The sequence below is a fragment of the Heptranchias perlo genome, chromosome 10 (assembly GCF_035084215.1).
Source record: "Heptranchias perlo isolate sHepPer1 chromosome 10, sHepPer1.hap1, whole genome shotgun sequence".
NCBI classification, from domain to species: Eukaryota; Metazoa; Chordata; class Chondrichthyes; order Hexanchiformes; family Hexanchidae; genus Heptranchias; species Heptranchias perlo.
The window spans coordinates 28,790,110-29,078,467 of record NC_090334.1 but is presented as its reverse complement, the minus strand read 5'-3'; the positions used below and the strand labels follow the sequence as shown (position 1 = coordinate 29,078,467).

Sequence of the window (288,358 nt, the reverse complement as noted above, 5' to 3'; positions counted from 1 at the left end):
AGTCAGCATGCAACCTATTTATTTGGTCTACATTCCCAACATCTGTTCACATTTTTAAGTCATCTGCAAATCTGGGGATTCAAATCATTCAAATCATTAATGAAGATGATGAACAACAATGGTCCCAACATGAAGCCCTGTGCGATTCCACTTATGGTTCTGTGCGGAACTATTCCCATTGATAACGACCCTCTGCCTATGAGCTAGCAACCAGATACCTATCCGGTGTTATAACTGACTGCCAATCCTAAACAAAGAAATCTTCCCCAGTAACAATGCGGCACTTTATGAAAGATTTTGTGGAAATCAAGGACATTTTAATGAACTTCTTTCATTGACTAATTTGGTCACTTCCTCAAAAAACTCAACCAGGTGAATGAGATAGGACCTCCATTTTCTATAGGCATGCTGGGATTTTGCAATAAGTATCGAACTCTTGAGAAATTATATACTTTATAGTGCCTTCCAGTATCTTCTTTACAACCAACATCAAATTAGCAGGCTTATACATCAAGGGTCTGATTTCTTCCCTTTTGTAAATAGTTATAGATTTTATAATAGTTATTAAGCTTAACTATAATGTATTGTATAATGTTTATCTCTCATTAACTGTGGCCCAGACTATTTCTCTCCTAAGGTTTCATATGGACTTGAATATGAACCAGCCCAACTGAGTAATACTTTCTGAAAAATGACCTGGACTAAACAAATGTAAGTAATTGTTAAATTCAAAACAAAAAGCTGCCAATCAAGTACACGTTTCAACAAATTGCACAAGATTTTTGTACTTGAATTGAATGGCATGACATCTCCCTTGAACATTTGGTTGAGATAAAATGACTAAAAGCTGTGACATTTGTGTGAAAATAAACTAAGGCATGTTTCACTGTGAATGAAGTTGGTTTTTAACTTCTTATGCTCCGTGACAGAATTAAAGAAACCAATAGCATGCTAAATGCTTTATTTTTTGTCATGCCCATTTGCCTGTTAATTTTTTGTAAACTGTATCTGTAAACACAAAAAAGAGCTAAGGAAGGTGCTAAAAGTTGCTGTACAGTCCTTCTCAATGGCCTCATTGTTTTCTTTCTAGTGTCGGCAGTAGTAGAAGCATACCTCTTAACCTGCAATGTGTTGGAAGAGCGGAATTCAGGACAGCATTTGGGGTAGGAGTGTAGTTTTCTGTAGAACCAAGAAGTCAGCTGATTTTGCCAGCTGGGGAGTATTGTGCAATGCTGCTATTTTTCTCACTGGCAGTGTTCAGTGTCAGGATGTCCCAATTAAAAAAGTGACCGCTGATAGATATTTGTATGAGGGCTGCAAAGACACTAACCTTATTTAGCATTTGTCCTAGATATGTGTGCAGCCAAGGGAAAAATGTCATTTTATTTCATTCTTTTTAAGTTTTCTGGTACTAACATTTCCAAAGTTTCAAATGTTTTATTCAAAAGCCTTCATTTGTCAACACAGGTCTTTCCTGAAATATTTCAAGGCAACATGCCTTAAACTTGTTAAGCTAGCACTATATGAATGCTTCTAATAAAACTGCTGGAGAAGAGAAATGTCATTTTTTAAGAGATCTAAATAGACTGATAACAGGGTTCTGAATATTGATCTACTTGAAGGATAACATTACTTTAAAGAAAAATATTATGTGCAACTTGTAAAATTCATGAAAATATTGTAGTTTTAGAGGTATGATTTAGGTTATCCTGAAAGGAAGCTCTTAGTCTGTATAGCAAGATTGCAAAAATGATTGTATTTTCCTGCAATCACAGTTATTATAGACTCAAAACTTCTAGCACCATTCTGTTACTTAACTAGACTGAACTATACTAGTCTTGTATTGGATGTGGAATTGCCAATGTTTACAATTATAGCCACATTCAGGTATCTCATTTTTCCATTTTGATGTCAGTTGTTAATGAAAATCCTTCCTTCACATAAACATAGTAATGAGTCACAAGAATATTGTGTAACTGAAATAAATAAATCAGTTTTCACCAAAACAGCGATTAATACTTCTGAGCTACATTAAACTGCATATCTTCGCATGAGTTCTCAAGATAAAACTGCTAAAGATTTACATTTAAGCACGAGCACTGCTACATAACATAGCAACAAAACAATAATAACAGTCCCCGTTGATAGGTCTGTCCCAATAATAAGGCCCTGTTCTGTCCTTAGAGCCTGATCCTCATTCTCTACATGAGTGGACTTCCTTAATTAATCGAGGCATCCTACTTTTGGGAATCACATTCTTCTTGAGTCTTTGCCTCTGTTCAGATCCTGGCTTTTTCTTGGAATTGGAGGAGAATTCCTTCCATTTTTCCATGACTTGTATCATTCAGGGAGTTACGCACTTGCCTTGATGGAGTTTGGGATGATGCAGGTTTCCTCGTCAAGGCAAGCAACTATAAAACTTCGAGATAATAAAGATGTTCATTCCCTAGTTAGGGCTGAGTTAGTTGATATTGGTTAAACAGCAGCAGGGGCACTATAAATGGCCTCAGCACCCCTGGTGTGGGATGGGAGAAATTGGTCATGGTTCCTGTTCCTGACCCTTGCTGGAAGTGCACGCGTGTGTGAGGACAGAATCAGACTTGGCTACTCACTGTCTAGGTTCACAGGTGAAAAACTGCCATTTGGGAAAATTACCAGAGAGCAGTCAGCAAGACCTTGGAATCGTACTCAGGCAAAGAGTCATTGTGTTCAGGAGAGGAGGAGGGGTGTGGAGAGAATTGGCAGGAAAAAAGGTCAAGTTTAAAATATTTTTAAAAAGGACAAAAATGTTTCACTGCGAACCTCCATCCATCATTTAATTTCTGCTTCACTGATCATTTAGAACATGTAAGGAAAGTCACATTAACTCTCACATCACAGCATCTAATTGTATTTTGAATAATCCCAATGTGTCTGCCTCTATTACTTGCTTATTAGATTATCCCAAACATTTAGCACTAAGTAAATACATTTTTTTATATCTGTCCAAAATTAAATTTTTACTAATTTCCATGTATGTCTCTGGTACTACTTTCTCGGCATACTTTGAAGTGACATTTTAGATTTACCTCATCATTTAATATTTTACATAGTTCAGTGATGTCCCCCCACCTTTTCAGACTGAGGAGATTAATGCCTACGCAGCAATAAAAGACCATACTCTGGCAAGGCATTCTGTCATCTTTTAGCTCTTTTGATTCTTTCAGCTGCCATTACTCTATGGGCAGTTTTAAAATATAATTTTGGACAGAATTCAGCCAGCGCTGTGGTTTTCCCTAGGTTAAAGTGTCCTGAAATAGGCATTGTAGCATGATGGGAACCATTCGGTATTCAATCATGTCACAAGCCTAGGTTTTCAGGACAGTTTAATTTATAAAACATAATTACAGTAAACAAGGCAACAAACACAAATAAGCAGTTCTTTAATCCTCACTACAAAACCGTAAGTTATTACTTATTCAGAATTTGTGGTACTTTCCATATCCGGACACAGAGGAAAGTAGATTGTTAACCCATTTTCATTTCAAGCTACCTTCAAGAAAACTACTCTCACATATGAATAGATTCCTAGAGGACTACTATCCATGAAACTATATACAACAAGAGTCAGTGCCTTCAGGAGAGGGGCATATCAAACTGGGAGATCTGCCATAGACTGTAGTCTTCTAGTAACTCACACAGTAGCCATTATTCATATTTGATGGTAACTTTCCTCATTCTGCTGCCAGGGAAGCAAGTTTTGACTTGCATAATTCTGTTCAAGTGCTCACAGTCCAAACAGACATTTAGAAAGTTGAACCCCTTTCTGTTCACAAATGCCTTGGGTTCTGGACAGGGGATCGAATGGCTACAATATGTGCAAACAATCATCTTTTATACTTGTGGGAAGTCAGGAATGCAATGGAATTGTATAACCCTTTCATTGTGCTATTGCTGGTTGTGGTAAAAATGATGCATCAGTCATCTCCTTGATGCATCTATAGACAGGAAAGTGGCTAACTTGCAGATGTCCCCAGCGCTGACCTGAAAGGACCTCGAAACATAGAAATTGAGGTCCTTTGTGCCCTTGACTGATGCTGACAGTACCAGTCAGATTCCAGATGTTGGCTGGAGGTCTTTCTGTAGCAGATGGCACAGCTCAGTCACTGCTTCCTTGTTAAATTGTAGCTTTCTAAGGGACAGTGCCTCGCTCAATCCTAGGTAGTCCTCCCTGGGATGGCATAGCAATGGGTGTAGACAATACACTGCTGGTGCCATCTGACCTTGACGGCCTGAGCCTCTTCACCTTCTGCTACCAAGTTCAGTGCCACAAGACCAGTCAATGCTCGATATATCGTGCGCCATCTATAGAAAAGGTTCTGTTGCAAACGGCTGCTCTTGCAAGACTCCGCCAGCGACATTACCAATTAAGAACAACCCTGCTACCGAAGGCGAGCGCTATCCCGCTCCCAATGCCCAGTTAGGGCACAAAACCGGCCTCCCATTCGCAGCAATATTGAGCGGGGCGGGCAGCGACCATAAACTTATAAACCGTGTCGGCCGACACGAATTCAGCCTTTGAACCTCTCCCCTGTTTGCGCTGTGCGGACTCGTCCGCCGTTGTTCTGGCAACAGTTGAACACAGTGTGAACATTAAAGAAGGTTCAGTCCTTGGAAAATTGGGACGGTGCAAAAAAAACCACTTCAATCTGCACCTTGAGGTGGGACCGTATTAACAGACCAGAAGTTGCAATTTTTAATAAATCTCTATAGTATCTGAAGCCTGGGACTGGAGAAGAGAACATTGTGTAAGGATTCGTGGGAAATGCTAATATAATATTTGCACATGTCTTGCTCTTGATGTAATTCACTAATTGCACTGGGGTGTGATTATGATCTTAGGTACAAATATGGATAAAGGAATTGAAGGGGACTGGAAACAGCACGCACGAATGGGCTGGGAGAGACTTCAAAAATACATCAGCAGCAGCAAGCAACTCAAGTCTGAATATATAGGTAACTCTCAGCTCCTTGGTTGATGCAACACAAGCTTTACAATGAAACTTGATCACAGGTGTAGATATAACTCGCTCACAGGTATATGCAACCTGGGCTCATTTTGAGGTTTGAGTGTGCTCAATATTTTTCATGTACGTTCAGCCAATTGCCCAAAATTACCAGGAGTGCTAAACTTTGTAGCAGTGTAATGATCACTGGCGAACCACCGACAGTGAATACCATGCAATATGCTGCCTTTTACAGGGCAACAATTGCAGCTGCCAAAAGTGCTTCCACTGTCAGGAACTGGATGAGTAGGGGCCATAAATTGGTGAGTTCACACATTCGTGAACCCCTGGATGATATGTGCAGTGTGCAACTTACTTTTTTTGCACAGAATGTGCCAGAACTTCATTAGATAATGAAATACAATCCAAATAGGGCATTATGAGGCAGCCCTTGGTTGTCCTAGTTTCCTGTCTAATTCCCACCCAGGAATTAAAGGCCAGCAACATTATTACTTGCTGGGAAGGGATCTCTTAAAGAGGCATTGTAATTTTTTCCCCCCATCAGACATTCAATTCCAAAAGATCTTGCTTTTAATGCAAGAGGATGAAGAAGAATGCAATGGAGTTCAGCGGGCACCGACTGCCCTCACCTGCTATTATACAACCAACTGAATCTGCACCTTTACCTGGCAATGACCAAGAGCAAGTGTCACTGCAGGCTCCAGGTCATCAAAGAGGCAGTTGCAGACCTGCACCATTGCTGCAAGGAGACTGACAGTCAACCTCTTTTACAGGGATAGTACTGCCAATGGCAGTCAAGATTACCCACCTCCCTCTATTGTTGTGCCTTTGCCTCCTTCCAGGCTGTCATAAGAATTATCTGCAGTATCAGACAACGCACAGAGGTATCAAACTGGTGGCAGATGCAATGCGCAGCAGGGAAGTAGTGTCATCTCCTTTCCCACTGAATATCAATAACAGCATACCATAACTGCCCAATTTCACCACATTATTGCATTTCACAAGGTACAGGGGGTAGCTGATAGCATCTATGTAGTCATCTGGACTGAATATTCTTGCTCTTTCTCTGATACCACCACTTCCTTGCACTGTATTCACAGAGTACTACCTCCTTAATCTTACTAAATGTATCCTGCAAGCAGCCTGCTATTGACCCAGAACAAGGCAGCACCTCACAGTACCCTGCATTCCTCTCTCCAATGCCGTGCTTGTAAATTTTGGGTATGAGGGACTCAGGGTACAGTAAGGTACTCGCTTGTTCTGGGCCACTGGCAGGCTGTTCTTCCAGGCCTACAATGCTAGAAAAGGATCACATATTACAACACTGGCACCTAGAGATAACTTTTTACAAACTTCCATTGCAAGACACTATGGGTGATGGTGTTATGGATGTGTGTCTGTGTGTGCATGAGAGAGAGAGAGAGAGAGAAGACCAATCATGAGAGCAGGATTGTACTGTTCCCGAGCTTTGGGGAGGCCTTCAGCTTCACCGTTCCCTATGCTCTTGACATTCTTATAACAACAACAACTTGCATTTATATAGCGCCTTTGATGTAAACAATTATCACAAGGCACTTTATGGACAGAAAACATTAAAAGGAATGGACACTGAGCTATGGTGGGAGTGTTAAGAGACATGACTGAAAGCTTGGCTGTAAAGATGGATTTTAAGAAGGTTTTTTAAAGGTTGAGAGAGAGGCTGAGGGGTTTAACAAGAGAGTTCCTAAAAGTCAAGCCAAAGCACTTGAAGATTCTGCCACCAATGATGGAGTGAAGGGGTGCACAGAAGTCCAGAGCAGGAGGATGGAAGGCTCTAGGATGGAAAGCAAGGTAGGAGGACGTTACAGAGGCAGGTTAGGGTGAGGCCATGGATGGATTTAAAGAAAAGAATGAGGATTTTAAATTCATGGTGCTGGGAGATAGGGAGCTAATGCAGGTCAGTGAGGATGGGAGTGATGTACAAGTGGGACCTAGTGCAGGACAAGATACTGATGGCTGAGTTTTGGACAAATTGGAATTTATGGCAGAGGAGGTGGTAAGGAGTATGTTGTAGAAATCGAGTCTGGATAAATGTTTTGGCTGTGATGGGGGTGAAGTAGAGGCAGAGGTGGGCAGTGATGTGGAGGTGGAAGTTAGCAGCTTTGGATAGGACGTGGGGTTTGAAACTCAGCGCTAGGCTGAACAGGATGCCAAGGTTTCATGTAGTCTGATTCAGCCTGAGTTCATGGCCAGGGATGCAATTGCAATCAGTGACAGGGGAGCAGCATTTATGGCAGTGACAGAAAACAGTGGCTTTGATTTTCCTGATGTTTAAGTTGGAGGAAATTTTGACTTGTAGATAACTTAAAGCAAGGATGCCTAGGGTAGTGTTACATCGAGTTAAGTCAAAACTACAGCACAGAAACAGGCCATTCGGCCCAACTGGTCTATGCCGGCATTTATGTTCCACATGAGCCACCTCCCTCCCTACTTCATCTAACCCTATCAGGGTTCCCTTCTATTCCCTTCTCTCTCATGTGCTTATCTAGTTTACCCTTAAATGCCTCAACTACTCCTTGTGGTAGCACGTTCCACATTCTTACCACTCTTTGAGTAATGAAGTTTCTCCTGAATTCCCTATTGCATTTATTAGTGACTATTTTATATTTATGATCTCTAGTTTTAGACTCCCCCACAAATGGAAACATTTTCTCCACGTCTACCCTATCAAACCCTATCATCTTAAAAAGCTCTATCAGGTCACCCCTCAGCCTTCTCTTTTCTAGAGAAAAGAGTCCCAGCCTGTTCAGCCTTTCCTGATAACGATGTGCTCTCAGTTCTGGTATCATCCTTGTGAATCTTTTTTGTATCCTCTCCAATGCCTCTATATCCTTTCTATAATATGGAGACCAGAACTGTGCACAGTACTCCAAGTGTGGTCTAACCAAGGTTCTATACAAGTTTAACATAATTTCTTTGCTTTCAATAAGCTCATCAAAGGGCTTGTAATTTTTGGGCACTCCACCAGTTCAGATCCATTCCCTTTTAATATAGGACAAATTCAGTAAAGCTGCACTACAAGAACAAAGTCTTGCTAAGCAGGTGCATAAGTTGGAGATAATATGGGCTATTCTCTGACCCACACACCTCTCCATCGAGGTTCAGCTGTGGGAATGCAGCCTCACTGAATTTGCCCATATGTACAACTTTGTCCTGCTAACAGAAAACTAGTCTTGAGATGCTGTGAAGAGCACTGCAGGCCTGAACCTTTTTGCCTCAGGCTCTTTTAGGCTGGCATCAGGGACATCAGCAACATGAATCAGTCTGCAGTCTACATATTACATAGAATTTACAGCACAGAAACAGACCGTTGGTCCCAACTGGTCTGTGCCGGTGTTTATGCTCCACACGAGCCTCCTCCCACTCTACTTCGTCTAACCCTATCAGCATATCCTTCTATTTCTTTCTCCCACATGTACTTATCTATCTTCCCCTTAAATGCATCTATGCTGTTCGCCTCAACTACTCCTTGTGGTAATGAGTTCCACATTCTAACCGCTCTCTGGGTAATATGTTTAACTAACTTGATTGAAGTCTTTGATAAAGTATCGGAGAGGGTCGATAAGGGTAGTGCTGTTGATGTTGTGCGTATGGACTTTCAAAAGGCACTTGATAAAGTCCCACATAATAGACTTGTTAGCAAAATTGAAGCGCATTAGATTAAAGGGACATTGGCAGCATGGATACAAAATTCGCTAGGGATAGAAAGCAGAGAGTAGTGGTGAACGCTTGTTTTTCAGGCTGGATGAAATATAAAGTGGTGTTCCCCAGGGGTCAGTATTAGGACCACTGCTCTTTTTGATATATATTAATGACCCGGACATGGGTATTGAGGGTATAATTTCAAAGTTTGTAGATGACACAAGACTTGGAAATGTAGTAAACAATGTGGAGGATAGTAACAGACTTCAGGAGAACATGGACAAACTGTTGAAATGGACAGACACATGGCAGATGAAATTTAACGCAGAGAAGCGCGAAGTGATGCACTTTGGTAGGAAGAATGAGGAGAGGCAATATAAACTAAATGGTACAATATTAAAGGGGGTGCAGGAACAGAGAGGCCTGGGGGTGCACATAAACAAATCTTTGAAGGTGGCAGGACAAGTTGAGAAGGCTGTTAAAAAAGTGTATGGGATCCTGGGCTTTATTAATAGAGGCATAGAGTACAAAAGCAAGGAAGTTATGCTAAACCTTTGTAAAACACTGGTTTGGCCTCAGCTGGAGTATTGTGTTCAATTCTGGGTACCAAACTTTAGGAAGGATGTCAAGACCTTAGAGAGGGTACAGAAGAGATTTACTGGAATGGTACCAGGGATGAGAAACTTCAGTTATGTGGAGAGACTGGAGAAGCTGGGGTTGTTCTCCTTAGAACAGAGAAGGTTAAGGGGAGATTTAGTAGAACAGTTTTGACAGAGTAAATAAGGAGAAACTGTTTCCAGTGGCAGAAGGGTCGGTGGCCAGAGGTCACAGATTTAAAGTGATTGGCAAAAGCGCCAGAGATGACGTGAGGAAACATTTTTTTTCTCAGCAAGTTGTTATGATCTGGAATCCACTGCCTGAAAGGGTGGTGGAAGCAGATTCAATAATACCTTTCAAAAGGGAATTGGATAAATACTTGAAGGGAAAAAATTTACAGGGCTATGGGGAAAGATCAGGGGAATGGGACTAATTGGATAGCTCGCTCAAAGAACTGGCCTAGGCATGATGGGCTGAATGGCCTCCTCCTCTGCCGTACCCACTATGGTATTATGATAAAGAAGTTTCTCCTGAATTGTTTATTGGATTTATTAGTGACTATCTTATATTTACGTCCCCTAGAAACTTCTTCTCTACGTCTACCCTATCAAACCCCTTCATAATTTGAAAGACCTGTATTAACCAGGTGACTGATGCATTGTTTGCAAGTGCAAACATTCACATAATTTTCCTCGTGGGCAAGAACCAACAGCAGGAGAGAGCCATAGGATTCTTTCAATTGGAAAGATTTCCCCAAGTCCAGGGCACACATATAGCCCTACCTGCACCTGCACATAATAGTGGACTGTACAAGAGCCGGGAGGACTACCACTCAATCCACGTGCACCTCATCAGGAACCACCTGCAAAGGATAATGCAAGTGAATGGCTGCTTCACTGGCACCAGCCATGATGCCGTCATTTCAAGGTAGTCCACTGTGCCTCCATTATTTGCTCCTGACCAAGAAGTGCAAGGTAGGAGACCAGGAATATCCCATGCAGCTGTGGCTCATGATCTTTCTGCACCATCCACGGATAGCAGCGGCGCACAGATTTAATGAGGTGCATGTCTCTACAGGAGTTGCCACTGATTCTATTGCTTTGACAGATCCTCTGGTACAGTTTCATGAATCATTCTGTGTGCTGCATGCTTCGTAACTTTGATCTTCAGTGAGGAGTCCACATGGATCAGCTGGAGCAAGAGGCCACACAACATCACCAGGGAGAGGTCATTAAAGAGTTGTAGGAACCAGAGGATCCAGCTGCACAAGGACCTTTGACATTTGGCAATGTCTCAAATGACACCTTCAGTTAATCACGGCATTTACTCCCTCCAGCTTTCCCGTGCCCTGGAATAAATCACCATCCTCTACATTTGCACAGTAAACCTAGTAATGTGACAGCCACAATACTCCTCTTAAATGTACATGTATTTCCAGAGACATACACATGAAACTGAACTCATTGCAACTCAAATGTGTTCAAATTATATCAAAAATGTGATGTATCTATGGTCTACAATAGGTCCCAGCTAAGGGCTGCCATTGTAATGAGGTAGAAGGACCCACCCACCTCATTTTCTTCCCTCATCACCGGAGGGTTCTCATATTAAGAACAGGCAGTAAAAACAACAGGACCTAAAGCAAGTCCCCTTTTTATTCTTGCACGGGGCAGGGATCAGTGCTGAAGGCCTTCTGGTTGCTATTTTTGGACAGCAGCCAGAAGACTTTGATGCCGGTGGCCATTCCTGCTGCTGCAAGTCTCTCAGGTCTACAGCAGCAATAATTTTTCCTTCTCTACTTCCAGGTGCTAGGTCCTGCCAGGGAGCAGGCCTGTGCCAAGGGAGCGTCTGACCTATGTAAATGACTTGAACCCAAGCATACAGCAGGCTCAGGTCATTGTAGGCAGGTCACACTTCAGGTGTACTCTGCCTGCCTGGCAGCCAAATGCAGAGGCAGATAAATTGGTCCCCATAACTCTCAAGGGCTGAACATAAAGACTGTATTAGTAAGTTAAATAAGTAACAAAAACAGACCAGCAGTTAACTAATCAACAGTTTAGAATTACCAGTGAGGCATTTTTGACAAATTAATCTACTTAGATTGAAAAATGTTACATTATTATCATTTTTTATGATATTGATTCATCTTAATCTGTCACAGTGATAATCTTCATCATAATTAGAAGCACCCATTGGTCCCACAGAGTCTCCTGACAATTCCAATGTACTGGCATTGATCTAAAAGCAGAGTGAAATGAAAGAATGCTAGCAAGAACAGATGTGCATTTTAGCCTTAACATGAATCTGGTTCTATCCTATGTAAATGCTTCATCCAATTTTGTACTAGGATTGACATCTATAATGTACTATTGTTCATCACCAAAATGACCATTGCTGGAGATGATGCAATTCAGGTGCTACAGTGTCATGAATGTCACCTAAAACAACTCAGATCAACCTTTTGGCTTGTAAGTGAGTCAGGAATGGAAATGAAGAGGTGGCATTCCCACAACTGTCTCAATTCAAAATAATGGAATAATTTCAGGAAAAACTGGCCAACACTGAAATCTCTGGCTCAGAATTCAGCCTTGGGTCGAAAATGTGAGTCTTCTGTAGGTATTTTGCTTGGAGAGTGAACAAAGACTACTGTAAAAAGACTACTGTAAAATGACTACTGTGTAACAAGGAAACCCTCAAGTAGAAGTGCACATGCAGACAAGAGTTATCAGTACAATGACATAAAATCACATGCTGGTGTCTTTGCTATACAGCTGTGAAAGCTAACATTTTGGAGTGTGATTTCTATTGAAGTGTAAAGAGGATGCAATGTACTGCTACCACTAGAGGCAACTGAGCTTCCAGAGCACAGGTTAATAGTTCAAACTTGATGGCGTACCTAACAGCTGGGTGTCAGTTTGTACCTGTCTGGAGCTGTAAAGAAGAAACAAACTCCGCTGTTATATACAAAAGGAATTTTTATACACTTATACAGACAATGACACTATGATTAAAATGCATTATCCCTCGACCTCTCTGCAGCTTTCAGTAAGGTTCCTCACATCCTCCTTCACCGCTCATCTATGTGGAAGATCATGACATCCCCTTGCATGATTCATTTCTACCTGTTAATAAGGCCAGTACATTTCCTTCAATTACTTCTCTCCCTGAAACCAGTTGGTCACCTCCAATGAGCTGCAACGTTCCCGCCTGGCCCCCTCCTATTACTTAACTATATGTTCTCTCCTCAGCAACATCATCTGTATGCATGGGGTCAGCTTTCATATATATGTGCCTAACAATACCTGGCTTTCCCTCTCTATCATCACCCTTGATTTCACAGCTGTCCCTGTGCTGTCTAATTGCCTGTTCAACATCAAGTCATGGATGAGCCAGAACTTTCTGAAAATCAATATTGGCAAGACTGAATCCATCCTGTTGGCTCCCATCAGAAACTCAACACTTTAGTCTATGATCTCATCCCTCTTACTGGATGCATGGCCAACAACATGCTACTTTGGTGTCCTGCTTGTCTTAAAAAATTGTTCCTATTTTCCATTAATTTTATCTATCCTGGCAGGAGTGAGGTCTGTTTTCTCATTGAACTCCCTTTCTAGGTTAGCATTTTAGAATTAACAGATCAAGCAAGTTTGAGGAAGAATTTTTAACATTCTGTACAAATGTCACGTAGTGTATTATGATATTTATCTATACTGATCTCCAGCTTTATTTTCTATTTTTCAATTCCTAACTCCCTTGAGGGAACAATAAAGACAACAATGCAATGTGGGTAAAATCAAAATCTGCCCTTCACACCCACGTTACTAATGACAGCGTGGTGCAGAAGAACCTCAGAACAATTCGCAACGTTAAAAAGACTCCTCTGTATCACATCCACAGAAAACATGATGTGAAGTACTGGTATGAGGAGCCAGGTGTTGGAATGGGCAGGTGACGCGATATCATCATTATCAGGTTATCTGAATATAGCTGTATTCCATTGAAAATGGAATCACAGGGAAAATACAGCATTGCCTCAGTCATCAACTGAAACAAAATAAGCCTTTCTCAGTTGGATTCAAATAAATACTCTTGCCCCTTTTTGCACCCAGTTCCAGCAACGAGTATTCCCACTCAAAGCTGCACCAAAACTGTCAGAATTGATTTCCTTGTGACTCTTAACAATCATCGGAGGAGGAGGAAGGGATAATTTACTACTTCTGTCTGAACTGAATCTGAACCCAGTAACTGGGACTGAAAAGGTCTTTTTCCATTGTGTATTTATAAAAGATGTGAATACATCTCTCACTGAAAACAACAGGGGTGAGAAAGGGAGGTAAAATCTAGTACAGTATTACTTGGGAAGTAGATCTTTTATGTGCATGGTACACACTCTTACTTTTAGTGAAGAAAAAGTAAAATGAAATCCACTGCTCTATGATACATATACTAAATGGACAAAAGTCTCAATTATAATATTGTAAAAATTGAAAATTAAAGAGCATGGACTGGATTTTCTTGTACTGCTTGCCCCCCCTCCCCCCCACCCACCCCCCGCCCCACCACAAGCAATGGTGACAAGGGGACAGGGCGCAGGTCCCCAGTAGATTGTTCTGGCGTCAGGCCAGCGACTGCTGCTTCCCGGGACTGCCAAGTGGAAGTAGGCCCCTGGCAGTGGCAGTAAGATCCCTGAGGTCTCCCAAATCTGGCTCTAACCCAGATTGTGGGTCTCCATCTCTTCAGAGGCATACAGGCCTGCCAATTCCCTGATCTTCGGGGCTTTTCTGCCATTCTAAATGCTGGGCTGCCTGCTGTGACCACCTAGTCACTGGGTGATTTTGTGACTGGTCACTGGCGGGCTCCCACTTGAATCCCTCAAGGTGCCTTCTATGGATGGGTGATGAAGCTTAACCCAAGAAACTGAGTCAGGTTTGCAGCAGTGTCTGAGGGGTGGGCAGAGGTCTATCGCTGTGAGGAGAATCCAGCTCCTTAAGTCACAGGCTGTTCTTTACATTAGAGCTGCTGTTACATTTTGACATTCTGCTATTCAGCTTATCTTTTGCACCATTTAAGTAATTTTCCAGAGAAGGAAATCACAAGTTGCCAACAAGAAACACTATCCACAAATTCTTGCCAGTTTTTGTGAAGTTGCTTTAATCGTGGACTGGAATTATCTTTTGTAGTTGTGGCACTGAATTAGTTATGACATTGATTAACAATGGGTCTTTCCTCAGGCAATGATATAAAGGTTCTTTCTTGAACAGGAGCCCAACTAGCCCTATCCAACACCCTCCTCTGTCTGGCTGAACTTGTTCTCACCTTGAACAATTTCTCTTTTAACTCCACTCATTTCCTCCAGATAAAAGGTATTGTTATGTGAACCCACACAGGGCCCAGTTATGCCTGTCTTTCTGTAGGAACATTCTTCATGTCAGCCCTTCCCTGACTTCCTCTTCTGTTGCACTGACAACTATGTTGGTGCTGATTTTTGCTTTTTTTCTGATCTGGAGAATTTCATTTACTATGTTTTCAATTTCCACCCATTCCTCACCTTCACTTGATCCATCTATGACTCATTGCTTCTCTTCCTGCACTTATTTTTCATCTTTCTTTGATGATGAGTTTTCCAGCGACATTTATTACAAGCCCATTGTTTCCACAAATACTTACAATATGCTTCTTCCCACCTGCTTCTTACATGGATTCCATATCTTTCTCCTATTTTCTCCATCTCCGTCACATCTGTTCTGATAACTCTACCATCTGCATCAGAGCTTCTGTAAAGTCCTTTTTCATTAGCTGAGGATTCCCCTCTGCATTGGTCCACAGGGCCTTTGAATGCATCCATCCCAATTCCCATGCCTATGTCCTAAACCTCTGACTTTCCTCTCACAACCATAAAAGAGTGCCCTGGTCCTCATCTTCCACCCCACAAGCCTCTGAATTTACCAGATCATCCTCCTCCATTTCTGCCACCTACAATATGATCCATAATCAAACCCATCTTGCTCTCGCTGCTCTTTGAAGGGTTTGTTTCACTCCACAATATCCAAGTTTTCTCTTCCACCACCCCGAATTTCAGCTACCCTCTCCCCAGCATCTTCCCATGCAACCACAGGACATGCAATGTCTTGTCTATTCATCTCTTCCTAGTCCATTGCTCAGAGCCCCAGCTCCTTCTCTGTGAGGCAAAAATTTATGTGTCCTTCTAATCCATGGCACTGTAGTTGCTGCTCACAATGCAGTCTCTACATTGGGGAAGTCAAACACTGAGGTTAACAAGGAGGGCACAGCAACTTTGCCAAATATCTCAGTTCTGACCACAAGTGTGATCCCAAACTCCATGTGGCTCACTATGTTAATTCCCCCTTCCATTACCATTCTAGTCTTTCTGTCCTTGGCCTCTTACAATGTTCCAATGAAGCTCAACGCAAATTTCAGGAACAATATTTCATCTTTCTCCTTAGGCCTGCATCCCTCGAGTCTGAACATTAGAGTTAGTAACTTCAGACTGCAGCCATATCCTCCATTTTCTTTACAGCAGGTGTTGCTGGTGAAGTGAGGTGGGTCTGTCAGTGTCTGAGGGGAAGGGAGACTGCTTGACTTTTTGAATGCCTGGAGGTCCTTTGTCAGAACACAGTGCTGGTGGAGTAGTGGTGCTGGTGACGCGGGGAGGGGTGGTAATGCTGTGCCCTCCTTGTTAACCTGTTCTTTCTCTTTTCAAGATAGTGGACCTACTGTACTTTACCAGCATCTTCTGTTTTAATTTCAAATATGATCCCAGGTTATCTATCTCTACCAGTTTCTCACATTTTTCTTAGGCCTCCCTCTGCTTCAGTTATTCACGTGTCCTTTTTTTCTTCAATGCTTTTATTTCTTTAATGCTTCTGTCCACTACTTGAGATGATCTGTTACATCACCCAGTCATCCACTGATAATTCCCCTCTCTGTTTTTCCCAGCCCCTTCCCCCCCTTTCTTGTACTATTAAAATGCTTGTTCATCTCTTAATTTTGCAGTTCTGAAGATTGCGAAACCAAAGCATCGACTGTCTGTTCTCGCCACAGATGCTGATTGATCTGCTCTGTATTTCTAGCTTTTTCTGTTTTTCCTTCAGATTTCCAGCATTTTGCTTTTTATTTGTAATGATGTAAGCACTTGGTTGATCATAATTGTTAAAACAAACTGCTAACTACATAATAATAAATGTTAACCTTCATTTGCTCACATTTCAACAAAGCAAATGCTATTCCTCGTTAATACATCGAGTGCCCAACAAGAATGACAGGACAGGAAGATATGCAAGTTTTATAGCAGTTTAATCTAAAATCAGTGAACTGTAAATGTCCCCCAACTTACATCAGTATATAATTTATGACCAAAGTTCTCTGTTGTAGGGAAATGTTTTGAATAGGTAACATCATTTTTACTCGTCACTGCGGCACTTTGAGAAGTAAAATGCCTTTGTTGTTTGTATGAAACAGGAAAAAAGCCACAGACATTAGGGACGTATGGGACTTTCCTGGGATTGTGCGATTCCTTACGGAAATGAAACCCAGCGCCAGTGACTGTAGCGACTGTTTCTCATAAGAAAATATGGCAGTAAAGAAGACCAGAATCCTGGGAATTTCTATATGTGACCATTATTATCTGTAACACTTGAATCTTACTCCAATGTGTATTTAAACCAAGCTGAAAATTATTAAAGCTGAATAATATAATGCACATGAATATTATGCTTAGAAAGGAGTTAAAATTCCATTTAGATTGGTAGGTAACAATTTGCAAAGATATGCAATTGCATAAAACAGTGATCTGCTTGTACAAGAACATTCTGTTGCATAAATGTACGGAGTCGTACAACACCAGGTTATAGTCCAACAGCTTCAAATAAAGCTGTTGAACTATAACCTGGTGTTGTACGACTCCGTACATTTGTCCACCCCAGTCCATCACCGGCATCTCCGCATCATTCTGTTGCATGTCAGGGTCAGGTGTCTAGTACAAGTGAAGCCAGACCCGTGACCTCTACCACCTAGAAGGACAAGGGCAGCAGACACATGGGAACACCGTCACCTCCGAGTTCGCCTCCAAGTCACACACCATTCTGACTTGGACATATATTGCCTTTCCTTAATCGTCACTAGATCAAAATGTTGGAACTTCCTACCTAACAGCATTGTGGGAGTACCTTCACCACAAGGACTGCAGCTGTTCAAGAGGGACAACTAGGGATGGGCAATAAATACTGGCCTTGCCAGCTGCGCCAACATCCCAAGAATGAATAAAAAAAGATTGGATCTGGGCAGTCCTACTGTTTATAAGTCATTAGAAAGAATTGTGAGATCATCTTTTTATTTGTTGGTATAATATTTTGGTCTGAAGTTACGAGGTATTAAATTCAAGAAACCTACGCACTCATTGTGCTGTGCCACAGATTGGTTTCATGTGCATCATTTCTTAAATGATGAGTTTCTGATTTTTGTTGTGATGTTAGGGACAAGCTGACTAAAGGGAGAAAGGGTAAATCAGCAGAGGAGTTAACTTTAGCACCGCGTGCCCTCCTTCGTGATCAGCTCAAGAGTGGCACATTTATTTAGCCAGGAAATGGTGAATGATCAAGATTTGAACTTTTGGTTTGATATAAATAGGCTGATTTAGCAATGACTTGACAGCTTTTTAAATTTTGCATGTTTTTCACAAAAGTATCTTCCTTCACTATTTAAAATCAAATTTGAAAAATACATGGTGGAAGAATGGTTCTTTAAGTAGTTTTGTCTGGGATTCAAGAGTTTATATTTTAAAATACAACAGTCTGCGTCTTAAGGCAAGTTACACGTCCATGAACTTCATTTGTACTGCAATTATGTTTTAAATTGCTGAATAATAAAAAAAATAATAAAATGCTCTGTTTGTAAGATTTGTTTTTAAGACTTTATCATAATGTTGCCCTTTCTGTCGTTATTAAGATTAAATATTCAGTTTAATTTGATCTAAGCAGATCCCTCCCATCAAATCTCAAAGCTGGTTCAAACCATGAGAAATCTATAGATAAGGGAAATTTTGGCTCAGCCCCAATATTCCTGAAAGAACAAAGAAAACATCAATTTTTACAAGGCTCTGAACTCAACACAATTGACTAAAACCCTTTGAGTTCTGAATACACTTTGAAGTTTTCACAATATAGTTACTTTCAAAATATAAGTTCATTGTGCTGGGAATATGTATTTTTTGATTTTGAGTTTGAATCTGGCTGCAAATATTGGAAATGTGGGCACTTGTGAAGCAGATTACAAGCTTCATCTCCCCCAACCTTCATGGATTAGACTGCCATAGCATTACCATGATCCTGCTTACCATTCTCCCCCTGGCAGTACCAGGATCCAACAGTAGTGCCATCCACTGTCCTCCCAGGTACAACATTATAGATTTCATCGATGCACCATGACCACAAGGTGATCCCCTCCCCCTTACTAGACTACTTACAGATTCAAATCAAAAAAAGAAATCAAATTCTCACAAGGAAGGATGAGAAAATGAGTTGAGATAAAACACAATATCAAATTCAGGTAATGTAGACAATAAAGGGTAAATTCCATGATCATGCACTACCAGTGGGAGTACAGATCCAAGATAAGGCTGCAATATTGTAGCGCTGATTCTCTGGTCCAGACTCCTGTGAAGCGGGTCTCCTCTCAGGATCCAGGATCACTGAACTTACCCATAGAAGTGAGCATTAAGATGAATTCTGTCGTCAAGTCCTAGTGATCTAACATTTAGTTCCTAATGATACAAATAAAGGACCTAACACTTGTGCATATTCAACACAAGACTGTATGTCCCAACCCCTCTTTACTAGCCTCCTAGGGACTGGAATTATTAATTTTCTCAAGGGAGTTACCATTTTCTTGACTACAGTGGACTTTCACCTGTAATACATGGTACAACCATTCAGTATGACATTGAAAATTGTAACATGAATGCCACTATGTTATTTAGGGAGATGTGTCCCTACAAATCTGAATTAGTCCAAATTGGGCAGGATTGAAATTTTCAAACAATTTCAGATTGATCCTTTGGATTTGGTATGGTGGCTATTAGGAATGAATTTCAAATTTGGTCGAATTGAACTGGCAGAGCGGGCATTTTTCTAAAACTTTTCTTCTGTTCAAAGCTAGATGACAATTTACATAAGCATACCATGTCCCTATGAATCAAAACCTGCAACAGCACAACTTGATTTTTTTTCAGAATAGAGAAGGAACTTACTGTTTCTTATAATGGAGTGTCAATAGATGATGATGAGGGATGTCCATAATAGAGTAACCATACATGGGGCTCGATTTTCTAAGTAAAAAACGGGTGGGTTGGGGGCAGCGGGGCATTGAAAATTGCCACCATTTCAGATCCGCCCCACCCATCTCCAACCCGCCTATTTCCAGTTTTCATGGGGGCGGGACGAGGGGCGGGCAGCCAACCCACTTCCAGGAGGCGGGTTGGGCCTTAAAACCTTTCAAGGAGGCTTCAGGCCTCCATTTTTAACTAATTCCCCATTTCAACCCCAGGGGGGCCGGGATTCCTGAGCCTTCAGTTTTATGCTTTGTGGAAGGAGGCAACAAGACCCGAGACTGCAGGTAAGTGCCTAGAAAGGCACAGCTTGTGGGCCCGGAGGAGCAGGAGTGCTTCACCCAGGCCCAACGAGCCTACCTGCACCGATCTCCCCCCCCCCCTGGATCGCGTACCTTCCCCCCCCCCCCCGATCGTGGACCCCCCTCCGATCAAGCAACCCCCCCAATCGTGGACCCCGACCCCAACCCCTGCCCCTGATCCTCTGACCCTGACCCCCTCCAATGATCGTGGACCCCTGCGATGACCCCCAATCCCATCCCCCATGACGCGCAACCCCCCTGCCCACCCATGCCCCCCTATGCCCCCCCCTATGCAAACAAAGACTTACCTGCAGAATCGTACAGACGTCTGGGAAACCCGTACTAATGGGTTTCCCGACCTCAAATTGACCCCCCTGCCCCCTTCCCTGCTCCGTTTGAAAATTGAGCCCATGGTCTCTCGATGGAGCAGACTTGATTAGCAAATTGGCTTTTCTCACTTTCGACTTTCTTATGACCATCAAAGCTAGCAGAAAGAAGAAAACTTCATTTCATCAGTCAGGAATGGATTTAAATCCAGTCTGGAAGTGAAAGAATTATATTCTAAAGCACTGAGTAGTACATGGGGCTTGTAATTTTTTATAAAAAGCTACATCTCTGGTGAAGCAAACTTTAAAATGTGATATGAGTAAGTAAACAGTTAATCTGGAGTTAATCATTTTGTTCTGGGCAAAGTTAGATTCTGTATTTTCTGATGGATTTTTATTTCCTCTGGGTTTGTTGAAAGAAAAGAGAAAAGAGAAGAGAATAAGCAGGACTTCAAAGGTAGTAATCTCTGGATTACTTTCAATGCCACACGCTAGTGAGTATAGGAATAGTAGGATAAGACAGGTTAATGCATGGCTGGAGGAATGGTGCAGGAGGGAGGGCTTCAGATTCCTGGGGCGTTGGGACCTGTTCTGGAGCAGGAGGGATCTGTTCAAGATGGACGGGTTGGACCTCAACAGAGCTGGAACCAATGTCCTCGTGGGGTGGTTAATTAGTGGGGGAGGATTTAAACTAATTTGACAGGGGGATGGGCACCAGGGTGAAACATTAGAGAGCAGAAACAAGGTGCACAGAGGACTGGGAGAGGCAAATAGCACTAGAGTAATGAATAGTTCAGAAACAGGAGGGATCAGACAGGGGGCAAATGCGAGGCAGTCTAAGATGAGATTGGAGTGCATGAGCATAAATATACATGGCATGGTAAATAAAGTTGGTGAGCTACAGGCTCAAGGGTCTATGATATAGAGGCAATAACAGAAACCTGGCTCAAAGAAGGGGAGAATTGGGTACTTAATATTCCTGGCTACCACTTATTCAGAAAAGATAGGGAAGGAAAGAAAGAAGGGGGTCGGGGGGTGGGAGGGTGGCAGTATTGATCAAAGAAACTGGAAAGGGATGATGTAATTGAGGAGTCAAAGACAGAATCTATTTGGTTATAATTAAGGAACAATAGAGGAGCTGTTACGCTATTGGGTGTGTACCATAGGCCACCAAATAGTGGGAAGGAGATAGAGGAGCAAATTTGCAGGCAAATTACAAAAAGATACAAGATGTCTTGTTGAAGTTGTACAAGACATTAGTAAGGCCACACTTGGAATACTGTGTACAGTTCTGGTCACCCTATTATAGAAAGGATATTATTAAACTAGAAAGAGTGCAGAAAAGATTTACTAGGATGCTACCGGGACTTGATGGTTTGACTTATAGGGAGAGGTTGGATAGACTGAGACTTTATTCCCTGGAGAGTAGGAGGTTGAGGGGTGATCTTATAGAAGTCTATAAAATAATGAGGGGCATAGATAAGGTAGATAGTCAAAATCTTTTCCCAAAGGTAGGGGAGTCTATAACGAGGGGACATAGATTTAAGGTGAGAGGGGAGAGATACAAAAGGGTCCAGAGGGGCAATTTTTTCACTCAAAGGGTGGTGAGTGTCTGGAACGAGCTGCCAGAGGCAGTAGTAGAGGCGGGTACAATTTTGTCTTTTAAAAAGCATTTGGACAGTTACATGGGTAAGATGGGTATAGAGGGATATGGGCCAAGTGCAGGCAATTGGGACTAGCTTAGTGGTATAAACTGGGCGACATGGACATGTTGGGCCGAAGGGCCTGTTTCCATGTTGTAAACTTCTATGATTCTATGATTCTATAACTATAGAGTAGTGATAAAGGGGGACTTCAATTATCCCAATATAGACTGGGACAGGAACAGTGTAAAGGGCAAAGAGAGGGAGGAATTTCTGAAATGTGTACAAGAGAACTTTCTGGAACAGTGTGTTTCCAGCCCAACCAGGAAGGAAACCGTGCTGGATCTAGTTTTGGGGAATGAAGTGAGGAGATGGAGCATGTTTCAATGGGTGAGCATTTGGCGAACAGTGATCATAATATCATCAGGTTTAGAATAATTATGGAAAAGGACAAGGAACAATCAAATGTGAAAATACTTAACTGGAGGAGGGCTAATTTCAGTGAGTTAAAAAGGGATCTTGCCCAGGTAGATTGGAATCAGATCTTGCTAGACAAAGCAGTAATTGAACAATGGGAGGCCTTCAAGGAGGAGTTGGTTCAGGTACAGAGTGGACACATTTCCACAAGGGGAAAGAAAGGGCTTCCAAAGCTAGAGCTCCCTGGATGATTAAAGATATAGAGGTTAAAATGAAACAGAAAATGGAGGCTTATGACAAATGTAAGGTTCATAATACAGTAGAGAACCAGGCTGAATACAGAAAGCACAGAGGAGATCTAAAAAAGGGAATGAGGGGCAAAGAAAGAGTATGAGAATAGATTGGCGGCTAACATAAAAGGGAACCTAAAAGTCTTTTAGAAACATATAAATAGCAAAAGGGTAGTCAAAGGAAGGATGGGACCGATTAGGAACAAAAAAGGAGATCTTCTTGTCGAAGCAGAGGGCATGGCTGAGGCACTAAATGAATACTTCGCATCCGTCTTCACTAGAGAAGAAGATGCTGCCATTGTAGCAGTAAAGGAGGAGGTAGTAGCGATATTGGATAGGATAAAAATAGATAAAGAGGAGATTGGCAGTACTCAAAGTAGAAAGGTCACCCGGTCCTGGTGGGTTGCATCCTAGGTTACTGAGGGAACTAAGGGTGGAAATTGCGGAGGCTCTGGCCACAATCTTCCAATCCTCCTTTGACATGGGGGTGATGCCAAAGGACTGGAGGATTGCAAATGTTACATCCCTGTTCAAAAAAGGGGAGAGGGATAAACCCATCAATTACAGGCCAATCAGCCTATCATCGATGGTGGGGAAACTTTCAGAGACAATAATCCCGGACAAAATTAATTGGCACTTGGAAATGTATGGGCTAATAAATGAAGGTCAGCATGGATTTGTTAAAGGAAAATCATGTTTGACTAAATTGATCGAGTTCTTTGATGAAGTAACAGAGAGGGTTGATGAAGGTAGTGCGGTTGATGTTGTGTATATGGATTTTCAAAAGGCATTTGATAAAATACCACACAATTAAAGCCCATGGGATTAAAGGGACAGTGGCAGCTTGGATACAAAATTGGCTAGGAGACAGAAAGCAGAGAGTAGTGGTGAATGGTTGTTTTTCATACTGGAGGGAAGTATACAGTGGTGTTCCTCAGGGATCAGTATTAGGACCACTGCTCTATTTCATACATATTAATGACCTGGACCTGGGTATAGAGGGTATAATTTCAAAGATGTAGATGACACAAAACTCGGAAATGTAGTAAACAATGTGGAGGATAGTAACAGACTTCAGGAGGACATAGACAGACTGGTGAAATGGGCAGACACATGGCAGATGAAATTTAATGCAGAGAAGCGCGAAGTGTGAACTGATACATTTTGGAAGGAAGAATGACGAGAGGTAATATAAACTAAATGGTACAATTTTTATGGGGGTGCAGGAACAGAGAGACCTGGGGGTGTATGTACACAAATCTTTGAAGGTGACAGGACAAGTTGAGAAGGCTGTTAAAAAGGCATGTGGGATCCTGGGCTTTATTAATAGAGGCATAGAGTACAAAGGCAAGGAAGTTATATTAAGCTTTATAAAACACTGGTTAGGCCTCAGCTGGAGTATTGTGTTTAATTCTGGGCACCACACTTTAGGAAGGATGTCAAGGTCTTAGAGAGGGTGCAGAAGAGATTTACTAGAATGGTGCCAGGGATGAGGGACTTCAGTTATATGGAGAGACTGGAGAAGCTGGGGTTGTTCTCCTTAGAGCAGAGAAGGTGAAGAGGAGATTTGATAGAGGTGTTCAAAATCAAGAACTGTTTTGATAGGGTAAATAAGTAGAAACTATTTCCAGTGGCAGAAGGGTCGGTAACCAGAGGTCACAGATTTAAAGTGATCGGCAAAAGAGCCAGAGGCGACATGAGGAAGCATTTTTTCGCAGCAAGTTGTAATGGTCTGGAATGCACTGCCTGAAAGGGTGGTGGAAGCAGATTCACTAGTAACTTTCAAAAGGGAATTAGATAAAAAGGGATAAAAATTTATCGAGCTATGGGGAAAGAGCAGCGGAATGGGCCTAATTGAATATCTCTTTCAAAGAGCTGGCACAGGCACAATGGGCCGAATGGCCTCCTCCAGTGCTGTAGCTACTATGATACAATGAAAAGAAGAGAAAGGTAAAGAGAAAAGAAAAGAAGAAAAGGAAGAAAGAAAGGTAGAAAGAAAGAACTTGCATTTATATAGCACCTTTTACTATCTGAGGATATCCTAAAGTGCTTTACAGTCAATGAACTTTTGAAATGAAGGAAACATGGCAGCCAATTTGCACATCGCTATGTCCCACAAACAACAAAGTGATAATGACCAGATCATCTGTTTTTTAGTGGTGTTGGTTGAGGGATAAATATTGGCCAGGGCACTCCTCTGCTCTTCTTTGAAATATTGCCATGGGATCTTTTACATTCATCTGAGAGGGCAGACAGGGCCTTGGTTTAATGTCTCATCTGAAAGATGGCACCTCCGACAATGCAGCACTCTCTCAGTACTGCACTGGAGTGTTAGCCTAGATTTTGTGCACAAGTCTCTGGAGTGGGACTTTACCTATAAACTACTGACTCAGAGGCGAGAGTGCTACCACAGAGCCACGCCATACTAAAATTAATACGCACAATAAAATTAAGCAATTGCTCACTTATTTTGTTTGATTTTAGATTGACATGGGATAGATTTTAGAGATGGATGCTCTCCATAGAGAAATATATATTATGGGTTATTGGTAATCAGGGTAGACAGAGGTAGGGAGAAAGGAGACGAATGTTGTATTGGTTCCTTCTCTTCTCTCTGCCAAACCATTCCAGTGCATTTCCAGCACAGAGATTTTGTCTTATGTCTGTCTTATTAGGAAAAATGGGCTGACCCTCCATTCTGTTCCTTTATGATTTCCTATTTTTGTGAATGGGGATTTGGGGATCTCCTTCCAAATAGTTGTTTTGTTTCAAGCATAATTGTCTTGTTTCACTTTTCTCTATTTATTTCTCTAACTGATTTATTTTCTTCTTGATTCTAATGGTCTCTAGTTTCCTGGTGTCAGAACCTTTAAATGTGGCTACTGATATTATTTCCATCCCTGACCATGGTCGATGGAACTCCCTTGGATTTAATCCAGAGGTTATCCGGTCACAAAAATATAAGCTTAATGAATTGCTTTTTAAGGACCCTCACTAGTGAAAAAGATATCTGAGGAATTCCAAGAATACTTAAATATTAATGACACACTTGAGACACTGGCAGCTTTGCTTTGGAAGACAGGGAAGAAGACTATCCTAAGGGGGCGGGGGCGGGGGGGGGGGGGGGGGTGGGAGGATTAATTTTAGACAGGAAAAAAATGTGACAGCTAACTGTCCTTATAAGAGAGGAAATTTAAAATGTTCAGAGGTAAAGTATGTAAGGAACCCAAACCAAACCTCCATAAGGAATCCAATGACCTAGTTATATTGCAGCTTTTGTGTCAATACAACTGTGATATAACTACAGAATTTCTGAACTGACGGTGCTTCATTCTTTGGCACGTGGTGCAAGGGCACCTCAAGGAGACAGCATCACACCACTTTGTGGCTTCACATTGGCAAACTGGTACAAAGAAATATTTGAAAAGTTGTCAAGTGATTCATTGGAATGCCTGGGAACTTTTTAAAACTTAATTTGCAAACCTTTTAACACTAGCAAAAAACTGACGGGAGAGTTAGCTTCTCGCTAATATTAAAAATGTAACTGGGTGCACAGAGCTTCTCTTGCTTCACCCAAGAGTGAAGTGGAGCTGACAATATGACTTAGCACTGCCAGCTCCACAACACACTAATCAGATACCAGTCACAGGGGACCTGCAGTATAATAGTTCCACAGCAGTTAAAAAATATAAACTTAATACTATGCTAGCAGTGAGGTAGATATATATGGGGAAAAGATCTATATGTAGAAACAATGGACAAAACAGTTTGAGGAAGAGGAATTGAGGGTCCTATAGAGTAATGAAGAATCAGCAACAACTTGCATTTGTATCGCACCTTTAATGTAGAGAACATCCCAAGGTGCTTTAAAAAGGGGAAAGACATGGAACAGTTAGGAGGAATGAGTGAAACGCTTTCAGGAGGATTTTAAAGGTGAGGAGAGAAGTACCAAGACAAAGGGGTATAAGGAGTAAGTTCCAGGTGTCAGGATTGGGATGGCTGAAGGCGGTACCACCAATGGTGGAACAGAGGCAAGGTGTGACCTGAAACCTGAAGGACATGGGCTAGGACATAAGGCTGGAGGAAGTTACAGAGTTATTCCAGATGTGGCCAATATTGCGGAGGTAGGCGTAAACGGCCTTGGTGAAGAATAGCATATGGGGCTTTGAAGTTCAATCTGGATTGAACAGGAAACTGAGATAATGCAACACGTGACACAGCTTGAGCAAGCATTCAGGGAACGGGAAAATAATAACTAGGCAAAGGAGTTTAAGGAGGGATTTCCAGGGAGCCAAATACAATGGCTTTGATCTTTAAAATGTTAATCTGGAAGAAGTTCTGCCTCATTAATGACATCAGGAGGGAGCAGAATACCAGTAAAAGCAACAAACCATAGAATATTTTCTAAGATGTTATACCTATCAGAGATTTCTCTGAGGTGAATATTGTGGTTTTTGTTTGGGGAGAGGGGTGCTGTGAGGGGTACCTTGCTACCTGTCGTTTCAAAGATCCACAAAGATCTCACAGACTGACTGATTACCACTCTGGAAATATTTAGAATGTGAGGGTCTGTCCGGATTCTAGTGTTTGCTCATAATCTACAATGAGACTTTGCAGGTGGATCAACGCCCTAAGATACCAAACACAGGAATACCAGCCTTTTGTAAGTTGGGGGAAGATTATGCCATGACCCTCATCAACACAAATGCCAAGATTCTAATTTAAATACTACTAGGGAAGGGAGTGAGTAATGATATGGTATAAAATACTGTCCTTTCACTTCTAAGTCCTGTGTTAGGAGTGCAAACAGATTTGTGGGATGAAAGTCTCCTCTTTAAGATGGGTGTCAGGAGTCTCTTTGAAACATGTTTGGACAGCCTCAACTGTAATCCTACTGTGCTTGAACCCACAGCCCAAAATTGTCAATATAACGTTACCTAGCATTAAATTGTCAATCTCGATCAAAGCCGAGTAAGATAGCTGGTGCCAGAAATAGCAATAGCACTCATACAGTAGTGGGTTTTCTTTGAAGTTTGGATTTCAGACACATTTTAGGGTCTTTGCAGAGGAACCTGTACCCTAAGTTCTAACCTATGCCAGATATAGGATTGCTTGGAGCAGGCAATGAAGCAAAAATTGCAGCACTGAAATTTTTTTGTCTTAATGAACACAAAAATTTACCAGATGATGTGAAACTACTAGTAGGGTGGTTGGTGAGGATGATTCCCTCCAGGATGCAGGAAGATCAAATCAATTTTGTGAAAGACAGATTGTCGACAGTTTTTAGCATTTTCTTTGATGTCTTGCAGAGAGATAGATTCCTCGTGGTTACAGACTCTGTAAATGTGGAGAAATGATTTGACATTTTTGATTTGGAGGTTTTCCCTTGCGGATATCCTCAGTCTCCGCCAGTCCAAAGACTGATGATTATAAGCCATTGTGTCTCTGCTGCATGACACCTGGTCAGTAATATAGCAGTCTACGGTAGGGTTGCCAAATCTCTATCTGTGTTTGAATTTTATATTGAAGAGATTGGTGGCTAGAATATGGACTAGCTGCACAATCCAGAGGAAAAGAGTGTTTTGACTGGGTACTAGGAAATACAATCTCCAGCACAGAGATAATGTTTTGCTGTTTCTGCATGATCTGCAGGATTTAATAATTCTTTCTCAGCATTAATGGAGAACAGTTAGTTACAACATTATCCAGGGAAAGTCAGTGGCAGCACACTGGCAAGGGTTGCTTTAATGTGGGTATCCCTCACCTTTTTAAATTCCCATGAAAGGTATCACTGGAATCTTTGTGATACCATTGCACAGGTCAGGTAATCCAACATATCCTCCTGCCTATTTCCTGAGTCAGGAATACTTCCTCTTGAGAAGGGAAATTGCTCTTTGATACCTTAATTGCCTTACTACCTGTAATAGCAGTTACTGCTCCCACTCTTCTGGCCAAAGCCCCGGCTGAAGGGATCGGTTTTCCTGATCCCATGTTATAATAAGAACTGGGCTATCTCAAAATATTCAGAAATGTCATGCCTGTAATGATAGGATGGCAATCATAATATGCAACTGGAATTTCTCTATCCCTGAGCCATGTCTATGACTCTGAGTATTTCTCTCAATCTGTACGGTGTTTGCAAATGTATGCATGAAACAAACGGTGGGAGTGGAGAGAAAGCAATGCACAGGAAGGCAGTCAACTCAGGTCCATTAGGGTATGCTATTTTTAAAAGAAATTTTGCAATAGTGTCTATCTCTATTTTCATTGATGTGATCAATGCACTATGAAGGAGATAAAAATGGACACGCTAGTCTATGACAGCAGGTTAAAGCATGAAGCAAACTGTTGCACATTGGTGCCTGCTCAATCACAGCTATTGTGATAATTGTGTGCAAGTGCAAAGGTTCTGTTCTGGAATAAAGACAGAAAGTTAATTAATATCACTCTGGGCTTCCTATATTAGATGGTCCATTATTCCAGTGTAGAATGTGTCTGTTTAATTCCTTATGGCCATTAACCCATTGTTTACACACATTTCTTTTAAGAAAATAATTGGTACTGTTTTTAAAATTTAACTAAAGTTACAATGTGGAACTGTACAATGGATTAAAAACTACTCAACAGCCAATCAAATTATTGATTATAAAATTTATACCAGTTAAAGATTTATATGAATATTGTTGCATTTTGATGTGCAAAACATGCAGCCGGTATAACAGGAATAAACAGGTTGCTTTATGAGAATGACATGTGAAAACTAGTGTATTAAGGCTCACGCAATAGACACTACGTTCCTATTGGTAATTTAAAAATTGCTGCTTATTTCTTTTATCCAATTTCTATGGAGCATCTTCTTCGGGACATTTTCATCACTATCTAAAAGGCAGATTAATATAAACCTTTGTTGGGTGAGTGACCGTCAGCTGAACCAGTCAATAATCAGTTGGATACAGTAAGCCTCACTGTCCATAGCCAAGTGATTATTCACAGGGCTTAACACTGGAATTTTGGCTCCAACAGCTGCAAGTGAAAAACAGATTTTTGTTTTGTTACTGTGTGTTGACAGTTAGGAGTTTATTATGTTATTTTTGTTCTTTATTTATCGTTTCTGTTGCCAAGAAAGTCACTGCCAGAAATACAGTACAGAACTGCTATCTGCACATGAAGAGTGCTAGTTTTAATCAGCTATCTTGTATTGCTCTTATCGGATTTCTTTATTTGTCGTATTACTAGCACATTATGGGGTAGATCCCACCCCCCCCCCCACGAATGCTGGCTGAGCCGGTGGACAATCTCGGCAAGGCACCCGGTCCATTTTGTGGTTGGCTCTCGTTAGCATTAGGATGGCAGGCTGTGGGTAAAATCGAGCGCACCAGGGCAGCCCGTCAACCTTGGGCCACCGCAATACCGGGCAGCTCAAGATGCTCCTCTGCTTTTAGAGGGTTTCTCAGTGAGGTCAGCAGTGGTGGAGGCACAGGCTATACATGGTCTCCTAAGAGCCATCTAACCCATGCTTTTTCCACTTCATAAAATGCAAGCACCATAGATTCCTGCTTAATGAAGGCAAATTGGCTGTTTCCTGGATAACAGTCACTGATGTATATTATGTTTCTGTGGTCAGATGCCACCTGAACATTGAGTACAAACCTTTTCTGTTCATGTAGGCAATGGTGTTCATATGGGAAACCCTGATGCCCACTTGGGTGCCTTCTTTGATGTCTTGCACTCAAGAGGACACTGCCATCTTGTGAAAAACTGTGTCTTGTCCAGCTGATGCCTTCTTTCCACAGTGGAAGATGGAAGGTTTTGTCCATTGCAAATCTTGTAGTTGTCACTAGCTTGATACATGGTGTGCACTGGAGACTGTCTGATGTGGCAGATATTCTCTTTGGTGGTTTAGGAAGATCCAGTAAGATGAAAGCTTAATGCTGTGAAAACCTTCACTTCCATAGCTAGAGCCCTACATCTGTTCCAGATGTTGACTCTAGGTCATCCTGCAGCAGATAGCCTTGTGAAATGAAGGCAGATCTCTGACATTTTAAAAAATTTGTTCTTGGGATGTGGGTGACATTGGTAAGGCCTATACCTAGGTGCCCTGAGGGGATTTAGAGTCAACATGGAACTGGAGTTACTTACAGACCAGAATGATAAGGTGGCAGGTTCCCTTCCTTGGGTTAGGTTTTTATAGTTATCCAGCAGTTATTTATTTCCTGGTATTAGCCCACAAATGACCAGATTTTGTTTTTCAATTGAATTTCACAGCTTGCCATGGTGAGATTTAAGCTCACCACTTCTGGGATGCTAGTCCAGTACCATGGCCACCAGGCTATCGTACCTGTACAGGAATGTGTGGAGTGGCCTGGGATAGTATCATATGTCGTCTCTGCATTTGTTGTCTCTTTATGAACTCGTCTCTTTAATCTAAATCATGGCAGACTACTCCTGCGAATAACAAAAATAATGCATGGAGCAAAATGTAAAAAAAAACACTTTTACCAACGACTCAAAGTGTGACCCAATTTTAAGAAGCTGACTTGGGCCAGGTCCCAGGACACCCAATGCATCCATTTAAAATGGGCAAAGTGTGTACTGTGGACGAAGTCTTGAAAAAAGTCACGAGGTTTAGTGTAGGATGTCATTTTATTTATTAAAGTAGAAAAGTCACCTGGTCCGGATGGGATGCATCCTAGGTTGCTGAGGGAAGTATGGGTGGAAATTGCGGAGGCTCTAGCCACAATCTTCCAATCCTCCATGGATATGGGAGTGGTGCCAGAGGATTGGAGAATTGCAAATGTTACGCCCCTGTTAAAAAAGGGGAGAGGGATAAACCCAGCAATTACAGGCCAGTCAGCCTAACGGTGGTGGGGAAACTTTTAGAGACATTAATCTGGGACAAAATTATTTGGCACTTGAAAAAATATGGGTTAATAAATAAAAGCCAGCATGGATTTGTTATAGGAAAATCGTGTTTGACTAACTTGATTGAGTTCTTTGATGAAGTAACGGAGAGGGTTGATGAGGGTAGTGATGAGACATTTGATAAAGTACCACATAATAGACTGACTAGCAAAATTGAAGCCCATAGGATTAAAGGGGCAGTTGCTGTGTGGCTAAGGGACAGAAAGCAGAGAGTAGTGGTGAATGGTTGTTTTTCAGACTGGAGGGAAGTGTATACAGGGCATAATTTCAAAGTTTGCAGATGACATGAAATTTGGAAATGTAGTAAACAGTGAGGAGGATACTAACAAATTTCAGGAAGACATAGACAGACTGGTGAAATGAGCAGACACGTGGCAGATGAAATTTAACGCAGAGAAGTGTGAAGTGATTCATTTTGGTAGGAAGAATGAGGAGAGGCGATATAAACGAAATGGTACAATTTTAAAGGGGGTGCAGGAACAGAGAGACCTGGGGGTGCACATACACAAACCTTTGAAGGTGGCAGGACAAGTTGAAAAGGCTGTTAAAAAAGCATATGGGATTCTTGGCTTTATAAGTAGAGGCATAGAGTACAAAATCAAGGAAGTTATGCTAAACCTTTATAAAACACTGGTTAGGCCCCAACTGGGCACCACACTTTAGGAAGGATGTCAAGGCCTTAGAGAGGGTGCAGAGGAGATTTACTAGAATGGTAGTGGGGTGAAAGACTTCAGTTATGTGGAGAGACTGGAGAAGCTGGGGTTTTTCTCCTTAGAACAGAGAAGGTTAAGCGGAAATTTGATAGAGGTGTTCAGAATCAATGAATAAATAAGTAGAAACTGTTTCCAGTGGCAGAGGGATCAGTAACCAGAGGACACAGATTTAAGGTAATTGGCAAACGAACCCAAGGCGACATGAGGAAAAAAATGTTTATGCAGTGAGTTGTTATGATTTGGAATGCACTGTCTGAAAGGGTGGTGGAAGCAGATTCAATAATAACTTTCAAAAGGGAATTGGATAAATACTTGAAGTGGATAAATTTACAGGGCTACGGGGAAAGAGCAGGGGAGTGGGACTAATTGGATAGCTCTTTCAGAGAGCCGGCAGAGGCACAATGGGCCGAATGGCCTCCTTCTGTGCTGTATCGTTCTATGATTCTACACCATGTATATGAGGCTCGTGTATGCCAGTATGACCTCATTGTACCCCACCCCCAAAGGCATTTGTTGCAAAATGCAGTGCACAGTGAATGAGGCACATGAGGTCACTGAAGGGAAAAGGGATAGTGACTGAGGAAAACAAACGATTGACAATCTCAGGAGACCGCCAGTGAGGCTCCTTGATGCCAGTGGAGCCTTGCAAAATTTACCTCTTATATGTTAAACAATTAAGTGACAAAACATGGTTTTACGTTGGGATATTTTATGTAGCAATCAATTTTCCAACGTTGGATAAGGTCATTTCCTTAGTGAGGTTATCGGCATGGAGGTTGCTGTGAAAATGCAATACTTGCACGGTCAGGATTTGTCGTAGAAATAGGTCAGTTAGGTTTAACGTGTGTGAAAAACATCAAACCCCAAAGGCAAAGCAGAACTAGTGGTTTACTTGGGATTCCTACTTAACCCATTCAGCAGGTAATGAGTTAAAGCTGTACACAGAACGAACACTGTCCTTTGATTTTAAAAAATGAAACAAAAAGGATACTACGTGCCTTTTGCAAGTCAAAACATGAACACGGATACCAATTATTAAAAAATCTATAACAGATTTGAAATTGATAGAATTACGACAGTTACAGTGCACATTGCTACAAAGGTTCTTTTGTGTTGCACCAAAAGAAGAGCAGAATAATTTAAGTTTAACTTCATGGCTGATCTGATGTTTACCTCAACTCCACTTTCCCGCCTTTTCCCCATATCCTTTGACTCCCTTGCTGATCAAAAATTTGTCTAACTCAGCCTTGAATGTATTCAATGACTCAGTCTCCACAGCTTTTTGGGGTATAGAATTCCAAAGATTCACGACCCTCTGGGAGAAGAAATTCCTCCTCATTTCCGTCTTAAACGGACGACCCCTTATTCTGAGACTATGCCCCCTAGTTTTAGATTCCCCCATGAGGGGTAACATCCTATCAGCATCTACCCTATCGAGTCCCCTCAGAATCTTGTATGTTTCAATCAGGTCTCAATTGTCAATAGTTTGTTTTGCTCAGTCACTATCCCTTTTCCCTTCAAAGCCACCTATATCACTCCTTTTCTCAAGAAACCCACCTTTGACCTCCTTAAATCCTTGCCAAGAACTGCTCCACCTCCAACCTCCCTTTCCTCTCTGAGGTCCTCGAATGTGTTGTCACCTCCTTGCTCCACGTCTGCCTCTCCCGACACTCCCTGTTTGAACCTCAGTCGAGCTGCTGCCCACCCACTACACCAAAAGACCTTTAGCCAAAGTCACCAATTACATTTTCTGTGACTACCGTGCATTATCCCTCTTTGACCTGTCCACGGTGGTTGATATGGATGAACGTGCCTCTCCTCCATCATCCAATTCCTTGCAAAGTGCCATTCCTACTTATTGGAGTCTCCAGGAATGGCTTCTTTCTTCCCTGTACTTGCATTTTCAGAGTCTCCCACGGATCTATCCTCAGCCTCTCAAAATCCATCTCTTCATCCAAACATTTGGTCATCCCTCCTAACCGCTCCACTCCTGGATTGGCTATGTTTCCTTATATTTATTTGTGAACCATTTTGGGTGCTATAAATGCAAGTTGTTGTTATCTATATGTCAGTTTACAGTGGATCATCTTTAGTTTTATAGTAGGTTTGATCACTGTCATACCACATTTTGTCATATAAATGCTTAGCATATCTATCCATATAAAAGTTTTGCATAAAGCACACAATTCCTAAGTATTTCAGTGCCACGATTTTCTGTCATGCCTACTTTTGTCCTACCTATCTGTTAGTTTTTAAATATAAGAAATCTGTACTTACTATTATATGTACCTTTCAGTCCTCCCGAAGCTTGGTGGCATTGTCACTGTTCCAAACTCCATTTCTCCTGAATGATTTTTCCGTCCTCAGGCCCGACCCTGAGCTTCCTGTTGCTTGCCAATTCAATTCTCCATCCCACTCCCACTCTACACTGTTCCAAAGAAGCCCAATGCAAGGAAGATCACCTTGTCTTTTTATTGGGTAGCGCTCTGGCCGTAATATTGAATTTAGTGACTTCAGACCTTAATTGGACCTTCCACTTTCTCTTTGGTAGGATGTGCTGGTGATGAGGGGTGGGTGTGCCAACATTTCTGGGGGGAGAGGAGGGAATGAGTTGATACTTGGGGTGAGGACTCTGTTGGAATACTGGTTAGGCGGTCTGCATCCTTTTATCATGACCCAGGCTCCTGAGCTGTTGGATTTTCGTGCTTCCATTTCTACTTGCCTCATCTCCTGTCCCCTCGGCTATTAATATATTCTCTGTGTCTTGTCAATGTCTTTCATTATACCTTCTATTTGTCTCATGCTAGTATCACTTCTGCTATTTAACCATCTTCTTTCTTCCACTTAAGCACATTACAGGTCATTTTATTTATTTTCTAGTGCGTATTTTCCTCTCCTCTCCCCTTGTTCTGCTCCTTTTTAAATGCTGTTCATCTGTAACATCCTGCAGTTATGATAAAGGATCCACATCCGAAACATTAACTCCTCTGTTCTCTCCAGAGATGCTGAGTGTTTCCAGCATTTCCTAGGGGGAAATGTAACTCCCAACGGTCGGTCGGTAAAATGTACTGGTCTGAAACGGGCATCCAAAAGGTAGCTCACTGGGTTCAGGCTGGTGAAGTTCGTGTGTACCGGAGACCACCTGGCTGGCACTCGGTTAAGTCAGCAGGGGTGGTGGGGGTGGGTGGAGGGGGGGGGGTATGTTTGGGAAGGTTTTGCAAATGCAGAACAGGGGAGCCTGGGGCAGTAGCGGCCCAAGCTTTCTTTGTCTGTAGGCCTGTAAGAACATTCCTGGCCCTCCTGGCCCCACAAAAATAAGTTTCACACTTACCTGTAAAGGCATCTACTTCTTGCCTGCTAGGTTTTACTGAGCGGAGCGTCTGAGGCAGGTGCTCCACCCAGTAGGCCGTTAATATGGCTTTGGGGTCCCACGTGCATTGCAGGACCCTGATTTACATGCATTCATGAGCTCCCGACTGAGTCAGACAGACATCCTAACTGCTCAAGAAATCCGTGGTGTTTAAATGGCCCTGGGGCGGTAAAAGAGTGGTAAGCATAAAGCTTGGGTTTGAACTCCCATTCCACCTGGTTTCTGCCTGGTGGAGAAAGTTAAAATTTCCCCTTCTGTTCCTATTTCCCCTGATGCTAGATGGCACTGTTGCTCCTTCCCCAGGTCCATTTTTGACCCTCCAGTTTCAGGTAGGTGTATGTTTTTTTTCTCTTTCACTGGCTTTTATTTTCGTTTTTTTCTCACTAACTTTTATTTTGGGTGAATGCACTCCCCTCGGCTGCTGCCATCTCTGCAGGTTTTTTTGTTTTGCAAGTGCTTTACCTGCCCCCATTACTCACTACCTGCTATTTACAGTCTAAATGAGAAGTAAAACAGAAGATGACAGAGACAAGCAAAGGAGGAAATAAAAAGGTAGAGAAACAGCAACACAACTATGACAGAGACAGAGTAGAGAAATACTGCTGAGCCTCGCCATGAACAGCATGACAGAAGATCCACTCACAGTATTAAATATTACCCATGCACGTAAAGTGCAACTTTAAAAAATTTTTGCTCATCAAAACGAAGGATGCTAGTTCTGGGAACTTCCTTGAAGTGGTAGTCACCATGATGCTTCTATAACTACAACTGGCGCATGAGTCAATTGCGAAACTCTTCAGGTGACCTACTAGCAGCAGTTTAGCCCAAAGTCACAAGTAAATACAGATGAGAGGGGCCATTTGGTTCACCTTTGCTAAGATTTGCAATCTCCTCATTATGCTCTCTGACTGGATTTTGAATGAATCTATGGCTTTTGCTCCTTGATCACTCTTCATATGAAGAAGTTTTTTCTGACATCAGTCTAAATTGATTCTTCACCAATTTTAGCCAATGCACTCTTGCCGTACTTTCTTGGTTTACCTTCAAGTAGTGTTCTGGCTTTATATTATCTGTACCATTTAATATCAAATACATCTGTAAGATCCTATCTTAGTTATCTCCTTTCAAAACCAATGAACCTCAGCTTCTTGTAACTCAATCTTATTAAACTTTAAGGCTTTGAAATTGTGCTGTGGGAAAGCAGAATACAAATGCTTAATGTGTTCAACTGAAATTCCACTCTGCTATTTCAGTGTAGATGTTAATTTGAAATAAGTGGATTAATACCTCCACTAAAATAGCAAAGAAAGGTGCTTCAGTTGACTGAGCTAAGCATTTGTATACCAGTATCTAATAGCATAATTTCAAGGCCTAAGTTGTTCACGATAGAAGAGAGATAATGGGAGAGTCAACTCATTTCTAAGCTTTAAAAAAAATCACTGACAATTGGAGGTGTGCAGAACTCTGCATTTAGTTAAGAGTGAGGAAACTTTGCTTTGCCTGTTGCTGGAGCAGTATAATTGCAATATAAATGCACTAATACACAAGAATTAAAATGTGCTACTGCTCGTAAGGAACAGCTATAAATAGCAACAAAAAAAATTGGGGAGGGGAAGTAAGCAGAATAACCAGGAAAATAAAGAAATAAAGATACAAAATGTTGAAAAAGAATGGTGGGAAAGGTGCTAAAATGTACGTAGAAGAAACTGAAGAGCAAAAAGAAACCTAAGGTAATATGGACTTCATAGGAAGAAGTCTATCAGATAGAACCACAGGAGGAAGTGATTGATGACCAACTATAACCACTTTATTGAATTTTCATCCTATTCAGGTTTCATAAACCACAATGTCCAACTCCAGCTGGTATAGGTAATAGAATTGTTCCATAGTGTGAGGCAGGGTCACACTGCAATGTTTCTTTACCTTGGGTACATTTTGGGAATTATGATAGTACAAAATAAAAAGGCACAGAAAACACGTCAAATCTACAAAAGAACATTCCGTAAATTTTTGACAAGAGTCCAATTGGAATCTGAAAACCCCGCAACGATTTTCTGATTTATCTGTTAGGCTGGCACCAATAATGAGACTAAAAATGAAAAGTAATAGGGATGCATATAAGGAGTTGGAGGCAAAGAGTTAGAAACTGAAAAAGAATCAGACGAGCTGAGAGAAAGAGATTAGCAGGGAGATGGAAGCAAACAGGAGAAAGAGGGGGTTGGGCAGGACCAATGTCGTGTTGGCCAATCGGACTCCAGAGCAGCATTGATTGTGGCCACTGAGAAGTCCATGGCTCACAGTTACAGCTGGAAGATGAACCACGGTAATCAGAAGCAGAATTAAGGAGTGTAAAAAGCACTGAAATTATGACTGTTAAAAGCATCAAAAGTTTCATTGTTTCTACATATTTTTCCCAGTGCATTCTAACTCATGTATGCAGGAAAAAATATAATATACAAGAAAAACATGATTGTGATTTGAGTTCACTGCAACATTAGTGCTATAGGAAGAAAGAGATGAAGAGGCAGGCAAGTTCAGGAAAGCACTTTGTGAAACCAACACCATACTCGATGGCTGGAATGATCATTAGTTGCCTGACCTGAAAGTACTGGGGTTAAGGTTTTTTCCCTTTTCACAAAGGCTCTGATGATGCAGCCATGCTATCATATAAACTTCTCCCTCAGCTTCTCAGTTGCTACCTGCAGTGATTGATTATTTAAATTGATCACTTTCCTTAAAGTTTATATACTGTACAGCAGAAGACATTAACAGTTGTCAGCTCTGGTGCTGGATTCTCCCTTTCTATTTCTCACAGTTGAAAGAAGTGACTGAGATATATTTCCTGATCATTTTGTGTAAGCGTCACCATTAGAAGCAGGCTCAGAAAAGGCAAATGTCAGTATTTATCTCATGGAAGTGCCCACAATCATTCTGTTTGTCCTGCATGTTTAACATTTATTTGCCATACAGGAAAAACAATAGCGTGATGCAGTCTCTATCTACAAGATTAAATTATCATGTCTACTTATGATAAACAAATAATGCTTGAATTTACACAGCACCATCTCATGTTGAAATGTCTAAAAACACTTCACATGTTGAATTACTTTGGAAATACTCCAGAAAATGTTGTTATGCAGACAAATGCAGTAGCCATTTGACACACAGCGACATCCCACAAACAGCAATTAGCTAAATGACAAGTTAATCTGTTTTGAATGGTTGAGGGAGGAATGATGGTAAAGACATTGGGAGAACCACAGATAGACACGTGGAAGTATGATACCATAGCTATTACTGAAACATGGCTTAAAGAGGGGTAGGAATGGCAGCTCAACTTTCCTGGTCACAGGGTTTTCACGCGAGACAGAGGGGAGGATAAAAAAAAGTGGGGGGGGGGGGCTCGCAATATTGGTTAAAGAAACAATTACTGCTGTGAGGAGGGATGATATGGTAGAAGGATCATCAAATGAGGCCATATGGGTGGAACTGAAAAACAAAAAAGGGGTAGTCACACTACTGGGACTGTATTATAGACCCCAAACAATCAGAGGGAGATAGAAGAGCAAATATGTAGGCAAATTTCTGAGAAGTGCAAAAACAGTAGGGCAGTAATAGTAGGGGATTTCAACTACCCTAATGTTAACTGGGACACAAATATTGTGAAGGGTGTAGAGGGCGCAAAATTCTTAAATTGCATTCAGGAGAACTTTTTTAGCCAGTAAACAGCAAGCCCAACAAGAGAGGGGGCTGATCTGGATTTAGTTTTAGGAAATGAGGCTGGGCAGGTGGAAGGTCTATCAGTGGGAGAGCATTTTGCTGGTAGTGATCATAATTCAGTTAGTTTTAGCATAGTTACGAAAAAGGACAAAGGTTGAACAGGAGTAAAAGTTCTCAGTTGGGGAAAGGCCAATTTTACTAAGCTAAGAAGTGATTTAGCAAAAGTGGACTGGAAACAGCTACTTGAAGGTAAAGCAATGTCAGAGCAGTGGGAGGCATTCAAGGAGGAGATAGTGAGGGTTCAGAGTAAACATGTTCCCCCAAAGAAAAAGGGTGGGACTCCCAAATCTAGAGCCCCCTGGATGTCAAGGAGCATACAGGGTAGGATAAGACAAAACAGGGAAGCTTATGTCAGACACCAAGAGCTCAATACTGCAGAAAGGCTAGAGGAGTATAGAAAGTGCAGGGGTGAAATTAAAAAGGAAATTAGGACAGCAAAGAGAGGGCATGAAAAAATACTGGCAAGTAAAATCAAGGAAAACCCAAACATGTTTTATAAATAAATAAAGTGCAAGAGGATAATTAAGGAAAGAAAAGGCCCAATTAGAGACCAAAAAGGTAACCTGTGTGTGGAGGCGGAAGACGTGGGTATGCTTCTTAATGAATACTTTGAGCCTGTCTTCATGAAAGAGGGGGATGATGCAGACATTGTAGTTGAGGAGGGGGAGTGTGAAATATTGGATGGGATAAACATAGTGAGAGAGAAAGTATTAAGGGGTTTAGCATCTTTGAAAGTAGATAAATCACCAGGCCCGGATGAAATGTATTCCAGGCTGTTAAGAGAATCAAGGGAGTAAATAATGGAGGCTCTGACCATCATTTTCCAAGCCTCTCTGGCTACAGGCATGTGCCAGAGGATTGGAGGACTGCTAATGTTGTACCGTTATTTAAGAAGGGAGAAAGGGATAGATCGAGTAATTACAGGCCAGTCAGCCTAACCTCGGTGGTGGCCAAATTATTGGAAAAAATTCTGAGGGACAGTATTAATCGTCATTTAGAAAGGCACAGATTAATCAAGGACAGTCAGCATGGATTTGTTAAAGGAAGGTCATGTCTGACTAACTTAATTGAATTTTCCGAGGGGGTAACAAGGAGGGGCGATGAGGGTAGTGCATTTGATGTAGTCTACATGGATTTTAGCAAGGCTTTTGACATGGTCCCACATTGGCAGACTGGTCAGAAAAGTAAAAGTCCATGGATTTCAAGGGAAAGTGGCAAGTTGGATCCAAAATTGGCTCAGTGGCAGGAAGCAAAGGGTAATGGTCGGCAGGTGTTTTTGTGACTGGAAGGCTGTTTTCAGTGGGGTTCCGCAGGGCTCAGTGCTAGGTCCCTTGCTTTTTGTGGTATATATCAATGATTTAGACTTAAATGTAGAGGGCATGATTAAGAAGTTTGCAGATGATACAAAAATTGGCCGTGTGGTTAATAGTGAGGAAGGATGCTGTAGTCTGCAGGAAGATGTCAATGGACTGGTCAGATGGGCAGAAAGGTGGCAAATCGAATTCAATCCAGAGAAGTATGAGGTAATGCATTTGGGGATGGCAAACAAGGCAAGGGAATACACAATAAATGGGAGGATACTGAGAAGTGTAGAGGAACAGAGGGAGTGTCCACAGATCCCTAAAGGGTAACTATGACTTTCTCCGAGGCTTTAGTAGGTGGTCTCGGAGGGTTGCCCTCTGGTTGCTGTAGCTGTGACAGTTTTGTAAGTTCTCTGTTACAGTGAGCTGCGCCTCCACGTTGTCCCGCTGGAAACAACATAACATCGTTGGCTGAATGGGCTGCTCAAAGAACTTGCTTAACGGGTGATCTGTCCAGGCAAGAGCCCAGGTAGATGCCTGGTGTGGAACCAAAGGGTGGGGGTAACGACTTGCCCTCAGCTGGTGTTTGTTTTAGTACGTCCGGTTACAGTAGCAATGTAGCTGTAGTCGTGCAGCTCTGCTGTTAAATCGCGACCCAACTAGCACTCACTCGGTGAAGTCTTCGTCTTACTGTAACTGTGACTCTCTTGTGTGTTCTCGGTCACAGTGAGTCGTGTTCCCGCCAGCCTCCTAACGACACGTGGCTGTTGCAACTGCTCAGAGAATGCACAAAGAGTGATCAGACAGTGATCACATTCCCTCAGGAGGGGAACCTTCTAAAACAAAAATATGTGAGTTTGCTCACGGCCGAATGGGTTTGGTACCGGGCAAAAAACCTCCCCGTCGTTTGGTGGCAGCCAACCAAGGCGTAAAATACAAAAGCTGCACCGCTAGACTGACTCCTGCAGTTTCAGCACCACAAGCCTCTACCGAGATGGAGGATGACAACCTGGCAAGATCAACAAGTGCCCAGCTGTAAACCAAATCACGGAAGGCTGGACTGGAACGGACTGTCATTCAATTCCGAAGACCAGGGGACCGCGAAAGTAGTTCTCAGCTGGTGATGTCGAAGAGAGCTCCAGAGAACCTCGAGGAAGGCGTTCCAAGAGGAGAGCCGATATACCATTTAATCCCCAGATCAGTGGGTACGGAAACCAGAGACACTATATGGACATTTAAATGACAAAGTTGATGGGTCAATTTAAGAGCAGCTAAGTCGACTCTTTGTAATTATGTTACATGTTAAATCCGTTGTTGTTATGTTATTGTACGTTGTCTGATGTGTGATAATTAGTATTAAAGCGCAACCATCAGATGATGATCATGGGTAATCGGCAGGCATTGCCGCTAACCAAACGACACTAGCTCAGTCACATCTCTCCGTTATGGTGGATTCCATGCCCAGTGAACCTGTTTTCCCAGTCATAGATCAACCCCTCCTCCCCCCCCTTAAGTACCTGCGATTCACTAGCAGCTGGCCCAACTTGGCTGTGGTGAAGCTGGATATTGCAACGTGGACGAGCCACATAAAACCTCGAAATAGACACTCATTCAATGGGCACGATCCCACGAGTGTATCAAAATAGCAGGACAGGTAGGTAAGGTGGTTAAGGCGGCATACGGGGTACTTTCCTTTATCAGCCAAGGCACAGACTATAAGAGCAGGGAGGTTATGCTAGAACTGTATAAAACACTAGAGTAGCCGCAGCTAGAGTACTGCGTACAGTTCTGGTCACCACATTACAGGAAAGATGTGATTGCATTAGAGAGGGTACAGAGGAGATTTACGAGGCTGTTGCCAGGAGGAAAGATTGGATAGGCTGGGGTTGTTTTCTTTAGAACAGAGGAGGCTGAGGGGAGATTTAATTGAGGTGTATAAAATTATGAGGTGCCTAGATAGAGTGGATAAGAAGGACCTATTTCCCTTAGTAGAGAGGTCCACAACCAGGGGGCATAGATTTAAAGTAATTGGTAGAAGGATTAGAGGGGAGTTGAGGAGAAATTTTTCACCCAGAGGGTGGTGGGGGTCTGGAACTCACTGCCTGAAAGGATGGCAGAGGCAGAAAACCTCGTCACATTTGAAGGGTACTTGGATGTGCACCTGAGGTGCCGTAACCTACGAGGCTATGGACCAAGAGCTGGAAAGTGGGATTAGGCTGGATAGCTCTTTTTCAGGCAGCAAAGACACAATGGGCTGAATGGCCTTTTTCTGTGCCGTAAATTTCTATGATTCTATAACTCCTTGCTCTTCTTTGAATAGTACCATGGGATCTTTAACATGCACTTGAAACACCAGAACATGCTGAAGGATGACATTTCTGACAGTGCAGCATTTCTTTAGTACTGTGCAATCTAGATTATTTGCTCAAGTCCTGAAGTGGGGCTGATAATGCAAATGAGTGGATGCGGTTGCTGAATACAACTACAGTCATCCAAATACTACTTTCTTTACATACAGGATCATCTAGACTTGTTGTTGATCTGTAGTTTTGATGGAGCAGGGTAGTCATTATGGAGGTTGGCATCTTGAATGTTACAAATTTTCAGTTACTGATTATTGAGTTTATATGCTGTGCATCTCCCATAACGCAACCATCCCTCAGAACAATGTATTGGATTTAACTCTATAAAGTAAATTCACCTATGTAGATACATTAATTTTAGACTAAGTTAAACCTACTGTATTTGATCACTGTAGAACCAGTAAACACTGTAACCATGCATTAGTGTTGTGAACCACTTGCAAGTTACTTGTTGATTGTAGAGCATTGAGACCACTTTGGTCTTTGGCATAAAGATTCTGCCATTATTTAAAATTACATTTGAAATTATGAATTGATTTTTAAAAAACTTTTAGACCAGAAACAGGTTACAACATCTTGCATTATATAATGCCTCAAATGTAGTAATCACCCAAGGCTCTTCACAGCTGGAAGAGGTTGCAGATGTAGGGTGGGACAAGGATAAGGATATTGAAGGCAATGAGTTGGAGGGGGTGCAGCGCAGATTCACCAGAATGATACCTGGGCTAAAAAGGTTAAACAATGAGGACAGGTTGCATAGACTAGGCTTGTATTCTCTTGAGCATTAAGGGGTGATCTAATTCAGGTGTTTAAGATAATTAAATAATTTGATAGGGTAGAGAGAAACTATTTCCTCCGGTGGGGGAGTCCAGAACAAGGGGCCATAACCTTAAAATGGCTGGTCAGGAGTGATACTAGGCTGTTCAGCAGTGATGTCAAGAAGCACTTCTTCACACAAAGGGTAGTGGAAATCTGGAATTCTCTTCTCCCCTCCCCCACTCCAACTGCCCAAAAGCTGTTGAGGCTAGATCAGTTGAAAATTTCAAAACTGAGATCGATAGATTTTCGTTAGGTAAGGGTATTAAGGGATGTGGAACCAAGGTGGGTAAATGGAGTTGAGATACTGATCAGCCATGATTTAATTGAATGGTGGAACAGGCTCGAGGGGCTGAATGACCTAGTCTTGTTCCTATGAGTTGGAGAACGATGAGTTAATGGAGATTGGTGCGGAAAGGAGATAGGGGAGCAGGAATTACAATAGGATCTAACTAAAATTAAAAACCTTACTGTCTTGTAACTTATTTTGAGGAGGCTTTTTTGTCTTGTAACTTATTTTCCTGCCTCATTCTTTTCCCTTCACTATGCGGTAGTTCTGATATTTGTAAAAGATTTAGATGCTTTTTGAATTTAAACGCGTTTTTCCCCTCTAGACAACCATAAACGTCTGCATCTAGATATGAATTGCAATAAAACTCTCAGCACTGGTATTATGGAAAAGTAGAAATAAATCAAGAACAAGTAATTCATTAGCCTTATGCCTGGTGCTCCAAACCAGGGGCTTCCAAAGTGCAGCCTGTGGGCCACATGCCACAATCCGGTCCCAGCCATCCAGTCTTCGAAATCCAAACAATTCAGGCCCATTTGAATTTGTATTTGTTATCTGTTGGCTTGTCCTGTTTGAAGTTTGTGGACCTGGAGGTTTGGAAAGGGCTTTTCTTAGCTACGTTGCTTATAGATATGTCAGAGCTGCTGCATAGTGAAGGGAAAGGAATGAGACAGGAAGATAAGTTACAAGACAGTAAAGTCTCAGTGAATCTGCTGAAATGCTGTAATGGCAATGTTAGGTCCCAGATGTTCCATCGAGGTCTGTAGAGAAGTGGCACTTGTGACCTGGCAAAGTTCAAAGGTCATGTGGTATTCCTTGGCTGATAGTTGTTACAGGAATGCATTAGGTGACAGATGATCTTTAAGCAAATATGAAGCTGTCAGTTATTGCACACTGTAGGCTCAAAGATCAAATGAATTAGCAACAGAAAAGCTGCAATTAGATTTCCTTTGAATTGAGATTAAACTTCTGGGAATCCTCAAATTAGTTGAATTACTAAACACATACACAATTCTCAAGTGCACTGTTAGTCTACAAATCTATCCGTAGCTCCGAGCTGTGAACTTTAGTTTCTGCTCAAGCATATTTACAGATACAAAATTACCATGATTATCGTGCAAACAAAGGCAGAGAGAACATAATTATGAATCGTAAATCTTGAAAAGAAAACATGAACAATCTTCTAACCACTAATGAAATGCTACCTATGCAGATACATTCTACAAGATAATATGTTATTTACACTGGTACTAACAATATACTTTTCATCTTGAGTTTATCCATACTGTGCTTTTGTAGAACAATTGGTACTGCAGACAGTATATTTTGAAAGTTTAGTTAATGTATCCAGGCTGCAGTTAGCAATGGATAGAGTTGGATAACTTCCACAAATTATATATTTACAGAATTATAGCTGTCACATTATTTGCTGTCATATATCTTTTTAATCATGTTTTCAAAACATTTAGAATAAAGTTTAAAATCCCATTGGCCAACATTGCTATTTTTGTTCTTTTGCTTAAATACCCTTGACTTTAAAAAAAAATATTCTGCTCTACATTCTCTTTTCAATGCTGTTTAGATTCATGGAAGAATTCTTTTAAATATCAGAAGCTGCTATGACTTCCCGACAAGATGTTACTCCAGGCCCCTAACACTAGGTGGCAGCAACATCCACTGAATGGAGTGAAGACTGCTATCCCTGTGCTGATTAGAAACCTGCCTTGATTTTAGTCATGATGTGGAGATTTTAGTGGGTTGGAATATAAAATGGTACATCTGCTTTCTAAATACTGATGTTGATTCATTGTGCTGCAGGTTATTTATCTCACATGAAAATCTACCGAAATAAAAGCAACTGGAAGAAATGCACCATCAGTTGAGTACAAGTTGAGATATTGGATTTTTCAATGTAAAAATGTACAAATAGTGGAATGTTTTAAGGGTAAAAGAATCTGATTTGTTCTTGGCTCTGTGGGGAAGCACCTCATCTCTCCTCACACAGTTGGGACTCAAAGAAGTCTGACACAATGTCAAACTAGTTAGTGTTGAAATGTAATAATCCTATCTAATTGTTGCACTGAATTATATGTGTATAAATCTCATGGTTTGCCTATTTATCAAATAACTTGCTAATTATTTAACTAACAACACTAGCTTTTGTTTTAATGCTTATGATTGATTCTTATTACAGTCTACTCTTGATGATTCTAAGTTTTTTTTGCACTAAAAAATTCAATTATCCAATTAAGTGAGCTTAGGAATGTAAATAACACAGCAAATTGGGAATTTAGTACTAAAAAGTTGAATAGCCTGAAAATCTGAATTTAGCAACTTTGAATGAAGAGGATTCAACTACATTGCCAACCTACATTATATCAGTTTTACTGATGACAAAACAGATGTAACAAAATTGTACCATAAATCTCATTGAGGATTCATTTACACTACAGCTGTAACGTTGGTGCAAATCGGATTCACTTAACACTGACATTACAGTTATAAAGTAAATGCTCCCTGAATCTAGAGTCAGGTCCTGACCTGACACCAGAATGAAACAAAGCGTGACTCCCTTGTCTCACTCTACGATGAGGCTGTGCCTCAACTTTGGATTTACAAAACACAAGTTTAACGCTGGTAAACTTGTAGGGAGTAATTTTCCAAATACATACTGGCAGTGAGGAAACCCACCCGCTGCACGTGCATATTATAAAATTTACACTATGACGTAAATTCAGTCTTTTTGCAAGGCTCTCTCTGTAGATGTCTTGGGCCCTCATTCAACCTTGATTGGCAAATAGAATTTTATATGCAATTGTCAAAGCTTTCTACGTAAGATATTCAGAACTGGTTTCGAAGTACTGAACGATATACGACTTTGAATGAAAATGTAGAGCTATGAGCCATTAAGACATTAATGGCGGAGCAGGCTCGAAGGGCCGAATGGCCTACTCCTGCTTCTATTTTCTAAGACATTACTAGTACTATAATAAACATGTGCATTCAAATTCTTAAACTCTAAAATGGACAGTGAAATTTGCCCAATTTTATTGAAAACTCATGCTTCCTGCTTAGTCCTGTTCATTAATAGTTAGTCCACATCGAAGCCATACTTTCAACTGAAGCCATGTCTTCATATTTTGAACATGATCACTTGATGAATCATGCTGCTTGAGCTGCAATGACATGTTCTGCAATCACCATTTGCATGGAAGCATTCCATCTCTATAGGCTTCTGAAACTACTAATATGGGACCCCATGCAACCGAATAGGTAGCATGGATCTAAGGCAGACACTGCACAAGGCCATAATCAAAATCTTTCTTACAGATGGAATAAACTTGGTCTGCTAATGTTTTCTATTTTGTATTTTATTCATGCAACGTATGTGCGATTCATGATAATTTTTTTCAAAAGATAATTTAAGTTTTATCTTTTCACTGCTTAAGATTTTTATAGGCACGTTTTGTACTCCCAGCACATCACATGAGCTGCCTCCCAACTCTTTCCAGAGATATGGCAGCTATTTTAAAAATCCCCCAGTTGAAATTAAGGAATAAGCTCATGAGGCTGTGTTGGCCCAAATTTTTATTTCTTTCACCAGAGATAAGTATTCACGTTTAACTCTATAACCCAATAAAAGACACAAACGTTTAAATTTGCTTTTAGCCAACTTATGAAAATAAAAGTTACCTTAGGCTTCATCGCCATGCAGCAGGCTGTAAATGTAGGCACCAATGCTCTAAAACGCCCGAATACAATCAAATCACGTCCATAGCAGGCAGAAAGAAGAAATTGTTCTGTTTTTGCTTAGCGTGCATGCATATATTTTCCATAACATACATGTTTGTAATGAGTTATCTCAACAAAAATAACTTAAGACAGTCAAACTTGTTTCACCAATGTGATACCCTTATGATACTAGTGAAAATGGAGAAAGAAAATTAAAGGTGACAAAATTAAAGAAAAACATCCTACCCATTGTGTGTATATGTTCACACAAATGTAACAATTTCATTTTTAAAACAACATCCACCCTTCCTTAGCTTACTATTTTTGGCATGAAATATAAAAATCACTGTATTGGACAAGATCTAATATTTTGCAGATAGTTAAACAATTTCAAGAGCATACTATGCAATCAGCTGCTGCTTTGGCTCATATTGCTTTTGATGACCATTATATATATCCAATAGTCACATCAAACGAACTGGTAACATTAGAGCTTTGTTGCCCACAAACATATACTTATTTTCACCACAATGATTTAATTCTGCCTTCATACGACAACAAGACGACTTTTACCTGGAATAAAATGAAGAACATTTTCAGCAGTGTTATTTCAAAAGCCAGTTTTAAGGAAAAAACGCACATTGAAACAGGATGTCCTTGAAGCAGAATGGCCACTCCAGTTCACTGCTCTCTTACCCAGGAGACAGTCCACTTCAGTTGTCCTCCACAGTTCGCAGCATAGGAAAAAACGCACCACTTTCTCTGTGCTGTGTCAGGTTCCGGTAAAATGTGTAGAACGATTAGATAATAACCACTTAAAATAACCTGAGTATTATATAGCCTTCTTATAATGGCTTTGGAATGTCAGAGGTCTTACATGCTTCAAGGCTCCCTTATTTCAGTTCCCAATAAGCCTTTTTGAATACTGAGCCCTCATACAAAGAATACAATTCAGTTACTATGTCAGTTTTACCCAAATTTCTGAGTAATAAGTGATTAATCTTACATGTAAACTTTGGGCCTGTTTGATGGTTATGTGCTGGAAAAACAAAAGATTAAAGAGACCTGTGAGAATGAGCAGAAATTAATTTGACATAGTTGGTAATGTGTTATTGAAGTCCTTATAGCCATACTTAATGCCCTCGTCGTTGTATATCAGGTCTATTCGTGTCGTTGTGTAAGTAGTCAGTGTCACAATATACGAGACATTTGCAATGAACTAGCCCTACTTAAAACTCTAAGCAAATGTGTTCTAATGCACACAGCAACTGTGATTTATATTATTCTTGCATTGCCTTTTTGTTTCTTCTGACTGGAAATACTCACAGAAAGTGGCATACATTGAAAAAATAAATAAATGTATCTGCTTTATGTTGGCCGTAGTTATACTGCAGCTGGTAAAAAGAGAAATTGGCACAAGATCAGCTCTTGGAAGTGACCTCATTTAAATCTCCACAATCAGGGACAGGACTGTGCTATACCTTACTTTTTGGGCTAGCTTGATGATAATCAGAACAACATTGGTCCCAACTGGGGTAGAAGAAATAATTTTCAGTCTGCATTTCTAAACGTGATCCGCTTCTGTGACGGTTTTCAGACTTCTGATTATTTTATATGTATATAGCGCAGATAAATGCGTTTTATTTCATTATGACCAGACTGTGAAATTATCCCCATTGTTTCTTTCACACATTTGCTTACTAACGGTCTTTAGGCATTTGAATTTTATTGTCCAGCTAATCCTAGGCTGGTGCTGAGGTAATTTATAATTTACATCAGTCTGCATTTTCTTCTCAAAGTTGGAGTAGTATCAGGCTTACGGCACTAATTGTTGGTGGTGTTTTTCAGGTGCATTTCTATATATTCTGTATTAGCATTTGACCATAAAACAAATAAATATTTTGGATGAACATATTATATTAAAAAAATCATGAACATATTATATTAAAAAAAATCCAGAAAATAAATAATAAAATTCAGTCACATTAGTTAGTACTAATGCACTTAGTCTCATGTCCAGAGAATAATAATCTTGCATAGGTCAATATGTTGTCAATAATGACTCTAGTTTTCTGACATCATGCAACTATTAACTATTAATGGATTTACATCACTAGTTGTGTACTTCAATTACAGGCAAGTAGATTTATCCTCAGGGCATGATAAAAACAGTTTTTTTTGCAATAGTGAAAACACTAGTGCAAGCATGAAACAGGGCAATGTTATGGAAAAGTCTATACTCTTGACCACCTTGACCTCCCAGCTGAAGGTTCCACATGTGAACGAGTGGAATTTGTGCATAAGAAAACAGAAATTAAAAAGTACATATGCGGAAAAAGTCTGGGAAGAATGCACACCCACAGAAGAAGCAATATTTTAAAAAAATGTTCTCAGGATGTTGGCATTGCTGGTAAGACTGCATTTATTGTCAATCTCTAGTTGGTGTGCTTGGCCACTTCAGAAGGTTTTAAGAGTCAATCAGAGTAACTTGTAGATTAGACTATGTAGGGGTGGTAAGTTCCCTTCTCTGAAATACATTAATGAATCAATTGGGTTTTTATGATAAAATGGCAACTTTCATGGTCATATTTTCTGGTGCTAGATCACAAATGACCAGATTTATTGAATTCAATTTGATATAGGAAGATTTGAACTCTCAACCTCTGGGTTGCTAGTTCAGTATCATAACCTGTACAATACCGTACCTTTGTCAATGGTGACTGTGAACTTCAGCCATTCTCTTATTGCTTCAAAGAACCATCATATGGGTATTTCTCACACAAAAAAAAACATCTATAATTCATCTTCATCAGTGAGATATCTTCAGTTACCTCAGAAATCTCAAGTTGCTCAACCTGTGCAGTAACTTGTGTGGATTTATTGCACAACATATAAAGCCAGTGAAAATGAATCTCTTTTCTAACAGGTTCTAAAGCATGCTTCATAACACTTGCAAGTCCTAGATCAAAATGACTCACCAGGGAGACTGAGCTTTAATAGGCAAGTGCCTTTCTATTTTTGTACAAATGCTGAATTAAGTATAAAACAAAGGTCGTTCACAACATTTTTCTGTTTGTGTGCTGCTGAGCTACATGTTTCATGTATTAATCTCAGAATTGGCTCTCTGATGGCTCAGAGAATTCATCCAATGTGTTGCTGAGGCACATAAACCAGGAAAGTCCATGTTCGATCCCTGGACTGAGCTAAGTCAGCTGATCTTGGCTGGGATGGTGGTAGAAGTGCTGCAATGGCCTCGGGGTCATGGAGAGGAAAGTCAGCTACAGTTTCCATTCCTCATTGCTACCTCACAACCTCTACAGGGACAGAGTGCGCGCTCATATCTGACTTTGGTGAAGGCAGGGTCAGCCTTGGCTATAATACCTCCTGCTGGCATACAATGTCAAGGCTCACACATGAAGAATGGCTATTGGGACATGGTGCGCAATGCCTGAGAAAACATGCTCTAACAAGATGTCAAATACTTTACAAGGGAAAAGTGAGCGGGAAAAAAAAAATCAAGACTTAAGTACTAAACAATTGCACTGCCAGTAAATACGTGGACTCACTTTCTGCTCATCAGTGATACAATAAAAATGGAAATTTCTATAAAGATGAGAAAAGATTTAACAACTGTTATAAAATTAAAGTGACAATATTTTTGTACATGATAACTTTAACAACAGAATTCAGGCACCATTATAGTTTATGCTATCTGCACATATTATAAAAACTGATTGACTTTTCCTTGGCTGACTTTATAGTCCAAAGTCAACAGTAAAGCCAGTAAAATGCAACACCTTTTTTTCTCGCTTTTATCAGTTGCCAATAAGTGTAATAGTAAACTTGGCATGAACAAGAAGTCCATTGTTACTACGTAGACAGAAGTGTTGACCGAAGTTTTGTTTGAAGTTCTTTCTTTTGCATGCTGTTGGATCCGCTACTATAAACACAGGTGGACTTCTGCTTTTGTTTTCCTTTTTTTTAAAAAAAAGGGAGGAAATGGATTTGCAGTAGCTGGTAAGCCATCATTCTCCATCCTGTCTTTAGTCCTTAGCTGCTCAGCCAACAAGCAATGTGCAGAATTTCTAGGCCAGGCAAAACTGCTGCAGGCACAAAAATCAGCAGTGGGACCTTTGAGCCCAGTAAGTCTTCTAGGGATCTCTCCAAATCTAAAAATAACAAGAGTTAAAAACATACCTTTTAATAACGTAATCACATATAAGTGAGAAATGTTACATTTGGAACACAAATGTATATTGACTATATCATAGTGTCAACTGGTAAATCAGAAAAGCAGTTCAAAAGCCATTACTGAAATAATGGGCATCATTCTAAAAATATATATTATAAAAGCACGCATACGTTGAAAAAAAAATCACATTTCTTAAAATACTATTTATGATAGTTAAATTTCTACATGGTGAGAAAACTTAATAGAACGAGAAAGCTCTTTGTCTCAGCTGCCTTTACAAAAAAAATCTATATTGTCTGGAAAGCTGTGCCGCACTTTGTTTGCAGCATATGGCAAGCTAGGTTTCACAAACCTAACATCAAACATCTGAACTACCCAAGGACTACCCCTCGGAGTATAAATTCCATACATGGCTTGTGCTGTGAAGAGGTGTCCCACTGGGGATTGGATTCCTGGTACTCGGGTAAGAAGTGCTGTCCCTAATGATGTGCCCTATGGTCAGTGGAGCACTTAACCCATTGACCAGGCCCGATATGATTATTCAGAAGTTATTGATGTCTCCTGGTCCCTAGCAGATTGTGGAATATTCACATCTCCTTACTGTCAAAGCATATGGCCACTAATTGGATGCATTAGAAAGACAGTAGCTTTGGCTTCATTGATGCCAAACTAAGGACCTATGGTGAATGACCCAAGACTGATTGTTTTTAATGCATGGTTTGCTTTCTGCTGAGTGATCATTAATTAGTTCCTACTTTTTCTGAAAAGTTTGATTAAAAGCATCTACCACCAGTGTTTTTCCAAAAAATTAGTTTTTGAGCGCTAAAACAATAAACATTAACTAAAACACAATACGATTACATATACAATGCATAATTCTTTAAACAGTGAGATATAAATGCAGAGAAATGGCTGAGGTTGCTCCATTTGCAATGCAAAGACTGTCCTGTAAATAGAGCTGCGAGAACACGGTTTTAATATTAATTCTTTTGCACTCTTGGGACTACCTGATCTTTTATAATGTATGAATCATAGCAACCTATTGTTATTAGATCAAGGTATAATTGTTCACTATGGATAGTTAAAGAGCTGCATATATAGCACAGAGCAACCCCTTAATTCTTATTTGACATAAGAAAAAGTTGATCTTAAGGAAACTCTAGTTTTTCTGTAAAAATGAAAAATAATTAATACAGTACTTCCTGGCTGCCTTTAGAAAGTACTGAATCATGGTAACTATTAGATTGTACAAGTGTGCTAACAATATCACATGTCATTGTTCTGCTACAATATTACACAATCAAAAAATGAACTCACTTCTGAATAGGATTTTAATGACTCGAATTCTCGTATCCAGAATTTGCGCAAACTTGTTACTTGCTTGCAGCAAATAGTACTATATTTGTGCTTGGTTCAAGTGCAAACTGGTTTCGTGCCAAGTATGGTAGAAGGAATCCAGTTCTGAAGAGAAAAGGCTCTTACCAACTGTAACTGAGGATGATCTATAGTTCGAAACACTGTCCTCCTGACATAAAGCCAAAAATACCACATCAGTTGTGGTGAACGTGACTGGCTAATGGGAGGCCCAAGGTGAGGAATGCAGAGCTTCGTGATTCAGGTTAGATCTTAAATCCCAGAAATACCTGCTGAAACAATCTAGTGACAAAAACTGAAGTTGAAATCTAAATGTGGGGATTTTCACCGTCATAAAATGAAGCTTTGTCAGAATATCCTGACCTGGCAGAGGGACTTACTGAAATGCCCTTTGTCACTGTGTACTTGAGAGAGGTTTGTCAGCACTGACAGTTCTAAAGACCAAACATCGAGAAAGACTTCAACTGAAGAATAACCTCAGGATGGTAGTATCTAAAGTAATTGGATAAATCAGTTTGTTATACTCCTTAAAAAAAAAAGCTCATCTTTCACTTTAGGTGACTTATTCTTCTCTTATTTGTCATTGCACAGCTGGTATCAATGTGTGTTCAGTAAGAAGATACTGCATAGAAGCTTTCATAGAAGCTCATCATACTACTACTGGCCAGAGGGCACATTTGGAATTTTGCCTTCTACTGTAGATTTGCGGCCTAATTAATTAACTAAAACTAGCAGAATAATACAAATCTTTTGGGGGTTGAATGCTTAAATTATTAAACTTTCAATTATGCACTTGTCTCCATGGGGTATTTAAAAAAAATATATAAATGTAATTAAGTTTTGCTTCTTGGCAGCGATGATTTATGCAGGTTATTTTAAAAGGTCATTTTTTGTTTTTATTCCATAATGGCTTATAATATATTATTACAAATGCCAGTGTTCATGTGTTGTAATGGTGGGCCCACCCATTTAAGAAATATTGTATCCAATGGGTACACAATGGGACTCTGTCGATGCCATGGCTATAATCTGAAAAGTATTATTTTTTCTTTAGGTCAGACTAGGTCAGAAAATAGAAATAAAAGTGGCACAGACTTAACACAGATAAAGGCAATGCAGCACGTCATGATGTCACAGGAGACACGGAGCCCTCTGAGAGCAGTAAAAAATACACTGATTCTGTCATTATTGTGACTGAAGAAGCTCTTAAGTGGTTTGTTAGGTTAGGAAAGCCTCCTATTCATCTTGGCAGTGAGATTACTAAGGGAACGCGGGATTTTCGCCGTGCACAGATGAAGATATCAATTACGGTTAAACAGTCAGCATGTTCAGCTACACCCATATCTGGGATTAGAACCATTGTGGAAATGATGACTCGTGTTGTTCCCTCATGGTTGAACAGTGTAGCCATGGTAAAAAAATTAATTTCATTGTGCATGGGGAGTCACAAGGCCACAGCAATAGGCGTGCAGCATTACTGCTGAGCCCCTGGATCAACTTTAATTACTCTCCACCAAAATTTTGCTTTTGAAACTGCCAACGTAGCAAAGACAGATGATGAAAGGCCTCAAATGACTTCATTTGTTCAAATTGGCAAGGGAGAAATGACCAGCATTTGACTGAACTTTGTGCTATTGCAGGCAGCATCAGTTTTAATATGATTCGACTGAATTTCAGCACTGAACAACTGATTTCTGGAGGCTGAGGGATGTACAACTGAAAATAGAGACACTATTTACATATGTTTAGAGGCCTGAAACAATAACAATGAAACTATACATCCCAGAATATATGGTTTGATGCCTTTACTGAAAAGAGATGTACTTTCTACTAACTTTAACACCAGTTAAGTTCTCTCCAGCCCATCAAATATTAAATTTGACAGACCATGCAGGATTACAATTATTCTGGAGTATGTAATCCCAAATAACAAATTCATACAGTCAGATTCTAAAAGCACCAGGAGGAGAAAACCATTAATGCTCAGCTAGAGACATAGCTCAACTTCTTTTTAAAACAATGGGAATTTTACTTGGTCAAATCCCATCTCCTCGCCTCAAATGCTAAAGCAGTAATGGGTCCAGGCAGTAGTGAAGAAAATCTACAAGCTGCTAGTTTAAGCACGGCCTCAATTCCTTGCATGCCTCAGTAACATAGACTGTCCACACACAAGTATTGAATTGCCAGGACCAGGCCTATCAATGCCTGGGGCAACATATCACGAAACTGGAGACTCAGCAAAGCAGTATGAAAATTGCGGTTGGATCGTCAACTTCCTCCACATAAAAGCAAAATCTCCATGTGAACAACGGAGATGCATTCCAAAAGGTGGGGAAGTTTCCACTTTTACTTGTCTGCCTTTTACTTTGAAAGTTTTTCATCATCTTAAATCTCTTTTAAAGTCACAACTGCAACAAAGCTAAACCCGTGGAAAGAGGACATGTGAAAGACCACTAATTATCATTTATTTCAGAGAAAACAAAAGGTGCAATGGGTCTAGTATAATTGCTAAAACTTCAACAGCTGTTTGGTTAAGGAGAAAAAAAAGAGAAACTTGGATTTATGCAGCACCTTATCACATCCGCAAGACATTCCAAAGTGCTTCACATCCAATGAATTACTTTTGAAGTGAAGTTATTGTTATATGGACAAATGTAGCAACCAATTTGCACGCAATGAGGCGAATTACCTGTTGATCTGTTTTTTTTAGTGGTGTTGGTTAAGTGAGAAATATTGGCAAGGACACAGATAGAACTTCCTGTTATTCTTTGAATAGTACTATGGGATCTTGTACATCCACTGCGGCATTGGTTTAGCGCCTCATCTGAAAGATGCCACATCGGTCAGTACAGCTCTGCAGTGTTAGCCTAGATTATGTGCTCAAATACTGGGGTGGGGTTAGACCCCATGGCCTTCTGACATAAAGGCAAAAATACTACCAGTTTGTCACGTTGACACCAAGGTTAAATATTCTATCTCCTGATTTGTCAGCACGACTATTTTAAATTTCAGTTTAGCGGAAGGGCCATTCTTCTTGCAGAAACATTATCCTTATTGCATTCTGTATAATTATTGCTGTTATTTTTTTACCATGCGCATTACCTCACACTTACTGACATTAAATCACATTTGCCATTTCTTAATCCATTCCTCCCGTTTTATCAATATCCCACTGCAGCTTCTTTGATCTTCTCAGGAATGATGTATACCTCCTATTTATGTATCTTCTGCACCGCTCCCTCTAGGCCTATATCCAAATCATTGATGGACACAGTGAACGGAAGTGGTCCCAAAAGTGAACCCTGTGAGACACCACTACACACTTCCAACTGTCCTTAACTCTCACTCTGTTTTTTCCTTTCTTAACTAATTTTGAATCCAATTTGCTATCCTCCAACTAATTCCATCCCCCTTAATCTTTCCCATGTGCTACATTGTCAAAGGCTTCCCTAAAGTCCATGTCCACTACATCCACTGCATTACCCCATCCACCCTGTCTGTTACTTCCTCAAAGAATTCTATGAGGTTTGTCAAGCACGATCATCCCTTTTGAAATCTGAGCTGGCTACTTCTATTTTCTCTTTATCTAGATAGGTGATAATTTCATCCTTAATTAAAGATCCTAAAATTTTCCTTACCACAGATGGTAAGTTAACTGGCCTGTAATTACCTGGATTAGCATTGTCTACCTTTTAAAAAATGGGTACTACATTGGCCTCCATCATACATCCATGCTCAGTACAGCCTTTAAATATAATTGTTAGGGCCGTCTGAAATTCCATCCATCATCTCCCGCTAGGCATGGGCGTTCTGTTTTCCTTTAGTTTAACTAACTAATCTAAAATTTTCCTTTTATCTATCACAATTATCTCATCTCGTTCTCAACCACTTTAGGATTCACCTCCTCTCTGATCACCTTCTCTTTAGTAAAGACCGATGGAAATATTCAATACCTCTGTCATTTTTTGATCATCATCTATAAATTGACAATCCTCCCCTCTCAGGGGTCCCACCTTGCTTTTAACAATTCTCTTCATACTGATATATTTGTAAAAAAGTTTACTGTTCCTTTTGATGGTTTTTGAAAAGTTTTTTTCATACTCCCTCTGAGCTTATCTTATTCCACTCTTAACCTCTTTTCTTATTTTCTCATTATTCCTTTAGTTTTTTCATTATTATTTTTATGGTCCTCGACTTCAATTTGAAGTGGTTTCAAACCTCTAATTATCCACGGCATCTTGAAACTATTAGTAGTTTCTTTCTTTTTTAATGGAATATACTTAGTCTGTATCTTTCAAATCTCTTTTTTAAAAAAATCTCACTGTTGCTCTACAGTATCTTGTGGCAATTTCTCCTTCCATCTCTGCTAGCTCGATCCTCATCTTTCTAAAATCTGCCCTAATCCAATCTGGTTTTCTAGTTTTTGTACTGACTTTTTCCCCTTTCTGGTTGGATCTTAAACCTTATCATATTGTGATCATTACTCCCAAGGCACTTACCAACATTTAGCTCATCTACCCGATCTATTTCATTACTCATAACCAGATCTGTACAACTAACTTGTCCAGTGCTGCTTGAGGGAGGAGTCCTGTACACATTTTAGGAATTCCACTCCCTTTTCTCCAATCCTGTCCCAATCTATAATTAAAACTCCCAGAACAATAATTTTCTGATTCCTACTCATCTCTCTAATCTAACTGCAGATTTCCTTCTCAATGTTTGGAGGTCTATAATAAACCTTTACGAAGTAACAAGCCCTTTTAAAATCTTTGAGCTCCAACCATATTGCCTCTGTCTGTACCCCTTTCTTTCCTACATCAAGCCTCTCTACAGCATGTATTCCCTCTTTAATTAATATTGCCACTCCACCTCCTTTCTTAACTATTCTTTCCCTCCTGAATATATTATATCCTGATTTATTTTGTATTCTTGTCCAGTTTGCAGCAAGGTTTCTGTTTATTTTCTATCCTGAGTAGTTTTTCATTGGAAGTTTTGCCTGCCCATCCCAAACTCAATTTTTACTTCGCAGACAGTTAGACAACACCTGTGATTAACAATAGATAGTTTCTAGTTGTTTACACTTAGAACGGAACAAAAATTGCTCATCAAAAGTGTTTTTCTTTTCTCAATGGAAAAGTCGAATAGTATTTCAGTCTGTTTTTCCAAGTGATTTAAATGTAGCTGAAAGATGAATTTGAATTATTAGGCTCTTTCTGATTAGCTGACATCTACTTTAATCACTGCAACCTTCTTTCCTAGTTATTTTAGGAAAAGTTCAGTTAAAAAAATCTTTTTTTTCTAAGAAAGACAGTGAACTTAAAGATAATTTTTTTGTGTAAAGTCTTGGAAAGTGCATAAAAGATGAACTTTAGAGAATTTTATGAGTTAGTTTTGTTTGTTTATGGGAAATTATCATTCATTGAAGACAGCAATTGTACCAAGTGCTTTAAGAAATGGTTGACACCAGGGAACGCGGTGAGGATGGGGTTCCTGATGGTTCAAATGAAACCGCGGACAAGATGGCATAAGAGGCCGACAGGTGGAAATACGGTGGAGTGGCTTCATGGTGGTCCAAAAAGTGCCAAGGGTTGTTTGGGTCTCATTCTTCTGGGCCCCTTCCTCCTCCATTCTGCCCCCCTCCAGTATTGCCAGGCCCCATCTCCACCTCAATACTCTGAGTTCCCTCCTCAGCACTCCTGGACACCAGATCCACCCTTTCCAGAACATTCCCCCACTCCAAAACCCTGGGAATGCCCTCCCACTGCTCTCAGATGGACAGCACCCTTCTCGATGCTCCCAAATCCCAGTGTCATCTTCAATGTTGATAGATCAGTGTCCCTGGTAATATTAATTGGCTGTATACAAATGCAGAGAGCCAGCACGGGCTCGACAGGCCGAATGGCTTCCTTCCGTTTCTGTAACCATTCTAAAATGCCAAAGCTCTTATAAAGCTTTTGGTTCACTGTTATATTCATTTTTTTTTACATTTTACATAGAATGGTTTAAGAAGGGGTTATCAACCAGCAGATATGATACTCTTGTGCAGTGAATTCACTGAACTGATTGATATATTAATTCTCTTGTTATTACATCTCGATACTTAAAAACCAAAAACTAAACATAAAATAGCCATTACCTTTTCTGTTTTATTAAATGAGTTAGCCATAATTTTACTGTGTAGGAAACCATTTTTTTTCCAAAAAATACATAACTGCAAAATTGTACTAAAACAGTCTATTCTCAGGCACCACATAAAAATGACAGTTATGAGTCACATGTTCTACTGTTCCCAACTGAAGAAAACAAGGGAAAAATACACCCAACGATACTTTAGTTGTTGGTGCGAACCTAATTAGAGTTGAGCTAATAAATTAAATTATAATGTATTATATAATAATAATTGTTATTAAAATAAATTAAATAAATAACACATATGACATAGTACAACGTATTGGAAGACTATTCAGTGACCACCATCTTTAGATACTTGGCTTTGAGATTAGCTACTCAAGTATACCAGTAGGAAAGGATCAGTCAGTTTATAAGAGTAACTTGTTAGAAAGAGGATTAACACCATTTCAGACATGGAGGAACAGATGCCGCATTATAAATGAGCTTGGTTTCTGAAGATTATGGGTCAGAATTTGCTGTAGCTGGTGAACGACCGGTGCCCGCTGTTAGTTTGACTTGCCCTTGCCATTTCCATGATAATTTGACTGCAAGTTGCTGGAAGTGCAAGATGGAAACAGCGCGGCGCCCTCTGCAGGGCATCTGGGATCTGTGCAAACAGGGCAAGCAACTGTGTATCTCCTTAACCAATCAGATTGAAGGATTGTTAAATGAACAGTGCAGTTTGAACCAGGAAGTGTAAGTTAGAATAGTGAATTCAATGTCAAATCAGGTACAGAAAAAGAAATAAAGCACGGGAATGAAAGATTGGATTAAGAGAGAGAGGAAAAAAAGACAAAGAGAAAGTTTTAAAAAATTAAATATACATTTTTTAAAAATCTCCAACAACAATTAAAAGCTGAAGGAATGAGGCTCCACACTTGTAATAGTTCATTTTCAGTGCTAGAGAGGTTGTTTGGCAGTAATTAACACTTATCATCCCGTTAAAATGGACAAGCTCTAACTTTCTGTGGTGAGGTTAGTTCGTATCTACCGTGCAAATATAGGAACTTCACGACTTTCAATGCATTTGAACTGTGAATCAGACAGTGGGATGCCGTTTTCACAAAGCTAATGGTGGAGTGGTGCATCTCGGACAACAACTTCTGGATTTCGCGTTTTACCTCACATCTGCCCTCACCTGAAGTTGCTGTGCAATTTGCGCATAAATAACGGTGAGCGCCGTTAGTCTCACTGCTATTTTGGCAGGAAAATCTGGGCCTATGTTTTAAAAAATTGAAGGTTCTTATTTTTAACCAAAGTCACCATGTTGTTCTTCATTTTATGCAGTTTTACACTGCATCTCGCCACTCGTCAATGCTCTGACCCATAAATAAGCCCAGTGGCATCAATCAAGGGCATAGCGGCACAATGCATAGAACGGTAACAAATTCCAGTTCAATGGCAAGACATAATACCAGCAGAACTGTTTGGTTAAGAGGAACAGACAGACCTTATAGCACTAGAATAAATGGAACTGGGAAAACAACAATTGAAACTTTTCCAGAAAATACGATTCATTTTGATCAGAAAGTCGGATTTAGCAAATGAAAGCTAAACAAGAAAAATGAAACTACGAGAACAAAAAGGATGAGGGAGCACAAATAACATTGCATTTTTGTTATTTGCAATGTAGAACACTGGTAATCACAATTTGATTTTCTTAAAATGTAATGTGAATACTTTACATTTATTCCCATGTTCAAATTATTAGAAAAATAGCTACACTATATACTGGTGTCACATTTTGACCATCTCGTGTAGCAAACAATCTCCCAATGTCTCATTTCCAATTTCATCTCTTCTGTAGTGAATGATTCCTTGTTTTTTGTGTGGATGCAGGAAGACCATCAATGATAAGTCCAAAATCCCAATATTAAAGTGGATTAATAGTCTATAATCCAAAACCTGAAGCTCTAATTCATCTCCTGAGAAAAAGAGACACTGAGGTTTTTCTGGCTACAGTAGTTGAAGTTTTAGTTTTTACTTTTCATTAGTTAATTGCTTTCCTTTCTCATTATCTTTTTCTGTCCACTATTTCTAGTTCTGATCACAATACCTCTCTCTACAGTCTCTTTTTTAAAATCGCTATATTGCATTCTTTCGATTTTGCCTTTTTTGCAATTGTCATTCTTCAGCTACTTCTTTCTACATACATGTTCACCATTGCTGGTAATCATTTTACCAGGTTTGTAAACAGATGATGCAATTGGTGATGCAATGTCATCACATAATTGATTGCATGGGGGTGAACCTTCCTCCCAACATTGCAGATGTCACATAAACTTTCCCAGTGGCCAACATGGAGGCTATAAATAAAGTTTTCAAGTGAGCTGTTCCAGGAACAAAGCTTATCCAAAAGCAACAACCTCCCCCGACCATAGCCATTATGGACCTATCGTAGCATCTTGGTAACCTCAAGATGCTGCATTAGTTCTATAACGGTTATTGTAGGAATATAAAAGCTCTACAGGAATTAATCATGGTCCATTTTTTTTAAAGGTGTTTAGAAAATATCAATCAATAAAGATTCTATGGATCCTTATTATTTGCTAATTCTACTTTATAATATTCAGTGATACAGTGCTAAGAGGTATGCTTGCACAATATGCAAGTACAATTTAAAAGCAAGAATGGAAATTCCAAACTTAGAGACTAATTTCCAGTTAAGACGTGGATGCCACAAAATGGCAACAGACTTTTGGGAAAAATGTGCCACATCATTGTAGGTCAATCTAAAAATGACCGTCAGCTGCAGCAGCTTTCTACTATTACTGCAGCATTACGACTTGTAAGTGAAACAGCAATGTATGTACAAGTTGAGGGATTTGTTACAGATCATTACTTACTACTTCTGTAATTTAATACCTACCCGTTGCAAAAAAAAATTCTTCAAATAGCCATCCTTTTTGTAAAAAAAATATGGCCTTATGAAGTCAAAAGATTAAGAGTTGAATATTCTCAGTGTGCACCCTTCCATGAACGACCTTAGTGACTGATGTTCAAAGCAGTCCTACCACTATCAGCTTCTTGCAATGCTGTTCTTGGTGGTCCGTATTACTTCCATTCACTTTACTGTGCTTCTGTGTGGCCAGACTAGCTAAGTTTTCTCACACTTTAAAATTTACATTAGACAGTCTTTTGTTGTATTTTACTTTTTAAACAATATTTCCATCAATAAACTCGGGAGGACATCTGATTTCTGTAAAAATCATTCAAGGTTAATTGTAGTGTAGTACTGAATTTGCAGAACTACTGAATGTGATCTTAATATTAACTCTGAAATATTCACTCAGTATGTTCCAGTTATTGGTTTTACATCGTTGTTTTCTGGTACATAACTACAGAAAATTTTGAATGGTCAATAAGGTACACTCCCAATACATGTCCATGCATGACTTCCTCAATAGTGGACTCCTCCCCTATCCAAGATCTCTTGTTAACCCCCCAACACCCCATGAATGAAAATTCTGTTAATATCTTTATAAACCTCAATCCCCTTTCTTGACTGCAGAATCATTTTCTGATGAAAAAGTGTTAAATATGTCACCTTCAATAAACTTAATTGTAACTTTTTTGGCTTTCATGATGATGCCTGACTGGAGATCAGCACAAGCTTCACACTGATGGGGACAACTCAAATACGAATAAGCCTGCTGTGTCCAGAAGATCACATACATAAAGACACAGGATAAATTTCTGTTAAATATAACAAAAGTAGGGAATGTAATATTTGCATTTTGACATGCCCATGTCACACATCTGACTCCAATAAACGTGGTCAGATGGCTATTCTTCACAAGTGAGGCTGGAAAGTAAGTGCCGGCAAGCTGTTTGACCATGAAGGGCATTAACATCCGAACCCAATCCTGTCCTCCAGACACCCATACCAAGCAGTGACCAGGATCAAATGTGGATCCTTCCTGATCCATATAGCTTAGCAAAAACTGTGGAGTAAAATTTCCACAGGGGTTCCCCAAATCCTCGCTGTAACTTTGGAGGAAGATCTGTGGAAACCCTGGAGAAACGGCATGAATGGCCAAATTTCCAGGCGCACATATTTAATAAATTGTCACGGAACAAGTTTCAATTTTGGTGGTTCATCAGATTCCAAATGTTTAAAAAAAAATGAATAAATGTTAATGTGTGGGACAAGAATCCAATAGTTTATACAATCTGTAGGTAAGGTGTGGCTTCTGACTGCTGCCATTTATCTGCAGGTTGTGATTTCAAAATGTGTATATTTTACAAATATTTGCAAATCCAATGAGTTGCAGAAATTTAAACTAGCTCCATAACAAATTTATAAGTTATACATAGTAATTTGGATGCCTGTACTTTCTCAGATTTTCTAAAAATCAATATATATACAAAGGTACTTAAGATTACATAATTGAAGTAAAATCCACATATATAAACTCAGTTTTAGCTTCACTCAGTTGCTAGCACATATATATATATATATAAATAAAAAACCTCTCAGTCATTAGGTTGTGAGTTCAAATCCTACTCCAGAACTTGAACACATAATCTAAAGCAACACTTCACTGCAGTGCAAAAGGAGTAATACATTGCCGGAGTTGTGGTCTTGAGGTTGTCACACAAAGGTTAGTGGAGATCTGAAATTCTCTCCCCCAATAAGCTGTTGAAGCTAGGTCAATTCAAAATTTCAAAACTGAGATTATTAGATTTTTGTTAGGCAAGGGTACTAACGATTACAGAACCAAGGCAGGTAGCTGGAGTTAAGATACAGATCAGCCATGATCTAATTGAATGGCGGAACAGGCTCGAGGGGTTGAATGGCCGACTCTTGTTCCTATGTTTCTAAACTGAAGCTCTGTCTTCCTATTCTGCTGCATGAAGTGGACATTGAAGACTCAATGGCAATATCTGAAGAATTCTTCTGGTGTCCTGGCCAACATTCCTTCCTCAGCAAACACCACGCAGACTGATTAACTGGTCATTCATTTCATTTGCTGTTTGTGGGACCTTGCTGTGTGCAAACAGGCTGCTGCACTTACCTACGTGATAACAGTGACTACACTTCAGAAGTAATTTACTGGTAATAATTTGGGATGTCCTGAGGATGTGAGAAGGTAATATATAAATGCAAGTTTGTTCATTCTTCTAATGGCAATTGCGGTGTCCTCCCCCTATTTAGTGGTCCACACTAAAATTCATGGTAAAAGTAAGGACAAAAATGTATGTTGTTTTAAATTAATACATTTTGTGGCCATTTATAGTATAAATTGAATATTTAGCTGTTGACTATTGTATGTGACCATACAAGGTGTAGTGCATGATTCACTTTGTGCTTAAAGTATTTGACTTAAAATCTGTATTAAACTTGTTTGTATAAATTGCAAACTACAGGCACCAACTAAACTCAGAGCGTATAAGGCAGCGTACTTATTTTTTTTTAAACGTGCCACAAGAAAACTGAAATCCAAAGTGAAAAGAAAAAACAGTCAATTTTTAAATTTTAAAACATTTAATTTCTCCTGGCTCCTTAAGCTTATCTGCACCACTCTGATCGAGAGGAGAAACAGATAACCCGCTGCTCTGCCATCGCCACTGCGTATCAGCTTGAAAGAGGCGCAGGACAGTAGCAAGTGTGCGGACCCATTTCCTGATGCCCCTCATTTCCCTCAAGGAAGCACTCCTTGGCATTTACCCCAGAAATGTCCAACTGAGATCGAGAACTAACCGCGGCAGGAAGTAAAGAAAGCGCCTCTTACCACGCTTGTGGCATGGAGCATCAATGGACTACCGGGCTGTGCCAACAGGGCCACCCAAAGATTTGATTTGTTTTTGATTCTGTATTTTTGACAGCTGCTTTCCATTTTCCCCCTATTACTTAGTGTACAATTGCCTGTTTTTACTATAGTTTGGGACAATTCCCAATGCTAAAGAATGTAGCATAATGCATGACTAATCCACAGCAGGCAATGTAAATCCTTGCAATATAAAACATATTAATTTATGGCACATATCACTGCACTCCTAATACAGAGAAATTACAGTAATGAGATACTGCTGAATGTGTTTGTTTTTATACATGCATTACTCACTTAGTAGTACTATGTTGCCTTAGGCTGTAAAATTAGTATTCAGTATAGCGCCAGGGAAACGGTACAATGAAACAAAGACTGTTAGAGAAAATATTGATCTTTTATCAAATTTGCTCTTAAAAGGTCGCACAGATTCTCCACAGATTTCTCCATCAAGAAATAAAATGACTGTAGGGGATGGTGCAGTGGCTGAGTGAGCTGTGGACTTCCATCTGTGATCCACCACCGCACTACGGAGTTTCCGATTTCACCTGCAGTAGTGCAGAGAGGAAAAAAAACCCAAACAGTCGTCAACATCAGGGCTAAGCTTTTTTACACCTTCCAGTGGGCAGTTTAGATCAGAACCCCAGGGTGCAGGATGCCTACATACGACTGTTAGGCGACCAGGAAAAAAACAAAGTTGGTAAGAAAACAATCTGAAAAGTAGGTGCTTCAGCCTTATTAGCAGACTGTTCTCTGGTGTAAAAGGTAAAATGAATTTCCAAAGAACGCGCTGTATACAGAACACAATGAAACAGGTTTACTTAGTTAAAACAACACTGTACATACAATGGTGCCCTATAAAAACCACGTAACTGCATAAGTATCTCTACGGAAAAACGAACTATATCTGACGCATGCAGTAGAGGAGATGGATACATTACTACCCCATTTAAACCTCCTACACTATGTTGATCAAAAATCAGAACTGCACAATACAGGCAATAATGTTGTCATTGAAATTTGCTGCAAATTGTCAATAGCGTAAGTGCTGACTTCTGTGTAGCACCATCAGACCCAATGCTGCTAATGGCCTGGTAGTATTCCCGCTCCAATTTTCCTGTTCAGCTGCAAGCTTGAGTTGATGGCAAGTTAATACTGTTTCCATCTACATTACAGACTTATCTATTCTTATGATGAAGCCTCTCAGTGGCATTGAGTTCTGCTCCCCTGGTACATGTAACTCCCTGTACAGGCACACGCTGATTCCTGTGACAGGCATGTAAAGACAGAGAGCAACCCTACCCCCAACCTCTCCCACCCACATGGAGTGCCAGCCAGTCCAGTGCAGCTTGGGCAGTTGTAGCTACCACATGCTGACCAGGCGTTCTTCACAGCCTGGTTATCAAGCAGCTGCGCAGAAAGTCGCAAACTAAACAAATGAAAAAGTCAATCAATATTTTCTCTCACACAGCAGGAGACCAAACTACGAGCTGTATCGAATGGTTGGCTATACGTCCAATGCAATCATCCTACATTACAACAGTGACTACACTTCAAAAGTACTTAATTGGCTGTAAAGCGCTTTGGGACGTCCTGAGGTCGTGAAAGGTGCTACATAAATGCAAGTTCTTTCTTCTTTCTATTATTCCATAAAGCTGATCATGACAGATTTCACATTGAATGCACCCAACTTCAAAGTTAGCAGTGACATAATGTGGCATATAGTGAATATCACTTTGAAAATTATCTCCAAATTTACTGCTTCTATCTTGGTAACAGTCATTGGGTAGTTCTTCCTGGTGCAAAAGTAGCATGTAATGTAATGATGCATTTGTGATTAAGTCTGATGAGATAGTTCACAGAGTGTCCTCCCTGTGAGATTACAGTGCAATAGGAAAGAAGGCAAAATAGTCTGTGGCTTGGAATGGATTTGCCAAAGTAGTATTCCCTCTCCAATTTTCCTGTTCAGCAGAAAGCATGAGTTAATGGCAAGTTAATACTGTGTCCATCAGGCTCAGGGGCATAGCAGGCTATAGAACTGGGCATAACCAATCTGCTGCGCACAAAACATGGTAGCCCAATCTCAATTATGGCTGAACTCAAAATCAGTTTACTGAATGATAAGGATCTAAATACGCCAACAAAACAGAAGACAATCCTCACTTGCTTCAAGAAGGGGCAAGCTGACATGGCATTTCCACAGGAGACCCTTCAGACTCCACCAAGCTCATGAGGAACGAGATGGGCTAAAGAGTGGCAACTTACTCATTCAAAAATACAGCACTGGCCATATTGATTAATTAACCACAGCAATATTAACTTCAGAGTCAACTACTTCTTCCTCAAGCAGTCACATCTAACCAAATCAAAAGCTGCCCTGTCAGGCCAAAAGATGTCTCTGACCATGTTCTACTCAGTCTCCAACTCACCCTCATTGACTGACCACTCCACTCCTGACACTGGTGCCTAAATTCAGTACTGCAAATAATTGCCAGTCCAAAGCATTAAGATGGGCTCAGCCGTGCCAACCTCAGGCTATAATTCTTGAGAATTGGGCAGCCCAATTCTCAAGAATTATAGCCTGCCTCCATGGTATTTGCCTGACCACAGAGCCCTGGACCTCATAGCAACTGCCTGCATTTCCTGCCCTTCATAATCCCCCGGAAAATGCTGACAAGAGCCCAGAAACACCAATAACTATTTGCCCGGAAAGAGATCTGTGTCTTGATGAAAATACCTCAGGTCTTATCGGCTCTTTTTCCAATCTGGCTCAATGGGGATCTTTCAGATACATTTCCCAAGGGTGATTTCTGAACTTGCTGCGATAAAAGCATCCACAACAGAAACCAGATTATGCTATTCCAACAACTGACCTCACCAAGCTACCAAATTAAATGACTCTAGGATCTGACCATGCTCCAAAAACTCCAACGTGAGCCAATCACCACCCCCCCCACCCCCGCTTGGAACTGTACCTGTACTCCCTGATAAATTCCTGCAAACACATCTCCATCCTCTGTCTGTTTGCTTCCAGAGCAAAAGACAGCACAGAAACCCTTAAAGAGGCCAGGGAATGAAGAAAAGGATGGAAGCAGACCGTCACAACTACTACCTGCAAAAGAATGCTAAAGAATTAATACACTGAATATGCTGCACTCCACAATTGCTCTACAAATTCCACCCCTCCCTGTGGGATGAATGCTGAAAGAGTTGTCGCTGGAGAGGTGCAGTGCTGTACACATTCAGTTCTTCCCCCATGCAGCCATTCTGCACAGCATCCAAGAGGTCACAGAGCCAATAGGCCTCACAATCCCTGCATAAGAAATAGGAGCAGGAGTAGGCCATACGGCCCCTCAAGCCCGCTCCGCCATTCAATAAGATCCTGGCTGATCTTCTACCTCAACTCCACTTTTCTGCCCGATCCCCATAATCCCTTGATTTCCCTTAGTGTCCAAAAATCAATCGATCTCAGTCTTGAATATTCTCAACAACTGAGCATCCACAGCCCTCTGGGGTAGGGAATTCCAAAGATTCACAACCCTCTGAGCAAAGAAATGTTACTCATCTTGGTCCTAAATGGCCGACCTCTTATCTTGAGACTATGGTCCCTAGTTCTAGATTCTCCAGCCAGGGGAAACAACCTCTCAGCATCTACGCTGTCAAGCCCTCTAAGAATTTTATACGTTTCAATGAGATCACCTCTCATTCTTCTAAACTCGAGAGAATATCGACCCATTCTACTCAATTGCTCCTCATAGGGCAACCCTCTCATCCCAGGAATCAATCTAGGGAACCTTCGTTACACCCCTTTAAGGTAAGTATGTCCTTCCTTAGGTAATTGTAAACAATTTTACAACACCAAGTTATAGTCCAACGATTTTTATTTGAAATCTACAAGCTTCCGGAGGCTTCCTCCTTCCTCAGGTAAATGTCAAGAGCTCCTTGAAGCCTACGCATTTATACATATAGAACAATACATGGTGTTTACAGACTGCCCCTGCAACTGCCCGTTGCCAAGGCAATCACCATGTTTAGACAGAGAGGTGTCACCTTAGGTAAGGAGACCAAACCTGTACACAGTACTCCAGGTGTAGTCTCACCAGAGCCCTATATAATTGCAGCAAGATCTCCTTACTCTTATACTCCAACCCCCTTGCAATAAAGGTAGATTCGAGTCAGTGCCTGTTCAACCTATCCATTACTGAGAGAACAGTGTCACTGTCGCTGCTCGCTGTAAGATGAGACCACTTCCCATGGTGTTGAAGTACAACCATCCGCACAACAGAAATGTGGTGGGACATCTGTGGGGCACATGGGAAAGGTGATGTATGCACTCTGCCTGGAACTCGGGAAATACCAAACAGTCTGGAATCCATTTCAGGAAGCCCACGTGACCAGCCACTTCCCGCACAGATACAGACCACCCCCAAGAAAGTCAGAATGGAGACACAAACTAACCACCCCCTCCTAGTTCTCCACAAAGGGCAATTCTATAACCCTATAAAGTCCATCACTAAATTTGCAAGATCCTTGATAACCTCATGAACAAACCAAAACCTAAGGATCATTGTCCAGATATCGTGACCCCTCCCCAGAAACAGCATGCTGTTTGCAACATGTGCACAGTGTACTGAATACCCCAATATATTCTTCTGTAAGTATCTTGTGACAAACTATATAGTTACTTCACAAAAATATGTATTTGCTTTTTTTAAAAAAAAAGTGTTAAAGACTAGAGTTGTAACTATGCAGGATCTTGTTCATCGCACAATGATCGAGTGAACACGTTCTTGTAATAATACATTAATGAAGATGTCTGAGAATTTGATGTAAATGATAATGGGCTAAAATCATGGTTGAAATCTTAAGTGAAATTTGACTTTATAGAACAGAACTTAATAGTGCAATTTGTTTCAGTCCAGGGAATGGAATTGGTTTTGAATGTGGCAGACTTTTGACCTAAAGTATAATTTGACTGATTCACAAATAATCCTAAGTGAGCTGCAACATAGTATTAAATGGTCATATGACTGTGTTAGATGACACCCCAGGCTGATGAATTATATAATTCACCGTGCCACAACAGCACTATGGTAATGTCATACAAATTACCAAAGGAACATCTGTAAACTCTTTTCTTCTGTGGAGGCAGCAGATACCAGAATGGTTCTACAGAAAGATCATAGTGTGAATTCAGGGTCCAGGGTCAAATGAAGAGTAACTGATCCAGCTTGTTTAATACAGCATTTTGTCATCATACCACTTAAAAAAAAATTAATGGAAATCTGAAATGAAAAACAAAAAATGTTGGATACACACAGCATTTATAAAGTGACATTTTAAAAAAAAATCTGCAGATAGCGCTTCTGTGTACTTCCAGCATTTTCTGTTTTTATTTCAAACCCTGGGAGAGCCCATCAGAGTAATCTTCACAAAAGTAAAATAAAACAAAGCAGCTCAACTATTAAGTCTTAATATCGACTTAGTCCGAATGCAGCTTCCTTGAGAGGATTCTTTTACCAGGTGGCTTTTGCATATCATTATCGAATGAATTTGCACAGATTGTTCCCCCTGCCCACAAACTATCATTGCAGAATCATGAAGCAGATTATTTAAAAAAAAACAAATGTCAACGTGCCTGATGATATTCTAAAATACTTCAGACAATAAGGTGTATTCCATCTCTCATCTACTGGATCTCTTCGCCCTAAAGTCCCAAGTTCTTGTGAATAAATTTGACATTTCCCTTTTTTGAAAACAAAATGACCAAATTTTTAAACTTGAGTTTTCAGTCACATTTTGCACAACATTGTATATATGCACATTTTATCAGAATTTTATCACACTGGTCAGATTGCAAGTTTTTGCAGCTCCCTCTAAAATGGCTGCTATATTCAGAACTTTAACAAAATTACAACAGTGTTCACTACAAAAGAGTGACTCAATATTTTAGAGTGATTTTATTGTAAATAAACCTGAAATGATTTTGTGAGGAAGAATATGCAATGTTCATTGTTATTTTGTTGGCTGACAAACGAAGGACAATAATAATAGGAATTCACCTGAATTGTGTACTATTGTTTTATTCCACGTGACTGTTCTGCCCAATTGCATGAACTTACATAGAATTACAGCATAGAAACAGGCTATTCGGCCCAATTGTTCTAGGCTGGTGTTTATACTCCACACAAGCCTCCTCCCACTCTAATTCTCGTTTCACCCTGCCCATATCACATAGCCTAATAAAATTAGAAGTAATTATATAAAGTTACCGCTAAAAGTTAAACAGAAACTAGGTTCATATCAATAAGTTGACATTGAGTTACAATGAAGTAATTTATTATGTTGGTTTGATGGCATCGTGAGCAAAGGGAATGGAGTTGAAGCCAGTGATAAAAGAAAGAGATCTGGGTGTTACTGTGCATCACTCTGCAAAGAATCATGACCAATACCAGGAAGCTACAGCTAAAGCAAACAGGGTTCTAGGTTGTAACCACAGGACAATCAACTGCAAAACAAAGCATACTATTTCAGTCAAGACAGTAGGTAGGCTTCAGTTAAAATAGTATGTTCAGTTTTAGTCTCTCCCTGGTGGGGGATATTGAGGCTTTGGAAACGGTGCAGTGGAGGGCAACTAGATTGGTACCTTAGTTACCCAGATAGGTTCAAATAAGCATAGACTCGGGTGATTTGATCGAGGTTTATAAAATGAAGGGACTACATTGTGTTTATGTGCAGCAATTATTTCAACTGGATAGGTTAGGGAGGATCAAAGGTCATGCTGACAAGTTATGTAAGGACAGAAGTAAGTTGGATGTTAGGCAGTTCTTCTTTTCCCAGAGAACAGTGGACCTGTGGAATGGCTCTGGGTGGGTAGGGTGTGTCTGTATCATGATGCAGAGGGCATCACAACTATATGGGACCGGTTAGATGGACCAGTGGGTCTTTTTCTGTGCGTCATTTTCGTATGTTTGTAAAGCTCGAGTGGTTACAAATGGTAGCACAACTCCACAGTGGAATTGCTACTCTTTATGACAAACAGTATTTTCCTTAATTTTGAAATGCTTCCTAATAAGTTTGTGAAATTACAGCTAGCATGAAGTAATAAAATCGGTTCAGATGTACAAGACCCTTGGCATTTTTGATTTCATCCTTTCAGAATACTAACTCTACCATCTTCTCATTACCGCATCTAACTGTTTCTTAAATAAGTTCAGTAATCCTGGCCTTGGCCACACTTACTGGCAACCAGTTCCAGCTATTGTTCACCCTATCTGTAACCTCATAGCCTGGTATATTCCTCACTCTACCATTACCAACAAGCCAGGGGATCAACCCTGATTCAATGAGGAGTGTAGAAGAGCATGCCAGGAGCAGCACCAGGCGTACCTAAAAATGAGGTGCCAACCTAGTGAAGCTACAACTCAGGACTACATGCATGCTAAAGAGCGGAAGCAACATGCTATAGACAGAGCTAAGTGATTGCATAACCAACGGATCAGATCAAAGCTCTGCAGTCCTGCCACATCCAGTCGTGAATGGGGGTGGACAATTAAACAACTAACGGGAGGAGGAGGCTCTGTAAACATCCCCATCCTCAACGATGGCAGAGTCCAGAACGTGAATGCAAAAGACAAGGCTGAAGCGTTTGCAACCATCTTCAGCCAGAAGTGCCGAGGAGATGATCCATCTCGGCCTCCTCCCGATATCCCCACCATCACAGAAGCCAGTCTTCAGCCAATTTGATTCACTCCACGTGATATCAAAGAAACGGCTGAGTGCACTGGATACAACAAAGGCTATGGGCCCTGACAACATCCCGGCTGAAGTGCTGAAGTCTTGTGCTCCAGAACTAGCCGCGCCTCTAGCCAAACTGTTCCAGTACTGCTACAATACTGGCATCTACCCGACAATGTGGAAAATTGCCCAGGTATGTCCTGTCCACAAAAAGCAGGACAAATCCAATCCGGCCAATTACCGCCCCATCAGTCTGCTCTCAATCATCAGCAAAGTGATGGAAGGTGTCGTCGACAGTGCTATCAAGCGGCACTTACTCACCAATAACCTGCTCACCGATGCTCAGTTCGGGTTCCGCCAGGACCACTCAGCTCCAGACCTCATTACAGCCTTGGTCCAAATATGGACAAAAGAGCTGAATTCCAGAGGTGAGGTGAGAGTGACTGCCCTTGACATCAAGGCAGCATTTGACCGAGCGTGGCACCAAGGAACCCTAGTAAAATTGAAGTCAATGGGAATCGGGGGAAAACTCTCCAGTGGCTGGAGTCATGCCTAGCACAAAGGAAGATGGCAGTCGTCGTTGGAGACCAATCATCTCAGCCCCACGGCATTGCTGCAGGAGTTCCTCAGGGCAGTGTCCTAGGCCCAACCATCTTCAGCTGCTTCATCGATGACCTTCCCTCCATCATAAGGTCAGAAATGGGGATGTTCGCTGATGATTGCACAGTGTTCAGTTCCATTCGCAACCCCTCAGATAATGAAGCAGTCCGTGCCCGCATGCAGCAAGACCTGGACAACATCCAGGCTTGGGCTGATAAATGGCAAGTAACATTCGCGCCAGACAAGTGCCAGGCAATGACCATCTCCAACAAGAGAGAGTCTAACCACCTTCCCTTGACACTCAACGGCATTACCATCGCCGAATCCCCCACCATTAACCAGAAACTTAACTGGACCAGCCATATAAATACTGTGGCTACAAGAGCAGGTCAGAGGCTGGGTATTCTGCGGCGAGTGACTCACCTCCTGACTCCCCAAAGCATGTACAAGGCACAAGTCAGGAGTGAGATGGAATACTCTCCGCTTGCCTGGATGAGTGCAGCTCCAACAACACTCAAGAAGCTCGACACCATCCAGGACAAAGCAGCCCGCTTGATTGGCACCCCATCCACCACCCTAAACATTCGCTCCCTTCACCGCTGGCACACTGTGGCTGCAGTGTGTAGCATCCACAGGATGCAATGCAGCAACTCGCCAAGGCTTTAACAGCACCTCCCAAACCCGCGACCTCTACCACCTAGAAGGACAAGGGTAGCAGGCACATGGGAACAACATCACTTGCACGTTCCCCTCCAAGTCACACACCATCCCAACTTAGAAATGTATCGCCATTCCTTCGTCGTCGCTGGGTCAAAATCCTGGAACTCCCTACCTAACAGCACTGTGGGAGAACCTTCACCACATGGACTGCAGCGGTTCAAGAAGGTGGCTCACCACCACCTTCTCAAGGGCAATTAGGGATGGGCAATAAATGCTGGCCTTGCCAGCAACACCCACATCCCATGAACGAATAAAAAAAAGTGAAGTAGAGGAAATGGTGTTGTTGAAAATGGTATTGGACCTAAAGCTTATGACAGCATGTAATTGGTACTGTATTATGACCAAATTCCCCCACCCCAAAACTGGTCTAAAGAACAAACTTGCATTTATATAGCATCTTTAATGATCTCAGGACGTCCCAAAGCGCTTTGCATCCAATGAAGTACTTTTGAAGTGTAGTCACTGTTGTACTGTAGGGAAATGCGGCAGCGCATTTGTGCACTGCAACGTCCTGGAAACAGCAATATGATAAACGGGCAGATAACCTGATTATCAGTAATGTTGTTTGAGGGATAAATATTGGCCAGGACACTGGGAGAACTCCCCTGCTCTTCTTCAAATAGTGCCATGGGATCTTTTACATCTATCTGGGGCCTCGGTTTAACATCTCAATCGAAAAACGGCATTTCCAACAGTGCAGTACTCCCTCAGTACTGAACCGGAGTGTCTGCCTAGATTTTGTGCTCAAGTCTCTGGAGTGGGGCTTGAACCCATGACTCAGAGGCAAGCGTGCTATTGAGCCAAGGCTGACATCAAAGTCTACAAAGAAATAAGCACGACACCATGCATTATGAGGTCTGATTGTTACTGTAAGCAGTCAATCTGGTGACTTCACATAGCTGTTTCTGTTTATTTTAAATGAACATTGACTACACAGATTATTTGTTTAAAATCACGCATCTGGCAGATACTATGCTGTTGCTGGGTTAAGAAAAAAAGCATTTGATGACTTAAATCTCAACATGATATCCAATATACCTTTAATTTAAAACAATAACAGTTTGCTGGTCAGAAATTGGTGAAAGGGAAAATCCAGTGGTGGAACCAGTTGGAGGTCATGACCCCTCCCCCAATCATTTTGAGGTCGGCCAATGCAGCTTTGGAGGTTCGCCTCCATTTCACTCCCAGGAACCTCTGTCAGGTTCAGCCTGCAAATCTGTGCAGTTCCCGGCATGGCTTTCAAACTAGATAAGTCGGTATTCTCCACTTCTCAGCTTGGACCCCTTCCTGCCAAGCTGGACAAATCTTGATTACGGCACCCACCCCCCCGCCTTCCCGAGCTCCGCCACTGGTGCAACCACATGATGCATTGCCACTTGTTATCTTCCCAAAAAATGTTGCAACAAAAAGACTTTGAAATAAGATGATATCATGACAGTACTGTTGCTCTGAAGAATTACTAAATCTCAGGTAATGCACATGCCAAATAAAATTTGTGGATGGATTTTCTATCCATATTATCATAATAAATAACTTATTTAAAGCCCACAACCATGTATTTTCTATATCACGTGGCTAAACAATAAAACAAAATTGCTTGTATAAATGCACAGATCTCACAGATTCAAAGATCATAGAACTCTGCATCAAGGTGCAACTTGAGAATTAGATTTTATGGTGTGCAGCTGCTAAAGATATGCATATTTTACAACAATTATGCAGCAATTATGCAAATAAACTAAGATATCACTTTCATCTTACCACTTCATACAAATCACTGTCCTTAAGACAGAAAAATAAAATACCCCAGCTCAGATGTTGCCATAGATGCGATCAATGCTACCTCGGGCTATTCAGAAGCTATACTTGAGTAAGTGGGGCCCATTTTCCTTCCCTTATCGACTACTACAACAACTTGCTTTTATATAGCACCGTTAACATAGAAAAAATATCTCAATGCACCTCACAGAGGCATGGTCAAATAAATGGATGCCAAGCCAAAGCAGGGAATATTAGAAGGGGTGACCAAAAGCTTGGTCAAAGAGATAGGTTTTAAAGAGGTTCTTAAAGAATGAAACAGAGGGGGTGAGGAAGGGAATTCCAGAGCATGGAGTGTAGGTGGCGAGATGGGGGGGGGGGGGGCAATGAAGAAAAGGGCAGAGTCAAAGGAATGGACAGTTTTGGGAGGAAAGTTAGGGATGGATGAGGTTACAGAGATAGATAAAGGTGAGGCCATGACTATGATCTGATCATTATTTGTGGCATTCGCCTTTTGGAAACGCCCAGGTGAAACTGTCAGTCAACCCGGTTTTGAGCTCTTGTTGCTAAGTCAATAGTTCAACATTCTCGCATTGCAGTTATGTATTTCCAACTAAACTATAACTTCTAGCAATGTGACAGCCTTACCTCTTTGTACGAAGCTGGGATCTATGGTGTCTTCACAATAGAAAGTTTTGAAGCACAGAGGAAGTTGGGTGACATCTTGAGGGAGCTTTTCCATTGCTTGCTGGAACATAACAGCTAGTTCTTGCAGTGCGCCCTTTAGATCTAAAGAGGTCACCGATGGCAACAGAAGACTTAGAGTCAATGAGATAACAGCACTTGACAGGGAACTTGACACAACCACCTCACAGTCAATTATAGAATCATCCAACTTCTTATTTATGTTGAAGGATTTCCTCTCACAGGGATCGTCCGTCAAGGCAATGACATGCCACTCCACTGCAGCACCTTTTGGCAGATGAGGGAACACGGCTACTACCAGTAGGCCAAAAATAGCCTCTGTCTCGCCATAAACTTCATCCTGTGAGTCATAATGAAAATATATTAGGATAATAAGTGCATGTCACACAAATCACAAGTTTGGAGCATTACTGGGAATTCTTAAGACTCCTGCAATCTGTGAACTAGAAATAAAAACCGTTTCCATGGTTGCTACCTTATCAATCAGGACATGGGTACCATTTCCCCACTGAGGAGGACTGACCAACATTTTCCAGCAGTACTACAGTTGCCATCAGAAAATGAATTCATAGAGTGCTCCTTTGCAAACCTTTTTGCATATGGCAAATTTAAAAACATGTGCTTGTAGAAGTCAAAAAATTAAAATAGCAGCAGTTATTTATGGCTGAGGCAGCCCCATGAACTTAGTACATCAACCCTATTCCAGAGAGTATAAAGATGGTGCCAAGCTCACTTCTGAAGACAGCTGAAAGCTCACGTGAAGAATGCCATTTGGACTCATGACAACCCTCATTAAAACTTCAACAAATGGACCAAATATAATCATAGCTTCGTCTTAAAAGCAAAAATGATATTTCATCAGAACATCTCTTTTTTCATGAGAAGTGTGGATTGCATATTTTAATTTTCAGTCTCTGGGCTCATAACTTAAGCATTTAATATTTTCCAAAGTTGTAGCAGTATCAACAAGTTGCTCCCAATATATAATTTTCTTCCAGCCTCGTTTTGTTCTGAACAGATTTACCCCAATGCATTTCCCCAATTGGTTGGAATTCAGACAAACTGATGAGCAGCATTAGAAATGGAGACAGAAATAGCTTGCATTTTGACTGGGCAAACATTCCTGGGTCAGGCACAGCCGGCACTAGGCCTAATACGGAGCTTCCCAGTACAATGTGATTAAATCCAATCCTACATGAGTAGTCCCTTCTCTCTGTAGCAGGACTGATTTCTCATTTTATGCATTCATATGCCTATATTGAGATTCCTGAGCTGATCCCATTATGCTAAATTTTGCCAATGGAATCTAATTTTCGGGGACCAGGATTAAAACATAAAACTTCACTTAATTAACTTCAGGTGCAGACTCCATGTTGGGCATGGGTCTGTAGGTGACAGGTGCCCTTTGATATCTCACTCAAGTGACCATTATTCATGTGCCAGCTTTGATAGAGTGTTGGCATGCTATTCAACTGCAAAAGGCATTAAAACCAAGCCTGATACTCTTGTCCTCATTTGATTACCACACGTCCAACAGTGATCGCTGATAGCGAACTAGGTGCAGAAGCACTGGGCAGCTTTCCCCTCCCTAACCCAAGAAAATAGAGGCAATTCCAAAGCTCTATTGCCATCCTGGCTGAGTTCCACTATCTCAGCACAGAGCAGGGATCAAAGGTGCAACTTTTTGATCCCTTTTGATACAAGAGCTTCTTTGTGCAATAAACTTAATCTCGTATCAATCATCGGGTCTACTGAAAAGTACAAGGGCTGAGGCAAAGTTAATTTACCAGTAGAACCATTTTGGAAGTTGAAACCTGTGGATGTTACTGCTGGGTATGTTAACATGAGAGTTACACAAAGAAAGTACCTATTGATGCACATTATGAAAGCATACTACACTGATGATGTCATTTTGAACTAATGACAGCAACTGCTGAAGACATTTCTGGGTTTTGCAAAGCAAACAACCAACATTAGCACAACCAAAGATACCCTCCACTGCTCACACTGCCTCTGTTCTCCTAGATACTATCCCAAAATTTTGCACATCACTTTTAAGAAAATACTATAGTTTAAAAATCAAACCCATCAGCCACACAATCTCCTGGGAGAGGCAAAAAAAGTAGGAATTTGGAAAATAAAAACTGGGAAATTCCTCTCCGACTCCTGAGGACAATTACGCAAGCTCCAGGAAACAGTAACAGTTACTTCTGGGCCCACCCCTCTTCTAAAAATGGAGACGTTTTCCACTCACAGGAACAACTTCTGCTCCTCTCTGAAGGCCTGTGGTGAATCTATTCCAGAGGTCACTGGGGGAGATTTGTATGTTGAATAGGCACGATATTGGCAAAGAGCCGGTGGCCTCCGCCCAACGCAGCAATCGAGAGGCCTGAACCACTCTCAGGTTCAGCCCTCATTAACGGTTTGTTGGTGAGCAGTGGGCACCAAACTGGTGCCCTGCTGAAGCTTGTAGGTTTCTTGCAGTGGAAAATTGGCCGGCTATAGCACACTGCCAGTCGACGGGTAAGGCCTGTTTGGGTGGAGGGAGGGGAATGCAGATGCCAGAGAGCATGAAAATGGGCCAGCAGTGGGCCAGAAGAGCACTCTTACTCCTCCTGGTCCCACATAAACATTAAAATTACAATAAAACTTACCTTTTTGGATAGGCTTCCAGTCGAACCTTTAAGGATCGACGATTAGGCTTCTCAACATTTGAAGAAATGGGGCTGGCATGCTGTGCATGCTCCGAGCGGCTTATTTTCGATTGGAATATTTTTGAAATTGCAGATTGTTAGTTTTCATTCCCACTTTTTGCATATTGGTTGGGACATTTCTTACAGCTTCAGTTGTGATTTATGTTTAATGAATATAAAATATAAGCCAATCTGAAGCAGGTATGACACAGAATTTTTCATACATGCTCAGTCTTAATATAAGCTATTGCTGTTTGACGTACTTTTTTTCTTACTTTAAGTGCCAGGCAATGACCATCTCCAACAAGAGAGAGTCTAACCACCTCCCCTTGACATTCAACGGCATTACCATCACCGAATAACCCACCATCAACATCCTGGGGATCACCATTAACCAGAAACTTAACTGGGCCAGCCATATAAATACTGTGGCTACAAGAGCAGGTCAGAGGCTGGGTATTCTGCGGCGAGTGACTCACCTCCTGACTCCCCAAAGCCTTTCCACCATCTACAAGGCACAAGTCAGTAGTGAGATGGAATACTCTCCACTTGCCTGGATGAGTGCAGCTCCAACAACACTCAAGAAGCTCGACTCCATCCAGGACAAAGCAGCCCGCTTGATTGGCACCCCATCCACCACCTTAAACATTCACTCCCTTCACCACCGGCGCACTGTGGCTGCAGTGTGTACCATCCACAGGATGCATTGCAGCAACTCGCCAAGGCTTCTTCGACAGCACCTCCCAAACCCACGACCTCTACCACCTAGAAGGACAAGAGCAGCAGGCACATGGGAACAACACCACCTGCACGTTCCCCTCCAAGTCACACATCATCCCGACTTGGAAATATATCGCCGTTCCTTCATCGTCGCTGGGTCAAAATCCTGGAACTCCCTTCCCAACAGCACTGTGGGAGAACCTTCACCACACGGACTGCAGCAGTTCAAGAAGGTGGCTCACCACCACCTTCTCAAGGGCAATTAGGGATGGGCAATAAATGCCGGCCTCGCCAGCGACGCCCACATCCCATGAACGAATAAAAAAAAATGAAAAGCAATAACTTGACTTGGTAAAAGATCACTTATTGTTATTTGCCTTTCATGTAGTGGACACACATATTTATCTGGATGATTTTTTAAAACTTATCATTAGATTAATAGACAAACACAGAAATCCAAGTCATTTTTAAAATTCTTTAAATTAGTTTCAGCAAAACAGCAGTAATCTGAATTATATACTATACTGCATCAATGAAGACTGCTCATGTTTGGATCTCCCAAATCATAGAAAAGGACTTCACATCCCACCACAGTAAGTTTCATGAAATTTCTCATCACAAACTACTTCGATTGTAATCTTTTCTCGTAAAAGCTTTAATCTAATAGTTGAGCGTTTTAAAACAAGTGTTAACCACAGTGACGTCACAGCAAGGGACCTAAATGTAACCCTCAACAAAAATTGGACCAGCCTTTGAAAATTGTTTTCCCACTTGGTGTATGCTGTCTTAAAACTGGACAGGAATGGAATCAACAAATTACCAAGTGAAAAAATAAACTGCACACGCATCAATAAGGGCACAACACTTATCCCTCTTTCAATTTACAGGATCAATTTTCATCCACTTGCACTTTGTGAGTGGTGCATAATAATAGGTTACACATACTCCATTTCACACCTCGGCTACTAAATTACTGTAAAGATTACCCATAGCATTTTTCCACAGTGAAATGCATCGCTGCTTGATTGTAGTGTACTGTTTAAATGAAAATCACCCTCACTTGTGGATTAAACGTTAGCAGAGACTAATTGTATATCAACAGCGAACAATCGCACAAGTATCCTTGTGTGAGGGATGGCAAAAATAGAAATGATTTTACCTCAAATTGCTAGCACTTCAGACACAATAACATTTCACAGAGAGCAGTTTGCTTTTGGTGTATTAGGTATGGCAGGGAAGCAGTGTACAGTTACCGACAGATAAATGTTGCATTAGCACTTACACGGGCAGACTATTCTCCTTCAGGAGACAAATTCTATCCTTGTCAATACTAATTCTACTCCAAGTGGTAGAAAACAGTTTGAAAAGATGAAAATTAGAGCTCTGTGCTGGAAAGAGCCATGCTCGCTCAAGCTTAAAGGCCATTTTGTTGGCCCAAGGTGCTGAGGTGCAGCTTGAAAACATTTCCACAACTTCCAGGTCAACCCATTCATTTACAGTAAACTTTTCTATTTTTTTTTATTCAACCTGTCACAGGTTTTAATGTCAATACCCTTCTGCTTAAACAGACTGATCCTCTAACAGCATCAACAATATTTTGTGTCGATATATTATAGAAAATATTTTAAAATACTGTGCAGCACTTTAACAGAAATTAATTCAACTGATTTTTTAAATGAATTTCTGTGCGAAAGAACAATGTTTCAACAGAAAAGTAAACAAATACAGTATTTCTACAAATTTCTTCAAAATGTATTTTTTGTGACAATGCCTCGACGAAAGTCATAAATGGTTTCTGATTTTCTCCATAATTTTAATCTTTTGCAATGCAGCAATTGTTTCTCCCCATTTTTCTCCTCTAGGCAAGTCAAATTACACCACAAATGTCCTCGAGCTAAAAGAGCAAGACAGACTGAGCCAGGGGCATCTCTGCTCGTGCTGTCAGCGCTACTCACTGGCTGGCCTGCAGGAGGCAGGATTCAGGATTCAACTGTAGCTAGCTGAAAATGTCTGTTTGCCCAGGTTATGATGTTGCAGTCTGACTGAGAATTGATGAAAATGTGCAAAGTTAAGGCAAACCAATTATAGTGACAGGTAGCCTGCAGACTCAAACTTGGCAATGATGGCTGCCAATTCACACAGGATAATTTTTCAAGGTCCAAACCAGCTCAATTGCTCAAGCTTGACTTGGCTGGTACTATAATTTTGTATTCTAAGGTTCACCTGGTCTTGCCTCTATTGGTCAAAATTACACTTCTACACAATATGACCTATGTCCAGCTGTGACTTGGATTTTTACAGATCATCACTGAATCCAATGTGAGGCCAAACTTGATTTAAATGGAATGAGATTTCAGACACTACACAAATTTTATTAGCATTTTACAACAGACAAGCTAAATCATCCTGAGTAAAGTTATTTTGTCACAATTAAAAGTACATACATAATTTCAAACATATTAAAACAAAAGAGGGATAATTTTCAATGTTGCCACCTGGGCAGTAACCTGGCAGAACGGATCACCCGCCCGTTGTAGATCGCACCCGATCCCTTTGGCTAGGTCACCACCCAGGTGGTGCAGTTGAAAATTACCCCCAACATCTGACAAATAACGTTCTATTTAACAATACTAAGATGGCATTTATTTTTGCCCAATTGTGTGAATCTTTCTGTGAGAATGCATTACCCTGAAGAATTCAGCATTAATGGGCTATTTGGCCTGGCTTGATGAGCTAATGCACTGCCTAACCTTCCTCATGAAAGGTTTAAATGATTGATCTATCTCCTTAAAGATTGCCCAGTGGAGGACTCTAGGGGCAAGTGTTCAACAATCTAATAATTTCACATTGTGGCCAGTCAGTGCAGCTCTATATCACTGCTAATATGAAGCAGATAAAAACTTCCCAGATGCCTCATTTTAATAATCAGTCATAAAGCCATACTTTGCAAGATATATAGTTGAAATTCATGTGTTATTGCCCAAGAAAGTAAGAAAATAAAAGCTGTGTGACTGCTGAAGTTTGCTTGAGGAAACCATGCAATACTGGCCATCAGGTGTTCTAAATAGAATAAAAATCTAACATTCTGTTTTGCGACACTAAAGGCAGGGGTTCAAAACTTACAAGATCCTTAAATCAGGCTTCTGTTGATGGTGAAAATCCACAGGATACATCTTTGAAAAGTTGAGGCTGGGAATTTTCTAACAGCCATTCCTGAGGGTGGAATTATAGGATCTTATGCAAGGGTCATATGGAGAAATTAGAAACTGTTCAATTTGTAGTCAGCTTAGCTTAATGCCCTACCTTGGAAAGTTATGCAGTTTAATGTATGCTGAGGAATTCCTAACCTCCCTCATTATTAGTTTGTCTAAGTATATTTTTGATTACTTTCCACCCGACAGCAACTTTGAAAAGAGGCAGTATAGACTGGGTGGGACGTGCAGTTAGGACAAGAAGACTATATCATTTAATTTGAGGATTTTTTCCCCAACACATCCCACGGTATTAACAGAAAGTTTCAACCTTTTTTATTTTGAGAGATCTATTCTAGGAAGTAGTATATATTGTGGCCTTCCTGCATGCTCCTGGTACAACCTAGATTTTCATGTATTTAACAGTTTTGTGACTTTTGAAAGTGAAGTGAGAGCACTTGTCAGAAGGCTTCTGCTTTTTGCCCAGTTAATCATATATCTCCATGATATTTATCACCTCCAGAAACTGCTGTTGACTGACATTGAGAATTTGTTGAGAGGAACTGGACAGCAGTGGGATACCGATCCATTTTAAGCTGCTATATTCCAATGGTTAGTGAAGACTTTCACTCCCATTATCAGAGGTTTCAAGACACACTAGGAACAGAAGCAAGGATATAGAGTGGCCTTCTCTGGTTCCTTTGCTGAGCTTGCAGAGGGAGTGATCCATTGGTCATCATGGAAATCTAAGATTCGGCATACAATGTCTGCATCCCTCATCAAAATACAGGACCAAACATAATACCTCCACTGATCGCACAAGGAATTCTACTCCACTCAACCAACTGTCTCTCCATGTGTAGGTACGTTTATTGCCCATCCCTAGTTGCCCTGGAGTGCTTTGATACAACTGAGTGGCTTGCTAGCCCACTTCACAGGGTGTGGGACCGGAGTTATATACAGGCCAGACAGGGTAAGGACAGTAGGTTTCCTTCCCTAAAGAACATTTGTAAACCAGTTGGGTTTCGACAGCAATCTGACAGCTTCATGGTCACTTTTACATACCACCAGTTTTTTATTTCCAGATTTAAAACAAAAACTGATTTCAAATTCTCAAACTGCCATGGTGGGATTTAGACTCAGGATTATTAGTCCAGGCCTTTGGGTTACTACTCCAGTAATATAACCATTACACTACCATACCATGTAAATTTTGGATAGCATGTGAATGAAATGGGCATATAATTCAAACAGATTTTATCCTTCTTTGGGAGAACAAAGCCCAAGTCAGACCACTTTCTAACACTAACCCTGTTGATTATTCTTCAGCAGCATGAGTGTCATTTTATCAATTGTCATAATTAGAATTTTGATGGGAAGACAACTCCAGTGATTTCCATGAACTCATAGCAGCCTTGCATTTTTGTAAAGTGAACAGTGCCTTCAACTCATTCTAATAAACCACAGCTGTAGAATGAGGGGTGATAAATACAAACTGATAAGAGGCAAATGCAGGACTGATGTCAGGAAGCACTTCGTGCAAAGACTGATTAATACCTGGAATGGTATTCCAGATAGGGTATTAGAGGTAAAAACTCAGTGTTTATTCAAGAGGCGGTTAGGTACTATGATGGTGGGGACTATAGATTTATGTGGAAAGATGAGCCAAATGGCTTCCCTTATCCGTACATACCTTTGTAATCTCTTTGGTATCAGACTGAACAGCTGAGGACATTTTGTTTTGTTCCTCTGGTGTACCCTCATGTATAAGAAAGCTTTTGTAACATTTGAAAAATTCAGCATTAATGATCATCGAGTTTGACAAGACTTCAAGGCCATTGGCCAGCTTTGCGTACACCTTTGATGCCTTCATACTGTGTTCTCACTCAAGTCATTTGCATTTGCCCTCCAGAAATTGAATCTTACGGAATTGTTCTTTCTTTCAGGCAAAGGCATAATAGATTATTCTTCCCCAAAACACTGCCTTCCATAGCAAAATAAAGATGTCGGAGGACTGGAGGATTGCAAATGTTATACCCTTGTTCAAAAAAAGGGGCTACTACAGGCCAGTCAGCCTAACACAGTGGTAGGGAAACTTTTAGAGACAATAATCAGGGACAAAATTAACTGGCATGTGGAAAAGTATCGGCTAATAAATGAAAGTCAGCACGGATTTGTAAAAAGAAAATCGTGTTGGTCTAACTTGATTGAGTTCTTTGATGAAGTGATGAAGAGGGTTGATGAGGATAGTGCAGTTGATGTGTATATGGACTTTCAAAAGGCATTTGATAAGGTACCACATAACAGACTTGTCAGCAAGGATTAAAGGGACAGTGGCAGCGTGGATACAAAATTGGCTAGGGGGCAGAAAGCAGAGAGTAGTGAACGGTTGTTTTTCAGACGGGAGGGAAGTGTTCCCCAGGGGTCAGTATTAGGACCACTGCTCTATTTTTTTTTATTCGTTCATGGGGTGTGGGCGTCGCTGGCAAGGCCAGCATTTATTGCCCATCCCCAATTGCCCTCGAGAAGGTGGTGGTGAGCCGCCTTCTTGAGCCGCTGCAGTCCGTGTGGTGAAGGTTCTCCCACAGTGCTGTTAGGAAGGGAGTTCCAGGATTTTGACCCAGCGACGATGATGGAACGGCGATATATTTCCAAGTTAGGATGGTGTGTGACTTGGAGGGGAACGTGCAGGTGGTGTTGTTCCCATGTGCCCGCTGCTCTTGTCCTTCTAGGTGGTAGAGATCGCGGGTTTGGGAGGTGCTGTCGAAGAAGCCTTGGTGAGTTGCTGCAGTGCATCCTGTGGATGGTACACACTGCAGCCACTGTGCGCCGGTGGTGAAGGGAGTGAATGTTTAGGGTGGTGGATGGGGTGCCAATCAAACGGGCTGCTTTGTCCTGGATGGTGTCGAGCTTCTTGAGTGTTGTTGGAGCTGCACTCATCCAGGCAAGTGGAGAGTATTCTATCACACTTCTGACTTGTGCCTTGTAGATGGTGGAAAGGCTTTGGGGAGTCAGGAGTAGAGCCACTTGCCGCAGAATACCCAGCCTCTGACCTGCTCTTGTAGCCACAGTATTTATATGGCCGGTCCAGTTAAGTTTCTGGTTAATGGTGACCCCCACGATGTTGATGGTGGGGGATTCGGCGATGGTAATGCTGTTGAATGTCAAGGGGAGGTGGTTAGACTCCCTCTTGTTGGAGATGGTCATTGCCTGGCACTTGTCTGGCGCGAATGTTACTTGCCATTTATCAGCCCAAGCCTGGATGTTGTCCAGGTCTTGCTGCATGTGGGCTCGGACTGCTTTATTATCTGAGGGGTTGCGAATGGAACTGAACACTGTGCAATCATCAGCAAACATCCCCATTTCTGACCTTATGATGGAGGGAAGGTCATTGATGAAGCAGCTGAAGATGGTTGGGCCTAGGACACTGCCCTGAGGAACTCCTGCAGCAATGTCTTGGGGCTGAGATGATTGGCCTCCAACAACCACTACCATCATCCTTTGTGCTAGGTATGACTCCAGCCACTGGAGAGTTTTCCCCCTGATTCCCATTGACTTCAATTTTACTAGGGCTCCTTAGTTGTTTAATTGTCCACCACCATTCATGACTGGATGTGGCAGGACTGCAGAGCTTTGATCTGATCCGTTGGTTGTGGAATCGCTTAGCTCTGTCTATAGCATGTTGTTTCTGCTGGTTAGCATGCATGTAGTCCTGTGTTATAGCTTCACCAGGTTGGCACCTCATTTTTAGGTACGCCTGGTGCTGCTCCTAGCATACTCTTGTACACTCCTCATTGAACCAGGGTTGATCCCCTGGCTTGTTGGTAATGGTAGAGTGAGGAATATGCTGGGCCATGAGGTTACAGATTATGCTGGAATACAATTCTGCTGCTGCTGATGGCCCACAGCGCCTCATGGATGCCCAGTTTTGAGCTGCTAGATCTGTTCTGAATCTGTCCCATTTAACATGGTGGTAATGCTACACAACACATTGGATGGTATCCTCAGTGCAAAGACGGGACTTCGTCTCCACAAGGGCTGTGCGGTGGTCACTCCGACCAATACTGTCATGGACAGATGCATTTGCGACAGGTAGATTGGTGAGGACAAGGTCAAGTAGGTTTTTCCCTCGTGTTGGTTCGCTCACCACCTGCCACAGGCCCAGTCTGGCAGCTATGTCCTTCAGGACTCGGCCAGCTCGGTCAGTAGTGGTGCTACCGAGCCACTCTTGGTGATGGACATTGAAGTCCCCCACCCAGAGTACATTCTGTGCCCTTGCCACCCTCAGTGCTTCCTCCAAGTGGTGCTCAACATGGAGGAGGACTGATTCATCAGCTGAGGGAGGACGGTAGGTGGTAATCAGCAGGAGGTTTCCTTGTCCATGTTTGACCTGATGCCATGAGATTTCATGGGGTCCAGAGTCAATGTTGAGGACTCCCAGGGCCACTCCCTCCTGACTGTATATCACTGTACCGCCACCTCTGGTCAGTCTGTCCTGCCGGTGGGACAGGACATACCCAGGAATGGTGATGGAAGGGTCTGGGACGTTGGCTGAAAGGTATGATTCTGTGAGTATGGCTATGTCAGGCTGTTGCTTGACTAGTCTGTGGGACAGCTCTCCCAATTTTGGCACAAGTCCCCAGATGTTAGTGAGGAGGACTTTGCAGGGTCGACTGGGCTTGGTTTGCCTTTGTCGTGTCCGGTGCCTCGTGGTCTGATACTGGGTGATCTGTCTGGTTTTATTCTTATTATGACTTTTGTTTCAAGTGAGATTGTACAACTGAGTGGCTTGCTAGGCCATTTCAGAGGGCAATTAAGAATCAACCACATTGCTGTGGGTCTGGAGTCACATACAGGCCAGAACGGGTAAGGACGGCAGGTTTCCTTCCCTAAAGGACATTAGTGAACCAGATGGTATTTGATATATATTAATGACCTGGACTTGGGTATAGAGGGTATAATTTCAAAGTATGCAGATGACATGAACTCAAAAATGTAGTAAACAATGTGGAGGATAGTAACAGACTTCAGGAGGACATAAACAGACTGGTGAAATGGGCAGATACATGGTAGATGAAATTTAACAGAGAAATATGAAGTGATGCATTTTGGTAGGAAGAATGAGAAGAGGTAATATAAGCAAAATGGTACAATTTTAAAGGGGGTGCAGGAACAGAGCGACCTGGGGGTGCATATACACAAATCTTTGAAGGTGGCAGGACAAGTTGAGCAGACTGTTAAAAAGCATGTGGGATCCTGGGCTTTTTTAATAGAGGCATAGAGTACAAAAGCAAGGAAGTTATGCTAAACCTTTATAAAACACTGGTTAGGCCTCAGCTGGAGTATTGTGTTCAATTCTGGGTACCACACTTTAGGAAGGATGTCAAGGCCTTAGAGAGGGTGCAGAAGAGGTTTACTAGAATAGTGTCAGAGATGAGAGACTTCAGTCACGTGGATAGACTGGATAAGCTGGGGTGGTTCTCCTTAGAACAGAGAAGGTTAAAAGGAGATTTGATCGAGATGTAAATAAGGAGAAACTGTTTCCAGTGGCAGAAGGGTCAGTAACCAGAGGGCAGAGATTTAAGGCGATCAGCAAAAGAGCCAGAGGCGACATGAGGAAGCTTTTTTTTTGCACAGTGAGTTGTAATGATCTGGAACGCACTGCCTGAAAGGGTGGTGGAAGCAGATTCAATAGTAACTTTCAAAAGGGAATTGGATAAATACTTGAAGGGGAAAAATTTAACAGGGCTATGGGGAAAGAACAGGAGAATGGGACTAATTGGATAGCTCTTTCAAAGAGCCGGCACAGGCACGATGGGCCAAATGGCCTCTTCCTGTGCTGTAACTACTATGATACTATGTCAGTTGAGACATTCATCAGAAAGAACTTCTTAGTCTTCTTCTGAAGATGACACACAATCACTCCTCCTGCATTGAACCTTGTACACCTGAAATCATGGGAGTAAGAGATTGACATTGTCTCAGATTGCTTTGTGACCTAGGTTACCCTATGCAACTGCATGCAGCAATATATTTGGTCAAGAAGCTAACCTACTTGAGAATACACATAATGTGAGATGGGGTAAAGAGAGCTAGTCTCTCTCCTTTATGAGCTTCCCAGGATCCACACATTAGACCAATCTTTCACACACTGCACCCTACCTGCAGGAATTGTCTCTCAAAATCACTTTGTCCTGTTACCTCCATCCCTGCCTTCAAAAGTTTCCTTAAAAACCCATCTCTTTGACTGCCTGCAATCTCTAAACCCCTCCTCCCCCCAGCCCCACCATTTCATTTTTCCTTCACATGTAGCTTTCCACCTTATTATAGGCTGTGAAACATTTTTTTTTATGAGGAAGGCTGTATAAATAAAAATTGTTGCTGTTTTAGTGGTACGCTCATCTCAGTCACAATGCTTGGCAATGGTTCATAACATTTCTGGCCAATGGTTACATCACCCAAGGTCATGTACATTATGGGATCCAGGGTAAATTTTAAATTCCCAACCCGCACAATAAAAAAGGACTATTAGAAAATAAGAAAAGGCACAGGCCATGCTCATGAAATATGTATCTGTCTCCCTGGTAGAGCAGAAATGTTGGCTACAGTAAAATCATTTTGATCCAGTCTGACATTGGCTACAGCTAATCTCTCCTCTGGGTTCCAAAATGAGGAAAGGGTTGCCAGAGGAAAGTACCTTTATAGAAGAATCACTATGTTCCTCGGTACTTTTGAGTTCCAGTTAACCACATCAACTACTTCTAGTTTCTCGGCAATTTGTCCCACAGTTTCTCTATTTGGTTTAAGCGCTTATAATGCAATAGGATGGTGTTGTACCATGACCTGTTTGGGCGTGACAATTTTTTTTTTTCCGTTGACTAGGATATTGATTTGTTTTCACAATATAATTTTGAAGTTTATTAGCTTGCATACAACTGCTGGCTGAATTTTACTCTGGGCTTTAAGCCAAGTTTGTTGTATGAATATTTCCTCCACGAGTCCATGCTTTTGCTGTGTCGTGCACTACAGTATAGTAACTTTTTTATTATACCTACTCCTCTTTCCCCCTTCAGTAACTTGTATAACCGAAGAGAATTGTGAAACTACACATAAAACCTCCTTCTACAAATAAAAATGAATCACAGACTATGGCTTCTGCTCCCCCTAATCTTCAGGGGACAACATCATCTCCACCCTCCCTGCTGTTCACTCTGATCTGGGTGGATTTTTCATGCAATCACTACCCATTTCTTTTGAAACAAGGTGACTCTAGTTGCTGTTAAATAAGGATTTAGCTCTAATACCCCCTTTACAATAACTGATCTTTGGAGAGGGGTGCTGTAACAATATGTGTGCACCACTCTACCTAATTGATATTGGCCATTTGGCCACTCTTTATAAGTCCATTGGGGTCAGTGCAGAAACATATGGTGGTAAATTTTAACTCCACAAACGGGCGGGTTGGGGGTGGGTGGGAAGGTAAAAATCATAAAAAAGTAAAACCCGACCCCCAACCAGCCTACTTCCAGTTTTAATAGAGGCGGGTTGAGGGGCAGGTGACCAACCCACTCTCAGGAGGCGGGTCAGTCAGTGAAAGCTTTTAAGGAGGCTGCAGGCCTCTATTTTAATCGGTTTTTTATTTTTAACTCTTGGGGGCTGGGATTCCCAGGCCTTCTGCTTCACGCCACGTAAGAGGAGGCGAGAAGGCCTGGATCAGGTAAGTTCCTTTCTTGTACTGCTTGTGGGCCAGGAGGAGGAGCAGGAGGATGAGTGTTTCCTCCAGGCCCAACAAGCCTACCTGCCGCGATCCCACACACCTGATCGACCGACCGAAATTGAAATTCACTCTTTGCATTTGGAAAAAGTGCCACCTATGGCAGGAGAAGTACATGTCTTCTGTTGATAGTGCTCCATTAAGGTAAAACCACCTTAAAGTGTGACAGATTGTGTCAAAGGCAAGGAAATATTAATCAAAGGATACATAAAGAACATCTACTTTTACAGGATTAGAGAATAAATGGGGAGATCCCTATTCCTTGCATTGTGAAGAGGCAGTTTTCCTTTGCAGTGATACAAAAGTGATAGAGTAACTTTGAAGGAGGTCCTGATCTGACTACGGAGGGCAGGAGGATGAAAGTGGTGGAGTGCTTGGATTGATTGAAACTTCAGGGCACTTTGTAAACTTACCCAGAGTTTCAAAAAATGTTTTGAGAGAACGTGAGCTCTAGCTCACACTCAAACCACTTCAAATTTACAGCACAGGAGGGGAGTTCCGCCCATGCCTGGCAGCACGCATGTGCAGATCTGTTGCAACACTTGCCCTTTCACCTCCTCCCTTCCCACCGTCCAGGGCCCCAAACACTCCTTCCAGGTGAAATAGCGGTTTATTTGTACTTCTTCCAATTTAGTATACTGTATTCGCTGCTCACATTGCGGTTTCCTCTACATTGGAGAGACCAAACGCAGATTGGGCGATCACTTTGCTGAACACCTCCGCTCAGTCCGCAAGCCTGACCCTGACCTGCCGGTCGTTTGCCATTTTAATTCCCCGTCCCACTCCCACTCTGACCTCTCTGTCCTCAGCCTTTTACACTGTTCCAAAGAAGCTCAACAGAAGCTCGAGGAATAACACCGCATCTTTTGATTAGGAACTTTACAACCTTCCGGACTCAACATTGATTTCAATAACTTCAGACCATAACCACTGCTCCCATTTTTTTTGTGGGACTACAGCTGCTGGTAATGGTTCTGCTGTTTCCATTTACAGCTCCTCTAGACCCATCTTTTGTTTCTCAACTTCTCCCATTACCACCCTCCTTGTCTTGCACCATCATCCCTTTTGTCATTTAATCACTCGTGCCCTATACCCTATCACAGTCTTTCCCTTTTGTTCTTTCCTCCCCCCTCCCTTTCCCTGGCTCTGTACTTGCTTAAAAACTGTTAACTCTTTAACACCAGTTCTGATGAAAGGTCTTCGACCTGAAATATTAACTCTGTTTCTTTCTCCACAGATGCTGCCTGACTTGCTGAGCTTTTCCAGCATTTTCTGTTTTTATGTGCAGAACTGTTTCCTGGTCCCAAGAGTTTAATTTACAATATGAGTTAGGTACCACCGGCTGTGAATCGGTTATGTTGATGTAATTACCGGCCTTACACTGGTAGCACCAGTATAAATGCAACCTAAAATGCCCCTCTATTCAGGAGTTACAGGGCCTTTGCTTACACTGCAAAAAGCTAACTTCCGTGAGGGAAAAAACACACAAGAATATATCAAACTAAAAAAGTAACCAGGCCTAAACAATCTGCAAAAGCAAACCAGCTAAGAACAACAATAAATCCAGCTAAAGAACATTCAACTCTTCCATTGCTCTCCTGCTCTCATTTTCGTTGTGATGAAAAGAAAGTTGTTTATCTATTTTTGCTGCTCTTAGAATGCCATTTGTCATCAACACCATAAAAAAAAAATGGAAAGGCACTGACTGAACCTTTACCTGAAGAAAAATGGCTCATTTCACCATAGCCATAAGTGTGTCTGTTCAGAGATACTTTTTACAAGGCAAGAATTTCTTCTGCCTAAAAGTGGCATTTGTACGGTCAAGATGACCTAATATTTTTGGCTATATCGGTATGGGAGTGGTTGGGTGGAGAGGAGGGTATTTTTTTTATATATATATCTTAAACTTGCTTTACCTTATTTAATAATACTGACGTTTGGATTTGTTCCATGCAGCTCTTATTATTTCTACCCTGCCAAAACATTTTTCAACTAAGCATCTGGACTTTAACCCCCTAGAGCCCCTGCCACCATATTGAAAAGCAGACTCCTTGCTCATTATCTCTTTTAATCTCCCTGGATGATAGTTTTTAATTTTTAAATCATGATACATGAAACTCTTTCTTTCATGTTCTCTCATGGATATAGGTCTAGTCTCAGAACGATGATATTTGCATGGTAAATGTAATAATCAGGAAACAGGTTAAAGCCTATTAGCAGTAGGGAGCATATGTCGACGAAGTATTCGAGTTCCCCCCACATTTCCTACGCAGCAGGGGTTTCTAATCACACAGTGAAGTAGTTCCTCAGCACAGTGCAAGGTTGTTGTTTAAGCAACAGCAAGCCTACTTCCTCTGCTTTGATGCTTCACCGCAGAACTAAATAAACCTATCACTTTTATAAACTTCAGATTGTTCTACATGTGTTGCAGGAGTATTTTGAATGCATCCTGTAAAGGGACACACTGTCAATCAATTGTGGACAATGCTTTAATATCTCAAAGAAGTGCAGGATACAAGAATTCAGCATTTTACTTCAGACCTACTTTGACAAAACATGTAGTGATTTATGTACACAAATCTAATAAATGTAGTAGTCATGATATCACCATTTTAAAAATCTTTTTTGTTTATGCTTTTTTTCCTACTTTATGGAACAATTGATCTTATGGAAGCAAAAAGGGCGAAATTTTATTTCACATTACAGTGGAGCTGCTTACTAATACCATTGAGTAACAATATGCTTATGATAGTGCTCAAACACTAATTTTCTATATAAATATAATTTGGATAATTTGTTATCATGATCTCGTCTATTAGTATTGTTATTAAATCCATGCTTAAACCCTTCAATAACCAGATTATCAGTATTCAACATTGGGAGCACATTTTAATATTTTCATTATTCACAACATAAATAAAGGGCATCTGATTACACTACCATATAAAGACAGTGTTTAATAGCTTCTTAATTACAGTACTTCAGAATATGAATAGGACCCATTAGTATAATCAATATCGATGAATATATTAACATTAACCCTTCACTTAATAACCACAATCCTTTTTGTAAACCATGCTCCTGATTTACTGAATATTAGTTTTGCTTTACTTGTTTTGACTATCTGGCTAAATTGGAGAGAAAAAAATAATGCATTGCTTTCCAAATTCTTAACGCAGATTTGTTTTTGAACTCTGCTAATCTCATAGACTATTTAACCCTTTGGGGACTGTTGCTAGATTTGTGCACCGAAATCAAAAGTATGAGATCAATTTCTAACTCCAATTCTGAGATTACTGAGAAACACTTTATGGTTTTGTAGATTTGGTCAATTTCACTTTAGTTCTTAGCATTAGAAATGTATAGAAAGTAGTTTCTGCAGATGCCACAGATTACAAAAGATGCAACTACTTCCAAAGCTGAACGGATCTTTCAGTTCTTAAAGAGTTCATATAAATACCTTTTCCTCTATTTGGAGCAATGACAAATGAGCAATATCATGTCTGGGGTTGAAGTGAGCAGCTCATTTACCCACCTGTATTAGGAACAAGGTGTAAATATTTCTTTATGAAAATATTCTAATGATGAATATTCTCATTAGGAGATTAAATAGGCTGATTTAATCATATTTAAAGCATTCGTCAGAAATACAGTAGGTAATCGCATGTTCTCCATTGGATAGTCTGTTTTTGTAACAGTCTGAGAGTAGCTGTTTAAAATAAAAAATAAATAAAATACATTGATAGCTTATAACAGATTAAATACTTAGTAGGAATAAGAAAATTAGCATCAAATCAGCCAGAAAACTATTGTCAAGAAAGCAGGCTCTGTACTCTCAATTGCACCATTCTTTTATCATTTAATCATTCCTGCCCTCCATTCTATCACAGACCCAACCCTTTGTTCTCTCGCCCCCTCTTTTCTCTGGCTCTGTACTTGTTTAAAATCTGTTACTGTCTAACATCTTCCAGTTCTGATGAAAGTCAACTACCTGAAACGGTAACTCTGTTTTTCTCTCTCTACAGATGCTGCCTGACTTGCTGAGTGTTTTCCAGCATTTTCTGTTTTTATTTCTGTACTCTCGACGCTGTGGACCTGACATGCTACAAGCAGACTTTTGGTCTATGCCATCCCAGCATGCCTACTGCACAAAAATGGGTAAATACAGTTCCTCTGGGGAGCTTTGTAATTATGATAATATTTAAAAACTAATAATCAGGATAAAAACTACTGACACAAGACTACTCTAAGACATTTCAGCAGTTACGTGCGACACTATTTCAGGCAGTTGCTCACGTCCCTGCAACACTGTGCCACCATTCCACTCATGCAGGAGTTGGACTCCTCCATCATCTGCGCTATTGTGGAGTGCGCGTGGCACCTGTTCCAGCACCTCGCAAATGTGCTGCTGTCCCTCGATCAATCTCCTTTTAAAGGATGGCCCCCGGGGTTCAGCATCTGCATCCAGCTGAGCAGAGCCTGGAGAGGAGTGCTCCCACCGATGCGGACTCTCCACAGCTGCCCCTGCCGCCAGTGCCTGCTCGTGCTCACTTGTGTGTGGTAACTCACCAGGTGCCAACCCAACTAACTCACTACTAGGACCCACCGAGGTGTGTGTATCTGCACTGGTGGATGGCTTGCTATGATGTGATGGTGCACCCTCAGATGTCGGCAAGTCCTCTGAGGAATTGCCCTCTCCCGTCACTGCAGTCGTTGAAGGCCCTGTAAGAGAACAGAAGGTAATATTAAACATCATCACAGATGTATCATGTTGCGATGGGCATACTGAGGTGTTCAACATGGCAAGCATTGTTAACATCAATTCATATTGTGTGAGATGAATGTTAAAGTTGTGTCACCAGACGTTTGTGGGGTACCAGTCTCGGCATCCCTGACGGACAGGCACTCAAGGGTGCAGCTGATCTCATCGCCTCCTGCTCCGTGTCTGTGAGGACCACAATTTGTTGTGGCCCCCCTCCAGTCCTCAGCCTCTTGCGTGCATTTTGCGCTCTCTTCTAGAAGGGGAGAAAGAACAGACATGTGAGTGAGTGATGGTGAAGTAGCCAGCCGATGAATGCATTGGTTTGGGTGAGGCTGACCGTGAAAGAGGTGCATCAGAGGGTGAGTAAGAGACAGAGCCATCACACTGGATGAAGATTGGGATGAGTGGTAGTGGTGGGGTGACTAATGGGGAGGTGAGGAAGTGCTAGTAAGTTGAGGATGAGCCATAAGGGGGTGTGAGGAGTGATGTGGTGGAGTAGTCTTGGCAGTGCAGAATGAGTTAGGGGGTGGTGGGTGATGTGGAACATGGAATGCAGGAGAATCAATAAGTGTACTCACTTTGGCTCACCTAGTTAGGTCATTGAAGCCCTTCCTGCACTGGATCCATGTGCGGGAGACGTTGCTGCTGCTGGTGACCTCCTCTGCCACCTCGAGCCAGGCCTTCTTGGTGGCAGAGGCAGGGCACTTACTCCTGTCTGCGGGGTAAAAGACTTCCGCCTCCTCCACCTCACCCCGGCCAGTAGCTGCTGCAGTGAGGCATCATTAAATCTTGGAGCAGCCTTGCCCCTGTGCTGCTCCATTGTGCATTTTTGGTGTTCGCTGCAGGAGGAGACTTTAGAGGAATGGCCCTTTAAATAGATCCACTGCAGCTGACAGCCTGTCACGCGGGCGAGCAGTCCACCCGCTGCGCAGCTTTCGGATGGCAAACCCGGAAGCTGTGTTAAGGGCCACCAATTAACTCGCGATCGCATAGGAAACGTAAGATTTTATTAGTCTGGTTACCTGCATGCCCATTGACCTCCCCGCTGCCATCCCGCCAGCATTTAAAAATCGAGCCCCATATGACTGCCCATGGCTCAAATGCAAAGAGGGTCAAGGAAAAAGTACCAGATATGTGAGTTCTGCATTTGACCTCTACTAAATATCTTCATTACAATTGCTTCAAAAGAATACAAAACTTTGGTTTAATCTGGACCCCAGGGAAATCAAATATACCGCACAGCAGATAAAAGCCAAGCACTCTTATGCCTTTTGAATTCATTGTTATCACTTCACATGGATTATAAAAAGACCTTTAGAAATGACAATGACCAGAGAAGCTACATCAGTAAGGGCACGAGAGTTTTTTAAAAAAAATAGACAAATTAAATCTAGTGGTGCTCATGCTTGGCACAGCACAGCAGTGGCTAATTGGCAGTTTTAAAAAAAAGCGAACAGCAATATAATTTCTCAAAAAGCTGCAATTCCAGCCAGGGCCATTACCATTTGTGGAAAAATTCTCTATAAATGTACCAAAGGCTAAGACCTGATTTAATGCTCATTAGGTTTATACCTAAGGTGCATTTCTCTCCTTAGTAGTTCACAGTTTCTGTCACCTTTTTTGGTAGCTTTCATTAGAATTTTGATGACTGGTTGCAACTGGAGGAAGGATTAGCTTAAAAGAAGTTCTGGAGACAATTTACACAAGACAAAAAAAATGGATCAGATGCACAATAGGAAGGCTGCCAGAGCCTCCAGTGGCATCACAGTATCAATAAGGTAGAAAGATTTATCGCTTTCCTCCATGTATTTGTGATCATGATTGAGATTACTGAAAAGTAGGGTAACCAGCAATAATAATAGATTTGGCAAGCATCTGTAAGTAAAAGTCTGAAAAGTTCAATCACATGCTATTTCAGATGAATACTGATCTCACCCTGTTGTCATGGTTATTTGATAAATGGTATTGAAGTGATATCCAGTCAAAACTGTGAAACTAACTTTGATCATTCACACATTTATATACTCCACACTTATAATATGGTCTTTGGGAGCCAAGAATTTTGTATGTTTTAATGAGTTGCATTGTAAAATACAATTGCAGCATAAAATACAATAGCCTTACAACAAAAACAGAATTACCTAGGGCCTCATTTCAACTACAGACCTGGGACTTCTAATAAGAACGCTTAATAATTTAAATGGCTGTTTCTTTTTTTAATGTAAGAAAGGAGACATCCTTTCCTCCATTTTAAAAAAATTAAATGTTGACTGCTGTAGTTTGAAGTGAAGCATTATTATGTCTGCATATTGCACCACACAATGGCAAGGTGCATGGCCATATCCAAGATTCCACTGCCATCGTGCTGTCTAAGGAAATACTCTGGAGTCCAAGCACCTCCCCATGAAGAGGGAGCAAAAACTGGAGGGCATGTAACTTTGGGCCACTAGCGGCTGGTTGCACAGAGAACTGGTAGCAGATTTGCCTGTCTGTGTTCTTTGATTGATTTAATTACTTCTGCATTGCAATAAAACTAAACCTACTGCAATGATTATGAATTCAAAAGAATGGCTGATGTTTGTCTTTTGGAGAAACCTCCATTCTGCCTAATTATTACAACAATGGAAATTCACGTTTGTCTACAAAACAGAACCTTAATTAATAAGAACACTGTGTAAGTGCAACCTCCAGAAAAGAAAATATCCATTTTTTTGATACTTAGGATATACAACTTAAGGAAAATTCCTGATCTAAAAATATACATTTAATATTTTGGCAACATAAATGTCCCTTAATAAACAAAAAAAAAAGCCTCGAATAAGAGTCTAAATGGGGTAAAGGCACAAAGAGATCTAGGAGTACAGATTCATAAATCATTCAAAGCAGCAATGCAGGTTAATAAAGCCATTAAAAAAATGCAAACAAAGCACTGGGGTTCATTTCTGGAGTAACAGAATTTGAAAGCAGAGAAATTCACACTTTGGGTACTGTGCACAGTCTGGTCTCCATTTTACAAAAAAGATCTGGAAGCACTGATGAAAAGAAGATTTCCAAAGATGATACCAGAACTGAGAGGGAACAACTGTCAGGAAAGACTGAACAGGCTGGGGCTCTTTTCTCTGGAAAGGAGAAGACTGAGAGGTAACCTGATAGAGGTCTTTAAAATTATGAAGGGTTCGCTAGGGTAGACATACAGAAGATGTTTCCACTTGTGGGGAGTCCAAAACTAGGGGTCAAAAATATAAGATAGTCACTCATAAATCCAATAAGGAATTCAGGAGAAACTTCTTTACTCAGAGAGTGGTGAAAATGTGGAACTCGCTACCACATGGAGTGATTGAGGCAAATAGCATAGATACATTTAAGGGGAAGCTAGATAAGTACGTGAGGGAGAATGGAATTGAAGGATATGTTGATAGGGTGGGAAGAAGTAAGGTGGGAGGAGGCTCATGTGGAGCATAGATCTGTTGGGCCGAATGGCCTGTTTCTGTCCTGTAAATTCAATGTAATTCTATGAATGTACACCTTAAAATTTATTTCCCAAATTAAATTGTTTCTTTCTTTTCAAATGATATGTTCTGTTCAATTGGTTGATGAGGAGTTGAAAAGATTATTTGGGAAGTAGCTGCACAGTCCTCTGAAAATATAGGAGCAACATGAATTTGACAACACTGAACATATATTCAAGATCTAAAACCATTAAACATAATGAAATTAATAAAAGGTCGATTACTGTCAGAATTATAAAAGTTTGCTGTTAATAATTTCGGCTTGGAAATTACTTTTACACTTATGTCCACTGAACAATTTGTACTGCGTATATTCAAAACAACATACACAGACAGATGTATAACTACCAACACAAAGAGACCCCCCCAGATGTTTTACATTTAAATCAAAGGAATAATCCACAATAGGTCTCCTTAAGTGCCACATCATTGTGCATTCTTCTGAAAATGTAGCCCTTTATCTGATTACAAAAAATTCAAAGTGAATTTTAAATGGCGGCTTGGCCTCTCTATTGAGGCCGCCATCCAAACTGCATTTCCAAGAAGAAGCGATGAAACACATTTCTGTGCTTGGCCTTGGCTTCCTTTCCTTTCATTGCTCCATGGTTTTAATGAAGCAGCAGCGATGCTGGGAAGCAGACGAGGAAAAGAAACAGCAGGTTTCCATGATCAGCCATTGTAGCCTTAACCATGAGGGCGGCTACATTATAATTAGTTGTTTAAAAATGTGATACTGGGTGAAGATCAGTACTCAAAAATAACACCGCTGCATAAGGTTATCAAGTATATTCCTTTCAATTACTGTCACATTTTGGGATCTTTTGACCATTTTTCTAAAGAAAGATTTTGGCAAAAGTTATCTTTAAAATATTGTGTTTTAAACCATTGTGTATAAACACAAGTTAAGAAAAATGGCTCTGAGATTGTAGGTAGTTAAGACGCCAATGAGCTAGCATCCATGTTGTTTCCCCGTAGACTGTAAATAATTAGCAATGTGTTAACCTGTCTTGGCAATCAAATAAAAAGCTTTACAGCCATTGGGTTGGAAAGTCTTTGACCACTTTCTGGCTGTGAAAAGGAGATAAGAGAGACAGAGAGACAGTCAGTCAGTCAGGTTTTTGAAACAGAATGCTGTAAGGCAACCAGGCCCAGAAAAGGCTGAGACTTAGAAGTTATGACAGAAAACCTGTCTGTACCTAAGTGCAACCATGTCCATAAATTTGATGATCAGTTAGATTTCTAGTCTTAAATTTAGATTCTATTTCATTTGGTCTTTTAAAAAAAAATCACACTTACACCTTTCCACACTTACATCTTCACTTCAGGCACCTGTCTCCACCGACTGGGAGGCTAAGCGGCTGGACCACCTTTCCAATGCCATTCTGTGATCAGTTGACAGAAGATGCTGAATTCGCGAATGAGAGTGGTTCTATTGAGCTCATTTCTTACCTACCACTACACAGCAAGCTCTACTAACTGTTGACTGTTCCACCTAATGGGCCATTCATGAGCTGCGTAAACTCATCTATTAAGGGGAATCGAGTTCAAATGACAATAAAAACTGAAACGTGAATACATTTGCTGATATGCTGATAGGGTTAGATGAAGTAGGGAGGGAGGAGGCTCATGTGGAGCATAAACACGTTGGACCGAATGGCCTGTTTCTGTGCTGCACATTTTATATAATATCTTTTGAACAGTAATTGCTTACACCGTAACTACTTGGTTTGGATGTCTTTTCTAAAATTGTTTAAAATAGGGTTGACTGAAACTTAAACTAAAAAACCTCAATCATGGTGGCATACTGACCACTGTCTGGTATCGCACGTGTTAACATAATATTATAGAGATATTATATGGACGTAGTATTGGGACCTGGTCTTTAGAAGAGAGATCTATCTTCAGTCCCAAAATGCTGTCATGATCAATAACCTCTTAAAAGTGAATCGTTATCAAATAATTAGAAACATTTTTGCAGGTTCAATCACCCTCCGAGGTGACTGGAGTTTTGCATAAATACACAAAAGGCACTCTCGGTTTCTGTCGGAGGTTTTTTTGTTTTGTTTAACCAAATTATCAAAAGCTAACACGCTAAATTACAAAATAGATATAGATGTTATTTAGGCAATACAGCAGGGATGCACAACATGAGGTTGAATTTGGCATGGTTGACCATTTTTTCTGGTCGACTGCAATTTTTAATTACACACAAGAGCTAGCCCATCCGTGGAAACTCAAAAAATATGAAATGGTAGAATGACAAAGCTAGGTAAATCTTGAAACTGTTAATTTTGCACTGTAATTAGAACAAAATATCTCATTTATAAATATTGGGCTGGATTTTGCTCTGAAAATAACGGCGAGTCTAACAGCGCTCACCGTTATTTCAGTCCAAATGATAGAGCAACTTACGGCAACGGCACATGTACAGTTAAACGCAGAAATCCAGAAGTTGCTCTACCAGACACCCTCCTCCTCTGTAAACGTCACGGGAAGGACATCTCGCTGGCTGACTCGCCGTTCAGATGGATACAAACTAATCTCGCCAAAAAAAAGGTACATCAAGTTTTTAAAATCTAAGCAAACTTTTAATGGCCTGGTAAGTCTCAATGTCTGCAAAACAACCTCTCTGGAACTGAAAATTAACTTGTACAAGTGTAGAGTCTCATTCCTTCAGATTTTAATTGTTGTTGGACATTTTTATTAAAAAAAATTTTTTTACATTTTTTTTAAAACTTCTTTCTGGTTCTTTTATCTCTGTCTCTTAATTCAATATTTCTTACCCTCTCTTTATTTCACTTTCTGTACCTGATCTGACATTGAATTCACTATTCTAACTTACACTTCCTGGTTCTGACTCTGCGTTGCTTATATGTTTCAATCTGATTGGTAAAGGGCATATACAGTTGTTTGCCCCGTTCACACGGGTCCCAGAGGTCTGAGAGAGGGCATGCATTGAATTGTGAGCCCCATGAGAGAGACTTGCTGTGCAAAAGCCCATGAAAATTGTACGGGCAAGTGCAAGTCTACCGTTCGCCGCTCAGAGCAAAATCCGGCCCATTGTGATTTGGGATTAAGCTCAAGTTATTTTGATGATTGCAAAGTGAAAAACATTTTTATTATTTGATCATATATGTGACTTTGAAAAGATTGCATTGTACGTTAGGTGTTTGTAAACGTGTTTCGGTTCTCAAGTTGTGCGTTATTGCATTTCAGTTTCCAGGCAAGTTTCTGGGAGTGATGTCAGTAGCATTAGTCACTGAGCTGTGTATTGCACAAGGATTAGAATTAATTAAATTTGTTTGAGATTCATTGATTTTGAAAAGTATTGGTTAATTGGGTAATAACGATTGAGTCTTTAAAGTGTAAGTCTATCCTAATTAGCTGAAAGGTCAATTATCACTCGAGCGACTTTCTGTTTGTTTGCAAATGAGAAAAGTGTCTGGTCTTGGAAAATATATGATTCCCCTATGTTTTTAGTAATTACAAAGCCCTCTTTTTCATAAGGTGAAGCAGCTTTCACTTGGCTGCGATGCTAAAGTTGGTATAAACAAGGTTCTGCCCAAGCAACCTCCTATGGATTGCACTGCAACAGTGGAAGTCAAAATTCCAGCAGCTGGGGATTTCACACTAGAACTGACCATCTCACACCAGAGTGAAAATGCGGATTCCTGCATATCAGGTCGGAGGTGCAGAGTTGCGGGTGGAGCTTACATTTCCCATTGTACACATGGTGTACATTTTACTGCTCCACCATCAAACCAACTCATAATTTGGAATAAAGGCAAATTAACAATCTTATTTGCGTTTTTATATACTTCAGCACTCAGTTACAAGAAACATCATGATGTCAAGACATGAAAAGAATTAAAACTAATTTCAACACCAGGAAGAAAATATCTGGTTTGGAACAGGCGGCATAAATTGACTCTCTAAATTTACAGCGAACTTGGGAGCAATTTCCTTTGTAGGATATAAATGGACCCCGAGAGTTTTGCCGAGAACACTACTCTATATGACTTCTTGATTCCAACACTAATTTTGAGATAAGAAAGACTTGTGGTCATCTGCTTATTTGGCTTGGAAGCATCAGCATTACAAATGGACTCTTCTCCTTCAAGCTAGAGCAGCCTGTTCTTCTGCAGTCTTTCTGGAACTGCCAACAAAATTTGAGGTGAAGGGGATAACGAAAGACACAAATCGGGGCAACTGGTGGAAGGCCCTGCTACTTTAATACATATCTAGAATCCAGAACATGGAATAAATAATTTTCTAATACTTAAGGCAGCAAGTAAAATACTACGGTTAAACATGAAATCTGCAGCCAAAGCAGGCATGGAAATTAATACAGTAAGACTTATTTTCTATCACTGCTGAGATAGTACAACTGTAATTGTCGCTGAAGGTAAGGAATGAAAAACTGAAGAGTTATTTGATGGGTGCCCTTATGCACCATGTGAGGGAGAAGCCATATGAATTCTGGATGATTTAATAGGACACATGCACCTTTGATTTTTTTTAGTTGCATCTTTTACCTACCATTAGTCCACGCTACCAAACAAAGAATTGTATTTGGCTCCTTTGGGTTTTGGGGGCAAGAGCAAAGCTAAATTTTAAAAGAGCTTTGGCCATTCTGGTTTTGCACTGTATCTAGTTTGGAGAATCAAAACATTGAACTGTGGAATTTATTTAATCTTTAGATTCTTTTCCCATTTTGCTTATGAATGATTACTCAAATTACTTCTTTCTGCATAAAAAATTGAATGTTTTCTAATGTCACTGCCTTAGTTGATGCAAATTAATTACTTGAGCAGAGTTCTAAACAATAAAAAGCAAAACAACACAATTGTTGGCTCTAAAAACACAGAAAGAGCTTCATACAGTTTCTGACACCAGCAATTTAACTCACTTGGACATAAACAAAACTGGACTAAAGTGAAGAATGGTTTCTCAAATTATTTAATTCTGTCCATTATAGAAGTCTTTTAAAATCAACACAATGCTTGTGATTAAATAAAAGGGTAAAAATTAACTAATTCTTTATTTGTATATTTATTCATTTTAAGTACAAAACCTACTGAGACTAAATGTTATACACCCTGAGGGACTTGTCTCACACTAAAATCTAAGTATATGCCGTGTAGATAATTTTCAATGATCTGCTGGCTTGGATCAATATTAAAATGTAGCTTCCACTTTAGCAGATGAGAAGGGACTTGGAGTTGTAACTTCAAATGTAGAATGCCTTTAAAGATTACCCTGAGGCGTCCCATTAGTACACTTTAGTGCTCAAGATTCTCAGCCTTGAATGTTAGCATCAGTGGGGGCCAGGCTGCATGGCAACATTGTGTGGAAGCACTACGCATTATAATGGGGAGGAGGAAGAAATCAAACCATCCAGCCCCACAATTCAGTAAACATGAGCCAGCATTTATGGAAGAGGATTTTAGCCCTGACCATCACATCCTCTTGGATGAAGGAGCATAAAGTAGAGATTGGAGAGTACCACAAACAAAATGTAGGGAGATTTAACCCGGAAAAGTGCGAGGTGATGCACTTTGGAGGGACTAACAAGGCAAGGGAATACACAATGAATGGGAGGACCCTAGGCAAGACAGAGGGTCAGAGGGATCTTGGTGTGCAAGTTCACAGATCCCTGAAGGCGGCGGAACAGGTAGATAAGGTGGTAAAGAAGGCATATGGGATACTTGCCTTTATTAGCCGAGGCATAGAATATAAGAGCAAGGAGGTTATGATGGAGCTGTATAAAACACTGGTTAGGCCACAGCTGGAGTAGTGTGTGCAGTTCTGGTCGCCACACTACAGGAAGGATGTGATCGCTTTGGAGAGGGTGCAGAGGAGATTCACCAGGATGTTACCAGGGCTGGAGCGCTTCAGCTATGAAGAGAGACTGGGAAGATTGGGTTTGTTTTCCTTGGAGCAGAGGAGGCTGAGGGGGGACATGATTGAGGTGTACAAAATTATGAGGGGCACAGATAGGATGGATACTAAGGAGCTTTTTCCCTTCGTTGAGGGTTCTATAACAAGGGGACATAGATTCAAGATAAAAGGCGGGAGGTTTAGAGGGGATTTGAGAAAGAACTTTTTCACCCAGAGGGTGGTTGGAGTCTGGAACTCACTGCCTGAAAGGGTTGTGGAGGCAGGAACCCTCACAACATTCAAGAAGCATTTGGATGAGCACTTGAAATGCCATAGCATACAAGGCTACGGACCAAATGCTGGAATATGGGATTAGAGTAGACAGGGCTGATGGCCGGCGCGGACACGATGGGCCGAAGGGCCTCTATCCGTGCTGTATGACTCTATGACTCTCTATGACTCTATCAGGAAACATGTTGGAACAAGATCAGGAAATAAGCACCTCAAAAACTGGTAGCAACACATGAACTAGGTCTCAATATCTACCTGACTAACATGATTTCCAAAGCAACAATATAAACAATGCACAACATATTTTTTTCCAACAATGAATGGTATTAATACACTCTTAACATGCTCCCCCTTAGAGCCAGGCCATTGCCGCCCCAGAGTGTGAAGTCAAGACCTTTTGTGATGCATCAAGGTTCTCAAATCACAACAAAAATCACCAAACTTTTTTAGGACATAAAAAAAGGTTTCATTTTCTGGGACGTTTAACAATTGAGTAGGTCCCCTCTTGTCTGTCTGAAGTCCTTTTTCTTGGAGGAACAGTATTGTGGCGGAATAGTATTGTGTGTTACATTTGAACATGTGCTACAATGGACTTCAAAGTTATTTTTGCATGTATGAACTACACAAGTTTACATTGAGAAATGGGCTTGAAGTCCATGTTTTGGTACATTTTAACAGACAAGTTCCACTTTTACAGACAAGGTAAATTTTGGTTTTATAAGGAAAGAATTGAGGGAATAGAAGCTTTGGGATCTATGATTGCATTTAAAAATGTAAATAAATAGTTAATTAAATGCAATTTTTTGTGGAATTAGACTTTGTGCATTTAACTTAGATTAATATGAAATGCAAATAACAATTTAAATTTTAGTGCTTTGAACATCTTCAATGGACTACTGTGCAAGTATCACAGGGATACTATTGCTTACCTCTTGTATGTGTTCCTTTGTGATCTTTTGCCAGAGATTCTGAACAACAGAGATGTATTTCTTGTCTGTGACATAACAGTTTGCCAGCAAGATATTGCTTATATTTGTTCCACTTTTCATGGCTTCAAGAACTTTCTGAACATGGCTCAGAGAAAGTGCAGCTTCAGATTTAGCGCCTCCTTTGATAAGCTGCATGGTGCACGGAACCAATCCAATCTGACCAGCACAAAATATCTCATCTCCAATCTAAGAGAATAAAAATAATTTGTAACACACTGATCTCTATCTTAAGGAATGAGATAATTCAAAATGGCAAATACAAACATATTTATATTAAAAATTATATATGCACATTATATATATACATAAAACATTTAACTGTAGTGCAGATTATAAAGGGCTAGATAATTGATACTGTTTAGCAATCTATGTTCAAAAGTCCAGATGGAGCTGTAAAAAAAAATCACGTCCAACTACTTTAGCAACGGCAACTCGGTGTTAATATTTATGAAGTAGCATTTATTCCTAACTTTTATTTATTTAATTTCAACCAATTTTTCTATTGAAATAAATATATATAAAAAAAGAAGGAAATTAGTTTTATTTATAACTAAGTAAGTGAGGAAAACCTTTCCACACATCAAGGGTTGCAAATGCTTTTGTCATTTGCATTAAAATATGAACCCAATTCATTGAGAGATATGTACCTTATTTCTAAACATTGGCACTTTTCTTTGACAGCATGATTTACAATATCAACTAGTTTATGAAAAACTCCTGATTTTTTATATTTAAAGAATATCTGGTGAATTGTGTTTATTAAGGTGAGGCATAAAGTGCTGAGGCAAGGAATTGTTATGATATTGATAATCAGCATCAAGGTTAAGACCTGAGATTACATATAGCACAGCTGGCTGCAGAGTAAAACTTCCTATACTCTTCCCCCATGAATGGACCTAAACCTCAAAGAGCACCAACCAGCCTTCTGGGCTCTGGGTGAATATGCAAAATCGAGGGCAATATAATGTTATGTCCCCACATTCTCTAGGAACTCGTAAAATTGCACAAACTCATTTCACAAAAGACCGTTAGACTTTACAGAGAAGTAAGAATTTCACCCCATCAAGCTGGGAGAGGGGGGAATTCAAATTCAGGAGCCCACGGGCTTAAAAAAAAATGGCTATGTCGTTGCATTGAGCAGATTTTAAAAGGTTCAAGAAAAGCTGTTGGAATTACTTTCATAGCAATTTTTTTTAAAAAGCTGATTAAAAACATAGTACTGTTTATTTGAACCTATTGTGATGAAAAGTTAATATGCTGGACCTGAAACCAAGTAATGTGAATGCAATGTAGTACCATTTGGTTTATAAGCACAGTTTCACTTTTCCTACTTTCTAACTGATTTTTGAATGGGACAATTAAATATGCATGTTCAGAAAGATCAACCATGCTTATTTTATGGAGGTGCATCCATGGAGTACTTAACAAGAAATAATTATTTTTACATTAATTTGGTAAGTTTGGGCATGGACTAGTCATGTCCCTCATCATAATGCATAAATGCATTCAAGGATGCTGGGTATTCTGATGTGTTGATATGAAAACTTGTATAGCAGTCAGAGAAGCTCACATAGTGCACGTGCCCTATATTGAGAACTCGAGATACACACAATAGATGTCTAGGCTGGGAAGACCTTCAGCTCTTTATTCCATTAAAAAAAACCTTTATACCATTTTAGGAAAAACACTTCAATACAGATGAAAAAAGGTACATGCTGCTATTTTGTAGGAACTGTTAGGTTTGGAGTTAGATTGGAAAAAAACAGAATTTTATTTGGATACTACAATTTGGGAAGATGAACCCGTTGGGATATGAGAGTTGATGAAGTAAATTCCTGCCACATTATTAAAAAATTATTATTTTCCTTTCCTACTCAGCTGCAGGCAAAAAAAAAATATTGTGGAGTAAATACATACACCCCAAAGGCCTCAGCTTGAGAAGGAACCTGGGGAGAACAAATGTTCTGTCGATTAAACGGAAATGAATTGCACAAATTATGAAAGGAGAGCAACGTGAATGCACAGATTACATGGAGTGGGACTTTAAGTTACATTAGCCAGGGAATGGATGGTTCAACAAATTAGATACTGACTTCTCACTACTGGGACCTGGGTTCAAATCCAGCCCAAACTGACGGGATGACTGTCTTCCCTGTCTGTCTGACAAGCTTGGGCAATCTCAACCCAATCCCTAGTGAGCTTGGCCTCACAATACAAAACTGGTAATCTCACTCAGAGAAGCCACAGGATAGTTGGTGTGTCAAAATGAAAATGTGACACATGCAGCAAGATTGCAGTTTAACTACATTATTGGGATGGATTAGAGGGAGCTTTATCCTGGATCTAACTTTGCTAAACATGGGAGTTTGGGCTGCTGACACTGGATGCCTTACTTGACAAACCGTTATGTAGAAATAAAAACATAAAACGCTGGAGACTCGCAGCAGGTCAAGCAGCATCTGTCGAGATAACACGAGTCAGTTAACATTTCAGGTATAAACTCTTCCCCCAGTTTTGAGCAGTTTATACCTGAAACATTGTTTTCTGCTTTTGTTTCAGATTCCCAGCATCTGCAGTATTTTGCTTTTTGTTATGTAGAGATCCCACTTTAAACGCAAAGTGGCTGCTGACTGACTTTTCGCCTTGAGTTGCTTTACATCACTTTTTCTTCACTTACTACTTCTTTTACTGCCTTCTTTACTGCCATGCATCCTTCCTTAACTTTATTTTTTTGTCTTTCTCCACACACTGTCCTGTGTTATTTATCATCGCGGACCCGTAATTCAGCTCTATGCATTCAGCAACAGTGCCAGTTGTGAGATATTGATGTTTAAAGCAAGGAGCGGTTCCACAAAGTAGAGGGAAAAACAAATACAAGTTGCTGTAATGAAAGAAATACTGCCGCTGCCATTCCGCCCTTCCTATTAGCTGGTTTAGTAACACATACCTCTCTTAATAGCCTTCTTGTTTATCTGGTATGATGTAAAGAACAGTTCTTTTTAAAATAGAGTTGTGCTTTGAGAGGAGGTTGAGTCAAGGTAACCGCTACTAAAGCTGCTAAGAGGGAACACAGGAGATGGGTTGTGACTGCATATTTTTTACCACTGCTGTGGTACCTACCACTGTTGATAGTACAGATATGGAATATACCTAGAGTGGCAGAAGCTTAGAGTTTGGAATGAATAAAATAGAGCAAGAAAGTAGGTTTTGCTTATTGTGAATTAGCTAAACTCCCAATATTTTATCTGCTTGATTTAGCTTCTGTAAGCAAACATGCGTCAGGTAGAACATTTTTTCCACTTTCACTTTCTCCCTGTTCCCTTCTTCCACCCTTTGCTCCTCTATTTTTCTCTCCCCATCCCAGCCTCTCCTCCATCTCACATCTCATCTTCTCTTCCTCAACATTCATACTGTAAATGATGTCAAATTACCCCCAGATTTCAGTAATTTGACCTGAGCACAGAAATAAAGCTCCTATTGATTCCTGTAATTCTGAAACTTGACATAATTTCCAAAACAGAACTTTGTACAAGGAAAACGTAATGACACAAATCACACCTAGAGGATATTCTATACTTGGGCGATCACTTCCCATTCCAGACATTTGCAATACAACTTTGTTGGATGACATTTTTTTTTTAAAAGTGCTCTCTTCTAGGATGACACACTTAAAACACCTGTTTTTGAAGGGTAATGGTTTCATCTGTAATTTATTAAAATGTATCTTATTAATGCTGCAAGCTGTTTGAGTTATCCCTGCTATCCCAATAGGTCACAGGTTCAGATAAGACCCATTGACCTGCTGACCTGTCAGTCAAATACTTGCTTACAAGATGCTGCCAATGTAAATAACCACAAGTGACAATGTGCTAATTGCTGGCTTCTGCAAAGCCATGTAACCTTATGACCTTAGGGTAGACCTCAATGGCTGGATCAATCAGAACCTCAGGCAAAGAACCCATACTGATATACGCAGATAGAAAATCTTTTTATAACAAGATTAGGGATGTTAAATTTGTAGCCTCACTGGTAAATAATCCCAGCTCTTCAGGTTCAATTAGTGTCTTAATGGTCGCAAATGCGATCATTTATTTTAATTTTTCCTATTATATAAAGGCAATCTGAAACAAAATAAACAGTGATCAAGATTACAATTCACAAGATGTGAATGAGGGAACATGGCCTATCACACGTAATGCCTGAGAGCCATAAATTGAACACTTCTTGAATGGCTACTATATTCCATTCAAAAGACTAAATTTAGTAAATGAAATGCAAACTAAAATTATCTTCATTCGATAGCTTCAAATTCAGAAATTAATAATTAGTATAATTATACAACTAGTTTCTGCAGCTCTTGGGTAATATGTTTTTAATCAGGCTGTCGTAGTTGAAGCTTGTGAAAATCAAATTATGTTTTTCATTAAAAACCTTCAATTTGCAAAAGCCTTCATCCATTCAGCATTCAGAGAACTCTTATATTAAACTAAGAATTTTACATGCAATGGCAAAAAGCTTTCAATACCATAATGTGTTTTCTATTTTTACAAGATGATCAAGGTACACATTTATCTATTTTGACTAAATATATTATAGTAAAATGAATAATCTTACTTGGCATTACTTTATTTCCCATTTTGTACTGTGCACCTATTGGCATGAAAGAGTTTATTTTAGGAGAGCGGAGTAGCTACAACTGTAGAGACATTGGACCTTAGAATTGAAAACCTGAATTCAAATCCTGGTTTTTGCTGACAATAGGGTTTCTTATTGCTGGAAGTGCGAGCTGATAATGGTGCAGCGAGATCAACGGGGCATCTGGGACCTTGGTGAACGACAGGACCAACAATCTTAATCAATGAGATTTAAGGATAGAGAAGGAAACAGAGGAACAATGGAGAAGGAAATGGGGTGAATTAGAGTCAAATTAGATATAGAAAGAGAAATAAAGGGCTCAATTTTACAATGGTGGCGGGTTGGCAGTGGGGGGGGGGGGGGAAGGTGCGCGTGGCAAACCCGCATGAACAAAACTTACCGTTTCCGACGCGATCGCATGTTGATTGATGATGATTAACGTCCTCTCCAGGTTTCGCAACCGGCAGCTAGCCTGATTGACAGGCTGGCTGCCATCAGGAGTTGCAACGCGAGGGGGGCGAGAAAGATAGAGAGCGAGACGTCATCCGGCACTGGAACGGAAGACTGGGGTTGGGGGGGGTGGTGGGGGGAGAATGGAAAATCCGGCGCTGGACTGGAAGACCAGGGTGGGGGTGGGGGAGAGAGGGGAAGATCAGGTGGGGTGAAGAGGGGGACATCAGGGGCGTTGGGCGAAGAGGGGGACCTTGGAGCAGGAGACATCGGACATCGGAGCAGGGTGCAAAGGTAGTGTTTTCATTTCCTTCCTTGGTTTTTTATTTAATTTATTTAGTTTCTTGTTCCCTGATCCGGCCCTTCATACCTGCACCAGGTGTGAATCAGAAGTGATAGGCAAGCCGCCCAGGTAAGTTAAAAATCTTTCCAACTACTTAATTTGTCACAGGTAAAGTGCCTTAAGTACCTCAATGAGGTATATTTGACTCTTTAACTGTCATCCTGCCGGCTTTAATTGCCGGCGGGACATCAGTTTACGGATCGCCCCCGCGCACAAAGTGGGTCCCTGGGAAACTCAGAAGTCGGCGGGTTGGAGCTAGATTTCCACGATTTTCAGAGCCCCCCAAGGCCCCAAAATTGCCTTCTAAAATCACCCCAAAGAGAGGGAAAGAAAGATTAAATAGGAAAAGTAAGAAAAAAAATTAAAATTCTCTAAGAACAATTTACTACCTGCATGAATGAGACTCCACAATTTCATTTGTGTCAAGTAAGTAATTTGGGTAAGGAAAGGAAAACTAGAAGAGGCATGGGTAGGGGGTTGTCTTTGTATACAGATCTTCAACATCTATTGGTAAATCAGTGAAAGGTGATTGGCAAAAGAACCAAAGCCGACGTGAGGAAAACATTTTTTACACAGCGAGTAGCTATGATCTGGAATGCGCTGTCGGAAAGGGTGGTGAATGCAGATTCAATCGTGGCTTTCAAAAAGGAATTGGTTAAATATGTGAAGGGAAAAAATTTGGAGGGCTACGGGGAAAGAGCTGGGGAATGGGACTAACTAGATTGCTCTTACATAGAGTCGGCACAGGCTCGATGGGCCAAATGGTCTCCTTCTGTGCTGTAACAATTCTATGATTCTAAAGGTGACTAAAGTAGAGGACAGGGGAATGTCAATGGATGTTATTTATATGGACTCCCAGAAGGCATTTGATAAGGTCCCACATAAGAGACTGTTAGCTAAGATAGAAGCCCATAGAATCGAGAGAAAAGTACGGACTTGGTTAGGAAGTTGGCTGAGCGAAAGGCGACAGCGAGTAGGGATAATGGGTAGGTACTCACATTGGCAGGATGTGACTAGTGGAGTCCCACAGGGATCTGTCTTGGGGCCTCAATTATTCACAATATTTATTAACGACTTAGATGAAGGCATAGAAAGTCTCATATCTAAGTTTGCCGATGACACAAAGATTGGTGGCATTGTAAGCAGTGTAGATGAAAACATAAAATCACAAAGCGATATTGATAGATTAGGTCAATGGGCAAAACTGTGGCAAATGGAATTCAATGTAGACAAATGTGAGGCCATCCACTTTGGATCAAAAAAGGATAGAACAGGGTACTTTCTAAATGGTAAAAAGTTAAAAACAGTGGATGTCCAAAGGGACTTAGGGGTTCAGGTGCATCGATCATTGAAGTGTCATGAACAGGTGCAGAAAATAATCAAGAAGGCTAATGGAATGCTGGCCTTTATAGCTAGAGGACTAGAGTACAAGGGGGCAGAAGTTATGCTGCAGCTATACAAAACCCTGGTTAGACCGCACCTGGAGTACTGTGAGCAGTTCTGGGCACCGCACCTTCGGAAGGACATATTGGCCTTGGAGGGAGTGCAGCGTAGGTTTACTAGAATGATACCCGGACTTCAAAGGTTAAGTTACGAAGAGAGATTACACAAATTGGGGTTGTATTCTCTAGAGTTTAGAAGGTTAAGGGGTGATCTGATCGAAGTTTTAAGATATTAAGGGGAACAGATAGGGTGGATAGAGAGAAACTATTTCCGCTGGTTGGGGATTCTAGGAGTAGGGGTCACAGTCTAAAAATTAGAACCAGACCTTTCAGGAGTGAGATTAGAAAACATTTCTACACACAAAGGGTGGTAGAAGTTTGGACCTCTCTTCCGCAAACGGCAATTGATACTAGCTCAATTGCTAAATTTAAATCTGAGATAGATAGCTTTTTGGCAACCAAAGGTATTAAGGGATATGGGCCAAAGGCAGGTATATGGAGTTAGATCACAGATCAGCCATGATCTTATCAAATGGCGGAGCAGCCACAAGGGGCTGAATGGCCTACACCTGTTCCTATGTTCCTATAAAAGCAAGATGTATTGTTTCGTCTGTAAAGATACTCCTATTCTCATAGTACGGAAGATAGAGTGAATGCTAAAGTTTCCCTGATATTTTCAGGAAAATTATAGGGTTTTTCATTTACCTGTACCTTTATGAGCTTTATACAAGCACGCTCTATGCTCTGAACTTTAAAACATGAAAGAAACTCTTGGTACAATTAACACTGTACACTTTGGTATCCGTGTATTATACAATCAGGAACACTCAATCAGAAGTGCCATACATAATGAAGATTCATTCAAATAATTACATTTCAGCATTTCTATAGTGAGTCGCAACAATAATGATCAGAAATGGTGTCCAAAATGCACTGTCACCAGTAACATTCAGGTTAGAAATGATGGAATGAGCTGAAGATCTTGATAATCATACAGCAACTTATGGGTTTGCCTTGTGCAGAGCCATAGTTTGAGAGTGAAACAAATTAAAAAAGCAGTCAAAAATATCAATGAAGACAAAAGTTGGCTGAGATCAACAAGACAAATGGCAAACCTTGATTCAGGGCAATTATCACTTGTACAAGGAGAATTAGCAGAAACCAGAAATTCCTGGCTCTAAATACATGTCATCCTGGTCTTCTAAATTAAGGAATATAGATAAAGGCCAAGGACTGTAGCGCATGTCACTAATAAAGCTATAAAAATTAGGAGGGAAAATAAGAAAAACCAAGAAGTACTGATTAGGTGAAATAAAACTTGACTTTTAAAAGCATGTAGAGTAGAGGAGGAAGGAAAGACTGAGGTAAGCAAGGAGTTCCATAGTTTAAAGATCCTGGAAAGGAATGAGTCAAGAATAGAAGTCACTGTGCTGAGCAGATAAGATGGGGTTGTTGAAGCTTAGATAAGCAATGATCACAAGTGGTATTGATAAAGTAGGGAGTGACGAGAAAGGTTGTGATGGAGAAAAATCAAGAGGAGTGGGAGGAGGACTGCCCATCGGCAAGCTTATTTGTGTTTCCTGTCCAAGGATGCAAGTTGGAGAACAGTCCTCACCATTCTGGTGAGGGAAAGAGCCCAGAATAGCTGCATGCCACACTTATCGAGCATTATGTGCGAGCAATGAAATGTTTTTCTACCATGAATGACATTGCGCTGTTTTCATGAAGCATTGGAAAATAGGTCACCCAACAATTTTTCAGTGTTAAAGATGCTGGTATAACTTTGGGAAGCAATCTGGGTTTGACTGCACGTTACAGGAAATCAACTACCAGCAGATCAATACTTTGTTTCAACATTGCAGTGTTAACATTACTCAAAAAAATCGTAATCTAATTCAGGGAATTACGGATACAGCACTTAACAGGTGAAAGACTATGCTATAAAATTGTGCAACAGATAGGAACCAACTCAAATAAGACTGCAACCACTAGCCAGCAGACTTTTGTATTGTTCATTGTTGTTCAGTAATGGTAAAATGTTAAAATTCATAATTACAGTCTACTCTCGCTGTAACTAATATTTTCAGATGCGAAGCAATTGTGCTCTGTAATGAGGTGTGGGTTATAATAAAAGTCCCTATACAGAAAACAATAAATCATAAATAACAGTTGAAAATACATTTTGTGCTACATTTCTGATGTGGCTTTAAAGGCTACACTTGAAAAAAGGATAATGCCAAACGTGTCACAAAATAAAAGCTAACTATGCAACAATGCAATGCAAAGTTGGACAGTCAACTGATACAGAAGTGGTTGTTGGATGTACAAAAAAGGTAAGAGATTTCTTTTTTCTAAACGGTCTGATTGTTACGAGCTTAACAAGTACTCATGTGGTGGAACATGAATGTTGTATTTACACTGTCCATCTGAAAAGAGACATTTCCATCATCTCCAACAGTCTGGCTGAACTGCTACAGCTTGGTGCAGACCGTTATATTCAAGCAGCAATAAAGGAAGCACAGATATGAAGGACTGTACGATACCCAGTGACTGGCTGAATGCAACACCAAAAGAAAACCAGAAAAATATGTGAATGTGAGACAGTTGAAAGGCAATAAAAGAGCTGACACACACAATCAAATAGAACAGAGGGCAAAACATAAAAGAGAAAAGGGTTACAGAGACACTGAATGTAGGATAGAAGAATTTAAAAAAGTTATCGAGCATGTCAATGTACTTAATATAAGTTACTACAATTTAATGTCCATATAAAATCTCCATAAATTAGTGCATAAATATTTATTTAAATGAGATGGTGATAATCCCCAAATTGCAATTTATTATCATTTTCAAAACATTTATAAAATAATCTGATACTGTTTTGTCTTCCATATGTGTACAACACTTTATTAATTTACCACAAATTTTCAGTGAAATATTATTGAGAATTTTCTGCTACAAAATTTCTGGCAAATAGAAGGCAAAGGGTACATTATGCACAAGTGTTTGCTTGCAATATGGATTGTAAACATCATAAAATATGTAATCTGGGCACATAAGTTTTTACAAAGCAGAAGTTTACAGCTAAAGAACATTTGCAACATAATTTGACTTACTATTGGTATCTTTCTTGCTGTAAAAAAGTTGTTTAGGACTGTACTAAGCAGGACCTTTCGGCTTAAGTGCAAGTAACAATTATGAACAACAAAGAAATATTTAGAAAACAGGAGAGAAGCAGGTTCTGACTGCACAAGTTAATGGTCTACCATTCTCTGTCAGTGAGATCCTCTGAAATGAATGGGCTATGGTGTAGAACCAGAAGGTAACTGCCCTCCAAAGACTATTTTCCCCTCAGTGATAATATATCTGTTCCTGTTAATTCATGCTAAATCAATGCTTTTGTCCTCAGATTACATATTTTATCATGTAAGAGTGCCAAACTACACAAAAGTCAGCTTCTGAGAAAAAGATATTCCCTCTACCCATTCCTCACCAGCACCACTGATGAAACCCTCATCCACTATATTCAGGCTTGACTTCTTCAACGCTCTCAACCACCAGATTCCCGAGCTCCACTCCACACAAACTCTAACTCATCTTGAACATTATCACATCCTACCTTGCACAAAGTCCTGCTCACTTATCATCTCTGTCCTCATGGTGCTGCACCAGTTTCATGTCCACATTGCATTAACTTTAAAATTTTCATCCCTGTTTATAAATCCCATCATGCTATCCCTCCACCTTTTCCCCACAATCTCCTCCAACCCTTCATCCCACCCCACAGCCTCTGCTGTTCTGATTCTGGATGGTAAGAGAAGCATTATACAAGCTTTCTATATAATTTTGGTAACCTTATTAGGAAAAGCATTATATACGCTTTTCCTCTGAACAAGGCTTTCTGTTATTAAGCATTAACAGGCTTTTGGTAACCTTGTGTAGATAATGCAACCTCGAGTAATGAGGTATCCTGTCTCATTCTTATGTTACCTATAAGATGGGTTAAGGGAGGCAGTATATTATATGTTATCTGGAATATGCAGGGGGTGAAATGGATGGCAATTCCATGAGACAGAGAGAACGATTGATGGGAGGCCTCATGTTTGCACATGGCCCCGGTAGAACTAATGTGTCGATAACGTATATAAACTGAGACGTAAATCGCCGAGGTGAGAACGTTTCTTGAAGCGAGGCTGGACACGCTTAAGTAATAGGACCTTCGAGAGTGCACCTCGGAACCTTGTATGGCGATAAGCTTTGCCAGGTTGTATCCCAACGTCTTATTTAGTATGTTATAATTATATTGTAACTTCTTAATAAAGCTATTTTACTTTGGAACAAACACCCTCTAGTCTCTTTAATTTAGAGACCAAACCATTTAACCACCACTATCAACTATCATGACTCAGTCCTCTGGAATTCTCTTCAAACTCTTTCTGTCTTGTTATATTTTTCATAACTTCCAAAAACCTCCTTAAAACCCAACTCTCAACCTCACTTTTGGTCACTTCCCTTCAAACTTATTTCCATTCCAGCTCGATGTCTGAATTCCTGCCCCAGCTCTGCAACCCCCTTGTCCCTCCTCCTCTCCTACCCACCACCCCCCCCCCCCCACCCCGTGAAGCAGCTTGGATATTTTCCTATGTTAAATGCACAATAAGTGTGTAAGCTGTTAATTGTTCTTTTAACAATGTACTAATTAACAAATAAAAAGTAATATTAACAGTGTAATTTGGATTTTTTTTCTCAGCAATTTTTCTACCTCAATTATCTCTCCTTTTTGAAGATGTTACCTCTTTGTTGGAGATGTTGCCTCCTGGTTTAGGTACGGTTCCACAAGTGCCTTCTAGTATCTCACCTCAGTTGCCATTCTTCATGTGTGAGTCTAAGCTGTGAAGCTGCTTTTACATTGGTGCTTGCTTAGATTGAAGCCACGAGCTGGGCTCTCAGCATTTACACGACTATATCTAGTTCTTTACTCTGGGGTGGTAGCCCTCTAAGACCCAGTTTCTCATGCTTTCGCCACTATGATAAGGGAGCCAGAGTTAGTACTGTAAACATTAGACAGTCATCTGAAGTGTTTAAACTTTGAAAGAAAAACAATTAAAATAGGTCTACTGTGCAGTTACATCTTGCATCATGTGGTTGCTTACACAAGCCCAAGTTATGCTAGAAAAAGCAAATGGAGACACGATGCACAACCTGTGCCAAGTGCCACTTCCTGCACAGCCAAGCAAACAGAACGCAGAGGAGCAGAGAAATTTAGGGGTCCAAGTACAGAAATCACTAAAAGCTAGTGGACAGGTATAAAAAATAATGAAAAAGACTAATGGAATGTTGGCCTACGTCTCAAGGGGGCTGGAATACAAAGGGGTGGAAGTTATGTTACAGTTATATAAAGCTCAGGTTAGACCCCATTTAGAGTACTGCATTCAGTTCTGGGCACTGTACCTCAGGAAGGATATATCGGCCTTGGAGGAGGTGCAGCGCAGTTGCACCAGAATGATACAGGGGCTAAAAGGGTTAATTTATGAGGGCAGGTTTCATAGATTAGGCTTGTATTTCCTTGAGTTTAGAAGATTAAGGGGTGATCTAATTGAGGTGTTTAAGATTCTTAAAAGAATTGATAGGGTAGATGGAGAGAAACTATTTCCTCTGGTGAAGGAGTCCACAACAAGGGGGCATAACCTTAAAATTAGAGCTAAGCCATTCAGGGGTGATGTCAGGAAGCACTTCTTTACAAAAAGGGTGATGAAAATCCAGAACCCTCTCACCCAAAAAGCTGTGGAGACTAGTTCAATAGAAAATTTCAAAACTGAGATGGATAGATTTTTGTAGGTAAGGATATTAATGGTTACGGAACCAAGGCAGGTAAATGGAGTTAAGATACAGATCAGCTATGATCTAACTGAATGGCGGAACAGGCTGCTCCTATTCCTACGTATGTTTCCTATGTATCAATTGGTGAATTCCTCCATAGCATCGGGAAACAGAATCAGATGGATGGGCAGCTGTAAAGTGCTGGCAAATAATAAAAAAAATAACGCAAACATGATTTGATAAAATGAAGTAGCAATGCCTTTGGCTATAGTGACCTCATTAAAGTGCAGTGGAAATTATATGAAACTGTTAATCTCTGTCTATATAACAAAGGTGTACTTTTCTCTCAAGCTGCAATAGGAATAGCTACAGGTCAGTACTATCTTTGGTATAGAGATATAGAATTTTAGAAAGAATAGCTTACAGCTTTAGAAGTGATCAGAAGCTGTTTTAAAAAATAAAAGTTGTTTTACTGAGTCGAGTGGGCTCAGGTTTTAATCAGACTGCTAATACCTAAGTTTTATTAACTTTATTAGTTATTTTATAATAATCCATTGCTGTTCTAATGTTCAATAGAAACTTCATTTTGACTTTGATTCTGGGGTTTCAGTCCACTAGTGGATCTCTTGCAATATTGCTTGCAGGCAAAAGATGAGACCTGGGCTCTGCATGTGGGGTTCCACTATGCATGCCCCCGATTCATTTGCCAGCAATCACCCCATGGTCCCAAGAAAGAAGAAGATGGGCTTGAGGTAGTTGGGCAGCAGAAGAAGGCTGGGCCGGGGAGGCAGTCTGGGTCCAAGGGCAGATGGAAGGCATGGAGGGAACAGGTGCGAGACTGGCCAGGATAGGGAGGCAGGTTGAGCTAGAGGGACAGGGTGGGAGGCAAGAGGAGAGATGGTGAGTGCGCTTGGGTGGATAGAGTCATGGGTGATGCACAAGAATTCATGGGCGATTTTGGTTTTTTTAGCCTTCACCTATTTTTCACGTTTATTGGGCTGGTTACCGAGACCAAAGATGAAGCTGACTTGGAACTATCATGGTTGCTCCCTGCTTTTGTTTTCCTAAAATGATTCATTGCTGTTAATCAATTGACTGATAATATGAATCAATCAGAAAATAAGGAAGAACGCTAAGGCCAGAAAACATTAGATTGGATAAACTGTTTTAATCAATTTAAAATTTATGTTTCATATAGTCTGAAATAATGGTCTCTAAAGTAAGATGGTAAACTTATGTCAGTGCATTCATTGATCTTAACTATTAAGTAGTTTATTGTGTGCTTGTATAATGTATCTAAATAAATTTAGTCCCAAGTGTCAAGTATGCATGAACTGGACAGTACATCATTCACATTCTCTTTAATTATATATGATAAATAAGATGAAAGCGCACTATGGTTCATTAGGCACATACAACTTTGACGCGTCTTTCAGATCTGTCATTGGCCATAATACAGTAAATAAAAAAGGTACAAAAATACCATGTGACCTTTCAACCGTGTTGCATTAAAATTTTTTGGTGATATTTCTTTTTTATATATAATTATACACAGAGAAGTATTAATGACTTTGACTGAGAAAAATCACTTAACACACAGATCAAAAACAGCAAGAAGATTCCAGGTTTGATCCCCAAGTCTATGCTGAACCAGCTGATATAAACAGGGGCAGAGAAAAGGACACTACAATTAGTCTTAGCAGCCCTAGATTAGAGAGGAACTTGGATGTAACGTTCTCTCACAGTTCAACAGTGTGGTGACAGACTGTTGAGGCTAATATATGAAGAATGCCTTTTGTGCAAGGTATCTGACTCCCATGAAACAGTTCCCCAGCAAAGAATTAATGACTTCAGGAGAGGATGGGAGGGGAGAAAATTGTCAAGAGAAAAATTATTAGAAGAAAAATAAACTCATCTAAAATTAGGAACTTTTTGTACAAATCATCATCCATCAAAGATTCCAAATGATTGATGTCTGGATAGGGATTATCAGGTCCCAAGACTATTATTTTTTAAGGAGTGCTGCAAATATAAATAATCCTTAGTCCACTTTTGGAATCAGACATTGTCTGGCTTCCAATTCCAATTCTGAAAAAATGAAATGATCAAACTCAAGGCTGTTTCATTTGCATATTGGTGGAGATTTCCAGCTAAGCCAGAAATAAAGATCTACCCAACCCGGGATCCAATGATCCCAATTTTCCTTGGTTCATAAAGATTACACTCCATACCAAATGGCACTTTGGTTGATACTGGAGCTGCTCCAACTTCTGATGTGCAGCATTACCATTGTAATTCACATTCTGTCTATTCAAACAGGGAAAAAGAAGTGAAACTGGTTCACCTATCCAATAGTACACTACTATTAACCTACATTACTTAACTCTCGGCAGAAAGTGTGCTGCTGCTGTGACTGCTGCATGGAGGGAATGTGAATCTTAAAGAAAGTGACAAATTCAAATGCTTTCCCTCTCCCCAAGTAAGGAATACAGAAGTGGTAACTGAAATGCACAAAGCTAAACCCTTCCTACATGTGAAATTGGTATTAACCAGATTCCAGAATGCCAGAGGAAGGGTATCATATTTTAATACAAGTGATGGTCTGATATTTGTGGAAAAACAAGAGCTCTGTAATTTCTATTTTATGCATTTTTTTTGGTATTTTAAATCATCTGGCAAGACAAAAGTAGCAGCTCAGTTAAATATGTAAATATCTTGGATGAAAACAATTTACCAAGCAACAATTGAGATTTATGGGCACATTACTAATGCAGCAACACTTGAAAAGAAACTTCCAATATCTCAACTTCAAACTTAGTTTAACAAAATAAAGAAGGTTGTCCCTTATAAACAAAAAACACAATTTCAGAGTAAAAGCAAAATTTCTACCCATTTCCTAAGATGGATTAACATTTAAACTGAACAAGAAATGTGAAGAACTGAATTCATCTTCAAATAAAGAGAAAGTCCCCAACAATTTACTGCAGTTTAATACTAAACTTTCAATTTGATGAAGGAAGCTGTGTATTAACAGCAGCATTACATCACGAGAGCATTACAAACTAACACTTTCAGCCCTTTCACACTAAAATAATAAAGACCATGTTTTTCCAATCTGCAATGTGTTCAAATTTTTGACTTTTTTTTATTACGTGCAACTATTCAGCAGTTCCTTGCATTTCCAGTAGTAGAGTACTACGTACTTCTTTTAGTGGATGTAGAAGAAGCCTGTTTCCCATATCATGTTTCCCATGATACTGTGCCTGTCTGTCAAGTTTGGCTGTCAACTTTGATGCATTTTTCAGAGCAACAGTACAAGCTTAAATTACTATGACTGCAAACCATAAATGAGAACCTAGTGCTTTGAAACCATCAGATCAATCAGAAGATCATTTACTTGGAAGGGTTATTTGGTAAAGTGAGAGCTGTACATCAACTACCGCAACTGAGGGCTGAGGCAGCAAAACGACAACAACAAATTGTCATCGGCATTCCATTTATGAACCTTCAGACAGCATCAGAGTTCTGTTCCACAGGAAACCAGATAAGGTCAGACTTTCACTGAATATTTCTTAACAAGCTACCATCAAAAGAAGTTATGATTTGAATAAAAAGGCTATCACTCCTTAATTTCAATATCAAAGGGATCCACTGTGAACTCCCAATGCAGAGAAAATCTCCCCAAGCTGCATCAGGCAGGTGTTTAATAATCTATTATTTAGGATTTATTTTAGGTTGGTTGGAATAAAAAAATAGCTATGTTACTGAGAAACCACAAATGGGATAACACAAAGGAAAGAATGTTATTAACATACTATTAACAGTTCAAAAGAATGATATGACACACCAATCAAACTTGTTAATTGACTGTCAATGATCTGTCCTTAAAAATGCAACATGACTGCATAATGCAGCTCTAAATCTGACAGGAAGACAGTTACATTTGCATTAGTCTCATAAACTAATCAACAATCAGAATATAATGTACATTTTTAATGCATTGGATATTTGTTTAAATATGCATTGTTTTTCCACTGGGCAATAACAGTAAATGAAGAATTCTTTTAAACTATTATTGATATTAGGATTATCTCCGTTAAAAGTACTGTGTTTAATTTATTTACTGTAGCACACTAAATGCTTTAAATTAAAGATCTTTATTTTTCCACTTTTTAAAAAAAAATAAAGTTATAAAAATGCTAATCTGTTTTTTACCCCACCTCAAACACATGCACACTAAAAACAGTCTGCATACAAATTTATAAAAAGTGTTCTGGAAACTCCTTAAAGAAGAAACTCAGCAGGATAATAACTTACAAATATTAAAATTGCCGTGGGGATTGGGGGAGTGAAGAGAGAGTTGCCTCCAGAGATTTTCATCGACTTTGAAACTACATCTGTGCTTTGACTGAAAATTTAACTCTGTGAGCGCTGAACTTCTTCTGCAGCTGCCAAATTGTGTCCTTCTCCAATGAGAGAATGCATAATGTTAACTATATGGAACGGAATAAAATAACCTTTCTTTATTTTAACTTAGTCTAGATTTTGTTTAGAATCTTTTTTTATTTTGGTTAAACACCTTGCTTGGTGGTGTAATAGCAGGTTAACTAACAGAATAGTAGATCACAATAGTTGTAGTAGGCATGGTGAATTTTCAATCAGATAGTGAGTTAGTCTGTGCTGCTATCCTTACCTTCTAGCATCTGCTTTGAGTGGGGTACAAATATAAATCTACAGCAGGTACCCTGCTTCACTTGGTCAAGAGATGGCGTATAGTTGGAATGAAAAGGAGGAAAGAAATTTTTTTTTAAATGATAAGAAATGTTCACGTTTTTAGAAAAAAAAGTGAAGCCTCATATAAAGTCTTTCACTCAAAAATATTATGAGAGAATTCTGGAGGTAAAAATGATATAACATAGCTTTATATTAAGAAACCTTTTGTGACCCAATAACCTCTAGCCCATCCAAGATCTGTATAGTGCATAAACTTGCTAAACACAGTACAAAAACTATTATATTATATATAAAAAATCTGAAAGGTGTCAATTATTTACATATTTTGTGTTCACTGTGTCTGAAATTTTAATCCATATTCAAAGTCTGGCCATATGGAGAAAACTTCCTATGGTGGAATAACAAATCCAACCAGGGAATGTTCTGATGAAAAGAAATCAAAATAAGCAAATACTGGTCCAACATACAAAAGGATCAACTATTGCAATAAAAAAATGGCCGTCGTCCAATTCATATATTGTACCATCTAGAGTAAACTTAACTTCATACAAGAGAGCCTAATCACTTTCTCTTATCTGACACAACAAAGCAACAAATGCATATACAGTCATTTGTTTCTCACACCACATTCATGGAATGCATGCGTCACTGTTAACTGAAAGACCTGATTCTTAACTATGAACAGGGTGCTACCTGTCAAGAAAAAAAGAACTAAGCAGTTAACATTCCCATTAAGTATAAATAAGATTAAATTATTCACAGACAGTTTCTATGAAAGCACAAGTTCCTCCCTTTCTAATCCGTGAATATGTTGCAACAGCACAGTTACAGAAGAAAATCTGAATTATCAATTTTTTTTTTACAAATCTGAATATATGAATTGGTACTGAAGATCAATCATTAGTTTCTACTAAGTTAGGGCAGAGCAGGAGGTGTTCTTATTTATTCAACACTTGTATTTGATCATAAAGAGAAACCACAGGAGACTTATTAAATAGTTTATTGAAAAAGATTACAATGATCTTGAAGCCTAAATTGAACATGTAGTGGGCTGGTATTTTTTTTAAAAAAACATTATTTAAATCCTTTTTTAATAATACGTTTTGCCCCACATACAGGGACAATTGCTGAGTAACCACAAATGTATCTGAATGACTGTAAAATACTGCACATACATCAATGACACTCAATTCAATCCAGATAGGGACTTTAAATCATTCATTACTATGTCTGCATTCTAATACCATCACATAAAACAAGATTACTCTAATATAGCTGATCTAAGGACCACTTAACGTATATTTTACTGTAATTTAACTGACTGGACAGTATTTTTGCATCATTTAGATTTTTTAAATGGTGTAATTTGCAATTCTAAGGATGTGATTACTGATACCTGGGGCCTACATTAACCAGTACTCAGGAGTATTTTATGAAACAGCTTTGCTCTGGACATATCATAATAGGAGATTAATGAAGGAGTGCTTTAGTCATAAGCCTACAAAATGTTCCATCTGAAGTTCCTTGCTACTGAATCATTTCAATACAAAAAGTCCTGTATCACGCTCTACATCAAAGCTTAACATTCATAGACAGGGAACAAGTGGAAGGAAAATAGAGTTATTAAATATAACACGCTGATATTCAGCTGAACATTATTGCTAAAATGTCAGTAATTCCAGAATTCCCAATGGTTCCGTGGATGGTGCTGGCCTAGAGACAAAGAAGGCTTGATTCTCAGAACCTGAGCTGAATTAAATGGCTTTATCTGGGGCAACAGGGTGCTATAATTGAGCTGGGGTGTGGGGAGGGGGGAGGGAGCAGAAAAAACAATCATGGTTCCAATGAAATGCCTACTGGATAGTGCATTTGTGAGGATGTTGGGTAAGGGCAGGATCAAGCTCAGCTGTGATGTTCCCCACTGATGATGGATATTGGTTTGCCAACATCCATTGCCCGACTCTCTCACTACGAATGGCCACTTAGGGTGAGGTGCCACCGCATTCAGGAGAAGAGGAGGTAAATGGGTGTGTGGGAGAAAAAAAATGGGGAAAATTACATTACAAACGAGAGAAACTTAAAAGAAGGGGGTGAATAATATATATGAAGTTTCTTTGCAATAACAGAAAATTAAGTTTTTGAATTTTGCATCAAGAATTTCTAAATTAGGGTCAATTTTTACCTTTGACAGAAGTTTCACTTCAAGTTTGGCGGCTTCATTCCTATTAGCATTTGGCCAGTTGGTACAACTAGCAACTGCTCTAAACAACATACAAATAACAAGGTTGCTACCATTAAAGGAAAAAAAAGTCATACTTTAGAGTAGGTAATTCATCCATATTAAATCAGTACCCAATACAATCCAACAATGTGATATGATATACTTTATTACTATAGCAGTTGCTAAATGTCCAGCAGCCTCATTGGTGATACATCATGTCATTGGGTCATATGCATTGTACAAAAGATTACAAGAGTATTATTTTTGTCATATATGCCTCAGCAAAGCCTCTCCTTCAGGGTGCTGGTCTCAATGGATGGGACTTTACTGTGACCTAACCACTGGAGTTACATAAAGTACTCTACCCTCATCTCTCCCTCTGTATCAAAAAACCTGGTAGTCTCAAATGAGTAAGCTGGAGTCTAAATAAAGACAACAAATAGCCTTGCTGTGCTACAAGTAGCTCTAGGTACAAATCTACTGCGAGATAACCAGCACATGGTATTTACAGAGATACCTCAAAAACTAAAATAGCTGGATGTCCCCCCCCCCCCTCCCCACCTTAGCCACTGCCCATTGCGCCACTTCTTGATTGAAAATTATATATACGCACTCAAAACTAATACAGCGTATTGGAATCGCTCTGCTCTTGCCAATAAGGGTGAACAACAAAACTAAATAATGAACTTAATATGCCAGAAAATTATAATAAAACATTATGGGACAGCTATAAATCAGATATGAATGTATATGATTCCACAGAAAAATCATAGAATCATACATCACAGAAGGCCATTCGGCCCATCATGCCTGTGCCGGCTCTTTGAAAGAGCTATCCAATTAGTCCCACTTCCCCGCTCTTTCACCATAGCCCTGCAAATTGTTCTTTTTCAAGTATATTTCCAATTCCCAAAAGAGTACTCTTCAAAAAGAGTATGCTTCTTCCTTAATTTTGGGAGTTTTATCATTCATAAATATCCATGAACTTCCTGACACAAGATAATAAACACTTAAAGAGATGATTAAATTAAAAATCAAATTAGACATTATACAATGATATTTTACTCCAATTTTCTATTCTTATTTTATATTGTAGCAATTATCCAAATGAAACTCTCAGTTTGTTAAAGTTGTCCTTTGGGACTGTATTCCCTTTCCTGCACTTTAATTTTTTATTCAGGTTTTGTTGCAGTATTAATTGAGGTCTACTGAAATTAATTTCAATGTATATGTTTGATGTGCCTCATTACAACAATTTGTATGTATTGATATGAAAGGGGGATGTATGTACAATCCAATAAAATTGTGAATTAATTAGTGAAAATCAAGGCCCCTTTTTATTGAAAGAGAATCCTTTTCTGCTAACTGAACAACTTCAGTTGTACTACAAATTCCTTATTTTTGACCTGATTATATTCTTCATCAAATATTACATTCCTTTTCCCCCCAAACAATGTAATTCATTTGTTCCACCCCTTTTATTGTTTGCTGTTCAAGGACATTTTATACAGTGTATAATATATTTCCAAGTGATTTTCAGTAAGTATTCTCCAACGAGTAAATTTCTCCTCAGCTAACAAAATCCACCATGGCAGAAATGGATGAAACAATTCTTTTTGGATAAAACATGATTATCTCAGCTAATCATATAATTAACATATCACCGTTCAACAGGATTGCACAGGACTATCATTTTATCACTCCAACTCAGGGACACACACCTGATGGACTAAGGTCTAAAACGCCTTGGTTTTGTTTTAACAGATCCAATACACACGGAGATAATTTCACACGTTAGATTTAGCCGCATGCATTGTTTACTTCCTTCAGCCGTAAGCACTAGGGAATCATAAAAACTCTTCATCCATCACTGGACTGAGTACTGCACTGTGCTTAAGAAACTCAATCAATGCCATTGTTTCATCTATGTAATGATATTTACTTCTGATATACCATTTCTTAGCTCAGTGGAAATGCACCAAGGTATAATACGGGCCCTTGTGTAGTGTATTGCTCTCTATGGTTCTGTGCAAACACCGAGCACCTTAAACGATATACTTTGCTCATGACAGGGGAAAACCTCAACACAAAATGTCAATGCTTTTTTTCTCCTTCTTAAAAATAATTAAAATTCAAAAAACATACACACATCCAATTTCACCAATAAATACATAACCAATTGTATGAATACCAATTCGCAACTTAGGACCAAGAGAATCGATGGCTGCGAAAAAAAACAAGGAAACAGCACATTTGCTTTTTCAAAGACGACTTTACTGGTGAGTGTGAGAGAGAGTGTGTGAGAATGTGTGTGAGAGTGAGTGTGAGAGAGTGTATGTATAAGAGTGAGTGAATGTATGAGAGTGAGTGTGTGTATTTTCCCCTCCCCTTTGTTTTGTTCCTTTTTAAATGCTGTTCTTCTGTAATTTCTTTTGTTCTGACAAAGAGTCTACACTTGAACTGTTAACTTATCTGTTTTCTCCAGAGATGCTGACTGACCTGCTGAGTGTTTCCAATATTTTCTGGTTTTGTGACAGTAGGTAGCCATTTTTCTTTCAAGTTTCTATCTGTATGACAGGAGATTCATTCATATAAAGATGTCTTTATTCCTTACATTCAGTTCAATGACATTCGATCCAGTTACCCAGACAGTAAATTTTCAACAATTATCTCTTTGGAGCTGCAATATTGCAATACGTTATTTGTCCGATATTGGTTATCCTGAGTCTTCGAGATTGTTGATTCAGTTGGGATGATTATTTGTCTAATACTTGGGCAATTAAAGAACTTAACCAAGGGGCAAGAATATAGCACAATGCACAGTTTGAACAGTGCAGATACTCTTAAAATAAAGGATATTTTCTGGTTTCAGTACTATCAGAATCTGATCTACCATCTATTTCCATAACCACAACTTTTGGCCTATCTGAAAATACGTGAAGTGAAATTGCTTTTCCAGCAGTGTGGTTTGATAATGAGCTCATACTGCAATACAATAATAAATATATGGGGGTGTTAACCTCTGGATCATTATTTCTTGGGTGTTACTTATCTGTAATATGCTTCAACTAAATAAACAAACTGGCCAAGTTGCTACTTTTGTTTCACTATTTTGGTATAAAATGGAGGATCTGGACAATTCAATTTGATTTAGCTATTAAGGTCTTTTTATAGTACAGTAGTTTGTGAAAGAAAAAAATCTACTTTACAAATCTAAAACATTATATAAAATTCTTTGCAAAAGGATTAAAAATTGTAACCTTTCTCTCTTGAAGAGGGGTATAGCATAGAAGTGGTCTTACTCTACACGTACACGATATTATATATATTTTTTAGCACTTCTGAAATCCCCAACCCGCGAATGCTCAACTGTCACATATGATCAGTGTTACTTAACTGGCCTTATAAACCTTGTTATTTCAATATATGTAGTAAGCGAAAAGGCATAAGTCACTGAATGTCTTGTAAAATATCACCAAATCTTGCTCAATATTTATATGGTAAATTGCATAACCCATGTGTGCATACAAGTTTAGTGGAAGGAAAAATATAAAATGCCAAAAGAATGGCATCATAGTCAGTTCGTCCATAAATAGATTGTGGTCATTTCATGACATTGGACCTTTTCTTCTTGCTATGCTACTGTAAATAAGCGTGTTCCCTTGCCTGTCTGCTTTCCTCATGCCCATTTCCAGAAATGCCGCAGCAGATAAGTAACACTGTCATGTCCGTTTTGTCAACTACATGCTGATTATCCTTTCTATTGGCAGTTTGTGAACATTATCAAGGTCAGAAGCAATCACTCAGAAGACACCTCCTGATGCTGTTATAGTTAATGATGATTTCAGTGAGAAGACTCCTTTCAGCAGAGGCAATCTGTTATTAGAATAATGGCATGCGGAAATTAAGGGACTTCATATTTTTTCAGCTGTTTCATTTACTTAAAAAGCTTTAATAGCTAAGAATGCAAAAAATGCAATGAAATTATTCGCTAAATTTAGCAGACAATGATCATGATTAACAGGCTATATATTTTATATACAGCAAGATTACTTTGTAATGAATATGCTATTTGGCGATATATGCTGACTTCATTTCTCCTTGTATTAGGGCAAATGCCCACTGTTTTCAACTGTCTGGACCTCAGCTTTTGACAAATTGGTTGTGAGGCATTTACGACTGATGCACATATCGGAAAATCATTTCTGCCAAGTTTCCTTCGTGACCTGCCCGTGGGACATGACATGCTCCAAGACGCATCGCTCTATCAAACCGCATCTTTCCAGAACAATGCAAATTATGACAAATTCCATCATCCCGCATTATGCGCTTCATGCTAATCTCCCTAATTCGAGAGAATCAGAAGGCTCGCTGTTCTGCTGAAGGGCATGTTGTCTGATTGAATGATGGTGAAAAAACATCCACAATCTCTTTTTGCCTCCTAATCCCAGCTGTGCCCACCTCTGCCCTCAAAGCATCACATATCTCATTCCTTTAACTTCTGCAAAAAAATAACTTATCATCTACTTAGCCTCTCATGTTTAATATAGTAGAAATTAACAGTGTTTTAATTTCATGCTAATGTGTGTGTTATATATTTTGGATGAGAAATGTTAATGAACTCAGTTCTCCCTCTTCTTGCTGACTTCCCAGGCCTGTCAGACTGTCACATTGGGAATGCAGCCACACTGAGAAGCTAGGACTTCTCCCACACTGGCTTCTGAACCAATCATTTAGAAGATGGGATTCAGGCAATTCTGGAACTCAGCAAGTTGACTTTGTGAGGTTATACTGCTTGCATTCAGCAATTGGACAACCTGCAGAAGACATTAAAAAGTCTCCAGGACACAGCCTCATTTAGGTGATAATACTTCCCTGTTTCAGAAGGTGGCAGCATTACTACATGGAACAGGACATCAACCAACACAATGTGGCAAACAAATTCAATATTCTCCAATAAATATGCAAATTCTGTACTCAATTAGGATTCCAAGTTATTAAAATACAGGATTTAAAGCTACAGCATCATCAGAATATTTTAGCTCCAGACACAAATATAAGTCCTTCTGAAGATGTAACATTTCTGCCCATAACAATGTGCATGTATCGTCAGTCAATATTCACATTTACACTGCTGGTAGAAAAACACTTAGATGGAATATAGGTACAAAACAGGAGACAGGAAGTCAATTTTCCTTTCCATAAAATAATTCCAAAATACGGTATAGTAAAACCTAATTGCCAGGTGCAAAAGAGGTGTTCTTTGGAACACTGGAAATTTCCATTCCAATTCTGCAGTTTTCAAAATGCTCACTTACAGTTTAGAGAATTTTCTATTTAAAAAAAACTTATGATGTGATTTTAGACATAATGAGATTCATTACCAAGCTACATGATGAATGGAATGTATGTTTTTCTGTTTTCATTAATGCAAAATGTTATACTTTTAGTTACATACTGAACCACTGACAGAAAAAATATCTGGACATTAACTTGTTTGGACAGAAGATATTTTTAGTTAGGCCTGAACAGATTCTCTACTACAATGCCCTAAAGTCTATCTATGTATGTGTGTGACTGTGTCTGAGACTGATAACGGCCATAGCATCTCACCTATATGGATTAAATTGGCAAATAGATTAAAACAAACAAAAATTGTAAAATTTGAATTTCAAAAAATTCTGACAGCATGTTTACATATGTTGGCTGAATCAATTTTACTTTAAATATAGGTACCTTCAACTTGCATAACTGGTTACAAAGTCTTAGTTTAAGCCTGCTCCCAATGAAATGGCCCTTCCAGACTGCTGAATGTTCACCTTTGCATACCGAAAATAGATACAGTTACAGATGTTACAGCAATAATCTGACTCCATTGTTATCTAGGTGCAAGGAAAAAAATCTCACTGGAACAAGTCAACACGTTTAATACAATAAAGTCTGATGTTGTGAGAAATATTCAGCATTTATAAACGCACTGTGTAACCCCTTAAAAACAATCACTGACTTATACTGATTCTCTGTATCACTACAGCTGATAAAAATATATCCTGCTACATCTTAATGATTTCAGTGACCAGAATGCAGAGACTATATTCCTAAGTAAGAGTTATTACAGATGGAATCCCCTTCTTGAAAATTTAAGGAAAGTTGCTCAGAAAATCATAATTTTAAGTATAATAACTGCTTAAGGTCGGTTTCTGTCTTTGTCTTGAGAGATGCTCCACCGAATATATTGAACAGCAGAGGGTGCAGGAAATCTTAACTTACGTGTAGTTGTGTCATGTCATGCATCAGGGCTCCCAGCCTGCCTAGAACTCAGTAACGGTGCAAAATGGCAGCTCCAATCAGAAGGGTGGCCACATGGGTGTACACTTTTGAAAATCAACTTTTACGACAAAAATGAGCACAAATTAAAATATATAATGGGCCTACATTTTCACAAGCTAGGCTTACTCTAGAGCAAGGCTGTGATTCAATTTTATTATGGAGCATTTCTTTAAACTCAAGGTAGGTCCATGACATCTTTAGTTTAGTAAAGACAAATGGCCTATTAAAAAAAATCAACGGATTAGCAACTGGGCTAATTTTTTGAAAACTAATGTTCCGATTCGAACAGATGATGCCCGTCTTTTCATCATGGTTCTCAGGCTGTGCCAAGCCAATGTACAGAATTAAAGAATACTTTAATCTGATTCTTATTCCATAACCTCTGGAAAAAGCCAGTCTGAGAATAGACTGATTATTGAAAGGCAGTCATTTGGTTTTACCATAATCTCAGTTTACACATTAAGTTTACTGAAAGGGCAAACATTCTTTTATTTCATTCTTTAAGGCCGCAATAGCATTTTTGCAGCATGCCAGGAAATAACAAAAGAGTAGAAGTTCGGGCCTTGATCAAATTGTCCTTTAAATTAAGGGGAAAACATATGCATTACTTGTCCTGTCAAATTATACTTATCATTCCCCCTACTTTGACCTTACAACAAAGGGAAGGAAATTACATCCAAAACAATGATCAATATCAGGCCATTTTTGAAAACCCAACAATGACTGAAATGAAAATGGCCGGAGTCATGTTCCATTTTGGATGTTCCTGCCCCACCCACCATAACTTTTTAAAAAAAGATAAAATGGGCAATCATTTCTAATGGCTGCTTTCTTCCATTATCACAGCAAATGATTTTAACGGACAACATTTGGAGTAGCCAGTAATTCCTCCCCAACCACTTCTGATTATCATATTCTGTCCACTCGCACATTAAGATATCATGAATTTAGATACGCAGTGGAAAAAAATTCACCCGGTGGAGGTTAAGTATGTTCATCATAAAATTGGCCAGTAACATTAATGCCCAGTGGAAAATCCAGGCTGTTGTCGTCTGCTTTATTTTGTAAAATTTAATATTAGTTATTAGGTTTCTCCAGAATATAGTTTTAGAAAAGAACACCACAGAATGAAAAATATATTTCTCAGAAAGTAAAAAAAAAATGCTGTTCTCAAAGGAATAAAGCACATAAAAGATATTCATAACTAAGCACTTTAAAACACTGTTCATAATGGTCCCTCTATTCATGTTTTATAGCCTTTATGCAGGCCCACTTTTACAACATTATACAGATGCACATTCAATATTTATTGCTATGGGATGAAGGGATCTTGGGTTTCTCACTTTGCTTCCAGCAAGTTCAGCACCTTAAGAAGTAAGTGACTATTTTAGTATCATTGCAGAAAAAGGCACTAGGCACACCCTACACTTGCTGTGGCTTGTTGACATGAACCAGGGCAGGCAGAAACCAATAATACATGAAGTGCTGTTCAGAGGCAATTAGGATCAGTTGTCAAGGCTGGACCATTAATGAAGGAACATGTCAGCAGAGCCACAGACCTCAGCATTTGAGGGCGAGAAGGCGATTTAGTGTGACAGATCGAGTCCTTCCAATGTCCTCAGCAGTACATGCTAATACCAGTCTTAACAACACAGTGTGGCAGTGTATAATGCAACTAACATGGACTTTGATTCAGCAAAATGACTGCTGCCACTGCTAGTCCATCTCACTTCAGCTGCAGATAAGGTTACCCAGCTAATAATTACCAGTTTGCCATACTCTTCCTTCTCCAACCAACTGTGTCCTCCTGAACACACCCAGTTCATCTATCATTCTTACAGATGGGGCACACAAGAAAATACAAAGATATGCTCAACAATATTTTATACCCTGTACAATTTACAATTTATGCTTTTGGATGATTGTGAATGTCATGCAAAATGCTTAACAACTGTAAGCTGCAACACCTGCTCTAAAGGATGTGTGTTAACACACCTGGCTAACATTTTCACGTGTACACTAGAAAAGCATGTCGTTTTTCAAAATACATTTATTTAGTCAAGAAAAGACCAAATCGAATTAATGACATTAGCAAGAATTATGCTGCAAAATTATCGTGCCATCAACCCTATTGTCAATGCAGTGCTCATATAGCACCAGATTTTCTTTTGGTCTCCCCACATGTATCATCACTTTTAGTTACACTGCAGAATTCTCTCATACCAAAAGGTGTGTTTTACTTTAAGGGCCAGTGAGTATTTTGTCTATAACAAAAGGACCATTGTTTACATCACACTGGTCAGTAAATCTGCACGTTATATTAAAAAAATCTTCAAACATTGCCTTCAATTATTGTTCTGTGATCTGCATTTTGATATATAGAAAATACATAATACTTCTTAACTTACTTATAAGTGGGACCTGTTCTCTATGCATTAATTTATATCACTCTCATGAGTGAAATGTTGCTTACATCTATACACATGAACATAAATACAAATGAAGCACCAGTATACCAGATAAACTAAAAGAACAGAAAGAAATATAATTTCAATCACACTAATGCATCACAGGTTTAGCATTTTGCATATCATGAGGAATTTTCTGAAGTGATTGCCTAACAATAGCAAATTAAAATTGGTAAACATTTACATTATAATAGGACACTTTATTGTTGTTTAACATCATTTCTGTTAAAGGGAACCTTAAGGTAAGGATAAGCTTCAATATAAAACTGAGCAAGGGTAGATTCAAAATTAAAATGGGAAGATCCATGTTGTTTTTTGATAAAATTCAGTACTGGCTAATGGACACACTCCATGGTGAACTCCCTAATCCACATCATTGGAATGCATCTGAAATGTTTATTTTGTAATTTAAGCAACACACCATGGTGGGGCTAGAGATAACAGTACCAAGGGCAGCTATTTCACAAAATTAATTTGGTGTTCGTTGGGAGCACAGGAAGACTTGGTGTAATTGTACTGAGGTTCCAATAGCTAGGTCACAAATTTCCTACAGCCAAATGCATTCTCCAGAAACCCTGTTCAGTAAGTGATAGTTAACTGTGTTTAAGCAAAGGACACAATTCCAGACAATGTCACTGGGAGAAAGTTCTACAGACAGGAGACATTGTATGTGAAATTTTGTCACTGGCACTAATCACAGACTTTTTGGATTGATATAGAATGTTAAGAGGTGGACATGCTGTAACTTTTGTGTTGCTAACATCAACATGTAAGCCTTTCTTAATGGCTTGCAACTCTCATGTTGCTAACTCAGCTGTTCTTTGCTAGAACAAACAGAAATAAACAGAAAATGCTGGAAATGCTCAGCAGGTCAAACCTTCTGATGAAAGGTCATCGAGCTTGAAACCTTAACTTTGTTTCTATCTCCACAGAAGCTGCCCGACCTGCTCAGTGTTTCCAACATTTTCTGTTTTCTGTTATATTGCTAGTTCTCCTTCATATGGTTGTAGGTGGAGTCTGGCGTGGTGTAATCTATTCTCCTTCAGGTTCAATGGGGTCCGTGGCTTTGGACTGGACTGAGTCCAGGAACAAAAGATGAATTCTCTTTGTAACGTGCCAAATAGGTGTACATGGTTTCATCTTTGGGCATACATAATCTTACAGACACTGGAACAAGTATTACAACTGAGCCTTCAAAGGATTCTCATTCTTCTTTTCCAGCACTCTTGGTTTTACCTCTACAGATTTCATTTTATTACTAAGCCAAGATGCTGAATGCTTGTAACTGATCAATTTGCAACCTATATGTGTGTGTATATATATATATATATATATATATATATATAGAAGTCTGAGCAATAAAATAAATCTTTCTCTACAAAGATACATGGTCTTGTCAGCTCAGCAGTAAAGGCAATACATCTTTTATCCATCCAGTGTCCAACTCTGGTTGTACTGATTCCACTGATGCTTGCCTTTCAGATTGGGAGTTAACCATTCTTTAGAGGGTGGTCGCATCATCAGAGAACACATCATTTTTCACGACATTCACAAAACGAGAGAGAGTGGGGCTAAGTATGGTTCCCCAAGGGGATCCCTGCAGAGGGCTTGTGACTGTGTAGCATCCATCCATTTAAGAAGGTACAGTGTTTGTGCTCTCTCAGGGAGTTACATGTCGAGATCAGTAACTCACTAGATAAGCAACACGAGGCCAGCTTCTAAATGCAGGGATGCCATATGCTAATGAAAGTTCTAGAAATGCTGAGAAGTATTACTCTGATTTTAAGTTGGGCAATAAAATTCTTCCATTTCTGCACCATTAGATTGAGAGATCAAAAATCATTTTCTTCTCAAACCAAATTAGTGGCAAAACAGCAGGTTGATGTGAACAGCTTTTCAATCACTTTGGTTTCCATGAACTCTAATGAAATCGGCGGCGGGGATAATGGTTTGTAATTACTGGGGTCCGATTTTTTGTGGATAGGCAGAATGTTTGATGTTTTCCATTTGGATGAGACAATATCGGCTGACAAATACAATTGAAATTGGTAAGGCACAAAGACAGACAGTTTCTTGATTAGGACTTTAACAACTTCAGCAGCTATACCATTAGGATTGTTTGTTTTTCAGGACCATGTTTTTGAAGAAGAATCTTCATTTTCTGCCTTCTGATCTTGATTTGACTCATTAGGCGCGATTTTCGTTCCCGGGTGGAAACGTAGCAATGCGAGCGGCCAGCCCGTCCTGGAGCGATAGCAGGGAGGCTCGGCCGCTTTTAACGGCCGGGCCTCATTAACATGTCGCTTGCCGACCTCCTGACCAAAACGGCCGGGAAGTCGGTGGGAAGCGGATAACCGGCCATTAAAATAGGGCGGCAGGAGGCCGTTGCCAGGGACCCAGGAGAACGGTCCTCAGCACAAGGTAAGTGCTTCGGATGGGGCACCCTGGTCGGGGGAGAGGGAATTCTGGGCCAGGGAAGGCCCACAGTTTTCTTGTGGGGCTAGAAGGAGCACTCCTGCTCTTCCTGGCCCACAAGGAGACTAAAAAAAAATGAAAAATTCATCTTACTGTGCTTCTTCTGGCTCTGGCTCTGGCTCTGGCTCCTGTTCCCGGCAGGTTAGGCCTGGTGGGGAAGCCAACATTGTTCCCCAGTCTCAGGTTAAAATAGCAGATCAGGCCCCGATGACATCATTGATCCTCAATTTGCTTATTTACTAAGGACCCCGCTGGCTTGGGGAGGGTGTCCTTGCACCTGCACATAAAATTACAGTCAGCCAGATCGGGGCAGTAAAGGACTTGGTAAGTCCCCAGCTCCATTTTAACTGCACCCCCACCAACCTTGTTTCTGCCGGGGGGGGGGGGTGAAAATCAAACCCATTGCTTTTTTTGAACTCTTAACTCAAGAACTCTGTTCAATATGCTGGAGTATAGCATGTATCATAGTAAGTACAGCACAGTAGGAGGCCATTCGGCTCATCGTGCCTGTACTGGCTTTTTGAAAGAGCAATCCAATTAGTCCCATTCCAGTGCTCTTTCCCCATAGCCCTGTAAATTTTTTCCCTTCAAGTATTTATCAATTCCTTTTTGAAAGTTACTGTTGAATCTGCTTCCACCACCCTTTCAAGCAGTGCATTCCAGATCATTACCACTCACTGCATTAAAAAATGTTTCCTCATGTCACTGCTGGCTCTTTTGCCGATCACCTTAAATCTGTGTCCTCTGGTTACCGACCCTTCTGCCATTGGAAACAGTTTCTCCTTATTTACTCTGTCAAAACCGTTCATGATTTTGAACACCTCTATCAAATCTCCCCTTAACCTTCTCTGTTCTAAGGAGAACAATTCCAGCTTCTCCAGTCTCTCCACATAACTGAAGTCCCTCATCCCTGGTACCATTCCAGTAAATCTCTTCTGCAACCTCACTAAGGCCTTGACATCCTTCCTAAAGTGTGGTGCTCAGAATTGAACACAATACCCCAGCTGAGGCTTAACCAGAATTTCATAAAGGTTTAGCATAACTTCCTTGCTTTTGTACTCTATGCCTCTATTAATAAAGCCCAGGATCCCATATGCTTTTTTAACAGCCTTCTCAACTTGTCCTGCCACCTTAAAAGACTTGTGTATGTGCACCCCCAGGCCTCTCTGCTCCTGCACCCGCTTTAAAATTGTACCATTTAGTTTATATTGCCTCTCCTCATTCTTTCTGCCAAAATGTATCAGTTCACACGTCTCTGCATTAAATTTCATCTGCTATGTGTCTGCCCATTTCACCAGTCTCCCCACGTCCTCCTGAAGTCTGTTACTATCCTCCACATTGTTTACTACATTTCCGAGTTTTGTCTCATCTGCAAACTTTGAAATTATACCCTGTATACTCAAGTCCAGGTTATTAATAAACATCAAAAAAAGCAGTAATCCTAACACTGACCCCTGGGGAACACCACTGTATACTTGCCTCCAGTCTGAAAAACAACCGTTCACCAATACTGTGTTCTTTCTGTCCCTTAGTCAATTTTGTATCCACGCTGCCACTGTCCCTTTAATCCCATGGGCTTTAATTTTGCTAATAAGTCTATTATATGGAACTTTATCAAATGCCTTTTGAAAGTCCATATACATGTTAACCACACTACCCTCATCAATCCTCTAATCTCTATATCTTTAGTCATCCAGGGCGCTCTCACTCTGAATGCCCTTCCTTTCTCCCTCGTAGGGATGTGTCTACTCTGTACCCGAACCAACTCCTCCTTTAAGGCCTCCCATTGTTCAATTACTGTTTTGCCTACCAACTTTTGATTCCAATCCACCAGGGCAATATCCCTTTTTAACTCACTGAAATTTTCCTTTCTCGAGTTAGGCATTTGCACATTTGATTGTTCCTTGTCCTTTCCCATAACTATTCTAAACCCAATAATATTATGATCACTGTTCCCCAAATGCTCCCCCACTGAAACATGCTCCACCTGCCCCACTTCATTCCCCAGAACTAGATCCAGCACGGTTTCCTTCCTGGTTGGTTTGGAAACACACAGTTCCAGAAAGTTCAAGAATTCCTCCCCCTCTTTGCCCTTTACACTGTTACTATCCCAGTCTATATTGGGATAATTGAAGTCCCCCATTATCACTACTCTATAGTTCTTGCAGCTTTCTGTCATTTGCCTGCAAACTTACTCCTCTATTTCCTTCCCACTATTTGGGTGGCCTATAGTACGCACCCAGTCGTGTAATAGCTCCTCTATTGTTCCTTAATTCTAGCCAAATAGATTCTAACTTTGACCCCTCAACTACATCATTGCTTTCCAGTATTATAATAGTTTCTTTGATCAATACTGCCACCACCCCCTCCTTTCTTTCCTTCCCTATCTTTCCTGAATTCTTTGTAGCCAGGAATATTAAATACCCAATCCTCCCCTTCTTTGAGCCAGGTCTCTGTTATTGCCACTATATTATAGTCCCATGTGGCGACTTGAGCCTGCAGCTCACCAATGTCATTTACCATGCTACGTGCATTTATTCACATGCGCTCCAATCTTATCTTATACTGCCTCATATTTGCCCCGTCTGATCCCTCCTATTTCTGAACTATTCTTTACTCTAGTGCCATGTCCTTCCCAGACCTCTGTGCACCTTGTTTCTCTTCTCTAATGTTTCATCCTGTGCCCGTCCCTCCGCCAAATTAGTTTAAACCCTCCCCCACAGCACTTGTTAACCTCCTCATTGGTCCCAGCTCTGTTGAGGTGCAACCCATCCATCTTGAACAGATCCCTCCTGCCCCAGAACTGGTCCCAATGCCCCAGGAATCTGAAGTGCTCCCTCCTGCACCATTGCGCCAGCCACGCATTAACCTGTCCTATCCTACTATTCCTGTACTCACTAGCGCGTGGCACTGGGAGCAATCTAGAGATTACTTCCGTTGAGGTCCTGCTTTTTAACTTCCTCCCTAGCTCCCAAAACTTTGACTGCAGGACCTCGACCCTTTTCCTTCCTACGTCATTGGCTCCCACATGGACCACGAGTCCTGGCTGTTCACTTTCCCCCCTCAAAATGTTCTGTACAAAATGAGACTGACCTTTTGAAGAAAACGGATAGTGAGTGGGCCTAGACATCTGAGAATTATGCAACAAGTAGCTGATCTCAGTCTCAGTCCTCTGGCAATCTGATGATAGTCTTTTCATATTGCAGTTCGGTACAGGGAAAGGCTAACCCTGTTCTGTTAGTTGTTTGATCTCTTCAATCTACTATAACATTTCTGCTTGAGAGCTAATGCTGCAGCACAATTTTTATTAAACCAAAGCTGTAGCTATTTAGCTATTTGAATGCAATACAGTGCTCTACAGCAGTAAATATGATCTGCTTGGTCTCAGCCTAGATGAAATTCTGAATCTTTCAGCAAGTAGATGGAAATGCAGTTTGGAATAGCAACTTTCCTGCTTGAGACTGTTCAGATAGTTCCAATTTAAATGTTAGGTTAAAACAAGAGATTCTGAGCTCAACAAAAGATGACTTCTTTATAACTGTACATTTAACTTTGAAACCTAGCACTGTTGGATAGAAACCAGAGTAAGTGCTTTACCTGTAAATAATCACTCCAATTACTAAGAACATAAGAAATAGGAGCAGAAGTAGGCCATTCGGCCCCTCAAGCCTGCTCCGCCATTCAATAAGATCATGGCTGATCTTCCACCTCAACTCCACTTTCTCACCCGATCCCCATATCTTTTGATTCTCTTAGAATCCAAAAATCTATCGATCTCAGCCTTGAATATACTCAACAATTGAGCATCCACAACCCACTGAGTGAAGAAATTCCTCCTCATCTCAGTACTAAATGGCCTACCCCTTATCCTGAGCCTATGCCCCCTAGTTCTAGACACTCCAGCCAGGGGAAGCAGCCTCTCTGCATCTACCCTGTCAAGCTCTCTCAGAATCTTATATGTTTCAATTAGATCACCTCTCATTCTTCTAAACTCCAGAGAGTATAGGCCCATTCTACTCACTCTTTCCTCATAGGTCAACCCTCTCATTTCAGGAATCAATATAGGGAACCTTCGTTGCACCGCCTCTAAGGAAAGTATGTCCTTCCTTAGGCTAGGAGACCAAAACTGTACACAGTACTCCAGGTCTGGTCTCAACAAAGCCCTGTACAATTGCAGCAAGACTTCCTTACTCTTATACTCCAACCCCCTTGCAATAAAGGCCAACATACCATTAGCCTTCCTAATTGCTTGCTGTACCTGCATGTTAACTTCCTGTGCTTTGTGTACAAGGACACCCAAATCTCTCTGAACACCAACATTTAATAGTTTCTCAACATTTAAAAAATATTCTGTTTTTCTATTCTTCCTACCAAAGAGAATAACCTATTTCCCCACATTATACTCCATCTGCCGCCTTCTTGCCAGTAATGTCCTTTGCCCTTCAATATAATCTTAACCAATAGCAATTTGACTACAATACTGCTGTACCTGTGATTCCAGTCCCATTTTCTATTGTGGTTGATGAGTGATGCCATCTGAAGTGGCCTAGCAAGCCACTCAGTTGTAAGAACAATTCTACAAAGGGCTACAGTGATTCAAGAAGGCAGACCGCCAGCACTTCTTCAGAGCAAATAGGGACATTCAATAAATGTGACCTGGCCAGTGTTGCTTAAGCCCCCGAGAACAATTAAAAAAAATACAAAACTGAGAGCTACATAGCAGAGCCGAATGAAATGAGAGAAGAGCTCATTAAAACAATGTGTGTGTGTGCGTGCAGCGGGGTCGGGGAAAGAGAGAGAAGAGGCGAACAATTCCTACGAATTTTTGTTTCTTGCCTGCATAAATGAATCATATATATAACTACAAATTTTAGTGTTCTATTGGCTTATTGAAGAGTTTTTAGATTGCAATGCACATAGGGCTTTTTCCAGTAGAACAACTCAGATTATGTGCCCATATAGTAAAAGTGTTTAAAATTATGAAAGGATCGGACAGGGTAGATAGAAGCAGACTGTTTCCAGTAGTTGAGGGGTCTAGGAGGAGGGGCAATAGATACAAGATTAAATGTAAGAGATTTAGAACAGGGTGCAGAAGAAACTTCTTCACGCAGAGTTATGAGGCTGTGGAATTCATCTCCAGGGTTAATGGTTGAGGCAGAAACTACATCAACATTCAAAATTAGATTGGATAGGTGGATGAAGGTAAAGAGGGTGAAAGGACATAGGGACAGAACAGGTAAATGTAATTAGGACTATTTGCTCGCATGGAGGTAAAGGCGGACACGGACTGGTTAAGCCGAATGGCCTGTTTCGTGCTATAACCTCTGTGCATTTGTATAAATGCCTGCGCATTGTCATCAATAAATACAGGTATTATTTCTAATGTCTTATTGTTCATCCATTTGTCTTCTTACACCTGATAGCGTTCTTTTCAAGTACCTCCAACTAAAATCAAAACAACATCTCAGCTTTTAAAAGAAAGTTACAACTCTTGGCACAACACTTATCTGTTACACTTTAGGTTGCTAGTGATTTACACCCATTTCAGATCAATATCAGCAACACAGCATGTGTAGGTTTTTTTTTAATGCAGCATCCATCTGTCACACATCTATATCACTCGATGCGCATGACACAAACTCAAAATCTTTTGAAAAATGAACAATCCAATCACTTCTACATTGGTTAGGCACTGAATTGACATATTTTGCAACACTACACTGCAACATCTGGTAAGCAGAGCAGAAAATTTACAGATAGCCATGGCACACTTGCTGTTGATAAGGTCAGTCAACATCTTCTACCATCTCTCAAGAATTTCATAGAAATTTTATTTTATTTATGTTTTTTTATTTCCATTGCAGCGATGAGCTGGGTAATGTAGCTTTTTAAATGAAACAACATAACTGACTAATTTGCTACAAAATAAAGTGGAACAGTGTCATTTGTTCATTTTTTAAAAACTTTCTCAACACAAGCTCTTAATTTCTTGAAAAAGGGTCCAACACATCCACAAATATGTGCATTCTATCTCAAATTGATATTTGTATTAAAATATAGTAAAATGTCCACATGAAGAATCATTTTCTGATATCTGACATTTCAAGAGATGTGATTAAGTTTGCACTATGCAGATCAGTTCTTTTTTTTAAACTGTTTTTATAAACGCATTTTAGTAACACTAAACAAAATATTTTATAGTTCACAGGGAATAGATATTCTTACTATTTCCTATTAATTTGATTAATCCCTTTGTCAATAGGCAATGGGTTATATTCTTGTGCTGTTTTACTTCACAAGCCATGTGAAGATGTTAACCACTGTTATTGCCTCTAGCACCTCAAATTATTGGTGTATTATTTCATGCATGCACTGTCCTTTTATCAATTGCTTTTGAAGTAATGTTAATAGACTAGAAAATTGAGACATTTATGAAGTATAGGCAGTGTTTAGAGAAAAAAATCCATAAAATATGACAAAGGCAAGTCTTGATAAAAGCTGCTTTTTAATAGATTATGGCAAAGTGATCCTGCCAGAAGCTGACAACTGACTCCTCTGAGATCACTCATTTTTATGGGATTAATTTTGTCGTACTATAAATGAAGTTAAGCGTCCTAATTGATCTGTACACACAGTACAGTATTTCAGCACAAAACCTTATAACCCTCCTTATACTCTGTTCTGCTGATCCTCGGCTAATTATCTTCTACAGATAACTGAGAAAGACATTTCTGCTGGCAAATTAAACTGATCGTTTTCCTGACTTAGTCAGAATTTTATTCTGCATGGAACTATTTTTGATGGAGCATACCAATCATCAGTTTTGATGTCAATAAGAGTTTGTAATTCATCTTGTCAATTTTATTGACTATCAAAGGGGAAAACATGTAAAAAAACACAACTTTGACTAAAATATTTAACAGGAAAAGTTAATGAGCTATAAATTATAAGCCCCTACAATAATTATGACCAAGGCTTTAGGCAAAATGTTCTCCAGAGATTACTAAAATATAAAAATCATTATTCTATCATCTTCATTGTAAAATACAAAGATTGTCTCATGTCTCAAAGACTGGATGATGTACAGTAAAAATGATTTCACCTCTAGCTTCTGGGTCTGAAACCAAGCACACTCAAAGAGGATTAGGCCTCTCCCAGATGTCTTTTTAAGAGTCCTAATTGGGCTTTTCGTAGTCTCATTCCAGCTTATAATGGAAATGACTCCACAGTGCAAAACTGTTTCCACATTTAGCAACAATTGATAAATAAAAATCTAATACTCTTATTTCACTTTTTTTTTTAAGAGCTTTTTTAGTTGATATCCTACTGTGACTCAAGGCACAACTGCATGGAGAAGGACAAACAAAAAAAGCAGCATTCTTTAAACTAGAAAATCAGTCCACTGGTGATTCGAACACCCAGATGGGCTTTATTAACCAAACTAAAAGGTTCTTGCCTTCAGGTACCTTTAGCTGCCTGCAGCAGATTATAGTACCAAACAGAGGTGATAGTTGTAGAGCTCGGTCAATAAATGTCTCTATTGCCAGAGCAGCATATAATTTTACATATTAGAAATGATGTTTTGAATCAATTTTAATGACTCAAATCACTTAAATGTTATTAACATGCTGTGACTAAAATGGTTATTTTGCATCAATGCTAGCAGTCTTGTTTTCAGCACAATACACAAGATTACAACAACATATGATTTTCTCTTGCGGTTTCTGACATAGTCAGCAGTAGTTCTCACCTCCCTACAGGAACATCATTAGCTGCAGGCTACTATGGTACTTAACTACCAGAGTTGAGAAGTTCTGTTGGTAAAACACCTTGCTTCCTTATGCACTGAGTTTGCCATGAACACATAACAGATACATTCTGGAGAGCAGGTATTTATTATGATCAAAAATAATAAATTGGATGCAGGTCTTCAATAGCATAATTTAGTACAGGAAAAATATTCTTTGCTTACCTAATGAGTCCTTAACCACCATCATTGCTTACCTTGACTGACTGACTGTAAGGTCCTATGTTAGCAGGGGCCCAGTGTGAAATACTCTGAACATGCATAACCTCCTTTTGCTGTTTGAATGTATCCTGCAAAGTTAACTCATTTTTGTGTACAAGGCAATCAATTTGAAGCAGTACGCCTTCAGGTAATGGGGCTTCCACACAAACCCTAGAAAAACACAACGGGAATTTCACACTTAAAAAAACCTGATGTACCGTTCCAACTTTTGACACTTTCAACATATTTCACTGTTACCCACTATTTCAGTCCACTTGGTTAAAGTCATTTTTCTGGGATGATTCTCTTTTTCATTTTCCACCCCGCCTTGGGAGCTAACTTAGCTTTTATTTAACACCTGTGATCATTCAACCAAGATCAAGAACTAATTGTTACTTCAAAATACACATTTCTTCTTTTGTAGAACATCTGTGAATGTGTTTTTCTTTATATTTTATAGAATCATAGAAAGGTTACAGCACGGAAGGAAGCCATTCGGCCCATCGGGTCTGTGCCAGCTCTATGCAAGAGCAATCCAGCTAATCACACTCCCCTGCCCTATCCCCATAGCCCTGCAAATTTTTTCCTTTCAAGTATTTATCCAGTTCCCTTTTGTAGGCCATGAATATGTACTTAAATTAATGACATTTATAATGAATATATACTTAATTTTTTAATATTTCATTGTACTGTTTTTCTTCCTTTATGCCTGATAATTATGGGATGTTTTTCTACGTCAGTCGAACTATGCAACTTCATGCTGTTGTTGTGCTGTTTGAATAAACAAATAATTGCAACTAATTTGTTCAGTTTCATTTAGAACAGAGGTTTTCAAACCTTCCTATCTCAGAGTCCCCATCTTAATTTCTGAAAGGCAGTGTCAGTTACCCAAGGAAAAACAGTGCTCTCATTACAGAAAGCTTTTATTAGTCTACAGCAACAGAAATAAGTGCCAGTAAGTTGATGTATACAGAAAACCTATGATGACTAGATAAAGATCTGATCACCACTATAAAACCAAGCAGCACTGGATTGCCATGTGAGCTTTCCAGAGCATGAAGCAAACAATTTGACGTAACAGCTATGAGTGAAACAATTTCAACATGTAGAGCACAAAACTCATCATCTACAACTAAATTATCTGTAAAGCTAATAGCAAATAAGATTTTAAGAGCAAGGGAGGTTGCAGAGAGGGGAGACAAGAGACAGCAGATAGAAAGTGAAACAAAGAGGCTATGTTAGGCTACCACCCCAATTTACCTAGCAGTTCACATGAATTCAACTGTAGTATAGCACCTGAGGGAAGGCAGCTCTCCTGGATTGGGATAAAAAAACTCATTTGTTATAGCATTTATAGAAAATTGTAGTCAAAAATTCCTTCTCTATCTCATTCCAGATTCTTGATCATAAAGGAGGAAAGGGCAATTCAGCAATGCCTAGGGTAGTTTATGGATATAACTGGAGACCAAACATGTACTCTGCAGAACTATAGGATTAAATCTAGTCTCTGCTGAAATATCTAGGTCAAATTATACTGCTAGGTAAAAATATAAATTAAATATCAAGCTGTTCCACTGGCAAATGCCCAAGCAAAAAACCTCACTCTTTCTGCAATATTATATCTTACCCTTGTTCAAAAAAGGGTGCAAGGATAGACCTGGCAACTACAGGCCAGTCAGTTTAACCTTGGTGGTGGTGAAGCTTTTAGAAATCATAATAGTCACTTGAACAAGTGGATTAATAAAGGACAGCCAGTATGGATTTGTTGAAGGCAAATCGTGTTTAACTAATTTGATTGAGTTTTTTTAAATGAGGTAACAGAAAGGGTTGATGAAGGCAATGCGGTTAATGTTGTGTATATGGACTTTCAAAAGGCATTTGATAAAGTGCCACATAATAGGCTTGTCAGCAAAAGTGAAGCCCATGGAATAAAAGGGGCAGTGGCAGCATGGATACGAAATTGGCTAAGTGACAGGAAACAGAGAGTAATGGTGAATGGTTGTTTTTCAGGCTGGAGGAAGGTATACAGTGGTGTTCCTCAGGGGTCGGTACTAGGACTGCTGCTTTTTCTGATATATATTAATGATTTGGACTTGGGTGTACAGGGCACAACTTCAAAATTTGCAGATGACACAAAACTTGGAAGTGTAGTAAACAGTGAGGAGGATAGTAATAGACTTCAAGAGGACATAGACAGGCTGGTGGAATGGGTGAACATATGGCAGATGAAATTTAACGCAGAGAAGTGCGAAGTGATACAATTTGGCAGAAAGAATGAGGAGGGGCAATATAAACTAAATGGTACAATTCTAAAGAGGGTGCAGGAACAGAGAGACCTGAGGGTTTATGTGCACAAATCCTTGAAGGTTGCAGGACAGGTTGAGAAAGTGTTGAAAAAAGCATATGGGATCCTGGGCTTTATCAATAGAGGCATAGAGTACAAAAGCAAGGAAGTTATGTTGAATCTTTATAAAACTCTGGTTGGGCCACATCTGGAGTATTGTGTCCAATTCTGGGCAACGCACTTTAGGAAGGATGTGAAGGCCTTAGAGAGGGTGCAGAAAAGATTTACTAAAATGGTTCCAGAGATGAGGGACTTCAGTTATGTGGATAGACTGGAGAAGCTGGGGTTCCTCACCTCAGAGCAGAGAAGGTTGGGAGGAGATTTGATCGAAGTGTTCAGAATCATGAAGGGTTTAGATAAAGTAAATAAAGAGAAACTGTTCCCATTGGCGGAAGGGTCGAGAACCAGAGAACACAGATTTAAGGTGACATGAGGAAACACTTTTTTTTACACAACGAGTGGTTATAATCTAGAATGCGTCGCCTGAAAGGGTGGTGGAAGCAGATTCAATCGTGGCTTTCAAAAAGGAATTGGATAAATACTTGAAGGGAAAAAATTTGCAGGGCTATGGGGAAAGAGCGGGGAATTGGGACTAAATGGATAGCTCTTACATAGAACCGGCACGGGCTCAATGGCCTCTTTCTGTGCTGTAACCATTCTACGATTCTATGGACCACTTCAGGTTTATCTTGACCAGCTGGACCCCTGCATTCAACAAAACCAATATACTGTATGAGCAATTTTCAGCATTATAAATTGGACTTAGAGTGTAACTATTCTAAACCCTCGTTAGGATTTGGCCTGGAGGATAATCAGAAGTAGAGGTTCTCGCAGATTAGGTAGAACTTATGGTGAGCGAGAGAGATCAAACACCACCTTGCTTTTGAAAAAATTGAAGCCTCCTTCTCCACCCAACTTGTCAACTTGGCTAATATGGGTGATGTCCACCAGGAAAATGTATTTACACATAAATAATTGGCTAAACTTATAAAGCCATGCAGAATTAGGCTAACGCTCCACTGAGAAACTGAATCATGCTTCATGGTCTGTTTAGATTACAGCAGAACAAGCATCCAAGAATGTATGATGAGTCTCTAACTTCTCTCTTTATTGCACTGATTGATATGCCTTGAAGCTTTAGAGTGCTCAATGTTTCAGCAGTCCTTTATTAACACCTTTGTATAAGGAATCAAATATTTGAGCTTAAAGAGATCACAAAATGCCTCTTAACCATGCAATACCTTCCTTTCCAGATCTTAATAGAAAAAATGCCTTTTGTAACAAGAAGTGATGAACTAACTTTCTCACATTAAATTCCAGGGCACAGCTCTATACACTGCTACCAAAGCCCATGATGCAAAGTTGGGGAAAAACTCACACTTTTCTGAAGAAATAGAGCTTTCCTTCCAGAAGACTACCTCCATAAAAGTCGGTTAGATATGTGTGGGCCTGTATAGATTCAGAAATACTCACTTTCAGCCTCTGATCTCTCCATCCATCAAACCTTTCCTCAGTTTTATTATGGTCAGTACGCCTCTGAACTTTCCACTCTTGCTTCTTTCAAGCTCAAAATATGACAACCTATTGTTCTTTCTTTTCCTATCTCCACGGTGTTGAAATGAAGATTCAATGCAATCTCTCACTTCAACTAATTCTTTCCCAGGGCTTCAAAATTGAAACTTCTTAGCTTCCTCAGTCTTTCGTTCCTTCTACAATCTTCAGGTATTTAAAACCCAAAATTGGTTGTCACCTGATCATACTTGCTGATGTTCCTTATCTTTTCGTACTCTGCCTGCTTCCTAGGTCTAAGACTCTGGTTGTTCAATAAATTAAAAAACCAAAAGCTAAAGAACTAGAGAAATATTAAATATAGATGAGCAAAGCCATAGCTGCATCTGCCTTGGATCCATATCTTTCACATTGCTTCTTCAAGAGTCTGTAAATCTTAAAAAAATATATTTTTGGAATCATTCCAATTATGAAGGATGCCATTTTAGCCAACTTGAAAAATCTATTGCCCCAGGACTCACTTTCAAAAGTTCTCAATATCTAAGCTTACACAAAAGATGAACTGAAAACATTTTATTTATGATCAAATAAAGGATGTAGAGATAATGAATGTTCAAAGTTTAAGTCATGTGCTTAATTTCAGTATATAAAAGTAAAGTTTCAGGTGTCCTTTCAAGCCAGTAAGCATTAGGAGTGCAAGACAACATCAGCCTCACAGAAGTGACCTCCTTTTTGTGTTTCCTGTGGGCCGGGCTGTGCTGAGGCAAACTGGCTTGTTACTGACCCTGAACATATTGTACAGCAAGAATGGCCGCAATATTTACCATATCTCTACAGACAAGGTGGGGTTGGGTTGGGAGAGACAGAGATAGACAGAATATTTAAAGTAGAGCACGGCAGAGCGTCGGGAGAACGTGGAGCACCAAGGGAATGGCCCCAAGTATTTAAACAGCAGTGCAGCAGCAGGAGAAGCACTACACGAGCGGGAGAGCAGGGAAAACAAACTGAGAAAATTTGCAAAAGTGACGTCACAGTCGACGTAGCAGAGGAGCCCATGAAAGCGAAGGTAAGTAAATTTAGTATACACTCTATAATATTAATTGCAGTTGGTTATCATTGATTGAGAAATAACTATCTTAAAAAAGTGTAAGTAAATAAAGAAATAATAAATAGGAGTTAAAGGGGTATTAAGATAAAACATAAGAGGTAAATATACATATATTTGGTTAGAAGTAAGGAAAGATAGAGGAGCTATTAGGCAACTGGGTGTATACTGTAGGCCGCCAAATAGTGGGAAGGAGATAGAGAAGCAAATTTGCAAGCAAATTACAGAAAGAAGCAAGAACTATAGAGTAGTGATAATGGGAGACTTCAATTATCCCAATACACACTGGGATATTAAAAGGGCAAAGAGGGGGAGGAATTCCTGAAATGTGTACAAGAGAACTTTATTGATCAGTGTGTTTCCAGCCCAACGAAGAAGGAAGCAGTGCTGGATCTAGTTCTCCGGAATGAAGTGAAGTAGGTGGAGCATGTTTCAGTGGGGGAGCATTTGGGGAACAGTGAACATGATATCATTAGGTTTAGAATAGTTAGGGAAAAGGACGAGGAACAATCAAGCATAAAATTACTTAACTGGAGGAGGGCTAATTTCAGTGAGTTAAAAAGGGATCTTGCCCTGCTGGATTAGAATCAAAAATTTGTAGGCAAAACAGTAATTGAACAATGGGAGGCCGACAAGGAGGAATTGGTTTGGGTACAGAGTGGACACATTCCCATGAGGGGGAAAGGAAGGACATCCAAAGCTAGAGCTCACTGGATGATTAAAGATATAGAGCTTAAAATTAAACAAAAAATGGAGACTTATGACAAATGTAAGGTTCATAATACAGTAGAGAATCAGGCTGAATACAAAAAGTACAGAGGAGATCTAAGAAAAGGAATAAGAGGAGCAAAGAGAGAGTATCAGAATAGATTAGTGGCTAACATAAAAGGGAACCCAAAAGTCTTTGGGTGGGGCCAATTAGGGACAAAAAAGGAGATCTTTTTGTGGAGGCAGAGGGCATGGCTGAGGTATTAAATGAATACTTCGCATTGGCCTTCACTAGAGAAGAGGATGCTGCCAATGTGGCAGTAAAGGAGGAGGTAGTAGTGATATTGGATAGGATAAAAATAGATAAGGAGGAGGTACTTAAAAGGTTGGCAGTACTCAAAGTAGAAAAGTCATCCGATCCAGACAGGATGCATCCTGGGTTACTGAGGGAAGTAAGGGTAGAAATTGTGGAGGCTCTGGCCACAATCTTTCAATCCTCCTTAGAAAGGGGGCTGGTGCCAGAGGACTGGAGGATTGCCCTGTTCAAAAAAGGGGAGAGGGTTAAACCCGACAATTACAGGCCAGTCAGCCTAACGTCGGTGGTGGGGAAACCTTTAGAGACAATAATCAGGGACAAAATAAATTGGCACTTGGGAAAGAATGGGCTAATAAATGAAAGTCAGCACGGATTCGTTAAAGGAAAATCATGTTTGACTAATTAGATTGTGTTCTTTGATGAAGTAACGGAAAGGGTTGATGAGGGTATTGCGTTTGATGTAGTGTATATGAACTTTCAAAAGGCATTTGATAAAGTATCACATAATAGACTTGTAAGCAAAATTAAAGCCCATGGGATTGAAGGGACATTGCCAGCTTGGATACAAAATTGGCTAAGGGACAGAAAGCAGAGTAGTGGTGAACGGTTGTTTCTCAGACTGGAGGGAAGTATACAGTGGTGTTCCCCGAGGTCGGTATTAGGACCACTGCTCTTTTTCATGTATATTAATGACCTGGACTTGGGTATACAGGGTATAATTTCAAAGTATGCAGATGACACGAAACTCGGAAATGTAGTAAACAATGTGAAGGATAGCAACAGACTTCAGGAGGACATAAACAGACTGGTGAAATGGGCAGACACATGACAGATGAAATTTAATGCAGAGAAGTGTGAAGTGGTAGATTTTGGTTGGAAGAATGAGAAGCAAATATAAAATAAATGGTACAATTTTAAAGGGGGTGCAGGAACAGAGAAGCCTGGGGTGCACATACACAAATCTTGGAAGGCGGCAGGGCAAGTTGAGAAGGCTGTTAAAAAGAATGAGAGATTCTGGGCTTTATCAATAGAGGCATAGAGTACAAAAGCAAGGAAGTTATGCTAAACCTTATAAAACACTGGTTCGGCCTCAGCTGGAGTATTGTGTTCAATTCTGGGCACCACACTTAGGAAGGATTTCAAGGCCTTCGAGAGGGTGCAGAAGAGATTTATTAGAATGGTACCAGGTATGAAGGACTTCAGTTATGTGGAGAGGCTGGTGTTGTTGTCATTAATGCAGGGAAGGTTAAGGGGAGATTTGATAGAGGGTCGGTAACCAGAGGGCACAGATTTAAGGTGATTGGCAAAAGAACCAGATGCGACATGAGGAAACATTTTTTTACGCAGTAAGTTGTTATGATCTGGAATTCGCTGCCTGAAAGGGTGGTGGAAGCAGATTCAATAAAAACTTTCAAAAGGGAATTGGATAAATAATTGAAGGGAAAAAATTCACAGGCCTATGGAGAAAGTACTGGGTAGTGGAACTAATTGGGTAGCTCTACCAAAGAGCTGGCACAGGCTCAATGGGCCGAATGGCCTCCTTCTGCGCTGTATAATACTATGATATTATTACTAAGATACTATGAGAGAGAGAGACAGTAATGAAGAACTTGAATGTTTTGTGGTGGATATCACACAACAAGATAGCAATGTTACCAAGGCCTATAAATTTTTCAAAAGCTATAATTTGCAAGGCATCTGCTGTTATTGATCCTTTAGACAACAAGCCTTAATACAGATATAGTTAACTATCTCTGAAAGTCTGAAACGACAACTAAGACAGGGCTCAGACGGACACAGGTGAAATTATTCAATAGACATTACTGGATTCCTGATAAACTTGGAAAATCAAAATGGGATTAAAATTAGATTTCTGCTGCTCGTGCTATGGAAATAGTAAAGACGGCATATAATACAAATTGTCCGCGAATTATCATTAATTGATATATTGTGCTCTTCTTTAGGACAGGATCAAGAATTACAACCTGCACTTCGATAATCCTGGTTCGTCTCTTTTGACTGGACATCTACAAGAGGTTTAGTTTAACACTGATCCTGTTTCTTTTATGGATAGCTTGAAAAACTATTATTTTTTTTATTTTGTTCATGGGATGTGGGCGTCGCTGGCGAGGCCGGCATTTATTGCCCATCCCTAATTGTCCTTGAGAAGGTGGTGGTGAGCCGCCTTCTTGAACCGCTGCAGTCCATGTGGTGACGGTTCTCCCACAGTGCTGTTAGGAAGGGAGTTCCAGGATTTTGACCCAGCGACGATGAAGGAACGGCGTTATATTTCCAAGTCGGGATGGTGTGTGGCTTGGAGGGGAACGTGCATGTGGTGTTGTTCCCATGTGTCTGCTGCTCTTGTCCTTCTAGGTGGTAGAGGTCGCGGGTTTGGGAGGTGCTGTCGAAGAAGTCTTGGCGAGTTGCTGCAGTGCATCCTGTGGATGGTACACACTGCAGCCACCGTGCGCCGGTGGTGAAGGGAGTGAATGTTTAGGGTGGTGGATGGGGTGCCAATCAAGCGGGCTGCTTTATCTTGGATGGTGTCGAGCTTCTTGAGTGTTGTTGGAGCTGCACTCATCCAAGCAAGTGGAGAGTATTCCATCACATTCCTGACTTGCGCCTTGTAGATGATGGAAAGGCTTTAGGGAGTCAGGAGATGAGTCACTCGCTGCAGAATACCCAGCCTCTGACCTGCTCTCGTAGCCACAGTATTTATGTGGCTGGTCCAGTTAAGGTTTCTGGTCAATGGTGACCCCCAGGATGTTGATGGTGGGGGATTCGGCGATGGTATTGCCGTTGAATGTCAAGGGGAGGTGGTTAGACTCTCTCTTGTCGGAGATGGTCATTGCCTGGCACTTATCTGGCGCAAATGTTACTTGCCACTTATGAGCCCAAGCCTGGATGTTGTCCAGGTCTTGCTGCATGCGGGCTCAGACTGCTTCATTATATGCTTCATTATATATGTGCCATCACAAGTCGGCGTAAAACATTTTATTACCTATTTTGTAAGGCGTTAGTCCAGAAATCGAATGCATGATTGTTAGATTTGCAGATAATTTAGAAAGTTACATGGTTTTCTCTCTCTCATCTTGTCAAATATTTTGCAATCTAAGAATATTCATATCTGTGAAATAATAAAGTTAGGCAGTCCAAATGGGCTTTTGCAGTATACCTGATATATTACCTTGCAGGTGGGTTCAGGTTGAAGTAGGCCTGATAGATTGAGTTTATGATACCAAAGTCACTCATGTTCTTCACGTACAGGTGAACCAGAATGATATCCGATAACATGTACTCTTTCATTTCCAACTCCACTATAACAAAAGAAAAGTAATCATCTTTCGACCAAACAAGTGAAAGTTTTACATTAATATATTCTGAAGGAACTGTCACCATTACATTTATTTTCTCTTTTTGTTCTGATTTGGAAAGAGCACTACTCAATTCCACAGTCATGTTAAACATTTATGTAGAAAAATGAACACTGCTATTGGAGAAATCCATTACAAATGTAGAATGTATTTAGGGGTGATGTACATCTTTATTTCATGTAAACCATTATGCTGCGAAAGTCAATTTTGTAATCCTTTAAGAGTTAACAGCATTTTTACCCTAAATCCCAGAATGTGATTAGAATTATCTTTATTCTACAGTACACAACAAAAGAGAGATGAGCTCCATCAGGATATATATTGTATAAATGTTCAATATATCTATCTTTGTCACGTAGATCATTACTTTGGGGAAAATAGGCTATATACGATGTCTTACTGCAGAGAACAGGCAAAGTTTTCACCTTAGAACAATTGCACAAATGTATTTTTGCCGTGTTGCTGAGGGCACTTGCATTTTCCAAATCTATACCAATAACCCTGCTAGTTGCAATGCATTATTCTAACACTTTTTGGGTGGAAATATTGTCCAAGGTTTCTTTTGCTGAATTGACAAATAATTCTAACTTTTGATTCAGACTGGAAGCACACCGCTTAAATAAAAGAGGATTAAGGAAATACCTTGCAGCATGGAAAATGTCTGCTTTGTTGCATCATTAATGCTTTTCCCTTCTGTGGGAAAAAATGCCCCACTAATCCACTGGTATCCTTTTTTTGTTTTCCCAGACCAATGACTTAACTTCTCTGAAAGAAAAAAAATCACATTTATATATCGAGCTAATAGAACCATAGATTGATAAGCACGGAAGGAGGCCATTCGGCCCATTGCACCTGCGCCGGCTCTTTGAAAGAGCTAACCAATTATGCCCTTTCCACATAGCCCTGTAAATTTTTCCCCTTCAAGTATTTATCCAATTCCCTTTTGAAAGTTATTATTGAATCTACTTCCACCACCTTTTCAGGCTGTGCATTCCAGATCACAACAACTCACTGTGTGAAAAAAATTCTCCTCATCTCGCCTCTGGTTCTTTTGCCAATTACCTTAAATCTGTGTCCTCTGGTTACCGAATATTCTGCCACTGGAAACAGTTTCTCCCTATTTACTCTACCAAAACCCTTCATGATTTTGAACACCTCTATTGAATCTCCCCTTAACCTTCTCTGCACTAAGGAGAACAACCCCAGGTTCTCTAGTCTCTCTATGTAACTGAAGTCCCGCATCCCTAGTACCATTCCAGTAAATCTCCCCTGCAACCTCTCTAAGGCCTTGATATCCTTCCTAAAGTGTGGTGCCCAGAATTGGACACAATACTCCAGATGGGGCCTGACCAGTGATTTATAAAGGTTGACCATAACTTCCTTGCTTTTGTACTCTATGCCTTTGTTTATAGAGCCAAGGATCCGATATGCTTTTTTAACAATCTTCTCAACTTGTCCTGCCTCCTTCAAAGATTTGTGTACTTACACCTCCAGGTCTCTCTGTTCCTGTACCCCCTTTAATACATGGAGGATGGTGAATTCTTCTGTTAGTCATCATTTAAAATCATTTAGGACTCTGGAAGACCTCACCTCACAGTTGAAGAGGCTGTAATGGCTGTATCAAGGTCCATTTATATACTCAGCATTAAACACACACACAAACTGAAAATATATATACATACAGGTGTAAAGTAAATTTATGACTGTTGTACAAAGAAGTTTATTGGAGCTGTGCAATTAATTTACTGCAGCAAGAAACTGACAAATGTGACAAAAATGTTTTTAATATAACAGGACATTTGAACTTTAAGGTAGGTGTTAACCTATTTATGTTAAACAGTTAAATGCCTGCCTAAATATAATGTGGCAAGAATATGGTGTGAGTACCTTAAGCACTTGCACCAAAAGATTACTCATCAGAAAATGTTTCCTTATTTGCCACTTTTCAGGTTGTACCACTTAAATGTGAACAGCAATATAGTCTAATCTGCAAAAAATATAAAATGTTCCAGGACTCACTGTAACTCAATATTTGGAAATCCCAAAACAAGTTTAAATATTAACATGCAATCTTAAACTGATTAAATCAACAACAAATTAATTACAATGTACTTGTGTTCTTAACTGAGCTCTTCTAACAAGCATAATCTTAAAAATGGGGAATTAATAGACTCTTTATGAAACATACTACTTTATTCTGTATAACTTCTATAAAAACTGTTTTACTGTCCCCTTAATGGAAGCTTGATGCTGCATTCAACCACGGGTGCCAGAAGCTCCCCAGTATGTGCTCCAAGTTCTTCAAGTATGAGCTCAACAATGAGTGCCAGCAGGCTATTCCAGCTTGGGGATCTATCACAGCTGAGCCTCATCCTACCCTCGCCCAATGTCCATTAATGCTCACTCTGCAGCAAGGATTGCTAGATGACAATCAAGAGCAGGAATTCTGATATTTCCCCTCTTTGCCAAGGCGCACTGAGGCTAACAATTGTGCATCCACTGCTATCCCTCAGAGATCAGCTAACTTGGCACCTACCAGGAATCAAATATGGGCCTTCCTAATCTATATGGCTTAGTACCACACATGCAGTGCCACCCTTAGCACTCTTAAACATACTTTTTTTGTGCAGGTAGAATCTATAATGCATTGACAGGTTCATATCTCTAATTGCAATGCTGTTCATTCATCAACAGTCGAAGATCTATGCACGGTTAAGCATTATGCTAAATATCTTTGTTTATGACACCCATTCCTAATCCTTCTGTTGGGTCTCAAACACTAGCCACTGTAAATTTTAAAGAGAACACAAAGGTAACAGCATATATATAATTTTGGCAACTAACATATTCCCTATTAAAGTGATAATGCTTAAAAGATAAAAATCTGGAGTCTAAATTTGAAATTTAACTGGGGCATAGTCAGTTGCCAGTATCTGTGGATATCAGAGTTGTGCTTATTCTGAAAAGATTTTTGACAGTCTCCACTGTTACTCAGTAGGTAAACAGTCAACCAACTTTTCCACCCCTTCCCGAACAAACCCTGCTGCCACTTTAATGATCTCAATTGTAAAATACTTCCCTGGAATTCCTGACAGCTACACAAGGTCATTAAAAAAAAAAATTCTCAGGTTTCTCAAGTGAAGCTATACTATTTATTACAGCTTTAAATGCAACAACAATTTTAAGTGTTTTCTCACTGATGGTCTATTATTAATTAGCATATATTGTTTTTTGGTCATTAACTCACCAGCTTCAGGGGAATTACTTGAGGTGAGATTCCAAGTGATCTGTGGTTTTGACATCTCTCTGCAATCCTCACTTTCTGTGCTAATCTCCTGATTACAGCAAAACGAACAGGACTCCATTTCAGCAAGTGCTATGCTAGAGGGTACATTCTGTAGAAAAAAATAAAATTTCTGTTAAAAATTAATTCTCTCTTCACATAGAATACACAAATGCAAGGGGCTGATTTTAGCTCCCAGGCAGGAACATGGCAAAATCAGCTGTGTGCCCGTCCGGAAGTGGCAGCAGTCAGGCCTGGCCAATTTTAATGGCTGGAAATCATTGACATGCCGCTTGCCCGACAAAATGGGCCGGAAGACGGCGGGAAGTGGCTGCCAAGCCATTAAAATTGGGCAGCAGCCTCCCATGGCAACCATCCAGGTGAGTGTTCCAGGAGGGGAATCCCGGTGGAGGGAGGGGGTAGGGAGCGTGGGATGGGGGAAGCCCAGTGTTTCCTTGTGGAGCACGCCTGCTCCTCCTGGCCCACAAGGAAACTAAAATAAATTTGTCCCCCTGTCTAGTTTCCTCCTGGCAGGAGCAATTAAAATCGACCCTATGGTTTCAGAGCTGTTCTGAAACCTTGTGATAACCAAGGTGCATTATCAATTCTGGAAGATGCAGCAATTTTGATCCCATATATTGCCACCTCAACATTTCCAAATATAGTTAAATAATTATGCTGCATCAGTCATAATTGCAGACTTCTGCAAATACTGCAATACCTTGCTTCTTCATAAATCTACTTAGAATCTGTGCATTATAATCAGTATGTCCAGAGTGCTGAAAATACCTATAATATATCAAGAAGCTGTACATAGTATTTTTGTGTTATATGTACATCATACCATTTGCAGTACTAGTGCTAAATACAGATAATGCTTTGGAAACTAAACATTCCAAAAACATACTACTTGTCCCAGCTTAGTTGCTACAAGTTTGAAAAATTGGTTCACTAACACATAATGTCAAAAAACAAGGAAATTGTGTAGATCCCAAAAATAAACCTAGACTAAAAGGTGTATTTGCGGAGTAGCTCATTTAAACAGGTTCCAGTTTAGTTAGCATGGGAAGATATTAAAATAGAGTGTTTCATGACATGAAAGAAGACAGATCTCCAAATCATCACATATAAAGTTTAAATCGTCTTCCCATTGATCTGCATAGGTCTCAAGTGGCAGACAATAATAGGTCCTGCTGTTCTAATTTAAGATTTATCTACCAATGAGACAACAGTACTAAGTAAAGCCCTTTCCACACCTTCAAGTCCACAAAACTCGAACAGGTCAAGCCAACGAATAAGAAATATAAGCAGAATTAGCACTGAATTGTCACAACTCAAGGATCGCGGTTCGGAAACATCCTACATAGATTAAGTGAGTGGGCAGAAAAACGGCAGATGCAGTTTAGTGCATCAAAATGTGAGGTAGTATGCTTTGGATGTAAGAATAACAGATGGGAAAAGAGTCTAAATGGGAGAACACTAGTAAACTGAAGAAATTAGGAGTTCAGGTACATAAATCATTAAAGGTTATCTCCCAAGTGCAAAAAAAGTGCTTATTTGAAAGTTTTAGGTGAACTATTCTTCCAACCATTCTTTAAGGTTTTAGCTATGGAAGAATCATGATTTTCAGTACTACGGTAGTTATAAAGAGCAATGGTTGGACCACATTTGAACTACTGTATTCAGTTTTGAATGTCCTATAACTATAATGGCCTTAGAGAAAGTCCACTGAAGATTCACATGGATGATACCAGGGAAAGAATTTTGCTATAATGAGCAGCTCAGTAAATTAATTATATTCCCTGTAGATGAAGAATCTTAGAGATATTTAAAATAACTCCTGTGCACATTTCTCTTTCAACTAACCAACCTAGGATTATGACATTGGACCTAAAAGCTGTGGTTCTTCCATAATTGAATCTTTGGGGAACTTAAGCAGTTCACCTAAAACAGTCTTTGGATACCCTTCAAATAAGCAACAAAGTCTCAAAGGTGGGATTGAGCAGCTTAATATACTCTCTTCCAGTGCAGAAAATTCTCTCCAAAGAACTACCTTTAGCTCCAGCAGTATGGGCCTCTTAACTTTCAGTCCTAAGACAGCAGGCCTCAGCATAAAGTTATCAACTATCGGATCAGGAAAATTCCCCTTCTTAGTTTGCAACTTCAAAATGCTAATTTTGGGGCTTTTTCCAACCCAAAGAAATCTTAAGAATTCCTCAATCCAGATCCGAGAATTTTTTCTGATATCTAAGAAAATCATTGCTAAGAGATAACTAATCTGTGATGACATTCATTTTAGTAACTTCCATCCTCCCATATCAAGAAAGCTGGAGAGCCCCGTCAAATACTACATAAGTGGTATAAAGTTTAGATTGACTGTGGCACAGAGTGAGGACATAATCTTTATGTCTAAGTAAAAGACATCTCCAGCCAGCCACCTAAATGGTGAAACCCTTACAGATCAATCCACTTAATAACATGAAATAGTCAGTTATTTTCAACGTAGAAACAAAACTGCAGGTTCCATAACTTGATCAAAATATCATCCACAGGGATATTAGTTCTAGAATTGGGTGAGAAACTTGAAGGGAGGTTTGGAAAGGTAAGTTAGATGGACCAACATTCTTCTCCTGCCCGAAACATTATGTTACTTACAGGCTAAGCTGATGAGCCCTTTTCCCATGTTAGCCTTGTACATGATATAACGACTGAAAAGGCTCAAGAGCTGGAACAATCAATAAAGGTGACAAATGACAACCCTTTGACATTTTCTCCAGTTCAACAAGAGAGTGGTGGTATCTGGTGCAAGAAGCTGTGAGCTGTGGGAGACGACTAAACCACCTACAAAAGCCTAGTCCAATGCTCCATCTCTCCAATGCAAATGGCATATGTCTTCATTCTTCTCTATCAAACACCCAAATTGCATTCAAGGAAACAGCCTCTTCAATAAGTGCGTCCTGCAAATTAGCTGGAATAAATTATTTGTATTATCTAAGAGCAGACAACCTTTAATAAAGCCAACCCGACCCTGAGGAGTCATTTGAGACAACATTGCAGCTGATGCCTTACTTAATAAGTTTATATTTGATAATGAGATGAGTCTATATCTATCAAACGTCAACAAGTATTTGTCTCCTTGCAGAAGGTTTGAAATTTTGGCCATGTTTGTTAAGTACAGGCTCAGCAGTCTCCAACACTCTATGTGAAATATTAAAAATGGGACTTAGCAAATCTGCAAATTTCTTAGAAAATTTAACGGTTAAGAAATCATCCAATGATGCCCTGCCATGTGTATATCCATTTTAACGGAGCAAACATACTAGATTGATGCAGGGCATGGGAATTTCCCTGCAGCACATCCACTGTGTAGCTTGGGAACAATGTGTTAATTATATTTAATATCTTTTACGGACTGCTCTCAGGCTTCCACTGACCAACCCCCCCCGCCCCATCCAAAGCCCTTGCTGAGCATCCAGTGTTTCGATATTCAAATGAGATACACCTGAATAATCTATTAAAGATGTCTAACACTATGGAAAGTAGTTAGCCATTACTATAGTCAAACACACTGCAGCAATGTCATGTTGTATGTAGAACTGAACACCAAGCCAAACGTGCAAATTGAAGTGGGTCTTTTTGAATTCACAGCAGAATTTTGCCCAATTTGAATTACTTCTGGTTACTGATTCTCTAGCAGGTACTTTGTTCAGCAGTAAAATAAATGAGGAACAGATATGCGGCATGCCACATGATTGTCTGGTTAAGCGCTGGTTAAATAAGGCTGTGCACAGCTTTTAATTGGCTTGATGTGAAACCAAACCTGACCAAAAATTTGATTGCAATTGGGATGAGGCTTAGTTAGAGAAAAAATAAAAATAGAAAATGCTAGAGAAGCTCAATCAGTGAGGCAGCGTCTGCGGAGAAAGAAACAGAGTTAACGTTTCAGGTTGAAGACCTTTCGTCCAGCATCTGCAGTATTTTGCTTTTGATTTAGTTAGAGAAGAGATGTATGTGTGGTGAGCTAGATCCTAGAATGTGTTTGAGGCATGGAGAAAAATTGAAGAGGAAGAATTGAGGCCATGAATTGCTACAGTGCAGCACCAAGGGAGTGCTTCATAGTTGGAAGTGTCGCCTTTGGATGTGATGTTAAACCGAGGGCCCGTCTGCCCTCTCGAGTGGACATAAAAGATCCCATGGCACTATATGAAGAACAAGGGAGTTCTCCTGATGTCATGGCCAACATTTATCCCTCAATGAACACCACCAAAAACAAACTGACTGATCATTTATCTCATTGTCGTTTGTGGAACCTTGTGTGCAGAAATTGGCTGCCAAATTTGCCTACATAACAATGTTGATTACATTTCAAAGGTAATTAATTGGCTGTGAAGTGCTTTGGGAGGACATGAAAGATGCTATATAAAAGTTCTTGCTTTTTTTTCTTACTGCTACAAATAATTTCAAAGAACAAAGAGAAATGTTTTTAAATTATAATTTTCTTCAACTTTACATTTTTGTGTTGGTTTGCTGGGGTTCCAGCTGTGGACCTGTCTGACTAAAGAGGACAGCATGAATTATTGGGAAAAGATGATAAGTACCACTTAAGAAGACTGGGTGTCAGTAGAATGATCTCAAAGATTATATTTACATTGTAACCTGTGAAAGTAAATGCTACCTGAACCATTCCCTGTGATCTATTGTTATGGACTTTATCGTGCACTGACTTCAGTCAGTCCTCATGCCTGACTTTGGTAGGTTATTTTTAATGTAACATTGAATTGTCACAAAGATGAATAAGCAGCAGCAACGTGCTCTGATAGTGAGGAGGAGGGTGTGCCATTTCATTCAATAAAAAGTTAACACTGAAGAGACGAGACTAACTATCACATATATAAAAATGAGACACTAGCATTGTCGAAAGGTTCAGTATCACAGGTATCACCCTTAGCGTCTACAGTTAATAAATTGTACTTCAGCTCTATTAAACCCTTCTATGATTGTTCCACAAAAATTAACTAACAAATGAATAAAAAACAATGATTAACTACTAACTTTTGAAAAAAGGATTTTGTTTCTTTTTTCTGGAGTATCTGGGTCTGATTGTCCTGGTTTTTATACATCTTTGCTTAAAAATGCTGCAAGACATTAATTTCAGGAAAGTACAGTTCAAATGTATTGTATGTGATCCCTATGAAATATGTACTGGAGTGCAACATCATTTGTTTCATAAGGAACCTATTGAGTTTTCTGAACTGTAAATGGAGTGATCACAACAGGAAAACTGCTTGGCCTCGACAAATATTTGCAACAAAGGAGCAATCGATCTCATTTTTGTTGTGAACTATTGTTGACCTATGGCATCCTTACAACTGCAAAAAGAAACCTATTAATATGCTGTGAAAAAATACTCTAATACATAGCAATTTTGTATCTGACAAAGTAAGAAATTGTTATTTTCCCAAAGGAAAAACGACTTCTTGCACTCTATGAAAGGTTAAAACAATCTGAAACAAATTTCTATGGCCTTCTTAATCTTGAACTGGATGTTACTGAAGGGTTCAATAGAAATCTGAAGTAGATGGATTTTAGATGAGGAGCAAAGGATGAAAATTACAGCAAACTGTATGGATTCTTCATGAAAAAGATGAAGAAAACAATTTATTTAACTTACAATACAGAAAGTAACTTGCAGTCTGGCAGGCACTGCAATATAAGAAACAGTCCAACAGTAAAGATGTCATACAATACTCAAAAAAGCCAAAACAAAGGAAATGCAAACTGCAACAAAAATTTTTGGACTAGTAGTCATGTGTATAATTGGCAATCTCAGATGGCTTTTGTGATTCTGGAATTTCAGGATTCAATCTTGCATCTCCCAGGACTGGAACTTTTATTTACAACAGGAATTCATATGTTTATTGCATTACAAAATAATCTTTTCAATTCAATTGCTGGACCACATACCTTAAGTCCTGGAAATAACTGAATTATTTACATTATTAATTTTTAGTTTCTGCTCCTGGAAGCTCATGACAGGAGAGATGTTGAGAATTATAATAGAGGAGGAAAAGCTTTCACCCTGTTGATGAGTTGTGTGTCAGTCACTTTGACTGATTTTGTAACATGTCAAGAACAGTGACTGGAAGCTGGAATACTGCCAAATATAGCACTAAACAAATACATTTCACATGTTAGGACCAAATTATACAAAGATACAACAATGCTATCGATAAAACATCTGCTACCTTTATAAAAGTAGTTACTTCTACAATCCCTAAATCCAGGGATTTTTCCGATGTGAAATTGAGGAACATTTAATTGGCCGGGATCCAAGATCCCAGGGATGAAAAACTTATTTATAAGTGAACACAGAACATAATGCAGGATCAGTCCTTTCATTGGGCAATTCTGTAGAAGCACTCAGGAACACAAAGTGCCTGTGAAGCTGACGATAGTGACGTTAAAAAGGTTTTTTGGGGGCAGTATTGGGGTTAATCAACCTACCTTGAAATAATTTCACTCTAACACATCATTGTATCGTACTTATGAAGCTGATTGCTTTAAGTTTTGAAAAATATTACTGGAAGAAGCGCCAGATGGCATAAGCAGGCTCTTTTAAGGCAAGAACGAAGAGCTTTTGGCAAAGGAAAGATCCCAACAAGGACTAAAACAATTATTCTGGGCTTCTCCAGTCGCTCAGTTTGGAAAGGCAAGGTACAACTGAACAATACAGATCATAAGGTGCCAGGATCGATTTCCAATCTAAGCTCAGCTAACAATGGACAACTGGAATACTACATTCTACAGTGCAATATAAAATGAGTATGTGTTCCGAAAAGAAATGAGCAACATTCGTGGATAATTTAAGAACCACAACTTTGCGTAACACTGAGTGCTTTCACTCAATTAGCCAACAAAACAATTGAAATGGCATCATGTGAAGCAGTCAATTCTGAACACTAGTGCAGAGTTTTTGCATTACATCAAAACTGCTTATGTTTTATTGATCCCAACTCTCATCCCAAAAAAGCTTCTAAAATTAATTATTCAAAATACATCGCACACTTTATAAGCATAATATTGCAGTTTAGATACTTAAATATTCATCAGTAAAAATAACATCATAGTAACTCACATTGGGTTTATCCTCCAGATGTAAGTTCAATAATCTAAGGTAGCCCACAGGTGCAAACGCATCAGCAGAATGTACAACTACTTCTGAGGAATCACTGTAAAAAGTAATAATAGGACATAAATGCAGAACACACCATTAAAATCACCAGAAAAAAAATTAACAACTCAAACTGCTTATCACGCAATATTTTCTGGCAAATATTGAACAGTTGTGTTTTCCAGTTGAATAAACAGTTGTCCAAATGTTAAATCTGCTGAGCTGACTTTGGTTTCAGAAACTACATAAATCCAGCAGTGTTAACCTTAAATCCTTCATATTGTACAACATTTACGAACACATTTACCCCAAAAGGGATCACCTGTTCATTTTTTCTTCTGTTATAAAGAACAGTCTCCGCCTGAACAAAGGCGGGAGGCACTGTTCGCATCAAGATTCTCTATCATTTCAATTAAATTGTCTATTTAGTGAACAAAACATAAAATAAAAATTCTGAGAAAAAAAAGGTCAAATTTGGTATTTTTTTTAATGGTTTCAGTATTTTGTTTACTTTGCTTCTGCAAGTAGTATGCCCAGACAGTACTTGAGTACAAACTCCCACCTCCTTAATAACCAATACAACTGCACCATATTTCACTTCCCAAATAGTTTCGCATCTTCTCACTACCTCAGGATTTCACAGCAATTCACTTTCCTCCACCCTCAGGCACAGAACTAGACTCTCCAAGAGACTTTTGAACTTTTTAAATGCTGTTGTTGCACAAGTATCAGCATCTAGGGCTGAGAATGATGTTGGTGTCACTCACCATAACTGCAGCTAACCAAGAACAGACTAGCAAAGTAAATGATCTGACTGTGTCACTCCCCCCTCCCCCTCCCCCTCCCCCCTCCACCAAAAAGACCCAAGGTAGTATGTTTCCAATAAGCTACTTTTTGAATAGGAAAATAGAAATAAATCTCAGGTAGGTGACACTTCAATTTTTTAAAATTAAAACATGGATAATTGCTTTCACTTGAATCAGCAAATGAATTACCTCTTTTGATCCTTAACATTCTTAGTATGCATGCAGTATAGAACAATTGTATAATTAGTATGAGACTAGTAGATCTCCAATGGTGTCACTCATGGAAAGTCAGGCAATATGTTGTTTAATCAGAACAGGATTATATGGTATAATGAGGATGGTCTAATTTGACAGCAAAATAAAAATTATATATTATAAGGTTCTTACACAATTATAGAGTTACTTGCATGTTACTTGCCACTTATCAGCCAAAGTCTGGATGTTGTCCAGGTCTTGCTGCCTGCGGGCATGGACTGCTTCATTATCTGAGGAATTGCGAATGGAGCTGAACGCTACATTCATCAGAGAACAGCCCCGCTTCTGATCATATGATGGAGGGAAGGTCATTGATGGAAGCATCCTGAATTCCCTTTGACTCACCATTGGCAGCAGTGCCTTCAGCTGTCTAAGCCCTAAACTCTAATTCCCTTGTTACATTTCTCTACTCCCTCTCATAGAATCATAGAAAGTTATGGCACAGAAGGAAGTCATTCAGCCCATTGTGTCCGTGCTGGCCGAGAGAAAGCTACCCTGCTTGATCCCACTTTCCAGCACTTGGTCCGTAGCCCTGTAGGTTATGGCACTTCAAGTGCAGATCCAGCTACTTTTTAAATGAGTTGAGGGTTACTGCCTCTACCACCTTTTCAGGCAGTGAGTTCCAGATCCCCACCACCCTCTGGGTGAAAAGAATTCTCCTCAGCTCCCGTCTAATCCTTCAAACAATTACTTTAAATCTATGCCCCCGGTCACTGATCCCTCTGCTAAGGGAAATAGGTCCCCCCTATCCACTCTATCTCGTCCCGTCATAATTTTATATACCTCAATTAAATCTTCCCTCAGCCTCCTTTGTTCCAAAGAAAACAAGCCCAGCCTATCCAATCTTTTCTCATAGCTAAAATTCTCCAGCCCTCATAAATCTCCTCTGTACCCTCTCTCGTGCAATCACATCTCTCCTGTAACATGGTGACCAGAACTGTACTCAGTACTCAAGCTGTGGCCTAAACATTGTTTTATACAGTTCTTGCATAACCCCCTTGCTCTTATATTCTATGCCTCGGCTAATAAAGGAAAGCATCCCGTATGCCTTTTTAACCACCTTATCTACCTTGTCTGCTACCTTCAGGGATCTGTGGAAATGCACACCAAGGTCCCTTTGTTCCACTGCATCTCTCAGTATCCTCCCATTTATTGTGTACTCCCTTGCCTTGTTTGCCCTCCCCAAGTGCATTACCTCACATTTCTCTGGATTGAATTCCATTTGCCACTTTTCTGCCTACCTGACCAGTCCATTGATATCTTCCTGCAGTCTACAGCTTTCCTCCTCACTATCAACCACATGGCCAATTTTTGTATCATCTGCAAACTTCTTGATCAAGTCCCCCACATTCAAGTCAAAATCATTAATACGTACCACAAAAAGCAAGGGACCTAGTACTGAGCCTTGCAGGACCACACTGGAAACAGCCTTCCAGTCGCAAAAATACCCGTCAACCATTACCCTTTGCTTCCTGCCACTGAGCCAATTTTGGTTCCAACTAGCCACTTTCCCTCGAATCCCATGGACTTTTACTTTTTTGACCAGTCTGCCATGTGGGATCTTGTCAAAAGCCTTGCTAAAATTCATGTACACTGCATCAAACGCATTACCCTCATCGACCCTCTCCTCCTTTATGACCCTCGCTAAAACACAATTCTTTGATTCAGCTTTTAATCAACCCTCCTAATATCTCCTTCCTCGGCTTGGTGATGATTTTTGTCTGATTATGGTTCTGTGAAGTGCCTTGGGATGTTTTTCTACATTAAAGGTGCTACAGAAATGCAAGTTGTTGCAGTGGTTGTTATTGTGCCATAAATAGAACATAGTTCTATAAGTGCTTTAAAGGACAAATGCTTATAAACAGGCAAAGAAAGTAAAACAAACAGTGGTGGTGATGGCCCCAAACAGGCCGAGATAGTGGGAACGGCCATGAACCACAGGCACAAATGGTCTGCAAAACGGCCAACCAATGGGGGGAGGACGGGCAACCGGCCAAGGTTGATAAGAGACAGCAGCAGCATCTTTAAGGAAAGGAGTAGTGAAGAGGCAGACCAGGGTCACAAACGGAGCAGGATGGCAAGTGCTAAAAGAACATTTTTTGCTAATATTATATAAATTAAAAATATATAAAGATTAACAAAAGACAGCCATTTTTGGGCCACTGACTGGGCAGGGACAGTGATTAGAGACTACAGAAGTAGGCAAGGAGCAGAGAAAGGAAAGGGCAGTGCAGCTCCACAGCAGCAGGCAGGACTCAGATTTAATTTAAAATTTTACAGGGGGCTAAAAGGCATCAGGACCCTATAAAAGAAGAAAATTAAAAATAAGTGTAAATACACTTTTTAAAAAAAAAAGTAAAACCTATGTGAACAGAAAATTAAATGACACACTGGGCTCGATTTTCGCACCCGCGATTGGGTGCGTTCATGGCGGGGGGGCTGCGAAAATTGGGGATTCCCGGGGCGGGGCGGGAGCCCGGCTCCAACCCGGCCACTTCCGGGTTTCCCCACTGACGCGCTCACATGCGCGCGCAGCCCCCGCATGTGGGACTCCCACCGGCAATTAAAGCCGGCGGGGTGCCACTTAAGGTATTTATTTAGGTATTTCAGATCGTTTAGAGACCTGATTAACATGATATTTTAGGAGGGGTGGGATTTTGCAAACAACTGGGACTGTTTCCCATATTGGGGGAAACACTCCCAGTTCAAATGGACGTGTTGCAGCCATCAGCCTGTGGCAGCTGCAAAGGTCCATTTGACAGGAGGGGAGGGGGGGCGGGGGGGGAGACCCTCACTCATTGTAGGAGGCCACTCTGTCACTTTGGACAAAGTTTGGCCTCCACCTCCCTCCTCCTAACAATAAAATTCACTAACTTGCACACTTACCCCAGTGTCCAGACACATGTAACTACCTTGCGGACCCCCTCAGATGTACATCTTCCGGATGGGGGCCGCCGTAGCTGCAGTCATGACCTCCTCGGAGGGCGAACAGCATCACCAGCCTCGCCGGCCACGCCATCCACCTCGGACACGTGGAGCTCCACAACACAGTGCTGTGACACATCCACCTGCACAGCAGGAGGGAGGGCAACTGCAGAGAGAGATGCGTCGCAGAGGGCACTACCCTCGCCACAGGGTCCACAAACCAAGGCTCAGCTTCCTGGACCTCTCTGAGCAGCAGTGCACACGGAGGCTCATAGTCACTCTACATGTAGTCGTGGACATTTGCAGCCTCCTTCATGCCGAGCTGGTCCCGGCTGGCCCGAGCACCATCTTCTTACCTGTCGCTGTCAAAGTCACCACTGCCCTCAACAACTTCTCCTTCGCATCCTTCCAGGGTGCCACCGGGGACATCGCCGACGTCTCTCAGTTGTCTGCACAAAAGAGCCCTGCAAATATACCTACACCCACTCAGCAGTGACACAATGGGTGGCATCAGTTGTGGGTCTTCATTGTGATCCTCAAGATTCGCAAAGACGTGGCAGTAGTGGTGCCAATATAATATGTAATGAGTTGATCAGAAATTAAATATAAGTAAAAACCATGACAAACCCTCAAACACCCTTGTGCATCCCCTTCATGCTCATTACATGTTTGCCTTACGCTTCCTATTGCACATACGTGATGCATGCCCTGTGGCTGCAGCACAGGTAGTGGCAGGTTGAGTGAGGCTGACTGTGAAAGAGATGCATGAGAGGGTGAGTGTGAGATAGAGCCATGAGATTGTATGAGGATTGGGTTGAGTGGTAGTGGCGGGATGAGTACTGGCGAGGTGAGTAAGTGCAGGTATATGAGGATGAGCTTTGAGTGGGTGTGAGGAGTGATGTGACAGAGTAGTATTGGCTGTGCAGAAGGAGATGTGGGGTGGGGGCGGTGATGTGGCAGATGGAGTGTAGGGGAATGAGTAAGTGTACTCACTTTGGCTGACCTACTGAGGTCATTGCAGCGCCTCCTGCACTGTATGCAGGTGCGCGATATGTTGGTGGTGCAGGTGACCTCCTCTGCCACCTCGAGCCAGGCCTTCTTGGTGGCAGAGGCAGGCCGCTTCCTCCTGCCTGCCAGGGGGAAGAGCTCTGTCCTCCTCCTCCTCCTCACCCCATCCAATAAGAGGTGGAGTGAGGCATCATTAACCTGGGAGCAGCCTTCCCCCTCCATGCTGCTCCATGCTGAAATTTTTCCTATTTCTTGCAGCATCTGTCAGTGGAGGACTGCCCCTTTAAATAGAGCTCCTCCAGCTGACAGATCTTACTGTGTTAGCGCAGTCCGCCCGCCGCGTAGATCAGCAGCGGGGAACCCGGAAGACCAGGTAAGTGGATCCAATCAGCCTGCGATTGCGTTCGGGGCAGACTGATTTCACCGGGCGTGTTACCCACGCGCCCAATCGAACCCCGCCGCGAACCCGCCGCCATGGTAATATCGGGCCCACTGCGTCTCTGACTAACCTGTCTGAACACCATTCACTCCTTTGATTGCTGTGATTATCTCTCTGCCGAGGTGTGATAAAGGGCAGTTAGAAAGATTATCTGTAATCACCAGGCATTGTTCTCTGACTATATATGCTGTGCCTTTATGCAACCCTTCACTCACCTGACAAAGGAGCAAAGCTCCAAAAGCTTGTGATTTCAAATAAAGCTGTTGGACTATAACCTGGTGTTGTGCGACTCCTTTCAAAATGATCAGAAAGGGAGTCTCTGAAAATGTTCAAGAATTGTGCACAATGCCATTTGGTGACCACAGCGTCACCAAGTGTGACATGTTTACATAGGCTGTTGCCATTATAAATGTGCACTAAGGAATTTATAATGGAAAAAGTTGTCACAAAAATTACATTTAATTTCAGAACCATAGAAGTTTTCAAGCACAGAAGGAGACCATTCAGCCTGAAGTGTCGCCAGCTCTTTGTTAGAGCAATCCAAAACTAAACCCGCTGCCCCCCTCTCTCCTAATAGCCTTGTTTCTTTCTCTCCTTCAAATGTTTAACCAATTTTCCCTTAAAGGAGGCAATGATATATGCCTTAACCACTCCCTGTGGCAAAGCATTCCATGCTCCAACAAACCTCGGTGGAAAGAAATGTAAGAGTTTTAATTTAATGACCTCTCATTACTAACTCACCAACATGACAAAAGGAAGTACATTTTTGTAGACAATATGCAGGCAGGCGCAAGATTCTTTGTTAGATATAGATATGCAAATGTTAAACTACAGGTTAGCAGTTAAAAGTTGAAAAGCATTAATGTATTTGACTTTGAGCAAAAAAAAATCAGAAAGACTTTAATTTATAAGAGAGAATGTAGTGATGGACATACATTTTGTTTATTCAACCAATACTAGCACAGTTAGGAAGTTTCCATTAAGAATTGTTTCCTTATTCTCAATTATTTTTTATGAAATCACCATCAGATAGTGTGCATATAGTAATTGTAAAAACTGAGCTACTCTGGGTCTGTAGTTACTAGCAACCAACCAAATCAATTAAAAATCCTTTTTGTTGTCAGTAAATTTATACGTTGCCAGCAAAATAATGTTCTGCCGGAAATAAGTGAATATTTTAATATAGAACAAAATGTTTGCATTCTAAAATTTTGTAGAGTTTACAGAAAGGAATTTACCAAACGTACATTTTGTGACAAAATAATAAAAGTAGAATCCTACTAATATATTATTGTGACACCGCATGAAAATGCAAGATTTAAATGTCACGGCACAATATATCGATGGAGACTCATTATCCAAGTTTAAGCATAGTTGCAAACTTGGCAACAACAAAAATAAACCTTCACATTTGTACCACTGCAACTCTTTTTCATTAAAATAAGGTATCAAAATTTCCTTGTAAAAACAGCAATTTATATAAAAACCAGAAACAAACTTACTAAACAGGAAATCAGCTGACCAGTATTGTTGTTCTCAATGACAATTTGCTTTTATGTAAAAGTGCACTAATGTACTGGGATAGACTATTAAACTGAGGAAACAGCACTCACACAACTATTCGCTTCCTGAATAAAGGGCAATCCAGTGTAAAGGTTTCATACTCCCCACCTTCTCCACACATATGCACTCCATACTTCTGAGAAATCTGCAATAACAGATACATTTATTTATGAATAAAAATCTCATAACAGAAACACAGTGCTGCGATATTAATAGTAACATGCTGTGTCATGATGAAACAGTTTTGTTTCTGTTGCCCTTATCAATACATGATCAAAAGTGAAACCCTAATTTTGATGATCAGTATGGTTTTTCTTTATTTTTATAAAAACTGCCCAGTTTTTTTTAAATACAAGAAGCACTACATATCAATGAAATCACAACATAGTAATATTATTTTCACCACATGCAGTCTTCAAAAACACTACTAATTGTGAATATTTTAAAGAATAAGACTTCAACATTAAACATTTCTTTGTTATCAAGAGTCTCTATCATCTGGTCTAATCTTCCAGGCTCCTCTCATAAAGTATGACAGCATGAAATGTACAACCACTGGGTTATCTTGAACAGAGGCATGAAAAGATGAGATGGCTACAGCATGCACTCCAACTGAGCAGGGTTTCAACCCAAAATCAATCAGACTACTGAAGTTGTCAAGAATCACTGGAAAACCACAAACAGTAGGGGCTTGTTCTGATGCTCGTGGCATCAAAGGGCAAATATTTTCCATTTACTGTTATAAACAGGCCATATGGAAGGTGTCTTTGAAGACACTTCTTCCAGCAAATCCCAGGCTTTCTGATTCAACAGCAAGCTATCAACTTGAAGCAGAAAGGTTTAGTTGCTAGCTTCCTTTTTACATTTTGGAAAGATAATCCTCCCTCCTTTGGAGGTTATGCAAGAAGGAGAGCAGTTAGGTGAAGATATAGTTCTAAAGAAGCTGCCTTTTCAGGCTTGGTCTAATAAGTCAATTAAACTGATGGTATTTGGCTTACATGTCATGTATGATTCCAGAAAATAAAGCTTAACATGTCTGCACATTTGTATCAATGCACACATACTTTCTTGACCCTTTTACATCAACCACCAGAATGTCAAAGCATACTTCAGGAAGAGACCAAACAAGATCGAAAACTTCATGTATTCCCTAAATATGCTTTTATATTGTCTTAATGTGATGTTAGAGTCAATTAACACCATAAAAGCAAAGGTGACGTTTTGATAGTTGATGAAAGCATGCTTATTAGCTCTCCTTAACCAGAACATAACATCTGGGTAGAACTTATGGGATACTGAATCAAATTTCTTGCACTCCTTGTCAGGTTGTATCATTTTAATGGTCAGAGTACGCACAACGGCTTTTAAGTGCCTGAACCATTATGACTAGGTTAAAGTCTGCCTCCAGCAAACAAGGCACTGACTCATCCCAAGGGCTTTTGAAGAACTTGTTTGCTCAATGTGCGGAAGTTCCGAGCAAGTCTGCACCAACCCTTTTTGATAGGGTCCAGTGCTCAGGAAAAAAATTATGCCTTGTAATTCCCTTGGAAAAGTCACTATGATCTGAACAGATGTAATTAAGTATCTCCAGTTTAAGCAAATTAACAAACTATGCAAAAAGAACTAAGGTTGCTGATTATTCTTCTCTGTAGATTTCACTTTCTTCCTTATGTGAGATCATTCTCTGGAAGCTCTATTATGAGTTGGAAGATTTATGGCTCCCGGTTTGTCTAAACAAAGATAGTAGCCTGGGTCAATGCTGAAAATGCATCTGCAACACTGGGAGCTTAGTTTGCAATGCAAAACTGCAGCCATTTGTCTTTAATGCTTGACATTCTTAAAAAGGTCAAATGTTAGAACCTTTTCTAGAATATAACATGAATATACCTTTACTGCTTCTCTTATCAGCACCTCAGCACCTCACTCTACCGCAAGCCCACGGACAACCTCACGATGCTCCACTTTTCCAGCTTCCACCCTAACCACGTCAAAGAGGCCATCCCCTATGGACAGGCCCTGCGAATACACAGGGTCTGCTCAGACAAGGAGGAACGCGATGGACACCTACAGACGCTGAAAGACGCCCTAGTAAGAACGGGATATGATGCTCGACTCATCGATCGACAGTTCCGACGGGCCACAGCGAAAAATCGCGTAGACCTCCTCAGAAGACTAACACGGGACGCAACCAACAGAGTACCCTTCGTCGTCCAGTACTTCCCCGGAGCGGAGAAACTACGCCATGTTCTCCGCAGCCTTCAACATGTCATCAATGATGACGAACACCTCGCTATGGCCATCCCCACACCTCCACTACTCACCTTTAAACAGCCACCCAACCTCAAACAGACCATCGTTTGCAGCAAATTACCCAGCCTTCAGGACACCACACAACCCTGCCACGGTAACCTCTGCAAGACATGCCAGATCATCGACACAGATACCACCATCACACGAGAGGACACCACCCACCAGGTGCACGGTTCATACTCCTGTGACTCGGCCGACGTTGTCTACCTCATACGTTGCAGGAAAGGATGCCCCAGAGCATGGTGCATTGGCGAGACCATGCAGACGCTGCGACAACGGATGAACGGACACCACGCAACAATCGCCAAACAGGAGGGTTCTCTCCCCGTCGGGGAACACTTCAGCAGTCATGGACATTCAGCCACCGACCTTCGGGTAAGCATACTCCAAGGCGGCCTTCGAGACACACGATAACGCAAAATCGTCGAGCAGAAATTGATAGCCAAGTTCCGCACCCATGAGGACGGCCTCAACCGGGATCTTGGGTTCATGTCACACTACACGTAACCCCACCAGCGAACAAATGTTATCTGTTTTTAATATAACGGGTCATTGACTGTCTTCCTTATCTCTCTCTCTCTCTTTTTTTGTTTTTGGGGGTTTGTATATTCGGTGGCCTTTTTAGGTGACACCTTTCTGTCTGCTCACTGTGATTGCCTTGGCAACGGGCAGTAATCACCAGGCATTGTTCTGTGATTTTAAAATGCGAAGGATTCGAAAATGTTATTTCCACACCGTTCACCTGAGGAAGGAGGAAGCCTCCGAAAGCTTGTGGGATTAAAAATAAAATTGTTGGACTATAACTTGGTGTTGTAAAATTGTTTACAATTCTCTTATCAGAGTTCTTTAGGGCACCATTATCACAACATATTGCCCCATGTTTTTTGTGATATTCAATACCAAAGATTACAGCAACTTACTTAGGTTCATCAATGGAACAAAACATCCCAAAGTGCTTCACAGTTGGGAATCAGACCCGAGCAGGAATAGGAAAAATTAGGGAAAGCAGCTGAAGGCAAGATTGAAGAGGAAGGTTTTAAGGAAGTGGAGAAAGATGCAGTAATGTGGAACAGTTTAAGGAAAGATTTCCAGGGTGCAGAACTGGAATCTTTGCCAATGATGGTAGCGCAGAGAAAGCAGGGAACACACAATAGACCAGAGTTGGAAGAGCAGAGGGTACAGGAAAAAGACATATGGCTGGAGGAGATTGCAGAGACAAGGAAGAGAGGAGGCAGGAAGAATTTGTAAATCAGGATGAGGATTTTGAAGTCGCTATGCTAAGGGATGGGGAGCCAATGAAGATTAGCAAGAGAGATAGAACTAGGGGGCATAATCTTAGAATAAGGGGCTGCTCTTTCAAAACTGAGATGAGGAGAAACTTCTTCACTCAGAGGGTGGTAGGTCTGTGGAATTTGCTGCCCCAGGAAGCTGTGGAAGCTACATCATTAGATAAATTTAAAACAGAAATAGACAGTTTCCTAGAAGTAAAGGGAATTAGGGGTTATGGGGAGCGGGCAGGAAATTGGACATGAAGCTGAGTTCGGATCGGTCAATGCCCTGTGGGTGGCGGAGAGGGCCCAGGGGCTATGTGGCCGGGTCCTGCTCCGACTTCTTGTGTTCTTTAGATTTGTGGTTGGGATCAGATCAGCCATGATCTTATTGAATGGCGGAGCAGGCTCGAGGGGCCGATTGGCCTACTCCTGCTCCAATTTCTTATGTTCTTATAGATGAGTGGAACTTTGTGCAGGATAGGATGCAGGCAGAAGAACTATGGATAAGGGAGTTTTTTTTTTAGGGTGGAACTCAAAAGAGTGGCAAGGAGGTCATTGGAAAAATGTCTGCAGGTGACAAGAGTATGAATGAATGGCAATGGGAGTGAAGGAGAGATTAAGATAGGCAATATTATGCAGGTGGAAGTGGACAGGCTTGGTAATGGACTGATGTGGGGTTTGAAGCTCATCTTAGAATCAAGCAGGACATCAAGGTTGCAGGCTGTTGAGGTGAGCTTGAGTGGGCATCCAGGAACAGGGTAGGATGACACGGTTTTATGAAAGGGAAATAGTGTTTGATAAATTTTTTTGAGGATGTAACTAGCAGAGTAGATAAAGGGGAACCAGCGGATGTAGTATATTTGGATTTTCAAAAGTCATTCGATAAGGTGCCACATGAAAGGGTGTTACACAAGATAAGGGCTCATGGGGTTAGGAGTAATATTAGCATGGATAATGGATTGGTTAACGGACAGAAAACAGAGAGTAGGAATAAACAGGTCATTTTCAGGTTGGCAGGCTGTTATAAGTGGGATGCCGCAAGGATCAGTGCTTGGACCTCAGCTATTTACAATCTATATTAATGACTTAAATGAAGGGACTGAGTGTAATGTATCCAAGTTTGCTGACAATACAAAGCTCGGTGGGAAAGTAAGTTGTGAGGTGGACACAACTTATATTGAAACATATAAGATTCTGAGAGGGCTTGACAGGGTAGATGCTGTGAGGCTGTTTCCCCTGGCTGGAGAGTCTAGAACAAGGGGGCATAGTCTCAGGATAAGGGGTCAGCCATTTAGGACTGAGATGAGGAGAAATTTCTTCATTCAGAGGGTTGTGAATCTTTGGCATTCTCTACCCCAGAGGGCTGTGGATGCTCAGTCATTGAGTATATTCAAGGCAGGGATCGATAGATTTTTGGACACTAAGGGAATCGAGGGATATGGGGATAGGGTGGGAAAGTGGAGTTGAGGTCGAAGATCAGCCATGATCTTACTGAATGGTGGAGAAGGCTCAAAGGGCCGTCCGGCCTATTCCTGCTCCTATTTCTTATGTTCTAAACCACAGCATTTCTGGCAAGGACCAGAGAAGTCAAGGACCAGACGTTGGTTTTGCCCATGCTTAGCAGTAATATGTTCTGGCTCATTCATGGTGATATTGGAAAGGCAATCAGAAATCATAGCAATAGTTTTGGAATCAGGAGTAGTGATAGAAAGGTAAAGCTGGGTATTGATGGCATAGATATGAAAGGTGACTCCATGCTTATAGATAGTGTCACCAAGGGGCACATAGATGAAGACTAGGAGGTCCAATAATAGTACCTTGGGGCACATTACAAGAGTATAGACTTACTTTTTGAAATTACTATTGAATCAGCTTAGCATTGTTATTACTTTTTAAGGGTTTGAACTGCAGTATGACATATAGGCTATTTGTAGCAATAATCACTCTTCCTATTAAACACAGGGTCATCCAGGTTCATTTTTCAAAAAGGAATCTGGGAGCTTGAAGTTATCCAAGCAGACTGGTAATCTCTGCAGGTATGACTGTCTTCCTAAAATGCTGTTTTTTCTTTATTTTACTGTTCTGACTGATACTTGCAACAGTGATTCCAATGTTCCATGAAATGGGTTAATATACAGGGGGACACTGACCTGGGAAAAGTCTCATTTATAGCTAGTAAAGTCACCACTTCACACTAGCACATGAAAGTCTAAGATTGGAAGTGTTACTTTTGCTCACAGCAACAGCAAATTTTAGACTTTCTATTAGTAAGAAACTTAATTCCCTAACTTTAGTCTTACTCTTTGAATGTAGTTATACAACTAGACTAGAATAGGCCCAATGACCAGTGCAGGGAAAAATCAGAGGGAGCGTGCCCCTTTAAGGGATTTCTTCACAATAATCTCCCAAAAACCACATGATCCCATGTTACATAAGTGCCATGGCTCCAGGCCAGACCTCTGTTCTTTTTGACAGAAACAGCCTGCCGTGTAAACTAATCTGATGCAGTAAACTAGATAATTTTTTTTCCCAAAATTTAATAATCTCCAATCACTCCAAATCAGGGAGTTAAAGAACAAAATTATAGATGATATGAATTATGTATGGGGAGGATAAAATACATTCAAAGACTGAGGAAACTGTACCAACTGTAGGTCATCTAACTTTTTTCTTAATTCACAGCCACATACTTCAGGATAATATCAAAAAGGGGGGTTTAATGATTTGGAAGCCAAAGTCAAATGCCAACAGAGATTGATTTGAGACTTGTAGTTTAAAAGAAAAATCTTAGGCAGCACCTACCCCCTAGCTCTGCACCACCCTGAATCAGAAGGAACAGTTAAGACTCAAAGTCAGCATTTGGCAGTCTGCCTTTAGAAAATAATTCATTGTGATTGGGTGTCACCCACATATTCTGACATAGGCACGCATCACATGATGATGGCGAGTTGACCTAACTACATGGGATCCTGTGGAAGATTCAGCAGCAACACATAAAATTCTTAACTTCATTCAAACCAGTTACTAATATTAGTTTACACAGTTAAAAGCAGTCTGGTTTGCACAAACTGCACAATGGCTCAGTATTTATCTCCTCCCTTTTTCTTCTCACATTTGGAGACAAATTTACCTGTTTGAGATATGGTTCTATCTGATCCAATGTTTTCCCAAGATGCTTCTCTGGATCCAGACCTGCCAGATAAAATAACAATTTCTTTATGAAACCTTTTTAATAGGCATTTCCACAAATGCATTCTGAAACATTTTGTATTTCAAATAAAACAAAAACAAATGTAAAAGAGAAGGGCTGCTGGGATTAATCAACTACATAGTGAAGCAAGATAGCTTGGTCATCACCTTGATCACTAATGACCATCATCAGTCTGAATCACACTCAGCAAGTACATAATGCCATTCCAAACAAACTGCAATGCAACTGGAAATACTAAAGCAAGTGTGATATGTTAATAGATTTTTAAAAAATTGATAAAGCACAAGATGGGGTAAGGATAATTATCTGACAGAACAAAGAAAGTACACTTTGAAATAATCTTCCCAAGAGGTGAAACCCATCAAGACCAAGTTAAAGGAAAGCAAAGAATAAGAATGGTTAGTCCTTCTTTTAATACCTTGCTTCAACATATAATTGCCACCAGACAATTTTGCATATTGGTACCAATACACTTCGATGCTCTGCCAATATGACCATCTTAATTCATCATTTCAATCTCACTGTAACACTGGGTGTTTTTCACAGTTCAAGTGTACAGAGCACGATATTTTCATCACCATTACTCTTTTCTAAATTCCCTGGGACACAATGCTGACATACTGTCAGTGAGCTATCATTCCCAGAAACTGCTAGGACCACAACCTCCTGGATCCTGTACCATAGTTTTTCAAACTGCAGTTACTGGATCTTAGGAATTCTCTGAGAGAATGTCAGAGGATCCCCAAGGTCAGACTTTTGTTTATTCCTCAGATTTCTGTAATTTGTGGCATTTACTGACAGTGCCATTTTATTTCTATGGTTGCATATTAAAATAATGTGTTCGACAATGAAAGCCCTGTTTTTCTACAAGTAACTGGCATGGTCTTTCATAAATTAGGACAAGAGGTGCCAAGGAGATTGTCAATATTTGTAGAGGTTCCCAGGATTGTGGCAATACTTACAGGGGATCTCCAGGAATGTGTCAATATTAAAGAGACTCCTGTACAAAGAAAAACACTCTTTTGCATATTTACTCTCTCCCAAACTTTTTAGTTGGCTTATTTTTCCTACTATTTTCACAATCAACATTTCCTATAAATAAGTTTTCCACTATATTTTCTATATTTAAAACTAAACATAATTTACTTTGAAGTTGATACATACAGTAACAGTTTACTTTCATTTATAGCAAATGAATTGTGGCCATAGGTAATTACATATATTAGGATGTGATACAATCCTTCAAACACATTAATGCACTCATATCTAGGAGGAGAATCTAACTTTATCTGTTGCCCAATAGCATTTGTTTCTTACAGAATAATGGGAATAATTTATATCATTGATCAGTTCACATGATTGGACACAACTACATGCTACAAGAAAAAAATTGATTCTTACATTTTTTTAACATTACACTTTCTATTTCCTTTTCTAAGGCTTTGTTTCTTTATTCTGTCTTATTCTACATCCAATTTTTGCTTCTGTAACAACATAAGTTATTTCCTTTTTATAAAAAACCTCAAATTAGTGCATTCATGCAGTTCAAATGGTTGAGCATTTGAGCCCCAAGTGTCATTGGCTCCCTCAGCTGAGTGAGTTTTATCAATTCTCTGCCAGGCTTTCGGATGGAATGTCACACAAAGTTAAAGTTACACCTCAAGCAAATTTTTTAAAAAATCATTTAGCTTTAACTTAATTCACAAGTTTCTGTTGAGCAATCCTGAAGTTGTCAAGGAAAAGATCAAAGCCCAAACATGCCACCATCATGAATAGAAAAGACCAGCTTTCTTGATGCTCTGATCTGTAAAAGGCAACAACCAGGGTCATACTAAGCTATGGACAACATACGTTCCCTGGTTCAATTCCCTCTCTATTTTGAGTTACTTAACCTCAAACCGGTGCAGTAACTAAGGCACTGCAATTTGCCTCAGTGCACTGGACTAAGGAGTATGAAAAAAAAAATCAGCCAGGTTTCTTATTCCTATCCAGTGACTTTTGCAGTGAAGTATGAATGTGTGGATGGCAGGTGGGGACAGGATCACCAGTTTCTCCTGTAAGCAGCCCCTACATCCCCTATGATCAGGAGTTTACCTTTACCACCCAGTATCTCACCATACAATAGCATGACCCAGGAGTCGTAACAATGAGACCCCCTGAGTGCTGGATACTGTAATCTTGCATGTGCTTCCACCTGCGTTACTCCTAACTTCTGGAAGATGGACTGATCAGTACTCTGGTGAGGCAATGTCAATTGTAAATCATAAATTAGATGTTGAATGAACTAGCTTGTTTAACAAACAGAATACAGTTTTCACTGAATTTTCAATTTATTTCATTATGGCTGTTGTAACATAGAAAATAACAAAGCATGCTACTCTACCCACATTAATGGACTAACACTATACGTGAGTAACAAATTCCTCAAACTTGTTGGCTCTAACCGTAGGAAGCAAGTTCTCTCCCTCTGTGTTTGTTTCCACCCCAAACGTCTAGACTGTCCTTGTTCCAGCTCAACAGGAAGCCACCTCCCACTGTGCTCAAATAAATGAGGCCATTCCAACATCATTTACGTGAATGTCACTATAATGTACTAACAAACCCCACTGTTTCAAACTGATATGGCATTCACCCAGACCCAGCTTCTGGATCGAGTAGGCATTCCCAGTTAGCATTTGTCTTGTATGGATTTAACCCTCTCTGCGCTGAATTTAACTTTAAAACAGCAACTTAATATAAATGAACTGGAAATGTCTCCTAGGACAAATAGTCAAAAATGTTGAAATATGACAGTCCTCCATGATCAATATGCCTCCCAACACTCTAAGCATGAAGAATGGCCACTTGGGTAAGGTATGGGGTGGGGGGGGGGGGGGGGGGGGAGAGTGGAGTTGCTGCTACTTGCAGAATTGTACCCTAGGAACAAGCAGAGCCCTCAGGAGAGGATTGGTAAAAAAAGAGAAAGATGTACAGTGGCAGCTGTCCTGCAAAGGAAGAAATAGGGACGGAAAAAACCTTCCATGGTGGAAAATATCACTGGGCACTCAATTTTCTGTTTATCTTCACACCTTATTATTACTTTTGCTGAAATACATCCGTAAAGGGAAAACATGGAAATACACTGCATATATTCCGATTATGCAAGGTCTGTTGTGCTACAACCTGTTTATCAGTGATAATAAGCAAACAGATGGAATTTCATTGAGGTCTTTGGCATCATTACTAGTACAACATGCAACATTTTAAAGTATCAGATTATTTCAAACCCGTATCATGATCAATACCTTCTGTGTGCTTGTCCTTTTCTACAGCTGCCACCAAGGAAGATCAAGGAAATGCAGCTGGCAGTAGCACTCATGCAGAAAATACATCTTTGTAAGATTTCTTTTTCATGAAAAATGTTGTCATACACCAGTTGAGATCAGGATTCCAGGTCATAGCCATGCCTGCTGGGAGCTGAGCTTTATAATGACAGCAGCTAGAAACCAGTATGGCCAGTTGCATGCTGTGGATCCACACCCACTGGGAATTCGGTTGAGAAAACCTAAGCTCGATTCACAATAGGGCACTTATAATCAGCAGAGAAGAGTTGATTTCATTCCAGTAGTTTGGCTTGGATTTGAGCCCATGTCACAGACAGAAAATGACAGCATGCTCACTCAGCCCCCACAAAATTTGACATTTTGTTTTATCTCAACAAGTAGGTCATTTTAAAGATATGAAAATAGTCAAAGCAATACTGATTTTTCTGTGTTTAGATTTAGTTAGTGACTTTATAATTACTATACTTAACAGCGTTGACAATGGAGGCTTGAGAAATTTGCAGTTAGTACAGGGGTATATCCTAAACATTACTTCCATTCAGCAAGAAATGAAGCATCATAAGTTAAGAACATGTAAATTTAGAAGAACTAGTACTGAAATTGTAGTCAAATATTGCAATCTTAATGGGATTGATCTTGTACAATACACTGTCATGTTCAGAAAGTGTTTTATTTACAAAAATTAATCTTAAAAAGGCTTTAATGCAGTTGGAGTTGATCTTCATGGACCCTGGTGAGTATGTCTAACTGTTCTGTGAGAGAAAGTAATGCCTACACTGCACAAGTTAAAATATACATGAAATCTCCAGTGCAGATGGTATAAAATATTAAATGCCATAAGTGTCACAAAATCCATTACTGGAGCCCTAAATTCAGTACTTCTTGTAGGCCAGAATACGGATCCTTACAGATGTAGAGCTATTGACATTACTCACTGTCTGCAGGAAATGCAGATATCAACAAGTTGACATTTGTATTTCACTAAGGTTGCATGTAGCCTGATCAAGGTTAATTTTCGTATTTGCTTTGCCCTAAATGTAATGTAAGTGAGGCAATTTTTTATTGCAGCCTAATTTGAACCACATTGTTCAGAATTCTTCAGAGTTGCTGTGTAAAATGGCTATGGAAGTCATGTAATTCAAACTGCAAATTAACCTTTCTTGCACTTGTTACTTCTCTATGTTTAAGTAATGCACACTGAAAAGAGTAAAAAGTACTCAAACATTATTCAGACAAAAATCTTAAAACAAAGGGATGAATGAATGGACTAAGAATAGCCCAAAGCAAATGTGATAAAAAAAGACATCAAAGATTATTAGGTTCAAGCTTTATTGTCTCTTATATCTTAATACTGACAGATTTTTAAAAATGCCATTTTATTTATTTTTTAAAACAATTAATTACCAACCTGCTCCATTAGCATTCAATTGTAATATAAAGTATCGCTGAAACTTAGCTTTCGGGAGGTGGAGGGGAGAGGAAAATTTAGAAATATGTCAGAAAAAGGCTCTCTGATCTTGAAATTCAAAGAGTAGACATTTTGGTCACTATCTTGGAGAGGTAACTTCATGGACAGTATAAATTTGCCTTGATCAGATCCAGTGCCCTTTGCACCCCGAGAAGTAGAATGGGTGCAAGAACACAGCTGCTGCAAAAGGAGTCTTTTACAGATTCAAATGCATGCATGATGAAAAGGAAACAAATGGAGATTCAAAGGGTTATGTAAACGGTCATTGTAAATGTTATATTAAAAGGAATCTTGAAGCTCCAACATAATTCATATTTAACAGACACTTCTCTAATATAACATTTCTGGCACAAATTCAGTTTTATTATTTCATCTGCTTTGTAAAACAAATTTCCCACTGGACATTGTCAAGCTACTTTGAAGTAGCTACTAACTGTTTTGGAAAGATTGTCAGCAGCCTTTTGCTACCAGGTGTGATGGAAGCTTTCTGCTGGCTGATGGGCATGAAAATCTAGGAGTTTTGTGTTCTTTCAGTTTATCCTCCTCCCCTTAACCACCCCTTCCCAAAAAAAAAATCATGTGCAGATTGTTATCAACAGACCACTAGCAAAAATGTATTTTAATAAATCTCTGACTTTAAAAATCCCGAATGACAATTCTAGCAAGCGCTCTTAAAACAAAGACTTGCATTTTTACACTGCCTTATCATGTCTCTCAGAAATGTCTCAAATTGCTTCACACACAATGGGACCAGTTCCAGGGAAGGAGTGACCTGTACATGATGGATAGCTTCACATGAACAAGGTTGCAACCAAAGTCCTTGCTGGGAGAGCAGCTAGTGCTGCGAATGAGGCTTTAAATTAATATTTGTAAACAATTTTACAACACCAAGTTATAGTCCAACAAATTTATTTTAAATTCCACAAGCTTTCGGAGGCTTCCTCCTTCCTCAGGTGGTGTGGAAAGAGGAAGGAGGAAGCCTCCGAAAGCTTGTTGAATTTAAAATAAATTTGTTGGACTATAACTTGGTGTTGTAAAATTGTTTACAATTGTCAACCCCAGTCCATCACCGGCATCTCCACATCTTAAATTAATATGGCAGGGGGAAGGAAAATATGAGATGAGGAAGCTGAAAAATCAAAAGGGACCCAGAGTTTAGGAAAGCTAAAAAATGAAAAAAAAATCAGAAGGAGGACAGAGTAAAATGAGTAAGATTACATAACAAACAAAGTTTTGAGTTATATGCACGTTAATACACACAGTGTACCTTAAATAAAACTGGTGAGCTAGAGGAACAAATTGCTCTGGGGGAAGGATGATATATTGCATTAACAGAGATCTGGCTTAAGCTGGGACAGGAGATATAGAGTAGGAAAAGGGGAGGAGGGATGGCAGTGCTAGTCAAAGTTTCCATTACAGCATGATAACACAGGAATGATATAGGATGGTACAAAAGCTGAATCCTTTTGGTTAGAGTTAAGGAATAAAAATGGAACTGTTGGTCTTTTGAGTGTATCACAGACCACCGAACAGTGGAAAGGAAATAGAGAAAGGGATTATATATAGACAAATTAGAGAAAAATGCAGGAACAATAGGGCTATAATAATGGGTGACTTTAATTATCTAATAATTAAGAGAAATGTAAATGGGAAAGAAGGGGAGGGGTTTCTACAATGTGTCCAGAGCTGCTTTCCACATCAGGATGCTTTTAGTCCAACAAGAAAAGAGGCAGTGCTTGATCTAGTTCTAGGAAATGAAGTGGGCTAGTATGTAATGTTAAGGTCGGGGAACATCTTAAAAAACTGTGACCGCAACATAATGAGGTTTGATTTAAAAACTAAAAAGGAGGGAACGGCCAACATAAAAGTAGTTGACTGGAAAAAGGCCAATTTCAACAAGACAAGAAAGGAATTAGTCTAGCTAAACTGGAAATAAAAACTGGCAAATAAGACAAGGCAGAAAGAATGGGAAACATTCAAACAGGAGATGATTAGGGGACAAACTAGATATCCTCCCACAGGTAAAGGTGGTGCAGCAAAGTGGAAGCTCCTTAGATGAGTAGAGAATTTAGAATTAAAACGAGGCATACGACAAATCTAATCCTAATAAAACAAAAGAAAATCAACCTAAGCATAGAAAATAAAGAAGGGAAGCAAAAATGGAGACTTGAAAGGGTAAGAGGAGGTACTGTATTAATAAAAACTGGTAACATAGTAAAGTGTTTTATAAACACATAAAAAGTAAAAGAATAGTCAAAGAAAGGATAGGGCCAATTAAGGACAAAAACAGAAATCATAAATCAGAAACGCTGTAACTTCTATGTATTTCTATGTAAGAGTGTAGTAGAAAGAATGAAAGTGTACAAGAGGAAGAGGTGCGGCAATTACAGAAGAAAGCTATGGATAAGGGGCCCCGAGGGCACGCATCTTAGAATGGTCAGGGAAGGCAGAGAGAACATTACAGAGGATCTGACCACAATCTTTCAAACGTCCCTGGATATGGAAGTTATGCCTGAGGACTGGAAGGCTGCCAATGTAACAAGAAGAAAGGAATAAACCAGGTTGCTATAGAACAACCAGCCTAACATCTTTAGTGGGTAAGTTTCTAGAGGCGAAAACATGGGATAAAATTAATACTCACGTAAGAGTTAATTAAGAACAACCAACATCTATTATATATTAAAAAGTGAGTAGCTGCAACATCCCATTGGCATTGCAGGTGGCACTCTGAGGGACATGTTTTGTGACCCATTAAATACTGTGGGTTTCAACAAACATAACATAATGGCCCCATTGTATTGACCTACTGGACAGCTGGGACACATAGGCAGCGTGCAAGCCTCGTGGATTTGTTAACTACACATCACTCCCGTCCAGTCCTCATAGTCAATTGCAAAGGAAACTTGATAGGAACAAAATAATACCAGCTGCTCATTGGTCGGGTGAGTGCATGACTAGCATGAGCATTTATCCTCCTGTTCTCAGGAGAAACTGCTCGTGATTCACACCGAAAATAAAGCAGCAATTTATATGTATCTCTAACATAAAAATTTACTATTCCAATCTGAAGAGAACCCAATCTGCGTATCACTTGCAGAAGGATATCAGGAGACGAAAGATAACCGCAAACCATCTCTTTACCCATAAGGAAAATCTCCCACATTGACAATATAAGCTCGGGGCAGCATAAGTAGCAGACTGATTGGTGGATAGGGGAACCACCAGTCGAGGTTGTTCCTAACATTGAGTTCACCTAACACAGGTTTTAATTACACATAAGACCATAAAAGAAAGGAGCAGGAGTAGGCCATTTGGCCCTTCAAGCCTGCTCCGCCATTTAATGAAATCATGGTTGATCTGATTTTTACCTCAACTTTCCCACCTTTTCCCCATATCCTTTGACTCCCTTGCTGATCAAAAATTTGTCTAATTCAGCCTTGAATGTATTCAATGACTCAGCCTCCACAGCTTTTTGGGGTAAAGAATTCCCAAGATTCGCGACCCTCTGGGAGAAGAAATTCCTCCTCCTTTCTGTTTTAAACTGGCGACCCCTTATTCTGAGACTATGCCCCCTAGTTTTAGATTCCCTCATGAGGGGTAGCATCCTCTCAGCATCTACCCTATCGAGTCCCCTCAGAATCTTACATGTTTCAATAAGATCTCCTCTCATTCTTCTAAACTCCAATGAGTATAGACCCAACCTGTTCAATCTTTCCTCATAAGACAACCCTTCCATACCCAGAATCAACCTAGGGAACCTTCTCTGAACTGCCTCCAATGCAAGTATATCCTTCCTTAAATAAGGGCACCAGAACTCTATGCAGTACTCCAGGTGTGGTCTCACCAGCACCCTGTACAGTTGCAGTATGACTCCCCTGCTTTTATACTCCATCCCCCGAGAAATAAAGGCCAATATTCCATTTGCCTTCTGGATTACCTGCTGCACCTGTATGTTGACTTTTTGTGTTTCATGTACGAGGACACCCAGATCCCTCTGTGCCGCAGCATTTTGTAGTATTTCTCCATTCAAAACTAGGGTACGGTAGCATAGTGGTTATGTTACTGGGCTAGTAATCCAGAGGCCTGGACTAAAATCCAGAGTCATGAGTTCAAATCCCGCCACGGCAGCTGGCGAATTTAAATTCAATTAATTAAATTCAACTAATTAAATAAAATCTGGAATTAAAATACTAGTATCAGTAATGATGGCCATGAAACTACCGGATTGTCGTAAAAAACCCATCTGGTTCACTAATGTCCTTTAGGGAAGGAAACCTGCCATCCTTACCCGGTCTGGCCTATATGTGACTCCAGACCCACAGCAATGTGGTTGATTCTTAATTGCCCTCTGAAATGGCCTAGCAAGCCACTCAGTTGTAAAATCTCGCTACGAAAAGTCATAATAAGAATAAAACCGGACGGACCACCCGGCATCGGACCACTAGGCACCGGACAACTCCCTTCCTAACAGCACTGTGGGAGAACCGTCACCACACGGACTGCAGCGGTTCAAGAAGGCGGCTCACCACCACCTTCTCGAGGGCAATTAGGGATGGGCAATAAATGCCGGCCTCGCCAGCGACGCCCACATCCCGTGAACGAATAATAAAAAAATCATATTTTGCTTTTTTATTTTTCCTCCCAAAGTAGATAACTTCACATTTTCCCACATTATATTCCATCTGCCAAATTTTTGCTCATTCGCTTTGGGCCCGATATTACCAGGGCGTCGGGGCGATTGGGTGCGTGGGTAACACGCCCGGTGAAATCAGTCTGCCCCGAACGCAATCGCAGGCTGATTGGATCCATTTACCTGGTCTTCCGGGTTCCCCGCTGCTGATCTGCGTGTCGGGCGGACTGCGCATACACAGAAAAGTCTGTCAGCTGGAGGAGCTCTATTTAAAGGGGCAGTCCTCCACTGACAGATGCTGCAACAAATAGGAAAAAGTACAGCATGGAGCAGCCCAGGGGGAAGGCTGCTCCCAGGTTTAATGATGCCTCACTCCGGGTATCATTGGATGGGGTGAGGAGGAGGGGGAGGACAGAGATCTTCCCCCCGGCGGGCAGGAGGAAGCGGCCTGCCTCTGCCACCAAGAAGGCCTGGCTCGAGGTGGCAAAGGAGGTCACCTGCACCACCAACATATCACGCACCTGCATACAGTGCAGGAGGCGCTACAATGACCTCAGTAGGTCAGCCAAAGTGAGTACACTTACTCATTCTCCTACACTGCGACTGCCACATCACCGCCCCCACCCCACATCTCCTTCTGCACTGCCAACACTACTCTGTCACATCACCCCTCACACCCACTCAAACCTCATCCTCATCTTACCTGCACTTACTCACCTCGCCAGTACTCATCCCGCCACTACCACTCAACCCAATCCTCATACAATCTCATGGCTTTATCTCATACTCACCCTCTCATGCATCTCTTTCACAGTCAGCCTCAACCAACCAGCCACTACCTGTGCTGCAGCCACAGGGCATGCATCACATATGTGCAGTAGGAAGCGTAAGGCAAATGTGTAATGAGCATGAAGGGGGTGCACAAGGGTGTTTGAGGGTTTGTCATGGTTTTTAATTATATTTAATTTCTGATCAACTCATTACATATTATATTGGCACCACTACTGCCACGTCTTTGCGAATCTTGTCTGGTTTGTGCAATAATGCCCTTTCCTGAGGATCACAATGAAGACCCACAACTGATGCCACCCATTGTGTCACTGCAGAGTGGGTGTAGGTGTATTTGCAAGGCTCTTTTGTGCAGACGACTGAGAGACGTCGGCGATGTCCCTGGTGGCACCCTGGAAGGATGCGGAGGAGAAGCTGTTGAGGGCAGTGGTGACTTTGACAGCGACAGGTAAGAAGATGGTGCTCGGGCCAGCCGCGAGCAGCTCAGCATGAAGGAGGCTGCAGATGTCCACAACTACATGTCAAGTGACTCTGAGCCTCCGTGTGCACTGCTGCTCAGAGAGGTCCAGGAAGCTGAGCCTCGGTCTGTGGACCCCGTGGCGAGGATAGTGCCCTCTGCGACGCATCTCTCTCTGCGGTTGCCCTCCCTCCTGCTGTGCAGGTTGATGTGACACAGCACTGTGTTGTGGAGCTCCACATGTCAGAGGTGGACGGCGTGGCCGGTGATGCTGTTCGCCCTCCGAAGAGGTCATGACTGCAGCTACAGCGGCCCCCATCCAGAAGATGTACATCTGAGGGGGTCCACAAGGTAGGTACGTGTGTCTGGACACCGGGGTAAGTGTGCAAGTTTGTGAATTTGATTGTTAGGAGGAGGGTGGTGGAGGCCAAACTTTGTCCCAAGTGACAGAGTGGCCTCCTGCAATGAGTGAGGGTCACCCCCACCCCACCTGTCAAATGGACCTTTGCAGCTGCCACAGGCTGATGGCTGCAACACGTCCATTTGAACTGGGAGTGTTTTCCCCAGTATGGGAAACAGTCCCAGTTGTTTGTAAAATCCCAACCCTCCTAAAATATCTCGTTAATCAGGTCTGTAAACGACCTGAAATACCAAAATAAGTACTTTAAGTGGAACCCCGCCGGCTTTAATTGCCGGCGGGAGTCCCACATGCGGGGGCTGCGCGCGCATGTCAACGCGTCTGTGGGAAACCCGGAAGTGGGCGGATTGGAGCCGGGCTCCCGACCCGCCCTGGGAATCGCCGATTTTCGTGGCCCCCCCTGCCAGGAACACACCCGATTGCGGGTGCTAAAATCGACCCCTTTGTGTCCTCATTGTAACTTGCTTTTCCACCTATATTTGTATCAGCAATTTTGGCCACAATACATCTGTTCCTTCATCCAAGTCAATGATATATATTGTAAATAGTTGAGGCCCCAGCACTGATCCCTGCAGCACCCCACTAGTCACAGATTGCCATTTTGAAAATGACCCTTTTATCCCGACTCTTTGTTTTCTGTTAGTTAGCCAATCCTCTATCCATGCCAGTATATTACCCCCAACACCATGAGCTCTTATCTTGTGCAGTAACCTTTTATGTGGCACCTTATTGAATGCCTTTTGGAAATCCAAATATATTGCATCTATTGGTTCCCCTTTATCCACCCTGCCCATTGCTTCCTCAAAGAACTCTAATAAATTTGTCAGACATGATTTCCCCTTCATCAAACTATGTTGACTCTCCTTGATTGTATTATGAGTCTCCAAATGTCCTCCATATTTATACCTTTCTGGAGACATGCCTACTTGTACAGTTCCTTTGTCTGCAACTGTCACTCATACTGACTCAGCAGATGTCACATGATTGGTGTCACACTAGATTAGCAATCTTCAGCCTCAGTTTTAATAGTTTGCTGATATCATCCATATCTGAAGTAGATGGTGAGCACACATCCCTCTAGTAGTCAACCTATTCCAAACAGAATCTGGCAATGTCTGAATCCCTGTAACGAAGAAACCGCTGCATTACCCGATCCAAGTCAGAGTTTCGGACACTGCCAACTTAGCATACAATTCTGGCTATCGGTGTCAAATGATTTCAGGAAATTAATTTAGGAGTTGATTGAAAAAAGCCATCCATAAAAGGAGGAGTCAGAGTAGCTCAGAAATGCTTGGTTCTGTTATAATTTACTGCAAATAGCGTCTGTATCCTGCCTTCACAATTAAGGCTGCCAGTAAAAAGTTAAATATCAAATCAGTAAGGTTTGGAAGCTTTTATAGGAAAGAGGTGTTATTAAATTAGCTTATATTAGTGTTTCTTTTCAATAGTGACTCTCTCGCCCCCGCGCCTGCCCAAGCAAAAAATCTATGAACAGCCCACAACCTTGAAATATTTGCCTAATGATACGCAAGATCACACAATCGAAATAATTAGGGTTTCGGAACTGGACATTGATGTCACTAAATTTAGCAAAATTATGCAATTAAAATTTAATTAAAGAATTCTTGAGCGATAATTAAATGACTGACCTTGACATTAACATCTATGCAATTATGAACTTTTATCAATGACTTTAAAGACTGTTTTACTACACAGGATCTACAGCAAATCAAAATTAATTTATAAAAGAAAATAGTGAAAAACATACTTTCAATAAAATACAGTCTTCTAGAGTTTGAATTAGCTTTTTAGATTTAATTCAATTCAAGTATAACATTGGTATTGAAATATTGTACAACAGTTGGTCAACCTGTATATTTCTGGATGCTAAAGAAACGAGCAGCATTTTTAAAACAGTGTGTAACTGAATAAGAATGAGAAGCAGATCTTAATGTTTGAAATCAGAGTGGGTCAAAATGGATGACAATATCTCTGAATTTAGTTTGAAAAGTTGCTGCAATATTCATTAAAATATACTTTGGATAAGTACTTGTTTTCTTTCGTAGACTTAGATGTGACTGGGCAATGATAAAGCGATGGAGCGGGACCTAACAAAGGATAGAAAAGAACAAATAAGAGGGAAAAAATAAAAAGAGACATGCTCCGGTTAAATTACAATGACATATATTATAGTCGGTAAGGATACTAACATAATGGCCAGGGTTGTTTAAAAGAAGTTCAAACCATCTTACTTTTTTTTCAACTGCCTTCACATCTCAGCTAGGGAAATGCCCAGAGTTTGCTAACTGAACTACTGGAATGGACTATTTTAATGCTTACACATTGAAAACTGGGAAAGAATTATTCCAATTCTAGGGTTCCATCGAAGTTCATACCTCACTCTGCCATCTGTGGCATTATTTGATTCCCTCAATTACTTCATATTTTCTTTGCTTCACTTTTTCCACTTAGTGCTTTCCATTTCTTTCTTATTTTCCCATCATAGTCTATTCAAACTCCACATCAGTACCAATAAACCATCACGCCGCATCTCTTTTCAGACACACTGGAGGTGATTTTAAAATGGAGCCGGGAAGGGGGCGGGGGTTGATTTGAGGTCGGGAAACCCATTAGTACGGGTTTCCTGATCATCCTTACAGTTTTGACGAAAGAATGTCTTTTTTTTTGTCGGTTTCCCGTCCGACTGACCGGCCCGATTGACTGGCTGGTCTCAGTCGGACGGGAGACCAGCCAGGGAGAGGACGTCTTCAGGTAAGTCTGCAGGTAAGTCTTTGTTTGTATGGATGGCGGGGTGAGGGGGGGCATGGGTGGAAACAGGGGCATGGGTGGGCAAGACTCCTGGGGGATGGGATCGGGGGTCAGTCACCGGGGGGGGGGGGGGAAAGAGCGGGATCGGGGGTCATTCTGGAGTTCCGTGATCATTGAGGGGGAGGGTCGGGGTTCGGAGGATCGGGGTCAGATGGGGAGGATCAGGGTCGGAGGTCGGTGGTCTGCGATTGGGGTCGGAGGTGTCGGTGCAGGTAGGTTTGTTGGGCTTGGGGGAAGCACTCCTGCTCCTCCGGGCCCACAAGCTGTGCCTTTCTAGGCACCTACCTGTTAGTCTTGGGCCTTCATGCCTCCTTTCACGAGAAGTAAAACAGAAGTCCCAGGAATCCCGGCCCCTCGGGGTTGAAATCAGGAATTAGTGAAAACTGGAGGCCTGAAGCCTCCTTGAAAGGTTTTAAGGCCCGACCCACCTCCTGGGAGCGGGTTGGTCGCCCGCCCCCGTGAAAACCAGAACTGGGCGAGTTGGGGGCTGGTCTGAAATGGTGGCAATTTTCAATGCCCCCCGCCCCCAACCCACCCGTTTTTTACTTTTAAAATCGAGCCCATTGAGCTATGTCTGGGAAAAAAGTCTTGCATGATGGTTTATTTAACAAATGCCACATATTAATCTGTAACTTCATGTAAAAAAAATGGCCTTTAAATATTTCAGTTAAACTCATTTTGGAAATATTTTTAAACAGACTCTTCTTTCATAAAACACAGTTTTATTCTCTATTGATACATTACTCAATCCAATAGACTTCAAACTATTCCCACACTACGGTATGCAATTTTTAACACGCAAACAGGAGTTGCAAATTACAGCTCAGGAGTTCTAGTGTCTCAAAATAGTAAAACGGAACTCTGTTCCACAAAGGTAGACTAACATGCTTGCGGATCCAACATTTATAGAAAGTTAACAATGACTGCAGTTCAAAGCAATTTATTTTATGTAAAGTACTTTGGGCTGTTCCTGAGAGACGTCAAGAGATACTACATAAATGCAAACGTAAATTGTTTTAATTGTCAATAAAGGCATGCATGAACAAGCAATTCTAGTAACTCCCATGCTCTTCTTCAAATAGTGCCATGGGATCTTTTATGTCCACCTGAAGCCTCAGTTTAACATCTCATTCAAAGGTTGGCTGCTCTGTAAGATAATACTATAAGAGAATAAAAGTAGCTAGCTTACACTAAAGTACCCAGCGTACAAAGGGTCAAATAGAAGAATGGAATATAAAAAATACAAGAACAGGCAGTTCTGCTGGTAAGAGAAGCTACTCCTGACCGATCTTTTGTTTCTTAACTTGTCCCATTACCACCCTCCTTGCCTTGCACCATCATCCTTTTTGTCATTTAATCACTCCTGCCCTCTATCACAGACCTTCCCTTTTGTTCTTTCCTCCCCTCGGCCGCCCCTTTTCCCTGGCTCTGTACTTGCTCAAAAACTTTAAATCTTTAACATCTTCCAGTTCTGACGAAAGGTCTTCAACCTGAAACGTTAACTCTGTTTCTTTCTCCACAGATGCTGCCTGACTTGCTGAACTTCTCCAGCATTTTCTGTTTTTATTTCAGCTTTCCAGCATCCGCAGTATTTTGCTTTTGATAAGAGATCTCTATTGATCAGGGAACCGATATCATTCATTGAGACAGTCAGTCTGTACGAATGATGTGGAGATGCCGGTGATGGACTGGGGTTGACAATTGTAAACAATTTTACAACACCAAGTTATAGTCCAGCAATTTTATTTTAAATTCACAAGCTTTCGGAGGCTTCCTCCTTCGTCAGGTGAACGATGTGAAAAGTCTGTACGAAGCAATTGTCAGCAATAAGCAACAAGGTAATTGTCAAATCAAAGAAGTCAAAACATGTCCCTGCCTAGCCAGTGACTTTCTATTGTATCGATGCAAATAAATGTCACTTGAGACCATCTGTTTGCCCGGGAAAGTATAAGATAAGAAGTTTTGACCAGCTCTATCGTATCAAACAAGGGATACAAAGATAATCCCATTAACTGTTGAATCACTAAGAGCCTTTGACCTTGTTGCTTGATAAGGAGGAAGCCTCCGAAAGCTTGTGAATTTAAAATAAAATTGCTGGACTATAACTTGGTGTTGTAAAATTGTTTACACTTGATAAATAACAAAGATCAATCAAGTGTATGGGAGGAAATTCACATCTAATTGGGGCAGACAAGGACACAGCAATCTTTGTAAGAAACAAGCTGTTTAAACCCAAATCGAGCAAAAACACTCAATCTGTGCCTTTTGGATGAGTTTCAGCAAATGCAAGAGTGGGTGTATTCAACAAAAGTACAATGAAAGTTATAAATCAAAAATCACAAAGGATCTAAACACAGCAGAGAACGAGATCTACTGTGTTGTGCTATTGTCCAGAAGACTTGGAAACGGGTAATAACAACCTTGTATTCTGTTATTGTCACTTAAATACTGTGTGCATTGATGATTCTGCTGATGTTATAATAAAGCCTTGTCATACCCAATTGGGATTGCCAAAGTGAATTATTGGAAGGGTAACCTAGGGCTGAGTGCCCACAAACAGGGGACCCTAGCTCAACGCCTCTGACAATGCTGCACACCCTTAGTATTACACCGAGTGTTAGCCTAGATTATGTGCCCAAGTCTGAAACTGACACATTTATTCAGCTATAAAAAAATGATCTATTTAAGAATTTTTTGGGGCAGAACCATATGTTCTTTCTCTTCCTTTACAAGGTCGTAGATTTAAAGATTAGGAACATAGGATAATATGAAGTTGCACAACAGCTACAGCTGTGACCACTTCCAGTTCTGAGACCTTGCCAACTGAACATCTTTACTGTTGGAGATACTGTAATGTGGGTTCACTCCAGTATATGGGCTTTGCCAAGTTTATCATCCGGGTAAAGGCATACATGACATTTAATGCTTTGGGTATGCAGCATTTGTGAAGGCATTTTGTGGAACCATTACACTATGCATTTACTGAATGTTGATACTTTGCATTGTTTATGTTTTCCCACTACTTGAAGGCAAAGATTCCTTTGTCACCTGTCTGCTCAAAAGTATGAGCCCTTAAGTTCAATGTACTCAGGCTTGTGATAATGAATAAATGTATCTTCTTGTGGACCACTGAGGTCTAGAAGTGAAGGCATGGGTGGAATCACGACCCTTGTTACTCTATGTAGCTCCTGCAACACCCAGACACTATTTCTGTACACTGAATCTTATCGTGGCTTTGCAAGACAAAAAATACTATCTAATCAATGCTTCTGTAGAAGTGCTTAAAATGGGACCCCCAAATGTCTGAGCAATCTCTTCGAGGCTATAAATGAGGTAATTGTGAATTGTTTTGATGCAACTGCCTCAGTCAAATGATAGGGAAGCCTGAAAGGATTTAAAGAACATTTCAAGAGGGAGGTCTCTCAAAATGTTCTCTCACAGATCACAAAGGGTTAGTCTTAAAGTTTGGGAAGTTAAGTAGCTGTGCTGTTGGAACTTTCATTCCACAATAAGCTACTCAGGTCTTGGTGTTGACCTTCTTGTTCTTAGGACTCATTGAAATGATTAAAGCCCTTCAATCCAAAATCAAATAGCTCTGACAGCCTTTTTGCATTCTACTTACAAGAGCCTGCACATACCCTAGGCAAAGCAATACAGGGTTCAAGAGGAGTGCACCAGAGACAACATGATGGTTAGAAACACAAAGGAGTTTCTAGAGTTAATGCAAAACTTGATAACTAGATTTGTATTAACAAATTTCTTTCAAGTGTTAGAAAAATAATCAAGCTGGAGAGAGAAAAAAGGACATCAGGTCTTCTCCTTAGCAAGAGCGAGCACATAATCAACTGGTGGGAGGAAAAAGAACTGATGATAGCTGTGAGTGGCCATGTAGAATACAAAAGGAGGAAAATCACATGGTGTTGCTTAAAAACTGTCTTTAAGGTACAAGTGAGTTTTTCCTTCTGGATAAAGAACCTATGTGTAACATAAAAAAGTTTAATGAAATATATTTGTATCATTGCACGTCCCTCAAATTAACATATAGAGTTGAATTATTAAGTAAAAATATTTAAATTTGATTTGAAAATAGTCCATCTTATCTTGCAACATCACACAAGTACACTTAAAAATGCCTCTGTACTTAAGTTTGGGGTCAGCAAACCTATTGGTATGTCCCAACAGTCATCGGTACAATTGAGATGCAACAGACAAGTTGGAACATGCTATTTGTAGCAGCTCTTCAAAGACAGGAAAAAAGCTCTCTTTGAAATATTGCAAATAAACAAGTCACAGCATGGTGTAAGTTAAACGATAACAGAACAGTACTTCTGACTTTTCTTAAATCAAGAAACAGTAATGATAAATATTCTATTTAATAAAACCACACAATGAACGTGCTATAATTTCTCTGTGATATTTCATCTCCAATCCACCTCTGCAACTAACTTTTAGTAGATTAACTGATTATGTTTTTTCTCAACAAGCTAACCATAATAAAGATACACTGGCATTCTGTATAGAAGGATTTCTCAAATCTATTTGAGCTATATACATGCAATTTAAGAAATTACCCACGTTATATTTCAGGAAAGCTGTGCAGAAAAAGATACGGTCAAATCCCTTGGAGTCACAGATTGCCATTACACTGCATTAACTGTGAACCTACTCATCCTTTGTGCAACCAGGGGTGAAATTCTTATACTTAGCTATCTCAGCCTACACAAAATGCCAGAATGCCTCAATTTATTCAGCTGCAGTTTAAATCCTCTATGAGAATATTTTCTGTTATTTGCTAACTTCAGTGAAAAAGTAGACACAAGTACAAAGCGGGGAGTACTGCTTTATGTTCAAGAGCATGGATAAAAGGAAGTTTCTCAGACTGAAAAAGTGTGGTCAGTGTTGTCCACAGGGGGCTGCTCCTATTTACTATACACATATATGATATGGACTTAGGAACTGAGGGAATATTATTCAAAATTTGATTATCCCAAATTGAGGGTCATGATGAATTACAATGAGAATTATGAATGGCTGCAAGAGAACATAGGCAGGCCCACGGGATGGGCAGCAGATGCAGTTCAATGTAAAAGAAAATGGTAAATAATACCCTGCTACAGGAAAGATATAAGCAATGGAAAGTGTGCAATATAAATTCACAAGGATGTTACCAGGGACGAAGGATTGAAGTTATCAAGACTTGAGAAATTAGGGCTTTTTCCAACTCAAGCTGAGCAGTTTAAGGAGTGACCTGATTATAAAAAGTTAGAAGGTGAGAAAGTAAATAGTAACAGATTGTTTCCAATGGTCAATGAGATGGTAATGAAGGAAACAAATTTAAAAAACATCATACACAAAAAAAATTGAAAGGGCAGTTAGAGACTTGTTTTTAAACACAAAAGATGGTTAGAATGTGAAATTATGTGTTACAAAAAGCTGTTGAAGCAGAGTCCATTTTGCAAAGGGAATTAGGCAGTTACTTGAAAAAGAGGAATATTAGAATGTTGCAGCACAGAAACAGGCCATTCAGCCCATGAAGTCTGTGCCGGTGTTTTCTCCTTTGCATGAGGCACCTAGTCTAATTACACTCTTCCGCTTCCTTTACCCTTTTTATTTTTTTTTTAGGACCTGTTGAAAGAGGGAGAAAGAAAAGACTAAGAAACAATGGAGATGAACAGAGAAAGAGACAGAGAGAGGTGACGAGAGAAAGCAAGTGAAACCCACACAGAGAAAAGGCGAGACAGAATGAATTAGAATGGGAGATGAGCAGTCAGTGACCAACAGAAAAAAAATTGTTCATGAGCATTGCCATAAGAAATCAGCTAGTATTGAATGAAATGATCATTTATGAAAATAATATTTCAATTGAATAAAAATCCAGTCGTTTTAACACTGAGATCTAAACAGATGTATGAATTAAAATGTTAAGACTGTTCCCAGAATACTTATTTTCCAGATGGACCAAAGGAAAACTATATAACAACTTGCATTTATATAACGTCTTTAATACAGTAAACGTCCCAAGGCACTTCACAGCAGCGTTATCAAACAAAATTAGACACCGAGCCGTATAAGGAGATATTAGGACAGGTTGACCAAAAGTTTGGTCAAAGAGGTAGGTTTTAAGGAGCGTCTTAAAGGAGGAGAGAGAGGCAGAGAGGCAGAAAGGTTTAGGGAGGGAATTCAGGAGCATAGGGCCTAGGCAGCTGAAGACACGGCTGCCAATGGTGGAACGATTAAAATTGGAGATACGTAAGAGGCCAGAATTGGAGGAGCGCAGAGATCTCAGAGGGTTGTAGGGCTGGAGGAGGTTCCAGAGATAGGGAGGGGTGAGGCCATGGAGGGATTTGAAAACAAGGATGAGAATTTTAAAATCGAAGTGTTCCCAGACCGATGTAGGCATATGTAATACAATGTACCAGCCAATGTAGGCATATGTAATACAAATGCATCAGGACCAGTTGGGAAACACACACAGTAACTATTCAATTCTGTTCAAATGCTAGGTATCCAGACAGAGATTACAAAATAGAGAACAGTGGAACAGCCTGTTCATTTGACAAATTAGAAAAATCACAAGTGCAGTTATTCATCACAAGCGCAACAAAGATATTCTGCTCTCTCTACATTGAGTATTCAATTAAGATAACATGTATGGGGTGATTTCAATTTAATTTCATTAGTTTTAATGGATATTACAAACAAGAAGGGTACTCCTGATAAAACTGACACTAGATGCCTGTCTCTTTTTAAATACTACCATATTCCAAAATCACCTTATTACGTAAAATTAATGGGACCATTTCAGTGCCAAATATTTCTAGTTTCATGAGTGAATTATATAGCTGTCAATATTTAATTTCATGATGGTTCTGAAAGATTTTTAAAAACTGAGTTTGCCATCACTAAAGAAAGAAACAGCACTCGTCCATTCAATTTATTTCATCTTCAGTTGTACAGGTTGATTTTTCTTGCTTCTGACATAAATAAAACTAATCACATTGAACAAAAATTGACATTGTATTTGGCAATGGGCTTCCCAATTTTTGCCTTTTTGCTCAATTTTTATGTAACTGTGGGCATGTTATGCAAATTGCTAGTTTGAAAAAATTTGTAAAAGTCTTCCTAACTATTATTCCATCTGTTCTAAGTGGTCTTTTAAATACACATAGTTATTTGCTAATTAAAATATGCATATATTCCATGAAAAGCCCCAGCAGCCTTAGATTTGAATGACTATCTGTCTGAATATACACCCCTTTTTTAAAAATGATCATTTAGCCTCATGAGTGAGAGGTGTTGGGCCTATTTTAATTGGATCAGTAAGGGTGGCACTGTGAAATCAGTATCACAAATGTCCCTCTAGGATACCGCTAATAAAATAATCTAACCTGAGATCCAATCAAACTGAAAGAAGTACAACGTAAACTAAAATCAGTATTTCTTTATTGTGTTCAATTGTACAATTAACATCCTGAGCTGAAGCTAAGTGATGAAACAGCATGCTTCTCAATCTGGCCTCAGAAATGTGACAAAATAGCAGCTGTGATCCAAAGATCGGTGGTGGGGTTTGTTTTAAAGGTTGTTAATTCAACTGTTAATTAGTTACATGGTGTCATTTTCAGATGATTACAAAATGCCAGGGCCATGGTCGGCCTTAGCCCTGGGTATTCCTTTAATTCAAAAACCCTTGATGTAAAGCAGTTAGATAAACAACTCTGTTTGCTGATGGTTTGGTAATGTTTCTTCAGATCAACTATCAAAATGTCACACTCAAGTTACATACATGAATTCATCCTTTTAACACTTCAATGGTGAAAAATATACAGCAAGTTGACCCTCAAACCTTTTAATCACTTATCTGAAATATATTCACAATGATTTAGTGTTGACACATATATTATCCAGCTACAAGCAAATATCTTTTAGTCTAACTCCTCCACAATCAGATACATTAAACAGAAATTTTCAGGTCCTAAATCTGCTTTAAGAAACTCAAATTATTCTGCCATTGCGGAATGGTAGCAGAGCACACAGGGTCCAAGTTTGTTTTTGCCTAATTACCGCAGCTCCAGACAGGTGAGAAACCAAATCAGATAATATCTAACTCTTTGCCTAAAGCCAAAAACCAGCAGTAATTTTCTATTTAATTACTATCTAGAACTATTTGGGCTCAAAGTGCCTATTCAACAAAGCAGTCTTTGTCTGTGACCAATTCAGTCTGGTATTTTACAATATGAGCTAGTCATAGACAACAGGTTTGTCTAGCCAAAGGGATGATTCAGGTCACTACCAATGTCATTTCTGCCAGCTCCATTTTATATTGATTACATCTCTGCTTTGGAAACTGCTACTTCAAAATTATACTTTGTACCAAAAAAAAACTATGGGATTGCAAAAAACTGTTCCAGTGCCAGTGTAGCCGTGTTCAGAACATTTACAGTGCAAACTATAATTTGGACCCCAGTAAAATAAATATATATATATATATATTTAAAATTATCACCTGTAAGTCATGAAGCGGGACAAGCTCAAGGGGCTGAATGGCCTACTCTTGTTCCTATGATAGCTCAGGCACAAGTGAAGAATCAGAGAACACAGTGGTGCAATGTTTTATTATTGGACTGTCTTTTTAAATGCATAGACTGGGCTGTATCGTATGATACAGATCAACAAATGATAACTACAGTTATGTAATGCTTTTTTTCATTCAACTCGATTACCGCTTTGAAGTGAAATAGCGGTAATTTTCTGAATATTGTGACAGAAGCAAATATAAGAGTATTACAAGGTATTGTTTTTCAGTGAGACAACAGACTATTCACAAAGTAGTATCGATACTAACACAGTAAAACTAAAGAATTTAAATTTAACTGGGTATGTGCGCCATACAATTCCCTACATTGCACATAATATATTCTCACTGCAAATCATAGTATCATAGTAGTTACAGCACAGGAGGCGGCCATTCAGCCCATCGTGCCTGTGCCGGCTCTTTGTCAGAGCAATCCAATTAATCCCATTCCCCTGTTCGTTCCCCATAGCCCTGTAAATTTTTTCCCTTCAAGTATTTATCTAATTCCCTTTTGAAAGTTACAATTGAATCTACATTAAATTTAATCTGCCATGTGTCTGCCCATTTCACCAGTCAGTCTATGTCCTCCTGAAGTCTGTTACTATCCTCCACATTGTTTACTACATTTCCGTGTTTCGTGTCATCTGCAAACTTTGAAATTATACCCTCTATACCTAAGTCCAGGTCATTAATATATATCAAAAAGAGCAGTGGTCCTAATACTGACCCCTGGGGAACACCACTGTATACTTCCCTCCAGTCTGAAAAAAAACATTCAACACTACTCTCTGCTTTCTGTCCCTTAGCCAATTTTGTATCCAAGCTGCCACTGTCCCTTTAATCCCATGGGCTTTAATTTTGCTAACAAGTCTATTATGTGGTACTTTATCAAATACCTTTTGAAAGTCCATATAGACATCAACCGCACTACGCTCATCAATCCTCTCCGTTAATTCATCAAAGAACTCAATCAAGTTAGTCAAACACGATTTGCCTTTAACACGATTTGCCTGTGTTGACTTTCATTTATTAGCCCGTACTTTTCCAAGTGCCAATTCATTTTGTTTCTGATTATTGTCTCTAAAAGTTTCCCCACCACCGATGTTAAGCTGACTGGCCTGTAATTGCCGGGTTTATCCCGCTCCCCATTTTTGAACAGGGGTGTAACATTTGCAATTCTCCAGTCTTCCGGCACCATCCCCTTATCTAAGGAGGATTGGAAGATTGTGGCCAGAGCCTCTGCAATTTCCACTCTTACTTCCCTCAGTATCCTAGGATGCATCACATCTGGTCTGGGTGACTTATCTACTTTGAGTACTGCCAATCTTTTAAGTACCTCCTCTTTATCTATTTTTATCCTATCTAATATCGCTGCTACCTCCTGCTTTACTGGTACAATGGTAACATCCTCTACTCTAGTGAAGACCGATGCAAAGTATTCATTCAGTGCCTCAGACAAGCCCTCTGCCTCCACAAGAAGATCTCCTTTTTTGTAGCATTGCTGGCAATAACTTGGTAAAATATTTTAAAAGACAGATTTTGGGGAAAGGAAGCAGTGCATGGAATCCAGAGGCTAGGAATTCACCATGACTTTTATCAGAAACTGAGTTCTGTGGACAATGCCTTTTACACAGTTTCAATCTTCATCCTGAAGCAAACTTAAAAAAATACTGACTGACAACGAACTACGAATTGAAACAGTCTACAAGCTATTCACTTCAATGTGCAAAAAGGCAGTCTTCTCAATAAATACAAACTACTAACATAAAAGGAGCGCAATGTGGTTTATTAAGTACAACATGATCATATTTTTCTTTAAAGGCTCATTAATCTGTGCAGCAGACATATCGATTTCAAGCTACTTTCTGTTTACTATTTTTAAAGGAATGCAGACTAATAAAATTCTTCTCCTTCTGCTTCTTAAACTGTCTAATAACATGTGATATTGACAGGTTTGATTAAAGGCATTTAAAAGTAATTACCTACCTCTGGCAGTCATTTTCCAACATCCTGCCTTTTTCTTATCTCTCCAAATTGTTTTGTGCTCAAATGTGTTCGCCTCTGGCAGATCTCTTTACAGTTTTATAAAAAAGTGATTGATGATTTGAACTTTTTCTCTGATATTTGACAGCTGCTCATTTGCAGGTTGTGGTTATACAAAGGACTGGGATTATGTTGTGTTAATAGACTGCTCCCATGCGGCCTGGATACCTACCAAAAGCTGCGACTTTGATTATCATGGCTTGAACATTAGACAATATCATTTCTCTCAGCAAATCTTCCTGGTTTCGACGCCAGAGGTAAGCCAAAGGCTGGAGATTAAGTCGCCTGCACCTGTGAAGGAAAAAAAGTGTTCAAACTGGATATATTTCAAAAAGTACTGATACAGTTTCTGCCAAATATTTTAACCCTAATCACTTCTACAGTCCAGGAATGATTCAGGTGGTGTACAGTATCCAGAAACTAAAATCATCAGACGGGCATTGAAAAGTCATGGTTTAAAAAAAGCTAGTTAACAAAGTAGCACTCAGGGACCGTCACATTCATTTGAATATTAAAATGAATTAAATTCATTTCCCTTGTCTGTAGGCAAACTTTCAAGAGAATTAGAGGAGACTGTGCAATTGAAATGAAACCAAGTGCATGATGTGGTGCCACAGAATGTTCAGAGGCAGGCTTCCTCCCATAGTTCATCACATGGCATATTTCTAATTTTGATCACACTGTCAAGAGTAGGTAGTTTCTTTTCAAAAGAAGAAAAACTGGAATGAGAGTCACCCCGGGCCTCTCTTATGCACCTCCTATTAGCTGGTTACAGAGTGACACTGATATAGAACTAACTAGAAGCAAGTACTCTGCCAGTACATCTAGTTGTGAAATGTGGAACAGTATGTAGCACTGGGAGGGAGGCAGTTGTACTTTAAAATGAATGAAAAGAATTCTATGATTCCCCCACACCCCTACCCCCCAGCCCAATTGTTTTAAATCACCACACTTACAAAAGCATTAAAATTGCATGTCTCATGGTCACAATACAACACTTGGCATCACTGGGATAACAGGTAACTTTTACTCATTTATTTGTGAAGTTTACCATTCCAATTCCAACAGGCACAAATGAAAACCCTTCATGTCCAATTAGAAGAGCCAAACATAAGTATTCAATGAGCTACTCTTAGACCAAATTTCTTTTCTGCAACAGTATTCACAGAGGATAAAAATCTAACGCTGTAAAATCAGTGCATTTTATCAGCATGTGCAACTGTTCTCCCATCACCCCTGTGCTCACTGACCTACTTTGGCTCCCGGTCCAGGAACGCCTCGATTTTGAAATTCTCATGCTTGTTTTCAAGTCACTCCATGGTGTCACCCCTCCCTATCTCTGTAGCCTCCTTCAGCCCTACAACCCTCCGAGATCTCTGCGCTCCTCCAATTCTTGCCTGTTGTGCATCCCCGATTTTAATCGCTCCGCGACTAGCGGCCGTGCCTTCAGCTGCCTATGCCCTAAGCTCTGGAATTCCTTCCCTAAACCTCTCTGTCTCTCTACCTCCTTTAAGACGCTCCTTCAAATCTAGCTCTTTGATCAAGTTCGGTGTCAAATTTTGTTTGATAACACTCCTGTGAAGCGCCTTGGGACGTTTTTATATGTTCAAGGCTCTATATAAAGGCAAGTTGTTGTTGTTGTTGTTGAGTTTACTTTACTGTTGTAGCAGTTATTCCTGGGATGCACTGAAATGCTGACTTAAGGGTAAATTTGGTAAAGGAGCTGTAGGTGAAGGAGGAAAAAAAATTATGGGCCAGATTTTGCTGTCAAAATAACTATGAGGCTAATGGCGCTCACTGTTATTTATGCACAAATGGTACAGCAACTTCAGGCGGGCAGATGCGTGGTTAAACATGGGTATGTCCAAGTTGCGGCACTCCGCCGTTAGCTTCATGAAAATGGCATCTCGCTGTCTGCCTCACCCTTGAAATGCATTGAACGGCGTGAAGATCTGAATTTGTGTGGTAGATACAAATTAAACTCGGCACTGAAAGTTAAGCCTTGTCATTTCAAGTATAAGTGCCCTTTTAACTTCATCATAAATGTTAATTACTGCCAATCAACCTCTCTGGCTCTGAAAATTAACTATTACAAGCGTGAAGTCTTATTCCTTCAGGTATTAATTGGCGATTTTGAAAATGTGAAATTTAATTTTTTAAAACTTTTTTTGTCTTTTTTTTTCTCTCTTTTAATCCAATCTTTCTTTCCCTCTCTTTATTTCTCTTTCTGTACCTGATTTGACATTGAATTCACACATTCTAATTTACACTTTCTTCTCAGTTCTTGCGCTGTTTGTGTCTCAATCCTTCAATCTGATTGGTTGTGGTGATACACAGTTGTTTGCCCTGTTCACCCAGGTCCCAGATGCCCTGTTTCCCTCACTGTGACGTTATCAGCTCATATTTTCAGCAGCTTGCCACGCAAAATTTAAAAACCTAAACGTGCAAGGGCAAGTCTAACTAAAGGTAGACATAGTTAGATGCCCTGCTACAGCAAAATCTGGCCCTATGATAATGACCATTTTATGGTGCTTCAGATCATCAGCATTTGCAGGAACTAAAGAACCGTTCAACCTACAACCTCAGTCCTATTACAGTTACTCAACGCACTGAGTGCCAAGAAAGATCATATTTTTTAATAATCCTTTTCCTCCACTCCCTATCACAAACAATCCATATTTAAAGTTCAAAGCAATGTATGACTGACTTTTATTCTAAACCATTTTCTCTCATTCTTAAATAAATAAATGCAGAAAGCACACATTCTTAATCAGCATATCAGTAGCCATCTCCAGTTCTAATGTAGTGCAAATAGATCTGGCTTTCGCTCATAAAAAAGCTTGTGTACATAAAGCCATACTAGATACCAATCTAATATAGACTATATTGGTGCTGTACTTTTCGATTAATACACTGTAGTTCTCATGTTCTGCAATTTAGAAATATTTAATATAAAGGGGCTGAAACTCAAAATAATTCAAAATTCTGGGTTTTTTCCCCATTGAAATGAACAAACCATTAAAGAAATCATTAGAATTTGCAATTTTGAAGTTTGTTAGCAAAAAGGAAAATCTTACAGCCAATCATGACACACCTGCTACAGTAATGTTTTAACAATTCTCAAGCAACTAACAAGTCGCTTGAGTGGCGTAAATGTTGAAAAGTTAGTCGCGTTGTGGAGTTCGTAACTGTACTAAAACAATCACTCAACACCAATGGAAAAAATTTCATTTTAACATCCAGGTGTTACAAGATCTCATGAATTTTGTAATGGAGCATCACAAGGACAATTTTGGGAGGAGGACTGCAAAGGAGGATGCAAGTGTGGGAGTCTGTTACATATACATTGAACACTATATCAATGAGTAGAAGGATCTGGATGGAAGGGAGAAAAAACTTGCACAATTTAAAGATCAATGGCAAGGTATGAATATTACTGTAAAGTAGCAGAGCAAGGTATATGTGTTGGAAAGCTTGAATTGCAAAAATATATGTGCAAAAGAAATGCTAATATGTAGCAAGTGAGGTAGCAGAGATTAAAATAGCAAATACAACTTACAATATACATGCCAGTATACTACAAGCAGCAATCTTCATGGGCCAAATCACAGTGTCTCAATTCCACTGCTGTTATGTTTTAATGCAAAACTGGCACATATTCAGAGGTCACAGAGTGGAACAGGAGTTGGACTCTCCCCGCCCCCAGACATCATAAATTACTCACCCTATATGAGTAGTCTATTATCAAACTCACCCCATATGAGTAATCTATTATCAAACTCACCCCATATGAGTAATCTATTATCAAACTTTTTGGAAAAGATTGTTGGGAAAGTGTGGGGGTCTGTAAAGACAGGAGGACAAGAAAGAAATCTTGGTATGTACCATATAGTCAATAATTTATGTCATGTGTGAATCTGTCCACACACAAGCTTGCAACAGGTACAAGCAATGACAATGTAGTGCAGACATGGATAGTTGTGCTTATTTACCACCAATGTATAATATTCTCCCTCCACATAGGGAAACATTGTCTTTTTGCCAAAACTGAAAAGCGGCATGAACCAGGATGCCATCAGATCTGAATCTGCAGATTTCAAGAAAAGGTAGCGATGTTCAGGGTGCATGATAGGGTGAGGCACTGAACACTGGTGATGAAGAGGTAGCAGTGGCTGTGGTTGATGATGGGCCATCTGAAAGCAGGTCCAGAACGTTGTGTGCCCTTTCTGCATTGTACAAGAATACAGATTATAGTGAGCCTGCTTGGATTCCTCCGCCATCAACATCCTGGGGGTCACCATTGACCAGAAACTTAACTGGACCAGCCATATAAATACTGCGGCTACAAGAGCACGTCAGAGGCTGGGTATTCTGTGGCAAGTGACTCACCTCCTGACTCCCCAAAGTCTTTCCACCATCTACAAGGCACAAGTCAGGAGCGTGATGGAATAATCGCCACTTGCTTGGATGAGTGCAGCTCCAACAACACTCAAGAAGCTCGACACCATCCAGGACAAAGCAGCCCGCTTGATTGGCACCCCATCCAGCATCCTAAACATTCACTCCCTTCACCACCGGCGCACAGTGGCTGCAGTGTGTACCATCCACAGGATGCACTGCAGCAACTTGCCAAGGCTTCTTCGACAGCACCTCCCAAACCTGCGACCTCTACCACCTAGAAGGACAAGAGCAGCAGGCACATGGGAACAACACCACCTGCACGTTGCCCGCCAAGTCACACACTTGGAAATATATCGCCGTTCCTTCATCGTCGCTGGGTCAAAATCCTAGAATTCCCTTCCTAACAGCGCTGTGGGAGAACCATCACCACACGGACTGCAGCGGTTCAAGAAGGCGGCTCACCACCACCTTCTCAAGGGCAATTAGGGATGGGCAATAAATACTGGCCTCGTCAGCGACGCCCACATCCCATGAATGAATTTTTTAAAAACGGAAGCAAGAATGTAGCAGGATCATACAGGGAAGTGACTTGCCTTCTTGCATACGATAAGATAGTGCGCGACAGTCCAACACTCCGATATGCATTGACATCTTCATGGAGGACTGGTAATGTATTGGGCAGTGGAAATCTCAATTATACAGGCCATCTCATGAATGCTCCCACTGCTGCTATGGAGGCTTTGGAGTTCAAACTCAAGATGGAGTTATGGCCAGCTTCCTCTCAATTGGAGAACAGTTACAGACAAACATAAGGAAGGGATTTCAAGACTTCATAGATGCCCAGTGCTATGCTTAGACAAACCAGTGGGCACAGAGTTTAACTTGTTCTTAGTTTTAACTGTTGCCTCCAACTGTACTTTGCAAATTCATATTCGCGCTCCTGACACAATTTCTATCCCCAAATCTTTTGCCTGTAATTGTGAAAGAGCTTTGGAGATGATAGAATCATAGAATGATACAGCATAGGAGGCCATTCGGCCCATCTTGCCTGTGCCAACTCTTTGAAAGAGCTATCCAATTAGTCCCACTCCCCTGCTCTTTCCCCATAGCCCTGCAAATTTTTCCCATTCAAGTATTTATCCAATTCCCTTTTGAAAGTTATTATTGAATCTGCTTCCACCACCTTTTCAGGCAGTGCATTCCAGATCGTCACAACTCGCTGCACAAAAAATTTTTCATCACGTCGCCTCTGGTTCTTTTGCCAATTACCTTAAATCCGTGTCCTCTGGTTACCGACCCTTCTACCACTGGAAACAGTTTCTCCTTATTTACTCTATCAAAACCGTTCATGATTTTGAACACCTCCATTGAATCTCCCCTTAACCTTCTCTGTTCTAAGGAGAACAACCCCAGCTTCTCCAGTCTCTCCACATTACTGAAGTCCCTCATCCCTGGTACCATTCTAGTAAATCTCTTCTGCAACCTCTCTAAGGCCTTGACATCCTTCCTAAAGTGTGGTGCCCAGAATTGAACACAATTCTCCAGCTGGGGCCTAACCAGTGTTTTATGAAGATTTAGCGTAGCTTCGTTGCTTTTGTACTCTGTCTCTATTTATAAAGTCAAGGATCCCGTATGCCTTTTTAACAGCCTTTTCAACTTATCCAGCCATCTTCAAAGATTTGTGTATGTGCACCCCCCCGGTCTCTCTGTTCCTGCACCCCCTTTAAAATTGGATCGTTCAGTTTATATTTCCTCTCCTCATTCTTCCTACCAAAATGAATCACTTCACACTTCTCCACTTTAAATTTCACCTGCCATGTGTCTGCCTATTTTATCAGTCAGTCTATGTCCTCCTGAAGTCTGATACCATCCTCCTCACTGTTTACCTCATTTCTGAATTTTGTGTCATTTGCAAACTTTGAAATTATGCCCTGTATACCCAAGTCCAGGTTATTAATATGTATCAAAAAGTGCAATGGTCCCAACACCGACCGCTGGAGGACACAACTGCACATTTCCCTCCAGTCTGAAAAATAACCATTCACCACTACTCTCTGCTTTCTGTCCCCTAGCCAATTTTGTATCCATGCTGCCACTGTCCCTTCAATCCCCTGGGCCTTAATTTTGCTAACAAGTCTATTATATGGTACTCTATCAAACACCTTTGGAAAGTCGATATGTACAACATCAACCGCACTATCCTCATAAACCCACTTTGTTAGTTTATCAAAAAACTTAATGTGAATCAAAAATGAAAAAAAGCAACAAAAAAAAGGAAGATTTTTTTTGCAGCTGGCTTCAAGTGTTTATTCTAGCAGTTATTGCAGTACCACAGTTAACCAAAGCCTTAAATTTAGTACATAGTTCTTCCTCGTAACGTGCAGACGAGATTATTTTTTTGTAAAGCTAGGGGTCAATAAATTCAATCCATTTACCCAGTAAATGAAATACAGTTTAACAAGTTAACAACTTGCTTACACATTTTCTACTCTGACCCGCTGGTAGTCAGAAAGAACGGCACCAACTGAAACTCCCTCCACTCCTTCCTTTTCCTGCAAAACAAAAGAAAAAAAAAATCACCAATGGCACATTTTGCTTATAAAAAATCTTCCTGTCATACAGTCTGAAATGACTACAGTGCCACAGATAATTTAACAGCAATTTAAAACTGCCCAGTGGTTCCGTAGGTCTATTTCTGTTTTGACGATGTCTCTAGGGCCACAACACTGTGCATATACAAAACCATCCTACTCAGAACATATTGCTTCCATCTTTCAGGGCTGCTTCTCAAATAATTTTGAGACAACTGAAATGGTTGTCCAGACAACAAGCTGTTTAGTCATGGTTGCCTGAGGACAACTGAATTTTACAATCATTCGCTCGTCTGCATTGTTTAGTAAAGTAAGTTCAATTATGTTTCAAAAGTTTTTTAAAAAAACAAAGCAGATTGTCAAAGGTACAACTAATGATTGCTGGTTCTGACGCACCTCATGAAGTGAGTTGAAAACCTATAATTGAAAACCAGAGCATTCAAATGTTAAGTTAGCAACTGCATAAATGGTTTTCCTCATGCTTTGGAGGAGGTTCAAACGTCCACATAAAAAAGGATTTCCCATTGTCCCAAGGGGAAATGTCCTGGAAATATCAAAATATGCACCACTGTGCAGTCACATAAGATAAATAACCTCATTCTGGACTCATGTCTTGGTTCTTTGACTGGAGATAGCAGCATTGAAACCTTTAGTTTTCCAATAAGATCAATCTAAACCAAAACAACTCCGAGCTGCACCGAGTCAATAAAAGAATGAAAGGACAGGTTGGACAGTTTTCTAAGTGGAATAAGGAACATCACACCTGTGAGGCAATTTATCATCCATCTCATTCATTCAACCTCTATGGTTTCTTCTGTTCATATCTTGTGAAAGATGCTATGAGGGGAAATGGAGAGAAGGAATAAACAAATTTCCTATTTCAGGAAATAGACAGATTATTGAGAGTCACTGTCCTGGTAAGCTACAACAAAATCTAGGTAATTATAATGTTCTGGGAGGTGGCCATGACGCCTTTAGTAAGTGCACTTCTCAAAAATGAAACAAGCCATCTTGGTCCAAAGGGTCCACTCATGAAGTTGGTTCTTGTCTCTGCTGAGGGACTTTACCATCATGTTCTCCATATCAGTGAAGTGCTGAACAGAAACAACTGAGTTTCCCAATGGCACCAGTGTCAGATTTGAACGTTAGCAAGGGAAAACAGCTGGGATCATATCTTTCTATCTTTCATTGTGTTGTGTTTTCTGTTCATATCCTCACCAAGGGTTTTCTATATACACGTTTGGAAGAAAAGCAAAGCCAGCCAGGCTGCTCAGAGCTGTAGTCTTTTTATCTATATATAAGCAACCACACTCTGAGCCACCACTGCGTGGGTACTTTATCCGGTTAGGAAGGTATTAGTCACTAGAATGAGAGATGAGAGAGGAGCCAGTGACTGAAATGTGTTCAGATGACCATCTTGTAGTGAAGCACCAGTGACCACTTTGTGAGAAAATTGAGCTGTAATCTATTCATGAATATCTTTATGTTGGGCACCAAAAAAGAAATGACTTATGTTATCAGCTGTAGGGTTTATATTTTATACTGCAACTAAATCTCACCTGGAGGGACAAGCATTTTCATTGAATTACTGTAAGTCTTTCTGCTGGAAGAAAGATCACAAATGCATTATTGGGAAACGGGTCCCAATAAAGAATAGCTCTTAAAATGGATTTTTCCATATTTATATTTCTCCTAAAAGGCTCCAGATTTGCTGAATCATTGCCTTTGTAGAGTCCACATAGGGGTAGGCATACCGGTTATACTTCGAATAAATGTGGTCACCACCAAAAGACATTGGACAACCTTAGAACTGATGGAAAACCAAACACGGGTTCAGTGGAATCCTGGTTTCCTGTGCACCATTTGTAAAAATTATTCGCTTATATTGAACAAATCTGTTTTCCAACAGCATAACCCACTCATATAATCTTATCGCAACTGTTTAGGCTAATCAGGTTGTAATGATCATTTTAATGGCAGTTCCCCATTGTGTATGGGCAATTGCTTCAGTTATAACATTTTCAATGGATAATAATATGCCAACAGGTGCTACTTAATTGTTCTTCAACTGTCCCGAAGTGGTTAACCGTAAAGGATCCTAGGAATGAATCTCTGACTACACTGCTGCATAGTGCTGTTCAGTACTCACCAGCACTTTAAACAGCTTAACAGTGTTCCACTCAAGAGTGCAGGCACTAACATTCTGAGCAGCGCTACTCAGCAATATAAGTCACATTGTGGATCATGGGATCAGAAGTATGTATCAGCGTATCAGACGGTAGCAATGCCTTATCTGCTGGTTATAGTGAGTATAGAAGATTGAGGGTGAACTGATTGAGGTGTTTAAAATGTTAAAAGGATTTGATAGTTTCTCTGTATCTACCCTATCTCCTCTGGTGGGAGAATCAAGAACTAAGGGACATCATTTTAAAATTAGAACTAGGCCATTCAGGGGCAAATTCAGGAAGCACTTTTTCACACAAAAGCTAAGATAAATCTGGAACTCTCTTCCCCCAAAAGCCTGTGGATGCCAGGAAAATTGAAGCTTTCAAGATTGGGATAGTTAGATTTTTGTTAGGTAAGTGTATCAAGGGAAATGGAGCAAGGATGGGTAAATGGAGTTGAGGTGGGGATCAGTCATGATTTAATTGAATGGTAGAACAGGCTCGTGGGGCTGAATGGCCTACTCCTGCTCCTAATGTTCCTCTACAATAGGATTCCCCTGTCCTTTGTATTTGCTATGTACCCTTTGTACATTGAACTCCAAGTATTTTCTGTGGTGTTCTCCAATTCCTATATGAAAAGAAGGAATGCACAATGCACAAATTGAAGGTACCCATAGCCAACTACTACTACAATTTGCCCATCTGAGCAATATCAATCATGTACACCTTCACCTTCTTCCAGACAATAAAGGAGGTTTGGCAGTAACAATGTGTGTATAAACTTCATCTAATATACTTGAGAGGATGCTATCTGAATCTATATGGTACTTGGACTCTTTCTCAGTCAAATACTTCCAATACTTTAAGCATTCAATCAGAACCAATGTCGGACAGTACCAGACCCAGAGGTTGATCAGATTTTGAGTGCCAATACATCACACCATATATTATGGGGGGGGGGGCACACTGAAAAACTAAACTGCTGCCAGATCCCCCCCAAACCAGTACATTGTGCTGGGCTTATCTTTTTCTAGCTCACATAGTTGAGAGCTGTTATTCCAAGGCATTTATACAAAATGTTTGGAATTGGTTTTCAGGCAAATTCAAAGGCATTCCAGTTCTGTAAGTGCAATATTACCCATGCATTAGTAAACAGCATTGCATATAGAAAAAGATACCTTTGTAAAATCTACCATGTAAACAGTAGTTTTTAAAATGGTAGTTTTTAAAGTTTTGAGGAATGAAATGATATCTGGAACTTTCTTTTGAATGAAACCTATGTTTTTAGATTATTTACTGGCAGGTAAGACTGTTACTGGATAAGCTGTTTAATTTTAATTTTTCAAGCCATGGTTTAGAGGCTTCCTACTGTAACTGGTCACAAGTAAAAGTTTCAACAACGTCCCTCTAATTTTGGAAAAATAACAAATCACCATTTTCAATGTCGGTTTCTAAAAGCAAAAATTATTTCTAAATCAACAAATTCGTCAATGTGACAAATTTTATTAAAATAGAAATTCTTCTGCAAATACCCGTCGTCTTGGCACTTGAAATCCAGGTTTTACTTATCCAATTACAGAGCTGAAAAGAAATGTTTAAAATCTGTCTCATGACAACACTGCATTAATTCACAATTCTTTTTTTCTTCTGATTTAAATTCAATACATTGCTCCTCAAGCCTGTTCTAAGATGTTTGTTTTCTTCAAAATTAAGAACAATACCATCTGAGATCTCAACCCTATTTTGCTACAACTTACATGTCAACTTTTGTTTCAGATTGAACCCAATTTAGCAAAATATAAAGCAGTATCTTTAATTTTAGAAAAACTTCCTGGGCTCAGGCCCAAGTTACTTTAGTTTCTCGATTGTTTTTCAACAGGCAGCCAGTCTCAGGACAGAATGTACCTGGTTCCTTGCTTGCCATTTATTTCAAGGGAAGCAAGCGATTGATAAAACTAGGTTATTTATCCAGTTTTCCAGAGATGAACCCATAAACTTCCATTCTTAAGGCAAAAATTTTATCTTTTTGGGCACACGTAATTGCCTATAAAATGTCCAGTATCACAGCATATCCAACAGAGAAAGAACTTGAAGTGAGGAAGTTCTTTACAAAGTAAGTAGACATAATTTTAAATAAAATTACAGTATTGGGACAGGCAAGGATGGGAAAAGGGAACAGGTCTATGTTTAAATCAACCAGTTCCCAGCATGTACAATTTCAAAATGAACCAGTGTTCAACCAGTCACTTAACAGGTTTGCTGAAAAGTCTGATAAGGGCATCCAACTATTGAGATACGTTTACAGTTATTGAGATGGTGCTTACAAATACAGCTGTACATTCATCAATCTGGGGAGACGCTACTGCAAATTTCATTGACCACCTTTCTGTATTTTTTAAGCAGAATTGTGTTTGTGGCAAAGCAGTCAGAATTTGATTGCCAGTATTTTTCAAATGCTGCAGCACAAGTAGGCCAACATTAAAGAGATTCTGCAGCATAAAGCACAAGATACGGAATTATTTCTGGTTTTGATAAATACATTATTGTATAACTAAACCTTAATCCACACTTACTTTGAAGTTGAAACTCGCTTTCAAATTCCCTAAATGCACACAAACATCAGCTAGGCAGTGGAGTATTGTAAAATAAGATTATGTCATTGACGGTAATAACATGTAAAGTTGTCTCACTGAATATGGTAATTTTGTCAAAGCACAATAAACCTGGTCCAAGTACAGCTACAAAATTACTTCCTTTGCTACAAATGGAAATTGTATACTTCACTCCAGAACTTCAGCGCATAATCTAGGCTGACACTTCAGTGCAGTACTAAGGGAATACTGCATTGTCGGAGGTGCTGTCTTTTGGATAAGTCATTAAACTGAGGCTCTGTCTGTTTGTTTAGGACAATGTAAAAGATCCCATAGGACTATTCAAAGAAGAGCAGGGCAGTTCTCCAGGGTCCTGGCCAACACTGATCCTTTAACACAACCAAAAGAAATTATTTGATCATTTATCTCGCTACTGTTTGTGACACCTTGCTATGTACAAATTGGCTACTGCATTTGCCTATATAATTAATTGGTTGTGAATTGCTTTGGGATGTCCAGAGGTTGTGAAGGGTAATATACGAATGCAAGTTTGTTCATTCTTTCTTAATTTTTTTTAGATAAACCTATTAATTAGGACTGATTTCAAATCCAAACAGAAATATAACAGCCTTTGCAAAAAAGTTATGCTATATTTTACAATATTTTATTTTAGTAAAATCATTACACTTGCTATAATGCTTTTCCAATTATTAAAGCAGCAAAATGAAAACTCATAATTCCACTCCGTGATATCATCTGTATTTTTTCCACTTAATCATTTCAATAGTGGCTTAAATCTGGCAGAAATATTATTTCAATTACTACCTAATCAGCACCAAATGAAAGCAATAATTTTTAGACATAAAACTTTTTTCTGTCTTGACCGCATTCTTCATGCTGATTAACCTACAAAGCTCACCATGTCTACTATAATGAGACTAATGACTCTTCATTTAAAATCAAAGGAACTTAATATAACAGTATTAATAAGCGCGCAGTCATTTATGTTACAACTGAACTAAATGACCACCGAGAGAGTAACCAGGTCTCATATAAGGTGAGAAAGCTTACACCGAAAACTAAACCATGCCTTAAACAAACAGTACCTATTAAAAACCCAAAATTCTACCATGTTAATATAAATTTCATGTTTGAAGTGACACCAGTTGCAGTCTTAAAATACATTTATGTGGTCTGTAAATTCTTATTCCTCGTTACATTATTGAAATACAGTAGAACCCTCACTTGTAGTGAAATCAAATCAAAATGCTACTTACCATATAATTGGCCAATAAAGTACTCTTATAATAATGACAATGCTGTGCATTTACAGTGAAAATCATTTAGTGGACCAATGAAGAACTGCAGAAAACACCTTTTGCTAATCCTTTGAAGACTGCGGCATTATTTCAACACCAATGTAAAAGATTACAAAACTACACTTTTAGTCAATGCACACTTACCTAATTCTGTTTTGTTGTAATATTTAGTCACAATATACAGCCATTTTATAGGTGTCACATTACTTTGAAAGCTGTGTAGCCTTCCGATTCAATCCTCAAAGAGTTCAATTTCTGTTCGTACTGGCTGAATATTTTAGTTACACTTTTAGACATTAATTTCAGTTCGGCTACTGGAAATAAGCTTAGATTTCCATTCTTACCTAGTCAACGTTCGTCTGTTCTGAAACAGGGTCTACAACTGAAACAGTAACTTCAGCAACTCACCAATGTTACTTCAACAGCACCTCCATCCCCTGCAGCATGCATCACCAAGAAGGACAAGAGTAGCAATGTCGTAGGAATACCTGTATACTGTGCACCATCACCAAAAAGACTGCAGTGATTCAAGGAGAAGGCCCATCACCACCTTATCAGGACAACTCGGAATGTGCAATAAGGTGGCTTTGCCAATGTCATCCGCATTCCAGGAACAAGATAAAAAAAACTGCTCTCCACAGATGTTTATTATAAATTGGATAGCCAGGTGATGAAGGATAGAATACTAGAGCCTAGTCTTCAGTTGCTTCCAAGCCTTTAATCACAGAGCTTCACATTTACACTCACCCCAAATCCTGGATCAGCTCTTATAAATGGATACGAGAGTTCCCAATTGATATGCAGCACCTGAATACAATTAGCACTAATTGATATAAATCACATGGATACAATTAATAATGATGACTGACCTGTTCCAGCATTTTCTGTGTTTGTGTCAGATTTCCAGCATCCAGTTTTTTAAAAAACTTTTTGTTTATATTGTTTAATTCAATGCCACTTCTCTTCCAGGAGCGACTACCTTGAAGAAGTTCTCTTCAGCATGATTTCTGTTCATCTCTTTTACTGTATTCATCTTCACTGCTATCCCTTTCCCTTCTTGTTCTTGATCATGTATTTGCTCAGACTCACTTTCACAACCATGTTTCTTTTCTGAGCATCTGTCTCCAGCTCTGACTCATTCCACATGGATACTGGCTCAAATTTCACCCTTCTGGTTTCAGATGCAACCACGATCACCAATATCTCTGTGACAATCAACATTCTAACCACTGCTCACGCCACTTTTTGAAAGTCACCCACTCCACCGAATGCATATCCTCACCTTCTCTTGTCAGCAGCACTTCATTTCTGAGCTGTCCTGGACCTCAATTTCACATCCTCTTTCACCTCATTCAGTACTTCTAACAAAAAAAATGTTCTTCCTTTCAAATGGCAAGGACCGTAAGCTTCAACAATGATATTAAGTATTCAGTTACATTCGCAACCTTGCGATTTAAATGTGAAGTTTGTAGGGAAGAAAGTTCCCCAGTTGCCTATTTTAACTCAACCAATAGGGGTGACGCTGTGTTGCCCCGGTGTCACTAACAGAAAGGCAACTGCACAAGCGTCCCCTCAAACTGAGGAGGCACCACTAATATAATTAAACAAAAGCAACCTGAAGGATTACAGGACAGAACAAATTCAAATTATGCATACCCTTCTAATACTCTACATCCTCATTCTATTAAAATCAAGATTCATCACACAGTCTCCAACACAAACACATTCTTTCTCAGAACCTTAAAATTCATTCTTCCCTCTCTTATACAATCTATAGGCTTTTAAAAGCTAAGCTTAATGTCACCTAACCACTACTTTTTGATTTATCTCGACTTCTCTCCGCTTTCAACTTTGATGATAACCTGCACTATAGACCTTGGCTCTTCACCTAGATTGCCAATTAGAGTTCACCTACAGTTCAGGAAACAGATTTAGTACTGGAAGGTTTTAGTGACTGCATACAATACCCATACCATGTGCACCAGGTTTAGCCTTGCGTTCTTCATTTCATCAAACTGTCACTCAGCTAGCCCCTGGAATGGTGAAACTTCTGATAGTGATATGTTGTCATGGCAAACAAGATTATAAAACAGTTCCCCTGTAGTATTAAACTTAACATTTTTAATATGTGATTTGCTATAAATTTTAAGTGAACATTCTCTTCTGGAGATGGATATTTTGAATTTCTAACAATAATGGGCTTTTTAAAGTGGTTTAAATTGTACGGCAATGTTAAATTTTACACAGTTAGAATAGGCTGTATCTCAATAGTTTATCACAAACCACATCTTAAATAGCCCTTGAAATAACAGCCAAAGACTGTTATCTGATTTCGCTAGAACACATAGCGACAGTCATTAGTAATACCAGGAAACGAAGAGAAAGAAACACCGTATTCCATTGTGATGATAGTTTAAAGACATTACAAATAACACTGACCAAGAAATATGCTAAATCAACTGAAATTTCTATCAAGTCTACAAAGTGGTTAAACACTTCCTTAATTGTAACCAGGCCCTAACTTGCAAGTACAGGCCCTAACTTGTTCAACTGGTCACAATTCATGCACATTTGGTCATTTTAAAATCTTTTTCAAGAAACTACAAGAGTTTTCACAGGTTAGACACCATTCCCTTGTTTGAAAAAAGTGAACAGAATAAATAATACCATTTTTGTATACGGTTTCCCATAGAATCTTACAGCACAGCCATTCAGCCCATTATGCCTGTGCTGGCTCTTTGAAAGAGCTATACAATGAGTCCTATTTCTTCGCTCTTTTCCCGTAGCCCTGCAAATCTTTCCTTTTCAAGTATATATCCAATTCCCTTTTGAAAGTTACTACTGAATCTTCTTCCATCACCCTTTCAGGTAGTGTATTCCAAATCATAACTCGCTGCACAAAAACAATCTCCTCATCTCCCCTATGGTACTTTTGCCAATTATCTTAAATCTGTGCCTTTTGGTTACTGACCACCTGCCAGTAGAAACAGTTTCTCTTATTTACTCTAACAAAGCAACATTGTAAAGGGGCTCAAAACTAATTTCAAGACTGGACTTCAGTTTGTCGATCTGCCCTAACTTGTTAACCCTAACAAGTGATTTTGTGCAAAATAAATTTCATCCTCTAAAGAATCTGAATTTATGTGTACATAAGAACATAAGAAATTGGAGCAGGAGTAGGCCAATCGGCCCCTCGAGCCTGCTCCGCCATTCAATAAGATCATGGCTGATCTGATCCCAACCACAAATCTAAAGAACACAAGAAGTCGGAGCAGGACCCGGCCACATAGCCCCTGGGCCCTCTCCGCCACCCACAGGGCATTGACCGATCCGAACTCAGCTTCATGTCCAATTTCCTGCCCGCTCCCCATAACCCCTAATTCCCTTTACTTCTAGGAAACTGTCTATTTCTGTTTTAAATTTATCTAATGATGTAGCTTCCACAGCTTCCTGGGGCAGCAAATTCCACAGACCTACCACCCTCTGAGTGAAGAAGTTTCTCCTCATCTCAGTTTTGAAAGAGCAGCCCCTTATTCTAAGATTATGCCCCCTAGTTCTAGTTTCACCCATCTTTGGGAACATCCTTACTGCATCCACCCGATCAAGACCCTTCACAATCTTATATGTTTCAATAAGATCGCCTCTCATTCTTCTGAACTCCAATGAGTAGAGTCCCAATCTACTCAACCTCTCCTCATATGTCCGCCCCCTCATCCCCGGGATTAACCGAGTGAACCTTCTTTGTACTGCCTCGAGAGCAAGTATGTCTTTTCTTAAGTATGGAGACCAAAACTGTATGCAGTATTCCAGGTGCGGTCTCACCAATACCTTATATAACTGCAGCAATACCTCCTTGTTTTTATATTCTATCCCCCTAGCAATAAAAGCCAACATTCCGTTGGCTTTCTTGATCACCTGCTGCACCTGCATACCAACTTTTTGATTTTCTTGCACTAGGACCCCCAGATTCCTTTGTACTGCAGTACTTTCCAGTCTCTCGCCATTAAGAAAATAACTTGCTCTCTGATTTTTCCTGCCAAAGTGCATAACCTCACATTTTCCAATATTATATTGCATCTGCCAAATCTCCGCCCACTCACCCAGCCTGTCTATATCCCCTTGCAGGTTTTTTATGTCCTCCTCACTCTCTACTTTCCCTCCCATCTTTGTATCATCTGCAAATTTTGATATGTTGCACTCGGTCCCCTCCTCCAAATCGTTAATATAGATTGTAAAGAGTTGGGGACCCAGCACCGACCCCTGTGGAACACCACTGGTTACTGGTTGCCAGTCCGAAAATGAACCATTTATCCCAACTCTCTGCTTCCTGTTCGATAACCAATCCTCCACCCATGCCAGAATATTACCCCCAATCCCGTGATTTTTTATCTTAAGTAATAATCTTTTATGTGGCACCTTGTCGAATGCCTTCTGGAAGTCTAAATACACTACGTCCACTGGTTCCCCTTTATCCACCCTATACGTTATATCCTCGAAGAACTCAAGCAAATTTGTCAGACATGACTTCCCCTTCATAAAGCCATGCTGACTTTGTCCTATTAAATTATGCTTATCTAAATGTTCCGTTACTGTCTCCTTAATAATAGACTCCAAAATTTTACCCACCACAGATGTTAAGCTAACTGGCCTATAATTTCCAGCCTTCTGCCTACTACCCTTTTTAAATAACGGTGTTACATTAGCAGTTTTCCAATCTGCCGGGACCTCTCCTGAGTCCAGGGAATTTTGGAAAACTATCACCAAAGCATCCACAATCCCTACTGCCACTTCCCTCAAGACCCTAGGATGGAAGCCATCAGGTCCAGGGGATTTATCCGCCTTGAGTCCCATTATTTTACCGAGTACCATCTCTTGAGTGATTTTAATCGTATTTAGCTCCTCCCCCCCGAGAGTCCCCTGTTTGTCCAGTGTTGGGATATTCTTAGTGTCCTCTACTGTAAAGACTGAAACAAAATATTTGTTCAGCATTTTTGCCATCTCCATGTTTCCCACCATTAATTTCCCGGTCTCATCCTCTAAGGGACCTATGTTTGCCTTAGCCACCCTTTTTCTTTTTATATAACTATAGAAACTCTTGCTATCTGTTTTTATATTTTTTGCTAATTTCTTTTCATAATCTAACTTCCCTTTCTTAATCAATCCTTTAGTTACTTTTTGCTGTCTTTTGAAGAATTCCCAATCTTCTATCCTCCCACTAAGTTTGGCTACCTTATATGTCCTTGTTTTTAGTCGGATACTATCCTTGATTTCTTTACTTAGCCACGGGTGGCTGTCATTTCTTTTACACCCTTTTTTCCTCAGTGGAATATATTTATTTTGAAAGTTGTAAAATAACTCCCTAAATGAACACCACTGCTCATGTACCGTCTTACCCTTTAATCTATTTTCCCAGTCCACTTTAATCAATTCCGCTCTCATACCATCATAGTCTCCTTTATTCAAGCTCAGTACGCTTGTTTGAGAATCAACCTTCTCACCCTCTAATTGGATATGGAATTCAACCATGTTGTGGTCGCTCGTTCCAAGGGGATCCTTAACTAGGACATTATTAATTAATCCTGACTCATTACACAGGACCAGGTCCAAGGTTGCCTGCCCCCTTGTAGGATCAGTTACATACTGCTCAAGAAATCCATCCCTGATGCACTCAATGAACTCGTCCTCAAGGCTGCTCTGCCCAATTTGATTTGTCCAGTTAATATGATAATTAAAATCCCCCATAATTATGGCTGTTCCCTTATTACATGCCCCGACTATCTCCTGATTAATACTTCTTCCAGCAGAGTTGCAACTATTAGGAGGCCTATATACTACGCCCACTAATGTTTTTTTTCCCTTATTATTCCTTATCTCCACCCAAACTGTTTCATTATCTTGATGCTTTGTCCCAATATCATTTCTCTGTATTACAGTGATTCCTTCCTTTATTAACATAGCCACCCCACCTCCCCTTCCTTCCTGCCTGTCCTTCCTGATTGTTAAATACCCTGGCATATTTAATTCCCAGTCGTTGCCACCCTGCAGCCATGTTTCTGTAATGGCCACAAGATCATACCCATACGTAGTTATTTGTGCCGTTAACTCGTCCATTTTATTACGAATGCTACGTGCATTCAGATAAAGAACTTTCAAATCTGTTTTGTGACGCTTAGTTCCTGCTTTTTCCTTTTTTAACACTTTACCTATTACTCCATACCTTCTGTCCCTTCCTGTTACGCTTTCCTCTCTCTCCCTGCTCAGGTTCCCAACCCCCTGCCACTTTAGTTTAAACCCTCCCCAACAGCACTAGCAAACACTCCTCCTAGGACAGCGGTCCCGGCCCTGCCCAGGTGCAGACCGTCCGGTTTGTACTGGTCCCACCTCCCCCAGAACCGTTTCCAGTGTCCCAGGAATTTGAATCCCTCCCCCTTGCACCATTCCTCTAGCCACGTATTCATTTGAAATATCCTCCTATTTCTACTCTGACTAGCACGTGGCACTGGCAGCAATCCTGAGATTACTACCTTTGAGGTCCTATTTTTTAATTTACCTCCTAACTCCCTATATTCTGCTTTTAGGACCTCATCCCCTTTTTTACCTATATCGTTGGTGCCTATGTGCACCACGACAGCTGGCTGTTCGCCCTCCCCCTCCAAAATGTTCTGTAGCCGCTCCGAGACATCCTTGATCCTTGCACCAGGGAGGCAACACACCATCCTGGAGTCTCGGTTGCGGCCGCAGAAACGCCTGTCTATTCCCCTTACAATTGAGTCCCCTATCACTATAGCTCTGCCACTCTTTTTCCTCCCAGCCTGTGCAGCAGAGCTACCCGTGGTGCCAGGAAGTTGGCTGCTGCTGCCTTCCCCTGATAAGTCATCCCCCCCAACAGCATCCAAAGTGGCATATCTGTTTGAGAGGGGGATGGACACAGGGGACCCCTGCACTACCTGCCTGCATCTCTTACTCTTCCTGGTGGTCACCCATTCACTTCCTGCCTGTATACCCTTTACCTGCGGTGTGACCAACTCGCTAAACGTGCTATCCACGAGTTTCTCTGCATCGCGGATGCTCCACAGTGAGTCCACCCGCAGCTCCAGCTCCGAGATACAATCGGTCAGTAGCTGCAGGTGGACACACTTCCCGCACACATGGTCGAATGTAGAACTTGTGTTTAAATTACTAATTCAATCCAATTATCACAGTGTAAATTTTTTTTAAAAAAATCATTCAGTACAGTAAGCTTTCGAATTCTGATCACAGGGCAGTACTGTCAAGCAAAGCGGGGTTTAAAATGCAAATTGGAGAACAAGGTATTTTGAGACAAGCATCAGCTTTGCATCACAAACACCGAAATAAAATATAAAACCATGCTACCAAGGGTGAGATCACCTTTTAAAATTGATGTCTTTCATGTAGATCAAAGACACATTTAAAGAGGAGGTTCATAGTTGCAACACTGATCTGTTTCAGTTACCAAGTGTGTTTATTCACTACTAAATGGTTGCTAAGGTTATATTATACAAAAAACAGAATTGAAGAGTCAGGAAAGTGCAGACTTTTTTTCAGTTGCCCCTCAGAAATGAGAACTGGCATCAAGCCCAATTACTCAGTTCCAGTTTTTAAAAAAATAAATGTACTTGGTCTCCAAGCGCAACTAGAAATTACAGTTAGTGATGTCATATATCTAACTATATGGAGACCCAGCTGTACCGTAATATAAGGGTTATTTTATTTTTCTCTGATCTATTTGGGGAGCTAGGCCTCAAACCAGACATGCAGGGACACACATTATTATTTTTTAATCTTTCCAGGTTTAAGCTATAGCCTTTGTATATCATTGTACAGTCATGTGAATATAATGTAGGTTCAAATGTGATGATCTATGATCTGCTTCTAAATGTACAGTACGACCTTGCAATACTGAACCCCAGCCTTCCAAAACTCGCAGTTACCACAGCATGCCGCGCACCCGCTCCCCAATTCCATGATTCAGATGCTGTGAGTGCAGGTATAAAGATAGTGCCAACAACCACTTACTTGAGAGAATACTAAGGGCCCAATATAAAAAAGCAACACAGCAAGCAGTGGGTGGCACTGCAGCACCAAAGCTACAGAATTCCCAGGTTCAGAATACTGGTGCGAAACAGTACAGTAACGACATGAAGTTAAATTGTGTTTACAGGTGCATGCAGGCTGCAAGTTTGACGTTGATGCAAGTGATTCAGGCTTCACACCAACACTAAACTTGCAGCATAAATCTGGAGTCTGGACCTGACTCACTCTCAACTGCATTATAATTACACCCTAATTGTCTTGAATGTATTGTATATGAATTGGAAAACTTGTCTTTAAAAGTTTCTTCTGCTGCTATAAGCAGATTGTTGTTCATGTGTGTTAGTTTGCAGATCACATTTCAAATTTCGAAGACAGTAGTCATTATTTCTGACGAGGCTAATTCCTGTTTTACTGTTTTTGAGCAATATTTCCAGTTTCTTTTTCCATAGGAAATAATTTTTGGGAAGAATGGAAGGGATTTAGGGATTAATTAGTTTGTTAATTAGTACTTAACATAAAAAAACACTTCATATAGGACTCTCCTGCTAATGGACAATTCTTCCTGAAATACATCTGTAGTGCCTGTATTTGATCCAATACATTCTGGTTATCACACCTTGTACAATAATTAAATGATCACAGGATTCCAAATGCTAGTGTTTCCAGATTAAGTCACTTCAATTATCCATGATTAACAAGGCAATAATGAACATGAAAGTGTGTGTTTATTGTGGGTTTTAGGACACCAGGGACTCTTTTGGCACAAACCAATGCCAAGTGCTAAATAAATTCTGGTGTGCTGAAGCTCATGTTAAATGCACACATTCAATCTGATAGATAGAAGCACTTTTGTTTACCCTACAATATAAAATGTTGTATTTTCAGTTGCCATCTGTGATTTCACTGGAACGACTCTAACGCAGAAGAATAAAATATTTCAGGACTGAATAAAATGGCTTGGAGAAGAGGTTTATTAGAGGCATTTTGTAAATCAGGAACAACAGTTGCCAGTGCAGAGTTGCAGGTTGCAGAGACATGCTCCAAGTCAAGACAATCAGAAACCAGATCATGTTCTCACCTTTTAAACTGACAGCACATTCAGTTACCTAGCAGGACACACAAAAAAGGAGCAACTTAAATGCGGGGAATTTATCTGTTCCAGAGATAGACATCATCAATTTCTCCTTATATGATGTTGTTTTGCATAACCGGAGTAGCAATGCTAAGTATAAATTGGCCATGAAAGAAACAACATGGCATTTATATAGTTCCTTTCATGTCCTCGGGATGTCCCAAGCTATTTCACAGCCAATGAATTACTTTTGAAGTGGAGTCATTGTTGCTTTGTAGGTAAACCCAGCAGCCAATTTGTGCATAGCTGGGTCCCACAAACAGCGAACGAGATAAATGACCAGTTAATCTGTTTTGGTTCTGCACAAGAGATTATTAACAAAAATGAAAGTGCATGGAATTGGAGGTAACCTTCTGACATGGGTTGGTAATTGGTTGGGAGGTAGGAAACAGAGAGTAGGGGTGAAGGGAATGTTCTCTGATTGGCAGGAAATGGCCATTAGTGTTCCCCAGGGATCTGTACTGGGGCCCCAACTTTTCACGATAAATATTAATTATTTGGATGAAGGAAAAGAGAGTTGTATATCCAAACTGGGAGTTGACACTAATTTAGGAGGGACAGTAAGTTGTGTAGATGGGAGCAGGAAGTTACAAAGGAACATGGACAGATTAAGTGAGTGGATAAAACTATGGCAAATAGAGTTCAATGTGGGGAAGTGTGAGGTCATCTACTTTGGATCTGAGAAAGACAAATCCGAATATTTTCTGAACAACAACAACGTGCATTTGGATAATATAGTGCCTTTAATGTAGTAAAACATCCCAAGGCGCATCATAGGAGCGATTATCAAACAAAATTTGACACCGAGCCGCATAATCATAGAATTGTAGAAAGGTTACAGCACGGAAGGAGGCCATCCGGCCCACCGAGTCCGTGCTGGCTCTAAGCAAGAGCAATTCAGCTAGTCCGACCGCCCTATCCCCTAGAGATATTAGGACCAAAAGCTTGGTCAAAGAGGCAGGTTTTAAGAAGCATCTTAAAGGAGGAGAGAGAAGTAGAGAGGCAGAGAGGTTTAGGGAGGGAATTCCAGAGCTTTGGCCTAGGCAGCTGAAGGCAAGGCTGCCAATGGTGGAGTGATTAAAATCGGGAACGTGCAAAAGGCAAGAATTGGAGGAGTGCAGAGATCTCGGAGGGTTGTAGGGCCGGAGGAAGTTACAGAGATAGGGAGGGGCGAGGCCAGGGAGGGATTTGAAAACAAGGATGAGAATTTTAAAATTGAGGCGTTCCCGGACCAGGAGCCAATGTAGGTCAGCGAGCATAGAGATGATGGGTGAAAGAGACTTGGTGTGAGTTAGGATACAGGCAGCAGAGTTTTGGATGAGCTCAAGTTTATAGAGGGTGGAAGGTGGGAGGCCGGCCAGGAGAGCATTGGCATAGTCAAGTCTAGAGGTAATAAAGGCATGGATGTGTGTTTCAGCATCAGATGAGTTGAGGCGGGGTGGAGACACACGATATGATGGAGGTGGGAGTAGGCGGTCTTGGTGATGGAGTGGATATGTGGTCGGAAGTTCATCTCAGGGTCAAATAGGATGCCAAGGTTGCGAAAGGTCTGGGTCAGCCCCAGACAATGGCCAGGGAAATGGATGGAGTCAGTGGCTAGGGAACGGAGTTTGTGGTGGGGACCAATGTCAATGGCTTTGGTCTTCCCAATATTTAGTTGGAGGAAATTTTTGCTCATCCAGTACTCGGACAAGCAGTGTGACAAATCAGAGACAGTGGAGGAGTCAAGGGAGGTAGTGGTGAGGTAGAGCTAGGTGTCATCAGCGTACATGTGGAACCTGAGGCTGTGATTTTGGATGATGTCACTGAAGGGCAGCATGTAGATGAGAAATAGGAGGGGTCCAAGGATAGATCCTTGGGGGACTCCAGAGGTAACGGTGTGGGAATGGGAAGAGAAGCCATTGGTGTTTCTCTGGCTAAGACTGGATAGATAAGAATGGAATCAGGTGAGCGCAGTGTCACCCAGCTGGACGACGGAGGAGAGGCAATGGAGGAGGATGGTGTGATCAACCATGTCGGTGCAGACAGGTCGAGAAGGATGAGGAGGGATAGTTTACCACGGTCACAGACACATAGCATGTGGTGAGAGACTAGGAGCTATGAAGGAGCAGAAGGATTTAGCTGTGTATGTACAGAAATCACTAAAAGCTAGTGCACAGACCATAAGAGATAGGAGCAGGAGAAGGCCTTTCGGCCCCTCAAGCCTGCTCCGACATGCAATGAGATCGTGGCTGATCTGATTTTTACCTCAACTCCACTTTCCCACCTTTTCCCCATATCAGGTACAAAAAGTAGCCACAAATGCTAATGGAATGTTGAAAGGGGTTGCAATACAAAAGTGAGGAAATGATATTTCAGTTGTACAGTGCCTTGATCAGACCCCATCTGCAGTACTATATTCAGTTTTAGGCACCAAACTTCTGGAAGAGTATATTGCCTTAAAGAGTTAAATTATGAGGACAGGTTTCATAAACCCTTGAGTTTAGAAGGTTGAGAGTTGACCTAATTGAGGTCTTTAAAAGGAATTTTATATGGTAGATACAGAGAAACGATTTCCTCTGGTGGGGGAATCTAGAACAAGAGGGGATAATCTTAAAATTAGAGTTATGCCATGTAGGAGTGAAATTAGGAAGAACTTTTTCACACAAAGGTAGTGGAAAGCTGGAACTCTATCCCCCAAAAGACAGTGAATGCTGGGTCAATTGAAATTTTCAAGACTGAGATCAATTGATTTTTGTTTGGCCAGCGGATCAAGGGATGTGGAGCAAAGGCGGGTAAATGGAGTTGAGGTTAGCCATGATCTAATTGAATGGCAGAACAGACTCGAGGGGCTGAATTGCCGACTCCTGTTCCTATGTCCGTTCACTTGTGAACAAGGCTCTTGCCATCCATGACCTTATTTGTGGATGACTGCACTGACATTTTGGATTTGACGGAAACTTGGCTTACAGGTGGCAACACCTTGCCCCTTACCAAAACAGTCCTGTCCGGTTCTACTTTCCACCACCTGCCCTGCCCAAATCACCCCAATAGTAGTGTGGCCCTTATCACCAAGTGACTACCCCTGCTCCTCTGGCATCTTCTCCTCCTTTGAGCATCTTACCTTGATCCACCATCACTGCTTCTTCAAAATCCTCGTTGTCTATCACTCTCCCCAAGATATCTTACCTCCCTTCATGCCTCAGACTCAGACTCCTCATCTTCAGAGATTTCAATCTCTATCTCAGCTGCCCTTGCCCTCCCTAAATCTCTTCTTTTATATAAACTCTCCTACCGATTTTCACGGCCACCCCTTCGACCATGCTTCTCCACTCCCATGGTCTCGATCACACAAGGCTATTTCCGACTACTTCTATATAACTCATCCCACATACATCACCCCCTTCCAAGCCCCTTTCTTTCTGGATCTGGAAAAACTCTGCCACAAGTCACTTACAACTGCACTTTCAAACTCCCTGCTATCTAGCCTTTAGCCTTCCATTCACCACAATACTTCTGCAGCTGTCGATCTGATCAGCCACTCTCACTCCTCCACCTTTGATGCCCTTGTCCCCTGCAAAACCTTTACTCTCTTCCTTCCTGGTTGTTCCACATAGTATGGACCCCTTCTTTGCTTCCCAAAGTCCACGGGCGCAGAGTTGAGTGTATCTGCTGCACAACTGGTGTAACCATCTATCACCAGATGCGGCTGGACCACATCAAGCGCTATTAGGCCTCACTGTCCTCTGCCAATATCACCCACTACTTCAGGATCATCCTGGAAAATAAAGATAGCTTCCAACTTCTTTTCTCCAGTACTAAACGTCTGTTTAAATCCATCTCCCCTGCCCCCTCCACCCTCACCTCCAAGGTATTTGACCTTCAACTGAGCTTCCAACTCCATATGCTCTCCATCACAAAATCTACTTTCACCTCCATAACATCGCCCACCTCTGCCCTTGCCCCAGCCCATCTGCTGCTAAAGTCCTCGTCTATGCCTTTATCATCTCCAAACTCAACTATTCCACTGCTCTCATGGCTGACCTCCCATCCTCCACCCTCTGCAAGCGTCTCATCCAAAACTCTGCTGCATGTTTACTATACCGTTTCAAGTTCTCTCACCCATCACCCTTGCCCTTGTTGACCTACACTGGCTCCTGGTCCCTCAACAGCTCAAATTTAAAATTCTCATCCGTGCGTTTAAATTCCTTTGTGGCCTCAACCCCTTCCCATCTCTATAATCTCCTCCAGCATTACAGACCCCCCTCTCCGAACTTTCCATTCCTCTTAATCTGGTCTCTAGTGTATCCCCCCTCCTTTCATCCCACTATTGGCAACTGTGCCTTCAGCAACCTAGGCCACGTACTCTGAAATTCCCTCTCTTATTTTTTTGCCTCTCCACCATCCGCTCCTACTTTAAGACCCTCCTTAAAACCCACCTCTTTGGCCAAGATTTGTCATCCCTCCCAATATTGTCTGCCTTGGCTTGGCGTCCACTTTAGCCAAATGCCTTTGTGAAACGCCGCGGTATTTTTTTTTCCTACATTAAACATGCTATATAAATTCAAGTTGTTGTTCGTATGACATTTGACTGCTAAAATAGTGCATAAGTCACATGAACACATTAAATGTTCATTTGCTAATATTTTCCACACTCATTTTTAGGCTGTTCTTAAATAAGATTTTTCTGTGCAATACTTGCAACGCTGCAGTAACTCTGTTCACTATTGGAAATGTGTGTGACAATTTTAGAGTGATAAAAGAAAAATGTTGTTTCATCAATGTACATTGTTTACTACTGTGCAAGATTATGCGTGAGAACGGTTTAAGATTCAACTATGCTAGCTAGGCAGGCATGCAAAAAGGTTTGAAGGACCAAGCTCAGCAAACTTCTAAAACAGAAAACTGAGGATCCCAGTCATATTTCAGAATTTAAAAATCTGTGCAATTGTTCCTGTGCACAGGGGAGATTTTCAGCTGCACTGACTATGGCAGTGAATCTCTTCATACCCTTCAGCTAAATTAATGTTAGGATCTTGTTTTTAATTATAAATCAAGGAGCCAGAAGAAATCCACGTTTTGCTTTTGATGCATACGATCTGCTAGAGGGACTTCTCTCCGACATCCAAGTAGAGAGCAAGTCTGCTGTGTCCTTCATGTACTACAGAACTGCAAGATGTTTGCTAAGGGAGTCTCAAGACGACACTATTAACTTCAGAAGAAACTACACTGACCAACTTATAAAGTTATATTACAATTGTTCTCAGCTAATGTGAACCGTTTATCCATAATCTAACCTCACTATGTAAACAAATCTAGCTGCCAGAAAGGATTAAAGTGAAGCTTCCCAATCTGATATAATGTGCCCTATTGCAGGGCGATGTCTGCCTTCCACTAATAAAAGCCAGAGACGTGTCAAGCACCATAAGGACGGGGCATGGGGGTCTAAAACCTCATGAAAATGACCAGTGAGGAATAATCTGTTCATGGAATGTTAGGTGGGAATTTTCCTGTTGCCCACCTACCCCTACTGCAGCGTGAATGTAATCAAGATTCCAAAGTAAGGGTATCGGATCAGTGGGTCACAACTCTGTGGTGTGCTGTGTTGATGCTCCAATGCACTACAAAAATTCTGGCATCTATTTTCCCCCCACCTGAAAATGGTCACATGAAGACATGATTCCATGGGTATTGTCAGCAGTTGCCCAGATGGCTATTATTCAGGTGTTAACCTAGACTGAACTGTACTGTTTGTGCAAAACTCTAATTCCAGTGCTGAACAAATAAAAATTTTTGCAACAGTCCCGGCAATACATACACAGTAGGGTTTAAATTAGCTGAAAGTCTACCAAGTATACTCAAGTTTCAAACAATTTTACACGTGTTACTGTAGTTACTGTGCAGAAATGCTCAGGAATGGTCTGTGAAACTGTCCCGATTCTTAAAGATTTTTCTTCTAAATCACCAAGTTCTGCACAATATTGTGCTTTAAACAGTCACCTGATGTTATGTTGAATTTCCTACACTACGTTTAAAAGTATACGTGAAATTCAGCAGTTTCAGTGCAGAAATTGCTAAACGAAAACAAGTTAACATTAATTTTTGCACACTAACATCTAAATTGTTTTGTGGAGTGAGGAAAAGAGGAAGGGTTTGGAGGTTTTGTCTAATCTTCACAATAATCTCACTGCAATTCATTTCTGGAACTTGTCAATTCTAAGTTTGCACATGGCTAGCGATTAACTCGAATACCTTGAATACATCTTTGTACATTGCTGTCCATAAAATTTACGTGCTGCTAATGGGGGAAAACAGTTAAAAAGTTACTAGCATTTTTTTGTAGCAGCTGGTACCGAATTTTGATGTTATTCTATTCCGATGCAACCTGTCCTCTGTTCACCAACTAGTAATTTCCCATTTATATATTGCTAATCCTGATATATAAGACAATTCAAATATGTTTGTTCCTTAATTAAATGCCATGCTCTGCCTGGGGGCCAAGACTACTTTCAACCATGGCTGTCAGTCAAGTCAGCTGAAAAGCTATTATCAGTTGTTCAATGAAACTCATGTTCATCAGCACTAGTCAAAAGCAACGAGTGATTAGAACGTTTTTAGGTAGGGTACAAGTTTATAAAACCTACAACATCCAGCTGAAGATATACTTTAATTTGACAATGGCTACTGGAGGTTTGAGGACATGTAGTCCTGGGAGTTCTAAGTCACATGCTGGAGGGCACCTGCAGGCTGAACATGCAGTAAACTAGCAACAGAGCTGTAATCATGCAACACATCACCGCAGGACAAAAAAAAATGCATTTTATATAGGTAGTCTCACAATAAGACCTGTCTTACCCTTCAGTCACAGAGTCTAAATCCTCTGCTGGTAAAATAAAACTTGACTGCAGACGTTTCTTTTGCAAAGTGTTCACTTACAAAAAGTGCTTCCTCCTGATTATTGGGAACAAAACCAAGCTTAGCATTACCAGAAACACTCAAATTCCAGGGAAAATGGCATAGAATTCTTAAACAAAAGCTTTAACAACAGAGGTAATTTAATTGTAAGCAGTCGTAACAGCTGCCAATGTTTTTCTTATTTGAATAACAGACAAGTTTAGTTAATGTGCTGCTTCAAAATTGACATTTCCTTTAAAAGGTCCAAACTCCAGTGTTTCAAACGTCACTCAGACTTTCAAGTTTTGTTAACTCTGTAATTGCCTAAAATAACTTGTCTACCACCCCAGCAGGGCAAAACTACTGTATCCCATCGCCAACTACTGCTGCAAGAAATTAGGCTCCTGTTCTTCCACAGGAAATATCACCTTCAATTTGTTTTCTATCAGATTTCCTCTTCATATTCTCCTTTCCAAAGAAAAGAACCCCAGCCTGCTCAGTCTTTCCTGATAGTTGCATCCTCTTAATTCTGGTGACATCCTTGTAAATCTTTTCTGCACTTTCTCCAGTGCTTCAATATCCTTTTTGTAGTATGGAGATCAGAACTGCACACTGTACTCAAGTGTGGTGTAACCATTACCCACCTGCTTTTTTATTCTTTTTATCCCTCTAGAAATGAACCCCAGTACTTTGTTTGCACTCTTTATGGCCTTATCACCTTGTGTTGCTACTTTTAGCGATTTATGTATCTGTATTCCCAGATCTCTTGGCTCCTCAACCCCATTTAGTTTCTTACCTTCCAAGGAATAAGTGGCCTCCTTATTCCTCCTACCAAACTGAACTACCTCACACTTTGTTATATTGAATTTTATTTGCCATTTATCCACCCACTCTGCAAGCCTGCTTACATTTTCCTATATTTTGGTGCAGTCGTCCACATTATTAGCTATACCCCGACAACTTGATATCATCTGCAAATTTCGACACTATACTTCCAATTTCTGAGTCCAAATCATTTATGCATATGATGAACAACTATGGTCCCAGTGCGGATCCCTGCGGAATACCACTTCCCACTTTCTGCAGGTCCGAGAAATTTCCCTCAACTCCTACCCTCTGTTTTCTGTTTTGTAGCCATCTTTCAATCCATTCTGCTACCTGGCCCCTGACTACCCACGCCATGATCTTTATCATGAGTGTCTTATCTGGCACCTTATCGAAGTCCATCTGAAAATTCATGTATACCACATCCAATGCATTGATTGCTCTTGTCTACTCTGCTATTTCTTCAAAGAATTCAATAAGGTTGGTTAAACATGACCTTCCTTTTAGAAATCCATGCTGGCTTTTTTTAAAATTATATTCTCCGTCTACAGATGTTTTGTTAGCTGATCTTTAAGCAAAGATTCTCATATGTTTCTTACCACTGACGTTAAACTAACAGGTCTACAGTTCCCTGGATTAATTCTAGATCCCTCTTTGAAGATAGGAATTACAGTTGCTGTTCACCAGTCCTCTGGCACGATTCATTTTTCTATTTATTTTTTGTATACGATTACTAGTGCCGCTGCTATCTCCTCCCTAATTTCTTTGAGTATCCATGGGTGCAATCCATCTGGGCTTGGGGCTTTGTCCTCCTTAAGACTTATACAGTTTCAATAAAATAACAAACATGAAATAGGAGAGTGACATAACATGGCATATTTCATGGGAAATGCCAAGTACAATGTCACCCAATCAAGATCAATTCCATTTAAAAGCATTAAGAAACAGAAAATTTGAATTTATATAGCGCCTTTCACATCCTCAGGATTTCTCAAACGACTTCGCAACCAATTAATTACTTTTGAAGCGCAGTCACTGTTGTTATGTAGGTGCTGTTCCATGAGATACAAATATCTCTGGCACACATTTATTAAACACCAACCATAAATTTCACTTCCTAACTCAAGCTGTCTGAAATTCCTCTTGTTCAGATGAGACAAATGTGAGACTGAAAGTTTGACATCTTCACGTTCCCCCCTCTCTACCAACCTCCCCCTCCCCCCCCCCACCCCCAACTTCATTTTTCTGGCTTAAAACACATATCACATGTTATCCGTATAACCCATGATTATAAGGCAACATGTTTTCCACCTGAAGGTAAAAGAAAGGAGCTGACAGAGAATACTCTCAAAATAGAGAAAAGTATTTGACCTCTAACCAGCAGTATAATATTTTTAAAAACAACTAATTATACACTATTATAAATGATTCATGTGTGCACTAGAAATGTGCCCAATTCCCTCCTTAGATCCTTCCAGCAAACAATTGCTGTTTGGCTCTTTATAAAGAACTCAATACAAGAACATTTAAGGGCTCAGATGTCTCTGTAGTTTAATAACACTGTCACACCACCACTAAATGTCAATCCTGACTAGTTCGAAGTGAGACAATCACTTAAACGTATGTAGTAATTTAGCTGCAAGAATTGAGCCAATACCAATCAGTTGAAAATAAAAACACAGCCTCTAGCTGGACTCCTCTCCACCTTGTATCACATTGGAGGAAGACTGCATTTTAGTCTCTGGATAAGCAAGGCAGTATTCGCTGCCTACAGCTGTCATTATAAGCTTCTTTTATATTGGCTTTAGTGGGGTGCTAGGATGGCCAGCTCCCAAGGCAAGGCAACCCCAAAGTCAATTTACTAGATTAAGCTTGGTCAGTCAGCCAGGAAGAACTGGTAACGGGTGAAAACTGCAAAGCTGCTGGTAGTGCAAGTGCAAGTATGGTGCAAACAGCCACATTCACTATGACAAGCGATATTTGTAGCACTGAGGAATACAAGAACCTGGACATCAGTTCCATGTGTAAACTCACTCCCAACTAGCAACTTCACTGTTTAAATTAGAATGATGCCATTAGATGGGAACAATTTTTAGTTGTTAAAAATGCATAATGTTGCTGTCATACTATCTTGGCCTAAATAAGTGAGCACATAGTGGTCTGACCACAGATTAACAATTGAGATATTAGCAGTATATTAAATGAAAAATGAAAAATGTAACACAAAGATAACTTCAGTAATGAGACACACTTCTCTTTTAAAAGGTTGAAAGTTTTTTTTAAAAATGTCATTGATTGTACAAAACAGTTTCATCTAAATAATGAACTGTTCTACTGACTGCACACAAAACTTTAGATTTACAAAAAGTTAAACAAACATTTTCTTGCGTATTTCTTGCCCAAAAAGCATGACGGGGCAGCATGGTTGTTGACTCCTATTAATGAATCTTCTAGTTGACTGACAGTGTGCCCTGGAGCAGGACACTGTCAGCTGACAGTGTCTCCCAGCACATAACCTATCCCAGATAACTGCCTTCCTTGGTGCAAAGCACTGCAGAGCAATATAAGAAATATTTCATAGATCAATTTCTCTTTCATTAAGCACAACTAGCACTAGTATTCAACAGGTCCTGCAGTTAAAAAATTACAATAATTAAAAAAAACGAATTAGCACACCAAAAGAGTTGTAATTAGTTTAGCCTTTGGCAGAACATTACTTTAAATTCTTCACCATTCTCAAATGTTGGAATGTGTGTCTAGGTCTCTCCAGATCATCATTATTATTCAACAAAAAAGAAAAGTAAGCAAAACTAATTCCAGAGTACAGCTGTGCAGCATAGTCATATCCCCTTACAGACTGCACCATATGACGTTTTGTGATTAAAAATATTTGATAACTGTCCATTTTTTGAACTAGGGAAGGTCATGTGGAAATACTTTACAGAAAAAATAATTTGTTGGCTTTGAAACATTTAGAATAAATGAACAAATCTGTTAGTTACTCCAGTTAAAAATATGTTTTGTAGTTTAGAAAACTAACTCATAAAATTAATCACAACAATTTGCATTTATATAGCACCTTTAAAGCAGTAAAATGTCACAAGGTACTTCACAGAAGTGTTATCAAACAAAATTTGACACCGAGCCACATAAGGAGATATTAGGACAGGAAGGTAGGCTTTAAGGAGTGTCTTAAAGGAGGCGAGAGAGGTAGAGAGGCAAAGAGGTTTAGGGAGGGAATTCCAGAGCTCAGGGTCTAGGCAACTGAAGGCTCGGCCTTCGGTGAACGGGACTTGGTGCAAGTTAGGATATGGGCAGCAGAGTTTTGGATGAGCTCAAGTTTATGGAGGGTGGAAGATGGAAGGGTGGCCAGGAGAGCATTACAATAGTCAAGTCCAGAGGTAATAAAGGCATGGATAAGGGTTTCAGCAACAGATGAGTTGAGGCACGGCCAGAAACGAACGATGTTACGGAGGTGGAAGTAGGCGATCTTGGTGATGGAGCAGATATAGGGTCAGAAGCTCATCTCAGGGTCAAATAGGATGCCAAGATTGCGAATGGTCGAGTTCAGCCTCAGACAGTGGCCATGGAGAGGGATGGAATCGGTGGCTAGGGAGCGGAGTTTGTGGCGGGGATCGAAGACAAAGGCTTCGGTCTTCCCAATATTTAGTTGGAGGAAATTTCTGCTCACCCAGTATTGGATGTTGATCAAGCAGCATGACAAATCAGAGGCAGTGGAAGGGTCGAGAGAGTGGTGGTGGTGAGGTAGAGCTGGGTGTCGTCGGCGTACACGTGGAACCTGATGTTGTGCTTTCGGATGATGTTGCCGGGGGGCAGCATGTAGATGAGAACTGGGATAGGATGAAGGATAGATTCTAGGGGGACTCCAGAGGTAATGGTGCAAGAGCAGGAAGAGAAGCCATTGCAGGTGATTCTCTGGCGATGACTGGATAGATAGGAATGGAACCAACCAAGGTTTAGAATAAATTAACAAATCTGTTAGTTACTCCAGAGTTAAAAATACTTTTTGCAGTTTAGGAACTAATCCATAAAATTAATTACTACTTTAATAGAAAATATCCTGCATAATAGAATGGACTACTGTTACAGAAAATTATTTTAAAGTTCAATATTTTACACTCTCATGTGAGGTATACCTTCAATATACACTCATTTAAGTCCATACAAAGGACATTTCTATAAAGACTGATCTAAAATGGAAAACCTTTGCCTTGTGGCTAAAATAACATGGCTACTTAAGACAGCTAAAGTTTAATATTTATGTTAGATATTTGACAACACAATGTTTCACTCAAGCAAGTTAAGGGAATTCCTAAGTTAACAGTATACTTTATAAACATCTAAGAGACCCCCTATAAAAAAACTATAAGATACAATGGTACAGTGCATTCTAATGACATTCTTTCCTCCATGCTTGATGGCAATGTGAAACACTGCCTGAGTGTCAACTGGAATATCATAGAATCTTACAGCACAGAGGAAGGCCATTCGGCCCGTCGTGCCAGTGCCGGCTCTTTGAAAGAGCTGTCCAATTTAGTCCAACACCCCAGTTTTCTCCCCCATAACCCTGCAAATTAGTTCTCTTCAACTACATGTCCAATTCTCTTTTGAAAGTTCCTATGGAATCTGCTTCCACCACCCTGTCAGGTCGTGCATTCCAGATCCTAACAACCCTCTGTGTGAAAAAAATTCTCTTAATTTCCCCTCTAGTTACCGATCCACTTGCCAGAGAAAACAGTTTCTCCCTATTTACACTATCAAAACCCCTCATAATTTTGAATATTTCTATTAGGTCTCCCCTTAACATTCTCTGCTCTGCTCTAAGGAGAATAATCCCAGCGTCTCTAATCTTTCCACATAACTGAAGTCCCTCATCCGTGGTATCATCCTGGTAAACCTCCTCTGAACCCTCTCCAAGACTTTGACATCCTTCCTAAAGTGTGGTGCCCAGAATTGTACACAATACGCCAGCTGAGGCTTAACCAGTGATTGGTAACGGTTCAGCATGACTTCCTTGTTTTTGGCAAAGCCAAGTATCCCATACGTTTTCTTAACTGCCTTATCAACTTGCCCTGCCACCTTCAAAGATTTGTGAATTTGTACCCCAAGCTCCCTCTGCTCTTGCACCTCCCTCAGAATAGTACCATTTAGATTATACTGCCTCTGTTATTACTGTTCATTAACAATACACAATATCTTTTTGTGTCATTAACGAACAGTAATAAGTCCAAACTTCTCCTAAAACCAGAAATAATTCTTTTTCGGATCAATGTTTTGTCCAGAATTAAGATGTTCTGTGTTGCCTGAGCTGAAATCAGTGTGAAAGGGACAGTAGAACTTGATGCTATCTGCATGCAGTGCTGTAAAAACAGGTACCAGTGTCAGCTTTAGGTATCCACTATCACAATCATATACAGAACCTAAGAACACTGACCTTCAGTAATTCACTCGTACTTGAATATTTCTCTTAAACCTTTTGCGTATTGAAAGTCTTTCAGCTTTAAATATGTCATTCACACTATCAGAAAGTCATTTTCTGAAAATTTCTAATACCATGAAGAAATTAAAACTGGTCAAAAATACGAAACATATTTCAATTCTTCATATTCTTGGAGCAAGCTTAAAAATGAACTTATACTCTGGTGCAAAAATGCTATTGCTATACAGTAAGCTCATTAAAACAGGTTTGTCAACATATAGAAGTATAAATAATTTCAACATCATAAATACCTTTCAAGTTATAACTTGGAGAAGTAACTGGTCTCATATACCAGCTTGTTAAAATAAAATTAGTGTGCCCTACAAATTAGTCTACTTGATTTTCAAGTGCACAATGCAGGTGAATTATATCAGATCATCTTTACAATATGTTTGGTTTGAGGGATAGACTAAGCGTTCTATAAAAGATCAGGATATCACTCAAGCCTCAATTTATAAATTTCAACAAACTCAATCTTGAAATGCCAATTTTTTTCAGCAACAAAAAAACTTTCCAAGACTGAGGGCTCAATAAATAGTAAACAGACACGTGAGATCAGCAAAGAGAAGTTAGAACATGTAACTAATGCAATCTGAGGCTAAGTTAGCTGATGTACTTAAGCAAAAAGTGTACAACTATTTGTACAGCATAGTAACTTGGAGGATTGGCTGAATGATGGATGCGACCTTTAGGTCTCATTCTTCTACCATGCTGGCTAGTTTCAGTTTGGGAGGACATCTCTCTCTTTCTCATTTACTCCCACACAAACATGCTGCTCTGAATTTGTGAATAGCAGTGCTAGCAGTGAATAGCTACAAACAGTGATAGACTGCACAAACCATAAGGGTTTAGAGCTAAATGACCCACAGGCTTTCGTTCAGTCTGTATATCAATGATTTGGATATAGGACTAGAGAGAGTGGTGTCCAAATTTGCGGATGATATTAAAATAGGAGCCATGATGTGGAGATGCCGGTGATGGACTGAGGTGGACAAATGTAAGGAGTCTTACAACACCAGGTTATAGTCCAACAGCTTTATTTGAAATCACAAGCTTTCGGAGCTTTCCTCCTTCGTCAGGTGAGTGTAGGATTCCATAAAGGTACAGCATATATAGTCAGAGAACAATGCCTGGTGATTACAGATAATCTTTCCAACTGCCCGTTATCACCCTCGGCAGAGATATAATCAAAGCAATCAAAGGAGTGGAATGGTGTTCAGACAGAGAAACATTACATACAAGACTACTGAATATACAAACGGTCAGAACCCAAAGACAAAGACAGAGAGAGAGAGAGACACCCGAAAGGCAGAGAAAGAGAGAGAATGACCAGTTGTATTAAAAACAGATAACTTTTTTTTCGCTGGTGGGGTTACACGTAGCGTGACATGAACCCAAGATCCCGGTTGAGGCCGTCCCCATGGGTGCGGAACTTGGCTATCAAATTCTGCTCGACGATTTTGCGTTGTCGTGTGTCTCGAAGGCTGCCTTGGAGAACGCTTACCCGAAGATCGGAGGCTAAATGTCCTTGACTGCTGAAGTGTTCCCCGACTGGGAGGGAACCCTCCTGTCTGGCGATTGTTGTGCGGATGAACGGACACCGCGCAACAATCGCCAGACAGGAGGGTTCCCTCCCAGTCGGGGAACACTTCAGCAGTCAAGGACATTCAGCCTCCGATCTTCAGGTAAGCGTTCTCCAAGGCAGCCTTCGAGACACACGACAACGCAAAATCGTCGAACAGAAATTGATAGCCAAGTTCCGCACCCATGGGGACGGCCTCAACCGGGATCTTGGGTTCATGTCACGCTACGTGTAACCCCACCAGTGAAAAAAAAGTTATCTGTTTTTAATACAACTGGTCATTCTCTCTCTTTCTTTGCCTTTCGGGTGTCTCTTTCTCTCTCTGTCTTTGTCTTTGGGTTCTGACCGTTTGTGTATTCAGTAGTCTTGTATGTAATGTTTCTCTGTCTGAACACCATTCCACTCCTTTGATTACTTTGATTATATCTCTGCCGAGGGTGATAACGGGCAGTTGGAAAGATTATCTGTAATCACCAGGCATTGTTCTCTGACTATATATGCTGTACCTTTATGGAATCCTACACTCACCTGACGAAGGAGGAAAGCTCCGAAAGCTTGTGATTTCAAATAAAGCTGTTGGACTATAACCTGGTGTTGTAAGACTCCTTACATTAAAATAGGAGGCATAGTAAATAATTTTGAGGACCAAAGGAAGCTGCAAGCAGATATTGATAAATGGTAGAATAGGCAAAAAAGGGGCAGATTTAATTCAGTGTCACTAAGTGTGAATTTTTATAACCAAAAATGTATATTTTTGGTTTAAAAAAAGTAATCATTATACTTTGAATGGGGGAAGATTGAGTGATGTGGAAGAGCAGAGGGATTTGGGGGTTCAGGTTCACAAGACATTAAAAGCAGCACCTCACGTGGATAAGGCCATAAAAACAGCTTAATGGAATATTAGGGTTTTATGGCAAGAGGTATAGAACATGAAAGTATAATGGTGAATCTACACAAATTCTTAGTAACACCACAATTGGAACACAATTCAGAAGGATGTTGAGGCAATGGAGAGAGTACAGCATAGATTCACTAGGATGCTGCCTTAAACAAGGAAATACAAATAAAGACTTGAAAAATTGGGGCTGTTTTCATTGGAACAGAAGAGATTATCGAGTGCTTTGATAGAGGTGGTTAAAGTTATGAAGGGATGGGAAAGGGAAATAGAAACAAACTTTCCCATAGTTGAAGGGTCTAGAATGAGGGGACATAGATACAAGATTAAATGTAAGAGATTTTGAACAGAGAACAGGATAAACTCTTTTACACAGAGGGTTGTGAGGCTGTGCAATGCCTTATTGGAGTTAGTGATTGAAGCAGGCACCATATCAATATTTAAGGATAGGTTAGATAGGTGGTAGAGGAAAAGGGGGGATAAAGGGACAATGGGACTATGACAGCCACATGGGATTAGGACTACTGCTCATGTGGAGGATTAATTCCAACAAGGAATGGTTGGGCCATCAATGGCCTGTTTCCGTGTTGTACTTTCCATATAATTCTATATAAATATCAGGTGACATTTCTTTGAAGAGAGAAATTACCAATACACTTTCAAGCTCTAGCTCTAATTCTGCCACATAAGTTTTAAAATAATTTGGAATAATAAGCATGGTTACCTTCCCTTGCCCCAGACAGAAATACTGGTGTAGTATCAAATATTCAATGTAACAATATATCTTGGTCCTGTTCTACTGCAGCTACTGGTTTGACATCGTTAGCTGGTTTAGAGCAGTGTGCGCTGGCAGCAGAGAGCTACAATGTCAGCTTCAATACTGCTTTCTGTTCAGGCAAAATGAAGCTCTGCACTTGTGCTTACCAACTTGTATATAGCTCCACTCATCAGTCTCCAACTATTAATTACAATTTGATGAAAGATTTGCTAACATTAAAAAAAAATTAAAATTAACTTTTAAATTTCACTTTACAGGGCTACTCTCTCTTCATCCTACTTCTTCTTGATTGGACACCCAAGACTAAGATTTCGCCCTGTGGCAAATCACAGCATCACAACGTCGTGTGGTATAGAGTGTTAGACAAGCACTGTGCTAACAGGTACTGCAGCCTCAAAACAAAATTCTTGTGGTCACCAAAGGTGAATGACAGAATATAGTCAATATGGTGTATAAAAAAAGCATGGGAAATAAACAAACCAAATAAAAGAGAAACAGCGAGTTAAAGCTACAGCTGTTTCTCAGCTGGCATGTTTGACTCTGAAGTGGGTGAAAAATGCTGTTTTTAAAAAACAAAATTACTGAACCAAGACAGAAGAATAACAAATGTGAGTAATACATGGCTAATTTACAATAGTTCAGTAACAGAGTATTATTCACTTCGCAATAATGCACTGAGCAATATATTCACTCTAAAATGCAGTTATGGTATCATGATATTTTTTCAATGTTTGGTTTATGTTTCTGAATTATAAAATATAGGATACTGGGATTTTCTGCCTTTAATCTATAATTCATGATCTCCACTGGAATAAAACTACTTGATCAAAAAAAAACTAAACTTGAAAATGAATTCTGGTAAAAAAAAATCCTCCCCACCACCACTGAAACGATTATTGGAAATGATGTAAGTAGGAGTTAAATAAAATGTGATAGGATGAAAAGTACACATGTATATATGGAAAGAACACAGAAGAGCTATCACTATAAAGTTTGCTGGAATCTCTATTTTCTTTGTTTATACATTTAGCATGCACACTCTCAGTGGTTAAAGTCCCCCTCCTTCCCCCACCAAAAAAAAATCTTCAACTGGTGACTTTATCAGAATATTTCACATTGCATGAACAAGTATACGAGTAAATGTTTTCTTTCTCCTTCTTCAATGTGCCCCATTGTCTGAAGATTAGAAGAAATATTCAGTTATCTTGTGAATCGCCAAGAACCTAACTTTCCAACAGATGCATATTAGTTGCAAACACTTGGCCAATTTTACAGTCCCTTTTCCAAATTAGATTCTTAAGTAGTGCCATTTCTAATACCCTGTTTAGGTGCCGAAACCCAAGCTCAGCAATTGACCCATCATGGTGGACTAAGTGGCAATGTTCCATTTCTAAAGCCAGGCAACAGAGTATTTTTTTAAATATGTCAGCTGCTACACATTTGCTATTTCTGGAGGAGAGATGAGTTTAAATTAAGGGAGGATGCAATCAGTAAAAAGAGATTTGGCTACAAGTCTGACCATTCCTACTTTCAAAAGCATGAGGAGAATTTATGAAGTTTGTATAAAATGTGTTTAAGTTATTGAGCTCATTAAGAAAAAAAAAGAACTTGCATTTGCATAGCACCTTTCACATCCTCAAGACATCCCAAAATGCTTTGCAGCCAATTAATTACTTTCAAAATGTAGTCACTGTTGTAATGTACACAAACGCATCAGACAAATTGTGCACGGCAAAGTCCCACAAACAGAAATGAGATAAATGACCAGTTAATCATTTCTCAGATGTTCAATTGAGGGATAAATTTTAGCCAGGACACCAGGACAACCCCCCAGTTGTTCTTCAAATAGTGCCAGGTGGCAGTAAAAGATCCCAAGAACAAGCAGATGGGGCCCCGGTTTAATGTCTCATCCATAAGATGGCATCCCCGAAAGTAGAGCACTCCCTCACTACTGGACTGAAATGTCAGCCTAAATTATGTGTTCAAGTTCTGGAATGGAATTTGAACCCACGACCTTCTGACTTAAGAGGTAAAGGCCAAGTTGTCAGCTTTTATTGATGTGTGCATGATGCAAAGGAAGCCACAGTCTGAAAGACATATCAATTGCTAAATTTCATTATTAGCCAAAAGAATTTGTTTGAGGTCGTATGGTGTCATTTTATTTGCTTTTTTTGGGAGGTGAAATTTTAAAAAAATATATAATTGTGGAAAGTCTACATGCCCTGCAGATTTTGCAGTTCTCTACATTTAGGCAGCAGTATGCATCGATTAGATGAACTCATCTTGCCAAAGGCCATAAGCATAAAACCATGCCCTACCACTCTGTGGCATAGCACAGTATGGCTCCACATGACTATGTTTATGGATCAGCATATGATTGTTTTTCAAATAGGAATACAGAGGGAACCAATCTAGTGTTCAATGAAAGGCAGCCACTCATGAATTAATTCAGTTTAAATCTGAAAAATATTTTTATATTGGGGTGGGAGAGAAGTCAGAGAACCATGCATCATTTCCATCACAATGATGTCAGAAGGAAGTTACAAGATGGTGTATTCAAAGTAATTTAAATCTCGTGAACAAATAAAAAATGGTTTGTCAAACACTTTTTCATGAAGACACTCCCCCTTTTAATTATTGACGAGGCAAATTAGTGTTCAAAGACAGATGGACCAGATAGAACAAATTCTCATGTTTTTAGCAAGCTAATAAGAAAACTAAAATATTACATTTTATATATTTGTGTGGACATATGCAGTGTACAAGATCCCACAAATATGAAAAGCATTGGGAGTACAAAAATACTGTAAACAACAATGAAACCAGATCTAACAACATTTTAGAAATACTGGGGTTGAGTTTCCACTTTAATGCGCTTGAAATTGCACTGCTAAGGTTACACTTCAAGTTTCCGCTAAAATTAATTTGCATAATCACAATCATTGTATCACAGTAGGTACGGCACAGGAGGAGCCCATTCGGCCCATCATGCCTGTGCTGAATCTTTGAAAGAGCTATTCAATTAGTCCCATTCCTCTGCTCTTTCCCCATTGCCCTGTAAATTTTTTCCTTTCAAGTATTTATCCAGTTCCCTTTTGAAAGTTACTATTGAATCTGCTTCCACCACCCTTTCAGGCAGTGCATTCCAGATCATTACAACTCGCTGCGTAAATAAATGTTTCCTCATGTCACCTCTGGCTCTTTTGCCGATCACCTTAAATCTGTGTCCTTTGGTTACCGACCCTTCTGCCACTGGAAACAGTTTCTCCTTATTTACTGTGTCAAAACCGTTCATGATTTTGAACACCTCTATCAAATCTCCCCTTAACCTTCTCTGTTCTAAGAAGGACAACACCAGCTTCTCCAGTCTCTCATCCCGGGCACCATTCTAGTAAATCTCTTCTGCACCCTCTCTAAGGCCTTGACATCCTTCCTAAAGTGTGGTGCCCAGAATTGAACACAATACTCTTCCATGAACTAGTGCAATCGGGCAGTGTCATAGAATGTAATCGTTTCTTTTTTTCCATTAAAAAGTATTCCTTGAGGTATTTAAGAGCGGTAACCTGGTGCAGTTTTATCAATACAGCTGAAAATTAGTTTATCACCAAAAATTACGCTGCCCGATTGCACTAGTTCATGGAAGAGTATTGTGTTCAATTCTGGGCACCACATTTTAGGAAGGATGTCAAGGCCTCAGAGAGGATGCAGAAGAGATTTACTAGAATGGTGCCTGGGATGAGAGACTGGAGAAGCTGGGGTTGTCCTTTTTAATAAGGGTGTGAAGTCCTCCACCTGTGAGTACCCTGATTTAAAATCACTGAAAATTACTTTTAAAACTATACTGAACCATTTAGTTGTTTAATTGGTGTACACTAGTCAGTTTCTTAGCAAATTAAATTTTTTTGATATGAAAAAACTTTAAAAACGTGCCTAAGATAATGAGCACAATTTGAAGAGTCTTCGCGAACCAGCACAATCGGCGGAATCTCCCAATGACCACCTGGGGGTGTGGCCAGTTTCGTGGGCGTGGCCTGAATTGAATCTTGAACCAGCGTAAAAGATCAAGGAAAACACAAGCGTAAGTGGTTTTAGACATAACTCACCTACCTTTTAAATTCCACGATCTTTTGCGCTGGTTCGGCCGATTCTGCCCGGATTGCTCTGGAATCTGGGCACAAAATTAGTGGAAACAAACATTTTCTGCATATGTTAAGTAAACAACGTAGGTTTGAGCACCGAAAGTTCACCAAAATATATGCTGAAACTTGTTCACAATCAGCAATATTATAGGCAAAATTATAACCATAATTTTAAAAATATAATAATAAAATTTAGTAACAAAGTATGTCATACAAATTTCTCATTTTAATAATATTTCCCACTGGTTCCAGCTAGATTTCTCTTAACATTTCTGGAGTTTGAATATGGTTAAGACAACTGTCTTATGATGACTACCTTTAACCCTGCTCTAATTCTTTAAACTAGACATTTTCAGAGTCACAATTAAATCAACATATTTATGAAACTAAACTCCAGGAATAATCCCAATAAAAATGTAGATTCTCCTTTAATAAATTTATCCTTTTCAAGTAATACAATTTTAAAATATTCATATTTTAAAAAAACATTGGACACATAATGGAAAATAAGGCCAAGAAATCTCCTAAATTGTACATAAATGCCAATGGCTTGTCTATTTTAAGCAAACCACAATAATGTTATCTTTTTTCATCATCATTAAACAAGATTAAGCAAAGCATATTAAGCAGAAAAATACAAACATAATTTGACTGCAATCACCGTGCTGTGCAACTGTGACAGTTAGCACACATTTCCCAGGCTAATCTGGCTGTTAATTTTAGAGGCAAATGTAACTTCAAGCACAGAACGCTCTACAACTTTTGGCAACTGCACTAAACTAGGAATGTAGTAATGGTGAAATCAGATCCTTGAAGGACTACCCTAATGTGGAAAATGTTAAGCATAGAAAATGTGACAGGATTAGCACGATGACTGCATTAATTAACAAAGTGCTGTATGTTTCATACAACTATAAAGTAGCCAATGTCTCTTGTTTGGCTCCAAGAAACATTAACATCTATAATCTGCACTCCTTTGCCCTAACTTCCTAAAGCAAACCTCATTTAAGAATACCCTAGTGCAAAAGACCCATCACTCATTCGCCCCCCCCCACCTCAAAACAAATATATTTTGACGGCTGCATTCAAAGTGGAATGGAGCTTCGTTAACTGAATGTATGATTTGATTCTGTCATTCTCAAATTACCCTGATGAAAGGCAGAAAAAAAAATCTACATTTGCAACGGAGAACTAACTAATGTGAGTTACTAACACAAGCAAGGATTCAAATTGAATCATTGTTTCCTTTGTTGGCTCAGAGGCCCCAGTGAAACTGAAAATACTTCTCAATCCAAAATGGCTCTTCATAGCTAATGAGTTCAAAAAAAAAAATCCCTTTACCACACCGACTTAAAGGTTACCGAAGCGTCTGATAACCTCATAAACATTATGCCAGTTATTTTGGAATGAGCCATAGAGGGCACTAGTGTAACATCAACAAACCACGGAGAAAAAAGATGCCCCATACAAAATACACTGACCTAGTGAAATGCATGTGTATAGTACAGAAATCCTAGTATGCAAATAAAATGCATAAGTAGTATCCAGAAATCCTAGTATAAAAATAATGTAGATCTGAGAATTAGCCATTTTACAACAAATATTGCTTAATATTTCTGAAAATGGCCATTTTTATGTGGCAGCCGTTCTCGCTGTTCTTTTTAACACAAGCAAAACACTTCAGCATCCTTTAAAATGACGTACTTTATTAGTTATAAATATTTCATTTATTCCTCTGAGACTACAGCAGCATGTTCAAAAGTAATATATTAGAATTTACCATATTCTGAATACACTGTAAACAGATTTTTCTGTAAATGCTGTTGTAGACTGCAGTATGTGTTTTGTCAAATACTTTTTTGGAATCAAAATACATGGGAAAAATATTTTCTATTTCCCAGAAGTCCTTCAACCCACAAAGGATATTTGAGTTTATGACGTTGAGTTAGAATATAAGTGTATATTCAGCGCAAGTATATTCAGTTTGCATATAAAAAGGAACATTCTGCTCTATCAAACAGGAAATAATAGGATATCGCCATGTACGCTAACTATCTATGGGCTAAGATATTTCATGAGTTTTAGGATTAAATATATCACAGTCCTTCTGCAGTGGATCCAAGGTCCCAATACTGTGTGCGTAAAATTGTTTTTAAAAAGCCGTTTTGCCATTTGTGTGGAGTACTTTGTGTGTGTTTATCGGATTGTTTAAAACTACTGTATTCCATTTAATCAGTTAAGATGCACAGAATTAAGCTGTAAGATGCAACTTGTAGATATGGGGGAAAAAAAGTTGATTTATAAAGCAGTATAGATTTCAAAATCTTGTAACCCTTTTACAACAATGCTCTTCACACTGCTGTGCTCAGTCCCCAGCCAGTAAATTGAATGTGCAATGAGAACTGAACATTACAAGTAAAATACAGTGCTGTGGCCATGACTTTGGTTGTATCTTACTGAGTATGTGTACAGTGGAATCAAATCATTATGTAATAGGTTGGGGAGACAAAAATGAATTACACAAAACAGAACTCCTTAAATACAGGTATGGTGACAAATATCAGGACAAGGCTGCAAATCTGCATGCACTAGCTACATGGCATGCTATTTCCATGTAACATGCAGTAAAATTAATCCGATAGTTCAATTCATGGTTTCATCTTCAGCAGAATAAACAAATTTTCTGGAAATAGAAAGGGTGTTTCAGCCCAACAAGCCCGTCACTTTTTCATATGTCAACTCCATCTATCTACCTTCTCACCATATCCCTCAAATCTTTTCTTTTGAGAAAACCATCCAGTTGTCTCTTGAACCCATTTGCACTGTCTGTTTCAATGATATTCCCTGGTAACATTCCAGAACTCTATCACCTTTTGGTTGGAAAAGCTCCTCGTGTCTTTCCCTCTTATTCGCATCTTCCTGTGGTTTGTTTGCTTATACTCTGCCTCCGCTTCATGTGAGCACCCACTACCAAACCAGTGAGACATTATTTTATGTCCTACAGCAGCCAGCCTTGTGGCTTCTTTGAGTGAAATTCAGAATTAGTCTTTAATTAGGGTCAGTGATATTCTGTGGTCTGTCACCACCCACTCACAGCCAGCAAGCAGCAGAACATTTCATCCCATCATTCTTGGTCAGAGCTATATGGAACAAAAAATATAGACTGGAGTGCATTTCAAGGATGAACATTTCTCATTATTCAAAAGGACATTGCAAAACCAACAACTAGAGCAACATTCTTGCTTTTTATATACATAAAATGTGATACAACTTCTCTATTGTTCAACATAAATAAAATATAACACATCTGTAGTAATTCAACCTGCAAGAGCCTGTCATACAGACCCAATCCTCTCATCTCTTTCCCAACTAACATTCCTCACCTTCTCTTCTGGTATCTAATTCTGGGTACCCTACCCGCCTGAACCATTTCTCCTTTTTTTAGTCCAATACCACTGGCAGCTTTTCAGTCTTTCACATAACTTTACTTCTAAAATGGTCTTGCAGCCACAGCACTGGCTGAGAAATTCCTGTTAAGAACTTAACAGCACAAGTCAGTTTACTATCACCACTGCGGAATGTACTGCTAACAAGAAATTATTCTTATGGGTAGTTAAAGCAGACCTGAAGTAGCCAATAATGGCAACACTCAAGTCTTAAAACCTGGGTGGTCTGAATGCAATTTCTGGCACTTTAAAATTATACCCATTAACGCAAACACAAAGTGACTATAATGATAGCTAGCATTTTACTTCACCATTGATTTTAATTAGAGATGACTTCACATTAAAAGATCAATTACAGGAGATCAACAATGTCCCCACTAGAATGATTTGTACAGGGACACATCATTACATCTTTTATTCTGGTTAAATCGCACAGGTTTGGATTCTTGCAATAGGTGGGGTTACGGAGTTACCGCCAACAGTAATTCTCATTCTTTAAAAAAAAACTGTACCCAGCTATTTACCACTGCCCATCTTAAACTCCCCATTACAGATTTTAAATTTCTCTGGCAGCAGTCTGCCATTATTTAAGTAAAAAATATGGATACCACCAGGCATGGGCAGAAGGTACAGCCCTGCATCGAAGTGCAGGCCAGCTGGAAAAACTAAAATACATCGTTTCAACTCCAGCCTCCCCCCCCCCCCCAAATACTGTTTAAGCACACAGCTGGATATCTGGCTTGGTGAGAACAAGACTCCAGCCTTGTCCAATTAGAGAAAGGCTGTTTTATTTTAAACAGTACTTCAGCCATGTGGCGTTGATGAAAACCTCCGGTTTCCCTGATTTGCTGACGTACCTTTGATTACCTTATTATATCCAGACTGATGGCAACTGAGGAGATGCCACCAGGTAAATTGGTTTTACCTGATGGCTATTGTTACCACCAGGTAAAACACAAAGGCAAACAGATTTACTATCCTGTGGGAAATCCAGCCCCTGATTACTTAATCAGTGTTTAAATTAAGAATCCAACAGCTCCAATTACAAGAATGAAACAATTAAATCAGATTGCTCACTTGGTACTGTAAGGAGCTGCACCTCTTACACTGAAGTATTATTAACAGAAGTGCCCAAAAGGCTTGCACATTAACTTCCGCTAAAATATTTTCCCTCACTTTTGCTGGTAGTCACGTCTGCTTTTCACTTTCAAATACAAGTAGAACCTGTGCAATTGAAATAAACATAAATTAAAGTTTCACATTTTATTTTCTATTAAAATGTAAATATTGTTTCTTCCCCCTTTTTCTGAAGATCTGCCAGACATCTTCAAGAATATGTAGTCAGCGACTGGTAACTAAAATCCGAATGGGAACCATTCAACACCCCATTAGTAAGTTTTTTAAACAGGAAAAGAGCTGAAGGGAATGAGTAAAACTGGAAACTCATACTTCACATTCTGTGATCTCCCTGATAAAGGCAGGAAATGTGTGTTTATCAAACTGGCTGCTAGTGCACAGTTCACTTGGAGTCTGGTAAACAATACATGTCTAACCATTCCATGGCCACGTGAGATTCTCAGAGACCCAGGCCATCATATATTACAGACAAGGTCATGGCAGCAGTGCCCTGGAAATGCAAAATTAGGAAAACCTGGCAATCAGCAAGTTTAAACTGATGAGTAAAGCCTCAAGGCTTTCTCACACCATCCATAGCCAGCCAGCCTCCATGTCTGTCTGAGTATTCGTATCAATACAATTAAAATCTAGCAGGGAAGAAAATCTTGCACCGTTACAACAGCAACTCTTCTAAACACACAATATTGGATGGTTCTTATGAAAGGAAAAAAATCTGCATGATTTAATGCAGCTTTCAGTCTGATAGGAGGTTGAGTGCATTGGTAAAACAACAGTGCCATTTCAAATACCTATTTCTGTGCATAGGAACTATAATCCTCGTCGTTAGCCCTGTCACACATGCCTCTGAAATTTTTCTTTTCTCTTTCATGTTGTCACTTCATAAGCCTTTTGTGAGACTTTTTTCAGCTGGGAGGCAGGATCCAAAGCTGTGGTCTCCTACACAGCCAATAAGGGTGCGCTAGTGATCAGTAGGTGCGCTTGTAATGGATATTGCCTTTAGCTCTCCCTCCGCCCCTCCCCAAAACACTCTACTCTTCCGCCTAACCAATAGCTAAAGATAATAAATAGAACATAGATTCTCACACATTTCCCATGTTGCAAAATGTTGAATTCAGTCAGGTGACAGAGAGAGGCCCCCAGTAGAAATTTTGTACTTTCCTACATTGACAGAAGTAAAATTGGAATACCAACTTGCATTGCTCTCATGTACCTCCAAGCACCCAGCTCAACATGGCACAGGCACAGGCCTGGAACCAGACTGTCTGTCCACCTACTCAACAAAGCAATATTATTTGCTGTAGAGAAATCTCAACTGGGAATGGAAAGACATGAATATATTCTCCCACCACCAAAAACCCCCCATCCAGGATTTAAGCACAACATTTAGGCTGAGACCTCAATGCAATACTGAGGGGATGCTACACTATCAGAGGTTCTGTCTTACAGGTAAGTTATTAAACTGAGGCCCCATCTGCCTACTCGGCTGTACATTAAAGATCCTATGACACTATTTGAACAAGAGCAGGGAGTTCTCCTGGTGTCTTGGCCAACATTCCTCCTTATCTCATGTACTGCTTGCGGGATTTTGTTATGCTCAAATCGGCTGCTGCATTTGTCTGCATCACAACAGTGACTGCACTTCAAAAGTAATTAATTGGCTGTGAAACACTTTGGCTCTCCCAAGGATGTGATGCAGTGCTATATAAATGCAAGTTCTTTCTTTCTACTTATATAAAGATGCATATTTGAAAACAAAGCATAAAAAAGTATACCAATTGTAATGGTAGAGTGCTTTATGGTTTAATGAAGTCCCATATTTACCTGTCAGAATAAGTCTCATCTGCCCACACGAATGAAAGGGTTCAATATAAAATCAGTTTAGTAATCTCAACCGAGTTTCTAGTGGGTATAGATCCACCAAATTATCAATCTTCATCCTGCCTGCTGACCATAGCTGGTGTGGGAAATAGAAAAATGTCACCCTGATGCTATAAATCCTTGTGAGGTTTAGACACAATGTTGGGGCAGAGTGGGGGAGCTTTACCTGTACCTGACTTGGGAGTGGCTGATGCCAACACTGGATACCTGTAACAGAAGTAATCCATTCTCAGTAGCAGTCTCCTTGGCCCCAACGGGCATAAAAATTTATACAAAGAAAAAGTCAGCGATATTGAACTCTCTTTCAAGCACAGCAACCATCGTAAGAATTATGGCATAATTTGTATCTGTTTACAGCAGGTAAACATCAGTACTACCAATATCAAGTTTGCATTCATAGTTAGTGATCAAAGTAAGTATAAAACACACATCCCACCTCCGTATTGCAATCACACAGATGCAATAAACATTGCAAACCTGAAAGGTGAGAATAGATCAAAACAAGAAGTAGCATTTGCAAACCATGCATAATACAATCACTTCTAGTACAAGAGTTACCTTATGTTGCCAAAACAAAAGACTATATCACTCAGACTGCACACCTGTACTGTCAAATCTAGTTCAAGGACGTTTATAGTTAGTCATTGTACAGCATCCTCAAGACACTATCTTTGGATCATGTGCATACAGAGTGAAGACTTATTAGATTCTGTGCTAGAGCTATGCATCAATGTCTGTCTTTGTGCTATCATCATTAACACTATTGAAATCTTCACTCCAGTGCCTAATTTGTTTGTGGAACATTTAGATAACTACTGACAAACACTACCTCAGCTGAAGATAAATAACAGAAACAGATATTATGGTCTTGAAACAACTTTTGTGGAAATTCTTTACTTTAAGCCACACTGTACAATTATGGTACAAAAAAAGCCTTTAAATCTTGTGTTATTATAATGTCTTACTGAGACTTCTCCCAAAAGGAGAGGTTCAGGAAAAGGTTTCGAAAATTTGGAAGGGTGGAGAGTAAAGCATTTACTGTACAAGTATAACTTCCTTCCTGATGCCTTGCTGCAATAAGGTGGCACTGAGTCATACAGGCCAGAAAGGTAATAGTCCTGATTTGTGCTGAGTTTGCCAATCGCAACCTGGGCTACAAGAGCATTACAGTTAGTCTTAGGTATCCTTAATTAGGCACGGGTTAAAACATCTGCCAGGGTTCTCGCCTGGTGACAACAGAGGCAAACACAATTTTCAGCTGGAATCTGATCAGTAGCTAGCTGAAATCCTGCCAGAATGTGTGTGTGTGTGTGTGTGTGTGTGTGTTTGCTGTCATCAGGTGAGGACAGGATGAGGATCAGCTGTGATGCCCTCAGCATTTGAATAGCTCGCTCATTGTCCACATACAAATAATATGCATTTGTACAGGAGCAAGAGGGACACTGGTCGCACCTGAATCAGATGCCAGCAATAGCCACCAATTTGAGAAGAGGGCGAGAGGACAAATAAAAAACACACCCACACAACCCACCAGAAACAAATGGGGAAACGTCATAGCATGTGGGTGAATGGCCTCTTCTATGGACTTTTAATACAGGAAAAACTTTTTGACTCTGCCATGAAGAGAAAACTATTGTGTGCACAAATAGTTTTCTGGCCACATAGCAGAACTTCTAAAGCATCTGTTGCTAACTAGATACATAACTGTCTGATAAATGATTAATTAAAAAATTAAAGGATCAAGCTATTTCCTGGCCTGAATAGCTGAAAATTTACAACACTAATTAACCTTTTCCCAGTTGGCTGTAATTATTCGGAAAACCTGAACACACTAATAATTCTTGTGTCTTTGCAATTTAAAAAAAGAATTTTAAATATTTTGATGATTAATTATTTGTCCAATTTTAAGTCACGCAGCACAGTAAGTGTAAAAGCGAAGTGTGCTTCAAAAGAACAGACTCCTGTTGCTGAGCAATACAAAGAATTCACAAACAACATAATCCTCCATCAATATCCACTGCCATATCCATGTCGAGGTTTCCGCAAACATATTTGTACTGTACCTGCTGTGAAATCAGTAGCAATTTTAATTACTTTTGCAAACCAGACAAGAAGGCAATGTTTACCAAGGAGAAGGGGAGACGGTCCAAACATATCTGCATTTGAGCTACATAAAATCCGCAGCAGGTTCCCAATACTGAGCAGTATTTTTAAAGGATATTAGCAAGAATGAGACAGAGCTTTTCACAGATCAACTATTAATTCCTTGGGTTTTTTAAATAGATACAAGTGTCTTTTTTCTTTCTTTTGTGCAAGACGAATGGTTTTTACTACCTGATGCCTTGTCCACAACAAAAGACTGTAATCGTATTACTGCAAATCTGGCAAGCATTCAAGTGAATTTTAAATTATAAAAAAAAATTGTTACAGCAGTTAACACAGTGTGAAACAATTCTATTATCGAGTCATCCCTATTAAGCAAACACTATGGGGCGAATAAATGTTCTCATCAAGGGATGTCTATTCGCTGCCATGTTCTGTATTTCTCTAACTGATGCCTTCATTTCAAATTTCCAAAACATTCATGTATAGTCCCACAGGCTTACCTACCCTTTAACCAATGCATCCTAACTGTTTTTAAACTGTGCTTAAAGTATTCTGAATATTGTGAGTAAATCTAGCTCCTTCACCACTACCATAAGCTCAAGCATACAATTTCAGTGCATCACATCACCTCCAGTTCCATAAAATTCCTCATCAATGCAGTGCACTTAAAATGCATAAACTTAATTTAAACATAAAATGTTCCTCAGGAATGTATCTCTTCAAAGTGTTGAACATTTTCAACTGAGAGCAGAAGTAAAAGTTACAGCAATTTGTATTGCTAGAGTGTTTTTAAGGTAGCAAATTGTCCTAAGCTAGCAATCTTATTTTTAATGACGCCTTCTTGTAGATGATAATTTTCATCAGTACTTCGATAGGCAGCAAGGTCAGATCCACATGTGCATAGAGGAAACAATAAGACACTGATGTTTATAGAATGATGAGCTGTATAAATACTTTATAGAAATGGTGAAATTGTACTCATTAAGGTGACATGTTCATGGTGGAAAATGAACACTTTTCCATCCTGGTACCCAAGCACTCCTAGCTCAGGTAGAATCATAGAATGGTTACAGTACAGAAAGAGGCCATTCGGCCCATTGAGCCCAAGCCGGCTCTTTGTAAGAGCAATCCAGTTAGTCCCATTCCCCCACTCTTTTCCTGTAGTCCTGCAAATTTTTTCCCTTCAAGTATTTATCCAATTCCTTTTTGAAAGCCACGATTGAATCTGCTTCCACCACCCTTTCAGGCAGCGCATTCCAGATCATAACTACTCGCTGCATAAAATATATTTTCCTCATGTCGCCTTTGATTCTTTTACCAATCATCTTAAATCTGTGCCCTCTGGCTCTCGATCCTTCTGCCAATGGGTACAGTTTCTCTTTATTTACTTTATCTAAACCCTTCATGATTTTGAACACTTCTATCAAATCTCCTCTCAGGTAAAGCACAGGTTATATGCAGGACAAAAAAGTTATATGCACCTTCCAAACTACTCCTAACAATGTGCCTGCAACCTTCCCCAATCACACCAATGTGAATTTTCTATTTCTTGTACCATTCGTCCCAGCCGGCTGATGACTCAGGCAATCCGACAACTCAAGCCGTCAATGTGCTTTCACCATTACTGGCCTGAATGGATCTTCCCTTAGCACTGGGCAATTTTTGGTCAGACTGGCAAAATGTGATTTTGAACTAATTGCAAAATACACACATGTGGAATTGCTTTAAAGTCCCATACACAACTTCTGAGCAACTGTGCATGTGTGAATCTTGCACAATTACAATTTCCGTGCTGCTGCTATATTCATCACACAGTATAACCTAGGCAGCTTTGACATCAAAGGCAACAACTGAATTCATGAATATAAGTGCGCCAACTAGTGCCAAATTAACTGATTATTTATCTCATTGCTGCTCATGGTACCTTGTTGTGTGCAACTTAGCGGCTGCGTTTTCCTATATAACAATGGGGACGACACTTAGAAAGCAATTCATTGACTGTGAAATGCTTTGGGACATCCTGAGGATGAGAAAGGTGCTATATAAATGCAAGTTCCTTTTCTTTCAACTTCTAGGCACAGTTCACAACTTCTAGGAACTCATTTCAGACATCTCAAACTCGTTCAGTTGTGTAATCTTGCAGCCATCTTACAGCAAAAACTTTTATCCAATCATTCTGGGGTGAATAACAGCAGCTTTGATGCATTTGATTTAAATTTTAATTTACGCAAGTTATAGTGGTCTATTAATTTAAGTAATAAACAATGCAATTGATACACACCAACTACAAAGTTATTTTTTGAAGACAGAACAAAAATTATTTCAGCAATCAAAATCATGGAGCAGTCTGATGGGGGTTCACCAGAGGGTTAGGTCATGGATTCAAGCTCACAATTCTCCATGTGTCGAGATCCTGATCTGAGCCAGACCTTCAGGTAGATGCACTGAGAGGTGAGCTAACATCCTGTGGACATTCAGAAATGTCAGGGCTGAGTCAGCTTAGCCTGTCAATAGACACTTCAGAGAACTTCTTATAGTCCAACATTAGCAAAGTTCTGGGACAAGTCACTAGCCCAGGGAAATGGCCTGTTGATTAATTATTTGTCCAATGGGACAAAAAGTGGATGAGGTCTCTAAAAGGCAGGTGATCCATTCTGCCACATATCGCCTAGGTGGTGAAGGTGCAAATGATTCCCAGTGAGTTTTACAACCTCAGCTATGCCTTGATAAGATGCAAAGCAGAGGCCACTGTTGCCATGCACAAATGCGTAGGCTTCAAGGAGCTCCTGAACATTTACCTGACGAAGGAGGAAGCCTCCGAAAGCTTGTGAATTTAAAATAAAATTGCTGGACTATAACTTGGTGTTGTAAAATTGTTTACAATTGTCAACCCCAGTCCATCACCGGCATCTCCACATCATGCACAAATGAGGGAGAGAAAATCCAGAGGGTCAGTTGCATTCAACATTGAGCAACCTACACCAACAACAACTTACATTTATATAGCGTCTTCAATGTAGTAAAATGTCCCAAGGCACTTTACAGGAGTGCAATCAGCCAAAAACTGACAACCCGAGCCAAAGAAAGAGACATTAGGACAGATGATCAACAACTTGATCGAAGAGGTAAGTTTTAAGAAGTGATTTGAAGAGAGGAAATTACAGATCTTAGGGCCTAGAGAGCTGAAGGCATTGCCACCAATGGTGGGGTGAAGGAAGTGGGGGATGCACAAGAAGCCAGAGTTTTCACAGGATTGTTACAGAGATAGGGAGGAGCGGGGCCATGGAGAGATTTGAATATGCGGATGAGAATTTTAAAACTGAGGCAATGCTAGATTGATTGTAATCAGTTACTGATATTAACAGGAGAGGTCTGGAGCAGTTCTAGAGGCTATTACTTAGCCAGAATAGATTAATGAAGTGCCTGGGTAATGGATTCTTTAAGGATAGGGGTACAGAAGTGAAGCAGAAGAAAAAAAAAGATTAAAACATTTAAATGCATCGTTTTTTTAATGGATTCACTGGCCACTGCACAGATACTTTAATGATCAAAGTAACATTTTTGTTGTTTAACATGTCTGAAAAAAGGAAATTGTTCCAAAAACTATTGTTCCAAAAATGAGTTTGTTCTGTTAGGCCTGGGATACTGAAACTGGGTTTGATCCAAATGATCTCCTGAGCAAAAGCAGGAGAGCAGGAAATTCCTCTTTTAATATACGAGCCTGTAATTAACAAGCCATTAACAGAATCACCCAGCTTTGAAACATACAATTTCATTAGCACATCTTGAATCATGGAGACAAACTAGCATTCTCCCATTTTTTGTTAAAGGGAACTATGTCATTAAAGGATATTTGCAGGTTTTCGGTTTGACTACTTAGTAAAATTTGGTGCTGATTTAATTAAATACATCAAACACCCTGGACATTAGCAAAAGGAAAGAATGGCAATTAAGATCCTGAACTAATGAAGTATCCTCAAGGAATTTCAATGCAACCTGTTGTGGACCTGAAAGCAATTAAGTTAGTCTGCACAAGTGAAGATAAAGTGCTTAGCAGGGGGAAAAAAGTAATTATGAAGACCTAGTGCATAGCACTACTGTGTGATTTTTCATGCTCAAAGTGGAATCATTTTTATTTAAAGTGTGGCATTTTTTATGCAGTGTTGTGAATCAACTGGTAAGTGTCGACCTCAGGCAAACACATACCTGCTCTAATTGTGGAATGCCCCTTCACAAACCACATCCTATTCACTTTTTACCGTGGAAAATTTCTGATCCAAGCATAACATAATCTACAATTATTGAGTTTTCATTTTCTATCACATTAATAAGCCATTTATACTACATTGTTGGATTAACATAAAATGGTTTTGATTTTGGTTTGTTTTAAGGTAGTGTGTAATTTGGGTGTGAAGTCACAAGTGGTGTGAGACTATCTCTAGAAAGTGATCTCACACCATTTTGGCATCACACCCACTGCAGCATAACTGCAAGTTCATTGCACAGTGACGTTCAAAATATTGATCACCATGGGAATTTTTTATACTTCATTTGTTAATACAAATTGAGCGGTCCAGTCGTCTCTCTCCCAACGTTGAAATTTAGATTGTCGTTGAGCAACACTCTGCAGATCATGCTCACAGAGAGCAGGCCACAAATTGCCCCAACCTGGTCTCAGATCAGTACTTGTAATGTAACAACATTCTAAATATAATCAACCCACTGCTAAATGTCACCTAGACACTGCAGCACATTTTAACAGTGTTGTGAAAAATAAATTAAATTGTTTTATGTTTACATTGAATTACTGAACCAATTATTAACTGAAATGCAGTACAAAGATTTTTGGCTCCTTTTGTCTGCAAATCATATAAATGCAGATTCAGGATAAAATACCTTGGGAAAGTACACACTTATCAAGGTTGAACAAATGCAAACATACTACAAAATACAAAATAGAACTTGTATCAAATCAGCATTTATCATTCTTCAGTAGCAATCTGCAACATGTGCACTTTGATTCATGTACTCAAGATCAAACAGAAGGCAGTAAAATATGTATTTGTTCAAATACTATCATTCCTTGCGAGAAAGAGCTATGACAATAAAGTTCACTAATATTTACAAAAAAACCTACTTATCAACTGTTCCAAATATTCTCATCAATACCTTGATCTGCTTCAGAAGATGGTAGAGGTCTTCTACTTCATCCCCTTCACATTTGGTGTAGTCTCTCCCAATTGCTAGACTGCTACCTTGGATTGTGTGACGGTACAGTGGCAGGCCAATGGCTTCTGAATACAGATCTATAGCCTCGTGTCCCACTGTCTGATACATGTAACTGTCAAGCTCATCTGCAGGAATAAACAGTCAGTCAATAAGACAGTGGCTTAAGGAGAACCAAGACAGTGAACCTTGTTGACATTTGTACTCCTTTACTTATAAACTAAAAACAGAATATTTTCATATTTGTCAAAGCAAATGCTGTGCTTAAAATTTATATTTGAAGCAATACTTCAAAAAAATTAAAACTTTTTCATAAAATGCAGTATTTTGGATTCATCTGGTTCACTGTTTTGTCCCTGAGACTTGGATCATCCCTTTGGGGATCTGAACTGGCCTAGCCCTTTAAATCCATTTAGCCTTATGCCAAAGGTCTGAGTTATATTGAGCTTTCTTAAGCCATCACCTTGTCAAGTCCTTATAGTTTGCTGTTCACCTATTGTAAAGTTTGCTTGTTATTCTAAAGTTAATTCTCCTGCACCTCTAAAAATGCTCTGTTTATGTTTTTTTTATATGTTCTTGGGATGTGAGCGACTTTGGCAAGGCAGTTTTCACTGCCTATCCCTCGGTGCCCTGAAGGTCTTAAGAGTCAACTATGTAGTGTGGAATTGGACTCACATGTAGGCCGGACCAGTAGGAGTGGCAGGTTCCCTTTCCTGAAGGGAAGTAGTAAACAAGCTGAATTTTTACAGCAATCTTCTGGTGCTACGTCAAACATCACCAGATTTTTGGAATTCAATTTCGGAATTTGCTATAGTGGGATTTCATCTCATGACCTCTGTGTTCCCAGTTCACTAGGCCACCGTACCCATATAATTTCTGGCCTTTTTTTGCAATGTTATCATTTTATTTCCTGTTATGTCTTTAAAATTAAAAATAAATAAGTCACTAAGAAACTTTTTAAAAAGTAACTGCACTGACAGTTTTCTCACAGTATTTCCTTATTATTGCCTTAAATATATGTAACTCGTTCGTGGTTTTATAATAAATGTGCAGTAAATACAAAACTAGAGTACAATTCAAAATATTGTATATGAAGGAAGAGCCCCAGGTTGGTGCTGTAATATATTTGGCACGGGACTGTAGAATATGCCTTTATTCTGCAAGTTCATAATCTTGGCTTAGCCATTGAGTCAGGAGTAATCATAGAATCATAGAAGTTACAACATGGAAACAGGCCCTTCGGCCCAACATGTCCATGTCGCCCAGTTTATACCACTAAGCTAGTCCCAATTGCCTGCACTTGGCCCATATCCCTCTATACCCATCTTACCCATGTAACCGTCCAAATGCTTTTTAAAAGACAAAATTGTACCCGCCTCTACTACTGCCTCTGGCAGCTCGTTCCAGACACTCACCACCCTTTGAGTGAAAAAATTGCCCCTCTGGACCCTTTTGTATCTCTCCCCCTCACCTTAAATCTATGCCCCCTCGTTATAGACTCCCCTACCTTTGGGAAAAGATTTTGACTATCGACCTTATCTATGCCCCTCATTATTTTATAGACTTCTATAAGATCACCCCTTAACCTCCTACTCTCCAGGGAAAAAAGTCTCAGTCTATCTAACCTCTCCCTATAAGTCAAACCATCAAGTCCTGGTAGCATCCGAGTAAATCTTTTCTGCACTCTTTCTAGTTTAATAATATCCTTTCTATAATAGGGTGACCAGTAAGACGGGGTCATGCGTTTTTCCACAGGGTGGAAGGAGTGAAAACAAATCTAAGTGAGGAAACTCCAGGCATCTCTCATGCAACTTGTAGAAGCCAGTTACAAAGCAGAGGCCTCTTGGCCAGGAACTGGCATGTGACATGGAATGAACCTAAATGAAGGATAAAAATATCTAAATTATAACGGGAGAGGATGGGGAAGCGATATTGGAAATGTGTAAAACTTTTTTAAACAGGCTTTGTGTCAAACTCCAACTTCACCATGAAATCAGTGCAAGGGGTCAAACATCACACCCTTCCAAAATGTAAGACAGAGATCATGGCACAAGGTGTGTTGACTGCACCAGAAGTTACAATAGCTAACACCACGCTAGAAGTTGTACACAAGGTCTGCTACCTAGGATCAACTGTACTGGATAACTTATCCCTAGATAACAAGCTACTTTCACATCAGAATGGCAGCAACCACATTCGGCCAATTGACTAAGCATGTGTGGAATAATAGGAAATCGACATTGATCACCAAGAAATGGGTATACCAAACGTGTGGTCTGGGCACGTTGCTGTATGACAGCATGACCTGGAACACCTACAGCAGGCATGAGAGAAGGCTAAGCTCTTTCCACACCCGCTGTCTCTGCCGTATTCCAAATATCAAGTGGGAAAACAAAGTTCTTGACACCAAAGTACTCGAGGAAGCTAAGTTGCCAAATCTAATAACTTTTCTCAAACAGAGACGCCTCCGGTGGCTTGGTCATCTTTGTCAGATGGAAGATGGGTATATTCCAAAGGATCTCTTATATGGAGAACTTACAGGTGCTTCAGGGCCGCTGGGCCAACCGAGGCTCAGAGTCAAAAACATTTCATAGAATCATAGAATTGTTACAACACACAAGGAGGCCATTCGGCCCATCGAGCCTGCGCCGGCTCTTTGTAAGAGCAATCCAGTTAGTCCCATTCCCCCATTCTTTTCCTGTAGCCCTGCAAATTTTCTCTCTTCAAATATTTATCCAAATTCTTTTTGAAAGCCACGATTGAATCTGCATCCACCACTCTTTCAGACAGCGCATTCCAGATCATAACTAGTCGCTGCGTAAAAAAGTTTTCCTCGCGTCACCTTTGATTCTTTTGCCAATCACCTTAAACCTGTTTGCTAGTGGAACTTGAGAACTTTCAACATTGATACCACAAGCTGGAAAGGTATGGCTAACAACAGGGCACACTGGAGTGCTGCACTACATCAGGGTGTCACTAAAGCTGAAGAGAGATGGCTGAGAGAGAAGAATGAGAAGAGAGCAAAGAGGAAAGCACATCAGGCTTCAAGAGCCAATACTACGCAAGCTTCATCATCTGGCTCTGTGATTTACGCCTGCACCACCAGTGACAAGGACTGTCACACGAGAATTGGACTCTTTAGCCACTCACATTTGTTGTAGCATTAGCAAAGTAACTGGACTGCTTTGGGGCTTACACCAGTGTCTTTTGAGACAGACGGCTGCTATTCATGCTAGATATATATATATATCTCTCAAGGTCAAACAACATGGCTGCTGCAATAATAATAATAAAATTTACCATAAAAATTTGACCTTGTTGTTGCAGCTTTGAAAGTGGTGGTTACAACTGCAGTGCTCTACACATACTGATTTAGCACGATGTGTCACCAAACACGAAGCATTCCTAATGACTGCCATATTCTTCCCCCTCACAACTGATATGTATTTTAAGAAGAAATACCTCGCTGGTGTTCTTAAAATTACTCACAATAGTAGGAAGAAGGGGGAATAAGAATTAAAAAGAGAAATGGAGAGAAGGAGAAAGAAAGAGGGGAAAAAAGAGATAAAGACAGCTACAGAGAGACACCAACAAACAAGCAAGAATGACACAGATGAAAGGAAAAAGACAGCAACACGTATAGGAAGAATCATAGCAACAAAAAGGAATGAAAATACCTTATTAAAAAAACAAAATAAATGACACTGAAATTGAAGCAGTAGCCTAATACTGCACTGGAAGCTCAAAATTCAAAATGTCCACCCATATTTTGGAATAAGTAGTCAGCGCATGTCTGGAGCAGTTTTTTTTTACTATTCATTCTCGAGATCTGGGCATCGCTGGCAAGGCCTCATTTTTTGCCTATCCCTAGTTGCACTGAAAATGTGGTGGTGGGCTGCCTTCTTGAACTGCTTCAATCCTTGTGGTATTCTTTGTCGCAGTTTGATACAACTGAGTGGCTTGTTAGGCATCTTCAGAGGGCAGTTAAGAGTCAACCAAGTTGGTGTGGGACTGGAAGCACATATAGGCCAGACCAGGTAAGGACTGCAGGTTTACATTTGTGAAGGACATTAGTGAACCAGTTGAGTTTTTACGACAATCAGATAGCCTCACGGTCACTATTCCAGATTTTGTAAACTGAATTCAAATTCTCAAACTGCCATGGTGGGATTTGAACTCACGTTCTCTAGATTACTAGACTAGTAATATAACCAGTACATCTCAGCACTCTTGAAAGTATTATTTTTTAATTCCTTCTTTTTAAATTTCTTGACTTTGGGAGCTCATCAAGGGAAGGATGGGAAGAGAACACTTCCACCCTTAGCATTCCGAGGGCTGTTAGGAATGTTTGATAAAGCATGGATCGGTTGCAGAGTAAAGCTGTCTCTGCTTATTAGCAATATGCTTGAACCCTAACCTCAGAAAGACGCCTGAACTGTGCCACTGTGAATGCTTCCAGTTTCTGCACCAATACTCATTTTTAAATTTCAAAATATACCTCATTTCATAAAATTTAAGGATACACACAGTTCAATGTAAATACACAATTACAATTCAAAACAATACAGATAGTACACACTCCGATCCCGTCATTACAATTTAAAACATAGTACATATCTTCTAATACATTTTGTACAATACAAAGTGGGGTGGCCTTTCCCCTAGCCTTTGCGCAGGCTGCACCTCGCTTCAGTGCGCCCCACAGCACGTACTCCTGGACCTTGGAGTACGGCAGTTGGCAACACTCAGTCGTGGAAAGCACTTTCAGCTGGAAGACCAGCAGGTTTCGGGCAGACCAAAGGACCTCCTTCACCAAGTTAATGGTCTTGCTGCAGCAGTTGATATCTGTCTCGGTGTGCGTCCCGGGGAACAGCCCGTAGAGCACAGCGTCCTGTGTTGGGGATGAATCGGGACAGATGCCAATGCAACTCTCTCCACACTTTCTGCGTGAAGGGGCAGTCCACCAGGAGGTGGACGCCGGTCTCGTCCCCGCCGCAGCCTCGAGGGAAGCTCGTGGTGGTGGTGCTGAGATTCCATGCGTGTTGGAAAGGCCGCATTGGGAGGGCCCTACTGACCACCATCCAAACTACATCCTGGTGCCTGTTGGTCAGTTCCGGTGACGAGACGTTCTGCCAAGTGGCATCAACCGTCTAGTTGGGGATCTGCCTGATCGGATACACCCTCTCCTTTCCCTGCAGGACCCCCAGAACATTCAGTGTCGACCGTTGTCTGACGGACCTGTGGTCAAAGGGGTTCCTCCTCAGAAACTTCTCCATCTGGGACAGGTGGGGAGGGGAGGGGGGAGGAGACGATCCAGCTGGACGGGATGTCCTGCATCTGCTCGGCCAGCGTGGCCAGGACCAGTCTTCTCAGTGTGGTGGATAGGTAGAAACTCAGCACATAGTGACACTCTGTGTTTGTGTACTTGGGCTCTACACACATCCTGAGGCAGCCACACACAAAGGAGGCCATCAGGATCAGGGCGTTGCTGGGGATGCCCTTCCCCCCTTTGTCTTGAGGCTTGTGCATGGTGTCCTTGCAGACACGTTCTACCTTGGACCTCCAGACAAAGTGAAAGATGGCTTGGGTGACTGTGATGGTGACGGTGGAGAATAGGCCAGACTTTGGCCACGTAGAGCAACACCGCGTGCACTTAACACCTTATCAACAGGTTCCTGCCGGCAATGGAGAGGGTGCAGCCCCCCACCACGTTCCAAGCTTCTGTTTGACCTTGGTGATCCGTTCCTCCCAGTTCTTCGTGCAGGCCTGGGGTCCCCCTGAACCAGATCCCCAGCACCTTCAGGTAGTTGGACCCGACGGTGAAGGGGACAAAGGATCAGGTCTCCTAACTGCCAAAGAACATGGCCTCACTCTTACTGCGGTTCACTCTGGCCTGAGGCCAGCTTGAACTGATAACAGATGCCCATTAGTCTGTAGACCGACCGCTGATCAGAGCAGAAGACACTGACGTTGTCCATGTACAGGGAGGCCTTAACCTGACAGCCTCCGCTGCCTGGGATCGTCACCCCCGATACCTGCATCCTTTCTGATGGACGCGGCAAATGGCTCGATACAACACAAGAACAAGACCGCAAAGAGAAGACAGCCCTGCCTGACTCCAGATCTGATCGGAAAGTTCTCCGACTCCCACCCGTTGCTTATGACAGCACTACGGATGTCCACATAGAGCAGTCGGATCCAATTGTGGATTCCCTTCCCAAACCCCATTTTGGAGAGTACATCCAGCGTGTGCACGTGGAATATTCTGTCAAAGGCCTTCTTCCTGGTCCAAGCTGATGAGGCAGGTGTTCACCCCCATCCTGCATGTGGATGATCGCATCCTTGAGCAGCGCAAGGCCAGCAGAGATCTTCCTGCCGGGTACAGCACAGGTCTGATCCGGGTGGATCACTAGCTCCACAGCAGACTTGAGCCTGTCGGCGATGACCTTAGACAGAATCTTGTAGTCGACATTTAGCAAGATAATGGGTCACCAATTTCTGATTTATTCCCTCTCCCCTTTCCATTTCCACTTGTTGATGAGGATGATGATGCCTTTCCTCATGGGGGGTGACATGCTGCCTGCCAGAAGCATACTCCCGTACACGTCCAGTAGGTCCAGACCTATCCAGTCCCACAGAGCCGAATACAACTCAGCCATTAAGCCATCGCTTCCGGGAGTTCTACTCTTCTCGAAGGACCTGATGACCTTTGTCAGCTCATCCAAAGTCAGCGGCCGATCTATGCCCTCCTTTTCATTGTCCTCTAAGACCTCCATGATAGAGGACAGGAAGTACTGGGAGGCCATGATGTCTGTGGGCTTCACGTCATACAGCATAAAATGACTTGCTGATCCTCAGTATGTCGGCCTGTGAAGATGCCACCGGGCCATCTTCCTCCTTCAGGTTGCTGATTACAGAGGTCTCTCTGGAAGAGGCGCGAGCACGTCTTGTCCTGCTCTGGATTGGAAGATGATCTTTGAGGCCTCGGAGGTGAAGAGCGAGGCTTGCTGGCCTTTGGCCTCTCCGAGTTCCTCCTCGACATCGACCTCCATCGATTGCAGCCGCAGCAGATCCTGCTTGCTTTTCTAGATCTCCGACAATTCCCTGTCTCTCTCTCGCCTGCCTAACACCTTTGAGGATGAAGAACCTCTTGATGTTGGCCTTGATTACTTCCCGCCAGTGCACCGTGGAGTCAAAAAGGGGTTTTACGGTCTTCCAACCTGTGTAAACCCACCTTAGTTCCTCGTGTTCAGCTTCCATATCCCCCTGCCCGCCTGCCCTCTGGTCCTCCTGCGATTGACAGTCGGCCAATTAGGAGGCAATGGTCAAAGGACACTGACTGGATGTCGGTGAATCGGACCTTGAGCGTTGGGGACACAAATAGGAAGTCTATCCTGGAACAGACGGGCACATCTGGCCTGGACCAGATGTATCTCTGCGGCGCTCCGTCTGCGGGGTTGCTGAAGACGTCGCAAAGCTTTGAGTCTTTCACCGCTTCTATCAGGAGTTTAGACATGTTGTCCAGTATTCCGTCAACCCTGCTGGATCGTCCAGCCGCATCGATGATGCAGTTGAAGTCTCCGGCGACAACGACCAGCCTGGAGGACGCCAGTAGCATCGGTAGATGCTGGACAAACTCTAGCCGCTCACTCCTGAGGGTCCGGGCGACACATTGATCAGTTGGAGCGGGGCGTTCTTATACAGAACGTCTGCTATGAGCAGGCGGTCCTCCTAGCACCTCCTTAACCTCGGTAATGGCGAATTGGCCTCCTTGCAGCAGAATCCCCAGGCCCGAGGAACGACTTTCATTGCCTCCCACATCTTATGACCTCTGAGTGAGATTGGCAGTTTTGTGTCTGTGGCCTTTTATGTTACCTGTCAGCTTAGCTGAGTTGGTAACACATTCACCTCTGAGTCAGAGGATGTAAATTCAAGCCCCACTCCAGGATTTGAGTACATAAACCAGGCTGACATTCCAGTTCAGTACTGAGGGAATAGTTCCAGAGGTCCCGTGATTTGGAAGCCCCATCTACCTGTTCCAATCGTTCATGTGGATGTTAAAGATCTCATGGTACTATTTAAAAAGCAGCAATTTCTCTGTGTACCCTTAACCAATAGCACCAAAAAAAGATTAACTGGTTGTACAATTCCCGCAAAGTAGCTGTCAAGTTTATCCACATAACAACAGTCACTGCACTTCAAAAATAATTCATTCAAGTGCTTTGAGATGTGATAAGGTGCTATATAAATACACATCTTTCTTTTCTGTCTACCACTGTCAACTGATTTGAGTCTGCTGAAACTCGTTTCATACAGAACCAGCAGAGATACTTTCATCACATGATTCTGGACTGGATTGAAACTGAGGTAACAGTGTGTTAATCCACTGTGCCACACATTTAACTCCCCCATATTTTTAATACTTATTTTTGCTTAAATAGTATCGCTGTTGTCATCACAGGGGAACTTTCAGGTAGCAGTTACTGAGCCTGACAAAAGGATTAACGTGAAGAGATCCCTGAAGTACCCCATGTTAATGATTTCATTTACTGATGCTAATTTCACTTCAAGACACTCATGAGACCAATAACTCGTCCAAACCAGCTTCATCAATGATGTCACTATATCTCATTGTTTCAACATACAGAAACAAAAATGGGAGAGCAAAATTGAGAGGTTGATAAAGCTAATCATAGATAATAATTTTTTTTTAAAAAAGAACTGATGTTAAAATTCTCTCTTTAAAATACTATCTTCTACCATTGGAACTGTGAAGTGTGATTTTACCACTCTTATTTGAATTTTCACTCTGCTTGATTTTGTTAATAGTTTATTTCCTCAGTAGATATCTCATTGTCTCTCAAATTGGCACATTAACGATGGTGAGATTCCATTCCACCTCAATGTCTTCATGAAATGATAAAGATCTTTTACCAAGACCCATTTAATAATAGGAAAATAATATATCTCTCTTATGTAGGGGCCAAGTTTCCTTTCAGCATTCAAAATCTTGAAACTAAATTACTCTGGTCCAATCATTTTATATAAGGAAAAAAATAAAGAACTTGCATTTATTTAGCGTGTTTCACAACCTCAGGACCCAAAGCGCTTTACAGCCAATGAAGTACTTTTGAAGTGTAGGTCACTGTTTTAGTGTAGGAAATGCTGCAGCCTATTTGTACACAGGAAGGTCCCACAAACTGCAATGAGGTAAATAACCAGATAAACTGTTTCAATGATGTTTTTTTTTAATTAGTTCTTGAGATATGGGTGTTGCTGGCAAGGCTGGCATTTTATTGCCGATTCCATACCTGCCCGTAAGGTGGTAGTGGGCCTTCTTCTTGAACCGCTGCAGTCCATGTGGTGAACGTACTCTCACAATGCTGTTAGGTAGGGAGTTCCAGGACTTTGACTCAGCGACAATGATTGAATGACGAAATATGTACAAGTCAGGATGGAGTGCGACTTCCGAGAGGAACTTGGAGGGGATGGTGTTCCCATGCACCTGCTGCCCTTGTCCTTCTAGGTGGTGGAGGTCACGGGTTTAGGAAGTGCTGCCAAAGAAGCTTTGGTGACTTGCTGCAGAGGCATCCTGTAGATAGTACACACTGCAGCCACAGTACGCCGGTGGTAGAGAAAGGGGATGTTTAAGCTGGTGAATGGGGTGCTGATTGAGCGGACTGCTTTATCCTGGATGGTGTTGAACTTCTTGAGTATGGTTGCAACTGCACACATCCAGGTAAGTAGACAGTATTCCATCAAACTCCTGACTTGTGCCTTGTAGGTGGTGGAGAGGCTTGAGAGAGTCAGGTGGTAAGTCACTCCTCACAGAATACCCAGTCTCTGACCTGCTCTAGTAGCCACAGCATTTATGTGGCTGGTCCAGTTTAGTTTCTGATCAATGGTGACCCCATTGTTGATGGTGAGGGATTCGACATTGATAATGCCATTGAATGTCATGGGGAGGCGGTTAGGCTCTTTCTTATTGGAAATGCCACTTGTGTGGCACGAATGTTACTTGCCATTTATCAGTCCAAGCCTAGATGTTATCCAGGTCTAGCTGTTTGTGGGTACGGACCACTTCATTGCCTGAGGAATTGCGAATGGAGCTGATAGTTGTGCAATCATCAGCAAACAGCTCCACTTCTGATCTTATGATGGAGGGAAGATCATTGATGAAGCAGCTAAAGATAGTTGGGCCTAGGAGACTGCCCTGAGGAATTCCTACAGCAATGTTCTAGGCATGAGATGATTGCTCTCCAACAACCACAACCATCTTCCTTTGTGCCAGGTATGACTCCAGCCATGGGAGGGTGTTCCCCAAGATCCCCATTGACTCTAGTTTCACTGGGGCTCCTTAGTGCCACACTCAGTCAAATGCTGCCTTGATGTCAAGGGCAATCACTTTCACCTCATCTCTGGAATTCAGCTCGTGTCCATGTATGGATCAAGGCTATGATGAGGTCCAGAACCAAGTGGTCCTGGCAGGACCCAAACTGGGCATGGTAAGCAGGTTATTGGTGAGTAAGGTGCCGCTTGATAGCAATGTTGATGGCTCCTTCCATCACTTTTTGGCCTGTATTCACTCAAGTTTAGAAGAATGAGAGGGGATCTCATTGAAACATATAAAATTCTGAAAGGGCTAGACAGACTGGATGCAGGGAGGATGTTTCCCCTGGCTGGGGGGTCCAGAACGAGGAGGTCACGGTCTCAGGATACGGGGTAGGACATTTAGGACTGAGATGAGGAGAAATTTCTTCACTCAAAGGGTGGTTAACCTGTAGAATTCTCTACCACAGAAGGCTGTGGAGGCCAAGTCACTGAATATATTTAAGAAGGAGCTAGATAGATTTCTAGACACAAAAGGCATCAAGGGGTATGGGGAGAGAGCAGGAATATGGTATTGAGATAGAGGATCAGCCATGATCATATTGAATGGCGGAGCAGGCTCGAGGGGCCGAATGGCCTACTCCTGCTCCTATTTTCTATATTTCTATGTTTGCTCACGATTGAGAGTAGACTGATAGGGAGAGAGATGGGCGAGTAACTACAGAATCACAGGGGATCAGTGGTAGGATGAGTGGTCAGGAGTGGGGATAAGAAATGAAAGGGGCATGGCAGCAGAGACGGCTGCTGAGATGGTCTCAATCTTAACCAGTGTGGCCTATTGTTGTCAGACCAATCACAATTCAACCTCTCTTTAAGCAATGGTAGTTTAGCAACTAAAAATAATTATATTCACATCACAGAAGAATGCTATAAATGGGAAAATTAAAATTAGCAAGGAATAATCTAGGGGCTAAGTACTTATTTCTACACTATAGTTCCCCTTTACGAACAGTAACTGTACTTGTGAACAATGCACACCACCTGCATGATCTACATATTTAATCTCCATCCACAAAGGAATTTACAACAGGTCAGGCAATGGATTGGTGCTTCTCCAGTTTGTTTACTTGGAGAATAGTGCACATGAGGTTGTGTAGTATACATCTATCTCCTATTGCAAGCTGTAAAGGGCAGTCCACATTGAAAAAAGCTGAATATCTGATGCATTGATGGAAAAGGCTTACCTTTGTGATCAACAGGTCTTAAATTAGCTAATGCCACAACTTCATGCCCAGCTGCCACACACTGCATCATATTGTAACAGCTGTCCTTTCCACCACTACAAAAAAAATTAAAGTCAATTTATTTTCACTAGATTGAAATAAGCCCATAAGCCACTCTGTCATCATCATCACTACATATTCAAACATAATGATGGTAAAGTATTTCAGCTCATTTGCAGTATTCAGACTTCACCTCATTACCTTGTTAAACATTTATGATGAGCAGCCACAAATGTTGATATCAACAACAACTTGCATTTATACAGGACCTTTAACGTAGAAAAATGTCCCAAGGTGCTTCAGAGAAGTGTAATCAGTCAAAATTCGACACCGAGCCAAGGAAAGAGATATTAGGAGGAATGACTAAAGGTTTAGTCAGAGGTAGGTTTTAAGTAGGTTCTTAAGGGAGGGGAGGGAGGTGGAAACAGTTAGGAAGGAAATTCCAGAGCTTAGGATCTAGATGGCTGAATGGTGGGACAAAGGAATTTTTGGGATGCCAGAGTTTGAGGAACGCAGATTTCTCAGCGGGTTGAAGGACTAGAGAAGGTTATAGAGATAGGAAAGGTTGAGGCCATTAAGGGGTTTGAGCACGAGGATGAGAGTTTTAAATTTGAATGGGTGGTGGGCTGAGAGCCAACGTACGTCAGCAAGCACAGGGGTGATGGGTGAGTAGGACTTGGTATAGGATAGGATACGGGCAACAGGGTTTTAGATGTGCTGAAATTTATGGAGGGTGGAGGTTGAGAGGCCAGCCTGAAGAGCATCGGAATGTTCGTCTGAAGGTTTCGGCAGCAGGTTGGCAGAGGCAAGGGCAGAGACAGACGATGTTACTGAGGTGAAAATAGACAGCCTTTGTGACGGAGAGGATATAGGGTTGGAAGCTCAGCTCAGGGTAAATAGGATGGCGAAATTGAGAATAGTTTGGTTCAACTTAAGACAATGGCCAGGGAGAGAGATGGAATTGGTGACAAGGGTATAGAGTTTGTGGCATGGGCCAAAGGCTTCAGTCTTCCCAATGTTTAACTGGAGGAAATTGAGGCTCATAGAGGACTGGATGTCTGCAAGCAGTCTGACAACAGAGATACTGGAGGGGTCGAGAGTTGGGTGTTGTCAGCATACATGTGGAAGCTGACCCCATGTTTACTGTGATGTCGTCAAGGATCAAGCATGTAGAGGAGGAAGAGGACGGAGCCAAGAACAGGTGCTTAGTGGACTCTAGAGGTAGCGGTAGGGGGCCAGGAAGAGATGCCATTGCTGGAGATGCTCTGGCTATAGTTGGATAGGTAAGTGCGGAACCTAAAGAGGGCAATCCACTGAGCTGGGCAGTGAGGCGGTGTTGGGAGGAGGATGGTGTGGTCGACTATGTGAAAGAGGTCAAGAGGTCAAGATGCATGAAGGTAAATAGTACACCGTAGTCACAGAGGATGTAATTTGTGACTTTGATTAGGATCGTTTCAGTGCTGTAGTGGGGCAGAAACCTTATTGGGTTCAAACATGGAGTTGCGAGAAAGTGGGAGGAAATAACATATTCAAGGACTTGGAAGAAGGAAGGAATGTTGGAGATGGAGCGGCAGTTTGGAAGGACTGAGGGTTTGAGGGTGGGTTTTTTTGAGGAGAGAGTTCTGAAAGGGAGGGGGAACAGTACCTGAGGAGAGGGAATTATTTATGATATTAGCTAGCATGGGGCCAAGAAGGGAAGTTGGGTGGTCAGCAGTTTAGTGGGAATGGGATGAAAGGAAGAAGAGGTGGGACTTGTAGACAAGATGAGCTCAGAGGCCTTGAGGGGAGATAGGAGAGAATTGAGAAAAAGACACTGGTTCAGCACTCGGGCTGGTGCATGGGGCAGGAATGCAGCAAAGGCAACTGAACAGATGGTTTCAATCCTAGTGGCAAAAAAGTCCATGAGCTTCTCGTATTTGTTGGAGGTGAGAGTGGAGAGGGGTTTAAGGAGACAGTTGGCAGTGGAGAAAAGGAGCCGAGGGTTATCTTTGCATTCCTGGATGATCCTGGAGTAGTAAGTGGTTTTGGCAGAGAGCTGAGCCCAATAGTGCTTGATGTGGCCCAGCCAGATCTGGCAATGAATGGTTAAATCGGGTAGTTACCTAATTAATGTATTAACTGAAAGAGTCAAATTCATGATGCAAGAACATGAGAGGCAACAGCAGAGGCTGCAAAGAACTGTTCTGTCATGAAGATGTTAATTTACCTGATTAAAGCAACTACTTTCATTTTGTTCAGAGGGAGTGAATGATGCAGGGTTTTCAAAATCAGTGAGGTGGGAAAGACTTATGCTCGACCACTCCTGGAGTGCCTGCCTGTCCCTCTCTCACCCAACCTCGTTTTGCTCTCTCCTGGTCCAAGACTCTCAGTCTCACACTGTCCCTGGTCTCCCTCTCAGTATTTCTCTCTGACCCTCCTTTTCCTAGTCCCACTCTCTGTCTTCCTCTCACTGTTTCCTTCTCAGTATTTTTCTATCCCCACATCCACTCCAGGCCTCGGTCCCAGTCAGTCCTCTCACGTTTCCCAGTCGATCTCTGTCCCTGGTCTCCTCTGACCCGGTTCTCTCTCTCTCTCTCTGACCCGGTTCTCTCTCTCTCTCTCTCTGACCCGGTTCTCTCTCTCTCTCTCTCTGACCCGGTTCTCTCTCTCTCTCTCTCTGACCCGGTTCTCTCTCTCTCTCTCTCTGACCCGGTTCTCTCTCTCTCTCTCTCTGACCCGGTTCTCTCTCTCTCTCTCTCTGACCCGGTTCTCTCTCTCTCTCTCTCTGACCCGGTTCTCTCTCTCTCTCTCTGACCCGGTTCTCTCTCTCTCTCTCTCTGACCCGGTTCTCTCTCTCTCTCTCTGACCCGGTTCTCTCTCTCTCTCTCTCTGACCCGGTTCTCTCTCTCTCTCTCTCTGACCCGGTTCTCTCTCTCTCTCTCTCTCTGACCCGGTTCTCTCTCTCTCTCTCTCTGACCCGGTTCTCTCTCTCTCTCTCTCTCTGACCCGGTTCTCTCTCTCTCTCTCTCTCTGACCCGGTTCTCTCTCTCTCTCTCTCTCTGACCCGGTTCTCTCTCTCTCTCTCTCTGACCCGGTTCTCTCTCTCTCTCTCTGACCCGGTTCTCTCTCTCTCTCTCTCTGACCCGGTTCTCTCTCTCTCTCTCTCTGACCCGGTTCTCTCTCTCTCTCTGACCCGGTTCTCTCTCTCTCTCTCTCTCTGACCCGGTTCTCTCTCTCTCTCTCTCTCTCTCTGACCCGGTTCTCTCTCTCTCTCTCTCTGACCCGGTTCTCTCTCTCTCTCTCTCTGACCCGGTTCTCTCTCTCTCTCTCTGACCCGGTTCTCTCTCTCTCTCTCTCTGACCCGGTTCTCTCTCTCTCTCTGACCCGGTTCTCTCTCTCTCTCTGACCCGGTTCTCTCTCTCTCTCTCTCTGACCCGGTTCTCTCTCTCTCTCTCTCTGACCCGGTTCTCTCTCTCTCTCTCTCTGACCCGGTTCTCTCTCTCTCTCTCTCTGACCCGGTTCTCTCTCTCTCTCTCTCTGACCCGGTTCTCTCTCTCTCTCTCTCTCTGACCCGGTTCTCTCTCTCTCTCTCTCTCTGACCCGGTTCTCTCTCTCTCTCTCTCTGACCCGGTTCTCTCTCTCTCTCTCTCTGACCCGGTTCTCTCTCTCTCTCTCTCTGACCCGGTTCTCTCTCTCTCTCTGACCCGGTTCTCTCTCTCTCTCTCTGACCCGGTTCTCTCTCTCTCTCTCTCTCTGACCCGGTTCTCTCTCTCTCTCTCTCTCTGACCCGGTTCTCTCTCTCTCTCTCTCTGACCCGGTTCTCTCTCTCTCTCTCTCTCTGACCCGGTTCTCTCTCTCTCTCTCTCTGACCCGGTTCTCTCTCTCTCTCTCTCTGACCCGGTTCTCTCTCTCTCTCTCTCTGACCCGGTTCTCTCTCTCTCTCTGACCCGGTTCTCTCTCTCTCTCTCTGACCCGGTTCTCTCTCTCTCTCTCTCTCTGACCCGGTTCTCTCTCTCTCTCTCTCTCTGACCCGGTTCTCTCTCTCTCTCTCTCTCTGACCCGGTTCTCTCTCTCTCTCTCTCTCTGACCCGGTTCTCTCTCTCTCTCTCTCTCTGACCCGGTTCTCTCTCTCTCTCTCTCTCTGACCCGGTTCTCTCTCTCTCTCTCTCTCTGACCCGGTTCTCTCTCTCTCTCTCTCTCTGACCCGGGTCTCTCCCGGTCTCTCCCGTGCGAGGGCCTCAAACCCCAGGACCCGATACTTTGCTGCCCTCGCGCCGCCTGTATAAAATAAAAGCCCAAATTATTTACCCCGTCTCCGGACTATCGTCAATTGCAGAGAGAGAAAGAAATCGCCATGAAATCCCGTTCGCGACACTTCTCATTTGAGTAGCTTTGTATAACAATATAACTGAACATGAAGGGAAAGATGTGGCCAACTATCAAATTTAAAGGGGAGGTGCAAAATCAATTTCAGTCTTGCCAACCAAAAAAATAAGAGTAAAATTAATTTGGGAGGTTATCATTTGCCATGGAATAATACATCGGCAATATTACATTTCGCCCTGTTGATATTATCAGGAAAAGCATTCGGCATTTAAGAAATTAAAAACGTATCTGTAATATTTGCCTATAAATAGACATGTAAAATTGGGACTAAGTTGGTAATTCTATGTCTAATGGAAGTAACACAGTCTCCCTGCAGCACCCTCGGAAAACCCAACCCCACTGGTAAAATCCCGCAAAAATGAACACCAGTGCATCAGCGGTGCTCCAGTTTGTTAGAGATGCGGGTAAACCCGAAGTGCTGCCTGGTGGTCACTTTGGAGTGCTGTAGCTTCATTTATCAATTTTCTGTGGAAGTTAGAGGTGTTAAGGATTGCTAAACTTGGACTTTACACAATTGTTGCTGGGGTACCACCATTGCTAGTATCATCTCTGGAGTCTGGCAGCCATTGCCCCACCTCCAACAGTGCCCTTTCCTCTAGTCATCCCTCTCTGCCTATGTTTTGTAGAGGAGGGTGAAGAAAATGTGGAGGGAGCCCAGAGGGATGGCACCAAACAAATAGGCTGGCACAAATTCACAGATACCTGCTGCACCACCTCAGCAGATCAATTTGTAAGGAATCTTACAACACCAGGTTATAGTCCAACTGTTTTATTAGGACTATAACCTGGTGTTGTAAGATTCCTTACATTTGTCAACCCCAGTCCATCACTGGCACCTCCACATCAGCAGATCAAGGCATTCCTATCTAGAGTTGTCCAGACACCAGACTGTGGTTTCCCAGGGAGACAATAACAGAGATGTTTAGAGCCTCCATCCAATCCTGGAATGGCACTAAGTGTTGTAGTTAAAGTGACAGTGGCACTCAATTTCTATGCCACAGATCTTTCCAGGCTACACTGGCACTTGGAAAAGTATGAGCTAATAAATGAAAGTCAGCACGGAATTGTTAACGGAAAATCGTGTTTGACTAACTTGATTGAGTTCTTTGATGACGTAACGGAGAGGGTTGATGAGGGTAGTATGGTTGATGTGTATATGGACTTTCAAAAGGCATTTGATAAACTAACACATAATACACTTGTTAGCAAAATTAAAGCCGGTGAGATTAAAGGGACAGCGACAGCATGGTACAAAATTGGCTAAGGGACAGAGAGCAGAGAGTAATGGTGAACAGTTGTTTTTCAAATTGGAGGGATGTATTATAGTATCATAGTAGGTACTGCACAGGAGGAGACCATTCAGCCCATTGTGCCTGTGCCAGCTCTTTGAAAGAGTTATCCAATTAGTCCCATTCCCTGCTCTTTCCCCATAGCCCTGTAATTTTTTTCCTTTCAAGTATTTATCTAATTTCCTTTTGAAAGTTAATATTCAATCTGCTTCCACCACTCTTTCAGGCAGTGCATTCCAAATCATTACAACTCGCTGCGTAAAAAAATGTTTCCTCATGTCGCCTCTGGCTCTTCTGCCGATTACCTTAAATCTGTGTCTTTTGGTTACCGACTCTTCTGCCATTGGAAACAGTTTCTCCTTATTTACTCTATCAAAACCGTTCATGATTTTGAACACCTCTCCTTAACTTTCTCTGTTCTAAGGAGAACAACGGCGGTTGGTGCTGCAATGCCTGCAGCAATGGCTGCCCATAGAACCTTTGTTTATGGCCCCTCTGTTGCAATTTTTCTGAAGCTTCCACATGCTCTTGGCTCAACTGCAAGCCCCTGTGGGTATCCATCATGGTGCAACAGTTGCCGCTGATGGACCTCTCCATGTGAGCCACCATCTGACGCACATTCCTGGACTCTTCATTAACAGCCTCAAAATGGATTATGTGTTCTGTACGCATTTTTCTTGAGACCCCAGTCCTATGGCTCCTCAGCCAAGGCCAAACATACTCTGTACCTCTGAAAGCTACAGCTGATTCTTCCTCAATAACCATATTATCCGCCTCGCGACTATTGCTCTGTGCCCCACCAAGTAATCCATCCTCATTAACAATAACTAATCCCTCATGGATGGGTGTCACTGAACTGATGCTTGGTAGAGGGGAAAACAATGATGCAGTGGATAAGCTAATTATGCAGGAAGGGGAGTACAAGTAATCTGGTTCCTGTGGCAGCTGTTCCTCTTGGTGTTGTGAGATTCACCTGGAAGGAAATATAAAGGGGAGAGGTTTGCTTGGATGCTGTAAATGGAAAATACTAAAAGAAGTTTCTAAAAAACTTGACAGTTATTTCGGCCAAAAGATTGCATTTGAGTGGCAGATTCTGATGAGACCTGATGTGAAGACTTCCCTGACAAATCTGTAGCTGTTATGTCCCCTCCTAATCTCTTCCAAAAGGTTCTTCTATCTGCCTGCTCATCAGCTCCAGGGCTTTCTCCTCAAAGGGTGCAAGGGCCCATTGGCTTTCAGGTGCTCCCTGTATTGCACTTCTTTCTTTTTAATTGTATGCAGTCTTCTGCTTCAAAAGGAAGGTGCAGAATGTGAATGCATCTTGCCTGCCATTCACTAGAAGTGCAACCCAGGAGTCAGTAAAGATTCCTTAATGTGAGTGATTCGAGGTACAAGAATGAATCTAAGTTATTGATATCCTTTGCACATATGTGAGTGTGAGTTGTGGAATATTTGCAGGGAAAGGAAGAGGATACGAAGGGTCTTGTGCTTCTTCATGGAAGACATAGTGAGAAATACTGGGAGGGGAAGGTCGGGGTACTAGTACTCATGCATTCACCATAACAATGGAAAATTATAAACGTTAGGCCTCTTACCTTGGCCGACCTGGTGAGGTCATTAATTTTTTCTCCTTGCTTTCCATTTTTCTGACTTGCCGTCTGAAGAGTTCTAGAGGTGACATTCCCTGCCTCTTCCACTGGGCCTGTACTGTACACTTTGTCGGTTTCCTGTCCTCTGTGCCTGACAGACCTTCATGTCTTCTCCTTATTTCAGACAACAACACCTGCATTGAAACCTCCATGAGCTTGAGTGAGCTCAGCCACAGTGATATATTCTGTTTAACTTCTTCAACTTCCTTTTTGTGAAGATGGATGCCATGGGACACCTTGCTGGTGCAGCTACTTAAATGCTGCATCTGTACTGGATTTCCTTCCCATCCATAGGTTGGCCACTAATAGTGAGCGAATATAATACTGGGAACTCGTCCACTTTCAAGAAAGGCGTTGGACCCAGGAAAATTAGGTGGATTTACAATAGGGTCACTAGGGCCAGCGAAACTGCAGTCTTGACACAGTATTAGCACTAAACCCAATGGAGAGTAAAATCTAGACCATAGCTTCTCTTTTGCATCATTTACTAGTGTTGGTTTCAGAAGTCAGCTTGCGACATGGAGGAGTGTCTTGGTTCATCTGGCAAATAGGCTTTGAGCTATGGAGCTGTCCAATATCTCACTTACTATGTTGTAACAAATATAGTTGAAACAAAAGAGGTAAAGATCTGTGCATGACTCGTGTGCTTTATCTCGAAGTGCTTTTGCAATTTTAACAGCCTTGTCATTTGACTATGGATACCTTGATGAGTTGGTGACATGACTGAACTCATTGAGAGTAAATTTGAAATCAATGGAAATTAAAATTGGGTGGGTTCTATGATGGGTGGGTGATCCGCTTCACCAGTTTATCGCCCAATTGGTGAAGGTAAAAATTACCTGAATTACTGCAAATTTCTGTTGCAGAAACCGTTGGAATCTCTTTGAGTTAAATAGTGGGCCATTATCTGGAATACTGCAGCATGCAAGATGATCTTTCATCTCAGCTATCACTTATTGTATCAGTGTATTTAAAAAAAATCAGAGTAATAGAGCATATGAGATATCTTCTTCCATCAGCTTCAAACAGATCACACCCTATTTTCTTCCAGGGCCCTTCTGGTATTTGGTGCTTAACAAATGGTTTCTTTAGCTGTTTGACTTGGAACTGGTTGCGTGCATCATAGTCAACTATGTATGTATTTCTTCATCAGAGGCCAGTAAATCACTTCTCTAGCTCTCCAAAGACAATCTTGGGTTCCGATGTGGCTTGAGTGAACTCTGTGCTTCATCTCTTCTCTCATGTGGAGTCGTATAACTGTACAGTCTCCCTTGAATATTAGTCCAACCTGTCAGCTTAGTTCGGCTCGAATGTTGAAATACAAGCAGTCTCTTGTGTCAGGCCTTCCTTTGCTAATTGTCATTCTCAACAATTTCACCTCTTCATCTAATCCAGTAGCGTGCTAAATCTTGATTATTCCATCCTCAGATAGATGTCAATATTGCACCGTATTGATAGTTTTGATCTCTTTTTCAACTTCCTAATGTGAATCAATTGACATGACTTCCTTCTTGTCAACTTTTCTAGTTATGTGAGATAGATATTCTCTGCACATGCCAGCAAAAAACATCTTATCTCTGTTGTACATAACATAGAATTTGTATTATTAAAGATATAACTTTTCTTTCTCATTTTCTTCATTTTATCCTTGTTCAGTTTGACACCTTTTTTTGTTGGACTTACTTTCAAAGGGCTTCTGGTTTCCAATCATGGCCCTTATTATCTGTACCATCGACTAAGAATACATCTTCCATGACAGTGGCTCCTTGGAGATTTTCAAGTAACTCATAACGTTTTCTATAAAATTCCTCAGGAACTGTAGAGATTCTGAAAAGCATGTGCAACCGTTTGTATCTTCAAAATGGAGTTGAAAAGCAGATACAAATTGCATCCGCAACCACGAATAGTTTCACTTTCACTATCGCAGGCAAAATATCATCTATGGTTTGAAGTGGGTCGATTATATTTGAGGACTTTGATCAATGCACAGACGCAATTTATCATTTGCTTTCATTTCCACCACTAATGAAGAGACTCTGTCAACTGGGACACTAACTTACGCATCGACAAGCTCACATATTGACTCTTTTTGGCAATTTGTTTCACAGCTAGAGGTAGTTTCTTTGCTGACAATTGTGTAGGTGAGACTTTGGGATAAATTTGAAGGTGAAGGGTACCTCCTAACCTTTCCTCTCCTTTGAAGACTTCCTGATACTTGGCCAGTAAATCTAGTTTTGTGCATTTTAACGAACCATCCATCATCATAATGTTCTCATGATTTATTGTCACAAGTTGCATACTCACAGAACCATACCTTTCAGCCAACGTCCCAGACTCTTCCATCACCATCCCTGGGTATGTCCTGTCCCACCAGCAGGACAGACCCACCAGAGGTGGCGGTACAGTGATTTAAAGTCAGGAGGGAGTGGCCCTGGGAGTCCTCAACATTGACTCTGGACCCCATGTAATCTCATGGCATCAGGTCAAACATGGGCAAGGAAACCTCCTGCTGATTATCACCTACCATCCTCCCTCAGCTGATGAATCAGTCCTCCTCCATGTTGAGCACCGCTTGGAGGAAGCACTGAGGGTAGCAAGGGCACAGAATGTACTCTGGGTGGGGAACTTCAATGTCCATCACCAAGAGTGGCTCGGTAGCACCACTACTGACCGAGCTGGCCAAGTCCTGAAGGACATAGCTGCCAGACTGGGCCTGCGGCAGATGGTGAGCGAACCAACACCAAGGAATAACCTACTTGACCTCATTCTCACCAATCTACCTGTCGCAGATGCATCTGTCCATGACAGTATTGGTAGGAGTGACACCGTACAGTCCTCGTGGAGACGAAGTCCTGTCTTTGCACTGAGAACACCATCCAACGTGTTGTGTGGCACTATCACCGTGCTAAATGGGATAGATTCATAACAGACCTAGCAGCTCAAAACTGGGCATCCATAAGGGGCTGTGGGCCATCAGCAGCAGCAGAATTGTATTCCAGCACAATCTGTAACCTCATGGCCTGGCATATTCCTCACTCTACCATTACCAACAAGCCAGGGGATCAACCCTGGTTCAAAGAGGAGTGTAGAAGAGCATGCCGGGAGCAGCACCAGGCGTACCTAAAAATGAGGTGTCAACCTGGTGAAGCTACAACTCAAGACTACATGCATGCTAAACAGCGGAAGCAACATGCTATAGACAGAGCTAAGCGATTCCACAACCAATGGATCAGATCAAAGCTCTGCAGTCCCGCCACATCCAATCGTGAATGGTGGTGGACAATTAAACAACTAACGGGAGGAGGAGGCTCTGTGAACATCCCCATCCTCAATGATGGTGGAGTCCAGCACGTGAGTGCAAAAGACAAGGCTGAAACGTTTACAACCATCTTCAGCCAGAAGTGCCGAGTGGATGATCCATCTTGGTCTCCTCCCAATATCCCCACCATCACAGAAGCCAGTCTTCAGCCAATTCGATTCACTCCACGTGATATCAAGAAACGGCTGAGTGCACTGGATACAGCAAAGGCTATGGCCCCGACAACATCCTGGCTGTAGTGCTGAAGACTTGTGCTCCAGAACCAGCTGCGCCTCTAGCCAAGCTGTTCCAGTATAGCTACAACATTGGCATCTACCCGACAATGTGGAAAATTGCCCAGGTATGTCCTGTCCACAAAAAGCAGGACAAATCTAATCCGGCCAATTACCGCCCCATCAGTCTACTCTCAATCATCAGCAAAGTGACGGAAGGTGTCGTTGACAGTGCTATCAAGCAGCACTTACTCACCAATAACCTGCTCACCGATGCTCAGTTTGGGTTCCGCCAGGACCACTCGGCTCCAGACCTCATTGCAGCCTTGGTCCAAAAATGGACAAAAGAGCTGAATTCCAGAAGTGAGGTGAGAGTGACTGCCCTTGACATCAAGGAGGCATTTGACCAAGTGTGGCACCAAGGAGCCCTAATTAAATTGAAGTCAATGGGAATCAAGGGGAAAACTCTCCAGTGGCTGGAGTCATACCTAGGACAAAGGAAGATGGTAGTGGTTGTTGGAGGCCAATCAGCTCAGCCCGAGGACATTACTGCAGGAGTTCCTCAGGGCAGTGTCTTAGGCCCAACCATCTTCAGCTGCTTCATCAATGACCTTCCCTCCATCATAAGGTCAGAAACGGGGATGTTCGCTGATGATTGCACAGTGTTCAGTTCCATTCACAACCCCTCAGATAATGAACTAGTCCGAGCCTGCATGCAACAAGACCTGGACAACATCCAGGCTTGAGCTGATAATTGGCAAGTAACATTCGCACCAGACAAATGCCAGGCATTGATCATCTCCAACAAGAGAGAGTCTAACCACCTCCCCTTGACATTCAACGGCATTACTATCGCCGAATCCCCCATCATCAACATCCTGGGGGTCACCATTGACCAGAAACTTAACTGGATCAGCCATATAAATACTGCGGCTACAAGAGCACGTCAGAGGCTGGATATTCTGCAGCGAGTGACTCACCTCCTGACTCCCCAAAGCCTTTTCACCATCTACAAGGCACAAGTCAGTAGTGTGATGGAATACTCTCCACTTGCCTGGATGAGTGCAACTCCAACAACACTCAAGAAGCTTGATACCATCCAGGACAAAGCAGCCTGCTTGATTGGCACCCCATGCACCACCCTAAACATTCACTCCCTTCACCACCGGCGCACTGTGGCTGCAGTGTGTACCATCCACAGGATGCACTGCAGCAACTCGCCAAGGCTTCTTCGACAGCACCTCCCAAACCCGCGACCTCTACCACCTAGAAGGACAAGAGCAGCAGGCACATGGGAACAACACCACCTGCACGTTCCCCTCCAAGTCACACACCATCCTGACTTGGAAATATATCGCCGTTCCTTCATTGTCGCTGGGTCAAAATCCTGGAACTCCCTTCCTAACAGCACTGTGGGAGAACCAGCACCACACGGACTGCTGCGGTTCAAGAAGGCGGCTCACCACCACCTTCTCGAGGGCAATTCAGGATGGGCAATAAATGCTGGCCTCGCCAGCGACGCCCACATCCCGTGAACAAATAAAAAAAAGTGTGGGAGAACCTTCACCACGGACTGCAGCGGTTCAAGAAGGCAGCTCACCACCACCTTCTCAATTGGGGATGGGCAATAAATGCTGGCCTCGCCAGCGACGCCCACATCCCATAAATGAATTTTTAAAAATGTTGAATGACTCTAACACCTAAAACAAGTCTATATCCACTCGGTAGTATTTGAAACCTGATGCAGTATTTTTAGTCGTTCTTAGGTTTTTAACACTAACTCTTCTTTTCTCCAATGCCTTCATTTTCTTTTAACATGAACAGTGAAGCGTAACAATGCTGAAGTTCTCTGCAACATCGATCATGAAACAGTCTCAGATTTTCATTCTCAGATACAACACTAACAGTAAGACTACATTCTAGCCATAATCTGACATGTTTGCTGTTTATAAGCTTGTTGCCATATCGGGATAACAATTCTGATGTGCTACACCTTGGGACATGCCATGTTTCCAACCTATGCCAAGTAGCTTTTAATTTTCTAATTTCCCCCCATCCCCCCCCAATTTAATCACCTGAAGATGCTGATTCATGCTAAAGTACAGTTCCACAGGTGCATACAGCCCTGAAGTATCTTACCCATGTATGAGCCTTGACAGTGAGTGTGAACAATCTAATCAATTGTTGGAGGCATCACGGCCAAACTCAACACTAGTGATATCTAACACCCACACACATGCACTACCAACAAGGTAATTAAAAAGCGAGCAGTAGCAAGAAAACTCGATGATTTTTTCCTTCCCCAGCCCAATGGTGCTGAAGCCAGTTACAGCACTCTCACCACTTCCCTGGCCAAGGTCGGCTGATTCAGTACAAACCAGGGTTCAACCTGGGATCTTCATACCAACTGTGAAATGATCATTAAGCAGTCCTCAGCCCACTGGTAGTGATAAGATTATGTTGATAGTGAAGGTAAATTGCCATCAATTTCAATTTTCAATGGAAATCAAATGGAAATAAATACTGAAGGTCTGTTGTCCCAGATTGGGTAGAAGTCCCAAAAGGCAGTTTCCTAAATTATACAGTGTCATGTTCAGATGTCAGTGTGGGGGTGGGATTGGATAATGGCTCTTTTACCTATCAGATGTACACTGTCTGAAGCTTCAGAATTGACATCTCAACAGCTATATTGAAGCTTGTAGAAAGTTTATGTATATAAAGATTTGCATATTCATTCCACAGTGTTTACAAGTCCGTCTCACTATTAGGATTTGCTTTTCCACAGATCATTATTTATGCCAGCCAACAACAATACAATCCTGGTCAAATACTTCAACGACATTACAACAATCTACTTGATCCTACATTCATGATGTAACTGCACAGCCAAGACCAATGTCTCTTGTGAGTTCTTTCCTGTATAATGAAATCAGTTCTACACTTCCATACTTTGCATGAGAAATATTCCGGTATTCATGGCTTGTTTTCACAGTGGCAGCAGTTACCTGCAAATCTGAGACATTTTTTTTTGAAGTGTCACCTGGGCACAGGAGATATTGTCAAAAAGTCTTTCATTTGACATCTTAGATATCTATAACAAAGTTAAAGATCTCTGAAAGAGATGAATGTGACAACCATCAAGCTTGCTTCCAACTCCTCATTAGCATCCAGAATTCAATTCAGTGAGGAGAATCGTGGCAAGAGTTGTGTAGAGGATCTTGCTCTTACAGTCCTTTGCTGGACTGCACTTCTAGGTCATTGGTACGTTGCTGGGTGACTCAAAAGCAGATGTTGTTTCTGACTTTGAAGTCCTTGAATCAAAGCATTACATGAGTACCAATATAATAATGGTCTTCCATTAGTTCTATAGTGCCCTCTTTAATGGCGAGTGTAGCCGCTGAATTTGCTTTTAGGGAGGTATACTTTTTTTTTCTGATTTGTGTAAAAGCTGACTATCAGCGTTGACATCTCCACATCAGTGTTCTTGTGTTTTATTGATGGTGTCAGAAAAAAAAGGTATACCACAAGCAAAGCCAAGGTCACTACTATTCTATGAAGGCTGATATCGGACAGGCATCCCTTGGTTTTGAAGTCAAGACTCCCATCAGGGAGAGTTTCTTTTTAGAAATATTGTAAAAATAAGTAAAATCTCTGCAGGGAATTGGACCTACAGCCCTATGCACAACAAACTTACAAAGCTACAAAGCATTCTCATTGCCACTGAGTTGGCAGTTTTGACATGGGTGCTTTCCTTTATGTCTTGATCTGAAATGTCATTCCCAATTTGGAGAAACCATTATTTTGTACTTAGAACAAGAGTGATATAGATTGTCAGGCTGTAAAGCTTTTATTCTGAGCTTCAGTGGTCCCTACATAGAACCGGGATTTCCTGTCAGAGGTGTATAGTATTTAAATTTCTCCACTCCCCGCATTATTGTATCAATATGAATATTACACTATATAGTGAATACTGTATATATGCATTAGGAGGATAGGATGTCTGTGCTTCTTTGTCTAATGTAAACATTTCTTCCATTGTGTGTGTGTGTGTGTGTGTGTGTGTACTTCATTCATTGACCTATTCTTTTCAGTGTACAATCCATATAATTGTACTATATGATAAAATTCTCTGTAGGTATTGAATTTAATGAGTCCTTAATCAATACTCATACTATTCTCTCAACTGAAAGCCTCTTTTGAAAGTTTTTTGAAGAAGTGTAAACATTCTTAAGTGATCATACTGTAAGTCAAGGATTTACTGGAAAATATTTTTTGTAAAGAACAAATGAGGGAGAAGCTGTAATGTTTGTTGCAATTAATAAATCTTTCCAGATTTACGACAAAATAATTTTTTTCACCTGAAGCTTTCTGCACTTCCTGACTGAAACAAGCTGCATCCACGAAAAAGACCACAAGAGGACTTGCAAATAAAGAAAAGTTGCAAGTGCTTTTGTGGAATCACAAGTCATTTGAAAATCTGCCCATTATTCTTAGATCAAACTGTATATGATGAGTGGTTGGTTGACAAGGCTTAGATAGTCCCCCACAAGAATTTACATCTTGCAGAATGACTGCCTAAAAAGGGAATATGAGGTTTGTTCATATCTTATTTTCATTGTTACCTTAAGGATGTTGAATAAAAACATATACAGCTAACTTTTCCATTGAAATGATTCTAGTTTTATGCTTAATGCAAATATAGAGTGATTTGCTTTATAAATAAAAACTGTATTTCCCTCTACCCCAATATTTTTATTCTTGACTGCAGATCATAGCATAATTTTCACTGTCAATCAGTTTGAGATCAGCAGTGGAAGTAAATTACTGATCAGATGCAGAGCAAAAGGTGAAGGCTAAATATCTGTACAAAATTATTTTAAAATCAAATAAAGAACAAAAACGATCCATCTTTCTTTTCTGGACTCTTGCCCTGTCTTGGACACAAATTCATTAATTTCCTCAATTCATTTATTTTTCTTGACCTTTGTATATTTCTCTTGCACCTTGTACTCTTTCCCAACCAAGGAAGCAGGCAGTCAACTCTGCTTATGGTGGTCTTCAGCTGGCCACTAGAAGGTGGCTGAAGAATAGCCTAGTATCAATCAGAATGATGCACTTCTCAAGTTCCATGTGAGCCCCATCCATACTGTGATGACTCTGCCCAATCATATCATGATTTTCGAAGTACCCTATTACTACGTCCTTCATAATAGATTCTAGCATTTTCCCTACTATGTCAGGCTAACTGGCCTATAGTTCCCTGTTTTCTCTTTCCCTCCTTTCTTGAATAGCAGGGTTATATTTGCTACCTTCCAATCCACGGAACTATTGAACCTTGTAGTCTGCATTATACATCTTACACAGTTGCTTTCTTTGGCATGATATTTTCAAGGTGCCAACTGCTCAAGAAACATTATAATCTACACAGCATGTGTGATTACCTCCCTCTGTTCTTATTCATGTAATGCTCAATCCCATTCCTGACCAGCTCTT

At 40.5% G+C, this 288,358-nt stretch overlaps 1 protein-coding gene and 1 long non-coding RNA gene across 2 annotated transcripts; one reads left to right on the top strand and one right to left on the bottom strand.

The window, feature by feature from the left end:
• Positions 1-4,657: 4,657 nt before the first annotated feature.
• On the top strand, positions 4,658-17,135 carry LOC137326116 (uncharacterized). The gene is made up of 3 exons (XR_010964109.1): positions 4,658-4,787; positions 4,882-4,995; positions 16,764-17,135. It is a non-coding gene; the product is annotated as an uncharacterized lncRNA (long non-coding RNA).
• A 33,742-nt stretch (positions 17,136-50,877) lies between these two features.
• dph6 (diphthamine biosynthesis 6) lies at positions 50,878-274,674 on the bottom strand. Its single transcript, XM_067991381.1, has 15 exons — positions 274,238-274,674; positions 271,993-272,087; positions 260,363-260,547; positions 210,660-210,733; positions 203,953-204,071; positions 179,171-179,232; positions 172,510-172,604; positions 165,428-165,521; positions 158,257-158,404; positions 155,652-155,774; positions 154,823-154,952; positions 145,650-145,824; positions 106,668-106,913; positions 76,862-77,258; positions 50,878-52,059 (listed from the first exon to the last, which is right to left on the bottom strand). Exons 1-15 carry the CDS (start codon positions 274,258-274,260, stop codon positions 51,941-51,943), a joined length of 2,085 nt encoding a protein of 694 aa, XP_067847482.1. The 5' UTR covers positions 274,261-274,674; the 3' UTR covers positions 50,878-51,940.
• Positions 274,675-288,358: the final 13,684 nt, after the last annotated feature.

Bases quoted from the DNA above. Each gene is read 5' to 3' on its own strand.
- dph6 (XM_067991381.1), bottom strand. From the start codon at position 274,260: ATGAAAGTAGTTGCTTTAATCAG. The intron at 158,405-165,427 runs GTGAGTTACTAT...TTTTTTCTACAG, and splicing joins ATCTGGAGGATAAACCCAAT to AATGTACCCTCTAGCATAGC. The intron at 106,914-145,649 runs GTAAGCAATGAT...TTATTCTCTTAG, and splicing joins CTTACAGTCAGTCAGTCAAG to ATTGGAGATGAGATATTTTG.